Source organism: Haematobia irritans, chromosome 1 (genome assembly GCF_050003625.1).
Source record: "Haematobia irritans isolate KBUSLIRL chromosome 1, ASM5000362v1, whole genome shotgun sequence".
NCBI classification, from domain to species: domain Eukaryota; kingdom Metazoa; phylum Arthropoda; class Insecta; order Diptera; family Muscidae; genus Haematobia; species Haematobia irritans.
The window spans coordinates 133,343,501-133,631,858 of record NC_134397.1 but is presented as its reverse complement, the minus strand read 5'-3'; the positions used below and the strand labels follow the sequence as shown (position 1 = coordinate 133,631,858).

The window sequence follows — 288,358 nt, the reverse complement described above, 5'->3', positions numbered from 1 at the left end:
AAAATAAACCCATCATTGGTTAATGGAACGTTACTAATTATTTCCCTTGCCTCTCCAGAAGTTTTCTGTGTCAGATGGAATAGTTTTTCGACGTTACTAAGTCGAGAGTTGTTAATATAAATGGCAGAAAAAAGATCCCTAAAAGTAGGCCAAGCGCTGTATCCTCCCCTAAAAACGTCAGTATCACATGGAGGAAGTCTTAAAGCTGGCGAAAACTCAAGATTCCTATCATGGGTCTCTAAAGATTCTCTTTCTGTCTTTTCTTTGGCCGCGTGATCCTTTAATGCGATTATATCAGCATTGATAGAACTCAAAACTCTTTTGTATGACGACATCGCTTCGTGGTAGTGGGTCCGAAGTTTCGTTTTATCTATTGGTTGTTCCTCACCTTGTGGAACATGATTGCGACAATCGAAGTACGCTTTTTTAACATTTGACCATAGGGTCTCAACTTCTACCCTTAGGGACTCAAGTTGTCGAATATCTTCAGTGGTCTTCGCGACAGAATAAATGCTTTCAAAATCATTCAAATCATTGACACTGTTTACAAATTGCTCTTTAAAAATTTTCTCCATTTTGCCCAATTTATTTCTTATGTCAAAATTTTGATGCGACAAAACTTCGCAAAGATGAAGCAAAAACGAGGATTAAATAAAACCGAATCTTAACCTCTTGCAAAAGAAGTGTTTAATTTTGAAGTGTTACTTTCGGCTATAAAAGTTACAATAAGTTTGAAAACACGGAGATAATTGCGTCAAATGATTAATTATTTCCCCGGACCATCAGAAGAATTACCAAAAAACTCGCAAGACAAAACAATAAAGATAAGAAAAGCGGGTCATAGGTTTACAGGATTAAATAAAGCCCAAATAGTTTCACAAACTTGATAGTGGTATAAGATTTTGTTAAATTTATTATTGGACAGAGAAAATACAATTTTCTAGTCTTCAGGGCCGAAAATTTCGTATCCATCAACTGAGTTGAAACTAGTTGCCAAATAATAACTTACTTGAGTATTTAGCCTTTATTTATAAAAATTCACATCCAAACAAGCATAGAATAAGTCACCCATTAAAATATTTTTAACCAGCCCAGTCTTTGTTTAGGATTTCAAAACCCAAAAAAAAGTAAGTTTCCAAAACAAAGAAATAACTTTTCAAAACATATGAAAAGATCTTATCAGTATTATGAGCCGTTGAGAGGTGTAAATTTTGCTTTACAGTTGCAAACTTTTTATTTTCAAAGTTGATTTGGGTCACTTTGCAAAATGTCAGTTGAATTTCTTTTTAATTGACTTAAGTCAGTTTGCAAATCACCAAATGGAATATGTACGAGGGGTATTGTAAGAGTAAGTATGCGTGGGTCGGTACGAAAGTTTTAAAATTCACCATCCTCCAAATTTCTTACAAAGACAACTTTTCATCATCATTTTTTAATTGATTTTACGATACGAATAGAGGGTTAACAAAACATAAAATAAAAAATTTTCGTACTTTGTAAAAATTTGGCCAAACGTTTGAATTTTCCGTGTCTCAAATTAAAATTTTCAATTTATCACCAAAAAACGTATGGGAACAACCACTTCGAGTCTCGTAAGTTAGTAAAATTTTTGATACAGATCCCCTGTTATGCCCAACAATAATTAAATTTAGTTTCGAGTTTTTTTTTTCCAAGAAAAAGATTTTCCAAAAGTTCACAATATATCGGAAATAAATACGAAATCAACAAGTTCAACACAAATTTCGAATTATCCCCAAAATATTTCGTGTTTCATTAAATTTCTTCCATACATTTGTTGACTTAGCTTAACTTGCAAAAAATCGATTTGGGTCATCACTCATACACAGACAAAATGGATACCAGCAGGATGATAATACACTGATAATGCTAGTGAGATTTATTGTGTCAAATTTATCCAACAAACATGCAAATCAATAAACCAAACCATTTTCCGCAAAAATAGCTTATGTAAGGGTCAAACATACAAAATATATAGGGTCAAGCATGTAAAAAACAACAACTCCTTGGATCAAAGTACGGGAGAGTGTCTTGTTAGCAGCGCCCAATATATTCCGTTGGCTTGTCGCGCCAAAAACGAAAAAAAATCAAAGCTTGTACTCACTTTGGATGTTGTACTTTGTGTTTTTGTTGTTGTTTTGTGGTTGGCTTCCAAATAAACCGCTTCAACGGGATCTGCCTTCCAAAATTCGAGAAGGTTCGATGTTCTGCTTTTTGTTTTTGTTGTTGTGATATTGTGTATTTTGTGTATTTTAATTTCTCACCGAACCGGCGCGAAAAATTTATTTTTGTTAAAGATTTGTTTTTGTAGCACTGTTCAAAATTCACTTTCACAATTTAGCACTTGGTAATATTATGATTTTTTGTTTTTGAACCACACTGTCCAAAATATTTTAAGTTTTTGGAATGTCCCAACAATAATTTAGGGAAAGCAAAAATTATTTTGATGCAAATTTTCACATCCGGTTCGAAGGACCAAATAATGATTGTACACTGGCCTTTTTTATTGAAAACACAAAGATTGTTTCAATTTAATATTTCACAGTTTTGAGTTTTATTTCAGTGGTAAGTATAATGGTGTTCATACAAAGGGTTTCACAAAAGGTAAGTAATGTTAATTCAACGAACTGTTGTTAGGTAAATATGTGCAATGTAAATAGGTAAGTATTTTAGGTTTAAAATTTGATTTTAGGTAAGTATAGGCAATGTAACAAGGTAAGTATTTTAACTAGGGTTTATGTATAATTCACAATTTTGTATGTAAATAGTTTAATTTTTTTTTTTATAATTCAATTTAGGGTAGTTAGGTTCTTTTGCAATTTTACCAATAACAAAAATGTAGTATAAGTAGCCAAAATTTTATTAATTATATGATTAACAAATGCTCACTGTATTATTAAAGTTTGTATCAACGTAGGTTTTAAGTAGCAAATTTAGTATTAGTTAACAAATTTATTTATTTATTTAATTCTCAATTGTGCAATAGTTTTTAGTTCTTATTTAACTGTATGTGTACACTGTTGGTTTTGTTTCTTTATGTTTATTTGATAATAGTTTACAAACACTTTTGATTTTGTTTTTTATATTCACAATAGTTTGTTTAATAAATTTGTTACTCTTGTTATTTTAACTTTTACTTTGGCTTGTATTTGTTCTCTTTTGGTTTTTTTATTTCACTTGTCACGACGTTGTGGCGGTTGCAAAGGGCGCAAAACAATTAACTTTACTTTTACATTTTCCAATGTGATGGAAGTTATTTGACAGCTTTGTTATTATTATTCAGCTACTGGTGGCAACAACACTGTGGAGAGAGAGCACTGTGACTAGTGACGTATGTATGTGTCAATGCACCGCTAGTTGCAGTGCTGCTCAAAAGTATAACTCCACAGTGCTGAGCAAAAGTTTAGCGCAATGCTAAACACCGACCACAGCGATAGCTCGCGCAACCGCACAGCCGTTGTTTCAGCTGACTGTTTGGCCAAAATGTCTAAAGGCAATAGATGCAGTATGACATTAAGGGAGTTTGTTCCTGTCTTGCTGAATGCACCTGAGATACACAAGCACGCCATACGCTGAACTTTGTCTAAACTTGTCGGCTGGTGAAGTGCCGGCCACCAGACTACAACACCATATAGCATTATAGGTCTAACCACTGCCGTGTATAGCCAATGTACAATTTTTGATTTTAGTCCCCACTTTTTCCCTATTGCCTTTTTGCACGAGTATAAAGCTACCGTTGCCTTTTCTTCAATATTAAGCTTAAAATTCAGCTTCCTGTCCAAAATAACGCCAAGGTATTTTGCATACTCCCTAAAGGGAATTTCAATACCCCCTGAGGAAATGGGTCTAACCGTGGGAGTTTTGCGATCTTTGCAGTACATGACTAGTTCTGTCTTTGCAGGATTTACCCCAAGACCATTATCTTTCGCCCATTTCTCAGTCATCCGGAGGGCTCTCTGAATAATATCTCTAACTGTTGATGGGAATTTTCCCCTGACTGCTAGCGCCACATCATCTTGTATCCTTTCTTTTTCTAGGGAAACCAGAAGGTCGTTTATAGCAACATTCCAAAGAAGAGGTGATAGAACTCCCCCTTGAGGAGTGCCTCTGTTCACATACCTTTGTATGTTTGCTTGTCCTAGTGTGGCTGAAATGCGTCTCTTCCTTAGAAGTTCGTCTAACAGCCTAAGTATACCTGGTTCAACATTCAGAGTTGTCAGTCCATTTAATATCGAGCTCGGATGGACGTTATTGAACGCCCCTTCGATGTTTAGAAACGCCACGATTGTGTATTCTTTGACAGATAGTGAGCTTTCAATAAAGCGGTCTCAGTAGACCTGCCCTTCGAGTATGCATGTTGTCGTTTCGAGAGCAAACTTGAATCGACGCTAGTTCTAAGATAAATATCTATCATCCTCTCCAGAGTCTTAAGTAGGAATGATGATAAGCTGATTGGTCGGAAATCCTTCGCATTTGAGTGAGAGGCTTTTCCCGCTTTAGGTATGAAAACGACTTTTGATTCCCTCCACTTTCGTGGAATATATGCTAAGTTGCTACATCCTATATATATCGCCGACAACCAGGGGATAATTCTGTCAGCCACCGCTTGTAACTCCGCCGGAGTAATTCCATCAGGTCCGGGGGATTTGAATGATCCAAAGCTATTTAACGCCCATTTTATTCTACATTCTGATACAATTTCCTCGATAGGAAACGACCGCTGAGCCACTGTGGCACCGCCAGTGCATGGTTCAACCGTCTGATTTCCGGGAAAATGTGTGTCCAATAGTACCTCCAGCGTCTCCTCACTGGACGTTGTCCAACTGCCCTCCGATGTTTTAATGAAACCTGAAGGGGAGTTCGTGGATGCTAGCGCCTTCCGTAGTCTGGAAGCCTCGGACGTATTCTCAATGCTGCTGCAGTAATCATTCCAAGAGTTATGCTGAGCCTTTCTCAGTTCTCGCTTGTATCCTCTCAGATTCTTCTTGTAAGCGTCCCAATCCACAGGAGCTCTTGTGGACTTTGCTTTGTTAAAGAGCTTCCTGCACGATTTCCTCATATTACCTAACTCCGTAGACCACCATGGTGGTCCATTTTCTCCCCTTGGCTTCCCTTTAGGGCATGCAGCTTTCAGTGAAATGTTGAAGGCCTTAGTAATCCTCTGCACTGCGTGTTCGATAACTTGCACAGTGCTCATATTTGTCTCTGGTATTTCCGGTATCATCATATTGAACGATTCCCTATACCTATTCCAGCCAGCTTTCCTAACATTTGGCGGAAATATGGTCTTGGTGGTATGAACATCAAATTTGAAACTGATGTAGCGATGATCTGAGAAGCTGTGTTCACTTAAAACCTGCCACTCAGATATCATTTCATTCAGTTCTTGCGAGGCCAAGGTGATGTCCAAAACCTCTTGCCTGTTTTTAGTGACAAAGGTTGGGGCATCTCCCTTGTTGCAAACTACCAGATTAGTACGCAAAATAAACTCTATTAGCGACTCTCCCCTTGCATTAGTATCACTACTTCCCCATATAATATGATGCGCATTCGCATCGCATCCCATAATGAGTTTCGTCTTTGTTTTCAGTGACTCCTCAACTAAGGTCTTAACGGCATATGGAGGCATCTGCCTGTCATGTCCCATATAGACCGAAGATACCCAATATTTGCATTTGGCTATTTCTAAATTGGCAACGACAGTGTCTGCATTGCACATTGAAGGAAGCAGAAACAAGTTAAGCTCGTTTTTAGCAATTATACAGGCTCGAATTACATCATTGCCAGTATACTGCAATAGTTTGAACCCCGGAGTACTTAATTCACATATTTTGTTTCTATAAACATATGGTTCTTGAATAAGAACTATGTCTATGTCCTCTTTCATCAGGAGAACTTTTAAGGCAGCACATGCAGCCTTACAATGATGAAGATTTATCTGGAGGATCCGTAGGACCATCGAGATTTTCAACAACCGTCACATCAGCCGCTTCAATCGAGTCATCAAGAATGTGCTCTTCAGAGATCTCGGTGACTCTCGCAGTAACCATAGGTTCAACTTTGGTGAGTTCTGAGGCAGTAGAAGCCTCCTCACGCATATGGTATCTATCCATGTCTTCAACTTTGGTATCTCCCTCGACTTCGCAAGAGGATCCGCTTACTTCTGATTCAGACAGAGGCTTGTCCATTTCTGAATCCTTTAGCTGATCGTTTTTATACACCTTCATTTGGATATAATGAAAGCCATAACATACACGGCCCTGAGACTTTGCTAGATGTGGCAAAGACTGAGTGTTCAATATAAACTCTGCATGACGTCTTGGTCCATCCACATCATCCAAACGGCCAACCTTCCAATCAGCTGTTGGAAGATCTGGAATGTATTGTTTCAGTCTGTTTAAAATAGATTCAGGGTCAGGAGGGTTTGCAGGTATCCACGCATGTGCTCTAGGTCTAGCCGGTAGTTCTCTCTTCTCGACTAACTCTAGAGCAGCTCCTTCCCAAACTTCACCAATTAGTATCAGAGCAGCTTTAAAACATTCTATAGACCTCTGGTCCTCAAATGCGACTAGCTTAAATCGTCCTTGATACCAACCAGCCTCTTGGTGTCGAGGATCTGGGCCGGGAAACTTTTCCAGCACCTGTGAGTAGACGCCAGACAAAGCATTCTCAATTTCCCCCATCCGACGTACAGCGCCGTTCATATGACTTGAAATCGTCGTTCTGTAGACTTTTGACTCGAATGCGAACGATATGTTAAATCGGTAATTTTTAGTTCTAGTTTCATTCTATTAACCCTCGGACAGACACATGAGTCTGGCCAGATCTTTTTCGATTCTAATTGTAATTAAAATACATTTATAATATAGCTAGAGACTTGAAACTTCTGGTACCCTCCTACAATTTTATTACCTATCGATGTGTGAAAAAATCAGGACGGAAAATACGACAGTAATAATGTAATAATATCAACAAAATAGCATATTTTCCATACAAATACATTAAAATACATAGTGGGTCTGGCCAGGCCTCATGTGTTACGAATGTGACTATCGAAGCATGTGTATGACGGGAGATTTCTACAAAAAGTTGAAAAACCCCGGAAAATTTAATACCCTCTCATAAAAACAAAAATGAACTAAAAGTAAAAGAGAAAATTATTGGCGCCAAGTCATGACCATTTTAACCATACAGTTCACTCTTACTATTTTTGGGAATTGTACGAACATTTCCTTTTGCTTTAGTCCATATTGAACTTATGTATACGGCCATTATATGCTTATATCTAAAACATTAGATTGAGATGTGATCAGATCCGTAGTAATTGGATATGATTCTATCGTACCATTGGTTCGGATCTGAAATCACGCTAACTTCCGACTTGAAACTTGGCACGAGTAGCTGTAGGGTGGTATTGCAAATGGACCATATCGATCCACTTTTACGTATAGTCTCCATATAAACGGACCCCCAAATTTGGCTTGCGGGGACTCTAAGAGAAGCAAATTTCATCCGATCCAGCTGAAATTTGGTATATGGCGGCAGCATATGATCTCTAACAACCATGCAAAAATTGGTCCACATTGGTCCATAATTATATATAGCCCCCATATAAACCGATCCCCAGATTTGGCTTGCGGAGCCTCAAAGAGAAGCAAATTTCATCCGATCCGGCTGAAATTCGGTACATGATGGTGGTATATGGTCTCTAACATCCATGCAAAAATTGGTCCACATCGGTCCATAATTATATAAACCGTTCTCCAGATTTGAATCCGGAGCCTCTTGGAGGAGCATTATGGCCTTAACGGTTCATAATCATGGTTGCCACTCGAGCCAAAAATAATCTACCAAAATTTTATTTCTATAGAAAATTTTGTCACAATTTTATTTCTACAGAAAATATTGTTAAAATTTTATTTCTATAGAAAATTTTGTTAAAATTTCATTTCTATACAAAATTTTGTCAAAACTTTATTTCTATAGAAAAGTTTGTCAAACTGAATTATATACGTATTTAATCGGTCTTTAATATATATCACGTATGGACTTAAATACAATTTAGAAGACGGTGTTAGGAGGTTTTAAGATAACTTGCCATCGGCAAGCGTTACCGCAACTTAAGTAATTCGATTGTGGATGGCAGTGTTGAGAAGAAGTTTCTACGCAATCCATGGTGGAGGGAACATAAGCTATGGCCGTATATACTTGTTATTATACACAATCTCAATATTATCAAGCACGTTTGACATGTAAGTGGACGAAAAATTTACCAAAAGAGGCATGCCAATGTCCAGGAGCTCAAGTCATCTATTTTGGAAGCATGGATCAATATGGATCCTCAAATTTGCAAAAATCGTGTGTTTTCAATACCAAAGAGATTAGAAGTTCTAATATCTGCTAAAGTATATGCGAAATATTAATAATCCGGTTAGATGAGTGGAATGAATTTCATATGTTTTATAACATTTTTTAAATATGTAACAAAACATATTAAGAGTGGCCGTTTTGTGCCTTTATAGAATAATAATTTTTAGAATTATAAACAAAATTTCCTTTATTTTGGTATCTTTTTACCTATAAATCTATATTTTTCACAGAGATTTGATAAAATTAAACTTAGCGTCCGTCTAGACGTGACTCACTGTATCTTTTATACCGAAACATATGGAAAACATTTTTTTGTCCGTGAAGTATTTCCGTTATTTAATATAGAGTTCCTCGAAATAAAATTCCACCAGCTTTTTCTTTGAGTGAACTAAACGGTTTTAATTGTATTTCAACTTTGCTGTTGGTCAGCTAACACACCCTTTCTGTTTGCAATGGAACGTTTACAGTTGGAACTTTGTTGCAATTGTTTTCGTTTAAAAAAAAGACTATCCTTTCCATAGAGCGTAGAGGAGGTGACTCTGACACCACTCACACCAGTCAGACCAGGTAGCTGCACTGCACCAAGAACATTCGATTCAATTTGAAAGCTCATTACGACATGATGCAGCCGCCTCTTGTAAAAGCCTGCAGGGCAGTTGTTTTGAGATCGAGAACAAACTCAAATCACGACGATGTGACGCCAAATACATTTTTATGGCCTTAAGCAAGGCCGTACAGCGACCTTCAGGTTTAAGAATATGAGCACAATCGTAGCCATTGAATAGCGGAGAATTCCATGAAGATACGGGATCATGCACATGATCATGATGCAGCTGAAGATGGTGAATGAAAGATTTTTCCTTGTGGCGTTTGAGAATTTATTTCATTAAGTTTTATATAATGGCTCTAAGGTGCCTCTAGTGAGGAGACATTGGACGTAATGTTATGTGTCAACTTTGGCCCAGATAAGCGCAACAGAATTCAAGAGAGCCTTTTGAAATAAATCCTTCCCGAAGAAAAAATCTAAAGATTCCACCTATGAAGACCAGATCAGATTCTGGATTTATGAGAACCAATTTTGTTTGAGTTTTAGAGAAATCATAAACATATCGTGTATATGATGAAATAACGCCTTGATTTGAAATCTTAAATCTGTAGATTTTTTCCGCAATTATTTAAATGAATACGATGAGTAAAATCTGGAAATTTTACCTTCAGTTTCAAGCAATTTTCATGATCAGTGCGCCTGTTATACCCTGAAAGAAGTGTTTTTTTTTCTGAGGAACGAAATTTTAGACAGGCAAAGTTTTCTTTTAACACAAATTTTAGAGACAATTGTTGAATCGTTTATCAAAAATTCGGATTAGTTTGCTCTAAACGAAAATACTTTATACGAAAGGGGAATTTCGTTTGTATAAAATTTCATCCCGGAGGAAAATATTTTTTCTTTGGGTGTACCCTCAAGAAGTTAAATCGGTCTATATCGATGCCTTACCAAGTGGACCGGTAAAAAAAATGCGATACAGATTTTTGAGGGTCTAAAATTCCAGTGTATTTACATTTTTATGCAAATCGGATAAAAACTACGGTTTCTAGGAGCCCAAGGAGTTAAATCTGGAGATCGCTCCATGTGGAGGCTATACTAAAACATGGGTCGACACACCATATTCGGCTGACCTATTTGTGGTCAGCCGGATCCCAAAAGTCCTAGAAATAAATTCGGGAGATAGGTCTATATGGGGGCTATACCAAAACATAGACCAATACTCACTACCTCTTAATGTTCCTCAAATACATCTAGAATTCCACTTTCAGACGAATTGGGTGAAAACTACGAATTCCAGAAGTCCGAGAAATAAAATCGGAAGATCAGTCTATATAGGGGGTACACTAAAACATGGACTGATACGGACCATTTTCGACACACCTCTTTATGGTCCTAAGATACGTCTATATTTCTAATTTCCGATTCTAGCAGCCCACGAAATAAAGTCGGGAGATCGGTCTATATGGGGGCCACACCAAAATATGGACCAATAGGCACCGTTTGCGACACACCTATTTGTGATCTTAAAATACCTCTAGATTTTCAATTTCAAGCAAATCAGCTAGAAAATATAGTCTCTCGACGCCCCAGAAATAAAATCGAGAGATCGGTCTATATGGAGGTTATACCAAAAAAATGGACCGATATAACTCAATTTCGGCACACATATTTGGGGTTCTAAAATATCTCCACATTTCCAATTTCAGACAAATCGGATAGTAAATACAGTTTCTAGAAGCCCAAGAAGCAAAATCGGGAGATCCGTCTATATATGGGCTATTCCAAAACATGGACCGATACTCACCATTTTCGACACACCTCTTTATGGTCCTAAAATACCTCTAGATCTTCAATTTCAGGCAAATCGGATAGAAAATACAGTTTCTAGACACCCAAGAAGCAAATTCGGGACATCGGTCTATATGGGGGCTACACCAAAACATGGACCGATGGGCACCATTTTCGGCACACTTTTTTATGGTCGTCAAGTACCTCTAAATTTTCAATTTCAGGCAAATTGGATAAAAGCTACGGTTCCCAAATCGGGAAATCGGTTTATATGGGGACTACATCAAAACTTGGACCGATATAGCCCATCTTCGAACTTGACCTGCATGCAAAACAAAAAACGAATCTGTGCCAAATTTTAGGACGATAGTGCCATTATTGAAGGCTGTGGCGTGATTACAACAGACAGACATACGGGCAGACGGACATGCTTATATCTTCTTAGAATTTCTCCCTGATCAAGAATATACGAGTATATACTCTATATAGTCGGAAATCGATATTTCGATGTGTTACACACGAAATGACAAACTTATTATACCCCCATCCCCATTCCATGGTGATGGGGTATAATAAGAAATAAAATTTTGACAAATTTTCGATAAACGAAAATCCGAATGAAATATTTATTAATTTTCCTGCGATGAACTTTTCAACTATTCAGAAAAAAAATATCGTAGATTTTTAAGTTTTATATAATAATAAATACACAAAAAGAAAGAAATTCACCACTGTGGTATCACAATGGACTAAATAGTCTAAGTGAGCCTGAAACAAGATTTTATTTCTATAGAACTTTTTGCAAAATGTTATTCTATAAAAATCTTGTCAAAATTTTATTTCTACAGAAAATTTTGTCAAAATTTTATTTCTATAGAACAGCGCTTCCCAAATGTGGGGGGGCGCCCCCTAGGGCCACATCACGAGGTTCCAGGGAGGCGCAGCGTCATTTTTTGTTGAGCAGGTTTTGTATCATTAAATTTGTTAAAACAACACAAATCGTTAAGTTCAACAAAACGTCAATAATATACTACAAAGAGCATACCATTCGTACTTTTCGAAATGTCAATTTACAACCACAGTGAGAAAAGAATAGAAGTTACATGCAATTCTGTAATTTGTTCTAGGTTTTGCATTATTTGTCGTTCACTTTATTGGCAACGGCCAAATTTCTTGCTAAAATATCAGAACCAGTACCCACTTTTGCATTCACACATTTTAAAAATTTTGAAACCATTTTCGTCACTTTTAGGCATAAAGACAAAATATCTGTCTTGCCTTCATGTTGAAAATGATTTGAAGCGTACTTTATCAGTAATAGTACCAAATATTAAAAATATAGTTAATGAAAATTAATATTCATTAACATTGTTATTATACCCTGCGCCACACTGTGGAACAGGGTATTACAACCCAGCAAAAAATCTTGAAGTTCTTCTCAAGGCACAACTTTAAAAGAACTTCCAAAAATGTTCTCCCAAAGATGTTCTTTATTTTAACTGCACAGGAAGCTGATTTGAGTCAATTTTTTATAACTCGCTTTTTTCAGATTTTTAATGGGAAATTGAATTTTTTTTTTTGCTTCAAATGGTTAAAAACAGATTAACCCCCATTTTCATGAAGCTCCGTTAGTGCTCCGTTAGCTAACGAACTTTTAATCCGTATTATGGACATAGCTGTCGTCTTGCCTATATATTCCATATCCCAGTTAGGAACTTAACTGCCGAAAATTTTTCAGTTAAAACTAACCGGAGAGAAGATATTTGCAATTTACTTTCTGTTAACAGCGAGTTAAAGCTTAACGGAGCTACATGAAATTGGCCGTAGGAATTAATAATACAAATTATTTAAATTTTGACGAAAAAAATCTAAATCCATTCTAGAAAATATTCGAGTTTTTGAAAATATTTGATGTCAAACGTTCCAAATAAGCGTTAGAATTCATCATGAAAAATTTTAAAATTTATTTATTTGTCAAAATTGCACATAATTTCTTAATTCACATCCAAAACACTGAATTCGCATAACTCCTTAAGAAGTGATGCAAATTCAGTGCAACGGCTTTTGAAATGGTGGACATCCGTCCTATGACAAGCCCATGTTAAATTCATTGCTTCTGCGCCAATTTTGCATCACTTCCGGATCCATAAAGAACATTTTCACTACTTTTTTTGGCGACGCTTTTTTTGCTGGGAAGCTACTGCACAACATATGTTTGAAACACCCAGAAGGTGACGAGATAGACACATGGTGTCTTTGGCAAAAATGCTCAGGGTGGGCTCCTGAGTCGATATAGCCATGTCCGTCTGTCCGTGAACACATTTTTGTAATCAAAGTCTAGGTCGAAGTTTTAGTCCAATCGACTTCAAATTTGGCACAAGTATGTGTTTTGGCTCAGAATAGAAGAAATCGGTTCAGATTTAGATATAGCTCCCATATATATATTTCGACCGATATAAACTTATATGGCCCCAGAAGCCAGAGTTTTACCCTAATTTGCTTAAAATTTGGCACAAGAAGAACAATTAGTACTATAGTCCAGTGTGCCAAATTTTATTGAAATCAGTTCAGATTTAGATATAGCTCCCATATATATCGTTCGCCCGAATTACACTCATATGACCACAGTGGCCAATCTTTTACTCCGTTTGAATTGAAATTTTGCACAGGGAGTAGAATTAGAATTGTAGCTATGCGTGCCAAATTTGGTTGAAATCGGTTCAAATTTAGATATAGCTCCCATATATAGCTTTCGCCCGATTTACACTCATATGACCACAGTGGCCAATCTTTTACTCTGTTTGAATTGAAATTTTGCACAGGGAGTAGAATTAGAATTGTAGCTATGCGTGCCAAATTTGGTTGAAATCGGTTCAAATTTAGATATAGCTCCCATATATATGTGTTTTGAAATTGCGAAATTGATACTTTTTTGGGGGCGCGCAGCAAATTGGGTTGGGAAGCTCTACTATAGAAAACGTCAAAATTTTATTTCTATAGAAAATTTTGTAAAAATTTTATTTCTATAGAAAATTTTGTCAAAATTTTATTTCTATAGAAAATTTTGTCAAAATTTTATTTCTATAGAAAATTTTGTCAAAATTTTATTTTTATAGAAAATTTTGTCAAAATTTTATTTCTATAGAAAATTGTGTCAAAATTTTATTTTTATAAAAAACTTTGTCAAAATTTTATTTCTATAGAAAATTTTGTCAAAATTTTATTTCTATAGAAATTTTTGTCAAAATTTTATTTCTATAGAAAATTTTGTCAAAATTTTATTTCTATAGAAAATTTTGTCAAAATTTTATTTTTATAGAAAATTTTGTCAAAATTTTATTTTTATAAAAAACTTTGTCAAAATTTTATTTCTATAGAAAATATTGTCAAAATTTTATTTCTATAGAAAATTTTGTCAAAATTTTATTTCTATAGAAAATTTTGTCAAAATTTTATTTCTATAGAAAATTTTGTCAAAATTTTATTTCTATAGAAAATTTTGTCAAAATTTGATTTCTATAGAAAATTTTGTCAAAATTTTATTTTTATAGAAAATTTTGTCAAAATTTTATTTTTATAAAAAACTTTGTCAAAATGTTATTTCTATAGAAAATATTGTCAAAATTTTATTTCTATAGAAAATTTTGTCAAAATTTTATTTCTATAGAAAATTTTGTCAAAATTTTATTTCTATAGAAAATTTTGTCAAAATTTTATTTCTATAGAAAATTTTGTCAAAATTTTATTTTTATAGAAAATTTTGTCAAAATTTTATTTTTATAAAAAACTTTGTCAAAATTTTATTTCTATAGAAAATATTGTCAAAATTTTATATCTATAGAAAATTTTGTCAAAATTTTATTTCTATAGAATATTTGTCAAAATTTTATTTCTATAGAAAATTTTGTCAAAATTTTATTTCTATAGAAAATTTTGTCAAAATTTTATTTCCATAGAAAAATTATGTACTAACTCTTAGTTGGAGAGGACTATTTTGCAAAACATCAATAATGCTACCACTTTATCAAAAAGAAAATATTAAAATTTTTGATAGAGTTCTACCAACTGTGGCAACCGTGATTGGAAGACAACATTGAAACATTTGTCCATGAGATACCGGCCGAAATGTCACAAAGAGTATGCCACAATTGGACTAAGGGGACCGACTATTTGAGGCGCAGTCGCTGTCAAAATTGGCGTGAAATAGTCTGGAAACATTAAATTACACGGACCTTACTATCAATTCAAATAAAGGTTTCATGTGTTTTTCTGAATTTTATATTTTCTTTGTTGTCTTTTTTGAAAAAATTTCCTATATCTCCAAAAAATCACCCTTTATATCCTTATTGTTATTCTTCACGTCTTTGGCTCGGAATCAATACTAAAATAATCACAGTAAAGACCAAATCTTGGGACCTCGTTAAACTATGATTTCAAAGTATAACAGAGCGCTTTATTCCTCTACATCTCTCTATAATAAACAGATCAAAATCTCTGCCTGGCCATATATACCTTCGTTCCCTAAAACAAAAACATTTATCATTTTCATAATTATCGAAAGCCATATTTCTTGACCAAATTCGTTGACATGTTATAATCAAATAAATCACTATTGGACTAGGCAACCACCAACTAAGTAGACGGCCACCCTTTTGTGGAATATCCCAAGATTTCGAAGGCGGTAAACGGTGTGTTTGATGTCGGCTAATATAAAAATGTTAAAACATTTTAATCCACCAAATAAAATAAAACATTATGAATAAAACCAACAACAAAACAAAGATTTACATATTTAAAATTTGTGTTATGGACATAAAAAAAGATGCAAACCGCACAGATTTGTAGCCATAAAACACGGCTATTTATAGTTATTCAGTAGTTAAAATCATAATGTCACCAACAAATCTTTCAGCGGAATGCCCTGCACAAATAGCCATGTGATAGTTATGCAAATGTAAACCGTGATGTTGGTGATAAAACAGAAGGCAGTCCCCCCATCAGCCGCCGTAACATCTTCGATCATTCATTTGGTGATTTTTTTTTTTGCGAATGCCCACCCGCTGATTTGTCAAAATAAGATGATTAGACAAATGAGATGAATTAGCAATTTGATGCATTTTTTACGTCTTTGTAGTTTATTTGAAAAAAAGCGAAAAATTATCTCTTGGTGTATGGTTTATATGGTGTTGTCCAATTTACATGTATCTGAATAGTAAGTTTTATTGAAAAGCACAAAATATATGCCCCCCTATAGGGTTGTCCCAATCTGATTGAAATATATATGTGCGTGGCGTTATCTCAAGCTAAAATTATGACAATATCATTCGACTTGATGGGCATGCTAATGTCCTATGTCCAATTGAATCACGAACTGCCAGGAACTACGCAACTACCAGCTGCTGAAAATCTTATTTTCTCGGTCAAATTATGAAAATAATGACCGAGTATATAGTCTGTTCTTCCAATTCAATAAGTACTTCTTGTTAATTAGCCTATCTGAAAATCATACTACACTTAGGCGTAAAATAATTCTATTTTTAAATGCATAATGTTATTTGTAAATATGTATTTATATAATTAGTCTGTAAGGGTTATTTAATCTATATAGACTTTTTTAGAAATTAATTGATTTCATTAGCAAATTTCAATTAAAAATTTTCAAATATAATTCTCTTTATTATAATCGATAATTTAATTGATGTTGTCAGCAAAACTCAATTATTTTTTTCATTAAAAAAGTAATTATTTTCAATTAATTTCTTCAATGATTTAGTGTTTTTAGTTTGATTAAAATTGATTGTTTGAAATACATTTTTAGTTAAAAATTAACAAGTATATACGGCCGTAAGTTTGGTCAGGCCGAATCTTATGTACCCTCCACCATGGATTGCGTAGAAACTTCTTTTCGCATTTTCAGCTTTTTTTCATATGCTATAAAATGCCCGTTAAAAACAAGACTTCCAGTAGAAATTATGCTATGTTTCAAGTAAAAAATGTCTTTAAAATAAAGTATTGAAAAACATATCCTATTTTTGAATGATTTTTGCCTTGTAGTCAAAATGGAAAAATTTAAAGACAGTTTCATTCATTTTAAAGAATTTTTCTGAATTATTAAAGTCAAGTTGACCTTAGTCCAAAATTTGTTCTTTCATATTATGATACCCATTTTTAAGTCAAATCACTTAATTATAACGACAACACGACTTCATTGAAAGTATCGACCTTTGAAGATCTATAAAAACAAAGATTAGTTCCTCTTTATTAATGAGTAGTCCAAGAGGAGTTGACGGATTTTTTCGAAAATAAAAGTGGGCATTGAGTTCGAGTTTTGCCGCTAAAATTATTTCTCATTTTAGCGGCAAAACCAGAATAACATTACAACTTTTTCCGGTAAATTGTATTATAACATGGTGGGGAAAGATCCAAAGCAACAATTGAATAAGTTTATTTTCTTTAAAAGAAATTATTAAAGAAAAGTAAAAGGGTAAAAATGGCCATTTTAACGTGATAATGCCAATTTATACCGGCCTTAAGAATTAAATTATGTACAAAATTATTCGTTAATAAAAATTCATATTTATTTGTATTTCTAAATTAATGGTGTTACATGCTAGCAAACAATTGTTCACACCAAAATAAATTTATGTGCTGTTTTAAAATTACTGTTTAGAATTTAAATATAATGTGCTTTTGAATGGTTATCGTTAACCTTAGGATTCGATGGAAAAATATTTATATATACTCGACTTCACGTTCTTCTTTTGTAAGAGGTTTTGAATTTCTTCGAAAATATTAAACTTGTATACAAAAACCTTTATTTGTTACACAATTTTCATTGTTGCAATAAAAAAATAATATTTGATTTGAACTCAGTCCATTTCGTTTATATCAAGCACTTTTCTTTTCTGACTTTAAGTCTTTTATAAAACACACTTTACAATTTCGTAGTAAAAATTTAATATAATAGTATGTAATGCTGATCACCTTTTCGGGAACTTCCGAACGTATCTGGAATATATCCCAGCAAAAAAAGCGTCGCCAAAAAAGTGATGAAAATGTTCTTTATGGATCCCGAAGTGGTGCAAATTTGACGCAGAAGCGATGAATTTAACATGGGCTTGTCATAGGACGGAAGTCCTCCATTTCAATAGCCGTTGCACTGAATTTGCATCACTTCTTTAGGTGTGATCCGAATTCAATGTTTTGAATGTAAATTAAAAAATTCTGTGATATTTTGTCAAATAAATAGTTTTTTAACCTTTTTTATAATTTTTAATGGATTCTAACGCTTGTCGGAAACGTTTGACCTCAAATATCTTCAAAAATTCACAATTTTTTCAGATTGGATTTTGCATTTTTTCGACAAAATTTAAACGATTTGTACCATTCTTACTCCGTTTTTAACGTATTTTGAACAAAAAAAGGTAAAATTACCCATTAAAAGTATGAAAAAACCAAGTTATAAAAAAGTGAATTAAAAGAACTTCCTGGGTAGTTAAAATAAAGAACATCATTGGGTGTGCATCTTCTGGAAGTGCTTTTAAAGCTGTGCGTTTGGAAGAACTTCCAAATTTTTTTGCTGGGATGTTAAAAAATATATTAAAAAACAGAAAAATGGTGTTGGTCGAAGCAGGGATCGAACCCAGGACCCCTGTCACGCAAGGCGACCAACCACTGCTCCACGCTGCCAACAAATGTATGTTTAACAATGTTATGTTGTTAAACAATGTTATGTTTGCATCGGCTCGTGGGCGCCGCAAGCTATGCTATATAAATATAACTTATACCGATAATTATCTCTTGATGACCATAACAGCTACGTAGGCCAGTGGTTAGTGTGCTGGCTTACAAACTGTGTGGTCCGCTGTTCGAATCCCCGTCCGGCAAAAGGTAAAATTAAAAAAAATATAAAATATAATAATTTCTTCTAAAAGTTTGTATTACAGAAAAAGTGAGAAAAATGAGAGGGAATATACAATTAGGCAGAAAAAAAATTGAGCATAATCTTCTTTGGGAGAAAATTCTTCTAAGCATATAATATTTTTGGGTTCAAAATGTTTCCAAACATATTATATGTTCACATAAGAACATATAGTTTTTTGGAAGACAACATTATTGAATTTGGATGGAAAAATACAAAATGTTGGAACTTAGACTACCCAAACATATTATATTGTTTAGACCAATATGCTTTCAAACATATTATATATTGGAAGAAATCAAACATATAAATGTTTGGGCAATACCCAAAAATGTATATGCTTGAAGCAAAATATGTTTGGGAGTATATGTTACAGAAGAGATTTTTTTTTGAGGGTGTACATGAAGTACTCTGTTAATATATCACAAAAAGAGAATGAAAACTCGATAAATGAGATCTGCATCCTAATTGTACTTTTATTGATCCTAAATTTAAAGCCAGACGGGTTCGGGATCAAAACCCTTAACGAAAGGTCGAAATTTTTGGATTCAAGTAAACTTTTTTTAAGTGTAGATTTAAAACATCATAGGTCGCTAGGTTAAAGTGGCAGCCCGATTAAGTTTCAGGCTCAGTTCGACTATCCAGTCTATTGTGATCATAGGTCGCTAAAACATATGTTTTATTTTTAACGGAATCAATACCAAAATCCTTAAGGGAAGGTCAAAATCTTTGGATCCAAGTAAACTTTTTTTTGAGTGTAGGTTCTCCGATTTGCGTAAAAATTGCAGTGAAGGTTGGAGGTGGCGTTTGAACAAAGATTCGCTTTTAGTTTTCATAATTTAAATTACAGTAGAAAACATAACATTTCCGATTTACTTGAATTTTACATAGGACGTGCACTGAAAAAAATATTGTCGTGAGGTCAAAGATTTCATGTCTTTAAAATACGAATGCAAATTTTGCTTAGCATAGAAGATGCATTTCTCTAGTATAAAGTTTTTTTTTCCTTGACCAAAGGTCGATAAACTTTTCAATGAAGTCGTATTGTCCTTATAATTAAGTGATTTGATTTAAAAATGGATATCATAACATAAAAGAAAAAAATGTTTGGGCTAAGGTCAACTTGACTTTAATAATTTAGAAAAAATCTTTAAATTTGTTGTCTTTTTGCATCTTGACTACAAAGCAAAAAATCGTTCAAATATAGGACATGTTTTTCAACACTTTATTTTAAAGACGTTTTTTACTTGAAACACAGCATAATTTCTACTAGAAGTCGAGTCTTAATTTGGAAAATAAAGTCGCCGTTAACTTGTTTTTAAAGGACTTTGATAGCATATGAAGAAAAAAAGCTGAAATAGCGAAAAATTAAAATTTGCTTCCTAGAAGCAAGTACACAAAACCCGATTTTAAAAGAGAATTGTGTCTTAAAAGTATCCTTACTTGTATTCTCCGCTTCTTTGGCTCGGAATCAATACCAAATTTTTTAAAGTAAAGACAAAATCTTTGGAACCGGGTATGCTTTTTTTCAGTGTGGGAGGTTGTTATGACATTATGTTCTCCGATAAGCTTGAAATTTTTCGCGAAGTCTGTGGATGAAAAATAAGGTAGCGGATCTTTATCTTAAGATCTCTTGACATTCGACTTTTTTGACGTCCCATTTTTTGAAAAAAAAATAAAGCAAATTTTAATCTTCCCCGGTTTACTTGGAGTTTATAGGAAACATGGGAGAAGGTGATTAAGTGAATTCAGGGTATGGAACGCGGGAGAGTTTACGAAATTTACACTTAAAAAAAGTAGGTGTTTTCCCGATTTTCTTGAAATTTGCCGAGTGTTCCATACACAGAAAAAATGTCCGTAGTTAAATTTTATTATTTTTTTCGAAATTTTCTACAGCTTAATGATATCTTACTTTTTTTAAGTATGTCTCAAAAATTGTATGAACTAAACGTGGGTATAAAGCTCAATGACCGTACACATAAGTTCAATATGACCTAAAGCAAACGAAGATTTTCGTACGATTCCCAAGAATAGTAACAATGAACCACTGTATGGTTAAAATGGCGATGATTTGGTGCCAATGATTTTCTTCTTTACTTTTAGTTAATTTTTTCTTCTATGAGAAGATGTAATTTCGTGAACTGCAGTTAAAAAGTACAACAGGGCATTACATTTTCCTAGTTTTAACAACGTTTTGTGGAAATCTCAAAATGTGGAGTAAAATTTAGTTCAATTTTCGTGCGAGGTAGTTCATTCTTCCTATAAAACAATTCACTTTTTTCGGTGTACATGGGAACTAGGTACGGAATATTTTAATATTTGCACAAGAAATGATTTTTTTTGCCAGACTTTTTTAGGCGAAAAACCTAAATGTATACAAAAAGTAAACTGTTTTATAACAATAACGAACTACCTCGTGCAAGTAAAATTGAACTAAATTATACTCCCCATTTTGAGATTTCCTCAAAGCATTGTTAAAACGAGAAATTTAACGCCCTGTTGTACTTTTTACCTACACAGATGAAAAAGGCTGTTTTTCATATGTTTGGCTATAAACATTATATGTTTGGAACACAAATTTTTAAACACAATATTTTTGAGTGCAAGCATATAATGTTCATAAACTAGCATAACATGTTTGGGGCATATATGTTAATATGTTAGAACATATTATGTTTGGGACATAAAATGTTTGTAAATATAATATGCTTGGATGTAAACATATATTAATTTAGAAATAGCATATAAACATATATGTGTTTAGTAGCTTGGAGCGCTATTTAACAGGGAGCGATATTGAATTAAGTTGGTGGTTGTTACTTGTTATTACAAAATTAACATTTTATTTTTCCTTGGGCAATTGATCAGCTACTTCTTTGATCCTTACAAACTGTGTGGTCCGCTGTTCGAATCCCCGTCCGGCAAAAGGTAAAATTAAAATAATAAAAAAAAAATCATACAATTGAATAATTTCTTCTACAATGTTTGTATTACAGAAAAAGGTGCTAAGAACTAAAAAATCTCGTGGACGTGAGAAAGATGTGGGGGAATATACAATTGGGCAGAAACAAAATTTTGAGCATTCAGGTCGAAAACCTATGTTGTTAGCACCTATATTACCTGTTTATTTTAATAATTCATTATGATTGTAAATATATAAATAAATAAATAAAATTTTGAGCACAATATTGTTTGGGAGAATTTTTTTAAGCATATAATATTTTTGGGTGCAAAATGATTCCAAACATATTATATGTTCACATAATAACATATTGTTTTTTGGAAGACAACGTTATTGAATTTGGATGCAAAAATACAAAATGTTTGGAACTTAGAGTACCCAAACATATATTGTTTAGACTAATATGCTTTCAAACATATTATATATTGGAAGAGATCAAACATATAAATGTTTGGGCAATACCCAAAAATGTATATGCTTGAAGCAAAATATGTTTGGGAGTATATGTTACAGAAGCGATTTTTTGTGAGCGTGTACAACACACGAAATTACTTCCTATCACAGAAGAAAAAAATAACTTAAAGTAAAGAACAAAATCGTTGGCGCCAAATCATGATCATGTTAATCATACAGTAGTTCATTTTTACTACTTTTTGGGAATCGTACGGAAATTTTCTTCTGCTTTAGTTCATATTGAACTCATTTGTACGGTCATTATATTTTGTACCCACGTATAGTTAAATTTAGCGTTAGTTTAACTACGGATTTTTTCAGTGTACCAGATTTCAACTGGATTGGATGAAATTTGTTGCTCCAAGAGGCTCCAGAAGCCAAATCATCGATTTATGCACCCTCAAAAAAAATCGCTTCTTTAACATATGTTCCAAACATATTTTGCAGGAAGCACATATATTATTGCATACTGCCGAAACATTAATATGTTTGTTTTATGTGAACATATTATATGTTTGGAAGCATTTTGAGCCAAAAATATTATATGCTTGGAAGAATTTTTCCCAAACACGATTGTGCTCATTCCCTAACATACTCGTAATTTTCACTTCCACGAAATTTTTTAGTTATTGGCACCTTTTTCTGTAATACAAATAATGTTGAAGAAATTATTCACTTTTATAAATTTTTTAAATTTTACCTGCACGGAGAATCGAACCGAGGACCATACAGTTTGTAAGCCAACACACTATCCACTGGGCTACGTAGCTGTTATAGTCACCAGTAGATAATTATCGTTTTAAGTTACATTTATATAGCATAGTTTGCAGCGCCCACGAGCCCATGCAAACATAACATTACTTAACAGAAACATACATTTGTTTGCCACGTGGAGCAGTGGTTAGCATGTCTGCCTTGCATGCAAAGGGTCGTGGGTTCAATCCCTGCTCCGACCGAACATTTTTTTTTTTTTTTTTTTTTAATTTACACATTTATATTTATACTATATTAAATTTTTAAATGAAACTACGAAATGTGCGTTATTAAAGATTTATAGTCAGTAACAGTGCTTGATATAAACGAAATTGACTGATTTTTGGATAAAATATTATTTTTTATTGCAAAAATAACAATTTTGTAATAAAAAACTGTTTTTGGACAAAACTTTAAAATTTGGAAGGAATTCAAAAACTAACAAAAGAAGAACGTGGAGTCGAGTATAAACATACATACATAATTTTATAATATAAACATAAATTTATTTAAGAGTGAAAAGTTTTTTACTAGCATTTAACACCATCGCTCTAAAATTCCTTTTATTTTTCTTAATAATTCATTTTAAATAAAATAAAATTTTTAAATTGTTTTAGCTGTAAAACTCGAACTTAATGCCCGCTTTTATATTTGATGGTGTCCGTCAACTCCTCGTGGACTACTAAAGAGGAACTAAAGTTTGTTTTTTTATTTCATTTTACTGTCCCAACTCTAAAAAGTGTATAGTGCCCTTTCGCTATTTTTATGAAGACCCCTGATTTCTTTTAAGGAACCAAGAAAAAAATTGTGCCCATAATGCCAAAATGATAAACAAAACACATGTCCACACATACATAAAATGCTGCTCTCAAGGCGAAAACATATGCTGTTTGTTTTTCAAATGTCTATTCTCTTGGTTCCGAATGTCTATTCTCTTAATTCAAATTAAATAATATTTAGACTTAAGCATATCAAATTTTTGGCCTTATCATAAAACAGTTTTCCGAAACAACATACAAGCGGTTTCACAGAAATTGTTCTCTTTTGACTCTTTTGCTGTGTTATATTGATATCTTTCGTCAACTCTCCCGTTTTCCATCTCTATTTCTCTCTATACTCTCTCTGTCGCTTTGAATAAAGTATCACAACATATGTATGTTTAGTCGAAATTTGTAAATTTATATATGTTTGTATTCACACATATGATTTTTATGAAACATTCATGCCCCAAACATAATATATTCTAACATATTAACATAGATGTCCCAAACATTTAGTGTTAGTTTACGAACATTACATGTTCGCACTTAAATATATTGTGGTTTAAAATCGTGCCCGAAATACATTTTGTTTATATCGGAACATATGAAAAACATATTTTTCTAACAGTGTGTGGTGGCTATACCTAAAAGTGGTCCAATTTGGCGAATTTGTAATATCATCCGACCTACATCAATAACAACAACTTTTGCGGAGTTTCAAGTTGATAGCTTGATTCGTTGGGAAGTTAACGTGATTTCAACAGACAGACAGACATGGCTAGATCGACACAAAATTCCACCACGACCCAGAATATATATAATTTTAGGGGCACAGTCATACCGTTCATTGATCGATTGAAGAAAATGGAATCTAAGTTGCGTAAACATTTGTTTACCCAGCAAAAACAGCGTCGAATATGCATCTCGTTTTAAGGTATTATCCGAATTCAGTGTTTTGAATGTGAATTAAAAAATTCTGTAATATTTTGATAAATAAATAATTTTTAAAAATTTTTATGATTTTTAATGCATTCTAACGTTTGTCTGAAACGTTTGACCTCAAATATTTTCAAAAATTCGAAATTTTTCAAGAAGAGATTTAGCATTTTTTTACACAAAATTTAAATAATTTGTACCATTTTATTAATTCTTACTCTGTTTTTAACCTATTTGAAACGAAAACAATTATCCATTAAAAATACAAAAAAAAGCGAGTTATAAAAAATTGAATTAAGAGAACTTCCTGAGTAGTTAAAATAAAGAACATCTTTGGGAGAATATTTGTAGGAAGTGCTTTTAAACTTGTGCCCTTAGAAGTATTTCCAAATTTTTTTGCTTTGTTTAGACGGAGTCCATAAATAATTATAAATCGATATGAACCAATTTTCGTTGCATAGAGGGCCAAATTTCAACCGGATCTGATGAAATTTCTTCCTTTATGAGGATTCCGAACTTAAATCTTGGGGTTAATTTTATATGGGAACTATATATAATTATGGACCGATATGGACAAATTTTTGCACGTTTTATAGAGGGCATATACACGGACGAAAAAGACTGTTTTTCATATGTCTGGGTGTAAAAATTATATGTTTGGAACTCAAATTTTTTAACACAATATTTTTAAGTGCAATCATATAATGTTCATAAACTAACAGGTTGGCTGGTAAGTCCCCGGTCTGACACATAGATGGCGTCGCTAGTATTAAATGCATATTATATAGTACCAACCTTCCAATGATTCGTGTCAAAATTTGACGTCTGTAAGTCAATTAGTTTGTGAGATAGAGCGTCTTTTGTGAAGCAACTTTTGCTATTGTGAAAAAAATGGAAAAAAGGAATTTCTTGTTTTGATAAAATACTGTTTTCTGAAGGGAAAAAATACGGTGGAAGCAAAAACTTGGCTTGATAATGAGTTTCAGGATTCTGTCCCAGGGAAATCAACAATAATTGATTGGTATGCTAAATTCAAGCGTGGTGAAATGAGCACGGAGGACGGTGAACGCAGTGGACGCCCGAAAGAGGTGGTTAAAATGAACCACCGTAAAATGAAGTTGATCGAGATAGCAGAGGCCTTAAATATATCAAAGGAACGTGTTGGTTATATCATTTATCAATATTTGGATATGCGGAAGCTCTGTGCAAAATGGGTGCCGCGCAAGCTCACATTTGACCAAAAACAACAACGTGTTGATGATTCTGAGCGGTGTTTGCAGCTGTTAACTCGTAATACACCCGAGTTTTTCCGTCGATGTGTGACAATGGATGAAACATGGCCATCACTACACTCCTGAGTCCAATCGATAGTCGGCTGAGTGGACAGCGACCGGTGAACCGTCTCTGAAGCGTGGAAAGACTCAAAAGTCCCCTAGCAAAGTAATGGCCTCTGTTTTTTGGGATGCGCATGGAATAATTTTTATCGATTATTTTGAGAAGGGAAAAACCATCAACAGTGACTATTATATGGCGTTATTGGAGCGTTTGAAGGTCGAAATCGTGGCAAAACGGCCCCATATGAAGAAGAAAAAAGTTTTGTTCCACCAAGACAACGCACCGTGCCACAAGTCATTGAGAAGGATGGCAAAAATTCATGAATTGAGCTTCGAAATGCTTCCCCACCGTATTCTCCAGATCTGGCCCTCATCGACTTTTTCTTGTTCTCAGACCTCAAAAGGATGCTCCGGAGTTCAAATCTGAAGATTGATTTGATATAATTGATTGATATTGATATTTATAACTATGGACCGATATGGACCAATTTGTGCATTGTTGTTAGAGGGCATATATTAACATCACACTGAAAAAAAGAATGCCCGGTTCCAAAGATTTTGTCTTTACATTCGTTTTGTTTTGTTATTGTTGGTTTTTTTCTTTAATCATTGTTGTTGTTTTTTTGACATCAACTAAAAACCATGCATTGACTAAACTACAAGTGTAGCTTAGCCAACAGAGGAGAAGAATGTTTGTCAAATTTATTTGGGCAAAGCCCTATAGACTGCAAGATGGTTGGATGGACGCACGTTTCGGAATTACCACATTGCTCATCAGCATCCTCTACTTGCAGCAAAACTATCAACCAATTATCAGAATAAATTCAGACATTTCACTAAACCCAAAAGTAAACCACACTTGAACCTTCCGAAAAATGGTTTTACATGATAGCCGGCTTATGCCAAAATAAATTCGTACAAACATATCTCTTTTCCTTTACCACCGTCAAATCATCGATCATCAAACAAATTTAAAAAGAATTTTTCTGAATTATTAAAGTCAAATTAACCCAATCATTTTTCCTTTTATGTTATGATACCCATTTTTAAGTGAAATCGCTTAATTATAAGGACAATACGACTTCATTGAAAAGTTTATCGACTTTTGGGCAAGGAAAAAAACTTTATAAAGGGTGATTCTTTTGAGGTTAGGATTTTCATGCATTAGTATTTGACAGATCACGTGGGATTTCAGACATGGTGTCAAAGAGAAAGATGCTCAGTATGCTTTGACATTTCATCATGAATAGACTTACTAACGAGCCACAACGTCGAATTTTCAGTGAATGGGCCCTAGAAAAGTTGGCAGAAAATCCGCTTTTTTATCGACAAATTTTGTTCAGCGATGAGGCTCATTTCTGGTTGAATGGCTACGTAAATAAGCAAAATTGCCGCATTTGGAGTGAAGAGCAACCAGAAGCCGTTCAAGAACTGCCCATGCATCCCGAAAAATGCACTGTTTGGTGTGGTTTGTACGCTGGTGGAATCATTGGACCGTATTTTTTCAAAGATGCTGTTGGACGCAACGTTACGGTGAATGGCGATCGCTATCGTTCGATGCTAACAAACTTTTTGTTGCCAAAAATGGAAGAACTGAACTTGGTTGACATGTGGTTTCAACAAGATGGCGCTACATGCCACACAGCTCGCGATTCTATGGCCATTTTGAGGGAAAACTTCGGAGAACAATTCATCTCAAGAAATGGACCGGTAAGTTGGCCACCAAGATCATGCGATTTGACGCCTTTAGACTATTTTTTATGGGGCTACGTCAAGTCTAAAGTCTACGGAAATAAGCCAGCAACTATTCCAGCTTTGGAAGACAACATTTCCGAAGAAATTCGGGCTATTCCGGCCGAAATGCTCGAAAAAGTTGCCCAAAATTGGACTTTCCGAATGGACAACCTAAGACGCAGCCGCGGTCAACATTTAAATGAAATTATCTTCAAAAAGTAAATGTCATGGACCAATCTAACGTTTCAAATAAAGAACCGATGAGATTTTGCAAATTTTATGCGTTTTTTTAAAAAAAAAAGTTATCAAGCTCTTAACAAATCACCCTTTATTTGGATGTAAAAATTATTGCCTATATTCATAATAATTTACTGAAGGTTTATCGAAGGAATTTGTATGGTAATAGTAGGTTTAAAGTTTATGTTAACTTTTATGAATATGGGGGTATATGTTTGGAAAATAATATTGTCGTGAGGTCAAAGATTTCATGTCTTTAAAATATGAATGCAAATTTTGCTTAGCATAGAAGACGCATTTATCTAATATAAAGTTTTTGTCCTTGTCCAAAAGCCGATAAACTTTTCAATGAAGTCGTATTGTCCTTATAATTAATTTATTTCACTTAAAAATGGGTATCATAACATGAAAGAAAAAAATTTTGGGCTAAGGTCAACTTGACTTTAATAATTCAGAAAAATTCTTTAAATTTAATGAAATTGTCTTTAAATTTGTTGTCTTTTTGCATCTTGACTACAAAGCAAAAAATCGTTCAAATATAGGACATGTTTTTCAACACTTCATTTTAAAGACGTTATTTATTTAAAACATAGCATAATTTCTCCTGGAAATCAAGTTTGAATTTGGAAAATAAAGTTGTAGTTAACTCGTTTTTAAATAACTTTGATGACATATGAAGAAAAAAGCTGAAAAAGGGAAAAATTAAAATTTGCTTCCTAGAAACGAGTACACAAAACCCAAATTTAAAAGAGAATTGTGTCTTAAAAGTATCCTTACTTGTATTCTCCGCTTCTTTGGCTCGGAATCAATACCAACATTTTTAAAGTAAAGACAAAATCGTTGGAACCGGGCATACTTTTTTTTCAGTGTAGTTTCATTTGACTTCAACAGACGGACGGACGGACGGAGATCGCTAGATTGATTCAGAATTACATGACGACCTTGAATATATATACTTTGTTGGGCCTGAGACCAATATTTCGATGTGTGCCAAATTTCGTATATCTACCATCCTATAGTGAAAGGTATAAAAATTAAATTAATTTATGCTAAAATACATTCGAATAAATTCAGTTCCTCAAAATAACCCGATTTAATGAAAAATAGGTTAAAAGTAAATAATGTAAATTAAACTATATTTAAACTAATATTACACTGTTAGAAAAATATGTTTTTCATATGTTCCGATATAAACAAAATGTGTTTCGGGCACGATTTTAAACCACAATATATTTAAGTGCGAACATGTAATTTTCCTAAACTAACACAAAAATGTTTGGGACATCTATGTTAATATGTTAGAATATATTATGTTTGGGGCATGAATGTTTCATAAAAATCATATGTGTGAATACAAACATATATAAATTTACAAATTTCAACTAAACATACATATGTTGTGATATTTTATTCAAAGCGACAGAGAGAGTATAGAGAGAAATAGAGATGGAAACCGGGAGAGTTGACGAAAGATATCAATATAACACAGCAAAAGAGTCAAAAGAGAACAATTTCTGTGAAACCGCTTGTATGTTGTTTCGGAAAACTGTTTTATGATAAGGCCAAAAATTTGATATGTTTAAGTCTAAATATTATTTAATTTGAAAAAAGAGAATATACATTCTGAACCAAGAGAATAGACATTTGAAAAACAAACAGCTTATGTTTTCGCCTTGAGAGCAGCATTTTATGTATGTGTGGACATGTGTTTTGTTTATCATTTTGGCATTATTATACCCTCCATCATAGGATGGGGGTATATTAACTTTGTCATTCCGTTTGTAACACATCGAAATATTGCTCTAAGACCCCATAAAGTATATATATTCTGGGTCGTGGTGAAATTCTGAGTCGATCTAAGCATGTCCGTCCGTCCGTCCGTCCGTCCGTCCGTCCGTCCGTCCGTCCGTCCGTCCGTCCGTCCGTCCGTCCGTCCGTCTGTTGAAATCACGCTAACTTCAGAACGAAACAAGCTATCGACTTGAAACTTGGCACAAGTAGTTGTTATCGATGTAGGTCGGATGGTATTGAAAATGGGCCATATAGGTCCACTTTTACGTATAGCCCCCATATAAAGGGACCCTCAGATTTGGCTTGTGGAGCCTCTAACAGAAGCATATTTCATCCGATCCGGCTGAAATTTGGTATATGGCGTTGGTATATGGTCTTTAACAACCATGCAAAAATTGGTTCACATCCGTCCATAATTATATATAGCCCCCATATAAACCGATCCCCAGATTTGGCTTGCGAAGCCTCAAAGAGAAGCAAATGTCATCCGATCCGGCTGAAATTTGGTACATGATGTTGGTATATGGTCTCTAACAACCATGCAAAAATTGGTCCATATCGGTCCTTAATTATATATAGCCCCCATATAAACCGATCCCCAGATTTGGCTTGTGGAGCCTCTAAGAGAAGCAAATTTCATCCGATCCGGCTGAAATTTGGTACATGGTGTTGGTATATGGTCTCTAACAATCATGCAAAAATTGGTCCACATCGGTCCATAATTATATATAGCCCCCATATAAACCGATCCCCAGATTTGGCTTGCGGAGCCTCAAAGAGAAGCAAATTTCATCCGATCGGGCTGAAATTTGGTACATGATGTTGGTATATGGTCTCTAACAACCATGCCAAAATTGGTCCACATCGGTCCATAATTATATATAGACCCCATATAAACCGATCTCCAGATTTGGCTTGCGAAGCCTCAAAGAGAAGCAAATTGCATCCGATCCGGCTGAAATTTGCTACATGGTATTGGTATATGGTCTCTAACAACCGTGCAAAAACTGGTCCACATCGGTCCATAATTATATATAGCGCCCATATAAACCGATCCCCAGATTTTGGTTGCGGAACCTCAAAGAGAAGCAAATTTCATCCAATGCGGTTGTAACTTTGAACATGGTGTTAGTATATGATCTTTAACAACCGTGCCAGAATTGGTCCATATCGGTCCATAATTATATATAGCCCCCATATAAAACGTTCTCCAGATTTGACCTCCGGAGCCTCTTGGAGGAGCAAAATTCATCCGATCCGGTTCAAATTAGGAACGTGGTGTTAGTATATGGTCGCTAACAACCATACCAAAATTGGTCCAATCACACAAAAATTGGTCCATATCGGTTCATAATCATGGTTGCCACTAGAGCCAAAAATAATCTACCAAAATTTTATTTATATAGAAAATTTTGTCAAAATTTTATTTCTATAGAAAATTGTGTCAAAATGTTATTTCTAGAGAAAATTTTGTTAAAATTTTATTCGGTTCATAATAAAATTTTCATCATTGTCAAAATTTTGTTTCTATAGAAAATTTTGTCAAAATTTTATTTCTATAGAAAATTTTGTTCAAATTTTATTCGGTTCATAATCATGGTTGCCACTCGAGCCAAAAATAATCTACCAAGACTTTATTTCTATAGAATATTTTGTCAAAAGTTTATTTCTATAGAAAATTTTGTTAAAATTTTATTTCTGTAGAAATTTTTGTCAAAATTTTCTTCTATAGAAAATTTTGTCAAAATTTTTATTTCTATAGAAAATTTTGTGAAAATTTTATTTCTATAGAAAATTTTGTCAAAATTTTATGTCTACTTTGTCAAACTGAATTATATACGTATTGGATCGATCTTTTTATACCCTCCATCATAGGATGGGGGTATATTAACTTTGTCATTCCGTTTGTAACACATCGAAATATTGCTCTAAGACCCCATAAAGTATATATATTCTGGGTCGTGGTGAAATTCTGAGTCGATCTAAGCATGTCCGTCCGTCCGTCCGTCCGTCCGTCCGTCCGTCCGTCCGTCCGTCCGTCCGTCCGTCCGTCCGTCCGTCCGTCCGTCCGTCTGTTGAAATCACGCTAACTTCAGAACGAAACAAGCTATCGACTTGAAACTTGGCACAAGTAGTTGTTATCGATGTAGGTCGGATGGTATTGAAAATGGGCCATATAGGTCCACTTTTACGTATAGCCCCCATATAAAGGGACCCTCAGATTTGGCTTGTGGAGCCTCTAACAGAAGCATATTTCATCCGATCCGGCTGAAATTTGGTATATGGCGTTGGTATATGGTCTTTAACAACCATGCAAAAATTGGTTCACATCCGTCCATAATTATATATAGCCCCCATATAAACCGATCCCCAGATTTGGCTTGCGAAGCCTCAAAGAGAAGCAAATGTCATCCGATCCGGCTGAAATTTGGTACATGATGTTGGTATATGGTCTCTAACAACCATGCAAAAATTGGTCCATATCGGTCCTTAATTATATGTAGCCCCCATATAAACCGATCCCCAGATTTGGCTTGTGGAGCCTCTAAGAGAAGCAAATTTCATCCGATCCGGCTGAAATTTGGTACATGGTGTTGGTATATGGTCTCTAACAATCATGCAAAAATTGGTCCACATTGGTCCATAATTATATATAGCCCCCATATAAACCGATCCCCAGATTTGGCTTGCGGAGCCTCAAAGAGAAGCAAATTTCATCCGATCGGGCTGAAATTTGGTACATGATGTTGGTATATGGTCTCTAACAACCATGCCAAAATTGGTCCACATCGGTCCATAATTATATATAGACCCCATATAAACCGATCTCCAGATTTGGCTTGCGAAGCCTCAAAGAGAAGCAAATTGCATCCGATCCGGCTGAAATTTGCTACATGGTATTGGTATATGGTCTCTAACAACCGTGCAAAAACTGGTCCACATCGGTCCATAATTATATATAGCGCCCATATAAACCGATCCCCAGATTTTGGTTGCGGAACCTCAAAGAGAAGCAAATTTCATCCAATGCGGTTGTAACTTTGAACATGGTGTTAGTATATGATCTTTAACAACCGTGCCAGAATTGGTCCATATCGGTCCATAATTATATATAGCCCCCATATAAAACGTTCTCCAGATTTGACCTCCGGAGCCTCTTGGAGGAGCAAACTTCATCCGATCCGGTTCAAATTAGGAACGTGGTGTTAGTATATGGTCGCTAACAACCATACCAAAATTGGTCCAATCACACAAAAATTGGTCCATATCGGTTCATAATCATGGTTGCCACTAGAGCCAAAAATAATCTACCAAAATTTTATTTATATAGAAAATTTTGTCAAAATTTTATTTCTATAGAAAATTGTGTCAAAATGTTATTTCTAGAGAAAATTTTGTTAAAATTTTATTCGGTTCATAATAAAATTTTCATCATTGTCAAAATTTTGTTTCTATAGAAAATTTTGTCAAAATTTTATTTCTATAGAAAATTTTGTTCAAATTTTATTCGGTTCATAATCATGGTTGCCACTCGAGCCAAAAATAATCTACCAAGACTTTATTTCTATAGAATATTTTGTCAAAAGTTTATTTCTATAGAAAATTTTGTTAAAATTTTATTTCTGTAGAAATTTTTGTCAAAATTTTCTTCTATAGAAAATTTTGTCAAAATTTTTATTTCTATAGAAAATTTTGTGAAAATTTTATTTCTATAGAAAATTTTGTCAAAATTTTATGTCTACTTTGTCAAACTGAATTATATACGTATTGGATCGATCTTTTTATACCCTCCATCATAGGATGGGGGTATATTAACTTTGTCATTCTCCGTTTGTAACACATCGAAATATTGCTCTAAGACCCCATAAAGTATATATATTCTGGGTCGTGGTGAAATTCTGAGTCGATCTAAGCATGTCCGTCCGTCCGTCCGTCCGTCCGTCCGTCCGTCCGTCCGTCCGTCTGTTGAAATCACGCTAACTTCAGAACGAAACAAGCTATCGACTTGAAACTTGGCACAAGTAGTTGTTATCGATGTAGGTCGGATGGTATTGAAAATGGGCCATATAGGTCCACTTTTACGTATAGCCCCCATATAAAGGGACCCTCAGATTTGGCTTGTGGAGCCTCTAACAGAAGCATATTTCATCCGATCCGGCTGAAATTTGGTATATGGCGTTGGTATATGGTCTTTAACAACCATGCAAAAATTGGTTCACATCCGTCCATAATTATATATAGCCCCCATATAAACCGATCCCCAGATTTGGCTTGCGAAGCCTCAAAGAGAAGCAAATGTCATCCGATCCGGCTGAAATTTGGTACATGATGTTGGTATATGGTCTCTAACAACCATGCAAAAATTGGTCCATATCGGTCCTTAATTATATATAGCCCCCATATAAACCGATCCCCAGATTTGGCTTGTGGAGCCTCTAAGAGAAGCAAATTTCATCCGATCCGGCTGAAATTTGGTACATGGTGTTGGTATATGGTCTCTAACAATCATGCAAAAATTGGTCCACATCGGTCCATAATTATATATAGCCCCCATATAAACCGATCCCCAGATTTGGCTTGCGGAGCCTCAAAGAGAAGCAAATTTCATCCGATCGGGCTGAAATTTGGTACATGATGTTGGTATATGGTCTCTAACAACCATGCCAAAATTGGTCCACATCGGTCCATAATTATATATAGACCCCATATAAACCGATCTCCAGATTTGGCTTGCGAAGCCTCAAAGAGAAGCAAATTGCATCCGATCCGGCTGAAATTTGCTACATGGTATTGGTATATGGTCTCTAACAACCGTGCAAAAACTGGTCCACATCGGTCCATAATTATATATAGCGCCCATATAAACCGATCCCCAGATTTTGGTTGCGGAACCTCAAAGAGAAGCAAATTTCATCCAATGCGGTTGTAACTTTGAACATGGTGTTAGTATATGATCTTTAACAACCGTGCCAGAATTGGTCCATATCGGTCCATAATTATATATAGCCCCCATATAAAACGTTCTCCAGATTTGACCTCCGGAGCCTCTTGGAGGAGCAAAATTCATCCGATCCGGTTCAAATTAGGAACGTGGTGTTAGTATATGGTCGCTAACAACCATACCAAAATTGGTCCAATCACACAAAAATTGGTCCATATCGGTTCATAATCATGGTTGCCACTAGAGCCAAAAATAATCTACCAAAATTTTATTTATATAGAAAATTTTGTCAAAATTTTATTTCTATAGAAAATTGTGTCAAAATGTTATTTCTAGAGAAAATTTTGTTAAAATTTTATTCGGTTCATAATAAAATTTTCATCATTGTCAAAATTTTGTTTCTATAGAAAATTTTGTCAAAATTTTATTTCTATAGAAAATTTTGTTCAAATTTTATTCGGTTCATAATCATGGTTGCCACTCGAGCCAAAAATAATCTACCAAGACTTTATTTCTATAGAATATTTTGTCAAAAGTTTATTTCTATAGAAAATTTTGTTAAAATTTTATTTCTGTAGAAATTTTTGTCAAAATTTTCTTCTATAGAAAATTTTGTCAAAATTTTTATTTCTATAGAAAATTTTGTGAAAATTTTATTTCTATAGAAAATTTTGTCAAAATTTTATGTCTACTTTGTCAAACTGAATTATATACGTATTGGATCGATCTTTTTATACCCTCCATCATAGGATGGGGGTATATTAACTTTGTCATTCCGTTTGTAACACATCGAAATATTGCTCTAAGACCCCATAAAGTATATATATTCTGGGTCGTGGTGAAATTCTGAGTCGATCTAAGCATGTCCGTCCGTCCGTCCGTCCGTCCGTCCGTCCGTCCGTCCGTCCGTCCGTCCGTCCGTCCGTCCGTCTGTTGAAATCACGCTAACTTCAGAACGAAACAAGCTATCGACTTGAAACTTGGCACAAGTAGTTGTTATCGATGTAGGTCGGATGGTATTGAAAATGGGCCATATAGGTCCACTTTTACGTATAGCCCCCATATAAAGGGACCCTCAGATTTGGCTTGTGGAGCCTCTAACAGAAGCATATTTCATCCGATCCGGCTGAAATTTGGTATATGGCGTTGGTATATGGTCTTTAACAACCATGCAAAAATTGGTTCACATCCGTCCATAATTATATATAGCCCCCATATAAACCGATCCCCAGATTTGGCTTGCGAAGCCTCAAAGAGAAGCAAATGTCATCCGATCCGGCTGAAATTTGGTACATGATGTTGGTATATGGTCTCTAACAACCATGCAAAAATTGGTCCATATCGGTCCTTAATTATATGTAGCCCCCATATAAACCGATCCCCAGATTTGGCTTGTGGAGCCTCTAAGAGAAGCAAATTTCATCCGATCCGGCTGAAATTTGGTACATGGTGTTGGTATATGGTCTCTAACAATCATGCAAAAATTGGTCCACATCGGTCCATAATTATATATAGCCCCCATATAAACCGATCCCCAGATTTGGCTTGCGGAGCCTCAAAGAGAAGCAAATTTCATCCGATCGGGCTGAAATTTGGTACATGATGTTGGTATATGGTCTCTAACAACCATGCCAAAATTGGTCCACATCGGTCCATAATTATATATAGACCCCATATAAACCGATCTCCAGATTTGGCTTGCGAAGCCTCAAAGAGAAGCAAATTGCATCCGATCCGGCTGAAATTTGCTACATGGTATTGGTATATGGTCTCTAACAACCGTGCAAAAACTGGTCCACATCGGTCCATAATTATATATAGCGCCCATATAAACCGATCCCCAGATTTTGGTTGCGGAACCTCAAAGAGAAGCAAATTTCATCCAATGCGGTTGTAACTTTGAACATGGTGTTAGTATATGATCTTTAACAACCGTGCCAGAATTGGTCCATATCGGTCCATAATTATATATAGCCCCCATATAAAACGTTCTCCAGATTTGACCTCCGGAGCCTCTTGGAGGAGCAAAATTCATCCGATCCGGTTCAAATTAGGAACGTGGTGTTAGTATATGGTCGCTAACAACCATACCAAAATTGGTCCAATCACACAAAAATTGGTCCATATCGGTTCATAATCATGGTTGCCACTAGAGCCAAAAATAATCTACCAAAATTTTATTTATATAGAAAATTTTGTCAAAATTTTATTTCTATAGAAAATTGTGTCAAAATGTTATTTCTAGAGAAAATTTTGTTAAAATTTTATTCGGTTCATAATAAAATTTTCATCATTGTCAAAATTTTGTTTCTATAGAAAATTTTGTCAAAATTTTATTTCTATAGAAAATTTTGTTCAAATTTTATTCGGTTCATAATCATGGTTGCCACTCGAGCCAAAAATAATCTACCAAGACTTTATTTCTATAGAATATTTTGTCAAAAGTTTATTTCTATAGAAAATTTTGTTAAAATTTTATTTCTGTAGAAATTTTTGTCAAAATTTTCTTCTATAGAAAATTTTGTCAAAATTTTTATTTCTATAGAAAATTTTGTGAAAATTTTATTTCTATAGAAAATTTTGTCAAAATTTTATGTCTACTTTTTCAAACTGAATTATATACGTATTGGATCGATCTTTTTTGATTTAATATATACCACGTATGGACTTACATACAATTTAGAAGATGGTGTTAGGAGGTTTTAAGATACCTTGCCATCGGCAAGCGTTACCGCAACTTAAGTAATTCGATTGTGGATGGCAGTGTTTAGAAGAAGTTTCTACGCAATCCATGATGGAGGGTACATAAGCTTCGGCCTGGCCGAACTTACGGCCGTATATACTTGTTTTTTTCTTGGTTCGTTAAAAGAAATCAGGGGTCTTCATAAAAATAACGAAAGGGCACTATACTCTTTTTAGAGTTGGGACGGTAAAATGAAATAAGGAGGAAATAGTGAAAAATTACACAGTAAAATGTAAAAAAACAAAGTTTAGTTTCTCTTTATTAAAAAGTAGTCCACGAGGAGTTGACGGACACCATCAAATATAAAAGCGGGCATTAAGTTCGACTTTTACAGCTAAAACAATTTAAAAAGTTTATTTTCTTTAAAATGAATTATTAAAGAAAAATAAAAGGAATTTTAGAGCAATGGTGTTAAATGCTAGTAAAAAACTGTTCACTCCTAAATAAATTTATGTTTATATTATAAAATTATGTATGTATGTTTATACTCGACTCCACGTTCTTCTTTTGTTAGTTTTTGAATTCCTTCCAAATTTTAAAGTTTTGTACAAAAACAGTTTTTTGTTACAAAATTGTTATTTTTGCAATAAAAAAATAATATTTTATCCAAAAATCAGTCAATTTCGTTTATATCAAGCACTGTTACTGACTATAAATCTTTAATAACGCACATTTCGATGTTTCATTTAAAAAATTAATATAGTATAAATATAAATGTGTAAATTAAAAAAAAAAAAAAAAAAAAAAAATGTTCGGTCGGAGCAGGGATTGAACCCACGACCCTTTGCATGCAAGGCAGACATGCTAACCACTGCTCCACGTGGCAAACAAATGTATGTTTCTGTTAAATAATGTTATGTTTGCATGGGCTCGTGGGCGCTGCAAACTATGCTATATAAATGTAACTTAAAACGATAATTATCTACTGGTGACTATAACAGCTACGTAACCCAGTGGATAGTGTGTTGGCTTACAAACTGTATGGTCCTCGGTTCGATTCTCCGTGCAGGCGAAAGGTAAAATTTAAAAAATTTATAAAAGTGAATAATTTCTTCAACATTATTTGTATTACAGAGAAAGGTGCCAATAACTAAAAAATTTCGTGGAAGTGAAAATTACGAGTATGTTAGGGAATGAGCACAATCGTGTTTGGGAAAAATTCTTCCAAGCATATAATATTTTTGGCTCAAAATGCTTCCAAACATATAACATGTTCACATAAAACAAACATATTAATGTTTCGGCAGCATGCAATAATATATGTGCTTCCTGCAAAATATGTTTGGAACATATGTTAAAGAAGCGATTTTTTTTTGAGGGTGTATAAATAATTACGAATAACAACATTTTATTTTTGAATAGTTAAATTATATTAAGTTAAATTGAACACAACAAAACAAAATCAGTGTTATGATTAAGACAATAAACTCGACTGAGTTAAAAAAGGATATATAAGGAAATTACAAAATTTACAAAGTTAGTTTCTCTGTGGCAAGTAATTTGTTAAAAATAATGTTAAATAAAATTGTTATATTATCCATTAATTAGAAATATTGAATGAATTTAATAATTCAAAAATATTACACCTATACCAAATTAAAAAGACTAAACGTCATAGTTGACCCCAAAGTGTCAGGAAATTTCTTTTGGGCTTAAAAGTTCAGGAAATTGATAAATTCCAAAATATTAACAATAATATTTTGATATATTAAAAAATATGCAAAAATGTTTTGGTACGATTTGTAGGAGAAACCGAAAATGAAACATCAAAATCAAGCAACCACAACGAAACAATACAGCAATACTGTAGAGGCTATAGCGACTATGAATAATGAATATTTCATAAGTTTTATGATCAATATTTCCGAAAACTGATATTCGGCCACTGTGGGTTGATTAGTATAAAAGACAAAGCTAGATTGGATTAGAATCATTCTAGTCTCGAACTTCATTAAACAATAACATCTCAAATCTACAAATTTATTTATTAAACCAACAAAAATGCGTGCCTTCATTGTATTGTGTTTAGTGGCTGCTGCCTGTGCTCAATATAACTATCAACCTGGAAGCAGTGGTGGTTTCGGATCCGGTGGTAACGGTGGTTTTGGTTCCTCCTCGAACTCTGCTCCCTCTTACGATAGCTCTTTCGGTGGTGGCAGCTCTGGTCCCAGCTCATTCGGTGGAAGCAGCTCTGGCCCCTCTTTCGGTGGTAGCAGTGCCGCTCCCGCTTTCAGTGGTAGCAGCTCTGGCCCTAGTTCATTCGGTGGCAGCAGCTCTGCTCCTTCATTCGGTGGTTCCCAAGGTAGCTTTGGCTCATCCTCCCATGAAGCCCCTGTTCAAGCCGCTCCCGAAAAGGAATTCATCACCTACACTGCCAACGATGAAGATTTCCATGATCCCGCTGCCACTCAACAATTCGCCAACTCCGTCAAGCAAGGTCTCCGTGTTGTCTTCATCAAGGGCCCCGAAAGCAGCGGTTTGGAAGATGCCGCCCTTGCTTTGGCCAAGAATGCCGCCAGCCAACAGACTGCCATCTATGTCCTCAACAAGCAAACCGATCTCGCTGAATTGGCCAACAAATTGAACGCTGAGAACAGCAATGCCAACAACAAACCCGAAGTCCACTTTGTCAAATACCGCACTCCTGAAGATGCTGCCAATGCCCAAAAGGCTATCCAAGGTCAATATGATGCTTTGGGCGGTGCTTCCCAACACATCGATGGTGGTGTTGCCTCCTCCTTGAACTTTGCCTCTCAAGCTCCATTCGCCCCTGCTGCTGCTCCTTCCGGTGCTGCCACCAGCAACACTTATCTTCCCGCTTCCGTCCACCGTCGCCGTTTGCGCTTGAAGTAAATTGATGTGGAGACGTCAGTGAAGAAGTCATAGACTGTCAATGATTGTTGTTATTGTTTTTTGTTATTAATTTGTTAAGAAAAATTATCTATTTCGATAAACGAAAAATATAAAATTTATTAAAAAAACTTTAATGTGTTCCAAATGGGTGTTCAAAATAATGGGTTTGGTACGACAAACGTTTAAACACATGTAAGAGCTATCCTTACAAAGCACATCTCACAAGCACAAAAAAAAAATATGTTATAAATATTTTATCAATCAAAATTTTAATTGAACTCTAAAAACTTTCAATTAAAAATGTAATTGACTTAACAATTTGTTTCATCAAAACAACAGTCAAAAATATAATTGCATCAATTAATTATTTAATTGACGTTGGTGATTGATGCCATCATTTGTGATTGAAGAAATTTTGATTAAAACTTAATCAATTAATTTCGTGATCGAAGACATTTTTTTGTTGTTTTCTGTGAGGTTGAATTTTGGGAACGTTGTATTTGATTCTTCGCTAGCGGGAAAGTGGCAAATTACAAAATTTGGTCGGGTTTATTTGCGACAGAGGTTAACTGAAAATGTAGACCTTCCAAAGGCCACCAGAACTCAAGCGCCGATAATAATAATGTTGTGAGTCGTCGAAGCGGCCGATGATCACTCCCCGCATTCATCGACGTTAGGGTCAAAATAAATAACGAATTTTATCGAGAAAATGTATTAAAGACACGGGCGACAACCATTTCGGCTCAGGCTATAGTCATTTCAAAAGGACTCAACACCATACCATAGTGCGGATCATCTTAAAACGGAGCTTCGCCAGGAATGGCCCAAAATACCGCAGAGCCACTTTTGTGCAGCGTGTGATGGCTTTGTCGACCGTTTAAAGGACATAATTGGTGCCAAAGGAGCCAATTCGAACAACTCTAAACTGATTCTAAAATTTGATGTTATTTCCGACATTTTTTGTATTTGAACAAGGAAATAAAAAAACAAGTAAGTAAAGTCTAAAGTCGGGCGGGGCCGACTATATTATACCCTTCACCCCAATGTAGGCCAAAATTTGTGCTTCCATCTCAACTACTTCACATTTGCTGGAAGCTATATAAAGGAGACTTCTACAAAATTTCTAGAATTAAAATTTAAATCGGCTAACGCTATCCAGTTAATTGGAGGAAACTTCCATTGAAAATGGGTCTAAAATGTGTAACAGTCTACCATATTTCCCCAACTCTGGTGTACGTATATATGGGAGCTATATATAATCTGAACCGATTTTGACTAAATTTGACATGTATAGTTAGAATAATAATTCTGCTATCTATGCGAAATTTCACGTAAATGGGAGTATAACTTTGGCCCCCCTGGTCATATGAGTGCAAATCGAACGGAAGATAATATGGGACCCATATCTAAATTTGAACCGATTTCAACCAAATTTGGCATAATTATCGATACTACTAAACGTACTCCTTGTGCGAAATTTGAAGCAAATCAGGGCAAAACCCTGGATTTTGAGGCCATATAAGTCCAAATCGGGCGAAAGATATATATGTGAGCTATATCTAAATCTGAACCGATTTTAACAAAATTTGACACACTTAACCATACTATTAAACGTACCCCTTGTGCAAAATTTTAAGCAAATCACGGCATAACTCTGGCTTTTGTGGCCATATAAGTTCAAATCGGAAAAAAGATATATATGGGAGCTATATCTAAATTTGAACCGATTTCAATCAAATTTACCAAGCATTGGTAGAATGTCAATTCTATCCTCTGTGCAAAATTTCACGAAGATCGTTGGTAAACTTTGGCCTCTGTGGTCATATGAGTCTAAATCGGACGAAAGATATATATGCGAGCTATATCTAAATCTGAACCGATTTGGCTGATATTTTGAAAGATTTTCGAGATTCATAAAATATTTGGATGTACGGTATTTCAAGAAAATCGGTTGATAAACACGCTAACTATGACCAAATCGGGGATAAATATATATGGCAGCTATATCTAAATCTGAACCGATTTTTTCCAAAACCAATAGCGATTGTCTCTGTCCCAAGAAACGGCCCTATAACAAATTTGAGGACGATCGGACTTAAATTGCGAGCTGCACTTTGTGCACAAAATTACATATACAGACAGACGTACGGACAGACAGACGGACATAGCTAAATCGACTCAGAATTTAATTCTAAGCCGATCGGTATACTAAAAGATGGGTCTATGACCACTATTTTTTGGCGTTACATACAAATGCACAAACTTATTATACCCTGTACCATAGTAGTGGTGAAGGGTATAATTAAAGAATATATTCATCTAATCCCAGCAAAAACAGCGTCGCCAAAAAAGTAATGAAAATGTTATTTTTGGATCTGGAAGTGGTGCAAAATTGACGCACAAGCGATGAATTTAACATGGGCTTGTTCTCCATTTCAACAGTCGTTGCACTGAATTTGCATCACTTTTTTAGGTGTGATCCGAATTTAAAGGTTTGGATGTAAATTAAAAAAAAAAATATGTGATATTTTGTCAAATAAATAATTTTTATAATTTTTAATGGATTCTAACGCTTGTCGGAAACTTCTGACCTCAAATATTTTCAAAAATTCACAATTTTTTCAGATTGGATTTAGCATTTTTTTCGACAATATTTACTCTGTTTTTAACCTATTTAAAACAAAAAAAAAGTTAAAATTACCCATTAAAAGTATGAAAAAACCAAGTTATAAAAAATTTAATTAAAAGAACTTCCTGGGTAGTTAAAATAAAGGACATCATTTGGAGTACATCTTCTGGAAGTGCTTTTAAAGTTGTGCCTTCGGAAGAACTTCCAATTTTTTTTTGCTGGGATATTAAAGATTACGCAATAATAAAGTTTTTGTTTTATATGGACTTATCTAGCATTAAATCTAGGATCAATAAAATGAGGATACAGATCCCATTTATCGAATTTTCATTCTCTTTTTGCGATAAATTAATAGAGCTTGTCACGTACTCGTACGTTTTAACATATTCGTTCTGCCATAAAATAAAAAAATAAATAAATATAAAAATTAAGTTGTACTTTTCAAAAAGAACTTAGTTTCGTTTGCTATCATTTGGTTCGCAAATTGATTAGCCGGATTTAAAATATTTAAAGTTGCAGATTTTATCATGATTAAACCATAAATTGTTTTAGGCCGATAGCCTCTAGTTGCTAGTGCCCGTATAAATAAGTTTATTATAACTTGTAATTATAATAAATTAAGTAATAAATAAATAAATAATAATTACAGCTACTTCTTCTTCTTCCGATTCCTGTTCTTGTATTTTACTTATTGCCAAAAATCAATAGATATGCATTCTAGTGTAATCGTAAAAAAAGACCAATCGATAGTTGCCGTTTCATAAACAAAATTTCTTATAGGAGTTAAATTTTTAATATGATTGCGGGTTTGTAAAGGATATTTTTTAATAATATATCGTTTTTCAACACGAAACAATTTTCATACAAAAAACACAAAAAAACATATGTGTTGTTATACCCTCCACCATACACTGAAAAAAGCATGCCCGGTTCAAAAAATTTCGTCTTTACATTAACAATGTTGGTATTGATTCCGAGCCACAGAAGCGGAGAATACAAGTAAGGATACTTTTAAGACACAATTATCTCTTAAATTTGGGTTTTGTGTACTTGACTCAAGGAAGAAATTTTTAATTTTTCGTTTTTTTCAACTTTTTTTCTTTATATGCTATCAAAGTCCTTTAAAAACAAATTATCGACAACAAATTTACAGACAATTTCATTAATTTTAAAGAATTTATCTGAATTATTAAAGTTAAGTTTACCTTAGCCCAAAAATATTATCTTTCATGTTATGATACCCATTTTTAAGTTAAATCACTTAATTATAAGGACAACACGACTTCATTGAAAAGTTTATTGACTTTTGGACAAGGAAAAAAAATATATTAGAGAAATGCGTCTTCTACGCTAAGCAAAATTTGCATTCGTATTTCAAGGACATGAAATCTTTGGCCTCACGACAATATTTTTTTCATCCAAATATTGGTCTAAGAACCCATAGAGTATATATATTCTGGGTCGTGGTGAAATTCTGAGTCGATCTTGCAAATGGGCCATATCGGAGCACTTTTACGTATATCCCCCATATAAACGGACCCCCAGATTTTGCTTGCAGATCCTCTTGGAGGAGCAAATTTCATCCGATCCGGTTAAAATTCGGTACGTGGAGTTAGTATATGGTATCTAATATTCACGCTAAAATTAGTCCATATGGGTCCATAATTATGTATAGCCCTCATATAAACCGATCCCCAGATTTTGCTTGCGGATCCTCTTGGAGGAGCAAATTTCATCCGATCCGGTTAAAATTCGGTACGTGGTGTTTATATATGGCCTTTAACATCCATGCAAAAAGTGGTCCAAATCGGTCCATAATTATATATAGCCCCCATATACACCTATCCCCAGATTTAAAATTTGGTACGTGGGGTAAGCATAGGGTCTCTAACAACCGTGCACAAATTACTTCATATCAGTCCATAATTATATATAGCCCCCATATAAACGGAAAATTTAGTATCTTAGTTAAATTAACGGCGATTCCTTTAAATCAAAATTTGTTTTGCTTGCTTTAAGGAACTTTTTCCTTAATTCAAAGACATACTACTTTAACGAGTCGTATGTTTCCATTGAATTCCGTACTAAGTTCTACACCCTGAGAAGGAAGATGACCACCATATTATGGTCTCGAATATTATGTATCAGATTTCGGCAACTATGTCTATGATTGCCGAGAAAACAATATTTTTGGGGCAAAAATGTCCATGTTCACCGTCCAAAAATAACATCTTGCTCTTCAAGCAAGTTTCGGTGATCATATTCCTTCTCTGCACAGAAAAAAAATCCGTAGTAAAATTAACGTTAAATTTAACTTATTTTTATTGCAACTAAAAATATTTGTTTTAGTAAAATTTTATTCTGTTTTACGAAATTTTCCATACCCCAATGAAATGTTCGTTTTTTTATGTATGTCTCAAAAATTTTATGAACTAAACGTGGGTATAAAGTTCAATTACTATACACATAAGTTCAGTATGAACTAAATAAAGCAAAAAAAGATGTTCGTACGATTCCCAAAAATAGTAAGACTGAACTACTGTATGTTTAAAATGGTCATTATTTGGCGCCAAGGATTTTCTTCTTTGCTCTTAGTTAATTTTTTCTTCTATGAGAGGATGTAATATCGTGAACTACGGTTAAAAGGTACAACAGGACATTAAATTTTTCTGGTTTTAACAACGCTTTGTGGAAATTTCAAAATGTGGAGTAAAATTTAGTTCAATTTTCGTGCGAGGTAATTCATTCTTCCTATAAACCGATATGACCCAATTTTCGCATGCACGCAAAGAAAAAAAAACGTTTGGGAAACGTGTACCGAAAACGTTTTTCTTTTGTTAGAGTTTTTTGAATTGCTTCGAAAAGTATACACTTTTTATCACCAAAAAAATTCGTTTGTTACAACATTTTTAGTTTTTCAATAAACAAAGTAATTTTTGAACCAACAACATAGTTCATTTCGTTTATATCAAAAACTGTTCTTTTCTTACTTTTGTTCTTTAATAAGACACATTTTACAGTTCATAGTAAAAATTTAATATAGTAGAATGTAATGTTGATAATTTTTTCGGAATCTTTCGACCATATCTGGAATATATGTAAAAAAAACAAAAAAAAACTTTGGTCGAAGCAGAGATCGAACCCACGACCCTTGACATGCAAGTCGGACGTAACAACCACTGCTCCACGGTGCCCAACTAAATGTATTTTTCTGTTAAATAAACTTTGTTTAATCGGCTCGTGGGCGCCGCAAGCTATGCTATATAAATATAACTTATATGGGTAATTGTCTATTGATGACAATAACGGCTACATAGCTCAGTGGATAGTGTGTTGGCTTACAAATTGCATGGTCCGCGGTTCGATTCTCCGTCCAGGCGAAAGGTAAAAAAAAATGTAAAATGTATAAAATCGTATAATTTCTTCTACATTGTTTGTATTACAGAAAAAGGTGCTAAGAACTAAAAAGTTTCGTGGAAGTGAGACAAATGTGAGGGAAAATGCAATTAGCCAGTATTTTTTTTAGTTAGTCTTTATGAAATTGTTTTTACATCCTGGAAAAGAATAAACGTTTATCACAAAAAGTATATACTTTTCTTCCAAATACACTTCCTTCCAACGAAAAGCAAATGAGAAACGAACTTTGTTTGTCTAAAATTTCGTTTGGGAGAAAAGAATTATTTTTTTGCGTGTGGTATATAGAGAGGGTCAAATTTAACTGGATCGGATGAAATTTGTTCCTCCTTTTAAGTTAAATCTTGGGGGGATAAATTTATTGGTGAGCAATATATAAGTATATTTATTATGTGAAAATCGGTTTATACACTAAAAAAATATTGTCGTGAGGCCAAAGATTTCATGTCCTTAAAATACGAATGCAAATCTTGCTTAGCATAGAAGACGCATTTCTCTAATATAAAGTTTTTTCCTTGTCCAAAAGTCGATAAACTTTTCAATGAAGCCGTATTGTCCTTATAATTAAGTGATTTGACTTAAAAATGGGTGTCATAACATGAGAGATAAAATTCTTTACTTTAATAATTCATAAAAATTCTTTAAAATCAATGAAATTGTCTTTAAATTTGTTGTCTTTTTGCATTTTGACTAGAAAGCAAAAAATTGTTCAAATATAGGACATGTTTTTCAACAATTTGTTTTAAAGTAATTTTTTACATGAACATAGAACAATTTCTACTGGAAGTCGAGTCTGAATTTGGAAAATAAAGTTGTCGTTAACTCGTTTTTAGAGGACTTTGATAGCATATGAAGAAAAAAAGATGAAAAGCGAAAATATAAAATTTGCTTCCTAGAAGCAATTACACAAAACCCAAATTTGAAAGAGAATTGTATCTTAAATGCTAGTAAAAAACTGTTCACGCCTAAATAAATTTATTTATGTATGTTTTTACTCGACTCCACGTTCTTCTTGTGTTAGAGTTTTTGAATTCCTTCCAAAATTTCAAACTTTTATACCAAAACAAGTAAGGAAAGTCTAAAGTCGGGCGGGGCCGACTATATTATACCCTGCACCACTTTGTAGATCTAAATTTTCGATACCATATCACATCCGTCAAATATGTTGGGGGCTATATATAAAGGTTTGTCCCAAATACACACATTTAAATATCCCTCGATCTGGACAGAATTTGATAGACTTCTACAAAATCTATAGACTCAAAATTTAAGTCGGCTAATTCACTAGGGTGGAACACAATGTTAGTAAAAAGTCTAAAGTCGGGCGGGGCCGACTGTATTATACCCTGCACCACTTTGTAGATCTAAATTTTCGATACCATATCACATCTGTCAAATGTATTGGGGGCTATATATAAAGGTTTGTCCCAAATACATACATTTAAATATCACTCGATCTGGACAGAATTTGATAGACTTCTACAAAATCTATAGACTCCAAATTTAAGTTGGCTAATGCACTAGTGTGTAACACAATGTTAGTAAAAAACAAGTAAGGAAAGTCTAAAGTTGGGCGGGGCCGACTATATTATACCCTGCACCACTTTGTAGATCTAAATTTTCGATACCATATCCGTCAAATGTGTTGGGGGCTATATATAAAGGTTTGTCCCAAATACATACATTTAAATATCACTCGATCTGGACCGAATTAGATAGACTTCTACAAAATCTATAGACTCAAAATTTAAGTCGGCTAATGCACTTGGGTGGAACACAATGTTAGTAAAAAAATATGGGAAACATTTAAATCTGAAGCAATTTTAAGGAAACTTTGCAAAAGTTTATTTATGATTTATCGCTCGATATATATGTATTAGAAGTTTAGGAAAATTAGAGTCATTTTTACAACTTTTCGACTAAGCAGTGGCGATTTTACAAGGAAAATGTTGGTATTTTGACCATTTTTGTCGAAATCAGAAAAACATATATATGGGAGCTATATCTAAATCTGAACCGATTTCAACCAAATTTGGCACGCATAGTTACAATGCTAATTCTACTCTCTGTGCAAAATTTCAACTAAATCGGAGTTAAAAATTGGCCTCTGTGGTCATATGAGTGTAAATCGGGCGAAAGCTATATATGGGAGATATATCTAAATCTGAACCGATTTCAACCAAATTTGGCACGCATAGATACAATGCTAATTCTACTCCCTGTGCTAAATTTCAACTAAATCGGAGCAAAAAATTGGCCTCTGTGGTCATATGAGTGTAAATCGGGCGAAAGCTATATATGGGAGATATATCCAAATCTGAACCGATTTCACCCAAATTTGGCAAACATAGTTACAATGCTAATTCTACTCCCTGTGCAAAATTTCAACTAAATCGGAGTTAAAAATTGGCCTCTGTGGGCAAATGAGTGTAAATCGGGCGAAAGCTATATATGGGAGCTATATCTAAATCTGAACCGATTTGGCTGATATTTTGCAAATTTTTCGAGACCCATAAAATATTCGGATGTACGGAGTTTGAGGAAGATCGGTTGATATACACGCCAATTATGACCAGATCGGTGAAAAATATATGGCAGCTATATCTAAATCTGAACCGATTTTTTCCAAAATCAATAGGGATCGTCTTTGAGCCGAAACAGGACCCTATAACTGCGAGCTGTACTTTGCACACAAAAATACATCAACAGACAGACAGACGGACAGACAGACAGACAGACAGACAGACAGACGGACATCGCTAAATCGACTCAGAATTTAATTCTAAGCCGAGCCGTATACTAAAAGGTTGGTCTATGATTACTCCTTCTTGGCGTTACATACAAATGCACAAACTTATTATACCCTGTACCACAGTAGTGGTGAAGGGTATAAATATGGGAAACATTTAAATCTGAAGCAATTTTAAGGAAACATCACAAAAGTTTATTTATGATTTATCGCTCGATATATATGTATTAGAAGTTTAGGGAAATTAGAGTCATTTTTACAACTTTTCGACTAAGCAGTGGCGATTTTACAAGGAAAATGTTGGTATTCTGACAATTTTTATCGAAATCAGATAAACATATATATGGGAGCTATATCTAAATCTGAACCGATTTCAACCAAATTTGGCACGCATAGTTACAATGCTAATTCTACTTCCTGTGCAAAATTTCAACTAAATCGGAGCAAAAAATTGGCCTCTGTGGTCATATGAATGTAAATCGGCCGAAAGCTATATTATGGAGCTATATCTAAATCTGAACCGATTTCAATAAAATTTGGAACACTTGACTATAGTACTAATTGTTCTTCTTGTGCAAATTTTTAAGCAAATTAGGGTAAAACTCTGGCTTCTGGGGCCATATAAGTCCATATCGGGCGAAATATATATGGGAGCTATATCTAAATCTAAACAGATTTCTTCCAAAATCAATAGGGGTCTATTCTGAGCCAAAACACATACTTGTGGCAAATTCGAAGTCGATTGGACTAAAACTGCGACCTAGACTTTGATTACAAAAATGTGTTCACGGACAGACGGACATCGCTATATCGACTCAAGAGCCCACGCTGAACATTTTTGCCAAAGACACCATGTGTCTATCTCGTCTCCTTCTGGGTGTTGCAAACATATGTACTAACTTATAATACCCTGTTCCACAGTGTGGAGCAGGGTATAAACAGTTTTTATACCCTTCACCACTACTGTGGTACAGGGTATAATAAGTTTGTGCATTTGTATGTAACGCCAAGAAGGAGTAATCATAGACCAACCTTTTAGTATACGGCTCGGCTTAGAATTAAATTCTGAGTCGATTTAGCGATGTCCGTCTGTCTGTCTGTCTGTCTGTCTGTCTGTCTGTCTGTCTGTCTGTCTGTCCGTCTGTCTGTCTGTTGATGTATTTTTGTGTGCAAAGTACAGCTCGCAGTTTTAGTCCGATTGTCCTAAAATTTGGTATAGGGTCCTGTTTCGGCTCAAAGACGATCCCTATTGATTTTGGAAAAAATCGGTTCAGATTTAGATATAGCTGCCATATATATTTTTCACCGATCTGGTCATAATTGGCGTGTATATCAACCGATCTTCCTCAAACTCCGTACATCCGAATATTTTATGGGTCTCGAAAAATTTGCAAAATATCAGCCAAATCGGTTCAGATTTAGATATAGCTCCCATATATAGCTTTCGCCCGATTTACACTCATTTGCCCACAGAGGCCAATTTTTAACTCCGATTTAGTTGAAATTTTGCACAGGGAGTAGAATTAGCATTGTAACTATGTTTGCCAAATTTGGGTGAAATCGGTTCAGATTTGGATATATCTCCCATATATAGCTTTCGCCCGATTTACACTCATATGACCACAGAGGCCAATTTTTTGCTCCGATTTAGTTGAAATTTAGCACAGGGAGTAGAATTAGCATTGTATCTATGCGTGCCAAATTTGGTTGAAATCGGTTCAGATTTACATATATCTCCCATATATAGCTTTCGCCCGATTTACACTCATATGACCACAGAGGCCAATTTTTAACTCCGATTTAGTTGAAATTTTGCACAGAGAGTAGTATTAGCATTGTAACTATGCGTGCCAAATTTGGTTGAAATCGGTTCAGATTTAGATATAGCTCCCATATATATGTTTTTCTGATTTCGACAAAAATGGTCAAAATACCAACATTTTCCTTGTAAAATCGCCACTGCTTAGTCGAAAAGTTGTAAAAATGACTCTAATTTTCCTAAACTTCTAATACATATATATCGAGCGATAAATCATAAATAAACTTTTGCAAAGTTTCCTTAAAATTGCTTCAGATTTAAATGTTTCCCATATTTTTTTACTAACATTGTGTTCCACCCAAGTGCATTAGCCGACTTAAATTTTGAGTCTATAGATTTTGTAGAAGTCTATCTAATTCGGTCCAGATCGAGTGATATTTAAATGTATGTATTTGGGACAAACCTTTATATATAGCCCCCAACACATTTGACGGATATGGTATCGAAAATTTAGATCTACAAAGTGGTGCAGGGTATAATATAGTCGGCCCCGCCCAACTTTAGACTTTCCTTACTTGTTTTGTTACAAAATTGTTATTTTTGCAATAAAAAAATAATATTTTATCCAAAAGCTTAGTCCATTTCAGCACTGTTTCTGACTGTAAATCTTTAATAACCCACATTTCGAAGTTTCATTATAAAAATTTAATATAGTTTAAATATACATGTGTAAATTAATAAAAAACGGTCGGAGCAGGGATTGTACCCAGGACCCTTTGCATGCAAGGCAGACATGCTAACCACCGCTCCACGTGGCCAACAAATGTGTGTTTCTGGTAAATAATGTTATGTTTGCATGGGCTCGTGGGCGCCGCAAGCTATGCTATATAAATGTAACTTATAACGATAATTGTCTACTGGTGACTATAACAGCTACGTAGCCTAGTGGATAGTGTGTTGGCTTACAAACTGTATGGTCCTCGGTTCGATTCTCCGTTCAGGCGAAAGGTAAAATTAAAAAAAATATAAAATTGAATAATTTCTTCAACATTATTTGTATTACAGAAAAGGTGCCAAGAACTAAAAAAAAGTCGTGGAAGTGAAAAATTATGTTTGGGGAAAATTCTTCCAAATATATAATATTTTTGGGCTCAAAATGCTTCCAAACATAAAATAAGTTCACATAAAACAAACATATTAACGTTTCGGCAGTATCCAATAATGCAAAATATGTTTGGAACATATGTTAGAGAAGCGATTTTTTTTTTGAGGGTGTATGTTTGTTTCAAAAATTATACTCGGTGAGCACAAGTATGGGTAGGATAAAGAGTTCATCGTAGCATATTTTACAAGCCTCAAGAAAATGTAATATTACATCACCATAAAAGCAGCATCGAGTTAAACTAAGATTATATTTAATAATAAATAAACCATTTTTCCTTTTTTACAGGATAAGTACTTTTCGCACAACCTTCATATCAATTAATTTTCCTCTCTCATACTACTGCCGAAAAAATTTAATTAAATAAAAAAAATATTTTTTTAATAAACGTCCGACTATTCCAATTTCCTGGTACAATAGTTAAAACGAACTAAACCGAGTACAATGTTTAAAACACTAATATATACTCGTACGTGTTTAGATAAACGAAAGTTATGGTCACAATATGGTTCAATGTCAATGAACCGGAAAGATTAAAGATTTAAAGTAGAATATAAACACATCACTAAAATTAATAATTTTGTTTCTAAACTCATTATCTCGTGCAATATCAGCGATATCATCGGTGCAAATATTAAAAAAAAACACACACAAACACACAAAGATTTCGCCAAACATTTGCAGAAATTCAAAAATTTTGCCCATGTTATTTGGCCAACAAAGAATTCAGATTTCATTGTGGGTTTTTTATATTTTTTCAAATTTAAATATATTAAAATATAATCAAAAAATTTAGTAAAAATATTTGTATTTAATTAAGTAGCCTACTAAACGGCAAGACATGTCTAGAGACTTGACGACGACATAGACAACAATGAAAATAGGCTAGAGATTTGATAATACCCAAATATGACTGGATGACCGGTATTTGGTTTGGTTGTTTCGAATTGAGTGCTTGAACACTTAGTGCACTCATTGGTTGGTGTATATGGACCACTGTTGAGAGCATAGTAGAGACTATGGCGTATGGAGATGACCCTAAATATCAGGAAACTTCTCATTGATTTAAATGTACAGGAAATCAACAATTCACGCTTATGCGAATCAAAAAATTATGCAAAAATTAGCTGAAGAGATATGAATTAAAGAAATATATCGGCAAATATTATGCTGATATGATGGTGATACTTTGACGCCGCCGACGCCACCGACGCGAGTTAATGAATATTTCATGGCTTTTATGATCGATATTTTTGCGAGCATATTTCTAAACATATCTCCGATTATGAGTCACACTGGTGAGGCTTTAGTGGTGCGACAAAGTACCAATGAATTTGTATAAAAGTGAATTCCATTGGACTTTCAAATCATTCTAGTCTCGAACTTCATCAAACAATAACATCTCAATTCAATTCTCAAAAGAAAATCAGCAAAATGCGTGCCTTTATCGTATTGTGTTTGGTAGCAGCCGCTTGTGCTCAATATAACTATCAACCTGGAAGCAGCGGTGGTTTTGGATCCGGTGGTAATGGTGGTTTTGGTTCCTCCTCGAACTCTGCTCCCTCTTACGATAGCTCATTCGGTGGTGGCAGCTCTGGTCCCAGCTCATTCGGTGGTAGCAGCTCTGGTCCCTCTTTCGGTGGTAGCAATGCCGCTCCCGCTTTCAGTGGTAGCAGTTCTGGCCCTAGTTCATTCGGTGGCAGCAGCTCTGCTCCTTCATTCGGTGGTTCCCAAGGTAGCTTTGGCTCATCCTCCCATGAAGCCCCTGTTCAAGCCGCTCCCGAAAAGGAATTCATCACCTACACTGCCAACGATGAAGATTTCCATGATCCCGCTGCCACTCAACAATTCGCCAACTCCGTCAAGCAAGGTCTCCGTGTAGTCTTCATCAAGGGCCCCGAAAGCAGCGGTTTGGAAGATGCCGCCCTTGCTTTGGCCAAGAATGCCGCCAGCCAACAGACTGCCATCTATGTCCTCAACAAGCAAACCGATCTCGCTGAATTGGCCAACAAATTGAACGCTGAGAACAGCAATGCCAACAACAAACCCGAAGTCCACTTTGTCAAATACCGCACTCCTGAAGATGCTGCCAATGCCCAAAAGGCTATCCAAGGTCAATATGATGCTTTGGGCGGTGCTTCCCAACACATCGATGGTGGTGTTGCCTCCTCCTTGAACTTTGCCTCTCAAGCTCCATTCGCCCCTGCTGCTGCTCCTTCCGGTGCTGCCACCAGCAACACTTATCTTCCCGCTTCCGTCCACCGTCGCCGCTTGCGTTTGAAGTAAGGTAATTTAGGTGTGTTTGATAACTCCATTGAGTGCCATCAAATGTTGTTATTGTTTGTTACTATTTTGTTAAGAATTAAAACGATAAAATATTAAAAAATTAAAAAAAAATCTGAATATCTTTCAATACTGGGAATATTTTGAAAAAAAAAAAAAACACCATAAAAACATACATATCGGCTTTTACAAAATTTACCAAATTTTCGCATTTTTATTGAAATTGTGAAAATTTTAATTTTCCACAATGAATGATTTTTTCAAAATTTGGTAAAATCAATTTATTCAAATTGTGCATATTATCACAAGTTAAAAAATCGATTTCAGATTTTGGTAGATTTTTTTATTTCCACTCCAATTGGAAAACATCTTCGTCAATTGAAGATTATAGATTGCAAAAAAAGAATACAGGATCAAATCCGTCTTTTGGAAAGCTAACATGGTGGTCAGGGTAAAATAATTTTGATCTGCAAAACAATGCCTATCGGAATTATTGATTTTAGAAACCGTACTCCGATCGACGCAGAATCACCTCCTGAGTCGAGGTTAGGTTAGCTTAGGTGGCTACCTGCTGTATCAGGCTCACTTAGACTATTCAGTCCATTGTGATACCATAGTGGTGAACTCTTATCACTGAGGTACAAGTACGAACGCTTTTGAATTTGGAAAAAAACGAATCAAATTTAGATATAACCACCATGTATGTATATGTATCGCACGATTTCGATAAATGAGGTCAGATCGCGCTACTTTACTAACCGATCGGCGTCAAATTTGACCGACTTTCCAAAATTTGACCATAAAAGCCTTATTTGTTAACCAATCTTATTCAAATTTGGCAAAATGTAAGCATCTATGGTATCAGCTAAATCTGCCAAATATCATCCAAATTGGTTCAGATTTTTATATAACTCTCATATATACGTACACAAAGAGAAGCAATTTGATCACCTCAAACATGTTTCTAGAACAAAATGTTATTTTTGGACGGTGAACATGCAACCTGTTTGTCGCAACCATGTTATTTTCTCGAAAATTATGTATCCGATTTCGGCAACCATTTATTTTTTTTTTGTTCACCGTCCAAAAATAACATATTGCTCTTAACACATATTTGGGGTGATTATATTCTTCTATGCGTGTACCATCCGATTTACCTAAATTTGGCCATAATATCCTAACCGATCTTACCCAAAGTTGGTACAATGTTATCTTCTATAGTATAAATTAAGCCTGCAAAAAAACAAAGAAATCGGTTCAGATTATGGTTCCCATATATATGTATCGCCCGATTTGGCCATAATACTGTTATATATTAACCAATGTTACTCAAATCTCAAATTCTTATGTATTACACTGAAAAAAAGAATGCCCGGTTCCAAAGATTTTGTATTTACACTAAAGATTTTGGTTTGATTCCGAGCCAAAGAAGCGGAAACATCTTACATTTCCCAATTCGGACTCGACTACTAAAATTATGCTATGTTTCAAGTAAAAAATTCTTTAAAATAAATTGTTGTAAAATATCTCCTATTATCAAACTTTTTTTTTTTTTTTGCTTTGTACAGTAATCCCTCGATTTACGTCGTCTCGGTTTCGATTCACGTCGTAAAATTTTTTGTTCCATCAAACTTCGATTTACGTCCTCAATTTTTTTGCCCACTTCATCAGAAACGCCTTCCATAAGTATAATAAGTATCAACGATGATGACCTCGAAACATTTTTTTCTGAAATTCTTACCGGAATTACTGAATTACCTTTATTTTTGAAGTTTTTTTTTATTATGTACATGTACATACAACATAAATGGACTTTGGAGTAAGTATGAGCAATTTTTAATTCGGTTTACGTCGTTTCGACTAATGTCGTCAAATTCCGGAACCAATCACGACGTAAATCGAGGGATTACTGTATTCAATATACAAAAAGTCAACAAATTTAAAAACGATTTCATTAATTTTGAAGATATTTTCATTATTATTAAAGCCAAGTTCATCTCAGTGAAATAAGGCCAAGGTATCTTTCATTTTAGGATACGCAATTTTAAGTCGAATCACTTAATTATAAAGACAAAACGACTTAGTGAAAAGTTTCTGGACCTCTGGACAAAGAAAAAAAAAACTTTATATCAGTCTGTCCGTGAACATATTTTTGTAATCCAAGTCTAGGTCGCAGTTTTTTCAAATTTGGCACAAGTAAAGGGTGATTTGTTAAGAGCTTGATAACTTTTTTTAAAAAAAAAACGCATAAAATTTGCAAAATCTCATCGGTTCTTTATTTGAAACGTTAGATTGGTCCATGACATTTACTTTTTGAAGATAATTTCATTTAAATGTTGGCCGCGGCTGCGTCTTAGGTGGTCCATTCGGAAAGTCCAATTTTGGGCAACTTTTTCGAGCATTTCGGCCGGAATAGCCCGAATTTCTTCGGAAATGTTGTCTTCCAAAGCTGGAATAGTTGCTGGCTTATTTCTGTAGACTTTAGACTTGACGTAGCCCCACAAAAAATAGTCTAAAGGCGTCAAATCGCATGATCTTGGTGGCCAACTTACCGGTCCATTTCTTGAGATGAATTGTTCTCCGAAGTTTTCCCTCAAAATGGCCATAGAATCGCGAGCTGTGTGGCATGTAGCGCCATCTTGTTGAAACCACATGTCAACCAAGTTCAGTTCTTCCATTTTTGGCAACAAAAAGTTTGTTAGCATCGAACGATAGCGATCGCCATTCACCGTAACGTTGCGTCCAACAGCATCTTTGAAAAAATACGGTCCAATGATTCCACCAGCGTACAAACCACACCAAACAGTGCATTTTTCGGGATGCATGGGCAGTTCTTGAACGGCTTCTGGTTGCTCTTCACTCCAAATGCGGCAATTTTGCTTATTTACGTAGCCATTCAACCAGAAATGAGCCTCATCGCTGAACAAAATTTGTCGATAAACACATTTCGAACCGAACACTGATTTTGGTAATAAAATTCAATGATTTGCAAGCGTTGCTCGTTAGTAAGTCTATTCATGATGAAATGTCAAAGCATACTGAGCATCTTTCTCTTTGACACCATGTCTAAAATCCCACGTGATCTGTCAAATACTAATGCATGAAAATCCTAACCTCAAAAGAATCACCCTTTATGTGTTTTGGTTCAGAATAGAACCCTATTGATTTTGGAAGAAATCGGTTCAGATTTAGATATAGCTCCCATATATATATTTCGCCGGTATGGACTTATATGGCCTCTGGGGCCAATTTTTAACTCGGATTTAGTTGAAATTTTGCACAGGGAGTAGAATTAGCATTGTAGCAATGCGTGTCAAATTTGGTTGAAATCGGTTCAGATTTAGATATAGCTCCCATATATAGCTTTCGCCCGATTTACACTCATATGACCACAGAGGCCAATTTTGTGTTCCAATGTAGTTGACATTTTGCACAGGCAGTAGAATTAGCATTGTAGCTATGCGTGCCAAATTTGGTTGAAATCGGTTCAGATTTAGATATATCTCCCATACATAGCTTTCGCCCGATTTACACTCATATGACTACAGAGGCCAATTTTTAACTCCGATTTAGTTGAAATTTTTGCACAGGGAGTAGAATTAGCATTGTTCCGATTTAGTTGAAATGTTGCATAGGGAGTAGAATTAGCATTGTAGATATGCGTGCCAAATTTGGTTGAAATCGGTTCAGATTTATATATAGCTCCCATATATATGTTTTTCTGATTTCGACAAAAATGGTCAAAATACCAACATTTTCCTTGTAAAATCGCCACTGCTTAGTCGAAAATTTGTAAAAATGACTCTAATTTTCCTAAACTTCTAATACATATATATCGAGCGATAAATCATAAATAAACTTTTGCGAAGTTTCCTTAAAAATGCTTCATATTTAAATCTTTCCCATATTTATACCCTTCACCACTACTGTGGTACAGGGTATAATAAGTTTTTGCATTTGTATGTAACGCCAAGAAGGAAAAGTCTGAGGCCCATCGTTTAGTATACCGATCATCTTAGAATTAAATTCAGAGTCGATTTAGCGATGTCCGTCTGTCTGTCTGTCTGTCTGTCCGTCTGTCTGTTGATGTATTTTTGTGTGCAAAGTACAGCTCGCAGTTTTAGTCCGTTTGTCCTAAAATTTGCTATAGGGTCCTGTTTCGGCTCACAGACGATCCCTATTGATTTTGGAAAAAATCGGTTCAGATTTAGATATAGCTGTCATATATATTTTTCACCGATCTGGTCATAATTGGCGTGCATACCAACCGATCTTCCTAAAGTTCCGTACATCCGAATATTTTATGAGTCTCAAAAAACTTGCAAAATATCAGCCAAATCGGTTCAGATTTTGATATAGCTCCCATATATAGCTTTCGCCCGATTTACACTCTTTTGCCCACTGAGGCCAATTGTTTGCTCCGATTTAGTTGAAATTTTGCACAGGGAGTAAAATTAGCATTGTAGCTATGCGTGTCAAATTTGGTTGAAATCGGTTCAGATTTAGATATAGCTCCCATATATAGCTTTCGCCCGATTTACACTCAAATGACCACAGAGGCCAATTTTTTGCCCCGATTTAGTTGAAATTTTGCACAGGGAGTCTAATTAGCATTGTAGCTATGCGTGCCAAATTTGGTTGAAATCGGTTCAGATTTAGATATAGCTCCCATATATAGCTTTCGCCCGATTTACACTCAAATGATCACAGAGGGCAATTTGTTGCTCCGATTTAGTTGAAATTTTGCACAGAGAGTATAATTATTTAGCGTTGTAGCTATGTGTGCCAAATTTGGTTGAAATCGGTACAGATTTAGATTTAGCTCCCATATATAGCTTTCGCCCGATTTACACTCATATGACCACAGAGGCCAATTTTTAACTCCGATTTAGTTGAAATTTTGCACAGGGAGTAGAATTAGCATTTTAGCTATGCATGCCAAATTTGGTTGACATCGGTTCTGATTTAGATTTAGCTCCCATATATATGTTTTTCTGATTTCGACCAACATTTTCCTTGTAAAATCGCCACTGCTTAGTCGAAAAGTTGTAAAAATGACTCTAATTTTCTTAAACTTCTAATACATATATGTCGAGCGATAAATCATAAATAAGCTTTTGCGAAGTTTCCTTATAATTGCTTCAGATTTAAATGTTTCCCATAATTTTTTACTAAAATTGTGTTCCACCTTAATGCATTAGCCAACTTAAATTTTGAGTCTATAGATTTTGTAGAAGTCTATCAAATTCTGTCCAAATCGAGTGATATTTAAATGTATGTATTTGGGACAAACCTTTATATATAGCCCCCAACACATTTCACGGATATGATATGGTATCGAAAATTTAGATCTACAAAGTGGTGCAGGGTATAATATAGTCGGCCCCGCCCGACTTTAGACTTTCCTTACTTGTTTTTTACTAACATTGTGTTCCACCCTAGTGCATTAGCCGACTTAAATTTTAAGTCTATAGATTTTGTAGAAGTCTATCAAATTCTGTCCAGATCGAGTGATATTTAAATGTATGTAATTGGGGCAAACCTTTATATATAGCACCCAACACATTTGACGAATGTGATATGGTATCGAAAGTTTAGATCTACAAAGTGGTGCATGGTATAATATAGTCGGCCCCGCCCGACTTTAGACTTCCCTTACTTGTTTTCTGAAAGTTCGAACATTTTTCACAAAAAGTATGAAAGTTTTTCGTAAAAAGTACGAAATTGTTTCAGTGAAAGTACGTAACAATTCCACAAAGAGCATGGAGCATTTTCGTAGAAAGTACGAAACAATTTCATAAAAAGAACGAAATTGTTTCATAAAAAGTATGAAACTTTTTCACAGAAAGTACGAAGTTGTTTCTTACAAACTACGAAAATTTTGTAAGAACTTTTCTTCGTTAAGGAACGAAATATTTTATAATTTTAATGAAAAGTTTCTTTGGTTGTAAAACTATGATAAATTTCGTACTTTTTACGAAGAAAATTCTTTCGGTGTGGTGAAAAAAATTCTTTCGGTGTGGCTATAATCAGGCAGCATTCCGTGATAAGAGAGAAGTTCACCACTGTGGTATCATAATGGACTGAATAGTCTTCCACCCAACCTAACCATGGCATTAAATGTTCCTAGCTTTAACAAAGCTTTGTTGAAATCTCAAAATGTAAAGTACAAATTCAATTTTCGCACGAGGTAGTTCATTCTTCCTATAGAACAGTATACTTTTTTCTCTTTATACTGACTCTCTAGGAGTACAATCAAGTATAGTGCTCCTAATATCAGGTGTTTCTATTCAGATTGAAATAAAGCTTCCATAAACAATAAATAACGAAAAAGGTTTATCTCCCAAACATATTCCAATGATACCCAACAAATTCCTATATTTGCTAATTTAGTAGGGGTGGGTTAGTGTATGATATGGTCGGCCCCGTCCGACTTTCACTTGTTTAAATAAACATATGTATGTTGTTGGTACTTAAAGATTCTACTCGCAAAACACCGTACCAAAACAGCGTTTGTTACACCCGTTTTCCAAACGTGTATTTTTTTTTTGCGTGTATATTATTAATACCATATATAACACATGGCGAATGGTTTTTACTATTCCAACTATTTGTTATATTCCTCGTCATACGATGTTATCCCAATCCAGCCTCCTTAAAAATTGCCTTACTAGCCTATGTATTTTACTCTGTGCACATTAAATATCAGATTTAATTGGGTTTCCAGCAAGACAGTTGCTGTCAAACATATTCAATATAATGACAATGGCATGCATACCCTAAAGTAAAATGTTAAATGGAATAGTTGCCAACTTCTGGACCCTTACAGCTATGATTTAAAATTGAGATCCTTAATCACTACAATATTCTGATAGTGTCAAACTTCAACAAACATGTTGGCCTATCTAAATTGAACTCTGTCCAAGATTATATTCGAATAAAACAAAGCGTCAATAACAGGCAAGAATTTAATCGACGACATGGTGCATAGTCATGGTATTTATATCAGAGAACAGAATCAGGCACAAATAGAACAAACACATCTTTGCTGACAATCTCATGAAATTTATATAAGCGTTTTCTCTATGACAATTTTGAAATATCAATTTCTACATATATACATACCATGTGCGTCAATAACTTCCATACATAATATGTCCCTTATAATTGTTATAAGGTGAGCTAAAATAAACAAGTAAGTACGGCCGTACGTTCGGTCAGGCCGACTATTATGTACTCACCACTGTAGATTGCGTAGAAAACTCTACTACTGACTGTCATCTACATTCGAATTACTTGGGTTATCTTAACCCATACGCAATCAAAATAAAGTTTACTTGAATCGAAAGATTTTGACCTTCCCTTAAGAATTAGGAAAGGAAAATTAAGATACAGATCTCATGCATGAGAATTTTCATTCTTTTTTTGTGATATATTAACAAAGAGCTATTCACGTACACTGAAAAATATATTAACGTGATATTATAGATTACCCAACCGCGCAATTTACAAAATATTAAAAGCTAATTTCTTTAAAATAATGAAATTTTAATTAAAATAAAGTTTATAATTTTTGGGTAAATTAATTGAAATATTTAATATTTAGGTTTAAGATAAAAACGCTTCAAAACGCTTCACCATAGAATGGTGACGGGGGTATAATAAGTTTGTCATTCCGTTTGTACCATATCGAAATATCGATTTCCGATTATAAAAAGTATATATATATTATTGATCAGGGAGAAATTCCAAGACGATATAAGCATGTCCGTCTGTCTGTCTGTCCGTCTGTCTGCCTCTCTGTCTGTCTGTTGTAATCACCCTATATAAGCCGACCTCCGGATTTGGGGTCTTGAGCTTATAAAACCCATAGTTTGCATCCAATTTGTCTGAAATTGGAAATCTAGAGGTATTTTACGACCATAAAAAAGTGTGCCGAAAATGGTGCCTATCGGTCCAAGTTTTGATATAGTACCCATATAAACCGAGCCACCGTGGTGCAATGGTTAGCATGCCCGCCTTGCACAAGGTTGTGGGTTCGATTCCTGCTTCGACCGAACACCAACAAGTTTTTCAGCGGCGGATTATCCCACCACAGTAATGCTGGTGACATTTCTGAGGATTTCAAAGCTTCTCTAAGTGGTTTGACTGCAATGTGGAACGCCGTTCGGACTCGGCTATAAAAAGGAGGTCCCTTGTCATTGAGCTTAACATGGAATCGGGCAGTACTCAGTGATAAGAGAGAAGTTCACCAATGTGGTACCACAATGGACTGAATAGTCTAAGTGAGCCTGATGTATCGGGCTGCCACTATACCTAACCTAACCTAACCATATAAACCGATCCCCCGATTTTGCTTTCGGAGCCTCTAAGAGAAGCAAATTTCATCCGATCCGGCTGGAATTTGGTACATGGTGTTAGTATATGCTCTCTCATTACCATGCAAAAAATGGTCAATATCGGTTCATAATTATATATAGCGCCCATATAAACCGATCACCAGATTTGACCTCCGGAGCCTCTTGGAAGACCAAAATTCATCTGATTCAGTTGAAATTTGGTACGTGATGTTAATATATGGCCTCAAACACCCATGCAAAAATTGGTCGAAATCAGTCTATAATTATATATAGCCCCCATATAAACCGATCCCCAGATTTGACCTCCGGAGCTCCTTGGAAGAGCAAAATTCATCCGATTCGGTTGAAATTTGGTACGTAATGTTAGTATATGTTATCCAGCAACCATGCAGGAATTGGTCCATATCACTCCATAATTATATATATCCCCATATAAACCGATCCCCAGATTTGACCTCCGGTACCTTTTGGAGAAGCAAAATTCATCCGATCTGGTTGAAATTTGGTACGTGGTGGTAGTATATGATATGTAATAGCCATGCCAAAAGTGGTCCATATCAGTCCATAATCATATATAGCCCCCATATAAACCGATCCCGAGATTTGGTTTTGGAGCCTCTTGGAGAAGCAAATTTCGTCCGAGTCAATTGAAATTTGTTACATTTTGCTAGTATCGGTCTATAGTTATATATAGCCCTCAGATAAATCGATCCCCAATCACAAAAAATTGGTCCATATCAAGTTCATAATTGTATATAGCCCCCATATAAGCGACCCCTATAAAGGGTGATACGGTCAAAATTTGGTCAATATAAACATGACGTATTTCTTTCAATTTTGCATTTAAAAAACCTGAACACCCCTCATTTTGAAGGTGTGTGTCTAGAATGTTGCTCCTATTTTGGTTTGGAATTCACTCTTCAGTTGTCAAAATGCCGTCCAAGCAAGAAGAGCAGCGTATCAAAATTTTGCTCGCGCATCGCGAAAATCCGAGCTACTCGCACGCAAAGCTGGCAAAATCGCTAAAAGTTGCCAAATCAACCGTTACAAATGTAATTAAAGTGTTTGGGGAACGTTTGTCGACAGCCAGAAAGTCTGGAACGGGGGAAATCGAAAACCGGAAGCCGCTGAGACGACAAAGAGAGTTGCCGGTAGTTTCAAGCGAAACCCTAACCTCTCTCTCCGATATGCCGCAAATAAGCTGGGTGTATCGTCTACAACCGTGCATCGAGCCAAAAAACGAGCCGGACTATCGACTTACAAGAAAGTAGTGACTCCAAATCGCGATGATAAACAAAATACGACGGCCAAAGCGCGATCCCGGAGACTGTACACGACGATGCTGACGAAGTTTGACTGCGTGGTAATGGACGACGAAACCTACGTCAAAGCCGACTACAAGCAGCTTCCGGGACAGGAGTTTTATACGGCAAAAGGAAGGGGAAAGGTAGCAGATATTTTCAAGCACATAAAACTGTCAAAGTTCGCAAAGAAATATCTGGTTTGGCAAGCCATCTGTACCTGTGGCTTGAAAAGCAGCATTTTCATAGCTTCCGGGACTGTCAACCAAGAAATTTACGTGAAAGAGTGTTTGAATAAACTTCTGCTGCCTTTCCTGAAGAAACACGGTTGTTCCGTACTGTTTTGACCGGATTTGGCATCTTGCCATTACGGTAAAAAGCAATGGAGTGGTACGCCGCCAACAACGTGCAGGTGGTTCCCAAGGACAAGAACCCTCCCAACACGCCAGAGCTCCGCCCAATTGAGAAATACTGGGCTATTGTCAAGCGGAACCTAAAGAAGACCAAAAAAACTGCTAAGGACGAGCAAACTGGCTTTCTGCGGCGAAGAAGGTGGCTGTACAAAATCTGATGGCAGGTGTCAAGCGTGAGGCCCGGCAATTCGGATTTGGAAAAGCGAAAGCCTAACTGAATATTTTTCCTGAATTTTATACTAGTTGAACTTGAAAAAGAAATTTAATTTGATTTTTTAAATAAACGATTTCACCGATTTACACGCGTTTTCCCTTGACCAAATTTTGACGTATCACCCTTTATTTCAATTCTGGCTCTCTACCACGTATGGACTAAGTCACAATTTAGAAAACGATGTTAAGAAGTTTTAAGATACCACAACCCAAGTAATTTAAGTAAGTATAAGTCCTCAATTTTGGGAATTTATTCCGTTTTTCATTTTGGGGAGCTATTTCATGGAGACTTATTTCATGGAGCCATTAAAGTCAAGGAAACTTTCTCACAATATAATAAATCCATGAACTAAAATATAATTAAATTGGCACATAGGGTTCACTTCTTTTTTTGTGTAGAGAGAAGCTCTCCTGTATCCTACTTTGGAATGTGCACACGTTTCATAATCCGAAAAAACTTGAAATTCCTTTAAAAGGCTTAATCCATATGATATGTTCTTTATCTGTTTGTCTGTCGTTGTTGACGATATTAATTACACTCTTTATCACTGTAATAATACCCAACCTCATAAGTTGACGAGCGAGGCAAGATGATTTTTTTTCTTTAATATTTTTTATGGTATTAACTGTTAATAAAAAAATTGCCCTGGGGAGATGATGAGTTCTGACTACTAAGTAACAGTTAAGTGTACTTTGCCTTAAAAAAACGCGAGTGTTATTTATAGAAGTAAATCAATTTATTAAAGTTTAAAATGATGTTGATGATGATGTGAACGTTGAAACTAAATTTATAGCACTATCTGTAGTGGCAACGAATGTTTATGGAGGAAGAGGTATCCTCTGTCCAAAACGATGTATGTATGGAGGATATTTTTATTCCTCCGTTCTTAGCGATATTTCATAGCAATAACAATGTCGTTATTAATTTTATGAATTGTTGCAAACAAGTTTTCATGTTCAGAAGGATGTTATGGTCTTATAATTGTAGCAACATTTGTGCTCTGGGGCATAAAGATTATTCGAAACTAAAAGCAGTGTTTTTCCGTGAATTTGCCTTTTTTTTGAAATTAAGAAAATGCTGATGGGACCAGTTTTACAGTTAACGCTTATCAGCCATCGGTGTTTTGCCACTTAAGGTAAATGGAATTTGTTTTAATTATTTTAATCTGATAAAATAGTGTAGGTTAGGTTAGGTTAGGTTAAAGTGGCAGCCCGATTAAGATTCAGGCTCACTTAGACTATTCAGTCCATTGTGATACCACATTAACTAAAAGTACCTATTACATATGGGCACTTCTAGTTTTAACCGCTGAACCTTCTTGATTATTTTTCTTTGTTGAACCAACCAGATTGTTCCAAAAATATTAGCAGACTGCTTAAGTTAACGTTTTCCAGATCCGCCAGTAATCTGAAGCTATATGCTCCTAAAAGTTGCTTGCGCATCATGACAGCTCATACAATAGTCATTATACTTCGCGCCAATAGTTTTTGCAAAATCTCCTATCAGGCAGCGACCCGTTATAGCAGATATCAGGAGTGATACCTGACGTCTCGAGAACATTAGCATATCTAGTGTGCGGTTTAAGTTGAAATGGGGCCATATTTGCTTGGTGTCGTTACAACCCTTGCAATTCTCCCATCGAACATTTGCCATCATAACAGCCTTCTCACGCAGCATGAGCTTGCAGGTAGCTAGGGGCATACCAACAAATTCTAGTTCCCCTGGAATATGTAAGGTAGTCCCTAGCCTTGCCAACTCATCCGCTTCGCAGTTCCCCGGAATGTTCCTATGGCCAGGCACCCATATTAGGTGAATATTGTACTGCTCAGCCATCTCATTGAGAGATTTGCGGCAATCAATGGCCGTTTTCGAGTTGAGGAACACAGAGTCCAAGGATTTTATTGCAGGTTGACTGTCTGAGTATATATTAATGCCCACATTTTTTGGAACATTACTTCTCAGCCAATTCGCCACCTCTCTTATTGCTAATATTTCAGCCTGAAAAACACTACAGTGATTAGGTAATCTTTTCGATATTTGAAGTTCCAGATCATTAGAATATACTCCGAAACCCACTTGTCCATCCAATTTGGAGCCATCAGTGTAGAAATCTATATATTCTTTATTCCCCGGGGTATGTGTGCACCACGCCTCACTGTTGGGGATTAGAGTCTCAAACTTTTTGTCGAAAAGTGGACTCGCCAAAGTGTAATCCACTACGTTAGGCACATCTGACATTATTTTGAGGACAGAACTGTGACCGTAACCATTTTCCGACCACAGCGATAGTTCGCGCAACCGCACAGCCGTTGTTGCAGCTGACTGTTTGGCCAAAATGTCTAAAGGCAATAGATGCATCATGACATTAAGGGAATTTGTTCCTGTCTTGCTGAATGCGCCTGAAATACACAAACACGCCATACGCTGAACTTTATCTAAACCAGTCGGTTTCTGAAGTGCCGGCCACCAGACTACAACACCATATAGCATTATAGGTCTAACCACTGCCGTGTATAGCCAATGCACAATTTTTGGTTTTAGTCCCCACTTTTTTCCTATTGCCTTTTTGCACGAGTACAAAGCTACAGTTGCCTTCCTCGCCCTTTCTTCAATATTAAGCTTAAAGTTCAGCTTCCTGTCCAAAATAACGCCAAGGTATTTTGCACAATCACCAAAGGGAATTTCAATACCCCCTAAGGAAATAGGCCTAACCGTGGGAGTTTTGCGATCTTTGCAGTACATGACTAATTCTGTCTTTGCAGGATTTACCCCAAGACCATTGTCTTTCGCCCATTGTTCAGTCATCCGGAGGGCCCTCTGAATAATATCTCTGATTGTGGATGGGAATTTTCCCCTTACTGCCAGAGCTACATCATCTGCGTATGCCACCACTTTTATCCTTTCTTTTTCTAGAGTAACCAGAAGGCTATTTATAGCAACATTCCAAAGAAAATAGTGTAGGGGACTTAAATGCAAATTAAATCCACAAAGTGTTAACCACAAAATGGACCGATTCACCTCAATTTCGGCACTCCTATTTGTGGTCCCAAAATACCTCAAGATTTCCAATTTCTGGCAAATCTGGTAATAAATACAGTTTATAGAAGCCCAAGAATAAAAATCGGGCGATCGGTCTATATGGCGGCTATACCAAAACATGGACCAATACAAACCATTTTCGACACACCTCTTTATGGTCCTACAATATCTCTAGATTTTCAATTTCAGGCATATCGGGTAAGAAATACAGTTTATAGAAGCCCAAGAATATAAATCGGGTGATCGGTCTATATGACGGCTATACCAAAACATGGACCGATACAGACCATTTTCGACACACCTCTTTATGGTCCTAAAATATCTCTAGATTTTCAATTTCAGGCAAGTCGGATAGAAAATACAGTTTCTAGACGACCAAGAAGCAAAATCGGGAGATCGGTCTATATGGGGGCTATACCAAAACATGGACCGATGGGCACCATTTTTGCCACACCTTTTTATGGTCCTCAAGTACCTCTAGATTTTCACTTTCTGGCCAGTTGTATAAAAACTACGGTTTTTATAAGCCCAAGACCCCAAATCGGGAAGTCGGTTTATATGGGGACTATATGAAAACTTGGACCGATATAGCTCAACTTGGACCGATATAGCCCAACTTCGAACTTGTCCTGCCTGCAAACAAAAAACGAATCTGTGTCAAATTTCAGGACCATAGCGCCATTATTGAAGGCTGTAGCGTGATTACAATAGACAGACAGACGGACATGCTTATATCGTCTTAGAATTTCTCCCTGATCAAGAATATATATACTTTATATAGTCGGAAATCGATATTTCTATGTGTTACACACGGAATGACAAACTTATATACCCACCACCATTCTATGGTGGTAGGTATAAAAAATGTACACAAGCCAGGCCAGTCAACTTATATAGCTCCTATCTAAATCGAACTACCGAATTGACACATTGATGCATTATAAAGGCAAAATTTGGTACCATTGGATCAAAAGTCGGTATCTGACTTTCTAAAGCCTCTTTTTTTGCCTTTCGCCCTAATGATGACGCTATTCTGGTGGAATTATTAAACTGATGCTAAATCTAACGGTTTTTATACCCTCCACCATAGGATGGAAGTATATTAACTTTGTCATTCCGTTTGTAACACATCGAAATATTGCTCTAAGACCCCATAAAGTATATATATTCTGGGTCGTGGTGAAATTCGGATCGATCGGTCGATCTGAGCATGTCCGTCCGTCCATCCGATTGCTCTAACAGAAGCAAAATTCATCCGATCCGGCTGAAATTTTGTACATGGTGTAAGTATATGGTCTCTAACAACCATGCAAAAATTGGTCCACATTTTGGTCTATAATTACATATAGCCCCCATATAAACCGATCCCCCGATTTGGCTTTCGGAGCCTCTAAGAGAAGCAACTTTCATCCGATCCGGCTGAAATTTGGTACGTGGTGTTAGTATATGGTCGCTAATGACCATGCCAAAATTGGTCCACATCGGTCCATAATTATATATGGCCCCCATATAAACCGATCACCAGATGTGACCTCCGGAGCCCCTTGGACGACCAAAATTCATCTGATTCAGTTGAATTTTGGTACGTGGTGTTAATATATGGCCCCTTGGAAGAGCAAAATTCATCCGATTCGATTGAAATTTGGTACGTGATGTTAGCATATGGTATCCAACAACCATGCAGGAATTGGTTCATATCAGCCCATAATTATATATAGCCCCTATATAAACCGATCCCCAGATTTGACCTCGGGTGCCTTTTGGAGCAGCAAAATTCATCCGATCTGGTTGAAATTTGGTACGTCGTAGTAGTATATGATATTTAACAACCATACCAAAAGTGGTCCATATCAGTCCATAATCACATATAGCCCCCATATAAACCGATTCCGAGATTTGGTTTTGGAGCCTCTCGGAGGAGCAAATTTCATCCGAGTCAGTTGAAATTTGGTACATTGTGCTAGTATATGGCCGTTAACAACCATGCCTAACTAGGTTCATATCGGTCTATAGTTATATATAGCCCTCAGATAAATCGATACCAAATCACACAAAAATTGGTCCATATCAAGTTCATAATTCTATATAGCCCCGATATAAGCGACCCCCATATTTCAATTCTGGCTCTCTACGTACCGTGCAAAAGTCCATGTCGATTCGTAATTATTTGTAGACTTACCTATACATAACTTTTTTGTCTAATATATACCACGTATGGAATAACTCACAATTTAGAAAACGAAGTTAAGAAGTTTTAAGATACCACAACCCAAGTAATTCGATTGTGGATGACAGTCTTTCGTAGAAGTTTCTACGCAATCCATGGTGGAGGGTACATTAGATTCGGCCTGGCCGAACTTACGGCCGTATATACTTGTTTATTTTCAAATTTTAAAGAAATTTTCCTCAGCCCAATGAATTTTTATACCCACCACCAAGGAATGATGACGGGGGTATAATAAGTTTGTCATTCCGTTTGTAACACATCGAAATATCGATTTCCGGCTATATAAAGTATATTTATTCTTGATCAGGGAGAAATTCTAAGACGATATAAGCATGTCCGCCTGTCTATCGATCTGTCTGTTGTAATCATAATGGGGCTATGGTCCTGAAATTTGGCACAGATTCGTTTTTTTGTTTGCAGGCAGGTCAAGTTCGAAGATGGGCTATATCGGTCCAAGTTTTCATATAGTCCCCATATAAACCGACCTCTCTATTTGGGGCCTTGGGCTTATAAAAACCGTAGTTTTTATCCAATTTGCCTGAAATTGGAAATCTATACTATTTTAGGACCATAAAAAGGTGTGGCAAAAATGGGGCGTATCGGCCCATCTTTTGGTATAGCCTCCACCTAGACCGATCTCCCGATTTTATCTCTTGGGCTTCTAGAAACTGTATTTGCTTTCCGAGTTGCTTGAAATTTGAAATTTAGAGGTATTCTAGAACCATAAAAAGGTGTGCTATAAATCGTGCCTTTCGGTCCATGTTTCGATATAGACCCATATAGACCAATCTCCAGATTATTCTTCTTGGGCTTCTAGAAACTGTATGTACTATCCGATTTACCTGAAATTTGAAATCTAGAGATATTTTAGTACCAAAAGTTGATGTAGCGTAAATGGCTCATATTGGTCTATTTTTTGGTATAGTCCCCATATAGACCGATCTCCCGATTTTATTTCTTGTGCGTCCAGAAACTGTATATACTGTCCCATTTGCCTGAAATTTAAAATCTAGAGGTATTATGGGACCACAAATAGGTGTGTCGCAAATGGGGTGTATGGGTCGATGTTTTGGTGTAGCCATCATATAGACCGATCTCCCGACCTTACGTCTTAGGCTTCTAAAATCCGTAATTTTTATCCAATTTGCCTGAAATTGGAACTCTAGAGGTATTTTAGGACCATCAAAAGGTGTGCCGAAAATGGTCCGTATCTGTCCATGTTTGGGTATAGCCCCCATATAGACTTATCTCTCGACTATATTCTTGGGCTTCTAGAATTCGAAGTTTTTACCCAATTTGTCTGAAATTGGAATTCTAGAGGTATTTGAGGATCATTAAGAGATGTGTCGAAAATGGTAAGTATTGGTCCATGTTTTGGTATAGCCCCTATAAGACCTACCTCCCGAATTTATTTCTAGGACTTCTAGAATCCGGCTGACCACAAATAGGCCAGCCGAATATGGTGTGTGTCGAACCATGTTTTGGCTCGACACACGCCATATAACGATCTCCCGATTTAACTCCTTGGGCTTATAGAAACTAGAGGTTTGCACGTGAGTAATATTGTGCTCACGACGGAGAAATCATATTCACACACACTCACGCACGATATTTTTTGGTAGGTCTCACGGTCACGCACGCTCACGAAAAGAAAATTTATACTCACGCACACTCACGCACGAAAATCTTTTAAATATCATGACTCACGAAAAATATCGTTACTCACGAAAAATGTCGTGACTCACGAATAATTTTATGAGTGATTTACCTTTAGAAACTGACTGAAAACATGAGTATGGTTAAAGTTGAGTGTGTTATAAAACTCTTACCACCTAGGATTTCACTAAAATTATAAACGAATTCAAATCGTAAGCAATTTAGGTTCGTAAGCGGGATTATTTTCGTGAGCGTGTTTTTCCGAAATTCGTTACTCACGAAGATATTATTTTCGTGACTCACGATTATGCACGACATTTGGTTGGTTAATCACGCTCACGCTCACGCACACTCACGCCGTTGCCATCAGCGTGACTCCCGACTCACGCGTGAGTCACGAAAATGTTCGTGAGTCACGATAATTTCGTGTCACGTGCACACCTCTAATATAAACCGTAGTTTTTATCCGATTTGCTCGAAAATGTAAATATACTGGTATTGTAGACCCTCAAAAATTTGTATCGTATTTATTTTTACCTGTCCATGTGGCAAGGCATCGATATAGACCGATTTCTCTTCTTGACGGTACACTCAAAGAAAAAATATTTTCCTCCGGAATGAAATTTTAGACAAACGAAATTCCCCTTTCGTATAAAGTATTTTCGTTTCGATTAGATTAGAGCAAATAATTCGAATTTTTGATAAGCGATTCAACGATTGTCTCTAAAATTTGTGTCAAAAGGACATTACTACTCGGATTTTACTACTCGCAATCATTTAAATAATGGCGGTAAAAATCTACAGATTTAAGGTTTCAAATCAAGACGTTATTTCATCATTTGCACGATATGCACGATTTCTCTAAAACTCAAACAGAAAGGGTTCTTCTAAATCCAAAATCTGATCTAGTCTTCATAGGTAGAATCTTTAAATTTATCTTCGGGAAGCGTACTGGATCAATTGATTAGCTGGGGAGAATATTTGTCATCAAACCCCCTGAAATTCTATATATTATCAACTAACGCGCTACGACGAAGAGTTTTCAAACTAAACTATTATATTTGATTCATGGTGGTGGATATTTAAGATTCGGCCCGGCCGAACTTACTGCTGTATATGCTTGTTTTATTTTAAGTATGTATCAAAAATTTTATTTTAAGTATGCCTTAAAAATAATCTCAATGCTAACAAAAGATTTAAGAGAAGGATCTATAATTCGAAAATTGTTTATTCGAATTTTGGCATGAAAATCTAAAAAAGTCGAAATCGACTTTTTCATGATGGATGCACTTTTTTTAGGGTGAAGGTTGGGTATACAGGGTGATGCGGTCAAAATTTGGTCAAGGGAAAACGCGTGTAAATCGGTGAAATCGTTTATTTAAAAAATCAATTTAAATTTCTTTTTCGAGTTCAATTAGTATAAAATTCAGGGAAAATATTCAGTTAGGCTTTCGCTTTTCCAAATCCGAATTGCCGGGCCTCACGCTTGACACCTGCCATCAGATTTTGTACAGCCACCTTGTCCACCTTCTTCGCCGCAGAAAGCCAGTTTGACTTGAACTGCTGCTCGTCCTTAGCAGTTTTTTGGCCTTCTTTAGGTTCCGCTTGACAATAGCCCAGTATTTCTCAATTGGGCGGAGCTCTGGCGTGTTGGGAGGGTTCTTGTCCTTGGGAACCACCTGCACGTTGTTGGCGGCGTACCACTCCATGGCCTTTTTACCGTAATGGCAAGATGCCAAATCCGGCCAAAACAGTACGGAACAACCGTGTTTCTTCAGGAAAGGCAGCAGACGTTTATTCAAACACTCTTTCACGTAAATTTCTTGGTTGGCAGTCCCGGAAGCTATGAAAATGCTGATTTTCAAGCCACAGGTACAGATGGCTCGCCAAACCAGATATTTCTTTGCGAACTTTGACAGTTTTATGTGCTTGAAAATATCTGCTACCTTTCCCCTTCCTTTTGCCGTATAAAACTCCTGTCCCGGAAGCTGCTTGTAGTCGGCTTTGACGTAGGTTTCGTCGTCCATTACCACGCAGTCAAACTTCGTCAGCATCGTCGTGTACAGCCTCCGGGATCGCGCTTTGGCCGTCGTAGTTTGTTTATCATCGCGATTTGGAGTCACTACCTTCTTGTAAGTCGATAGTCCAGCTCGTTTTTTGGATCGATGCACGGTTGTAGACGATACACCCAGCTTATTTGCGGCATCTCGGAGAGAGAGGTTAGGGTTTCGCTTGAAACTACCGGCAACTCTCTTTGTCGTCTCAGTGGCTTCCGGTTTTCGATTTCCCCCCGATCCAGACTTCCTGGCTGTCGACAAACGTTCCCCAAACACTTTAATTATTTAATTAAAGGGTGATTCTTTTGAGGTTAGGATTTTCATGCATTAGTATTTGACAGATCACGTGGGATTTCAGACATGGTGTCAAAGAGAAAGATGCTCAGTATGCTTTGACATTTCATCATGAATAGACTTACTAACGAGCAACGCTTGCAAATCATTGAATTTTATTACCAAAATCAGTGTTCGGTTCGAAATGTGTTTATCGACAAATTTTGTTCAGCGATGAGGCTCATTTCTGGTTGAATGGCTACGTAAATAAGCAAAATTGCCGCATTTGGTGTGAAGAGCAACCAGAAGCCGTTCAAGAACTGCCCATGCATCCCGAAAAATGCACTGTTTGGTGTGGTTTGTACGCTGGTGGAATCATTGGACCGTATTTTTTCAAAGATGCTGTTGGACGCAACGTTACGGTGAATGGCGATCGCTATCGTTCGATGCTAACAAACTTTTTGTTGCCAAAAATGGAAGAACTGAACTTGGTTGACATGTGGTTTCAACAAGATGGCGCTACATGCCACACAGCTCGCGATTCTATGGCCATTTTGAGGGAAAACTTCGGAGAACAATTCATCTCAAGAAATGGACCGGTAAGTTGGCCACCAAGATCATGCGATTTGACGCCTTTAGACTATTTTTTGTGGGGCTACGTCAAGTCTAAAGTCTACAGAAATAAGCCAGCAACTATTCCAGCTTTGGAAGACAACATTTCCGAAGAAATTCGGGCTATTCCGGCCGAAATGCTCGAAAAAGTTGCCCAAAATTGGACTTTCCGAATGGACCACCTAAGACGCAGCCGCGGTCAACATTTAAATGAAATTATCTTCAAAAAGTAAATGTCATGGACCAATCTAACGTTTCAAATAAAGAACCGATGAGATTTTGCAAATTTTATGCGTTTTTTTTTTAAAAAAAAGTTATCAAGCTCTTAACAAATCACCCTTTATTAAATTTTGATACGCTGCTCTTCTTGCTTGGACGGCATTTTGACAACTGAAGAGTGAATTCCAAAATCAAAATAGTGTAGAATACACACCTTCAAAATGAGGGGTGTTCAGGTTTTTTAAATGCAAAATTGAAAGAAATACGTCAAGTTTATATTGACCAAATTTTGACCGTATCACCCTTTAGTCATTACACAAAGATCCCCTACTTTGGTTTTCGATATTTTGCCGGAGAGGGCGACCTCCCTGTTGCCCGACTTGTTTTTTAAATACAACAAAAAAATTAAATTTTCTAATTTACAAATTTAGGTAATTACGACTTTTTTGTTATTTGGACAAAATTTGAGAACAGTTCCCCGATTTTCTTGAAAATTTCAACACCCAGAAAAAAGGGCCTTCGAAACTAAAGGAAAAGATGTTCACTTAGTTTAGCCATTTTATTTCAATTAGATTATACTAAAAAAGCATGCCCTGCTCCAAAGATTTTGTCTTTATGTTACTTTAAAAATTTTGGTATTGATTCCGAGCCAAAGAAGCGGAGAATACAAGTAAGGACACTTTTAAGACACAATTCTCTTTTAAATTTGGGTTTTGTGTACTTACTTCTAGGAAGCAAATTTTAATTTTTCACTTTTTCACCTTTTTTTCTTCATATGCTATCAAAGTCCTTTAAAAACGAGTTAACGGCAACTTTATTTTCCAAATTAAGACTCGACTTCCAGTAGAAATTATGCTACGTTTCAAGTAAAAAAGTCTTTAGAATAAAGTGTCCTATATTTGAAGGATTTTTTGCTTTGTAGTCAAGATGCAAAAAGACAACAAATTTAAAGATAATTTCATTAAATTTAAAGAATTTTTATGAATTTTAAAGTCATGTTGACCTTAGTCCAAAAATTTTTTCTTTCATGTTATGATACCCATTTTTAAGTGAAATCACTTAATTATAAGGACAATACGACTTCATTGAAAAGTTTATAGACAATATTTTTTTTCAGTGTATATATCTATGTAAAGAATGTTCCTAGTGACGCATATGGCCTTATCATTAAGGTGCAAAAACAATTCCCATGTGAAATCGATTTTGAATATTGAAAAATACACGCACACAATTTTCAAAATTCAAATGTTCACAAAATTTAAATCTTATAACACCTTCGTGCTGAGTTTGCCCCAAAGGAGTTCGTTTTTAATAACACCAGACATCAGTACACCAAGGTAAACAAAATATTGCCAAATAAGGTTCAAAGTTGAGAAGGAGGGGGAGGAGAAACTGTAAAGCCATTGATTTATTGGCCATAACTGTAGACTATTGTCGATATTTGCTGGACCAATGTAAATAGCTGAGTAAACAAATTAAAGTTATACCATCCGCCGCCGCCAAAAAAAATACACAATAAACTAAAACAAGAAAAATTATTGTTGAAAGGAACCAATTTATTAGGTTCACTTTTTCGGTTTGTTTTGCTGGCGTTTTTTTTTTTACTAGGAAAAAATCTGACCATTTTCCTTTTATTGCATTACAGACACTGGTGATTTATTTTTTCATTGTTACAAACACTCAACACAACAACCGATATAGATTAAACTAAACAAAAAATTTACATAATTGAATCAACTTAATTAATGTCCATAATAATGATAGATATCATGGGGAAAGAAGCGAGATACACTGAAAAAGGAATCCGTTTTCGAAATTTCTTGTCAAAACTGCACAGACAAAATATCACCAAAATATTTCTAATATTAAAGTTGAAAACGTAATCAATTAAAATCCCAGCAAAAAAATTGGAAGTTCTTCCAAAGGCACAACTTTAAAAGCACTTCCAGAGGATGCACTCCCAATCATGTTCTTTATTTTAACTACCCAGGAAGTTCTTTTAATTCAGATTTTATAACTTGGTTTTTTTCATACTTTTAATGGATAATTTTAATTTTTTTGTTACAAATAGGTTAAAACAGAGTAAGAATTCATAAAATGGTACAAATAATTTAAATTTTGTGGAAAAAAATGCTAAATCCAATCTGAAAAAATTATGAATTTTTGAAAATATTTCAGGTCAAAAGTTTCCGACGAGCGTTAGAATCCATTAAAATTATAAAAAAATATAAAAATTATTTATTTGACAAAATATCACAGAATTTTTTAAGTTACATCCAAAACATTGAATTCGGATCACACCTAAAGAAGTGATGCAAATTCAGTGCAACGGCTGATGAAATGGAGAACTTCCGTCCTATGACAAGCCCATGTTAAATTCATCGCTTCTGCGTCAATTTTGCACCAATTCCGGATCCAAAAAGAACATTTTTATTACTTTTTTGGCGACGCTTTTTTTGCTGGGATGTTAACTGAAAAATCCAACTTCTTTTATGATCGAAAAATACATAAGAAAGTGCATTGAACTCTTAGAAAATTATACGTAAATAAAATCCATTTTATTCTAAAGCCACAGTCGATTTAATTGTAAACATGTTGTATTCTTTTGTGAGAAGCGAATTGTTTTATGCAGCAAATAATACAAATTTTGATGTTTCGGTGCCGTGGCCAGCGTGTCCATATTGGATACAAAGGGTCATAGGCAGGGCTGCCCAAAAAAAATCTTCATAATCGGCACTTGCTTTTTGCAAATCGTCAAAAAATCGTCGATGTAAATAAAATTAAAATAACCTATTTTTTGGTTAAAAACTAAACAAAAAATATTTATTCATATAAAAAAACCGAAAATTAACATACACAACATAACGAAACAATGAAACTTTAAAAATTATAAACGCATCAAGTTTTTATATCCTAAACCACATAGTCCTTAGGGTACAATATTTTTTGCCCAAAAAATATTATACCCAAAAAAATTTGCCTACCAGAAATATTAATTTTATTAAAATATATACTGATCGAACGCAACATCACCTTCTGAGTCGATCTAGCCCTTGGTGTCCATCCGTCTATCTCTCTGAATTTTTTGTTCGTAGGATTCCCTTCGCAATTATTAACAGATTTGAATGAAATTTGGTCTAGGACGTCTTTTGATTCGATTGCTATTCGGATTCGGATTTAGGTATAGCCCCCATATATATGAATCAACAAATGGGGTTGTTCACAGTTGCCACTCGTGGCAAAAATAATCTACCGAAATTTGGAGAAGATTTTACCAAAAAACTACCAAACATAAAAACTTTATTTTGCAACTTTTTTCTATAGAAAATCTTTTTTTTGTATAGAAAATATAGAAATAGAAAATTTTATCAATATTTTATTTCTACAAAAAATGTTGTCAAAATTTTATTTCTGTAGAAAATTTTGTTCAAATTTTATTTCTATAGAAAATTTAGTCAAAATTTAATTACTATAGAAAGTTTTGTCAAAAATTTATATCTACAGAAAATTAAGTCATAATTTTATTTCTATAGAAAATTTTGTCAAAATTTTATTTCTATAGAAAATTTTGTTAAAATTTTATTTCTATAGAAAATTTTGTCAAAATTTTATTTTTATAGAAAATTTGGTTAAAATTTTATTTCAATAGAAAATTTAGTCATAATTTTATTTCAATAGAAAATTTAGTCATAATTTTATTTCTATAGAAAATTTTGTCAACATTTTATTTCTAAAGAAAATTCTGTTACATTTTTTTTCTCTTTTGTATAGAAAATATTTTCAAAATTTTATTTCTATAGAAAATTTTGTCAAAATTTTATTTCTAAAGAAAATTCTATAAAAATTTTATTTATATAGAAAATTTTGTCAAAATTTTATTTCTATAGAAAATTTTGCCAAACTTTTATTTCTGTAGAAAATTTTGTCAAAATTTTATTTCAATAGAAAATTTAGTCATAATTTTATTTCTACAGAAAATTTTGTCAATATTTTGTTTCAATAGAAAATTTTGTCATAATTTTAGTTCTATAGAAAATTTTGTCAAAATTTTATTTCTAAAGAAAATTCTTTCAAAATTTTATTTCTATAAAAATTTTGTCAAAATTTTATTTGCATAGAAAATTCTGTCAACATTTTATTTCTATGGAAAATTTTGTCAAAATTTTATTTCTATGGAAAATTTTGTCAAGATTTTATTTCTACAGAAAATTTTGTCAAAATTTTATTTTTAGAGAAAATTGTACCATAAATTTATTTCTATAGAAAATTTTGTCAAAATTTTATTTCTATAGAAAATCATGTCAAAATTTTATTTCTATAGAAAATTCTGTCAAAATTTTATTTCTATGGAAAATTTTGTTAAAATTTCATTTCAATATAAATTTCTGTCATAATTTTATTTCTATAGAAAATTTTGTCAAAATGTTATTTCTATAGAAAATTTTGTCAAAATTTTATTTCTATAGAAAATTTTTTCAAAATTGTATTTCTATAGAAAATTTTGTCAAAATTTTATTTCTATAGAAAATTTTGTCAAAATTTTATTTCAATAGAAAAGTTTATTTCTATTAATAAATTACCCCTTGGTTGAAGAGGAAACATTACAAACATTTCAAATTCTACCAATATACCAAACAATTTTTTTCAGATTGGTTCAGATTTAGAAATTTGCACAGGGTAATACTTGGCACATCCCTTGGATTTGAAAAATGTCAGGCATATCAATTTAGATAAAGCTCTCATATCCGCTGAATTTTCTTTAATACGGACATAGAATTTAATACGGACATAGGCGAAGCATCAACTTCATCGTATAAAATTTAGATTTAACTTCCAAACTCGTTTTAGTAATACCCCTCAAATGCTGAGAGTTACTAATTTAGTCGTGTGGGTTTAGAATATGATATTGTCGTCCCCTCCCAACTTTTAGTTTTTACGGAGCATGTTTATTGTACTAGAATCTTTTTTGAGATTTTACTTGGTAGAAATCAATAAACGTGGAATTTCTCTATCTGACTACTGCTATATACACTGAAAAAATATTGAGGTCAAAGATTTCATGTCTTCAAGATACGAATGCAAATTTTGGTTAGCATAGAAGATGCATTTCTTTATACAACGTTTTTTTCCTTGTCCAAAAGTCGATAAACTTTTCAATGAAGTCGGATTATCCTTATAGTTAAGTGATTTCACTTAAAAATGGGTATCATAACATGAAAGAAAAAATGTTTGACTTTAATAATTCCGAAAAATTTTTTTAAATTTAATCAGATTGTCTTTAAATGTTTTGTCTTTTTGCATCTTGACTACAAAGCAAAAAATCGCCCAAATGTAGGACATGTTTTTCAACACTTTATTTTAAAGACGTTTTTTAATTGAAACATAGCATAATTTCTCCTGGCAGTCGAGTCTTAGTTTTGAAAGTTTTCGTTAACTCGTTTTTAAAGGACTTTGATACCATATGAAGAAAAAAAGCTGAAAAAGCGAAACATTAAAATTTTCTTCCTAGAAGCAAGTACACAAAACCCAAATTTAAAAGAGAATTGTGTCTTAAAAGTGTCGTTACTTGTATTCTCCCCTTCTCTGGCTCGGAATCAACACCAAAATTTTTAAAGTAAAGACAAAATCTTTAGAACCGGGCATTCTTTTTTTCAGTGTATACACAGATAAAAATAAGTTTGAGAACCAATAACTTTTGTTGAAAAACCAATAACAAAATTTGTTAATTTTCCTGCAACAAACTAATTTGTACTTTTAATAAAGTTGTTAGCAATCGTTACCATCAGAAGGCAACAAATAATTTGTGTTCTCAATAACATAATTTGTAAGTAATTTGTTGAATACAAAATATTTGTTGCTGAACGTTACGTTTAATCCTCAACAAATATTTTTGAATTTGAACGAACAAATTTGTATGTGGTTTGTTGGAGGCTATCAATGACCTGTAACAAATTTATTTGTGTATTGACAAAAAATTAAATTGAAATTAAAATTGACGGAATTATGCTATGAATTGTACCAAAATTGCAAAATTGCCGGAACAATTTTGGATATATTTTGTTAAGTACACACAGAGAAGAAAATGTTATTTTTGGACGGGGAAAATGTAAATGTATGACGATTTTAATTTGAGTAGTCCAGGGTCTAGCAAGCATTTTGACAACTTCTTGCCCAGTGCTAAATATTCTAGTTAATTAGAATTGTAATAACTCTAATCCCGATATTAATATGGGTTTATCAATTATCTCATACAACAAACACATTTAAGAAACTATCAAACTGAAACAAATAAATTTTTCACAGACATTTATAAATGCTTTTCTGTATTCTCTGATGAGTGATCTTTTTGCTTGCTATCATACACGTGCATGTGCTCATACTCATTTTGTTCTAACGGTATTCTTCGCATACTTCTTTCAGCTTTCGTACATATTCTCAGCGTTGTGCACGTAACCCGTCTTGTATTTTTATACCCTCCATCATAGGATGGGGGTATATTAACTTTGTCATTCCGTTTGTAACACATCGAAATATTGCTCTAAGACCCCATAAAGTATATAAAGGGTGATTCTTTTGAGGTTAGGATTTTCATGCATTAGTATTTGACAGATCACGTGGGATTTCAGACATGGTGTCAAAGAGAAAGATGCTCAGTATGCTTTGACATTTCATCATGAATAGACTTACTAACGAGCAACGTTTGCAAATCATTGAATTTTATTACCAAAATCAGTGGCAGAAAATCCGCTTTTTTATCGACAAATTTTGTTCAGCGATGAGGCTCATTTCTGGTTGAATGGCTACGTAAATAAGCAAAATTGCCGCATTTGGAGTGAAGAGCAACCAGAAGCCGTTCAAGAACTGCCCATGCATCCCGAAAAATGCACTGTTTGGTGTGGTTTGTACGCTGGTGGAATCATTGGACCGTATTTATTCAAAGATGCTGTTGGACGCAACGTTACGGTGAATGGCGATCGCTATCGTTCGATGCTAACAAACTTTTTGTTGCCAAAAATGGAAGAACTGAACTTGGTTGACATGTGGTTTCAACAAGATGGCGCTACATGCCACACAGCTCGCGATTCTATGGCCATTTTGAGGGAAAACTTCGGAGAACAATTCATCTCAAGAAATGGACCGGTAAGTTGGCCACCAAGATCATGCGATTTGACGCCTTTAGACTATTTTTTGTGGGGCTACGTCAAGTCTAAAGTCTACAGAAATAAGCCAGCAACTATTCCAGCTTTGGAAGACAACATTTCCGAAGAAATTCGGGCTATTCCGGCCGAAATGCTCGAAAAAGTTGCCCAAAATTGGACTTTCCGAATGGACCACCTAAGACGCAGCCGCGGTCAACATTTAAATGAAATTATCTTCAAAAAGTAAATGTCATGGACCAATCTAACGTTTCAAATAAAAAACCGATGAGATTTTGCAAATTTTATGCGTTTTTTTTTAAAAAAAAGTTATCAAGCTCTTAACAAATCACCCTTTATATTCTGGGTCGTGGTGAAATTCTGAGTCGATCTAAGCATGTCCGTCCGTCCGTCCGTCCGTCTGTTGAAATCACGCTAACTTCCGAACGAAAGAAGCTCTCGACTTGAAACTTGGCACAAGTAGTTGTTATCGATGTAGGTCGGATGGTATTGAAAATGGGCCATATCGGTCCACTTTTACGTATAGCCCCCATATAAAGGGACCCTCAGATTTGGCTTGTGGAGCCTCTAACAGAAGCATATTTCATCCGATCCGGCTGAAATTTGGTACATGGTGTTGGTATATGATCTCTAACAACCATGCAAAAATTGGTCCATATCGGTCCATAATTATATATAGCCCCCATATAAACCGATCCCCAGATTTGGCTTGTGGAGCCTCTAAGAGAAGCATATTTAATCCGATCCGGCTGAAATTTGGTACATGGTGTTAGTATATGGTCTCTAACAATCATGCAAAAATTGGTCGACATCGGTCCATAATTATATATAGCCCCCATATAAACCGATCCCCAGATTTGGCTTGCGGAGCCTCAAAGAGAAGCAAATTTCATCCGATCCGGCTGAAATTTGGTACATGATGTTGGTATATGGTCTCTAACAACCATGCAAAAATTGGTCCACATCGGTCCATAATTATATATAGCCCCCATATAAAGCGATCCCCAGATTTGGTTTGTGGAGCCTCTAAGAGAAGCATATTTCATCCGATCTGGCTGAAATTTGGTACATGGTGTTGGTATAGGGTCTCTAACAACCATGCAAAAATTGGTCCATATCGGTCCATAATTATATATAGCCCCCATATAAACCGATCCCCAGATTTGGCTTGTGGAGCCTCTAAGAGAAGCATATTTCATCCGAATCGGCTGAAATTTGGTACATTGTGTTGGTATATGGTCTCTAGCAACCGTGCAAAAATTGGTCCACATAGGTCCATAATTATATATAGCGCACATATAAACCGATCCCCAGATTTGGGTTGCGGAGCCTCTAAGAGAAGCAACTTTCATCCGATCCGGCTGGAATTTGGTACATGGTATTGGTATATGGTTTCTAGCAACCGTGCAAAAATTGGTCCATATCGGTCCATAATTATATATAGCCCCCATATAAAACGTTCTCCAGATTTGACCTCCGGAGCCTCTTGGAGGAGCAAAATTCATCCGATCCGGTTCAAATTAGGAACGTTGTGTTAGTATATGGTCGCTAACAACCATACCAAAATTGGTCCAATCACACCAAAATTGGTCCATATCGGTTCATAATCAGCCAAAAATAATCTACCAAAATTTTATTTCTATAGAAAATTTAGTCAAAATTTTATTCGGTTCATAATAAAATTTTCATCATTGTCAAAATTTTATTTCTATAGAAAATTTTGTTCAAATTTTATTCGGTTCATAATCATGGTTGCCACTCGAGCCAAAAATAATCTACCAAGATTTTATTTCTATAGAAAATTTTGTCAAAAGTTTATTTCTATAGAAAATTTTGTTAAAATTTTATTTCTGCAGACATTTTTGTCAAAATTTTCTTTCTATAGAAAATTTTGTGAAAATGTTTATTTCTATAAAAAATTTTGTAAATATTTTATTTCTATAGAAAATTTTATTTCTGTAGAAAATTTTGTCAAAATTTTATGTCTACTTTGTCAAACTGAATTATATACGTATTGGATCGATCTTTTTTGATTTAATATATACCACGTATGTACTTACATACAATTTAGAAGATGGTGTTTGGAGGTTTTAAGATACCTTGCCATCGGCAAGTGTTACCGCAACTTAAGTAATTCGATTGTGGGTGGCAGTGTTTAGAAGAAGTTTCTACGCAATCCATGATGGAGGGTACATAAGCTTCGGCCTGGCCGAACTTACGGCCGTATATACTTGTTGTTTTTGTTTTCATATCGAAAGCAGTCAACTATTTTCGCAACAAAACAATTTGTTGAAAATTCAGAATATTTCTATTATTTCCTCTGTCAAGCATCTACAAATACATTTCAACAACAAATGCCTCATATTCAATAGACAAATTTGTTTAGCATCAGCAGATTTTACATAAAAATAAAATTGTTAATGTTTATTTTCAGTTATTTTTGTGTGTGTAGTCTTCTCTCTTTTTCTGGCTTTTCGGTGTAAGTGAACAACTTCCAGTAAAAACTTTTGAACGGAGCCAGCTAATATCGTCATTTTCGAGGCAAAAATTTGCATTATCTATTTTTTGAGTAAAAAATCGTCAAAATGCCAATAAATCGGCAATATTGGCAGCCCTGGTTCTCAGCATAGATTTTTCAGCAGTGTGTTAGCGGGCTGCCACTGTCGGATAAAAATTTTAACGATTATTGAGGTTATATCAAAGTATAAACCGATTTATACCAAATTTGCTTTTTTGGTTCAGAGCTTTTTTGGTTCCTTAAATACAGCTGGATTTAAAATTTCGAATGGGATAAATCGGTCTATATGGGGGTTAATTTCGAAGTTATAGGTACTCAGACCGTTTTGACATACGAGTGCTATTTATGTTGTCTATAATAACTTAAAAGATTCATCTCGACCAGTGAAATATTTAGTTTGCGTGTATTTGTTCGGCAGTGAAATATTTATTTTTGGTGTATGTGTTCCTAGTTATTCACTTCCATTAAAATCCTTCCAATTGAAACTATGGATGTAATTAGAATTTTTGTTTTTTTTATATATAATTTATTATCATTTTATTTTGCTTATATATTTCTTTTGTGCATTTCAATTAAGTTAATAAATCTAACTATGCAAGGAATTCTTCATAGGTACAAAAATCATTACATACATATTGATTTAATATTATAACTATATATATACAAAAAAATTAATTAAATCAATTGAATTGAATAATAAAAACATTAACTAAATTGCTTAAATAAAACTTATGGATAAACAAAACGAACTATAACAGAAAAAAATGTTCACTATAGACTATAATATATGATTAGAATAAATTATTATTTGTTTTTGTTTTTCCTCTACTCTCAATGCAGGGAGGTTCTTACTTACACTCTATCATTTTAAAATTCGTCTTTGAGTGATTGCGGATTTGTTGAAATGGAATGGTCTGATTTTTCTACTTGACTTCAAGTAAAACTTAAAGTGTTAATTTGAAATATTGCTTGTCGATATGACAGTACTGGCAGTATTGTTGGTAAATGATAGGGCAAGATTTGTATTTAATCTAAACTTAGTTTTCTTAATTGTATTGATAAAATGATTTATATTCTTACAATTGTGAATGTATTTATTATCAATTGTTAACATATTTCAAATTAAGAAAATATATATGAAAATCATACAACAACGCCAATTACAAAAATATTAAGTCAATTGCATAATTTATTTAAATTGTTTAACGTCCATTCCATTTTTATTTGTCTGATCAGAAATGCAACACTACTATTTCTAGTTTTACAATTTATTTTATAACATTGCATAAAAGAGAGTCTCCTTGGTGTTTTTATGACCGACATAAGATACTAAATCATTTGAAAGTTCAATTGCTTATTGACCAAAAGGTCAACAGGTTGTCTCTTCAATAATGATATTTAAAGTTTTATTACGAAAACATACGAATGGTTAAATTTACTTTTTTTCTTTTTTTGTTAAACAAATATGAAAATAGAAGCAAACATTTTATAGAATTTAAGAAAAATGATGGAAAATTTTGTTTCAGGGATTGAACAAATTTCAAATCTCTTATGCTCCCTAGTAGAAATTAACACATCTAATTTTATATGATTATTCCATTGGTGCGAACAAGATTTCAGGGGTTCTCAATTGCGGTTGCCGTTCGAGCCATAAACAATTTACCATAAATTAAGAGAAAATTTTACCAAAAAACTTATTTCGCAAAATTTTATTTCTATTGAAAATGTATTACTATAGGAAAGTTTCTGTTTAAAACCATGCGTTAACTAAACTACAAGAGTAGCTTAAAAACAGAGGAAAAGAAAATTTTATTATTTTTTTTTCTAAAAAAAATTGTCAAAATTTTAATTCTAATATAGAAAATTTTTTCAAAATTTTATTTCTATAGAAAATTTTGTCAAAATTTTATTTCTATAGAAAATTTTGTCAAATTTTTATTTCCATAAAAAATTTGAGAAATAAAATTTTCTAAGAATTTCTATAATGAAATTTTGACAAAATTTTCTACAGCAGCGCTTCCCTAATGAGGGGGGGTGGGGGGGTAGGTCGCGACCCCCTAGAGGGCAACACGAGGTTCCAGGGGTGGTTGAGCAGGTTTCGTATCATTACATTTGTAAAAAACATAAATTTGAAATTCAACGCAACATCGATAATATACTACAAAAGAACGTGTTTGGGTCAACAAAATTTGTTTTAAGCTAGAGAGCCGCAAAGAAATCGATACCGTTTGGGGGGCGCAAAGAAAATTTCTATAGAAATAAAATTTTGACAATATTTTCTTTAGAAATAAAATTGTGACAAAATTTTTCTATAGATATGAAATTTTCACACAATTTCCTGAAGAAAGAAATTTTGATAAAATTTTCTGTAGTTGAAACAAAATGTTAGCAAATTTCACTATAAAATTTTCTATAGAAATAAATAAATCTTTTTCATAATCTTCTATAAAAATAAAATTATGACAAAATGTTCTATAGAAATAAAATTTTGACAAAATTTTCTATAGAAAAAAAAACTTTGACGAATTTTTCCGTAAAAATCAAATTTTGACCAAATGCTCCGTAAAAATTAGCATTTCTATAAAAATAAAATTTTGACAAAATTTTCTATTGATATGAAATTTTGACAAAATGTTCTATAGAAAAAAACTTTTGACAAAATTTTCTATAGAAATAAAATTTTAACAGAAATAAAATTTTGACAGAATTATCTATAGATTTCATATCTATAATAATTTTGACAAAATTTTCTATAGAAATAAATTTTTGACAGAATTTTCTATAGAAATAAAATTTTGACAAAATTTTCTATAGAAATAAATTTTTGACAGAATTTTCTATAGAAATAAAATTTTGACAAAATTTCTATAGATACGAAATTTTGATAAAATTTTCTATAAAAAAAAATTTGACAAAATTTTCTATAGGAATAAAATTTTGACAGAATTTTCTATAGAAATAAAATTTTGACAGAATTATCTATAGATATGAAATTTTGACAAAAAATTCTACTGATAAGAAATTTCGAACTTTTAAAATTTTTAAAAAATTTGCTATTGAAATAAAATTTTGATACAATTTTCTCTAGAAATAAACTTTTGACAACATTTTCTATAGAAATAAAATGTTGACAACATTTTCTATAGAAATAAAATTTTGACAAAATTTTCTATAAATATAAAAATTTGACAAAATTTTCTTTTGATATGAAATTTTAACAAAATTTTCTATAGAAATAAAATTTTGACAAAATTTTCTATAGAAATCAAATTTTGATAAAATTTTCTATAAAAATACAATTTTGACAAAATTTTCCACAGAAAAAAAATTTTGACAAAATTTTCCATAGAAATAAAATTTTGGCAGAATTTTCTATGGAAATAAAATTTTGACAAAATTTTCTATGGAAATAAAATTTTGACAAAATTTTCTATAGAAATAAAATTTTGACAGAACTTTCTTTAGAAATAAAATTTTGACAAAATTTTCTATAGAAATAAAATCATGACAAAATTTTCTATAGAAATAAAATTTTGACAGAATTTTCTATAGAAATAAAATTTTGATAAAATTTTCTATAAAAATAAAATTTTGACAAAATTTTCTATAGAAATAAAATTTTGACAAAATTTTCCACAGAAATAAAATTTTGACAAAATTTCCAATAGAAATAAAATTTTGCAGAATTTTCTATGGAAATAAAATTTTGACAAAATTTTCTATAGAAATAAAATTTTGACAGAACTTTCTTTAGAAATAAAATTTTGACAGAATTATCTATAGATATGACATTTTGACAAAATTTTCTATAGAAATAAAATTTTGACAGAATTTTCTATAGAAATAAAATTTTGACAGAATTATCTATAGAAATAATATTTTGGCAAATTTTTCTTTAAAAATGAAATTTTGACAAAAGTTTTTATAGAGATAAAATTTTAACAGAATTTTCTATAGAAATAAATTTTTGACAGAATTTTCTATAGAAATAACATTTTGACGGAATTATCTATAGATATGAAATTTTGACAACATTTTCTATAGAAATAAAATTTTGACAGAATTTTCTATAGAAATTAAATTCTGTCAGAATTATCTATAGATATGAAATTTTGACAAAAAATTCTACTGATAAGAAATTTCGACAAAATTTCCTATAGAAATACAATTTTTAAAAAATTTTCTATAGAAATAAAATTTTGATAAAATTTTCTCTAGAAATAAACTTTTGACAACATTTGCTCTAAAAATAAAATTTTGACAGAATTTTCTATAGAAATAATATTTTGGCAAATTTTTCTTTAAAAATTAAATTTTGACAAAAATTTCTATAGAAATAAAATTAAAAAAAAAAAAACATCTATAGAAATAAAATTTTTGGCAAAATTTCTTCTAGAAATGAAATTTTGAAAAAATTTCCTCTAGAAATAAAATTTTGACAAAATTTCCTATAGAAATAAAATTTTGATAAAATTTTTTATAAAAATAAATGTTGATAAAACTTCCTGTAGAAAAGAAAATTTATATTCAAAAAAAATCCTACACCCTCAAAAAACTCGCTTCTGTAACATATGCCCCAAACACATTTTGCTGCACGCATATATATTTTCAATATTTCCAAACAAAATATTGTTTCTATTGTTCAAACATATAATGTTTCACCTTAGGGCATACACTGGTAGAAAAAAAAAATTAATGAAATTTTCTTTGTGTGGATATATTTTTAAGGCGCCAATTGGTTACTTCCATTGTTTTACTTGCAGCATACTCTCTAGGTCTCTCCTTCTAAACACATATATGTTTATAGGCTATTTTTAAATTAATATATGTTTGCATCTAAGTATATTATATTTACAAACATTTTATGTCCCAAACATGTTATTCTAGTTTATGAACATTATATGCTTGCACTTTAAAATATTGTGTTAAAAATTTGAGTTCCAAACATATAATTTTTACACTCAAACATATGAAAAACAGTCTTTTTCCTCCGTGTATAAACCTAAAATTTTGTGTAAATTTTCAATAAAGTAAATATGTTTAAAAATTTTATTTTTTGTGTCAAACACGGCAACATAAGTTTTTTTTGTTTTTGGTAAAATTTTCCTCAAATTTTGGTATACTACCTTTGCCACTGCCCCGTCTATACTAGGCAAAGAATTGATCATATTGGTGAAGAGGTGATTCGGGACCTCTGGGTAACAGGTACAGAAAACGAATTAAGAAATTCGTCAGAGACACAGAGTTTCTGGAATAAACGAAGAGTACAACGGAAAGAAGAATTTAGAATGTACAACAGGCCTAATACTGGCTGAGGTGTATGTTGGCCGACATAGGTACCGAGATAGGACAACCTATATCCCCTTTCTAACCTAACCTAGAAAATCACTTTTTCGAGGATAACTTAGTACAGTTAGTACAACTATGCTATTTATCAACCCTGGTTCAGTTAGGTTCGCCAAGAATTTCCAATTATTTTATAAACCTAAACACTGTGCAATGGAAATTCAATATTTTTTTAATGGCAAACCTTTTACTGTGTCTTTATATGTCAAAATAAACAAAAGCCAAAAAACATTCAATATATTTGAAAATTATTGCATTAACTTTCAATTAAGCCCCTAAGTAACTCAAAGTAAAGTCACTCAGTTAATGCAACCATTAAGCAGTAAAGCGACGACATCATTATTGCCTCGATTCCAATTGTAATTGATTAATTGCATGAATTAAGCTTTAGTGTTGTTGTACTGGCTGCAGTGACTTGAGGTTTTCTTTCCACACGCCATATCTCAGACAACTGAAGTTTTTAGGTCCTATGTCGGTAAGTCAATAAAACTAAGGCAAGTAATTTAAGTGAAGTGACTCTTAAATATGGGGCCTGATGTTTTAGTTCGAAGTTAAAGTTTAAATCGTTGTTGATATTTCTACGTTGCATGGACCCTCTCTCTCTCTCTCTGGGTAAAGTGAACGATTCAGCAGGGACAATCACTACTAATGCAGATGGCGATGGAGATTTAGATGCCAAAGATTAAATAATTAAAAAACAATGTTTGTTGACCATTTCGTAATTGATGTTGTTGTCGTTTAGAGTTTTACCTAATATTTATGGTTTAGACTTTTGTTTGTCATAGGGGTACTCGCCATTGTAGTAAAGTTTCATGTATCTCAAGTGGAAACCACAATTGAAAGTGCAAAATAAACATCAAGATACTGATTTTCTTTAAAAAAACCTGACAAAACTTCGAGCGAATAGCCCAGATAATTAAATCAATAAAATTTCTTTCTTAAAACAAAAAAAATATGTAAAGAAATTTAATTATTAAACATTTTTGATTTTCACCTGGGAATAATGAACTTAGAATCGTTCTTAACCCTTAAATGGGCACTGTATCTTTTAATATACAAACACACACAATTATTACGTTTTAAAATGTTGACCGAATTCTATGAAATCAACTTTGTTTCATTTAAAATATCATAACGCAGTTTTAAAAAATATGTTGGAAAATCTGTAGAACTTCTGTGTAAACTGAAACCAAATTTGAAAGAAATTTGAAATGAAGTTTTGCCCGAAAATTCAAAAACTTACAAACTGGAGAATAATTAATTTTTACCAGAAATAAAAGGAATGTTGTTAAAAAAAATGGTGTAGCGTAAAAATATCTCTATTATCTACACTCTACAACAATGAAATTGTTTACTTGTAAACAAAAATATAGTTTAATGCGCACTGCATCATTTAAGACAATACCTAAATTTTTGCAAAAAAAAAATAAAATTTATTATAAAATGCATATTATACACTGTTTTTGGAGGAATCCGTGTTCTTCTGCATTTAAGGGTTAAGTTTGGAAATAATGGGTATTTACAATTAAAATTGATACTCCACTTTTTTGTAGTTTTGCAGTGTAATCCACAATTAATACCCCTAATATTTTCGGCAATATATTTATTTTTTACAATTTTTCATTTACCTTAGCATTCTTTCTAAATTGCATACCTTATATTTGATTGCATTAGGAAGGAGTTTTTGTTTTTTTTTAATGAATTGTTTGCTACAATACTTAATTATGTATGGCAAGTTTTATTATTACTGCTTATTTTTAAAAAAAATATAGGAAAATTTTCCCATAAAATTTTTTTAAATTGATTTCAGTTACATGTTTTCGTGGCAGTTTAATATGTCTCACATTATAGCCTTTCATTACACTCAACAAAATGTAAAGGCTCTACAAAATTATATTATATATAATATACATGCTTACAAATAATAAAATAAATATTTTTTGTTTAACGAAAAAATAAAATATTCATACTCGTATAAATTAGAATTTCATTTGAAACTAATAAAATAAATTATGATATGATATGAGAACTGAAAAACTCGAATAAGGGAAATTGTTTTACTACTTAAAACTAAACATTGATACTTTAAGATCATAATATGCAAAGTTAAGCAAAATATTTAATTATTTTGTGAATTATTATTTATTATTTTTTTTTTAATATTTGATTTAACTATAATTTAAAGTCTATAATTTTATTCAATTTAATTTACATTTTACTGCACTCCAAAAAAAAACTTTTATTCATAGATATTGATCTTAACTTACAGATTTTTCTATTGATTCCGAGCTTTCTTCTTTAAAATAAATATATGTTTCAAAAATAAATTCAGATTATAATCTATGTTCCATAATATCAAAATTGGGATACAGATCTCATTTACTTGCTTTTAGCCATTTATTAACAAATCTATTAATATTAAATATTAAAAATCCACATTAGAAACGAACAAAATATTTTTAATTAACAAAAGGAATAGGTTGAGATGCAGGTTTCTCAAAATAAGTTCCCAACATAAAAAATTGGAAGTTCTTCCAAAGGCACAACTTTAAAAGCATTTCCAGAAGATACACTCCCAATGATGTTCTTTATTTTAACTACCCAGGAAGTTCTTTTAATTCAATTTTTATAACTTGGTTTATTCATACTTTTAATGGGTAATTTTAATTTTTTTTGTTTCATATAGGTTAAAAACAGAGTAAGAATTCATAAAATGGTACAAATCATTTAAATTTTATCGAAAAAAATGCTAAATCCAATCTAAAACAAAATTGAATTTTTGAAAATATTTGAGGTCAAACGTTTCAGACAAGCGTTAGAATCCATTAAAAATTATAAAAATTATTTATTTGACAAAATATAGAGAGTTTTTTAATGTACATCCAAAACATTGAATTCGGATCACACCTAAAGAAGTGATGCAAATTCAGTGCAACGGTTGTTGAAATGGAGGACTTCCGTCCTATGAAAAGCCCATGTTAAATTTATCGCTTCTGCGTCAATTTTGCTGCCCAGCAAAAAAGCGTCGCCAAAAAAGTAATGAAAATGTTCTGGTTGGATCCGGAAGTGGTGCAAAATTGGCGGAGAAGCGATGAATTTAACATGGGCTTGTCATAGGACGGATGCCCACCATTTCAACATCCGTTGCACTGAATATGCATCACTTTTTTAGATGTGATTCGAATTCAGTGTTTTGGATGTGAATTAAAAATTTTTTTGGTATTTTGACAAATAATTAATTATTAAAAATTTTTGTGATTTTTAATGCAACACTGAAAAAAAACAAGCCCGGTTCCAAAGATTTTGTCTTTACTTTAAAAAATTTGGTATTGATTCCGAGCCAAAGAAGCGGAGAATACAAGTAAGGACACTTTTAAGACACAATTTTCTTTTAAATATGGGTTTTGTGTACTTGCTTCTAGGAAGCAAATTTTAATTTTGCGCTTTTTCAGCTTTTTTTCTTCATATGCTATCAAAGTCCTTTAAAAACGAGTTAACGACAACTTTATTTTCCAAATTAAGACTCGACTTCCAATAGAAATTATTCTATGTTTCAAGTAAAAAACATCTTTAAAATAAAGTGTTGAAAAACATGTTCTATATTTGAACGATTTTGTGCTTTATAGTCAAGATGCAAAAAGACAACAAATTTAAAGACAATTTCATTAAATTTAAAGAATTTTTCTGAATTATCGAAGTCAAGTTGACTTTAGCCCAAACATTTTTTCTTTCATGTTATGATACCCATTTTTAAATACAATCACTTAATTATAAGGACAATACGACTTCATTGAAAAGTTTATCGACTTTTGGACAAGGAAAAAACTTTATATTAGAGAAATTCGTCTTCTATGCTAAGCAAAATTTGCATTCGTATTTTAAAGACATGAAATCTTTGACCTCACGACAATATTTTTTTCAGTGAATCTAACGTTTGTCTGAAACCCTTGACATCAAATATTTTCAAAATTTCGCAATTTTTCTAGAATGAATTTAAAATTTTTTTTCGATAAAATTTAAAAAATTTCTACCATTTTATTAATCCCTAACCTGTTTTTAACATATTTGAAACAAAAAATGTTAAAATTGCCCTTTAAAATTATGAAAAACAAACGAGTTATAAAAATTGAATTAAAAGAATTTCCTGAGTAGTTAAAATAAAGAACATCCCTGGAAGGACATTTTTAGAAGTGCTTTTAATGTTGTGCTTTTAGAAGTATTTCCGAATTTTTTTGCTTGGTGCATAAAAAAATAGAATAAAGGAATACACTCAAGCACATTATCAGAGGCAATTTTATGTCGCGAACGGAATTTTCACAACTTCAATGAAACTTCTTTGTTATTTTAAAGAAAATGTCTCGTACTTTTTATGAAGAAATTTTAACGTGGAACACAGAACAAAAGTCTGTTGTAAAACTGATGCTAAAATTAACTAATATTTATATTAATTATTAATTTATTTTAAATTTTGTAAGAAATTTTTCCCAGCTCAACGAGTTTGTCTTTATTTCATACTTGCAAAAAATTTTATGAACTAAATGGCAGTAAAATTTCAATGACATACAAATTAGTTCAATTCTAACTAAAACAGAAAAAGGTTTTCCTACAATTCTCAAAAATAGTAAGAATGAACTACAGCGTGGTTAAAATGGGAATGATCTGGAGCCTAAGATTATTTCTTTACTTTTAGTTCATTTTGGCTTTTCGAGAAATATGTATTTCATAAATAGTAGTCGGAAAGTAGTATGTCGGAAAAGTTTCGTTAATTTAATGAATCTCAAAATTTGGAATACAATTTACTTCAATTTTCGCACGAGCTAGTTCATTTTTCCCACAATGTAGTTTACTTTTGTTTCTGTGAATGTTTCGTAATATATTAATAAATTCGTAAAAACTTCTTCACAAAAATAATGAAATATGAAGAAAGTTTCGTTAAAAGTACGAGAAAAATTAATGTAGAATATTTCGTAGACGTTTTGTATATTCGTAAAATGTTCTTCGTAAAATTTACGAAATTGAATGAAAATTCCTTTGTTTTAATGAAGAATTCACGAAGAATAATTAATAAAGAATTCTTCGTAAAATTAACGAAGAGAATTCTTTCGGTGTAGCTATTCTAGTTTGTTAGCCTGTAATTAAAAAAAGGTATTGTGATGTTTTAATATTTATATTAAATTCAGTTTTTTAATTTAAATGTATGGTAATTTTAATTTAAATATAATTTAATGTAATATAAAGTGGTTTATTGTAATTGAACTTAATTGTAAAAGTGAAGTTTTAATTTTAAAAAAATTTATTAATTAAAAATAATATTTACAAATTAAATTTGTGTATTACTTTATATTTTATATTAATTCTAATTTGACTTTTAATTTAGATACAATTTAGTTTAATATAATAGAACAAAATGTCACATATTTAAATGATCACATATGAATCGACAGATACCTAACTCTTATTTCTAATCATACTATGAAATTAAAGTATCAACAATTTATCATATTATTTATGATTCAATACAGTACATATTGTATGTTTTTATGAGAATGCTTTGAAACTAAAAAGAATTAGACTAACTTGGAGAGTTTCTATTAGATGGTTGGGTATTATATTTGTGACGCACACAATCAGATATCCATCGAAAATAATTCAAAAGATGTCCATATATTTTCATCGATGAATGCATAACAATGCACATTTTTGGGGGTGAATATCTATCAATTAAAAAAAAAAAAAACACTTATTGATGCAAATATTGATCATTTTCAATATATTTTATATGGGCGTGTCGTTATCGCACACTCTACATCGCTTTAGAAATTATCTCTGCGAAGTTTTGTTTTTTTAAAGAAAAATTTAAATAGTGAAAAACTAATGTTTTTCCAATTTTACTTTTAATTTTCATATCAAGCGAACTAATAGATATTCACGCAAACCAACAAGTTCAATTCAGCAAATACAAGATAGTGCAAAATGGTTCATAATTATTTGGTTTTAGATTAATTTTATTACAGTTTTCGAAATAAATCCACAACCCAATGCAATTTTCCTTATCCCACGTATTCTCAAAAATTGGATCTTTTTTACTGAAAATATTTTATAACATATGGCAATTTGATTTGTCTTAAGTTTCTTTCCAGAGGAAAATATTTTTTTCTCTGTGTGTGCACTGAAAGAAGAGTTTTCTTTTCTGAGGAACAACATTTTAGACAAACAAAGTTTTGTTGTGATCCTAAAGGACTTTCTTTTAAGGCAATAAAAAAAAGCTTAGAGACAATCATTGTCTCGCTGTCTATCATAAATTGGGGTTTATTTGATATAAAAGAAAATAATTTATAAGAAAGGGGAATTTCGTTTGTCTAAAATTTCGTTCCGGAGGAAAGTATTTTTTTTGGGGGTGTGCGAACATAGCTTCTTTAATCTTTTATTACAGAGCAACTAAATTACTTTAACAGGTTGGCTGATAAGTCCCCGGTGTGACACATAGATGGCGTCGATAGTACTAAATGCATATTATTTTTATATAGTACCAACCTTCAAATGATTCGTGTCAAAATTTGACGTCTGTAAGTCAATTAGTTTATGAGATAGAGCGTCTTTTGTGAAGCAACTTTTGTTATTGTGAAAAAAATGGGAAAAAAGGAATTTCGTGTTTTGATAAAATACTGTTTTCTGAAGGGAAAAAAAGACGGTGGAAACAAAAACTTGGCTTGATAATGAGTTTCCGGACTCTGCCCCAGGGAAATCAACAATAATTGATTGGTATGCAAAATTCAAGCGTGGTGAAATGAGCACGGAGGACGGTGAACGCAGTGGACGCCCGAAAGAGGTGGTTACCGACGAAAACATAAAAAAATCCACAAAATGATTTTGAATGACCGTAAAATGAAGTTGATCGAGATAGCAGAGGCCTTAAAGATATCAAAGGAACGTGTTGGTCATATCATTCATCAATATTTGGATATGCGGAAGCTCTGTGCAAAATGGGTGCCCCGCGAGCTCACATTTGACCAAAAACAACAACGTGTTGATGATTTGCAGCTGTTAACTCGTAATACACCCGAGTTTTTCCATCGATATGTGACAATGGATGAAACATGGCTCCATCACTACACTCCTGAGTCCAATCGATAGTCGGCTGAGTGGACAGCGACCGGTGAACCGTCTCCGAAGCGTGGAAAGACTCAAAAGTCCGCTGGCAAAGTAATGGCCTCTTTTTTTGGGATGCGCATGGAACAATTTTTATCGATTATCTTGTGACTATTATATGGCGTTATTGGGGCGTTTGAAGGTCGAAATCGCGGCAAAACGGCCCCATATGAAGAAGAAAAAAGTGTTGTTCCATCAAGACAACGCACCGTGCCACAAGTCATTGAGAACGATGGCAAAAATTCATGAATTGGGCTTCGAATTGCTTCCCCGCCCACCGTATTCTCCGGATCTGGCCCCAAGCGACTTTTTCTTGTTCTCAGACCTCAAAAGGATGCTCGCAGGGAAGAAATTTGGCTGCAATGAAGAGGTGATCGCTGAAACTGAGGCCTATTTTGAGGCAAAACCGAAGGAGTACTACCAAAATCGTATCAAAAATTTGGAAGGTCGTTATAATCGTTGTATCGCTCTTGAAGGGAACTATGTTGAATAATAAAAACGAATTTTGACAAAAAAAATGTGTTTTTCTTTGTTAGACCGGGGACTTATCAGCCAACGTAACCAGCAAAAAAATTTTAAATTGATTCATAAACATTTATTTTTAAGACCATCCAAGGATCTACCAACAATTTTTTTCCACTGATGAGGTTTTGTGGTACCAGTTTTAGAAATACTCTCTTTGGCCGTTTAAAAGTTTATTTAAGAACTTAAAAAAAAAACTTAAAAAAAAATTAAATAAATAAAAAAATACAAATCTGAAAAGAATGTTTTGTAGATTTTTTTTAATCTCTTGATTTAAATGAACTTCCAAGTCATAAATTCCAATGCAGTGTAAATGATCCGAAAATGGAGTACTTCTGTCATATAACAAGTCCAAACCCAAAGAAGGAATATGATAATCTCAAACATATTTTAAGAGCACCATCATTACTTTTTCACGGCGACCAGTTTTTGACGCAAAAATATACTTTTTTCGTCATAACATGCTCAGATATATAATTTCCGAGAAAAAAAAATTCATTGGATATAATCCAAATTTGCACTTCGGTTCACAAGTTGCGGATCCAAACTACTATTGCGGAATTTCTGTTTATTGTTTGCTGGCTTGAAAGCAGTGGTGCTATCGCCAAATTGGGGATATTTTTTGTTGAACGTAATTTCTGAAATTTGGGGTTTAGTGGAGAAATTCCATAAATTTGGGGAGTTTTGTGGTGATTTTTTTTCGAAATCGAAAAAATTAACATGAAATTTCTACATTATTCAAAAAGAATCACAGCGAATCGTCATCATTTCAAAAGATAACTACACTCAAAAAAAGTGAACTCTCTATTTCACTAAAGCCAATTTAACTTTATTTTAGTTCTTGGACTTATTATGTTTGGAGAAAGTTTCCTTTACTCTAATAATGTTTTGTGTACGCTACTTAAATTAACTAAAACCGAGGAAAGAAATATACTCAAATGAAGCATAAAGGTTAACTAAATTCGTGTCTTCCACAAAATAGTTCAGAATTTCTTTAAATTGGTAAATTTTACTAAAAGTGCGTCCATCTATGTCACTAAAGACATTCTTGCAATTTTGAACTCCAAGTTTTTCCTTCAAACTACAAAATTTTCTTTAACAAGTGAAAAAACTTAATTATGTCTAATAAATTTTCTTGAATTTGTCGAAAAATATTTACATCGGCGTGATGCCAACGTTTGTAATACTGTTTAGTTAAAATTTTCTACAAATATTAAAAATTTTCTAAAATTAACCGAAAGTTTTCTCCCTGGTGGGTTCACTGTTTTTTCAGTGTATGCTACTGGATTTTTTTCCTTGGGGCCGAAGCTCTTATCTATAATTTTACTTAGCTTGGCTAATACAAAAATACAGAAATGACTCACCGCCATATTAATGTATCCCCAATTTTACTACTTCACGGTTTAGAAGCAAATTTTCGTCCATAAAGACATGGTGACCAAACTTTTTTCGTATATCGAGCATTTGTAAGGCAATCACCGATCTTCTGGTACTGTATTTTGAAATCTCGAGCCACAATAAGCTCGCAAGCTTGTTTGACAAAAATTTATATATATTTTTAAATTTTTTAATTATAACTGGTTTTGTGTAGCAGAGCATAATTCTTGATTTTTTTCATAAAAAAAAAAATTTCAAAAATGTATTGGAAAATTTTGTGAGTAATTTAACTTTAAATTGGGGATTTCTGGGGATAAAAGCATCATAATATGAAAAAAAAAAACACTGGTTTAAAGAAATACGGGTTTAGTGGAAAATAATTGAAAGCAAATTAAACTTCATTTATCTAAAATGTCTTTCCGGAATAAATTATTTTTGCTTTATATATATATATATATATATATATATATATATATATATATATATATATATATATATATATATATATATATATATATATATATATATATATATATATATATATATATATATATATATATATATATATATATATATATATATATATATATATATATATATATATATATATATATATATATATATATATATATATATATATATATATATATATATATAAATATATATATATATATATATATATATATATATATATATATATATATATATATATATATATATATATATATATATATATATATATATATATATATATATATATTCCGGGCAAAAAAGCGTCGCCAAAAAAGGTGTGAAAATGTTCTTTTTGGATCCGGAAGTGGTGTAAAATTGCCGCAGAAGTGATAAATTTAACATGGATTTGTCATAGGATGGATGTCCACCATTTCAATAGCCCTTGAACATAATTTGCATCATATCTTAAAGTGTGATCAAAATTCATTGTTTTGGATGTGAATTAAAAAAATATTGTTATATTTTGCCTAATAAATATTTTTTTTTTATAATTTATGATGACTTAAAAAAAATTTTCAAAAATTCGCAATTTTTCTAGAATGGATTTAGCATTTTGTTCAAAAAAAATTTAAATAATTTGTATCATTTTATTAATTACTCTGTTACCCTCTTTTTATAGTATATTAAAGAAAAAAGTTAAAATTATATATATTATATATTACAAATATGAAAAAATCGAGTCATCAAAAATTAAATTAGAAGAACTTCCTGTGTAGTTAAAATAAATAACATCTTCGGAGGACATTTTTGAAAGTGCTTTTAAATTTGTGCCTTTAGAACAATTTTAATTTTTTTTTTGCTGGGATTATTTCTATTGCTATTCCGTTGTGCAATCGATGGCCTTGTATCTTAAATTATTTTCGATTCAATAAATGATTTGGCGTCACCAATAGATTTTTACATAAAAAAGAGGGCGATGATGGTTTAAAAAAAAATAATAATACTATATACATACATCAAACTAAATGATTATTATTTTTTTTTGTGATTATTGTTTTTGCTATAAAATAATAAAAATTGAATCACATAGGTTCATATAATTTGTATGTTGATTTGTTGAGAATATGGTTTTGTGATATTGATTGGTTGATTGGTTCCATTGGGTATTTGTTGCGAAGCTGTTGGCGAATCTTCACCAAAAGGCGAAGAGTTACAACTTTACAATTACTTTTTTGTTTTATTATTATTACCTACAAAATATATATTTCTTTGAAACTCTACTAAGGCAATGTAAGGAATGATCTTTGAACCAGCCATTCAGTCAGCCAGCCAGCCAGTCAGTTCAGTAACCAACCAACCAAAAATCACATCGTCATTACCTTACAATTCGTTGTGTTTTTTAGTTTAGTTTTTGTTTTTTTTTTTATATTTAACTTTGTATATAGGAATCATCACAATAGTTTAATACCTTCAACTTCTGCTTGCCAACACCGACTTCATCAGCATATTTGGCTTCCATTACATTCTACATTAACTACTCTATTGACCATGTTTAGATTTTGTTTTCGTTTTTTTTTTTCCTGGCTAAAGTTGTTGACCTATTTTACCAAAGACTCAAAACGCCTTCTTTGATCTTTTGCAAAAAACCAAAACCCAGAAAACAAAAACAATTCGAAAAATTGTCAGTGAAACTGAAAATTGGAAAATCTATTTCAATTTTAAAAATGTCAACAGGGCCTTTTGTATGAGACTTCGATTTATGGTGGAGTCTGCGGTATAACGCACTCCACGTAGATTGCCATCATTGTGATCGACCACACCATATTCACCCACAATGAAACCATCGTCTGTTTTTTCCTCTACACGATATTTGCGATAGTTACGACCCTCTACAACATAGGCAACTTTGGAGTCATCATCACCATTCGAGTGACCAGAACCTCTGGGATGGCCAGTATCATCGACCGTATAATCATCATTGGCATGATCATCACTGCCATCATCATAGGAATTATAATCGGGATTGGAGTTAGTCTCAGTGTGATGATGCCGGTGTTGATGCTGTTGACTAAATGCCTCTGCTCCATTGGCATTTGCGTCGGTGTTAAAATGTCCCACTAGGCCTCCACCACCAGCACCTCCGACATCTCCTCCACTATAGTCTGTACTAAAATGTACACGCTGTCTATTTGTTTGGAATTGATGACCTGATGCTGATGGTGGTGGCGGCGGTGTTGGTACTGTTAAACTATTTCGATTTGAGCCTCCCTGTATACCATGGGCTCGCCCATTTGTCATTACACTCGCAGACTCTTCAATTTCGTAATTTTGCTCTGGTGTTGGTGTGAAAAGCTCTTCAATGTTGTTGCGTTCGGTGGTGAAGAGTAGACCGCCACCGGTATCATCAGCTCCACTGCCGGAGTTTGCAGGTGCTGTATTGGATATTTCAGCAACACATCTGACTAGATCTGTAAATGAAAACAAACAAAACAAAGAAAAGATAAGAATACAGGAAGATAAAAATGTTGACAATTAAATCAAATTGACACACAACAACAATGTGTAATCACAATGGACTGAATAGTCTAAGAGAGCCTGAATCAAATCGGGCTGCCAATTTAATATAACCTAAATAGGCTAATTTGACACAAAGGTGACTTAGTATGCTCCAAGTATTGGTTTCACGATTTGGAAGTCGCTTGAAGTAGCAAAAATTGTAACGATCTTTAATACGACAGCAATGAATTTAAGGATGCAAGAAATCCTATCAATTGGTAGGATCGATTTGTTTTACTGTTGGACACATTAACCAAACAGTCAGCTGCAACAACGGCCGCACCGTTTCGTGAGCTATGGCTGTGGTTGGAACAGAAGCACGGTCATAGTTCGATTCTCAAAAACAATGCCAGATTTGTCAAACGCAGTGGATTACAGTCTAGTGAAACACATTTTCGACAAGAAAATTGAAACTTCATATTCAGAAGCAATATCAGTTAAGCAGCTATAAAGGCCTTGGGCAATGCCGATGTCGTAGAGGACTTAATACACTTGGGAAACATGTGGTAAGAATTTTCCTCAAATATGATTACATTTGCAAATGCTGTCTGAACCCGGAAGTTACGGAAGACTCATACAACTTCCTGTGACTGTGTCAAGCATTATCCTTTAGAGGAAACATATAGGGATCGTTTTTATTTCAGACGCTCCACGATCAGCGGGAGCATAACTTAAGGAACATATTCGCCGTCATAACATAAGGACTTCTGATTGGATATTTGAAACGATTATAATAAAAACGGATAAATGGATTTATTGAGCGACATTAAGGGAAACCACTTCAGAAAGAAAAATTTGAGAAAATTACCCTGAGGAATCATAATGGACCTTCATAATCACGAGAATTTGAGCCACAGAACAGATATCTCGCATACGCGGAGAACCCCAACAACGTGATTCAGTTTTCATTGCCGGATAATGCAGAATTCTGCAGGAATAACGCAAAGGTGCTGCGGGCTTAGATGGGCACTGCAAACACATAGAGCGATATAGAATTGTGGACGGACGAACTATTGGAGGTCAGTAGAACGGCAGTCAGGAGCGTCATAGAAAACACGACCAGGCACCTAGAGTTGAGGGCATATTCGTGTCGCTCGCCCCGATAAAAATGCGGTCACAAGCGTTGACATGGAATCCGAATCCCAGTTTAAAAACTGGAATTTTATACAAAAATTGGAAATCAACAGAGATAGAAAGTTTCTAGAATTACGAAAGCAAAGGTCTTATAGCAGGTGACATGAGACAGATAAGCCTGGATCCTCTTCTCAACCTAACCCAACCCAACATATATGTATTAGGTAGCGGATGGAATGAGCTACTTTTCCAAGTAAAACGCTAATATTCTAATCTCATGTATGTGGATATTGAAATGGTCCTCCATCCCAACGAGATAGATATGTGACATCCGATCTCGTGGAAAGATCTAGCATGCCCGCCTTGCATACCTTCGACCGAACACCAAAAAGTTTTTCAGCAGTTGATTATCCCACCTCAGTAATGCTGGTGACATTTCTGAGTGGTTTCACTGCAATGTGGAACGCCGTTCGGCCTCGGCTATATAAAGGGGGTCCCTTGTCATTGAGCATGGAATCGGGCAGCACTCAGTGATAAGAGAGAAGTTCACCAATGTGGTATCACAATGGACTGAATAGTCTAAGTGAGCCTGATACATCGGGCTGCCACCTAACCTTAGGTACCTCATACTTTCAAGCATCTGCGTTCTCTACGCTTCAGTACTGAGTATCAATCTTTCTTTCTTTGTATCAAAAAGAAGTTTCACTACAGTATGACTCAAGGTTGTTGCCCTTTTGATGGCATTAAGCGCCATTTGTGTGTTTGTATGGGAAAACTGAAAGGATTGCAGGTACAAGTGTCACTAAATTCACCTGTAGCTGTAACTTTATTACGTATGAGAAGAAAATTTGCATTACAATCCAGCTGGATTGAGTCGCAGTCAGAATTTCGGAATATGTGTCTTGATATTGACACTTAGGTTGCTGGTGGTGGTCTTCCTCATAGGTAAGGCATAGTGGCAGTCTTTTTCGAGGTTTGCCTTTTATATGTCTGCATTGGGCAAACCTAGTGTTGCAATCTGCCAACTGATAGCTTATCGTAAAGCTTGACATTTTTGAGGTTATACGCTCTTTGAAGGTTTTGACACACGAGCGCTATTTGTGTTGTTTATTGCTACTTAAAATATTCACCTCTTTCAAAAAATGGAATTAAATCGTGAACATTGTCGTGCGATTATTTTTACAATGATGTGGATTAACTCAACAACATAATTCAATTTTTGACCATGAAGCTCCGTCAAGGAATTCAACCGAGGTCTTAGTTCAATCCAAGATGAATTTCGTGCAGGCCGTGCAAAACCAGAAACAACAACTGATTCAAGATCATCATGTGTTTAAGAAATTACTATCGTGAGTTTAAGAAATTACTTCCAAGCTAATTGTCGCCCGATTTTTCGGAAAAACGTTGAAATGTCACAATGGTGCCACTAGAACAACGCAGAACAGTCAATGTTGAGAGCTACACAAACATTTGTTTGTCAGTTATCTCCCAAGAAAGCAAACCGCCGGTGACAGATCACTCTTCATTACAACAGTGCGAGCTCCAAAATATCGTCTCAAACAACTGCATTTTTGAGCACTGAAAACATCGATCTACTGGGTCATCCGCCTTATAGTCCTGACTTGACACCGAATGACTTCTTTTTTATCCCGCACGTAAAAAATAAAATGAGAGATCAACGGTTTTCGACACCTGAAGAAGCGCTCAGAATGCATTTTTGTACTATTCTATTCTCTATTCTCATATGATACCTCGACATTTCAGGCTTACCACAAGTGGTAAACTTCTCTCTTATGAATGGCTGCTGTCTGATTCTATGTATAGTTCAATGATAAGGCACCTCGTTTTGTAGCCGAGTCAAAACGGCGATTCACATTGCGATGAAACCAATTCGAAATGTCGTCACCTTCTTCCTCCTAGTCCATTTGAAATTACCTTTGAACCTTGTCTATCTCCTTCTGCCTCAAACCCGCAGATTGAACGCTTTTTCGTATCGTTTTGGTGGAAAGTGGCTCACACTCACATCAATAACAATTTTGTGGAGAGGGCTCTTCGGTAGGTGCTCTCACCAAAGGGGGCTCGTATTCACGAACTAAAGTTCATACTGAAAGTGTCACCAAAAAGGACTCATACTCACGAACAAAAAGTCATACTGAAGGCAATAATCATAGGCGGGAGAAAATTCATCCCTGATCGTGGGTGAGTTACTGCAGACTTGTCGTTCGTGATTTTACATGCGACTTTCACTTCGAAATTATGCATAAGTCATACATGCGTGAGTTCATGACTTACTCACATGCTGAACTTCTGAAATGCAAAGATGCCACTGATATCTCTCTTAAAGATTCTCTTAATTCCCATAGGTAAAGAAAAAATTTGAGAGTCAAACATAAACTTTTCCAAATCCACTGACAGAGCTAATGAATAAACCAACATCAAAGAGTCTTCACTAGCCATGCTTAGTGACTTTTGGTGTTTTTCTTATGCACTTACCTCCATTTGGCAATCCTTTGGCATTTTGATTAGAATGTTGTTGATCTGACAATGATGAATGTTGTTGGCGTTGTTTTATTAATGCTGGATGAGCAGATAACGTGGATGATGAAAACAGTGAAGAAACTGCCGACTCCAAGCATGGATTAATGTTATGATGACGTTGTTGTTGTTGCTGCTGCAAAGGCGGTAAAGTTGGAGGGAGACCATGTTGTTGTTGTGTATGATGATTCTGTTGCTGTTGGTTGTAGGTTGATATCGCTAGTTGTGATGGTGCTGCTTCTGGTGGTTGTTGTGTGGCAGGTTGAGGTGCATTCAGCAAATCGTATGGCAAACGATCCAGGTTAAAGAGTATGCGTCGTGGCGGTGATGTTCCTCTTCCCCCCTCCCCTGATGTAGAGTCAGCAGCAGCCACTGAGAACGATGGCTGACGATGACCAAAGGTGCGTTGATGATTATGCTGTTGATGCTGATGCTGGTAGTTGCCAAACACTGATGGTTTCGCAGTGGTGGTGGTGGTGGTGGTGCTGCTGATCCCAAAGATGTTGAAAGATGATGTTGTGGTCGAAGCGGGGGTGCTCGAAGTGGAGCTTGTACTTTGAGCTTCACCAAATGCTATACGTGAAACTATGGCTGGTTTACGAGGCGCTCCAAAATTATTAGCCTTAGGAGTTGTGGTAGTAATTTGTGGCGAACTTGTTGTACTGGTAATTGGCCTACTGGTGGTCGTTGGAATACTAGTGGTGGTGATGAGTATGGGACTTGGCGTTGTTGTCGTTATGGGCCAATAGGTTTTTGCTGGCTCTCCATACATTTTCGAGGGCTCTGAATAGACTTTCGATGGTTCGCCATAAAATTTTGATGGTTGACCATAGACTTTGGACGGCTCGGAATAAAATTTTTCAGGTTCGCCATAGACCTTGGCAGGTTCTGAATACACCTTGGCTGGTTCCGAATAGAATTTCGAAGGTTCACTGTACATCTTAGAGGGTTGCGAATAGAATTTTGCTGGTTCTGACTGATGGACAGGTTGTAGAGCTTTAAGGCTTTCGCTTACATTGCGGCGGGCCTCTGCCAAGATACCGGATTGGTGCCATTTCTTGAGATCTTCGACATTTTGAGATATGGACGAATAAGAAATGGAACGTGACTGCGGTCCACGACCACCGCTTTTGGTGTCATGATAGATGACCGTTTGAAATGGCAATAATTGATCGTCAACACCGGTAGCTGATTGCTGTTGATCAATATCTTTGGTAATGTCGCTCTCACCCTCAACGGCATGAATGTGTGACGGAGACATATCATGATTAATGGACACGTTACGTTGGCCATTGCGATACGTTACGGCAGCAACGGCAGAAGACGCATCATGCACGACATTTTGCGCCACGTGACTTGAAGCACTATTCTCAGAGTCCTCCAGAGTGTCTGCCACATTGGTTATGGAGGTATACGATGCGGGCGAACGATGACGGGTGAATGTCTTGCGTATGATTTTTTGTGTTTTACGTTGGGGTTGCAGTAATTGTTGATGTTGGTTGTTGGCTGTTGAAGGTTTTACCTCCTCCACCGAGAACTCACTCTTATGTGAACGATTGATGAAGCTGTCACCACCAGATATATGGGATTTAGTTGTTGGTGTGCTGGCCACTGACTTGGAAGTAGTTGTGGTGGTTGTGGAAAATGGTGATCTGGTAGTTATCACTGTTGGTGGTGGTCGTGTTGTCATTGTCACGACTGACTTGGTTGATGTGTACATTGATTTGTTATCATATTTGGATGTGGTTGTCTGGACTGGTGCTACAGAGTTCTTTGCCATCGCTGATCCTCGTTGACTAGATGAGGAAGACGAGGATGATGATGACGACGAGGAAACACTCACCGATAGGATTTTGTAATCTTCCTTACCCTTGAATTTCTCTCTTTTCAAATCTATGTCTCTTGCCTCGGCATCGAGTATGGCATCATTTTCCTCATAGTCATCCAGAAATGAGGGTTTACTGCTCTTCCCCACCTTCTTACTATCCTCATCTGCAGATCCTGCTTGATTTCCTCTCGGACCTTGGATCTTTAGACTACGACTGGCCGTTTCACGGCCTCTCCCCGTTTCCGCGGATTTTTTATCAAACTCCACACTTTCTTTGAAGTCTTCTAAAAAATCTCCCTCCGCTATCCTCCTCTGTCCACTGTCTGTTCGACTTCTGCCATAGAACTCTTGTTCGAGCTCATCATGACCCATGAACAATTTCAAGAACTCATTGCCAGCAATGAGATCACTTGCTGCTGAGACAATACCGTCCTTCAAAGGTCTCGCTGTACCCGTTGCCAGCATTCGTTCCAACATCTGTAATGGAATATGTAATGGTAAAAGATGAAAAATCAAACGGAAACAATAAACGAGCGATTAGTAAGTAAAGTACGTGCCTCGCCATGGTAGTGACTCCGCACTCCAGCTTAAAGGTTAAAATGTCTCAATTAATTTCCTCAACCACTGCCAACATTTCCAGTAGAGCACAACCATTCGATGGTGGTTATTGAAAGATAGCTGCCTAGCATGTAAGCTCTAAGGTTGGAGTAGGGGAGGAGTGTTTCCAATTTTGACATTGATTTATTGGTAATTCATGATCATTTATAGCGATCACTTGCCATGAGAAATGTACTGATTTCACCATTGACTAGAGTTGAAGAATTAGGCATGATGTTGAGAAGGGAGAAGAAATTGAAAATGCCAAACCATGAGTAACCGACATAAGTCAGTGCTAAACAATTCGGAATCGGAAATGCTTTGTTAGTAATATGGCTGGCAGAGTTTTCTTTTAACACTAAAAATGTTTCTTTAAAAGCAAATAAAAAAACTTAGAGGCAACCATAGAATCGCTCGTCATAAATTCGGGTCTATTTGGTATTAAAGAAAATTCTTTTTTTCTTTGGGTGTAGGAACTAACTTTGTCCGTAGGACAAAAATTGATTCTATGGGTTTTTTTAGTCGTTACTCTGACTAAATAAAAAGATTTAAACAAAAACAAGTATATACGGCCGTAAGTTCAGCCAGGCCGAATCTTATGTACCCTTCACCATGGATTGCGTAGAAACTTCTACGAAAGACTGTCATCCACAATCGAATTACTTGGGTTGTGGTATCTTAAAACTTCTTAACATCGTTTTCTAAATTGTGTAATGTGTAATTGTGAAATGTATATATTAGACAAAAAAGTTATGTATAGGTAAGTCTACAAATAATTACGAATCGACATGGACTTTTGCACGGTACGTAGAGAGCCAGAATTGAAATATGGGGGTCGCTTATATGGGGGCCATATAGAATTATGAACTTAATATGGACCAATTTTTGTGTGATTGGGGATCGATATGGACCTAGTAAGGCATGGTTGTTAACGGCCATATACTAGCTCAATGTACCAAATTTCAACTGACTCGGATGAAATTTGCTTCTCCAAGAGGATCCAAAACCAAATCTCGGGATCGGTTTATATGGGGGCTATATATGATTATGGACTGATATGTACCAATTCCTGCATGGTTGGTGGATACCATATACTAACATCACGTACCAAATTTCAACCGAATCGGATTAATTTTGCTCTTCCAAGGGGCTCCGGAGGTCAAATCTGGGAATCGGTTTCTATGGGGCCTATATATAATTATGGACCGATTTCGACCAATTGTTGCATAGGTGCTTGAGGCCATATATTAACACCTCGTACCAAATTTCAACTGAATCAGACGAATTTTGGTCTTCCAAGAGGCTCCGGAGGTCAAATCTGGTGATCGGTTTATATGGGGGCTATATATAATAATGGACCGATGTGGACCAATTTTTGCATGGTCATTAGAGACCATATACTTACACCATATACCAAATTTCAGCCGAATCGGATGAAATTTGCTTCTCTTAGAGGCTCCGCAAGCCAAATCGGAGGATTGGTTTATATGGGGCTATATATAATTATGAACGGATGTGGACCAATTTTTGCATGCTTGTTAGAGACCATATACTAACACCATGTACCAAATTTCATCCGGATCGGATGAAATTTACTTCTTTTAGAGTCTCCGCAAGCCAAATCGGGGGATCGGTTTATATGGGGGCTATATGTAATTATGGACCGATGTAGACCAATTTTTGCAAGGTTGTTAGAGACCATATACTAACACGATGTACCAAATTTCAGCCAGATCGGATGAAATATTCTTCTCATAGAGGCTCCGCAAGCCAAATCTGAGGGTCCGTTTAAATGGGGGCTATACGTAAAAGTGGACCGATATGGCCCATTTGCAATACCTTCTGACCTACATCAATAACAACTACTTGTGCCAAGTTTCAAGTCGATAGCTTATTTCGTTCGGAAGTTAGCGTGATTTCAACAGACGGACGGACGGACATGCTCACATCGACTCAGAATTTCACCACGACCCAGAATATATATACTTTATGGGATCTTAGAGCAATATGTGTTACAAACGGAATAACAAAATTAATATACCCCCATCCTATGGTGGAGGGTATAAAAACGGACACTTGTTTAGAAAAAAGGGTGTCCCCAAATGGGGACATTGGGCAGATTAAGTATGAAATTCGCCAAAAATCTCCATTACCTGGTAGTACAATTTTAAACTTTTTATTACAATAAACATTCAATATATGCGAAGAATTATAGATTTTAGATCAATTGGTACACATAAAAATATTGAAAGTATTTTACAAAAGTTATCCGAATAATAAAAATATAACGCACTGAATATGACACTTTGTCTTAATCAATTACGACCAAGTGTCTTTGTTTATAGACCAGATGCAGTATAAAGCTGGCATACGTCTATTTAAAATTACAAAAAAACGGGTAGCTCAGAGTTGTTTGACTTTAAACAGGTGTCCTCATATGTGGACAGAGGGCAATGTTAGAGAATCAGACTAGTGTAGGTTTGTTCCTTTGTTATAGTTTTTGAATTTCTTCGAAAAGTTCAAACCCTCATTACCAAAAAAAAATTGTTTGTGACAAAGTTCTTATTTTTGCAATAAAAAAAATATTTTTATTAAAACATTACAGTTCATTTCAAGCACGGATCTTTTCAGGATTTATAAAGAAGGCACATTTTGAGGTTTATTAGCACTTTCCTCCATACGAAGGGATGAATTAAAAACAAGTATATAAAGCAGTAAGTTCGGCCGGTCCGAATCTTAAATACCCACCACCATGAATTAAATATTATATGTTGCTTTCCTCTGAAATTTCAGGGGGGTTTGATGACAGATATTCTCCCAAGCAGAGCAGTTCAACCAGTACACTTCTCGAAGATAAATTTAAAGATTTTACCTATAAATACTATATCATTTATAACGACCTATTTTGCTTTTAGTTTTAGAGGAATCATAAACATCTCTTGTAAGTGTGCAAGAAAATTGTGAAATAACGCCTTGATTTGAAATCTAAAATCTGTAGATTTTCACCCCCACCCCGAGAAGTAAAATCAGGACATTTTACAATTACATTTTCATGATCAGTGCGCCTGCTATACCCTCAATAAGAGAAATCGGTCTATATGGAGGCCTTACCAAATGGAAATATCCGAAACACGTTTTTGTGAGTCTAAAATATCAGCATATTTACAATTTCAGGCAAATCGGATAACATCTAGGGTTTCTAGAAACTCAAGGAGTTAAATCGGGAGATCGGTCTTATGGGGGCTATACCAAAACATGGACCGATACTTACCGTTTTCGGCACACCTCTTTATGGTACTAAAATAATTCTAGATTTCAAATTTCAGGCAAATTGGATAAAAACTACGGTTTCTAGAATCTCAAACAAAAAAAAATGATTTCGGTCTATATGCAATAATAGTGTCGTGAGGTCTAAGATTTCATGTCTTTCAAAGACGAAAGCAACTTTTACTTAGCATAGAAGACGCATTTTTCTAATATAAAGTTTTTTCCTTGTCCGAAAGCCGATAAACTTTTCAATGAAGTCGTATTGTCCTTATAATTAAGTAATTTGACTTAAAAATGGGTATCATAACATGAAAGAAACAGTTTTTGGGCTAAGATCAACTTGACTTCCATAATTCAGAAAAATTTTTTAAATTTAATAAAATTGTCCTTAAATTGGTTGTCTTTTTGCATCTTAACTTCAAAGCAACAAATCGTTCAAATATAGGACATGTTTTTCACAACTTTATTTTAAAGAAATTTTTTACGAAAAATTAAAATTTGCTTCCTAGAAGCAAGTACATAAAACCCAAATTTAAAAGAGAATTATATCTTAAAAGTATCCTTACTTGTATTCTCCTCTTCTTTGGCTCGGAATCAATACCAATTTTTTAAAGTAAAGACAAAATCTTTGGAACCGGGCATCTTTTTTTTAAGTGTGGGGGCTATACCAAAACATTAATATTCACCGTCTTTGGAACCGGGCATCTTTTTTTTCAGTGTGGGGCTATACCAAAACATTGATACTCACCGTTTTTGACACACTTCTTTATGGTTCTAAAATATCTCTAGATTTCCAATTCCAAGCAAATTGAATAAAAACTACGGATTCTAGAAGCCCAAAACGTAAAATCTGGTGATCGGTCTATATGGGGGCTATACCAAAATTAGATTCCCAATTTCAGGCAAATTGGATAAAAACTACGGTTTCTATAAAACCAAGACCACAAATCGGAAGTTCGGTTTATATGGAGACTATATCAAAACCTGAACCATCTTCGAACTTGACCTGCCTGCAGACAAACAACGTGTTTGGGCAAAATATACGCACGATTGCTTTATTATTGAAGACTGTAGCGGGATTACAACAGACAGACAGCCAAACTCGTCTTTTGTCTGCACGCAGGCCAAGTTCAAATATGGGCTATATCGGTCCAGATTTTGATATAGTCCCCCTATAAACCGACCTCCCGATTTGGGGTCTTGAGAAGTATTCTAGAACCATAAAGTGGTGTGACGAAAATCGTGTGTATCGGTCCATGTTTTGGTATAGCCCCCATTTAGACCGATCTCCCGATTTTACTTCTTGGGCTTCTAGAATCCGTAGTTTTTATTCAATTTGCCTGAAATTGGAAATCTAGAGTTATTCTAGGACCATAAAGAGGTGTGCCGAAAATGGTGAGTACCGGTCCATGTTTTAGTATAGCCCCCATAAAGTCCTATCTCCCGATTTTACTGCTTGGGCTTCTAGAAATCGTAGTTTTTATTTGCCTTAAATTCGATATCTAGAGGTATTCTAGGAGCATAAAGAGTTGTGCCAAATATATTGTGTATCGGTACATTTTTATATATTCCCCTTACAAACCGGCCCTCCGATTTGGGGTCTAGTTTGTAGAACTACAATTATATGTTATGAATATTGTGTGTATCCCTGCATGTTATTGGCATAGCCCCCATTAGACCGATCTCCCGATTTAACTCCTAGGGTTTCTAGAAATTGTAGTTTTTATCCGATTTGCCACAAATTTAAAATATACTGGCATTTTAGACCCACAAAAAAGTGTATATGATTTAGTTTTAATCGGTCCACTTGGTAAGGCCTCCATGTAGACCGATTTCACATGAAAATTGCTTAAAACTGAAAGCAAAATTTCCAGATTTTACCTCTCGTAATCATTTAAGTAATTGGGTTAAAAATCTACACGTTTTACATTTAAAATCAAGGCCTTATTTTATCATTTTCATGCACACTTACAAGAGATGTTTATGATTCCTCTAAAACTTAAAAAAATGGTTCTTATAAATCCAGAATCTTCTCTAGTCTTCATAGTAAACTCTTCAAATTTATCTTCGGGAAGCGTACTGGAAAATATCTGTCATCAACCCCCCCAGAAATTTTCAAAGGAAACGGCCGAACTTACTGCTGTATATACTTGTTTATAATAAGATGGTCATACCCATAATATATCCCAGCAAAATAAAGGATCGCCAAAAAAGCAATGAAAAGCAATTTAAAAAATAACGTTTTCTTTTTCTTTTTAATTTTATATGTAAGTAATGACGTTTTTAAAAATACCGACAGAGAAATAAATCTTTAAATAAGTTTTTGGAATTTTAACCCAGTAAAATAAGTTTTACTGTATAAGGGCTACAATTTGAACTTTTATCAAAAACTTTTATGTACATTAACGCAATGTCCCATTACAATTGTGTGCAGAATAACAAAATAAAAAATCATTAGGCTAAACAAAATCTGTGGGTTCTATTTGACAATTAGATATTTTGTAGCGACATCCCTTCTAAGAGCATAAACAATTTCAAGATCATTGCAGTCACATGTTGTCATTATCTTTGTTGCTCAATCATTGTAATAGGGTGTGGCGCCATTGAAACTTTTTGCTGTCATTCATTCATATTTTTCCATTTTGGTGTTTTTTCTACGTTCTATTCTACCGGATGTGGTTACCATTCCCTGCTCTCTTTTATCTCGATTTATATATAGTATGGCTATGAAAACAATATCTATATTGCTAATAAATACATAGAAAATATTAACAATATAAATGGTACAATTAATGTGTTTTTCAATTGCGAAAATGTTTTTATCTTCATTATGGAGCCACAAATAAGTGATTTTTTCTGTCTGTGACTATGAATATGTCTTTCTAATACAAATTACATTGAACTTATAATTAAGAGTAAAAAGTAAAAAAAAAGTGATGCATGCACTCAAAAATGTGCTTCCATTCAAAGATTTGGCCTTCCCTTAAGAATTTTGGTATTGGTATTCCATGCCAAAAAAAACTGCTTCTTTAAAATAAAAAATTTTTTCAGAGAGCTACCTAGCTTTAAATCTAGGTTCTATAAATTTAAAAACTGGATGTAGATCTCATTTGCCGAATTTTCGTTCTCTCTTTACGATATATCAATAAAGGTATTCATGTAAAAATAAATATCAGTGTAAAAAATACAAATTAAAACATATACTTCACAACATATTTCTTAATTTCAAAAAAAAAAAACTTTAACCCCTCGATGCAAAATCTTCAAAATAAATATTTGCCCATTTTTGAAGTTTTTATCCTTAATCCAAAGATTCAATGGCTTAGATTATTTCTTTTAATCAAAAATTTTCTTTAAGAAAAATTCGCTTTACATACGTCTTTAACGGAAGGAAACAAAATTAAAAGATTAGCTTAATTGTTTTTCAGCGTACAGAGGGTAACAATGACAATAATTCACCAAATCAAAAATTACACTGAAAAAACAGTGAACCCACCAGGAAAGAAAATTTTAGTTAGTTTTAGAAAAAATATATTAATTTAAGAAAATTTTAACTAAACTGTAATAGAAACGCGGATGTCAGGCCGATTTCACAAAACTAAGTAAATAATTTTCGATAAATTCAAGAAAATTTATTAGACATAATTCATTTTTTTCACTTGTTAAAGAAAATTTCGAAGTTTGAAGGAAAAAAATGGAGTTTAAAATTGCAAAAATGTCTTTAGTACCATACAAAGTTCGTGATGGGTTAATCACTGGTAAATTTTACAAATTTTAAGAAATTCTGAACTATTTTGTGGGAGACCCGAATTAAGTTAATATTTATACTTCATTTGTGTATACTTTTTTCCTCTATTTTATTAACTAACGTACGCAAAAATTATTAACGTCGTGGAAACTTTATTAAAACGTAATAATTCCATGAACTAAAATAGAATTAAATCAGCTTTAGTGAAATATAGGGTTCACTTTTTTTTGAGTGTAAGAAACTCCTCTGTACTAAAACTTATGAAGATTGGATATTAAATTTTAAGTTGGAAAGCAACGTTATGGCTAACAAAATTGTCATCCATGTCAATTTTTTGGTATTGCCAAATAATTGCCAAATTTATTTTTTTTTCGTTTTTGCTAATTTGATTCTAAATGCATTTATTATTTGCCGTCACTTCATAATAAAAACAATTCGTATTTCCTCTTTGAATATATTTGCAAATGTCCAATATCTTATCTCTTAATAGGATTCCCTTAATCTGGATAATAATTGATATTTCTGAATTGCAATTTTGTTGACATTTCTGTGCTATTGTATTAAATATCTATGCCAACATAATTAAAATAGAACAATTTTCATGTTTTATGGGAGATATAATTGAGATTGGCTTGATAGATTTTTTCGTTCAATTCAATTTGGTATAAAATATTTTGTGTTCGTGTCTTAAGTCTTTTGTTTTGGTTTCGTTTTGTTTTTTTTTTTTTTGTTTTTTTGTACCATATAAAATGTTTGATTAGCGAGGGTAATGAAAATAAAATCTCTACACAACTAAAACAGCTCCACCTACATTGACATGGCACAGCTTTAATAATATTAGTTGAATATCTCATACATGTTTAGTTTTTGTCAATAATTTAACATTCCAAACGCTGAAGTCTATTTATTTTGTTTACATTTTATATTTATACTATGTTGAATCAATTATATTTTTACATATCCTTATTTGTGGGCTTCACAAAAAATGTAATTCGCAATAATAAGCCACATACTTGTTTGTAAAAAAAAACCCAAATTAAATCCGTTGAAATTGTCGGATCAGCTTAGTAATGCCATGTATTTTCTATAGAAAAAATTCTTTGCATACTTTTAGGGGGTACATATGTCTAATTAAAATCCGCAAATGTGCCCACAAATATACCATTCCAAACATCAAAGTAACAGGATTTGCGATGAAACAAGTAAGGAAAGTCTTAACTCGGACGAGGCCGACTATATTATATCCTTCACTACTTTCTTGACTAACATATTTTATAACATCTGAAATCTTTCCAATTTTTTGGGAACTATATAAAGGTTTGTATTCCCATATATATTCAAATCTACACGGATTTGGACTTTTTACAATATCGATAAAAAATCAATTCGATCAATTAATTTCGTGATTGAATCGGAACAACAAATCTTTTGTACCTAAACTTCAATTAGTTAATTAATAATTTTAACGCAAAAGTTTCCTCAATATAGTTTGTGTACGTTTTATCGCATACACAGAAAAAAATTTCACTAATATTTTTCCATTTAAAGTTTTCAAAAATATTCAATAAAAAATGTAATTGATTCAACAAATTTTTTAATTGAAACAAAAATTAATAGTATCAATTAATTTTTTAATTGGATCAATTGACCTTCAATTAATTTTTTAATTGATACTATCACTTCTGTCATTGAAGACACTTCAATTAAAAAATTAATTGGCTCAATTAATTTCGTGATTGAATCAGAAAAACTAATTTTGTGTGTAGGAGGCACCAATGGACATAAAAATTTTTCCATTAACCAACTTAATACGTCATATGCTCTGTTACCAAATTGTAACAAATTTGTGACAATTACATACATTCGGTTGTTTTTCTTAAGAAGTGGTTTTTATTTTTATTTTATTTGAATTTACCGACACCTTGAAATTATGAAACCATTTGGGTTAGATTGGAAAAAGAGCAAGATGCAAAAACTTCATTGTGCATTGAAGGCCCTGCTGAAGAATTATCTGCACATTTGTGAAGGTTTTTGCATTGCAAAGATAAAACAAAACTCCTCTTCTCTTCAAAAAAAAATTAAAGAAGACCAAAGCAGCCAAAGCAGCCAAAGCAAGTGTACTTCATGTAAGGGAGCAACATGTTTCTACCTCAGTTCATATTTTATGGAAATATTTCTTTTATGCTTCGCCATGCAAGCGAGTGATTTTGTGTCAATGTTAATTTGTCAAATGGATATGTTGACATAATTGTCACAATCAAAATGCATCATGGAGTAGTTCATTGTAGCACTGCAGACTCCATTTATCGTGCTGCTGCCACTTTGCAATGTCATTTGAAAGATTTTTGCAAAACGACTTCCTTCCCCCTTGATGTATTGGATTTCCAAAATAAGACAAAGCTACCATTTATGTTTGCTTTGGTGTAGGAGCTTATGGATGCTTGGTTGTGCATTTGCTTGGATGGATTCTGGTAACTACAGCTCTATATGGCAAAATTCAATAGCCCTTTAGTAATTTAAGATATGTTGTGAAGGTGGTTGCCTGAAATTAGATTGGACCCGAGCAGAACAACATACTTATGTCTATATGCGTATAAACTATTTGTAAACGTTCAACTTTAACTTGGCTAGGACTGAATATAGCATAAAGAAGTAGATAGAAACTAAAGTAAGTTAGACCACCACTAAAATCCAAAGCATACGTAAAATAAACAATATAATAAACTAACATGTAAATAAAATTGAAATATTATTTACAATTTTGACAAAATTTTCTATAGTAATAAAATCATGAAAAATTTTCTATAGAAACAAAATTTCCTATAGAAATACCATTTAGCAAAATTTTCTATAAAAATCAAATTTTCTATAGAAATACCATTTGGAAACATTTTCTATTAAAATAGAATTGTGAAAAATTTTCATACAAATAAAATTTTGACACAATTTTCTATAAAATTTAGATTTCTATAGAAATTAAATTTTGACAAAATTTTCTATAGAAATTAAATTTTGACAAATCTTTCTAAAGAAATAAAGTATTGACAAAATTTTCTATGGAAATAAAATTTTGACAAAATTTTTCTATAAAAATAAAATTGCGACAAAATGTTCATACAAATAAAATGTTGATTTTCTATAAAATTTAGACAAAATTTTCTGTGGATATAAAATTTTGCAATATCTTCTATAGAAATAAAATTTTGACAAAATTATCTATACAAATAAAATTTTGACAAAATTTTCTATAGAAATAAAATTTTGACAAAACTTTCTATAGAAATTAAATTTTGACAAAATTTTCTATAAAAATAAAATTTTGACAAAATTTTCTATAGAAATAAAATTTTGATAAAATTTTCTATAGAAATACAATTTTGACAAAACTTTCTAAAGAAATAAAGTATTGACAAAAATTTCTATAGAAATAAAATTTTGACAAAACTCTATAAAATAAAGTTTTGGCAACATTTTCTATAGAAATAAAATGTTGACCAAATTTTCTAAAAAAAATTGACAAATTTACAATTTTTAGAGAAATAAAATATTGACAAAATTTCCTATAGAAATAAAATATTGGAAAAATTTTCTATAGAAATAAAATTTTGACAAAATTTTCTATAGAAATAAAATTTTGACAAAATTTTCTATAGAAATAAAATTTTGACAAAATTTTTCTATAGAAATAAAATTGTGACAAAATATTCATACAAATAAAATGTTGATTTTCTACAAAATTTGGGCAAAATTTTCTGTGGATATAAAATTTTGCAATATCTTCTATAGAAATAAAATTTTGACAAAACTATCTATACAAATAAAATAACAACATTTTCTATAGCAATTAAATTTTGACAAAATTTTCTATAGAAATTAAATTTTGGCAAATTTTCTATAGAAATAAAATTTTGATAAAATTTTCTATAGAAATACAATTTTGACAAAACTTTCTAAAAAAATAAAGTATTGACAAAATTTTCTATAGAAATAAAATTTTGACAAAACTCTATAAAAATAAAGTTTGGCAACATTTTCTATAGAAATAAAATTTTGACAAAATTTTCTAAAAAAAAATTGACAAATTTAAAATTTTTTAGAGAAATAAAATATGACAAAATTTCCTATTGAAATAAAATATTGAAAAAATTTTCTATAGAAATTAAATTTTGACAAAATTTTCCATAGAAATTAAATGTTGACAAAATTTTCTACAGAAATACAATTTTGACAAAATTGTCTATAGAAATTAAATTTTGACAAAATTGTCTATAGAAATAAAATTTTGACAAAATTTTCTATAGAAATAACATTTTGACAAAATTTTCTATAGAAATACAATTATGGAAAATTTTTCTATGAAAATAAAATTGTGAAAAAATTTTACAAATAAAATTTTGACACAATTTTCTATAAAATGTAGATTTTCACAAAATTTTCTATGGAAGAAAAATTTTGACAACATTTTCTATAGAAATAAAATTTTGTCAGAGTTATCTATAGAAATAAAATTTTGACAAAATTTTCTATAGAAATTAAATTTTGACAAAATTTTCTATAGAAATTAAATTTTGACAAAACTTTCTAAAGAAATTTTGACAAAATTTTCCATAGAAATTAAATTTTGACAAAATTTTCTATAGAAGTACAATTTTGACAAAATTGTCTATAGAAATAAAATTTTGACAAAATTTTCTATAGAAATAAAATTTTGACAAAATGTTCTATAGAAATATAATTTTTACAAAACTTTCTAAAGAAATAAAGTATTGACAAAATTGTCTATAGAAATAAAATTTTGACAAAATTTTCTATAGAAATAACATTTTGACAAAATTTTCTATAGAAATACAATTTTGGAAAATTTTTCTATGAAAATAAAATTGTGAAAAACTTTCATACAAATAAAATTTTGACACAATTTTCTATAAAATGTAGATTTTCACAAAATTTTCTAAGGAAGAAAAATTTTGACAACATTTTCTATAGAAATAAAATTTTGTCAGAGTTATCTATAGAAATAAAATTTTGACAAAATTTTCTATAGAAATTAAATTTTGACAAAATTTTCTATAGAAATTAAATTTTGACAAAATTTTCTAAAGAAATTTTGACAAAATTTTCCATAGAAATTAAATTTTGACAAAATTTTCTATAGAAATAAAATTTTGACAAAATTTTCTATAGAAATATAATTTTTACAAAACTTTCTAAAGAAATAAAGTATTGACAAAATTTTCTATAGAAATAAAATTTCGACAAAACTCTATAAAAATAAAGTTTTGACAAAATTTTCTATAGAAACAAAATTTAATTATACAATTATACAATTATTTTTCGAGCTTTATGGACAGATATAGATTAAGGAACATGGTTAACAGAGCCATTGAAAAGAAAACGCCAGATACAAACCTAAGATACAAACTTTCTATAGAAATTAAATTTTGACAAAATTTTCTATAGAAATAAAATTTTGACAAAATTTTCTATAGAAATAAAATTTTGACAAAAGCTTCTATAGAAATAAGATTTTGACAAAATAAAAATAAAAACAAGTGTATACGGCCGTAAGTTCGGCCAGGCCGAGTCTTATGTACCCTCCACCATGGATTGCGTAGAAACTTCTACGAAAGACTGTCATCCACAATCGAATTACTTGGGTTGTGGTATCTTAAAACGTCTTAATATCGTTTTCTAAATTGTGAGTTAGTCCATACGTGGTATATATTAGACAAAAAAACTTATATATAGGTAAGTCTACAAATAATTACGAATCGACATGGACTTTTGCACCGTACGTAGAGAGCCAGAATATAAATATGGGGGCCGCTTATATGGGGGCTATATAGAATGATGAACTTGATATGGACCACTTTTTGTGTGATTGGAAATCGATTTATCTGAGGGATATATATAACTATAGACCGATATGGACCTAGTTACGCATGGTTTTTAACGACCATATACTAGCACAATGTACCAAATTTCAACTCACTCGGATGAAATTTGCTCCCCCAAGTGGCTCCAAAACCAAATCTCGGGATCGGTTTATATGGGGGCTATATATGATTATGGACTGATATGGACCACTTTTGGCATGGTTGTTAAATATCATATACGATCACCACGTACCAAAATTTCAAGCAGATCGGATGAATTTTGCTTCTCCAAAAGGCACCGGAGGTCAAATCTGGGGATCGGTTTATATGGGAGCTATATATAATTATGGGCTGATAGGAACCAATTCTTGCATGGTTATTGGATACCATATACTAACATCACGTACCAAATTTCAACCGAATGGGAAGAATTTTGCTCTTCCAAGGGGTTCTGGAGGTCAAATCTGGGAATCGGTTTATATGGGGCCTATATATAATTATGGACCGATACCGACCAATTTTTACATGGGAGTTTGAGGCTATATTTTAACACCACGTACCAAATTTCAACTGAATCAGATGAATTTTGGTCTTCCAAGAGGCTCCGGAGGTCAAATCTGGTGATCGGTTTATATGGGGGCTATATATAATTATGGACCGATGTGGACCAATTTTTGCATGATTGTTAGAGACTATATACTAACACCATGTACCAAATTTCAGCCGGATCGGATGAAATTTGCTTCTCTTAAAGGCCTCTCAAGCCAAATCGGGGGATCGGTTTATATGGGGGCTATATATAATTATGGACCGATGGGGACCAATTTTTGCATGGTTGTTAGAGACCATATACTAACACCATGTACCAAATTTCAGCCGGATCGGATGAAATTTGCTTCTCTTAAAGGCCTCGCAAGCCAAATCGGGGGATCGGTTTATATGGGGGCTATATATAATTATGGACCGATGGGGACTTATTTTAGCATGGTTGTTAGAGACCATATACTAACACCATGTACCAAATTTCAGCCTGATCGGATGAAATTTGCTTCTCTTAGAGGCCTCGCAAGCCAAATCGGGGAATCGGTTTATATGGGGGCTATATATAATTATGGACCGATGTGGACCAATTTTTGCATGGTTGTTAGAGACCATATACTAACACCATGTACTAAATTTCAGCCGGATCGGATGAAATTTGCTTCTCTTAGAGACCTCGCAAGCCAAATCGGGGGATCGGTGTATATGGGGGCTATATATAATTATGGACCGATGTGGACCAATTTTTGCATGGTTGTTAGAGACCATATACTAACACCATGTACCAAATTTCAGCCGGATCGGATGAAATTTGCTTCTCTTAGAGGCCTCGCAAGCTAAATTTGGGGGTCCGTTTATATGGGGGCTATACGTAAAAGTAGACCGATATGGCCCCATTTCAATACCATCAAACCTACATCAATAACAACTACTTGTGCCAAGTTTCAAGTCGATAGCTTGTTTCGTTCGGAAGTTAGCGTGATTTCAACAGACGGACGGACATGCTCAGATCGACTCAGAATTTCACCACGACCCAGAATATATATACTTTATAGGGTCTTAGAGCAATATTTCGATGTATTACAAACGGAATGACAAAGTTAATATACCCCCCATCCTATGGTGGAGGGTATAAAAATCAAGTCACACAATCATACAATTGGTAGTTCCGTTAGCACTGGACGTATGATAGATATATTATGTTAAAATAAAAGCTCAATGGACATACAACAATGCACTTGTTTCCATTAAACTATTACTTAATCCAAAGGTATTTTAAAGCGAAATTCACATCTATCAATCACTGTTAAATTCGTGCTCCATCAGAGCATATGACGTCACAAGAATTATGACAAATTTGTCGTTCAACAGCCTTTGGCCACTTACATTCCACCGCAACAATTTTCAAAAATAAAAGCCAAAAAATCATTAATCATTTATACGGCCACTTTGAAAAATAATAAATAAAAATGCCTAAAGCCAGTGTAAAACAAAAGAAATGGAGTTTAATATTTAATAATAGTCGACCTTAAACAAAATCATATCATAATGGTACATTTGACAGCTAAAAATAAGGGAAAATATGTAAATGAATTCAGTATTCCAATAGGAGGGTCCATTCCAAATATTTTCTTCACACCTGACTACTATTAACGGAAGTGGTAATCATGCGCTGATAAACAAAATTTATTTGGATCTGAAGAAAGTGGAACGTCGAGGCGGCCAACAAAAGACACTAATACTTTGAAGGATACCTACACAGAAAAAAATTCGTTGTTAAACCAATGCTAAATTTATTTTTATTGCAAAAAAATTGTTTGTTTGTAGTTAAATTTTGCACAGCCCAATCAAAATGTTCGTTTTTCAAGTATGTCTCAAACCGTGGGTATAAAGTTCAAAGACCGCACCTATAAGTTCAATATGAACTAAAGCAAATGGAAATTTTCGTACGATTCCCAAAAATAGTAAGAATGAACTATTGTATGGTTAAAATAGTCATGATTTTGCGCCAATGATTTTCTTCTTTAATTTTTGTTAATTTTTTCTTCTATAAAAGGGTGTAATTTCGTGTACTGCAGTTAAAAAGTACAATGGTTTTAATAAAGCTTTGTAGAAATTTCAAAATGTGGAGTACAATTTAGTTCAATTTTCGTACGAGTTATTTTATTCTTCCTACACGGACGAAAAAGACTGCTTTTCATATGTTTGGGTGTAAAAATTATATGTTTGAAACTCAAAATTTTAAACACAATATTTTTAAGTGCAAGCATATAATGTTCATAAACTAGCATAACATGTTTGGGACATATATGTTAATATGTTAGAACATATTATGTTTGGGACATAAAATGTTTGTAAATATAATATGCTTAGATGCAATCATATATTAATTTTGAAATAGCCTATAAACATATATGTGTTTAGAAAGAGAGACCTAGAGAGTATGCTGCAACTAAAATAATGGAAGTAACGAATTGGAGCCTTAAAAATATATCCACACAAAGAAAATTTCATTAAACTTGTTTACTACCAGTGTATGCCCTAAGGTGAAACATAATATGTTTGAACAATACAAACAATATTATGTTTGGACCAATCCTGAAAATATATATGCTTGAAGCAAAATGTGTTTGGGGCATATGTTACAGAAGCGATTTTTTTTGAGGGTGTATAAATAATTTTCTTTTTTTTCGGTGTAGTGATTTCTTTACAAGTGAACTATTACGTTTCTTACTTGAATCTTAGCATAATTTCTACTTAAAGTGGAGTATGAATATGGAAATCCAAGTTGTGGTTAACACATTTTTTGATTGCAAAGAAAAGAATGCATTAAAATTTGTTTCCTAGAATCAAGTACGCAAAACTCAAGTTTAGAAAAGAATTGTATCTTAAATGTATGCCTACTTAAAGTCCATGTCTTTGCCTAGGAATCAATACCAAGACATATTCTTTGGAACCACGCATGCTTTTTTTTCAGTGCACATTCTCATACATGTCGAAGTTCTCAGTTATTTAAGGAAATGTGATTTGATTATCAGAGGTACCATATCAAGTTCTTCCATCCACCAAAATCATTGTTTGACTAAATGATCGTGTTAAAAATAAACTAAAAGCGGACACGTTTAAATTAAAGTTGAATGGCCAAAAAACAACGAAAGCACTTGATTTCATAAATTTCTTACTTAATTCCAAAATATTTATACGGTTCACATTTGAAAATTGAACATGACAATTTAGAACCACTTCTATCAATCACTTTTATATACGGATTGGCAATATGACGTCACAAGAATTATGACAAATTATCAATCAATAAATTTGTCATCCTTCAACACAAAGATCTGTGGCCACTTACATTCCGTCGAGACAATTAAGTAAAAATTTTTAAAAATAACAACCAACGAAAAATCATTAATCATTTAATTGGCCAATTTATGAGAATGCCTAGAGCAAGGGCTAAACAAATAAAATGGATTTTAATATTTAACAATAGTCGACCTTTTACAAAATCCTATAATAATGGTTTATTTTGGTAGCAAAGAACAAAGGCGAATATTGAAATAAATAGATTAGGAATTCCGAAGGGGGCATTCCATATTTTATTATTGTAAATAACTACATTGAAAAAAGGTGTTATAAGTTTGTGAAAATGTTTGTACTGTTCCCCAATTGTCCGAAAATAAACCAGCTACATAACATATTTTTCGTTGTAATTATTGTTGACCATCCCGAAAATAGAAGAAGAATACAATAGCCTTTAAGCAATATTTCGCATTTTTTTTGGCTTGCACTGAAAAAGGTTTTGTCGCGAGGCCAAAAATTCCATGTCCTTAAAATATGAATGCGAATTTTACTTAACATAGCAGACTTATTTGTCTGATATAAAGTTTTTTCCTTGTGCAAAAGTCGATAAACTTCCCAGCAAAAAATTTTGGAAATTCTTCTCAAGGCACAACTTTCAAAGAACTTCCAAAAATGCCCTCCTAAAGATGTTCTTTATTTTAACTTCATAGGAAGTTGATTTTAGTAAATTTTTTATAACTCGTTTTTTCATATTTTTAATGGGAAATTATTTTTTGGTGTGGTTTTCTGTAAAAATAATATTTTGACAAAATTTTCTATAGAAATACAATTTTGACAAAATTTTTCTATAGAAATAAAATTTTGACAAAATTTTCTATAGTAAAAAATAAATTTTGAAAAAATGTTCTATGAAATACAATTTTGGTAGATTATTTTTGCCTCGAGTAGCAACCATGATTATGAACCGATATGGAAAAATTTTTGTGTGATTGGGTATCGGCTATATATAACTATAGACCGATATGGACCAATTTTGGCATGTATATTAGCGGCCTTATACTAACACCACGTTGCAAATTTCAACCGGATCGGATGAATTTTGCTCCTCCAAGAGGTTCCGGAGTGCAAATCTGGGGATCGGTTTATATGGGAGCAATATTAAGAAACAAAACTATACCTTGCCATCGGCAACTGTAACCAAAACCGAAATAATTCGATTGAGGATGACAAGCTTCAGAAGAACTATTGTACGCAATAAAGGGTGATACTGTCAAAATTTGGTCAATATAAACTTGACGTATTTCTTTCAATTTTGCATTTAAAAAACCTGAACACCCCTTATTTTGAAGGTGTGTGTGTGTAGAATGTTGCTCCTATTTTGATTTTGGAATTCACTCTTCAGTTGTCAAAATGCCGTCCAAGCAAGAAGAGCAGCGTATCAAAATTTTGCTCGCGCATCGCGAAAATCCGAGCTACTCGCACGCAAAGCTGGCAAAATCGCTAAAAGTTGCCAAATCAACCGTTACAAATGTAATTAAAGTGTTTGGGGAACGTTTGTCGACAGCCAGGAAGTCTGGATCGGGGGGAAATCGAAAACCGGAAGCCGCTGAGACGACAAAGAGAGTTGCCGGTAGTTTCAAGCGAAACCGTAACCTCTCTCTCCGAGATGCCGCAAATAAGCTGGGTGTATCGTCTACAACCGTGCATCGTGCACCAAAAAAGAAGCCGGATTATCGACTTACAAGAAGGTAGTGACTCCAAATCGCGATGATAAACAAAATACGACGGCCAAAGCGCGATCCCGGAGGCTGTACACGACGATGCTGACGAAGTTTGACTGCGTGGTAATGGACGACGAAACCTACGTCAAAGTCGACTACAAGCAGCTTCCGGGACAGGAGTTTTATACGGCAAAAGGAAGGGGAAAGGTAGCAGATATTTTCAAGCACATAAAACTGTCAAAGTTCGCAAAGAAATATCTGGTTTGGCAAGCCATCTGTACATGTGGCTTGAAAAGCAGCATTTTCATAGCTTCCGGGACTGTCAACCAAGAAATTTACGTGAAAGAGTGTTTGAATAAACGTCTGCTGCCTTTCCTGAAGAAACACGGTTGTTCCGTACTGTTTTGGCCGGATTTGGCATCTTGCCATTACGGTAAAAAGGCCATGGAGTGGTACGCCGTCAACAACGTGCAGGTGGTTCCCAAGGACAAGAACCCTCCCAACACGCCAGAGCTCCGCCAGAGAGAGAAATACTGGGCTATTGTCAAGCGGAACCTAAATAAGACCAAAAAAACTGCTAAGGACGAGCAGGAGTTCAAGGCAAACTGGCTTTCTGCGGCGAAGAAGGTGGACAAGGTGGACAAGGTGGCTGTACAAAATCTGATAGCAGGTGTCAAGCGTGATGCCCGGCAATTCGGATTTGGAAAAGAAATTTAATTTGATTTTTAAAATAAACGATTTCACCGATTTACACGCGTTTTCCCTTGGCCAAATTTTGACCGTATCACCTTTTATTTCCTTTATGAATATACTTGTTTCAATTAAAATTTTAATTCAATTGAAAAAAATGAATTGATCAACTATGTTTTAATAAAAAAACTGTGATTGATTTTATTAGCTGGGTCCAATTGTATCAATTACTTTTGACATTAGTGAATTGACATTAGTAAATTGAGATTAGTGAATGATATTACAATTTACCTAAATGAAACAATACTTTCGCGATTAAATCGAAAAAATACTTTTCCTGTATATGAAATGATATACCCCCATACACAAAAAAAGTTAAAGAAAACTTTAAGCCTACTTTTATCATGTAACTTCTTTCGATAAACTTTCAATAAAAAGTTTTGAATAATGTTTACGGTTCTTATCCGGAGTGAGCAGAAGTTGTACTAGTCGCTCCGACAGCTTTTTCATTCCCAAAATTTCATCCATCTTGGCGGTATCCGAGGTGTAACCATGATGAAACGATTCAGCAATCCATTTTCCAGACACTCCCCAGGGATATATGGATGATGACCTAAAGTATTGTGTAGGGAACAATAGGGTCGATGCCACTTCGCCTTTAAACTTTCCATTCTTCTATACCTAACGGAAGTGGTGATTAAACAATGTCCATTCAGAGGTTTATTAAATGTCCAGTAAAATACAATTCAAAGTATTGAAATACTTTTATTTATATATCACCGATTCAAATCGCACTATTATGTACCTACCACCCTCTTCTGTTGGTATTTTGTGAAAACAAGTCAAGAAAATGATTAAGTGTTTTCATCAATGTTAAACGGTGACAAAATCTGGTTGCCAATTGCCATAAAAAATTCAATCATCATAGATAGATAAAAAGTAGCCAAACCAACTTGCCAACCACATAGCCACCCAACCCGGTGAATTTGGCCAAAATTAATTGTTTGACCAAACTATTCAAATTAAACACGGGACAGGTTTCTTGGCCCCTTGTATTGTGTATATGATTGAATGAGAGTATGATAACAGCCTGTTAATCTATTGTTAACTGGGTTTTGTTGTACTATCGTACAATACAATATAAGCTATTTTATGTATTTTAATAACTATCGACATAAGTAAATATCCGTTTTGCATGAAACAAGTGCTATGTGGTAGATTGCATTGAATAATTACATAGTAGACAATTGGTAATGTCATTAAATAATTATGGTCTGATTTAGAGTAGAGTACACTATATGACACCGTTCGTTATTTTGAAAATTTCCGATTTGATAAATAGACAGTGGCACTTTTGAAAGGCATGGCAACAAAACGAAATATATTGCAAATTAGTTTTAAAGAAAAAAAGTAAACGGCAATATATTGCACGAATAGCAGAAAGAGATCTATAATCATTATATTCAAAGTTATGGACCTCAATATAATCGGTCCAAGAGGGACCGATTATATTTAATTCCATGGAACTCTCGGATGCAATATAATTTCAGTTTACGAGTAATTTCTTTGTCATTACTGATAATGTTGAAAAATGCTCTTCTAGCGATGATATCCATTTTCACTTTACAAGAAGTTCTTTCGAGGTGTGTGAGACTTGTAAAAATCGTTTGTATTAGGTAATTTTTGCAATAATTTCAAATTTTCCTAATTTTACACAGTAAGGTACCGATTAATTTCCCGGCAGACGTGGAATTTGCGATAAAATATTATCTAGTCCACTCTCAAAAAAATCGCCTGTGTAACATATACTCCCAAACATATTCTGCTTCAATCATATATATTTTCAGAATTGTTTCAAATAAAAAATAGTTTGTGCTGTGCAAACATGTCATGTTTCATTCTAAGCATATAATTTTTGAAGGTCTCAAATAGTTAATTCCACTTTCTAAATATTTCATCAACCAACACTTTTATTGTTTATGCATCCAGAGATATTATATTGGGGAAAATGTAATGTCCCAAACCATACTAACATATGAGTTTCAAACGTGAACATTATACACTCAAAAAAAAGTTTATTTGGATCCAAAGATTTTGACCTTCCCTTAAGGATTTTGGTATTGATTCCGAGCCAACGATGCGGCTTCTTTAAAATAATGAAATTTTTTAGCGACCTATCTGGCTTTAAATATAGGACTAATAAAATTAAAATTAGGATACAGATCTCATTTATCAGATTTTCAATCTCTTTTCGCGGTTTATTAATAAAGGTACTCACGTACAAACAAATGCCAGTTTAAAAATCCAAATTATAACGGATACTTCAAAGTAAAAAATGTTTTCTTAATTCCAAAAAAAAACTTTAAACCAAAGACGCTAAATCCCTAAAATAAGTCTTAGCCTATATTTGAAGCGTTTTTATCTTAAATCTAAAGTTTCAATATTTCAGTTAATTTAAGGACAATTTCTTTAAATCAAAATGTGTTTCTTTACTTTAAGGAAAATTAGCCTTTGTTCAAAGACATGTGACTTTAATGGAGTGACGAAATTTGTGTCCTAAATTTAAAGAAAAACAATTTTAAAGCAAAGATTATAAACTTTAATTTAATTAAATTGTCATTATTTTAAAGAAATGTTGTTCGAACTCGGACTATCCTTAATTTGAAGTATCGTACCAAATTTCAACTGAATCAGATGAATTTTGGTCTTCCAAGAGGCTCTGGAGGTCAAATCTGGTGATCGGTTTATATGGGGGCTATATATAATTATGGACCGATGTGGACCAATTTTTGCGTGATCATTAGAGACCATATACTAACACCATGTACCAAATTTCAGCCGGATCGGATGAAATTTGCTTCTCTTAGAGGCTCCGCAAGCCAAATCGGGGGATCGGTTTATAGGTGAGCTATATATTATTATCGACCGATGTGGACCAATTTTTGCATGGTTGTTAGAGACCATATACTACCACCATGTAAAAATTTCAACCGGATCGGATGAAATTTGCTTCGCTTAGAGGCTCCGCAAGCCAAATGGGGGGATCGGTTTATATGGGGGCTATATGTAATTATGGACCGATGTGGACCAATTTTTGCATGGTTGTTAGAGACCATATACTAACACCTTGTACCAAATTTCAGCCGGATCGGATTAAATTTGCAAGCCAAATTTGGGGGTCCGTTTATATGGGGGCTATACGTAAAAGTGGACCGATATAGCCCATTTGCAATACTATCCGACCTACATCAATAACATATACTTGTGCCAGTTTCAAGTCGATAGCTTGTTGCGTTCGGAAGTTAGTTAGGACGGACTGACGGACATGATCAGATCGACTCAGAATTTCACCACGACCCAGAATATATATACTTTATGGGCTCTTAGAGCAATATTTCGATGTGTTACACAAGGAATGACAAAGTTAATATACCCCCATCCTGTGGTGGAGGGTATAAAAAGGTGTGGCGAAAATGGGGCCTATAGGTCCATGTTTTGATATATCCCCCATATAGACCGATCTCCCGATTTTACTTCTTGGGCTTCTATAAACTGTATTTACTATCCGATTTGCCTGAAATTTTAAATCTAGAGATATTCTAAGACCACGAAGAGGTGTGGCGAAAATGGGGCGTATTGGTCTATCTTTTAGTATGGCCCCCATATAGACCGATCTCCCGCTTTTACTTCTTGGGCTTCTAGAATCCATAGTTTTTGTCCAATTTGCCTGAAATTGAAAATCCAGAGGTATATGGGACCATAAATTGGTGTGTCGCAAATGGGGTGTATCGGTCCATGTTTTGGTATATCCTCTATATAGACCAACCTCCCGAATTTATTTCGTGGGCTTCTAGAATCCATAGTTTTTATCCAATTTGCCTGAAATGGGAAATCTAGAGGTATTTTGGACCATAAATTGGTGTGTCGGTCCATGTTTTGGTATAGCCTCTATATAGACCTACCTCCCGAATTTATTTCTAGGACTTCTAGAATACGGCTGACCACAAAAAGGTCAGCTGAATATAGTGCGTGTCGACCCATGTTTTGGTTTAGCCCCCACATAGACCGATCTCCCGATTTAACTCCTTGGGCTTCTAGAAACCGTAGTTTTTATCCGATTTGCTGGAAATTGTAAATATACTGGTATAGTAGACCCTCAAAAATCTGCATCGCATTTATTTTTACCGGTCCATTTGGTAAGGCATCGATATAGACCGATTTAACTTCTTGAGGATACACCCGAAGAAAAAATATTTTCCTCCGGAATGAAATTTTAGACAAAAAATTCCCCTTTTTCTTTTAGAGCAAATTAACCCGAATGTTTGATAAGCGATTCTCTAAAAGCGAGACTCTAAAATTTGTGTCAAAAGGAATCTTTGCTTGTCTAGAATTTCGTTCTTTCAGTGTATAGCAGGCGCACTGCTCATGAAAATTGCTTGAAAGTGAAAGTAAAATTTCCAGAGTTTACTTCTCGTAATCATTTAAATAATGGCGATAAAATTATACAGATTTAAGATTTCAAATCAAGGCGTTATTTCATCATTTGCACGATATGTTTATATTATCTCTATAACTCAAACAAAATTGGTTCTTATAAATCCAGAATCTGATTTGGTCTTCATAGGTAGAATCTTTAAATTTATCTTCGGGAAGCGTACTAGATGAACTGATTTACTTGGGAGAATATTTGCCATCAAACCCCCAAAAATTCTATACATTATCAAGTAACCCGCTACGACGAAGAGTTTTTAAAGTAAACTATTATATTTGATTCATGGTGGTGGGTATATAAGATTCGGCCCGGCCGAACTTACTGCTGTATATACTTGTTGTTAAATAAAATATTTTAATCGGCTCGTGGGCGCCGCAAACTATGCTATAAAGGGTGATTTGTTAAGAGCTTGATAACTTTTTTTAAAAAAAAAACGCATAAAATTTGCAAAATCTCATCGGTTCTTTATTTGAAACGTTAGATTGGTCCATGACATTTACTTTTTGAAGATAATTTCATTTAAATGTTGACCGCGGCTGCGTCTTAGGTGGTCCATTCGGAAAGTCCAATTTTGGGCAACTTTTTCGAGCATTTCGGCCGGAATAGCCCGAATTTCTTCGGAAATGTTGTCTTCCAAAGCTGGAATAGTTGCTGGCTTATTTCTGTAGACTTTAGACTTGACGTAGCCCCACAAAAAATAGTCTAAAGGCGTCAAATCGCATGATCTTGGTGGCCAACTTACCGGTCCATTTCTTGAGATGAATTGTTCTCCGAAGTTTTCCCTCAAAATGGCCATAGAATCGCGAGCTGTGTGGCATGTAGCGCCATCTTGTTGAAACCACATGTCAACCAAGTTCAGTTCTTCCATTTTTGGCAACAAAAAGTTTGTTAGCATCGAACGATAGCGATCGCCATTCACCGTAACGTTGCGTCCAACAGCATCTTTGAAAAAATACGGTCCAATGATTCCACCAGCGTACAAACCACACCAAACAGTGCATTTTTCGGGATGCATGGGCAGTTCTTGAACGGCTTCTGGTTGCTCTTCACTCCAAATGCGGCAATTTTGCTTATTTACGTAGCCATTCAACCAGAAATGAGCCTCATCGCTGAACAAAATTTGTCGATAAAAAAGCGGATTTTCTGCCAACTTTTCTAGGGCCCATTCACTGAAAATTCGACGTTGTGGCAGATCGTAAGTCTATTCATGATGAAATGTCAAAGCATACTGAGCATCTTCCTCTTTGACACCATGTCTGAAATCCCACGTGATCTGTCAAATACTAATGCATGAAAATCCTAACCTCAAAAGAATCACCCTTTATAAATATAACTTATAACGATAATTGTCTATTGATGACAATAGCTACGTAGCCAAATGGATTGTGTGTTGGCTTACAAATTGCATGGTTCGCGGTTTGATTCTCCGTCCAGACGAAAGGTAAAATTAAAAAAAAAAAAAATATATATATATATATATATATATATATATATATATATATATATATATATATATATATATATATATATATATATATATATATATATATATATATATATATATATATATATATATATATATATATATATATATATATATATATATATATATATATATATATATATATATATATATATATAATCGAATAATTTCTTCTACATTGTTTATTACAGGTGCTAATAACTAAAAAACCTCGTGGAAGTGAGAAAGATGTGAGGGAAAATGCAATTAGCCAGAAAATATTGTTTTTATACCCTCCACCATAGGATGGGGGTATATTAACTTTGTCATTCCGTTTGTAACACATCGAAATATTGCTCTAAGACCCCATAAAGTATATATATTCCGGGTCGTGGTGAAATTCTGAGTCGATCTGAGCATGTCCGTCCGTTCGTCCGTCTGTTGAAATCACGCTAACTTCCGAACGAAACAAGCTATCGACTTGAAACTTGGCACAAGTAGTTGTTATTGATGTAGGTCGGATGGTATTGCAAATGGGCCATATCGGTCCACTTTTACGTATAGCCCCCATATAAACGGACCCCCAAATTTGGTTTGCGATTGCTCTAAGAGAAGCAAATTTCATCCGATCCGGCTGAAATTTGGTACATGGTGTTAGTATATGGTCTCTAACAACCATGCAGAAATTGGTCCATATCGGTCCATAATTTCATATAGCCCCCATATAAACCGATCCCCCGATTTGGCTTGCGGAGCCTCTAAGGGAACCAAATTTCATCCGATCCGGCTGAAATTCGGTACATGGTGTTAGTATATGGTCTCTAATAACCATGCAAAAATTGGTCCATATCGGTCCATAATTACATATAGCCCCCATATAAACCGATCCCCCGATTTGGCTTGAGGAGCCTCTAAGTAAACCAAATTTCATCCGATCCGGCTGAAATTTTGAACATGGTGTTAGAATGTGGTCTCTAACAAACACGCAAGAATTGGTTCATATCGGTCCATAATTATATATAGCCCCCATATAAACCGTTCCCCAGATTTGATCTCCGGAGCCTCTTGGAGGAGCAAAATTCATCCGATCCGGTTGAAATTTGCAACGTGGTGTTAGTAGAAGGCCGCTAAAATCCATGCCAAAATTGGTCCATATCGGTCTATAGTTATATATAGCCGATCCCCAATCACACCAAAAAAAAATTGGTCCATATCGGTTCATATTGATGGTTGCCACTCGAGCCAAAAATAATCTACCAACATTTTATTTTTATGGAAAACATTGTCAAGATGTTATTTCTATAGAACATTTTGTCAAAATTTTATTTCTATAGAAAATTTTGTCAAAATTTTATTTCTATCGAAAATTTTGTAAAAATTTTATTTCTATAGAAAATTTTGTCAAAATTTTATTTCTATAGAAAATTTTGTCAAAATTTTATTTCTATAGAAAATTTTTTCCAAATTTTATTTCTATAGAAATTTTTTTCCAAATTTTACTTCTATAGAAAATGTTGTCAAAATTTTATTTTGTCTAAATTTTATTTCTATAGAAACTTTAAACTTAATTATATACGTATTTAATCGGCCTTTTTTAGTTTAATATATACTACGTATGGACTACCTTGTAATTTAGAAGACGGTGTTAGGAAGTTTTAAGATACCTTGCCATCGGCAAGTGTTACCGCAACCCAAGTAATTCGATTGTGGATGACAGTCTTTAGTAGAAGTTTCCATGGTGGAGGGTACATAAGCTTCGACCTGGCCGAACTTACGGCCGTATATACTTGTTTGAGTTAGTCTTTATGATATTGTTTTTATATCCTGGAAAACAATAAACGTTCATCACAAAAAGTATATACTTTTCTTCCAAATAAACTTCCTTACAGCAAAAAGCAAATGAGGAACGTTCTTAGTTTGTCTACAATTTCGTTTGGAAGGAAAGAATTATTTTTTTGTGTGTACATAAAATGTTCATTCAATTCAAGTGCTACATCTACATTTTTTCATTAAAAGTCAGTCAATTTTGGTAACTATCAAAAGTTTTTTTGCCATTATCAAAGTTCTATTAATCGGTTTTACTCGATTTTCAAAAAAATCAAAAATTGTTTAGTCGAATACGAAGATTGCAAAACATCGACTGCGATTTTTCGAATTTTTTGATTATTCAATTTTTTATATGTTCCATATGTGCACAAATTGCAGACTTTTTATCAAATATCTAACTTTTCGCGTAAATCAGATTTTTCATACTGTTGTGAAATATTACTACAATATCCCTTGTGTTTTTATTATTATTAAGCGAAGTGTGGCATTTCATCCCAAAAAGCCAATACATATACTCTCCTTTTTATTACATTATTAACACCTTTGTATAATAAAAATAATGTATACCCTATATAAATTTAATTGTAATGATTATGGATATCCCATATATGGTTTGCAAAAATTGTGTCAAGCTCTTTTGAATTAGAAATAGTCAAAATAAAAATACTTTTGGCAAGGCCTAAGCCAAATTTAATTAAATACCAAAATAAAATCAGAAATTTTATTGCATATCACACCTTAGCATGACACCCTTCGTAGCTTTTTTACAATGTGCTATAAACTTAAATAAGTTACTCTGAAATAAATAAGGCATGGTGGTCTTCCATAGTCATATGCGAAGACGAATTCTCAAAGAATATTCAGATTTGTGTTTTATATCTATTATAAACTAACACTTAATTATATTAAAAGTCTGCTGGTTAAATAGCCTCATTAAAAATTTAAATTTACTTAGTTGTTGATGGTGTTGTTGTTGGTAAAGAAAGATTTGAAATTGAAATGAACATCCAAAATATTTCAAACAATTAAACAAACACAATTAAATTTTGTATACTTAGACTTGATTCTAAGAACGTGATTGCATCTAATTGACAACAAACAAATTATGATAGGAGTAATCTAGAGATTTCAATATAAAAATATATGCATTATATTCAAACCCTCCCTGCACCATCCTCTAAGTTTCCTTTATAAGCGTTTTCAAAAAAAAAAGTATGTCATAATACTCGTAGACACTTCCTATAATAAATGCAAATCTTGCCACCAAATTAACAATCATCGGGGCAAAAGCAAACGTGTTAATTTTATACACCTTTGTTTGCTAAATATTTGACTTTTGGGACGTAGACAATGTGTTTAGCACCATTTATAATTGTTAAATTGGCATAATTTGTCATGTTTAGTTTAAAGTGTGAAACTTGGAAGAGTTGGCGATGATGGTGCTGAGATCAAAACTGCAGACCACTCAAACAAACGACTCAAGACACAAACTTCATAAACATCAAATGTTAGCCTCTTTGTTGGATTATTGAATAAAAAATGTCAATTTGAAAATTCTTAAAATGAAGTGAAAAATGTCAAAATTATAAATGTTGCACAATTAAAACAAAAGACTTAAGACACAAACTTTATTCATTGATCTATGACAGCAAAGAATTCATTGAGTGGGATTAATTGACGAAATCAATTGTTTGTTAAAACTTAAATATCAAACTAATGGAATTGCATTAAATTTGTTTTTTTTTTTATGACAAATTAACGACAGATTAGTGTTATAGTAGCGACGAAAGAAATAAAAATATCATGATAATATTGAAAATATTTAAATAGAAACAATTTTTATGTGGAAACAATGAGGGGGTATTTGAGTTGATACAGTTACCACAAATTCAATTTTATGTACTAGAATTAATGTAGTATTTTGTCACAATTTTGTTGCGGAACAAAGCATTTTCTTTGGCACTATTGCAACATTTGATTTATCAACAAATTCGTTAGCCCAATGGCTAACTAAGTGAAAGATATAACAGATTGGCTGATAAGTCCCCGGTCTGACACATAGATGACATCGCTAGTATTAAATGCATATTATTTTTATATAGTACCCGCCTTCAAATGATTCGTGTCAAAATTTGACGTCTGTAAGTCAATTAGTTTGTGAGATAGAGCATCCTTTGTGAAGAACCTTTTGTTATAGTGAAAAAAATGGAAAAAAGGAATTTCGTGTTTTGATAAAATACTGTTTTCTGAAGGGAAAAAATACGGTGGAAGCAAAAACTTGGCTTGATAATGAGTTTCCGGACTCTGCCCCAGGGAAATCAACAATAATTGATAGGTATGCAAAATTCAAGGATGGTGAAATGAGCACGGAGGACGGTGAACGCAGTGGACGCCCGAAAGAGGTGGTTACCGACGAAAACATCAAAAAAATCCACAAAATTTGAATGATTGTAAAATGAAGTTGATCGAGATAGCAGAGGCCTTAAAGATATCAAAGGAACGTGTTGGTCATATCATTCATCAATATTTGGATATGCGGAAGCTCTGTGCAAAATGGGTGCCGCGCGAGCTCACATTTGACCAAAAACAACAACGTGTTGATGATTCTGAGCGGTGTTTGCAGTAATACACCCGAGTTTTTCCGTCGATATGTGACAATGGATGAAACATGGCTCCATCACTACACTCCTGAGTCCAATGGACAGTCGGTTGAGTGGACAGCGACCGGTGAACCGTCTCCGAAGCGTGGAAAGACTCAAAAGTCCGCTGGCAAAGTAATGGCCTCTGTTTTTTTGGGATGCACATGGAATAATTTTTATCGATTATATTGAGAAGGGAAAAACCATCAACCGTGGCGTTATTGGAGCGTTTGAAGGGTGAAATCGCGGCAAAAAGGCCCCATATGAAGAAGAAACAAGTATATACGGCTGTAAATTCGGCCAGGCCGAATCTTATGTACCCTCCACCATGGATGGCGTAGAAACTTCTACGAAAGACTGTCATCCACAAATTTCAACTCACTCGGATGAAATTTGCTCCTTCAAGAGGCTCCAAAACCAAATCTCGGGATCGGTTTATATGGGGGCTATAAATGATTATGGACTGATATGGACCACTTTTGGCATGGTTGTTAAATATCATATACTACCACCACGTACAAAATTTCAACCAGATCGGATGAATTTTGCTTCTCCAAAAGGCACCGGAGGTCAAATCTGGCGATCGGTTTATATGGGGGCTATATATAATTATGGACTGATAGGAACCAATTCCTGCATGGTTGTTGGATACCATATACTAACATCACGTACCAAATTTCAACCGAATCGGAATAATTTTGCTCTTCCAAGAAGCTCCGGAGGTCAAATCTGGGGATCGGTTTATATGGGGCCTACATATAATTATGGACCGATTTCGACCAATTTTTGCATGGGTTTTTGAGGACATATATTAACATCACGTACCAAATTTCAACTGAATCAGATGAATTTTGGTCTTCCAAGTGGCTCCGGAGGTCAAATCTGGTGAACGGTTTATATGGGGGCTATATATAATTATGGACCGATATGGACCAATTTTTGCATGGTCATTAGAGAGCATATACTAACATCATGTACCAAATTTCAGCCGGATCGGATGAAATTTGTTTCTCTTAGGGGCTCTGCAAGCTAAATCTGGTGATCGGTTTATATGGGGTTTATATATAATTATGGACCGATGTGGACCAATTTTTGCATGGTTGTTAGAGACTATATACTAACACCATGTACCAAATTTCAGCCGGATCGGATAAAATTAGCTTCTCTTAGAGGCTCTGCAAGCCAAATCGGGGGATCGGTTTATATGGGGGCTATATATAATTATGGACCGATGTGAACCAATTTTTGCATGGTCATTAGAGAGCATATACTAAGATTATGTACCAAATTTCAGCCGGATCGGATAAAATTTGCTTCTCGTAGAGGCTCTGCAAGCCAAATCTGGTGATCGGTTTATATGGGGGCTATATATAATTATGAACCGATGTGGACCAATTTTTTCATGGTCATTAGAGAGCATATACTAACACCATGTACCAAATTTCAGCCGGATCGGATGAAATTTGCTTCTCTTAGAGGCCTCGCAAGCCAAATTTGGGGGTCCGTTTATATGGGGGCTATACGTAAAAGTGGACCGATATGGCCCATGTGCAATACCGTCCGACCTACATCAATAACAACTACTTGTGCCAAGTGTCAAGTCGATAGCTTGTTTCGTTCGGAAGTTAGCGTGATTTCAACAGACGGACGGACGGACATGCTCAGATCGACTCAGAATTTCACCACGACCCAGAATATATATACTTTATGGGGTCTTAGATCAATATTTCGATGTCTTACAAACGGAATGACAAAGTTAATATACCCCCCATCCTATGGTGGAGGGTACAAAAAGTGTGGTTCCACCAAGACAACGCACCGTGCCACACCGTGTCATTGAGAACGATGGCAAAAATTCATGAATTGGGCTTCGAATTGCTTCCCTACCCACCGTATTCTCCAGATCTGGCCCCAGCGACTTTTTCTTGTTCTCAGACCTCAAAAGGATGCTCGCAGGGAAAAAATTTGGCTGCAATGAAGAGGTGATCGCCGAAACTGAGGCCTATTTTGAGGCAAAACCGAAGGAGTACTACCAAAATGGTATCAGTATCAAAAAATTGGAAGGTCGGTATAATCGTTGTATCGCTCTTGAAGGGAATTATGTTGAATATAAACGAATTTTGACAAAAAAAAAATGTGTTTTTCGTTGTTAGGCCGGGGACTTATCAGCCATTTATTTGTAATTAACTCATTTCTAAAAATAATGCGTTTTTTTATTACGACACAACATGATCCTAACTTCTTAGCTAGGGAGCCACTGTTGTGCAATGGTTAGCATGCCCCCCTTACATACACATGGTCGTGGGTTCGATTCCTGCTTCGATCTAAAACCAAAAAATTGTTCAGCGGTGGATTTTCGCTTTTTCAGCTTTTTTTCTTCATATGCTATTAAAGTCCTTTAAAAACGAGTTAACAACAACTTTATTTTCCAAATTAAGACTTGACTTCCAGTAAAAATTATGCTACGTTTCAAGTAAAAAAACGTCTTTAAAATAAAGTGTTGAAAAACATGTCCATGTTGGACGATTTTTTGCTTTGTAGTCAAGATGCAAAAATACAACAAATTTAAAGACAATTTCATTAAATTTAAAGAATTTTTCTGAATTATTAAAGTCAAGTTGTCCTTAGCCCACACATTTTTCTTTCATGTTACACTCAAAAAAAAGTGAACTCTCTATTTCACTAAAGCCAATTTAACTTTATATTAGTTCATAGAATCATTATGTTTGGAAAAAGTTTACTTTACTCAAATAATTTTTTGCGTATGATAGTTAAATTAACTAAAAAACAGGAAAAAATTGTACAAAAATAAAGCATAAAGGTTTCCTAATTTCGTATTTCTCACAAAATAGTTCATTATTTCTTTAAATTTGTAAATTTTACCAAAAATGTGTCCATCATGAACTTCGTATGGCACTAAAGACATTCTTGCAATTTTGAACTCCAAGATTTCTCTTAAAACTACAAAATTTTCTTTAACAAGTGCAAAAACTTAGTTATGTCTAATAAATTTTCTTGAATTTGTCGAAAAATATTTACTTATTTTTACCATATCGGAGTGATGCCAGCGCTTGTAATACTGTTTAGTTAAAATTTTCTAAAAAAATTCAAAATTTTCTAAAATTAATCGAAAGTTATCTTTCCTGGTGGGTTCACTGTTTTTTCAGTGTATGATACCCATTTGTGACCCATAAGTGAAATCGCTTAATTATAAGGACAATACGACTTCTATAAAAAGTTTATCGACTTTTGGACAAGGAAAAAAACTTTATTTTAGAGAAAAGCGTCTTCTATGCTAAGCAAAATTTGCACTAGTATTTTAAAGACATGAAATCTTTGATCTCACCACAATATTTTGTTCAGTGTACGGACTGGAATATTAGCACAAGTAGTTGTTATTGATGTAGGTCCGATAGTATTGCAAGTGGTCCCTATCGGACATAACATTTTGTTTGGATGGGGGGTCTATCTTGCCATTGGTAACTGTTACCGCAACCCAAGTAATTCGATTGTGGATGACAGTTTTTGTAAAATATTGTATGCAATCCATGGTGGGGGGTACATAAGATTCGCCCCGGGCCGAACTTTCGACCTTATTCACTTATTTTGTCTAATGTTGTCTTCGTTTGTCTAACGTTGTTTTCTCTTGGGTGTGAAGCTGCTGCAACGGAGTGAATCGATCACAGGAGCTTTGCAACAGGATGAAAAAATCACAGACGCTTTGTAACAAACTCAATTTAAGTAAAATTTTATTTCGAAACTCCGAAATGGAAACTTCTACTCCACCCGCCATATAGTCCATATATATCGCCTCCTGATTAACACTATTTCCGAATGATGACACATGATCTAGCTGATCACCATTTTCCTTCAGAATAAAATCTCAAACATTTGAAAAAATCCCACACAGAAAAAAAATTCCCCTAGTTAAACTAACGCTAAATTTAACTTGTTTTTATTGGAAAAAAATTATTTGCTTGTAGTTAAATTTTATTATTTTTATTGAAATTTTACACAGCTTAATGAAATCTTAAATTTTTTTAAGTATGTCTCAAAAATTTTATGAACTAAACGTGTGTATAAAGTTCAATGACCGTACACATAAGTTCAATATGAACTAAAACAAATGAAAATTTTCGTACGATTCCCAAAAATAGTAAGAATGAACTACTGTATTGTTGTTGTTTTTTTATTTCAGCTTATGTATAGTTAAAATGGTCATGATTTAGCGCCAATGATTATCTTCTTTACTTTTAGTTAATTTTTTTTTCTATGAGATGATGTAATTTCGTGAACTGCAGTTAACGCTTTGTGGAAATCTCAAAATGTGGAGTAAAATTTACTTCAATTTTCGTGCGTGGTAGTTCATTTTTCCTATAACACAGTCCACTTTTTTTCGGTGCCCATTTTTAATTTGCGCTCCCAAAAAAAAAATACTTTAAATTGTTTTTTATTTGACCCTTTTATTTAAATGTATATTATTGCACAAAAAAATTTCCTTAAAACAAAAAGTGAACGGCAATCGATTATTGTTTTTCTAAAGTTTCTTTTGGGAATAAAGAATATTTTTTTGTGTGTTACGTACACCACTTATATCCTATTTCAGCTTTCTTCAAGAATTTCAATACCCGGTTTTTCGAAAAAAAAATAAGCCAATTCAAAGTAGATGATATCGCCAAAATGATCAGTAGCTTAATTATTACGCCATTTGTTAATATATTAATGGAATATACTGATAATTTACAACGATTTTATATTAAAATAAGAACGTCGATAAATTAGGCAGAATGGACTTGAATCTTTAATAATTTGAAGATCTAACATAAAGAATTTAAAATTTAAACAGACAAGTATTTGGTTGTAATTAATTAGAAGACACAACCATTGAAAAAAATATTAACATACGAATTGCATTTTAGCATAGACACTGCATTTCTCGGATAAGGTGGGTATTAAGTTCGAGTTTAGCCGCTAAAATCGTCATTTTTTCACTAAAGTGAAAACTGAATCAGTAAAAAAGGCATACAATTGTAAATATTTGTTGCATATTTCATTAAATCTTGATGGGGAATAGCCCAAAGCAAATTTTAGCAAAGTTTTAAAATGGATTATTAAAGAAAAGTAATCGTGAAAAAATGACGATTTTAGCGGCTAAACTCGAACTTAATACCCACCTATAGAAAGATTTTTTGTTTTGACAAAAAGTTGATAAACTTATTATTGGAGACATCTTGTCGTTATAGTTACGTGATTCAACTTTAAAATTGAAAAATCCATTGAGCTACTTATAATTTGGTTTTAAGACGCTTGGGAGCCACCGTGGTGCAATAGTTAGCATACACAAGGTCGTGGGTTCGATTCCTGCTTCGACCGAACACCAAAAAGTTTTTCAGCGGTGGATTATCCCACCTCAGTAATGCTGGTGACATTTCTGAGGGTTTCAAAACTTCTCTAAGTGGTTTCACTGCAATGTGGAACGCCGTTCGGACTCGGCTATAAAAAAGGAGGTCCCTTGTCATTGAGCTTAACATGGAATCGGGAAGCACTCAGTGATAAGAGTAGTTCACCAATGTGGTATCACAATGGACTGAATAGTCTAAGTGAGCCTGATACATCGGGCTGCCACCTAACCTAACCTAACCTAAAGCACTCAAAAATTTTTGAATAATAATAAAATCATATTTAAATGCAATCCTTTTTTATATCTTGGCTATAAAGCGTTGAAATATATACCATTTTTAAAGACCATTTTTAGTTGAAAAATTGAATAATTTGTACTTGAAGTGCACAGTCCAACACAGTTCGGTCCTCAAAATAATGCCAGATGTGCCAAACGTGGTGGATTTCACTCTGGCGAGGCCGCTTTTCGACAAAAAGTTTGAAAATCTAATTCCCAACAGTGAGGCGTGGTGCACACAGACCCCAGAGAATAAACGTCATATAGATTTCTACACTGATGGCTTCAAATTAGATGGCAAGTGGGTTTCAGAGTATATTCTAAAGATCTGGAACTTCGAATAGCGAAAAAATTACCTAAACACTGTATTGTTTATCCAGCTGAAATATTAGCAATAAGAGAGGTGGTGAATTGGCTGAGAAGTAATGTTCCAACAAATGTTGGCATTAACATAATATATATTCAGACAGTCAACCTGCAATAAAATGCTTGAATTCTGTGTTCCTTAACTCGAAAACGGCCATCGACTGCCGTAAATCTCTCAACGAGATGGCTGAGCAGTACAATATTCACCTAATATGGGTGCCTGGCCATAGGAACATACCGGGAAACTGCGAAGCGGATGAGTTAGCTAGGCTAGGAACTACCTTACATATTCCAGGGGAACAGAATCTCCACCTCTTGTCTGAGTATCCTGCATTTTGTGTAAGGCCTAAGCGAATTTTAGGAGCATATACCTTTAGATTACTGGCGTTATCTTAAGCAGTCTGCTAATGTTTTTGGAATAATCTGGTTGGTTCAACAGAAGAAAATAATCGATAAGGTTCAGCAGTTAAAACTACACTGCAAAAAAATATTTGCGTGATATTAAAGATTACGCAACCTCAATTTTAGGATGCGCAATTTACACACTATTAAGGACAAATTTCTTTAAAATAATGAAATTTTAATAAAAAGAAAGTTTATAATCTTTGCTTCAAAAATTTTTTTCATTAAGTTTAGGACACACATTTTGAAAATTTGCGTCCCTTCGTTAAAGTTAAATGTCTTTCAAATAATGTCTTTTCCTTAAAGTAAAGAAACACATTTTTGATTTAAAGAAATTGTCCTTAAATTAACTGAATATTGAATCTTTAGATTTAAGATAAAAACGCTTCAAATATAGGTTAAGACTTATTTTGAGGATTTAGCATTTTTGGTTTAAAGTTTTTTTTTTTTTGAATTAGGAAAACATTTTTTACTTCGAAGTATCCGTCATAAATTGGATTTTTAAACTGGCATTTGTTTGTAACATACGTGAATAGCTTTATTAATATACAGGAAAAATAGAATGAAAATTCAATAAATGAGATTTGTATCCTAATTTTAATTTTATAGATCCTAGATTTAAAGCCAGATATGTCGCAAAAAAAGTTCCTTATTTTAAAGAAACCGCATCTTTGGCTTGGAATCAATACCATAATCCTTAAAGGAAGGTCAAAATCTTTGGATCCAAGTAAACTTTTTTTTTTTTTTGAGTGTAGAAGTGCCCATACGCAATAGGTACTTTTAGTTAATGTGGTATCATAATGGACCTAAGAGAGAAGTTCATCAATGTGGTATCACAATGGACTGAATAGTCTAAGTGGGCTTGATAACCTACCCTAACACAAGTATAGGGTACATAAGGGTATGAAGCATAACAATATAATTTAATGGGTCTAAGTTAGAATTTCAGGAAAATTGGAAAAAAATGCAGCTCCTAGAAGTTAAATAACAAATTTTTGTAAATCCGTTTATTTGGAATATATATCAACAAAGAAGCTATATAATTGCACTATTTTATCAATCTATTCATAGCATAAAAAATAAAATAATGATGTTCTAAAGTCTCATGAAAACCACCACCAAGGTATAAAAAGAAGTCCAGTACTTCTTTCGTATATGAATAATATAAATTGAAAAATTTGAAAAATAATATTGATGCATGTGTTAAGTCATTCCATTAATAATCTAATTCAATTATGATACCATTGTCCATCTAATGATTTCATTCAATTACTTTATAGAAAAATAATATGAAATTGATTCAATTCACATGACTGTCAAAAATGCCACTGTCCATAATAGTTTATTCATAAACGATTAGGTTCATTGTTTTTAGACAGGTAATTCTTTAATTCGTTTTTATTCTGATATATCATGGAGGTGGAGAAACTGCTAAGTAATGGTTAATGAATTTTATATTAATCATAGTATGATCGATGGTTGTTTGTGATTTTCCAACGAAAGCATATTTGTTGAAAATAGATATGAATAGGGAGATGAAGGAATATAAACTTAAATTGACGTCAAATTTGCATGACAAACCGATCATATGGGTAGGTGCATTCAAAACGAAGTTTAGTTGATTTCAAAGATTTTGAATTGGATTTTGGTATCGATTCTAAGCCAAAGATTCTCCTCATCACCAAAAGTATTCACGTACAAATAAATGTCAGTTTAAAAATCCAAATTATAACAAATACTTCAAAGTAAACAATGTATTATTACTAAAAAAAACATAGAAAAAACATTAAACCAAAGATTCAAAATAAGCATTATCCTATTTTCATCTTTGATCGATATATTCAACATATCTGTTAATTTAAAGATTACATTTTCAAAGCAAAAATGTTTTTCTTCACCATAAGGGAAATTGGCTTTACTTGAAGGACGTACGACTTTAACGGAGGGACAACAATTTCAAAGATTCGTTTCCTAAATTTAAAGAAAACAATTCTTAAAGCAAACATTATGAATTTTCTTTTATATAAAATTTCTTTTCCTCTATTTTAAAGAAATTTCAGTGTGAGGAGTGTACAGTTGGTTGCATCTCAACTGTACACTCCTAGCGCTGTTCCCCATTAGGTAGCGTAGCGTTGTTCTCCATTAGGTCTCTAATACTAATGGTCCAAACGTTACTCCTTGTACTGTCAGCCAATGTATTCAGGATCTTATTTCTGCACTCAAAAACAAATTTTCTTACATCTAAAGATTTTAATCTTCTCTTAACCCACCAATGCCCAATCCCGCCTTTAGGCGGGATTCATTAAATAAGGAAGCTTTTAGTAAAACATACCTTAAGACAACTAAAATGGGTAAAATAAAAAGAAAACTTAAAACTGTTCATGAGGCTTTGGAGAATATACTGAATTTTACCATATACATTTTTCTTGTTTAGTTTTCTTGCTTTTATATCGTTAACATTGAATATTTAATCAGTTGGCAAAAAATGGGGTAGTTAGAGGGTTAAAGATTTTGGTATTGATTCCGAACCAAAGACGAATATTGTAAGTTAGTGCATATATTTACAACAGCCAGAAACAGACGTGATAGACACATAACATAGAGTCCTTGGCAATATTGCTCAAGGTGGGCCTCTGAGTCGATGTATCCATGTCTGAATCAAAAATATCTTTCTTTACATTAAGGAAATCTCGTCTTACCGCATTAACGTGGGGACATGTGTACATTTTACGCATTTGTGTCCTTAGTTTAACGAAAAAATATAAAGCAGAGTTTATGAACTGTCTTTTAATTGAAATTTCTTTATTGTAAAGAATTTGGCCTTAACATTGTGAAAATGTTATGTCCTTAAATTAAGGTTGCACAATGCCTCATATTAGGTTAATATTTTTGTGTCAGCACACGGACACGTTTACTCCAAAAATGGAAAACACCATGTTCCACACTTCATCTTGTCTTTACAGTGGATATTCAAACCGTTCGATATTAATCCGATACTTTTCTATTTGGCCCTGAAAAATAGGAGAACAATAACATGGGATTGGACCTAACTATCGGCAGATTATACCGCTCGCTAGCTAGACGGACTCATGATATGAGTCAAGTTGTTCATATTGAGTAAAAGTAAATGGATTCGACTTAATTTTGTAAATTAAATTAATAAAAAAAAACAAGTATATACGGCCGTAAGTTCGGCCAGGCCGATGCTTATGTACTCTCCACCATGGATTGCGTAGAAACTTCTTCTAAACACTGCCATCCACAATCGAATTACTTGGGTTGCGGTAACGCTTGCCGATGGCAAGGTATCTTAAAACTTCCTAACTCCGTCTTCTAAATTGTAAGTAAGTCCATACGTGGTATATATTAAATTAACAAAATTTTCCATAGAAATCAAATTTTGACAAAATTTTCTATAGAAATAAAATTTTGACAAAATTTTCTATAAAAATAAAATTTTGACAAAATTTTCTATAGAAATGAAATTTTAACAAAATTTACTATAGAAATAAAATTTTAACAAAATTTTCTATAGAAATAAAATTTTGACTAGGTTAGGTTAGGTTAGGTGGCAGCCCGATGTATCAGGCTCATTTAGACTATTCAGTCCATTGTGATACCACATTGGTGAACTTCTCTCTTATCACTGAGTGCTGCTGAGTGAAATCCTCAGAAATGTCAACAGCATTACTGAGGTGGGATAATCCACCACTGAAAAACTTTTTGGTGTTTGGTCAAAGCAGGAATCGAAACGACGACCTTGTGTATTCAAGGCGGGCATGCTAACCATTGCAACACGGTGGCTCCCTAATTTTGACTAAATTTTCTATAGAAATACAATTTTGGTAGATTATTTTTGGCCCGGGTGGCAACCATGATTATGAACCGATATGGACCAATTTTTGTGTGATTGGGGATTGGCTATATATAACTATAGACCGATATGGACCAATTTTGGTATGGTTGTTAGCGGCCATATACTAACACCATGTTTCAAATTTGAACCGGATAGGATGAATTTTGCTTTTCTAAGAGGCTCCGGAGGTCAAATCTGGAGAACGGTTTATATGGGGGCTATATATAATTATGGACCGATATGGACCAATTCTGGCACGGTTGTTAGAGACTAACACCATGTTCCAAATTTCAACCGGATCGGATGAAATTTGCTTTTCTTAGTGGCTCCGCAAGCCCAATTTTGGGATCGGTTTATATGGGGGCTATATATAATTATGAACCGATGTGGACCAATTTTTGCATGGATGTTAGAGACCATATACTAACACCACGTTCCACATTTGAACCGGATTGGATGAATTTTGCTCCTCCAAGAGGCTCCGGAGGTCAAATCTGGAGAACGCTTTATAGGGCTATATATAATTATGGACCGATATGGACCAATTCTGACACGGTTGTTAGAGATCATATACTTACACCATGTTCCAAATTTCAACCGAATCGGATGAAATTTGCTTCTCTTAGTGGCTCCGCAAGCCAAATTTTGGGATCGGTTTATATGGGGGCTATATATAATTATGAACCGATGTGGACCAATTTTTGCATGGATGTTAGAGACCATATACTAACACCACGTTCCACATTTGAACCGGATTGGATGAATTTTGCTCCTCCAAGAGGCTCCGGAGGTCAAATCTGGAGAACGCTTTATAGGGCTATATATAATTATGGACCGATATGGACCAATTCTGGCACGGTTGTTAGAGATCATATACTTACACCATGTTCCAAATTTCAACCGAATCGGATGAAATTTGCTTCTCTTTGAGGCTCCGCAAGCCAAATCTGATGATCGGTTTATATGGGGGCTATATATAATTATCGACCGATGTGGACCGATTTTTGCATGGTTGTTAGATACTATATACCAACACCATGTACCAAATTTCAGCCGGATCGGATGAAATATGCTTCTCTTAGAGGCTCCGCAAGCCAAATCTGAGGGTCCGTTTATATGGGGGCTATACGTAAAAGTGGACCGATATGGCCCATTTGCAATACCATCCGACCTACATCAATAGCAACTACTTGTGGCAAGTTTCAAGTCGATAGCTTGTTTCGTTCGGAAGTTAACGTGATTTCAACAGACAGGCGGACGGACGGACATGCTTAGATCGACTCAGAATTTCACCACTACCTAGAATATATATACTTTATGGGATCTTAGAGCAATATTTCTATAGAAATAAAATTTTGACTAGGTTAGGTTAGGTTAGGTGGCAGCCCGATGTATCAGGCTCATTTAGACTATTCAGTCCATTGTGATACCACATTGGTGAACTTCTCTCTTATCACTGAGTGCTGCTGAGTGAAATCCTCAGAAATGTCAACAGCATTACTGAGGTGGGATAATCCACCACTGAAAAACTTTTTGGTGTTTGGTCAAAGCAGGAATCGAAACGACGACCTTGTGTATTCAAGGCGGGCATGCTAACCATTGCAACACGGTGGCTCCCTAATTTTGACTAAATTTTCTATAGAAATACAATTTTGGTAGATTATTTTTGGCCCGGGTGGCAACCATGATTATGAACCGATATGGACCAATTTTTGTGTGATTGGGGATTGGCTATATATAACTATAGACCGATATGGACCAATTTTGGTATGGTTGTTAGCGGCCATATACTAACACCATGTTTCAAATTTGAACCGGATAGGATGAATTTTGCTTTTCTAAGAGGCTCCGGAGGTCAAATCTGGAGAACGGTTTATATGGGGGCTATATATAATTATGGACCGATATGGACCAATTCTGGCACGGTTGTTAGAGACTAACACCATGTTCCAAATTTCAACCGGATCGGATGAAATTTGCTTTTCTTAGTGGCTCCGCAAGCCCAATTTTGGGATCGGTTTATATGGGGGCTATATATAATTATGAACCGATGTGGACCAATTTTTGCATGGATGTTAGAGACCATATACTAACACCACGTTCCACATTTGAACCGGATTGGATGAATTTTGCTCCTCCAAGAGGCTCCGGAGGTCAAATCTGGAGAACGCTTTATAGGGCTATATATAATTATGGACCGATATGGACCAATTCTGGCACGGTTGTTAGAGATCATATACTTACACCATGTTCCAAATTTCAACCGAATCGGATGAAATTTGCTTCTCTTAGTGGCTCCGCAAGCCAAATTTTGGGATCGGTTTATATGGGGGCTATATATAATTATGAACCGATGTGGACCAATTTTTGCATGGATGTTAGAGACCATATACTAACACCACGTTCCACATTTGAACCGGATTGGATGAATTTTGCTCCTCCAAGAGGCTCCGGAGGTCAAATCTGGAGAACGCTTTATAGGGCTATATATAATTATGGACCGATATGGACCAATTCTGGCACGGTTGTTAGAGATCATATACTTACACCATGTTCCAAATTTCAACCGAATCGGATGAAATTTGCTTCTCTTTGAGGCTCCGCAAGCCAAATCTGATGATCGGTTTATATGGGGGCTATATATAATTATCGACCGATGTGGACCGATTTTTGCATGGTTGTTAGATACTATATACCAACACCATGTACCAAATTTCAGCCGGATCGGATGAAATATGCTTCTCTTAGAGGCTCCGCAAGCCAAATCTGAGGGTCCGTTTATATGGGGGCTATACGTAAAAGTGGACCGATATGGCCCATTTGCAATACCATCCGACCTACATCAATAGCAACTACTTGTGGCAAGTTTCAAGTCGATAGCTTGTTTCGTTCGGAAGTTAACGTGATTTCAACAGACAGGCGGACGGACGGACATGCTTAGATCGACTCAGAATTTCACCACTACCTAGAATATATATACTTTATGGGATCTTAGAGCAATATTTCGATGTGTTACAGACGGAATGACAAAGTTAATATACCCCCCATCCTATGGTGGAGGATATAAAAATATTTGCACCCAAAAATATTTGTATCAGCTACCCTAAAGTAGCAATCTTTTTTTGTGTAATTCCTTGTAATGCTTATTTTACAAACATTAATTTATTATGGTCAAAGACTGTATATGACATTCCAAAAGTTAATCAAATACTTAGCTACACCTGGCCACGGCGATTTTCCCTGCAAATGTGTAAGTAGATTACAGAGGCCAAAGTAAATATTATTAATAGGCTTTCATATACAACAACAAAAAATTCTGCAACAGAACAGAAAACAAAAATAACGAAAGAAATTTATTATCGCCAAACCATATGAGTTCACCTTAAGTTTTATATGTTACATTGCAAACCATGACACATGACAACACATGTGGCAATAGTCAACTTGCAGCTCTAACTAAAACTGCTCCCACTTTTAACAAAGACAATAACAAAAAGGAATTTAAGAAAAAAATATTTATATATTATTTATTATTAGCTATTGATAAATGTATTTAAGCCATACCAAGAAATAATACAAATTTTTCCACTCCAATATATAACCCCATAACTACTGCACTCCAGTCATTATAACACAAAAAGAAACTAAGACAAATAGACCATTGCATCTACCTTAAAATGCGGCCATTTCCTAAGGGATCATTTAAGCAATGCACCATAACTAACTGATAATAACGTAAGCTTTCAACAAGGTGGCTATGACCAGAGGTTATTTTACAGTACAGTGTTCAGTGAATCAAAGCGAAATGAAGAAATCCAAAAGAAAATCGTGTGGGTGTAAAAAGCCCTAAGAGCTAGTGATACATCACTGCCATCATACAATGCCATAGGAGCAGGAACAACAGCAACAAATCGACAAACATTTTTAGCGCACGTTTAATTGCAAAATTTATAGGATAAACATGTTTTTGTTTTTCTGAGTACATTTGGTTGTGCGGAACATATCAACATTGCCACTAGGGGGTCTTTCAAAAGGGAAACAAAAGACTTAAGACACAAACATCGATAAGAGTTATACATTCCATTCAATAACCGCAGAAGAAGAAATTGACTATTCCGTTGCCATGGTGGTTGTTTATTTAGCTTTCAATTGTTACTGTTGTTGTTTTCATTTTTTTTTTCAAAATTACCAATTAAATTTTTTGATATTTAATCTATCCAACACAAACTCGATTCTTTTCGATTTTTTCAGCGTTTGATGATTTGACATCAAAACAAGCTCAGTTAATTAATCTTCATTGAAATAAACATCATAAATTGTTTCAAGTCTTTGTTGATCTGGTATATTTATCTCAATGAAATACACGCATCACAGTTTATTACTAGTTTTTATGGAATATTTAATTGAAAAGACAATGCCGATTGTTTGCATAAATGTAGAATGATATTTTGCGGATGGATTTGTCTGCATTTCATGATTGAATGGAGAAGATTTCAGGTTTACAATTTAAATTCGTATAGTTTAATATCAATATTAATCTGGAAACTTTTCGAAATATTGGTTATGTTTATTTGGCTGAAAATAAGAGTATAGAAAATTTAATACCACAATGACATTATTGACAACCCAGCAAAAAAAGCGTCGCCAAAAAAGTAATGAAAATGTTTTTTTTGGATCCGGAAGTGGTGCAAAATTGACGCAGACGCGATGAATTTAACATGGACTTGTCATAGGACGGAAGTCCTCCATTTCAACAGCCGTTGCACTGAATTTGATTCACTTCTTTAGATGTGATCCGAATTCAATGTTTTGGATGTAAATTAAAAAATTCTGTGATATTTTGTCAAATAAATAATTTTTATAATTTTTTATAATTTTTAATAGATTTTCACGCTTGTCGGAAACGTTTGACCTCAAATATTTTCAAAAATGCACAATTTTTTCAGATTGGATTTTTTTTCGACAAAATTTAAATGATTTGTATCATGTTATGAATTCTTACTCCGTTTTTAAAGTATTTGAAAAAAAAAGTTACAATTACCCATTAAAAGTATGAAAAACCAAGTTATAAAAATTTAATTAAAAGAACTTCCTGGGTAGTTAAAAAAGAAAACACCATTGGCCGTGCAACTTCTGGAAGTGTTTTTAAAGTTGTGCCTTTGGAAGAACTTCCAAATTTTTTTTTATGCTAACCATTGCCACCGTGACATTTCTAAGGGTTTCAAAGCTTCTCTAAGTGGTTTCAGTGCGATTTGGAACGCCGTTCGGATTCGGCTATAAAAAGGAGGTCCCTTGTCAATGATCTAAACATGGAATCGGGCAGCACTCAGTGATAAGAGAGAAGTTCACAAATGTGGTATCACAATGAACTGAATAGTCTAAGTGAGCCTGATACATCGGGCTGCCTGCCACCTAACCTAACCTCCTTTTAATTAAAATTTCATTACCTTAATATTGTATAAATTGAGCTTCCTAAAATTTAGTTTGCGTAATCTTGAATACCATGTAAATAGTTTTTTTCAGTGTATGTAGTTAAAACAAAGAACATTGTTGGGAGAACAGTTTTGGAAGTGCTTTTAAATTTGGGCCTTTAGAACAACTTCCAAATATTTTTGCTGCGTTTATTTTAAGTAAAATTTCATTATTAAAAAAAAAAAAATTAATATTTTGTAATTTTCGCATCGTAAAATTTAGGTTGCATAATCTTTAATATCACGTAAATATATTCTTTAGTGTAGTTTTTTATTTTTTTTTTACAGTCGACTTTGAAGGAACATATTCAAAATATTAACAATAAATCCATAGAAAATTTGATATTCGAACGAAGCTCTTCCTAATGAAACATATTTTTTAGCATTTTTATTAGTGGCATTTAATTAAATAGAAACAAAATGCTTGACACTTCCTGAAAATGAAAACCGCAATCGCCCCTATCAAATGTCCTGCTTTGAGCTTCCACAAAAATAAAATTATTTCCTTTAATTTTCTTTATAAAATCGTAATGTTGGACCAATGCGACTTCTGTACCAGTTGCCTCAAAAATATCACCCACTGTGTATAATTAATTGTGTGAATTGTATCCCATTGTTATAGTTTATACTCTGGCCCAGCATGATTCCCGCGAATTTGTGCTTCTTTTATTTCCTACCATTTCAATTGTTTAACAAGTGATTACAGATAATAAATCTTCAATTGGAAATGGTTAAAATTGAAATCAAGAATATAGGTTAATACAACAACTACCTCCTCCATCCAGCTCCATGGCAAAGAAAAATTTACATCACAAATATGGACAGCTTGAAGCTATCTTGCATTCGTAATCTATTATTAAACGATTAGTCATTAACATTTATAAACCTCAATTCATTGAATCCAATTGAATGCGAGAGCCATGTACAATGCAATGCACTGCAATTGAATTGCTAAGCAATCGTTCACATTGTAAATTGGATTATGCGATTTAAGTGGAATTTCATTCGATGCAGCCAGGCTAATGAAATCGTCATTTAGTTCATAACAAACCCCTTACCACGATATGGTGCGCTGTTAGTCAAACTAATAATCGTATTACAAATGAATTCAATGCGGAGGTATGAAAATAACGTTGAATAATTGCACGCAATGATTTCATTGTGGAACTTTGTGGCGAAGTAGTTCTTTTGTAGACTGACAGGCTAACAAAACTAAGTCAAGAAACGTTTAGAAGAAAAGCGATATTCTTTTAATAGAAACGAGAATGTGGCTAGACATTTACATATGTTGCATGCCAGCCTTATATTTTGGGCTAATTGAAAGACAGGACCCCATTTTAATATTAACTAAATTATTTAAAACAAGTATAAATGGATTTAAGTTCGGCTTGGACCGAATCTAAAATACCCACCACCATGAATCAGAGATAATAGTTGCCTTTCAGAAATTTTCGTAATGGGTTACTTGCAAATATATACACTGAAAGGAAACTTGCCCGGTTCCAAAGATTTTGTCTATACACTAATGATTTTGGTATTGAATCCGAGACAAAGAAGCGAAGAATTGGAGTTAGGAAAAACTTAAGGCACAATTCTCCTTAGATTGCATACTTGATTCTAGGAAACAATGTTCAATTTATTCGTTTTTTCAGCTTTTTATACCCACCACCATGGTGACGGGGTATAATAAGTTTGTCATTCCGTTTGTAACACATCGAAATATCGATTTCCGACTATATAAAGTATATATATTCTTGATCAGGGAGAAATTCTAAGACGATATAACCATGTCCGTCTGTCCGCCTGTCTGTTGCAATCACGCTACATTATTCAATAATGAAGCAATCGTGCTGAAATTGTGCACAAACTCGTCTTTTGTCTGCAGGCAGGTCAAGTTCAAAGATGGGCTATATTGGTTCTGGTTTTTATATAGTCCCCATATAAACCGACCTCCCGATTTTGGGTCTTGGTCAGTAGTTTTTACCCAATTTGCCTGAAATTTGAAATCTAGAGTTATTTTAGTATCACACTGAAAAAACAGTGAACCCACCAGGAAAGAAAATTTTAGTTAGTTTTAGAAAAAATATTTTAATTTTAGAAAAATTTAACTAAACTGTATTAGAAACGCAGATGTCACACCGATTTCACAAAACTAAGTAAATAATTTTCGATAAATTCAAGAAAATTTATTAGAGATAATTCATTTTTTTTCAAATGTTAAAGAAAATTTCGAAGTTTGAAGGAAAAAATTGGAGTTAAAAATTGCAAAAATGTCTTTAGTACCATACGAAGTTCATGATGGGCTCAGTACTGGTAAAATTTACAAATTCTAAGAAATTCTGAACTATTTTGTGGGAGACCCGAATTTAGTTCATCTTTATGCTTCATTTGTGTATAATTTTTTCCTCTATTTTAGTTATTTTAACTAACGTACGCAAAAAATTATTAACGTCATGGAAACTTTCTTAAAACGTAAAAATTCCATGAACTTAAATTAAATTAAATCAGCTTTAGTGAAATATAGGGTTCACTTTTTTTTGAGTGCATAACTCTTAACGAAAATGATGAGTATCGGTCCATGTTTTTATATAGCCCCCATATAGACCGATCTCCAGAGTTTACTTTTTGGGCTTATAGAAACCGTAGTTCTTATTCAATTTGTCTGAAATTGAAAATCTAGAGATATTTTAGTACCACAAATACCTGCGCCGGCGTGTATTGGTCCATGTTTTGGTATATCCCCTATATAGACCGATCTCCAAATTTTATTTCTTGGGCTTTTGGAGCCGTAGTTTTTATCCAATTTGCACGAAATTTGAAATCTACAATTATTTTACGACCACAAAAAGGTGCACCGTCACAGTCCTTTCAAAACGTGTTAACGATAACTTAAGTTTCCGAATCCAGACTCGAGTACAAGTAGAAATTATGCTTTGTTTCAAGTAAACAAGTCTTTAAAATAAAGTGCTGAAAACATCTTCTATTTTTAAATGTTTTTTTTTTTTTTTCTTTGAAGTCACGGTATAAGAAGTCAAGCAATTTAAAGGCAATTTCATTAATTTTGAAGACTTTTTCAGAATTATAAAAACCATTTTGACCTTAGTCAAACACATTTTTCTTTCATGTTAAGATATCCATTTTGAAGTCATATCACTTAGTTATAAGGACAAATCGATTTCATTGAATAGTTTATCGACTTTTGGACAAAGAAAAATCTTTAAATCAGGGAAATGTATCTTCTATACTAACACAAAATTCTCATTCTTATTTGATGGACGTGAAATCTTTGGTTTCACGACAATATTTTTATACCCTCCACCATAGGATGGGGGGTATATTAACTTTGTCATTCCGTTTGTAACACATCGAAATATTGCTCTAAGACCCCATAAAGTATATATATTCTGGGTCGTGGTGAAATTCTGAGTCGATCTAAGCATGTCCGTCCGTCCGTCCTTCCGTCCATCTGTTGAAATCACGCTAACTTCCGAACGAAACAAGCTACCGACTTGAAACTTGGCACAAGTAGTTGTTATTGATGTAGGTCGGATGGTATTGAAAATAGGCCATAACGATCCACTTTTACGTATAGCTCCCATATAAACGGACCCTCAGATTTGGCTTGCGGAACCTCATGGAGGAGAAAATTTCATCCGATCCGGCTGAAATTTGGTACATGGTGTTGGTGTATGGTCTCTAATAACCATGAAAAAATTGGTCCACAACGGTCCATAATTATATATAGCCCCCATATAAACCGATCCCCAGATTTGGCATCGGGAGCCTCTAGGAGGAGCAAAATTCATCTGATCCGGATCAAATTTGATACATTTCGCTAGTTTATGGCCAATAACAACTATGCCAAAATTGGTCCGTATCGATCTTTATTATATATAGCCCCCAAAAATTTTATATTTCTATAGAAAATTTTGTCAAAAATTTATTTCTATAGAAAATTTTGTCAGAATTGTATTTCTATAAAAAATTTTGTCAGAATTTTATTTCTGCAGAAATTTTTGTCAAAATGTTATTTCTGTAGAATATTTATGAAGCATTTCACAGTTGGAGAGGAATATTTTGCAAAATCTTCCAAAACATCAAGGATTCTACCAATCTACCAAACAGTAAAAAATCTGCCATATTTGGTAGACTCGTGGTCATAATTGTATATAGCCCCCATATAAAGCGACCCCTACATTTCAATTCTGGCTCTCTAATTACGGCACAAAAGTTCATATCGGTTCGTAATTATTTCTTCAATATACATACCGGTCAAGAACTGAATATTATTATTTATTATAATTACAAATTACAATAAACTTATTTATACGGGCATTAGCAACTAGAGGCTATCGGCCTAAAGAAAATATATACGTATTTAATCGACCTTTCTTTTGTCCCGCATGGACTAACTTACAATCTAGAAGATGATGTTAAGACGTTTTAAGATGCCTTGCCATCGGTCGCAACCAGGGCTGCCAATTTTGCCCATTTATCGGAATTTTGACCATTTTTTACTCAAAAAATAGCAAATGCCGATTTTCCGATTTTTGCCCCATAAAAAACGATATTAGTTCGGTTAAAAAATTTGGACTAGAAGCGGATCGTTTACACAATTAGAGCCAGCAAAAGAGAGAATTCATTTGACAATAGTCAGATAGAGAAATTGCAAGTTTTTGCTAGAGATTTCATACATGTAGGAGCTATATCTCATTTAACATCTACAGTGTTAGTATCACGGTTGCCACTCGTGCCAGAAATAATCGAACAAAATTTAAAGAAAATTTTATCAAAAATCTACCAAATTACAAAAATATCTTGAAGTTGTTGATCAAATGGTTAGTATATGCCAAAATTTTGCTTTACTCGAAAGAAATGTTTTATATGGAATTTATAGAAAATTTTGTAAACATTTTATTTCTACAGAAAAAGTTGTCAAAAGTTTATTTCTATAGAAAATTTTGCCAAAATTTTATTTCTATAGAAAATTTTGTAAAAATTTTATTTCTATAGAAAAAGTTGTTCAAATTTTATTTCAATAGAAAATTTCGGTAAAATTTTATTTGTATAGAAAATTTTGTCAAAATTTTATTTGTATAGAAAATTTTGTCAAAATTTTATTTCTATAGAAAATTTTGTCAAAATTTTATTTCTATAGAAAATTTTGTCAAAATTTTATTTCTACAGAAAATTTTGTTAAAATTTTATTTCTATAGAAAATTTTGTCAAAATTTTATTTCTATAGAAAATTTTGTCAAAATTTTATTTCTATAGAAAATTTTGTCAAAATTTTATTTCTACAGAAAATTTTGTTAAAATTTTATTTCTATAGAAAATTTTGTCAAAATTTTATTTCTATAGAAAATTTTGTCAAAATTTTATTTCTATAGAAAATTTTGTCAAAATTTTATTTCTATAGAAAATTTTGCCAACATTTTGTTTGTAAGAGAATTTTGTCAAAATTTTATTTCTATAGAAAACTTTCTCAAGCCTTTATATCTATAGAAAATTTTTGCACATTTTTATTTCTATAGAATATTCTTGCAAAAATGTATTTCTATAGAACATTTTTGGCAATTATTTTCTATAGTAAATTTTTGCAAAAATGTATTTCTATGAACATTTTTGCAAAATTGTATTTCTAAGAAAATTTTGCAAATTTTTATTTTTAATAAAATTTTTGCAAATTGTCAAATTGTGGAAAATCGGGCAACACATATGTAAATATTAAAGATCTTTATTTTTATTTTTAAATAAAAAACTTACTGAAGTAAAACTATATATTAAAAAAAAAATATTTTTTATATTATTTTTGGGATTGCATAGCATTGCATAAAAATGTTTTTTTTTATTTTATTTTTATACAAGACTGAATTCATTATGATTTAGTTGTTGAAATGCATAGTTGTGGTAATTTTCAGTTCTTTATATGAAATAAATATTTTTGGTTTTAACCAAAAATTTAGTTTGGTTTTAATATTATTAACATTGCAGATTTTTTGACGATTTTTAAAATGGAAGTGACGATTATGACGATTTTTTCGGAAAAAAGTGAAGATTATTCTTGAAATTTTATTGGCAGCCCTGGTCGCAACCCAAGTAATTTAATTGTGGATGACCGTCTTTAGTAGAAGTTTTTACGCACCGCATGCTGGAAGATACATAAGATTCTGCCTGACCAAACTTTCAGACGTATATACTTGTTTTTGTCTCAATTTATTCCATAACATACGATGGAATTGAGATCGATCGATTAATATTTTGCTTCGGGCTTCAATAGATCCGGATGCTACCTGGCATCTATGGTAAAACAATCAAAAGAATATTATAAATTCAATCATAACACCTCAATGATTAATCATAACCAACGACAAACTCTTTTTTCGAACATTTACGACATGTGGGAGCGATAATTACCCTAAGCCAGCTCAATCTGGGTGACAGGTTTATTTAAATATGCATTGCCATTTCATCAATTACTCGGCAAGCACCTTTTACTTTGTGTATGCTCCATATTTACTACGTACAAATTTATCGCTTATTGGGGGTTGGTCTTAACGGCAAGCAATAACAACAACAACAAACGAAACGAAAAAAAACGCCACCTTCGCTTTACTTTTGTTTTATGCCGCAATTTGACACTCGATCAGATTACAATGGTAACCCTTACACGCTCTATGTCGCTGACATAATACACAAGTCAACGTAGCTAGTAAATGGACCACCTCCACATAACCTACCTACCTAGCGGCTGAGTGAATGACTGGTTACATGTGGTTGGTCATCCAAAATGAAAGCAAATGCGAGCAAAGTAAACATTATCTATTCACAATTGTTATAAATTTCAATTTGTTACAATTACAAGCTGAAGCCAAAATAAATCTACAATGGTTGGCTAGCTAAAACACTAACAACAAAAAAAACTTGCTTAGAATGTTGTTTAGTTTGTATAGTCACATTTGGGGAGGTGGGACCATAGCGGGACGCATTCGGGTGGGGAACAACAAATCCACAACGAAAATATTAACCATGTGCTGTACTCTTAGGTTATGCATGAGAGATACCACTACCACCCCTTACACTTGAAGTGGAGTTAACGTCGCCAAGGGATAAAGACAGAATAGTGAAATCAGACAAGAAAAAATTATCAATATTTGAGATGTGGTGAGAACAATATCGATATATTCTGGATTCTTGGAAAGTTTTAGAATTCTTCCTCAAACAAATGTAAGTTCTCAGATTTAATCTTCAAGTTTAATTCCCCTCAAAAATGAGGAAAAGAGTCTATAAAAATCAAGCGAAACTGATTAAGTAGTTAAGCTTAAAAACTAGTTACTAAAAGAGCATATATCATTACTCGCAGCATAAGGGTAAAAAGTTCCCATCACCAATATTTAAAAGTACGCATTTGTTGTTTGAGTTCTATATCCGAAAAAATGTTTACGTGATATTGAAGATTAATTTTGGGATGCGCAATTTACAAAATATTAAGGACAATTTTTTTGAAATAATGAAATTTTAATTAAAATAAAGTTTATAATCTTTGCTTCAAAAAAATTTGTTTGATTAAATTTAGGAAACAAATTTTTAGTCCCTCCGTTAAAGTCGCATGTCTTTGAACTAAGGCAAATTTCCAGTCTATTGTGATACCTCAGAGAGAAGTTCACCACTGTGATATCACAATGGACTGAATAGTCTAAGTGAGCCTGAAATATCGAGCTGCCAATATACCAAACCAACATAAATAACTTTGTTAATAAATCGCTAAAATAAATGATATATGTATCGTAATTTTAATTTTTGGAGCCTGGATTTAAACCTTAAGAGAAGGTCAAAATCTTTGGATCCAAGTAAACTTTTTTGGAGGGTAGAAAACTTTTAGTTGTATACCCTCCATCATAATAGTGTCATTCCGTTCGTACCACATAAAAAATATTATTCTAAGACCACGCAAAGTATATATTGTCGTGGTGAAATTTTGATCCGATCTAGCGATGCCCGTCCGCCTATTGAAATCACGCTAAACAATATATCCGCTTAAAATCCGTTTATTGATGTAGGTCGGATAGTAATGTGTATGGGCCATGTCGGACCAAATTTCGATTCCCGTATTTAATTTCCAGAGCTTCCAGTAGGTGCACATTTCATCCGATCCGGTTGAAACTTGGTTTGTTGGAAAGTTGATCACATCGGGGGGTATGAAATTTTGTTTTTAGCTGTCAACTCCACAATTTTGTGTATAGATTGATGGATAGAACTTAGCTCTACAAAAAATGCAATTTCTTCTTAACTGCATTCCCTAGAAAATTATATGAATTTTAGAAGAAAAAATTGTGCCTATGCGCTTTAGATTAAAAGTTATAAAGTCCACAAATTAGAATTTCAAAACAAACCCAATTTTGACCATTTTTATACCCTCCACCATAGGATGGGGGGTATATTAGGTTAGGTTAGTTAGGTTAGGTTAGGTGGAAGCCCGATGTATCAGGCTTACTTAGACTATTCAGTCCATTGTGATACCACATTGGAGAACTTCTCTCTTATCACTGAGTGCTGCCCGATTCCATGTTAAGCTCAATGACAAGGGACCTCCTTTTTATAGCCGAGTCCGAACGGCGTTCCACATTGCAGTGAAACCCCTTAGAGAAGCTTTGAAACCCTAAGAAATGTCTCCAGCATTACTGAGGTGGGATAATCCACCGCTGAAAAACTTTTTGGTGTTCGGTCGAAGCAGGAATCGAACCCACGGCCTTGTGTATGCAAGGCGGGCATGCTAACCATTGCACCACGGTGGCTCCCATGGGGGATATATTAAATTTGTCATTCTGTTTGTAGCACATCGAAATATTACTCTAACACCCCATAAAGTATACATATTCTGGGTCGTGGGGAAATTCTGAGTCGATCTACACCGAAAGAAACAGCGTTCGTCACCTTGACGATTGAGTTTCATCAATGCGTTTTCGTCTATGCGATGAAAAGTTTCGTCCATGGGAGTATTTCGGTAGTCCACGTGACGAAATCAATCATCAGAGTCAATGTTTGTTCTTTTCATAGTTCTTTACATTGATGATCTAGTTTCGTCTATGAGACGATATTATTTTCTTTCCGATTCAGCGAAAGTTAACCAAAATTAACATTTGATTTAAATTAATTTCGTTTATATGAAGTCCCAATATATGAATTACACATATTAATAGAAGTTGGACAAAAGTTTTAAGTGTTTTATTTTCATGATGTATCAAGGATGCTGGTTTTCGTCAATGCGATGAAAGAATCTTCAAATTGATGAAACATACTTTTCTCTGAAATGTGTATCAAAAAATCTCAATGCTAACTAAAACATAAAACGTTATACGGTGTATATAGTATATAGATGTTTGTACTTTACATTTTTCCATTAGTACTAATCTGAACACCTAAAAGTCGAATCAATAGTCAATGTGACAAAACAGTGTTCAATGTGATGATAAAATTCATACGTTCTGTAGATGTGTGTTTATTTCTCTACCTAAAAAAACACACACACACACAACCAAATGCGCTTGCTACGTTTTGTTTTTAAAATAACTGTACACAGCTTTTATTAATGAGAGCTAAGTTATTTTTGTTGGGTATTTCATGCTCTCTCCATATTTAACTTAACTTAAACGAGTATTTGAGCAAACATTTGTTCACATGATTGTTTTCAAATTGGCTTACAAGACATATGAGAACAATAAAAGTCGTCAAATTGAAGAAAATAGTAATCAAATAGACGAAAAGTTTCATCTACTCCGTTGACATGTATTCAAATACTAATGCAATAACACATCCATACGTAGTTGTGTGGTAGAAATATTGTTTTTTTTTCTGTTCGGTAAGAACATTTCAAATGGTTCCTCTCAGTTGTTGAGTTTGCGCGTGCCGAAAATAAAGAGCTAATGCTTAAAGATGTGAAAGTGAAAATAAAAACAAAAATGTGAGTAAAATAAAAAAAAACATGAAGTGTTATATATGGAAAAAAAATTTAACCAAAATGACGATTTTTTTTTTTATTTTTTGGTCAATATATTTTTTATTTTTTAACATTTATATGTTTATGGAAGTATTTCTAAATTTACAGATAAATGCCGCAACATTTTTCGTTCTGTGAAAACTGAATACGGATAAAGAAATTAAAGAATAAAGATGAATTGGATGAGCAAACAATTCAAAACGAAAAGGAACAGTTGGGCACAAAAAGGGTGAGTTAAATTTTGTTCTAAAAAGATCGAATATATTTTACAATAATTTAAAATTTCAATTTTTAAATCTTCTTTATAATTTTTTTACTCCACAGGATGAACCCATAAAACTTTTCATCCTTGGTGATCTAAACACTAATTAAGGTAACAGAATGTTTGTGTGTCTAGATGGTCAATTTATCAAAATCAACAGCTTTGGTAGATGTGTATGAAAAATTTTGTATACGTTTTTACTTCGTTAGTTGTACATATTTCAAATAAATAAAATTTAAATTTAATTAAAATAAAAAACAATATGGTTCTTTATTAAAAGTGTCGTAGAAAATATTTCTAATAATCAATTTATCAATTTGATGTTTACAGCGTATTGATGAATCGATTACATCAAATTGATGAATCTATTACATCATATTGATGAATGGAGTACGTCAAATTTAGAGAAAGAGTTCATCGCTATGACGAAGGCGTTTGTAGCGATGACGAACGAGAATCGTACTTTTGAAGAATTGCATCATCGCATGGATGAAAGAGAATAATCGCAGATACGAAAAATATCATCACATAGATGAAATACATTCATCATCTGGACGTAACATAGTCGTATGTAGGATGTAAATAAGTTCATCACAGGGATGAATTCACATCATCGCTATGACGAAAAAATCGTCAATGGGATGAAATGTTACGTTAGCTCATTTTTGACGAAAAATTCGTCACCGTGATGTAAAGATTCATCCTCATGACGTACTTTTTCCTTTCAGTGTAAGCATGTCCGTCTTTTGAAATCACGCTAACTTCCGAACGAAACAAGCTATCGACTTCAAACTTGGCACAAGTAGTTGCTATTGATGTAGGTCGGATGGTATTGCAAATGGGCCATATCGGTCCACTTTTACGTGTAGCCCCCATATAAACGAACCCCCAGATTTGGCTTGCGAGCCTATAAGAGTAGCATATTTCATCCGATCTAGCTGAAATTTGGTACATGGTGTTAGTATGTGGTCTCTAACAACCATGCAAAAATTGGTCCATATCGGAGCATAATTATATATAGACCGATCCCCAGATTTGACCTCCGGAGCCTCTTAGAGGAGCAAAATTCATCCGATCCGGTTGAAATTTGGTACGTGGTGTTAGAATATGGTCTTTAATAACCATGCCAAAATTGGTCCATATCGGTCCATAATTATATATAGCCACCATATAAACCGATCCCCAGATTTGGTTTGCGGATCCTCTACGAGAAGCAAATTTCATCCGATCTGGCTGAAATCTGATACATGGTATTAGTATATGATCTCTAACAACCATACTAAAATTGGTCCATATCGGTCCATAATTACATATAGCTCCCATATAAACCGATGCCCAGATTTGACCTCCGGAGCCTCTTAGAGGAGCAAAATTCATCCGATCCGGCTGAAATTTGGTACGTGGTGTTAGTATATGTTCTCTAACAACCATGCAAGAATTGGTCCATATCGGTCCATAATTATATATAGCCCCCATATAAACCGATCCCCAGATTTGTCCTCCGGAGCCTCTTGGAGGAGCAAAATTCATCCGATCTGGTTGAAATTTGGTACGTGGTGTTAGTATATGGTCTCTAACAACCATGCAAGAATTGGTCCATATCGGCCCATAATTATATATATCCCCCCCATACAAGCCGATCACCAGATTTGTCTCCGGATCCTCTTGGAGGAGCAAAATTCATCCGATCCGGTTGAAATTTGGAACGTGGTGTAAGTATGTTGACTCTAACAAGCACGCAAGAATTGGTCCATATCGGTCCATAATTATATATAGCCCCCATATAAACCGTTCCCCAGATTTGATCTCCGGAGCCTCTTGGAGGAGCAAAATTCATCCGATCCGGTTGAAATTTGCAACGTGGTGTTAGTATGTTCTCTCTAACAAACACGCAAGAATTGGTCCATATCGGTTCATAATCATGGTTGCCACTCGAGCCAAAAATAATCTACCAAAGTTTTATTTCTATAGAAAATGTTGTCAAAATTATAATTCTATAGAGCATGTTGTCAAAATTTAATTCTATTGAAAATTTTATCAAAATTTTATTTCTATAGAAAATCTTGTCAAAATGTTATTTCTATAGAAAATTTTGTCAAAATTTTATTTCTACAGAAAATTTTGTTAAAATCTTATTTCTATAAAAAATTTTGTTAAAATTTTATTTCTATAGAAAATTTTGTTAAAATCTTATTTCTATAGAAAATTTTAATTCGATTGTGGATGACAGTCTTCAGTAGAAGTTTCTACGCAATCCATGGTGGAGGGTACATAAGCTTCGGCCTGCCCGAACTTACTGCCGTATATACTTGTTTGTATGTTTTTTTTTTTTTTTTTTGGAAAAGGCACATACATTCTTTCAGTCGTAACATTTTTTTTATAGATTTCTCCCTATCTTTGTTTTCCTGTTTCTTATAGAACACCAAAAACAGATGCGTTTTAAGCTTTGATCGGCCATTTTGGTCCAGTTTTCAAAAAATTCTCATTTGGCAATGCACCGACTGCTAAGCCGATCTCTTTTCCATAAAGCCCCACGTGTCCACTAACTAACAGTAAAAGGTTTTAACATCCTAACAGTAAATAACAGGATGGCTGATAAGTCCCCGGTCTGGCGTCGCTAGTATTAAATGTATATTATTTTTATATAGTACCAACCTTCAAAGGATTCGTGTCAAAATTTGACGTCTGTACGTCAATTAGTTTGTGAGATAGAGCGTCGTTTGTGAAGCAACTTTTGTTATTGTGAAAAAATGGAAAAAAGGAATTTCGTGTTTTGATAAAATACTGTTTTCTGAAGGGAAAATTACGGTGGAAGCAAAAACTTGGCTTGATAATGAGTTTCTGGACTCTGCCCCAGGGAAATCAACAATAATTGATTGGTATGCAAAATTCAAGCGTGGTGAAATGAGCACGGAGAACGGTGAACGCAGTGGACGCCCGAAAGAGGTGGTTACCGACGAAAACATCAAAAAATCCCCAAAACGATTTTGAATGAAGCTCTGTGCAAAATGGGTGCCGCACGAGCTCACATTTGACCAAAAACAACAACGTGTTGATGATTCTGTGCGGTGTTTGCAGCTGTTAACTCGTAATACACCCGAGTTTTTCCGTCGATATGTGACAATGGATGAAACATGGCTCCATCACTACACTCCTGAGTCCAATCGACAGTCGGCTGAGTGGACAGTGACCGGTGAACCGTCTCCGAAGCGTGGAAAGACTCAAAAGTCCGCTGACAAAGTTATGGCCTCTGTTATTTGGGATGCGCATGGAATAATTTTTATCGATTATCTTGAGAAGAGAAAAACCATCAACAGTGACTATTATATGGCGTTACTGGAGCGTTTGAAGGTCGAAATCGCGGCAAAACGGCCCCATATGTAGAAGAAAAAATTGTAGTTCCACCAAGACAACGCACCGTGCCACAAGTCATTGAGAACGATGGCAAAAATTCATGAATTGGGCTTCGAATTGCTTCCCCACCCACCGTATTCTCCAGATCTGGCCCCAGCGACTTTTTCTTGTTCTCAGACCTCAATAGGATGCTCGCAGGGAAAAAATTTGGCTACAATGAATGCAATGATCGCCGAAACGGAGGCCTATTTTGAGGCAAAACCGAAGGAGTACTACCAAAATGGTATCAAAAAATTTGAAGGTCGTTATAATCGTTGTATCGCTCTTGAAGGGAACTATGTTGAATAATAAAAACGAATTTTGACAAAAAAAAAATGTGTTTTTCTTTGTTAGACCGGGGACTTATCAGCCAACCTGTTATGCAAAAATATAAATATGAAATATGCAAATTACAAAAAAATAACGTTTTTTGTGTCCCCACTTTGGGGATTTTGGGAATGGTATATCCAACAATATTTATTAAAACAATTTTCCCTGGAAAATCGATAAAAATCATAATCATATCACAATTAGTTCAAAAGTTATTCCTTAGTAACTTCAATTCATATTCTTAATTCACAAATAAACCGGAAATTTTGAAAAAAATTGTTCCTTGCCCCAAAAATTAAAAATTTTTATATAACATAATATAACATAAGTATAAAGTTCTCTCAAATACCTTTCCAACGATATATTATATTTAGACCGATGCTTAGCAAAATGCGCCTAAAATGTCCACTAAACATCACTAACTCGGGTAAAATAATGCATTTCTGAAAATGTATGTTTTATATGGGGGCTATACCGAAATCGGAACCGATTCGAATCAAACTTGGCACACCTGACGATACTATCAAATATACTCCTTGTGCAAAATTTGAAGCAAATTAGAGAAAAAATCTGGCTACTGGAGCCATATACGTGCATATTGGGCGTAAGATATATGGGGACTATATCTAAATCTGAACCGATTTCAACCAAACTCGGCAGCTAGAATATTAATTCTATTACCTGTGCAAAATTTTAAGTTATTCCTAATGAAATCGTGGTCTCGGAGTGAAAATTTAGTTCCCCGTGGTTATGTGAGTATGAATCGGACAATAGACATAAAGGGTGATTTGTTAAGAGCTTGATAACTTTTTTTTTTTTAAAAACGCATAAAATTTACATTTACTGTTTGAAGATAATCTCATTTAAATGTTGACCGCGGCTGCGTCTTAGGTGGTCCATTCGGAAAGTCCAATTTTGGGCAACTTTTTCGAGCATTTCGGCCGGAATAGCCCGAAGTTCTTCGGAAATGTTGTCTTCCAAAGCTGGAATAGTTGCTGGCTTATTTCTGTAGACTTTAGACTTGACGTAGCCCCACAAAAAATAGTCTAAAGGCGTCAAATCGCATGATCTTGGTGGCCAACTTACCGGTCCATTTCTTGAGATGAATTGTTCTCCGAAGTTTTCCCTCAAAATGGCCATAGAATCGCGAGCTGTGTGGCATGTAGCGCCATCTTGTTGAAACCACATGTCAACCAAGTTCAGTTCTTCCATTTTTGGCAACAAAAAGTTTGTTAGCATCGAACGATAGCGATCGCCATTCACCGTAACGTTGCGTCCAACAGCATCTTTGAAAAAATACGGTCCAATGATTCCACCAGCGTACAAACCACACCAAACAGTGCATTTTTCGGGATGCATGGGCAGTTCTTGAACGGCTTCTGGTTGCTCTTCACTCCAAATGCGGCAATTTTGCTTATTTACGTAGCCATTCAACCAGAAATGAGCCTCATCGCTGAACAAAATTTGTCGATAAAAAAGCGGATTTTCTGCCAACTTTTCTAGGGCCCATTCACTGAAAATTCGACGTTGTGGCAGATCGTTCGGCTTCAGTTCTTGCACGAGCTGTATTTTATACGGTTTTACACCAAGATCTTTGCGTAAAATCTTCCATGTGGTCGAATAACACAAACCCAATTGCTGCGACATTTCATTCATCGACATTTCACGGTCTTCAGCAACACTCTCAGAAACAGACGCAATATTCTCTTCTGTACGCACTGTACGCATTCGTGTGGTTGGATGAATGTCCAATAAAGTAAACTGAGTGCGAAACTTGGTCACAATCGCATTAATTGTTTGCTCACTTGGTCGATTATGTAGACCATAAATCGGACGTAAAGCGCGAAACACATTTCGAACCGAACACTGATTTTGGTAATAAAATTCAATGATTTGCAAGCGTTGCGTTAGTAAGTCTATTCATGATGAAATGTCAAAGCATACTGAGCATCTTTCTCTTTGACACCATGTCTGAAATCCTACGTGATCTGTCAAATACTAATGCATGAAAATCCTAACCTCAAAAGAATCACCCTTTATAAGAGCTATCTAAATCTGAATCGATTTCCATAAAAATTTTAGTTTCCAAATCAAAGCAAAACTGTGGCTTCTGGGTCCATATAAAATACTACAAAAAAAAAATTCGATGTTACTACATTATGGCCCCAGAAGCCAAATTTGCAAAATTAGAGGAAAACAACTTCGCTTTCACACAAAGAAATTATTATGTCGATATCTTTATCCGTTCAAATGTTGTAGAATTATTTCCAAAAAAAATGTGATTTGGAATCTCTGTAAAGCGTTAGAAAGCAATAAAAATTATAAAAAATTATAAAAATTATACATTAAAAAAAAAACACTGAATACTCAGACCATCTCTGATGGTGGAGGATACATAAGATTCTGCCTGGCCGAACTTACGGCAACAGTTTCTTGTTTTTCTTTTTCGTAATGTATACACAAAAAATTAATTCTTCCTCCGAAACGAAATTTTAGACTAACGACGTGAACACTGAACACGGTACAAAAAATAAACATTTGCTTCACTTACTCAACTTACCATGTAATAAATCGAAATACATTTTACAAATTATAGATTACTTGCAACAACAATAATAGACTCTCTGTGTAAACTAACCAACAATAATAAAAAATCAAAATAGTAAACAAAAACAAATAAAACTTCAATAAAACAAACAACAACTTTAATTGATTTGTACCCATTATTAGGACTTATGCCTATTGCCCACCACAACCTACTGTTGCCTCTATGTCTATCTTTGACTACTCCAATTCAAATGACTTCATTATACCATGGATGATTGTTCAGCTAGCCCACAGCTCGAGGCTATTATTGTTGTTCCGCTTGTAATCATTTCGTAAATATTCGTGGAATCTTTCTTAAAAACAATTACTGCTCTTTAAGCACCACTTTGATGGCAAACAGATGGAGAGGAGCTATCACAACTAGGCAATTAGCAATTATGAATTTGATTGACTCATTGAACCATTTTTATATAATTAATATCAGTTTTATTTAAAAGCAATTGATTTAGTTGATTTTTAATATCGTCGATGTGATCACCGAAAAACCAAAATGTAAAATCCGAAATGTCATAAACATTGTTTTTTTTTTTTTGAGCACTATGGATTTTCCAATGGTTGCCAAAAAACATACTGGAACCAAGACAAAAACATTATTAGTCGATATATAGGTCAGAATTAGGTATGAATCAACACAACCCCTCGACTGGTATATTAAAACATCGAGGCCATTGAACAATGTCCTGAAAATGATAGTATCGATCACAGTTTTAATTGAGAATCAAAAATATACTTGATTAACAAATTAATTGTTTTCATTAGCAAATTTCAATTAATTTTTTAATTGATTCAATTAAATTGTTAATTGATGTCGATTGCAAAATTCAATTATTTTTTTAATTAAAAACGAAACCATTTTTAATCGCTATACTATATTTCAATCTATTTCTATAACTATTTTTAATACTTTTTAGTTTGAATCAAAAAATTATAATTTAAAAAAAATTAACTAAGAATTTTGAAAAAAAAAATCCATAATTTTTAACTGTCTTACTCTTCCGAGTATGATTAAAAAGTTAATTGTATCAATTAATTTTTTAATTTAAAATTTTAAAAATTTCAATCATTGACTTAATTGACATTCTGGTTTTATCAAAAAATTAATAGCATCAATTAATTTTTTAATTGAAAAAGTTTTCAACTTCAATCAACGTTTTAATTGGGAATATTTTGGTGATATTTTTTTGAGTATGCTCAAGAATCAAATCGGTATATCGGGTTATGTTAAGTATATGTTAGATATAGTGGCAACCCGCTATTTCATGCTCACTTAGACTATTGTGATAACGCAGTGGCGAACCTCTCTCTTATCACTGAGTGCTGCCCGATTCCATGTTTAGCACAATGACCTGCTTTTTATAGCCGAGTCCGAACGGCATCCCACATTGCAGTGAAACCACTTAGAGAAGCATCACTGAAAAACTTTTTGGTTTTCGGTCGAAACTGGGGTTGAATCTAGGAACCTATGTATACAAGGCTGGCATTGTAACCATTGCACCATGGTCCTATATGGGGTCTATACCAAAATATGCACAGATTTACACCAGCTTTGGCACACTTGTTTATGGACCTAAAATATCTCTAGATTTCCAATTTCACGAAAATCAGGAGATCTGGCTTTATCTTACCAAATTCGGTATACTTATTTATAGTCTTAGCTACCTCTACATTTACAATTCGGATAACAATTGTGGTGTCCAGAAGCACCATTTTCGGCACACTTATTTATGGACCTACAATACCTCTACATTTCAGGCAAATTGGATAAAAATGTTGGTGTCTAAAGGGTCAAGATCGTTCATGAAAGTGAATCAACACACATCTCTCAAACGGTGGTAATTTGACAACGATAAAATGACACCGTGCGTTGTCAAAACAACCAGTGTTCGAATTTATAAAGAAAAAAATCCGATGCAGTCGTGAACGCCCGTGGACAAAACCATGAATATTCCATTTTGATTTTTCGTGAACGTTTCCGTTTCAGTTTGTTACCCTCCGTTCACGATTTTGGAACGTAATTTGTTCCATTACTAAAGTAAAAAACGACTTCATTGAAAGTTTATTGACTTTTAGACTAGGAAAAAAAAGTTATATCAGAGAAATGCGCCTTCTATGCTAAGCAAAGTTTGGATTCGTATTTTAAAGACATGAAATCAGACCAGATTGTTCCAAAAACATTAGCAGACTGCTTAAGTTAACGTTTTCCAGATCCGCCAATAATCTGAAGCTATATGCTCCTAAAAGTTGCAGGACACTCACACAAGAGGTGTTTAATTGATTCCTTTTCCTCCGCATCATGACAGCTCATACAATAGTCATTATACTTCTCGCCAATAGTTTTTACAAAATCGCATATCAGGCAGCGACCCATTATAGCAGATATCAGGAGTGATCTGACGTCTCGAGAACACTAGCATATCTAGTGTGCGGTTTAAGTTTAAATGGGGCCATATTTGCTTGGTGTCGTTACAGCCCTTGCAATTCTCCCATCGAACATTTGTCATCATAACAGCCTTCTCACGCAGCATGAGCTTGCAGGTAGCCAGGGGCATAACAACAGATTCTAGTTCCCCTGGAATATGTAAGGTAGTCCCTAGCCTTGCCAACTTATCCGCTTCGCAGTTCCCCGGTATGTTCCTATGGCCAGGCACCCATATTTGGTGAATATTGTACTGCTCAACCATCTCATTGAGAGATTTGCGGCAGTCGATGGCCGTTTTCGAGTTGAGGAACACAGAGTCCACGGATTTTATTGCAGCTTGACTGTCTGAGTATATATTAATGCCCACATTTTTTGGAACATTACTTCTCAGCCAATTCGCCACCTCTCTTATTGCTAATATTTCAGCCTGAAAAACACTACAGTGATCAGGTAATCTTTTCGCTATTCGAAGTTCCAGATTATTAGAATATACTCCGAAACCCATTTGTCCATCCAATTTGGAGCCATCAGTGTAGAAATTTATATATTATTTATTCCCCGGGGTCTGTGTGCACCACGCCTCACTGTTGGGAATTAGAGTCTCAAACTTTTTGTCGAAAAGTGGACTCGCCAAAGTGTACTCCACTACGTTAGGCACATCTGGCATTATTTTGAGGACCGAACTGTGACCGTAACATTTTTTCGACCAGAGCGATAGCTCGCGCAACCGCACAGCCGTTGTTGCAGCTGACTGTTTGGCCAAAATGTCTAAAGGCAATAGATGCAGCATGACATTAAGGGAATTTGTTCCTGTCTTGCTGAATGCGCCTGAGATACACAAACACGACATACGCTGAACTTTGTCCAAACTTGTTGGCTGGTGAAGTGCCGACCACCAGACTACAACACCATATAGCATTATAGGTCTAACCACTGCCGTGTATAGCCAATGCACAATTTTTGGTTTTAGTCTCCACTTTTTTCCTATTGCCTTTTTGCACGAGTACAAAGCTACCGTTGCTTTTCTCGCCCTTTCTTCAATATTAAGCTTAAAGGTCAGCTTCCTGTCCAAAATAACGCCAAGGTATTTTGCACACTCACCAAAGGGAATTTCAATACCCCCTAAGGAAATGGGCCTAACCGTGGGAGTTTTGCGACCACTTAGAGAAGCTTTGAAACCCTCAGAAAAGTCACCAGCATTACTGAGGTGGAAAACTTTTTGGTATTCGGTCGAATACCAAAAAGTATTCGCTAAAAAAACTTTTTGGTATTCGGTCGAAAAACTTTTTGGTATTCGGTCGAAGCAGGAATCGAACCCACGACCTTGTGTATGCAAGGCGGGCATGCCAACTACTGCACCACTACTCCATATAAAACGATCAAGAATTAAAGAGGCTTATATTCTTATTCTGCTTTTGTATCTAATCTAGACTCCATATAGACTAACATATAATTTAGAAGACAGTGTTAAGAAGGTTTAAAATACCTTGCCATCGATAACTATTACCACAACCCACGTAATTCGAATGTGGATAACAGTCTTTAGTAGAACCTTGTATGCAATCCATGGTGGAGAATACGTAAGATTCGACCTGGCCGAGCTTTCGGCTGCATTTTCTTATTTTTTCTTATGTGCCCCAGGGGCTTCAATAATTCAACAAATCTCAGATAAAACGGGCTTTACGTAGCTTTTTCCGACAAATCCCTTTAACTTTATTTTCGGGGTTTTAAATCCTAAATATAATATTTTCCATATTCTATCGTATTAATTTATTTAACTTTGATTTTCCGGAAATATACTAAATTAAATTCCACATGATTACGGAACTTAGTTTCACATAGAAATTGCGTAACTAAATATAATTAGTTAATAATTATTTAATAATATCCATTTATCCATTTATTTAATAATATCCATTTACTGACAGAGCCATCATTTCAAATCGAAAAATTATAGTAAAAGGAAATTTCGAAAATTTTAATTATAGACTTTCAACTGATAGGCCTGTTAAAGAAAACAAAAATAACAAAATACAAGACTAGAATAACCACTTTTTTCGCAATCGTCATGATAACAAAATTAAAATGTTTTAATTAAATCAATCGTAAATCTTAACAACTTCTATAATTCATCATTAGCCAAATACTCGTGCATGTGTTCTTGGTTAATCCCTTCACCTCAGCGAATTTAATTTGAAATTTTGGGTTTGTTGTTTTTTTTCTCCAAAATTCTTTTCAAGTGGATTTAAATCTTAACATTCACTTACCAAAAGCAGAAATATCAATTTGATGAACCCGCAAAAGTGTGCCATGCCTGCTGATGTTTGTCTATGCTGCCGATGTCTATGCTAAGGAAGATGCTGGTGATGATGATGCTGATGCTGATGAAGTTAGGTCTTCTTAGTTGCTACTGAATGTTGTTGATGTGCTTCTTTGTTCTCCCAAATGGTTGATGAAGATTTCGTTTTTCCTCAACGAAATATTTGGAACTAAGTTCTTTACTCCAAACTTCTTTACTACTGTTGAGATTTTCAGTCTAAGGTTTCGTCGATTGGTAAATAATGTCTTTAGTATATGAGAGATATCTTTAATGTTTTGACTCTGGCTACTGTAGTTCAATTTCAGGTTTTGGGCTTTGTATTTGTTTTTTAGTTAAAAGAATTACAGATTTATTTTTTTAATTTATTTAGAAAAACGTATTTAGTTGTAAATCAAGTGTTTTGTGATTCATTGACTTTTTTGCAGCCTCGATGAATCATAATTGCCTTATTGTTGCCGCTGATACTGATAATGAGGACATAGATGTTGCAGAGTGTTTTGAAGGCATTGATGTTTTCATTGCAATGTTCCTATTGATTGTGGCAAGGCTTTTGTATATTTTTGTGGTCTTGATGAGTTTTGGAGGTAATACCACCAAAATTCCTAAATCATTGGATCTATATGTAAACCTCATTATAGGGCTATTTTAAAAACCGATTTAGAGATATTTGTATCACATAGAACAACATGAAATGTTACTCGCACTTTTGTAACTTCATATAAATTCACCATAAATTCCACACTTTGATATTTTTGCCCAGGGTATTACAGCATTACTTTAAATTTTCTATAATATTTTTAATTTATTTTATTTTAATTTTTTATTGCTTGTACACTTCCCACCTTTTTTCGACACACTATTAGTATTGCTAACCGAATAAATTTGTTGCTGCGGATTTGGTTGTTAACTCTTGGTCAACTACTGGCTAGTTTCCGTTGGCAATATCACAATGCTGCTTCTGTTGTTGGAGATGTTGTATAATAAGACAAAATGACATGAAAAGAGAAAAAATAAGAAAAAAGATCTATTTTAAATTTTTGACATTTTCACAAACCAAAAAATAGAAAGACAATAACTATAATAATAACAATAAAAATAATAATAATAAAAATTAATACACTAACAAATATGGTTATATTATTACAGTTTTGTTATTGTATTGTAATTGTATAACTTGCTATAGCTTGCAATTCATAATCAGTAAACCAAAAAGTCGCCTACATAATATCTGAGATGGGGTATTGTAAGACAATTTGAAAAATATTATTGTTCGTAACCTAAGAAATATTCCGTTTTTCAAATTTTGGTTGTGGGGGCTATATCGAAAAGTGGACAATCCATATGCAATATCATCCGACCTACATCAGTAACTACTACTCGAATCGGCCATAAATAAATTACGAAAATTTGGAGAAATTTTTATCAAAAACGACAAACCATAAAAATTTTATCAAACTTTTATTTCTATAGAAAATTTTGTCAAAATTTTATTTCTATAAAAATTTTTGCCAAAATTTTATTTCTATAAAAATTTTGCCAAAATTTTATATCTATAAAAAATTTTGACAACATTTTATTTCTATAGAAAATTTTGTCAAAATTTCATTACTATAGAAAATTTTGTTAACATTTTATTTCCATAGAAAATTTGGTTAAAATTTTATTTCTATAGAAAATTTGGTCAAAATTTTATTTCTTTAGAAAATTTTGTCAACATTTTATTTCTATAGAAAATTTTGTCAACATTTTATTTCCAATTAAAATATTTCCAATTAAAAAGTTAATTGAAGTTGAAAATTTTTTCAATTAATAAATTAATTGATACAATTAACTTTTTAATCATGATAGAAACATTAAGTTAATTAAGTCAATGATTGAAATTTTTTAAATTTTTAATTAAAAAATTAATTGATACAATTAACTTTTTAATCAAATTCGGAAGACTAATTCCCTTTCACTACACACAAAAAAAAATTTCTGATTCAATCACGAAATTAATTGATCCAATTAATTTTTTAATTGAAATGTCTTCAATCATGAAAATGATAGTATCAATCACAGTTTTAATTGGGCATAGAAAAATTCTTGATTAAAATATTAATTGATGTCATTAGCAATTTTCAATTAATTTTTTAATTGATTCAATTAAAAATTTAATTGATTTTGAATGCAAACCCCAATTAATTTTTTATTTAAAAAGGTAACTATTTTCAATTACTTTCTGAATTGGCTTAGAGTTTTTATTTGGATTAAGAAATGTTCATCACTTTTTTTAACTGACTTAGTCTTCCGAATTTGATTAAAAAGTTAATTGTATCAATTAATTTTTTAATTAAAAATTTTAAAATTTTCAATCATTGACTTAATTAACTTTATGTTGTATCTTGATTAAAAAGTTAATTAAAAGTTAAAATATCACCAAAATATTTCCAATTAAAAAGTTAATTGAAGTTGAACATTTTTTCAATTAATAAATTAATTGATACAATTAACTTTTTAATCATGATAGAAAATTAAGTTAATTAAGTCAATGATTGAACATTTTAAAATTTTTAATTAAAAAATTAATTGATACAATTAACTTTTTAATCAAATTCGGAAGACTAATTCAGTTAAAAAAAGTGCTGATTTTTTTTTAATTTTTAATGAAAAATGTATTTCAACCAATCATTTGTTAATCCAAATAAAAACTTTAAGCCAATTCAGAAAGTAATTAAAAATAGTTACCTTTTTTAATTAATAAATTATTTGAGTTTTGCAATCAACATCAATTAAATTATTAATTGAATCAATTAAAAAATTAATTGAAATTTGCTGAAAAAAATCAATTAATTTTTTAATCAAGAATTTTTTCTATTCCCAATTAAAACTGTGATTGATACTATCATTTTCGTGATTGAAGACATTTCAATTAAAAAATTAATTGGATCAATTAATTTGGTGATTGAATCAGAAATTTTTTTTTTGTGTGTATGGAAAATTTTGGTAAACATTTTATTTGTATAGAAAATTTGTGAAGTACCTTGTAGTTGGAGAAAAATATTCTGCGAAATCTACCAAAACATCAAGAATTCTACCAGTATACCAAACAGTAAAAAATCTACCATTTTTGGTAGAATTCTATCAAATGTGGCATCAGTGTGCAATACCATCCGGCCTACACCGTCATCATATGGTGGAGGGTATAAAAAAGCGAGAAGGTAAATAAATTTTTGAAAAAATTGGTCATGTGCGTTGGTTTGAGATTTACACAGTAAACTGCTATTGTTTTTCACTTTTTTTATACCCACCACCATAGAATGGTGATGGAGGTATAATAAGTTTGTCCTTCCGTTTGTAACACATCGTAATATCGTTTTCCGACTATATAAAGTATATATATTCTTGATCAAGGAGAAATTCCAAGACGATATAAGCATGGCCGTCTGTCAGCCTGTCTGTCTGTAATCACGCTACAGGCTTCAATAATTGAGCTATCGTCCTGAAATTTGGCACAGATTCGTTTTTTGTTTGCAGGCAGGTCAAGTTCGAAGATGGGCTATATCGGTCCAAGTTTTGATGTAGTCCCCATATAAACCGACCTCCCGATTTGGGGTCTTGGGCTTTTAAAACCCGTAGTTGTTTTCCAACTTGCCTGCAATTGGAAATCTAGAGGTGTTTTAGGACCATCAAAGAGTGTGCCGAAAATTGTGCCTATCGGTCCATGTTTTGGTATAGCCCTCATATAGACCGATTTCCGGATTTTGCTTCTCGGGCGTCCAGAAACTGTATTTTTTATACAATTTGCCTGAAATTGAAAATCTGGAGGTATTTTAGGACCAAAGATTGGTGTGTCGAAAATGGGGTGTATCGGTCCATGTTTTGGTATAGACCCCATATAGACCGATCTCCCGATTTCACTTCTAGGGCGTTTATAAACTGTATTCACAACCCGATTTGCCTGAAATTGGAAATCTAGAGGTGTTTTGGGACCATAAAGAGGTGTGTTGAAAATGGTTCGTATCGGTCCATGTTTTCGTACAGCCCTCATATAGACTGATCGCCAGATTTTATTTATTGGCCTTCTAGAAACTGTATTTACTATCCGATTTGCCTGAAATTTGAATTATAGAGTTATTTTATGACCAGAAATAGATGTGCCGAAAATGGGATGAATCGGTCCATGTTTTGGTATAGCCCCCATATAGACCGATCTCCCGATATTACTTCTTGGGCGCCTAGAAACTGCATTCTCTATCCGATTAGCTTGAAATTGAAAATCTAGAGGTATTTTGAAACCACAAATAGGTGTGTCGAAAATGGGGAGTAGCGGTCCAAGTTTTGATATATCTCCCATATAAACCGATCCCCCGATTTGGGGTCTTGAGCTTCTAGAAACCGTAGTTTTTATTCGATTTGCCTAAAATTGGAAATCGAGATGTATTTTAGGACCACAAATAGGTGTGCAGAAAATGGGGTGTATCGGTCCATGTTTCGTTGTAGCCCCCATATAGACCGATCTCCCAAATTTACTTCTTGGACTAGTGGAATCCGTAGTTTTTATCCAAATTGCCAGAAATTAGAAATCTAGAGTTATTTTAGGACCATAAAGAAGTGTGTCGAAAATGGTCCGTATCGGTTCAAGTTGTGGTATAGCCCCTTATAGACTGATCACCCGATTTTAGATTTCGTAGTTTCTACCCAATTTGTCTGAAATTGGAGTTCTAGAGGTATTTTAGGAACATTAAGAAAATTTTGAGCATTAGTCCATGTAGCCCCCATATAGACCTACTTCCCGGATTTATTTCTTAGGCTGCCAGAATCTGTAGTTTTTATCCACTTTGCCTGACAATTTAAATATACTGGTATTTTAGACCCTCAAAAATTTGTATCGTATTTATTTCCACCATTATGTAAGACATTGATCGATCGACCGATTTCAGGATAGCAGGAGCACTGATCCTAAAAATTGCTTGAAACTAAAAGTAAAATTTCCAGATTTTACTCCTCGTTACCATTTAAATAATACATTTGAGCTAATTAATATTTTGACAATTTTTTAACGTTGATTATACGCTAAAAAAAATTAAACCCTCTATTTTACTAAGGCCAATTTAACTTTATTTTAGTTCATGGAATTATTATGTTTGGCAAAAGTTTCCTTTGCTCTAATAATTTTTTTGCGTTTGTGAAATGAACTAAAATGGAGAAAAAAATTATACACAAATAAAGCAAAAAGATTTACTAAATTCGTACTTCTCACAAAATAGTTTACTATTTTTTTAAATTTTAAATTTTAATACAAATTCGCCCAAATTGAATTTCGTATGGCACATTCTTGCAATTTTTAACTACAAAATTTTCTTTAACAAGTATAAAAAAATAATTACTCGTATGTCTATTAAATTTTCTTGAATTTGCTGTAAAACATTTACTTATTTGTAATACTGTTTAGTTAAAATTTTCTAAAAATAATCTAAATTTTCCAAAATTAACCAAAACAGGATGACATCCTTTTGGGTTCACTGTTTTTGTCAGTGTAGAGTATATTATTGAATAGGAAAATTAAATTCTGATATTTCTGTATAGAACAGTGAATGGACAAAAAGCAAAAAAAAAATATTTTCACATGTTTTAAAAACTTTTGCAAAACTAACTTTACTTTTCAAATTTTGCAAAATTTTATTTTCTTACCCACCCAGCAAAAAAATTGGAAGTTCTTCTTAAGGCACAACATTAAAAGTACTTCCAAAAATGTCCTCCCAAAGATGTTTTTTATTTTAACTGCACAGGACGTTCATTTGAGTCAATTTTTATAACTCGCTTTTTTCATATTTTTAATGGGAAATTTAAAATTTTATTGTTTCAAATGGGTTAAAAACAGATTAAAAATTAATAAAATAGTGCAAATTATTTAAATTTTGCCGAAAAAATGCTATATCCTTTCTAGAAAAAATGCGAATTTTTGAAAATATTTGATGTCAAACGTATCGGACAAGCGTTATAATGCATTAAAAATCATAATAAATTTTAAAAATTATTTATTCGTCAAAACATGACAAAATTTATTTATTCTCATCCAAATCACTGGATTGGCATCACACTTTAAAAAGTGATGCAAATTCTGTGCAACGTCTGTTGAAAGGGTGGACATCCGTCCCTTGACAAGCCTATGTTAAAATCATCGCTTCTGCGCCAATTTTGCACCACTTCCGTATCCAAAAAGAAAATTTTCACCACTTTTTTGGCGACGCTTTTTTTTTGCTGGGCAGCAAAAATAAATAATTTTTATAATTTTTAATGGATTCTAACGCTTGTCGGAACCGTTTGACCTCAAATATTTTCAAAAATTCACAATATTTTCAGATTGGATTTAGCATTTTTTTTTGCAAAATTTAAATGATTTGTACCCTTTTATTAATTCTTACTCTGTTTTTAACCTATTAGAAAAAAAAGTTAAAATTACCCATTAAAAGTATGAAGTTAAAAAAAATTTAATTAAAAGAACTTCCTGGGTAGTTAAAATAAAGAACATCATTGGGAGTGCATCTTCTGGAAGTGCTTTTAAAGTTGTGCCTCTGGAAGAACTTCCAATTTTTTTTGCTGGGCAGTTTTGATCATCGAGAAGGGCCTTTAAAGATTCGCTTTCCTACAATGCCTCCTTCTATTTTTGTCCATTCGTTGAATAACATCGAATCATTGTGTGTTCTGGTAGCCAATCAAAGTTGTAAATTTTCATCTGTTCTCTTGGCAAGCAAACCCGCACTGTTAGAAAAATATGTTTTTCATATGTTCCGATATAAACAAAATGTGTTTCGGGCACGATTTTAAACCACAATATACTTAAGTGCGAACATGTAATGTTCCTAAACTAACACTAAATGTTTGGGACATCTATGTTTATATGTTAGAATATATTATGTTTGGGGCATGAATGTTTCATAAAAATCATATGTGTGAATCAGAGAATGAAGCCGCCGAGTCGCGCCGCCGATTTCAGTCGCCGCCGACGATTTTTGACCAGTCGACGCCGCCGCCGAATATATCGACTCATCTTGACTCAAATTTAGCCGCCAATTAATCAAAAATATCGATTTAAATCAGAAAAATGTATTACTAATTGTCGTATTTTATTCCAAAATTTTGAACCTTCCCCCACAATCAATCAATTTCACGCTGCTATAATAACTTTGCAAAAAAATTTGCTCAGAAAATTTGTATTCAATGTAAATTTGATTGTAAGATTGGTTGTACAACTAGTCTCATTACCATTCGAATAACTTCAAATTGATTTTATAATGGATAATTGTCCACCGCCGAATGGACAAATTTATATCGACTTAGCCGTCAAGCCGCCGCCGCCGGAGGCAAAAATTTATTGTCAGCCGCCGCCGACAAAAATGGGTCGGCTTCATTCTCTGGTGTGAATACAAACATATATAAATTTACAAATTTCGACTAAACATACATATGTTGTGATATTTTATTCAAAGCGACAGAGAGAGTATAGAGAGAAATAGAGATGGAAACCGGGAGAGTTGACGAAAGATATCAATATAACACAGCAAAAGAGTCAAAAACAATTTCTGTGAAACCGCTTGTATGTTGTTTCGGAAAACTGTTTTATGATAAGGCCAAAAATTTGATATGCTTAAGTCTAAATATTATTTAATTTGAATAAAGAGAATAGACATTCGGAACCAAGAGAATAGACATTTGAAAAACAAACAGCATATGTTTTCGCCTTGAGAGCAGCATTTTATGTATGTGTGGACATGTGTTTTGTTTATCATTTTGGCATTATGGGCACAATTTTTTTCTTGGTTCGTTAAAAGAAATCAGGGGTCTTCATAAAAATAGCGAAAGGGCATTATACACTTTTTAGAGTTGGGACAGTAAAATGAAATAAGGAGGAAATAGTGAAAAATTACACAGTAAAATGTAAAAAAACAAACTTTAGTTCCTCTTTATTAAAAAGTAGTCCACGAGGAGTTGACGGACACCATCAAATATAAAAGCGGGCATTAAGTTCGAGTTTTACAGCTAAAACAATTTAAAAAGTTTATTTTCTTTAAAATGAATTATTAAAGAAAAATAAAAGGAATTTTAGAGCGATGGTGTTAAATGCTAGTAAAAAACTGTTCACTCCTAAATAAATGTATGTTTATATTATAAAATTATGTATGTATGTTTATACTCGACTCCACGTTCTTCTTTTGTTAGTTTTTGAATTCCTTCCAAATTTTAAAGTTTTGTCCAAAAACAGTTTTTTATTACAATATTGTTATTTTTGCAATAAAAAATAATATTTTATCCAAAAATCAGTCAATTTCGTTTATATCAAGCACTGTTACTGACTATAAATCTTTAATAACGCACATTTCGAAGTTTCATTTAAAAAAATTTAATATAGTATAAATATAAATGTGTAAATTAAAAAAAAAAAAAAATGTTCAGTCGGAGCAGGGATTGAACCCACGACCCTTTGCATGCAAGGCAGACATGCTAACCACTGCTCCACGTGGCAAACAAATGTATGTTTCTGTTAAATAATGTAATGTTTGCATGGGCTCGTGGGCGCTGCAAACTATGCTATATATAAATGTAACTTAAAACGATAATTATCTACTGGTGACTATAACAGCTACGTAGCCCAGTGGATAGTGTGTTGGCTTACAAACTGTATGGTCCTCGGTTCGATTCTCCGTGCAGGCGAAAGGTAAAATTTAAAAAATGTATAAAAGTGAATAATTTCTTCAACATTATTTGTATTACAGAAAAAGGTGCCAATAACTAAAAAATTTGAAAATTACGAGTATGTTAGGGAATGAGCACAATCGTGTTTGGGAAAAATTCTTCCAAGCATATAATATTTTTGGCTCAAAATGCTTCCAAACATATAATATGTTCACATAAAACAAACATATTAATGTTTCGGCAGTATGCAATAATATATGTGCTTCCTGCAAAATATGTTTGGAACATATGTTAAAGAAGCGATTTTTTTTAAGGGTGCGATCATTTTGTTTAGTCACAAACTGCTTGAATGACTTCTCATCGGCGAAAACCAAATTCAATAACTGATAAAGTCAAAGCTCATTTTTCAATATACGTTCCATCCGTGCTAGCTATATGTCCAGCTCACGAGTAATTCGAGTAATTTTTTTGCCACTACGGAGTGATTTTTCATCCAAATATATAAGACAATCACACTATCATGCTTAAATTCCATCACTAATAACATTATTTCGGTATGGAATAGATCAAAATAATTGTGTATGCTTGTAAACAATCAAATGAACTGTCACTAAAATAAATCTGTCAGCTGTCAAACGAGCGGATTAAAAATTGTAGCAACCAACAAGTTGGTTGCAACTTAAGCTTGCTTACTTGTTTCAGTCTCTACGTAAGATGTTAATATTCTAACAGAAACATAAATGTTTTGACTGAACCTATCAATTCACCAAAATTATATTCGCATACTTCTTTCATTTCCATTATTATGTTAAATGCATAAATTTTTGAAAATCATTATTATCATTGTTAGACTCACAATTTAAAATGTGGCCATAAAAACTAACATTTATTGATCACTTTTTGTTGAAATTAAGTATTACCGGTTTAAAAATATCACTTAGCAGTGCTCTAAAACAGTTTTATTAACAAAATTGTACAAAACTCTGGAAATTCCCGAAATTGAAATACATCTACAAGTTTTTTTGCATTGTGTTTGTTTATTAATATCTTATCAATATTGCAATCATATTTATCAAACTTAATTGAAATAACGGTTCAAAGATAACACAAAACATTAATAAATAATGGAATTTAAATTGCTTGAGAAACTAAATTAATTATTACAATAATAAAATTTAAATTTTTAATAAAAATTTACATTTAAATTACAATTAAACCTAAAGTTAAACTTAAAAATTAAAATAAAACCTATAGGCTAAATGGTCGTCACAGTGTCCATTAACATCAATCCAAGCATTGATAAATTAAATGTCATCGTTAAACGCAAAATCATTGTTTCATTAACATATTTAAGTTGCGCATGCGCCGGCGCTGTAGATTTTGCACGCTATTGCTCATAAATCAATGTAGACAAAAATTAGAAAATCAATAGTAACCGTAAAAATAAAAGTCAACCCAAAAAAGGCGTTGATATTAACAAAAATAAAAAATTAAAAAAAAAAATTGCAATCAAGAAGTGAAAAAATCAGACATAATCCCAAAATTAATACACAAAACTTGATTGGAGAGGCATAATATTTGGTCATCATTCATTTGGCTTTCACTAGTGTTTAGTTTGATTAAAGGTAAAATTGGTGTTTCGGAACATTTTGTGGTTATACGAAATTGATAGAAAAACTGCTGTGCTACACACGCAAAAAATAAAACGTTTGGATAATGAGTGCCTTTACTTTTCTGCGAAAAGTTCAGATTTTTTACACCAAAAAATATGATGTTATCCGATCCGTTTTTAGTCAAGTTAAATAAAAATAAAAACTTTTTAAATATAAAACCTCAGTTATAATAACAAATTTATTTGCTTTTAAAGAAACTATTTTAGCGTTAAAAGACAACTTCGTTTGCCTAATATTTTGTTCACACTGGCCCATAAATGAACATGCCAGAGCCCAGTGGGTAGTACTTTGGCGTTGCCAGTATTTTTCTGGACTTATCCCCAATTAGGGACGCTTTCGTACCAAAAAATCCCCAAATTAAATTAAAATTCCCCACAAAAATCCCCAATAAATGTTTGACAAGTTTTTTTTTAAAGAAAACTAAAAAATAAGCTCTGCTGTAGAAAATCAGTAATAATTTAATTATCAGCTGTAATAAGATCAAGATTTCGAAACACAAAACCAGAAGAGCGGTGATCGTCTTTCAAATGAAATTTTACTCCTCAGATCAATATGAAGGTGAACCACCTTCATCGTTACTATATTTATGTGGCCCGAATCCTAACGAACTGATTTCACAATTCCAGCAAAATGTCCCACGCCGAGTACAATTTGTATACCCTGCGCCACCCTGTGGAACAGGGTATTATACGAGTAAGTTAGTGCATATGTTTGCAACACCCAGAAGGAGACAAGATAGACATATGGTGTCTTTGGCAAAAATGCTCAGGGTGGGCTCCGAAGTTTCCTTAAAATTGCTTCAGATTTAAATGTTTCCCACATTTATACCCTGCGCCACACTGTGGAACAGGGTATTATAACCCAGCAAAAAAGCGTCGCCAAAAATGTAATGAAAATGTTCTTTTTGGATCCGGAAGTGGTGCAAAATTGACGCAGAAGCGATGAATTTAACACGGGCTTGTCATAGGACGGAAGTCCTCCATTTCAACAGCCGTTGCACTGAATTTGCATCACTTCTTTAGGTGTGATCTGACTTCAATGTTTTGGATGTAAATTAAAAAATTCTGTGATAATTTGTCAAATAAATAATTTTTATATTTTTTTATAATTTTTAATGGATTCTAACGCTTGTCTGAAACGTTTGACTTCAAATATTTTAAAAAATGCACAATTTTTACAGATTGGATTTAGATTTTTTTTGAACAAAATTTAAATAATTTGTACCATTTTATGAATTTTTACTCTGTTTTTTACCTATTTGAAACAAAAAAAGTTAAAATTACACATTAAAAGTATGAAAAAAGCATGTTATAAAAAATCGAATGAAAAGAACTTCCTGGGTAGTTAAAATAAAGAACATCATTGGGAGTGCATCATCTGGATGTGCTTTTCAAGTTGTGCCTTTGGAAGAACTTCCAAATTTTTTTGCTGGGAAGTTAGTGCATATGTTTGTAACACCCAGAAGGAGACGAGATAGACACATGGTGTCTTTGGCAATAATGCTCAGGGTGGGTCCCTGAGTCGAAATAACCATGTCCGTCCGTCCGTCCGTCTGTCTGTCTGTGAACACATTTTTGTGATCAAAGTCTAGGTCGCAATTTAAGTCCAATCGCCTTCAAATTTGGCACATGTTCCTAATTTGGGTCAGAATAGAACCCTATTGATTTTGGAAGAAATCGGTTCAGATTTAGATATAGCTCCCATATATATCTTTCGCCCGATATTCACTACTATGGACCCAGCAGCCAGAGTTTTATACCGATTTGCTTGAAATTTTGTACAAACATAACACTTAGTCGTATAGTCAAGTGTGCAAAATTTGATTGAAATCGGTTCAGATTTAGGTATAGCTCCCATATATATCTTTCGCCCGATATGGACTAATATGGTCCTAAATGCCTGAGTTTTGGCCCAATTTGGTTGAAATTTTGCACAGGGAGTAGATTTAGCATTGTTGCTATGCGTGCCAAATTTGGTTGAAATCGATTCAGATTTAGATATAGCTCCCATATATATCTTTCGCCCGATATGGACTAACATGGTCCTAGAAGCCAGAGTTTTGGCCCAATTTATTTGAAATTTTGCACTATGAGTACAATTAGTAGTGCAGTTAAGTTTGCAAAATTTGATTGAAATCGATTCAAATTTAGATATAGCTCCCATATATATCTTTCGCCCGATATGGACTAATATGGTTCTAATAGCCAGAGTTTTGGCCCAATTTGGTTGAAATTTTGCACAGGGAGTAGATTTAGCATTGTAGCTATGCGTGCCAAATTTGATTGAAATCGGTTCAGATTTATATATAGCTCCCATATATAGCTTTCGCCCGATTTACACTCATATGACCACAGAGGCCAATTTTTACTCCGATTTAGTTGAAATTTTGCACAGGGAGTAGAATTAGCATTGCAGCTATGCGTGCTAAATTCGGTAGAAATCGGGTTAGATTTAGATATAGCTCCCACATATATGTTTTTCTGATTTTGACAAAAATGGTCAAAATACCAACATTTTCCTTGTAAAATCGCTAACTAACATTGTGTTCCACCCTAGTGCATTAGCCGCCTTAAATTTTTAGTCTATAGATTTTGTGGAAGTCTATCAAATTCTGTCCAGACCGAGTCATATTTAAATGTATGTATTTGGGGCAAACCTTTATATATAGCACCCAACACATTTGACGGATGTGATATGGTATCGAAAATTTAGATCTACAAGGTGGTGCAGGGTATAATATAGTCGGCCCTGCCCGACTTTAGACTTTCCTTACTTGTTAAATTAGCACTTATGCTAATCCCTGTGTCCGTTTCTTGTACAAATGAAGAAAGTTTCAAACGGTATTCATTGATCTAAAATTTCAAATTGATGCATAATTTTTTTTTTGCGTGTAGCAGCCCGTTTCTATTCGGTGATATCGTTAATTATTTAATTTGTTCAATCTAGCATATGAATTAATTATATTTCGCAAATTAGCATGTATGATACGGTGAAATTATAGCCCCCCGAATACAATTAGGGAAATAAAATGTGGAATAAATACAAGTTTTGATAATATGATTTTGCATTATTTCAATAAATGCCATAAATTGGAAAGATTTTAGGAGATAAGATTTTGTTGAGTGGAGAAAATATATCCCAAATAAAATTTATAGAATTTCTAGGAACACAAAAAAAAAATTACTTCGATCCACAGATTCTAACCTTTTCTTATGTATTTTGGTATTGATTTCAGACCAAAACTTTGGCTTCTTTAATATCAAAGAAAGTTATCAGGGAGCTATCTAGCTTTAAATTTAGGGTTCATAAAATTTAAATTGGGATATAAAAAACTCCTTTTCCAAAGTTTTATTCTCTTTTTGTGGTTTGGCACTGTGAACTATACTCCAAAAAAAAACTTTGTCCTCATCAATTCATACAAAAGTACTCTTCTTCATTTTTAATAAACCTTAAGTAAATACCGATTCCTCATTTTATTTCTTAAGTATCTGGACAGAAAAAATACAATTAATTAAAACATTAAGTATTTTTTAAGTCTTTCAACTACTCAATTGTGTCGCATCTAATTTTAATAAAGGAAGAAAAACTAAATTGTGTGTTGTCAATAAAAAACAAGTAAGTTCGGCGGGGCCGAATCTTAAATACCCACCACCATGAATCAAATATTATAGTTTCCTTTGAAATTTCAGGGGGTTTGATGAGAGATATTCTCCCAAACAGAGCAGTTCAACCAGTACACTTCCCGAAAATAAATTTAAAGATTTTACCTACGAAGACCGTAGATTTTCATCCCCATTATTTAAATGATTACGAGAAGTAAAATCTGGAAATTTTACATTCAGTTTCAAGCAATTTTTATGATCAATGCGCCTTCTATACCCTCAAGAAGTTGAATCGGCTTATATGGAGGCATTACCAAATGGACCGATAAAAACTAAATCCGATCCACGTTTTTTATACCCTCCACCATAGGATGGGGGGTATATTAACTTTGTCATTCCGTTTGTAACACATCGAAATATTGCTCTAAGACCCCATAAAGTATATATATTCTGGGTCGCGGTGAAACTCTGAGTCGATCTGAACATGTCCGTCCGTCCGTCTGTTGAAATCACGCTAACTTCCGAACGAAACAAGCTATCGACTTGAAACTTGGCACAAATAGTTGCTATTGATGTAGGTCGGATGGTGTTGAAAATGGGCCATATCGGTCCACTTTTACGCATAGCCCCCATATAAACGGACCCCCAAATTTGGCTTGCAGGCCCTCTAAGAGGAGCAAATTTCATTCGATCCGGCTGAAATTTGGTACAAGGTGTTAGTATATGATCTCTAACAACCATGCAAAAATTGGTCCACATCGGTCCATAATCATATATAGCCCCCATATAAACCGATGCCGTGCAAAAGTCCATATTGATTCGTAATTATTTGTAGACTTACCTATACATACCTTTTTTGTCTAATATATAACATGTATGGACTAACTCACAATTTAGAAAACGATGTTAAGAAGTTTTAAGATACCACAACCCAATTAATTCGATTGTTGATGACAGTCTTTCGTAGAAGTTTCTACGCAATCCATGGTGGAGGGTACATAAGATTCGGCCTGGCCGAACTTACGGCCGTATATACTTGTTTTTAATCCTAAAATACCTCTAGATTTCCAATTTCAGGCAAATTGGATAAAAAACTATGATTTTTATAAGCCCAATAAGTAAAATCGGGAGATCGGTTTTCTCTAGATTTCAAATTTTACGCAAATTGGATAAATACTACGATTTTTATAAGCCCAAGAAGTAAAATCGGGAGATCGGTCTATATGGGGGCTATACCAAAACATGGACCGATACTCACCATTTTTTGGCACGCCTCTTTTTGGGGGCTATATTAAAACATGGACCTATATTCACCATTTTCGGCACACCTTTTTATGGTCTTAAAATACCTCTAGATTTCCAATTTTAGGCAAATTGGATAAAAACTACGATTTTTATAAGCCCAAGAAATAAAATCGGGAGATCGGTTTCCTCTAGATTTCAAATTTCACGCACATTGGATAAAAACTACGATTTTTATAAGCCCAAGAAGTAAACTCGGGAGATCGGTCTATATGGGGGCTATACCAAAACAAGGTCCGATACTCACCATTTTTGGCACACTTCTTTATGGTCCTAAAATACCACTAGATTTCCAAAATTAGCCAAATCGGATAGTAAATACAGTTTCTAGAAGCTCAAGAAGTAAAATCGCGAGATCGGTATATATGGGTGCTATACCAAAACATGGACCGATACTCACCATTTTTTTGGCACGCATCTTTATGGTCTTAAAATTCCTCTAGATTCCCAATTTCAGCCAAATCGGATAGTAAATACAAGAAGTAAAATCGGGAGATCGGTCTATATGGGTGCTATACCAAAACATGGACCGATACTCACAATTTTTAGCACACCTCTTTACGGTTCTAAAGTACCTCTAGATTTTCAATTTCAGGCAAATTGAATAAAAACTACGATTTTTATAAGCCTAAGAAGTAAAATTGGGAGATCGGTCTATATAGGGGCTATACCAAAACATGGACCGATACTCACTAATTTTGGCACACCTCTTTATGGTCCTAAATACCTCAAGATTTCCAATTTCAGGCGAATTGGATAAAAACTACCGTTTCTATAAGCCCAAGACCCCAAATCGGGAGGTCTGTTTATATGGGGACTATATCAAATCCTGGACCGCTATATCCCATCTTCGAACTTGACCTGCCTGCAGTCAAAAGACGAGTTTGTGCAAAATTTCAGCACGTTTGCTTCATTATTGAAGACTTAGCGTTATTACAACAGACAGGCGGACATGGTTAAATTGTCTTAGAATTTCTCCCTGATCAAGAAACTTTATATAGTCTTAAATTTAGTCGACATTTCGATGTGTTTGCGGAATGACAAACTTATTATACCCCCCGTCACCATTCTATGGAAAGTAAATTCAATCAATAATTTTAATTATTTATGTTTTCAAATTCAATTAAGACTTAAATTGTAGAAATATTAGTGATATTTTTTTCTGTGTAGATATCGAATTTTTAATCTCATTTTTCGCAAATTTAAAATCTTGATATATTTTCGATCAATCAATAGATGTGTTTAATGCGAATTTTAGAGACATTTTTTGGCATTGCGATCTTAGTGCATGAATAATGAAGCTAACGTCCTGAAATATGGGCCCAGGTGTTAATATAGGTCCCATAATTCGATCCTTCAATTTGACTCCTTGAGCATCTAGACACCTCGTTTTTTAACCGATTTGGTTGAAATTGTAAACCGAAAGATATATAAGTAGAAGTATTAAATTTGGTTGATCTTTTGGCATAGCCCCCATATAGACCGATAACCCAATGTAAGGGCATACCCCGAAAAATATGTTTGAGTCATACTTAACAAATGGAACATTTCATTGGGCTGTCGAAAATTTCGAAAAAATTAATAAAATTTATGTACAAACAATTTTTTTTTTTTTGCAATAAAAATAAGTTAAATTTAGCGTTAGTTTGACTACGACTACTCATCATATCATCTTAAAGGAGTCTTTTCACCCAATTATCTTGTACACTTTCAAATTTCTCGAGAACGCAAAAAAACGGTTCTTATGCCTCCAAATATGCATAGTTTATATGAAGCGTCGTTAACCTCACCATTTGAAGCAATCTTCTTGGGGAGTACAATCCCTACAACCCGGTCGAACTAGGCGCCGTTTTCACTTGTTTTCGTTCTTGGGTTTTTAATACAATCAGCTTAGACTTAAAACCACAAACCCATTGAATTATATGATTTTTAATCCAATGACAGATTTTCGATAGGCTTCAAATTTAAATATTAATTAAAAATTTATTAATTTGCATCACCTTTCATATTAAGAAGATATCACTAATAAATCTAAGCAACATAGACAACGACTGATGGTCAACACGAACTCAATTCATCATTGCATGATAGGTTCCCATCAATTGACCATTATATACAACTCAGCCAAGTAATTTTGTATATTATTTAAATGCCTCTCAAAACATATGTTGAATGTTAAGGCAAAACACAAATCGTCTAAAACAAACTCTTTAGCTTTCGAAATGCCCGCGTTACCAACGGAATATATTGTGGGGAGAATACATGTGGTGCCGTTTTGACATTTAACACTTTAATACCCTGAACGAACATATGTTGAATAATTTAATGAAGATCATTGTGATTGTTCATGCGATCAACGTCTTTGCGACTATGAAACTCAGACTAAGAAATAGCACAAAAACTGGTCGGAGTAAATGTACGTACAAAAAAACATATTATACTGGCCCCAAAACTATTGACTAATAAATCATAATTTAAAAAAATATATATTAAGGATTACTCATATGGCTTAAATACTTAATAGCTTCATTTGATTTGTTAAGGATTTTATTATATTAAATATTTTGAAAAATTACCGATAATTCATTATAAATAAATTAATCTTCATTTTAGAATTTAGCTTGGAAAATTTATTGTATTTGTGGTATTTAATATTGCTCAAAACAATTAACGCAGCCACAACCCCTTGCGATAATTATACAATACAGGCCCACCACAACTTAAAAAAACGGTATAGTAATGTGTAATGGGGCGGTGAAAAACAAAAGACTTAAGACACAAACTTTTTCATGATAAACCATTTGAAGATTAAAATACCAACGTTTAATGATGATGTAATAATAAAGGCTTAAAGCAAAATCCCACCATAGAGCCGGCTGTTTGGACATTTGGAATGGGTTACATTAGGGAGTAGATACAAAATGCCCATAGCAAAGCAATATGAGCAGATTGCACTGACATTACCTTGCCAACAATATGATACCCTTCACTAACCCCCGCTAAATAAGTGGGAAATGTTATATTCTACTATATGCTAAATATAAACATTTTTTGAGAGTATTGCTGAACTTTCAACAAGATTGAAGTCTTATTTTTGTACATTTCAGGATAGGGGTTTTCTGCGTGATTTCCTAATAATCGACGAAAAATCTATACTCTGGTACATATCACAGCCCAAGGAACTGTCGGCATTTGTATTCCGAGAAAGACGAAGACTGTCCCATCGGCTGGAAAGGTGAAAGCCACAGTTTCCTACACGGATGAAAAAGACTGTTTTTCATATGGTTGGCTATAAACATTATATGTTTGGAACACAAATTTTTAAACACAATATTTTTGAGTGCAAGCATATAATGTTCTAAAGTAGCATAACATGTTTGGGACATATATGTTAATATGTTAGAACATATTATGTTTGGGACATAAAATGTTTGTAAATATAATATGCTTGGATGCAAACATATATTAATTTAGAAATAGCCTATGAACATATATGTGTTTAGTAGCTTGGAGCGCTATTTAACAGGGAGCGATATTGAATTAAGTTGGTGGTTGTTGCTTGTTATTACAAAATTAACATTTTATTTTTCCTTGGGCAATTGATCAGCTACTTCTTTGATCCTTACAAACTGTGTGGTCCGCTGTTCGAATCCCCGTCCGGCAAAAGGTAAAATTAAAATAAAAAATATCATACAATTGAATAATTTCTTCTACAATGTTTGTATTACAGAAAAAGGTGCTAAGAACTAAAAAATCTCGTGGAAGTGAGAAAGATGTGGGGGAATATACAATTGGGCAGAAACAAAATTTTGAGCATTCAGGTCGAAAACCTATGTTGTTAGCACCTATATTACCTGTTTATTTTCATAATTCATTATGATTGTAAATATATAAATAAATAAATAAAATTTTGAGCACAATATTGTTTGGGAGATTTTTTTTTAAGCATATAATATTTTTGGGTGCAAAATGCTTCCAAACATATTATATGTTCACATGATAACATATTGTTTTTTGGAAGACAACATTATTGAATTTGGATGCAAAAATACAAAATGTTTGGAACTTAGACTACCCAAATATATATTGTTTAGACCAATATGCTTTCAAACATATTATATATTGGAAGAGATCAAACATATAAATGTTTGGGCAATACCCAAAAATGTATATGCTTGAAGCAAACTATGTTTGGGAGTATATGTTACAGAAGCGATTTTTCGTGAGCGTGTAGGGTTCGCGAAACGTCAAACGATCACAGGACTGTAATATGTTTAATAATTGAGTTGATTCTGTGCTAGAACAAAATTGATCGTTGACCATCATAATACAACGGCTCGCGTCCTCCGCACAATAATCGAATTGGTATACGAACTAATGACCCATCCTCCGTATTCTATGTTTCCGAAAGATTTATATTTGTTTCCAAGTGACTTACTGATCAATCAAAGTCTAGGCCGCAATTTTAGTCCAATCGACTTCAAATTTGGCACAAGTATGTATTTTGTCAAGTCAGAATAGAACCCCATTGATTTTAGAAATCGGTTCAGTTTTAGATGTAGCTCCCATACATATCTTTCGCCCGATATCTACTAATATGGCCCCAGAAGCCAGAATTTAATCCCAATTTAGTTTAAATTTTGCACAAGAAGTGCAATTGATAGTGTCATAAAGTGGGCCGAATTTGGTTGAAATCAGTTCATATACATCTTTCGCCCGATATGAACTCCTATGGCCCCAGAAGCCAGAATTTTGCCCTAATTTGCTTTAAATTTTACACAGGGAGTAGGATTTATATTGTAGCTATGCATGCCAAATTTGGTTGAAATCGGGTCAGATTTATATATAGCTCTCATATATATTTTTCGTCCGATTTGCACTTATATGGCTTCAAAAGCCAGAGTTTTGCCCTGAGTTGCTTCAAATTTTGCATATGGAGTACGTTTAATAGTATCGTTAAGTGTGTCAAATTTGAAATCGGTTCAGATTTATATATAGGTCCCATATATCTTTCGCCCGATTTACACCCATATGACCACGGAGGCCAAAATTATTCTCCCATTTACGTTTTTTGCTGAGATAGCAGGATTATTATTCTAACTATGCATGTCAAATTTGGTCAAAATCGGTTCATATTTGCATATAGCTCCCATATATATGTACGCCAGAGTAGGGGAAATGTGGTAGAATGTTTCATATTTTAGACCCATTTTCAATGGGAGTTTCCTCCAATTGACTCGATAGTTTCCACAGAGAATACATTTAATATGCTACTTAAGTGTATCATCTTCATCTAATATGGCCAAAATACCCACATTTTACACAAAATTCTGTGATAATTTCCCCATATCGTAGTCATATCCTACACAATGTAATGCCAAACTTTCCAAAGAATGGTAGAATTTTAAATAAAGCTTCGACTTGTGGAAATGTCGCCCGAATTGGCCAAATAATATAACACAACCCACAATTGACCACATATCTTGGCGAGATTTAACCAATATCCTTGTCAAATCGCCACTGCTGACTAGCAAAAATTGTGAATATTACTCAAATTGTTCTATATCTCGAATACATATGTATCGCCCTATAAATCATAAATGATCTTTTGCATCAAAATTGCCCTAGCTTTATATTTCCCATATTTTTTACTAACATTGTGTTTCATCCCAGGGTGTTAGCCGATTTAATTTTTAATGCTAGCAATTTTGTAGAAGTACAAAAAATTTTGTCCAAATCGGTTAGGATATAAATATATGTATATGGGAATATAAACCTTGATAATAACTCCCAACAAATTTGAAGGAGTTGAGATGGTAACACAAATATTGGTCTACATAATGGTGAAGGGTATAATATAGTCAGTTCCGCCCAACTTTGGACTTTACTTGTTTTTACTAACATTTTATTCCACCCCGGGGCATTAGCCGACTTAAATTTTAAGTATACATCAGTCTAACAAATTTTGTCCAGATCGAGTCAGATTTAAATATATGTATATGGGAACATAAAGTTTATATATAGCACCCAACACATTTGACGGATTTGATGCTATGCTATGTTTCAAGTAAAAAAGTCTTTAAAATAAAGTATTGAAACCAATCTCCTATTTTTGAATGCTTTATAGCTTTAAGCAGCAAAATTTTCTTTCATGTTAACATACCCGAATCACTTAACTCGTATATGGACAAAACGACTTCATTGAAAAGCTTATGGACTTTTGGGCAAAGAAAAAACCTTGTATCCGAAAAAATGCCTCTTCTGTGATAAACAAAACTCGCATTTGTATTTTAAGGATAAGAAATCTTTGGCCTCACGGCAATTTTCTTATCAGGCTATCGGAACATTCTGAGTTCGGTAAGAGATAAAAACTGCACCGAAAAAACTTCAATTCACTTTTAAATTCAAATTTGGCGGAAATTATACTAGCTCACAAATTGTAATTAATTCGTTTTCCGTCGTTTTTCTTCACGTAATATCAAAGTTCTTCATGAACAAATTAAAATAATTCTTTACATTACATTTTTAAATACAGTGTTATTACATACCCCATCTTATGGTAGAAAGTATGAAAATCTCCGAAGGAAATCTCAACTTGAAAACGAAAGACTTAACAAACAAACGTTTATTTTCGAAAACTGCTTTTCTCAACCTATCCGTAGCTAAAATCCAACGAAACAAACATCTACATCACAAACTATTTCCGTTTTAGCCCTGACTACCTTTGAAGACCTTAGGAATGATCCATTTTTTCCGCACTAAAAATTAGTGCCAACAAAATCTATTATTATTTTATTATAATAAATTGCTATAACAAAATTCCTAAATATAGATAATATAAAGCAAATAGAGGCCAATGTTTAATTTGCGAAAATATTTCTTTGTTATTGTTAATATATAAGAAATAACAACAACACAAAGAACTTTGTGGTAGCTCAGACAAAAGCTTAACTTACAAAAGACTTCTATTTCGTGGTTGTTATTGTTGTTGTCTAGCAAAGGAATTTCTTACAATGTTAACCACAGTCAATTAAACAAAACAAAAAACAAAAACATTTCTATTGACAGCGTTGCTTGAAGCGGCCAGCATCATGCTCCACTTATAAAAATGAATTAAAATTTAGACTCATTAAGAATTGTGATGGTGTTTTGCGATTTTGTAAACCTCACCTTAGAATTAAATTAGTGTTATGGCTTTTTTTGCCAAATAACTTATATTTATGGCAATAATTGATGATGACAATTATGATGGGAGGAAAACTACCCATTCATAAATGATTCATATTCACGGGATTGTTTGAGTTTACAAAATTTCCATGAATTGTAAATTATTTGGACTTTTATTCGTGGCGCTTTTATTGCGAATTGCAAAAATAAAAAGAACACAGCAACCGAGTTTTGTTTTTCCTTATCTTTTGTTATGTCTGAATATTTTATTTTATTCTCTGGGGTATGAGGAAATATATTTTATTTCTTTTTAACTATTAATTATATTTTACCACGCTCAGCTACTTCACGTGAGCATAATAGAATGCCTTATAAACTTGGTATTCCATTGGAATCTAAATTAGTTTTTTTTTATTTCTTTGCGAATTCACTTGTTTAGTCTTGTGATTTCTTTTTGTCTGTTACTGTTGTCGTTAGAAAAGAATATATTCGAAGTTAATTACAAGTAATTAATTATACTCAAGTTTCTAAAATGAAGACAATGAACTCTAACAGTTGTGGTGATGAACTATAAGCGGATACTAAATAATTCGTGGGCTTAATATATCTCTTGATGTGATTTGTTGACAAAATTAGATAACATGATTAGCGACTATTCTAAATCAAAAAAATCTCGGAAAATTTTAATTTAATTAAAGGGAACCATAGTAAATCTATTTGTGTGTTTTAAAGGAGATGATCAACTATTAAGAAATTTTTCTAACAATAAAATGTGAATTTTCACTCAACCGTAGCTTTCGTTTCCTATGAACATTTTTTTAGAAGATAGAAAATTTAAATAATTGACAGTATGATAACTATAAAACGCTCCAGTTGTTTTATACAAAGCACAATGGGCTATTTTAGAACTATAAATTCCTTATATGAAGAAGGTACACTCAAAAAAAAAGTGAACTCTCTATTTCACTAAAGCCAATTTAACTTTATTTTAGTTCATGGAATTATTATGTTTGGAGAAAGTTTCCTTTACTCTAATAATTTTTTGTGTACGTTAGTTAAATTAACTAAAACTGAGGAAAAAATATACTCAAATAAAAATAAAGATTAACTAAATTCGTGTCTTCCACAAAATAGTTCAGAATTTCTTTAAATTTGTAAATTTTACCAAAAATGCGTCCATCATGAACTTCGTATGTCACTAAAGACATTCTTGCAATTTTGAACTCCAAGTTTTCCTTCCAACTACAAAATTTTCTTTAACAAGTGAAAAAACTTAGTTATGTCTAATAAATTTTCTTGAATTTGTCGGAAAATATTTACTTATTTTTATGACATCGGCGTGATGCTAACGTTTGTAATACTGTTTAGTTAAAATTTTCTACAAATATTCAAAATTTTCTAAAATTAACCGATTAACCTGTTGGGTTCACTGTTTTTTCAGTGTAACCTTTCCAACCCCATTCAAATTATAAAACGCTTCAGTTGTTTTATACAATGCACAATGGGCTATTTTAGCACTATAAATTCCTTATATGCAGAAGGTACCCTTTCCAACCCCATTCAAATATCCAAAAAAGTACCGAGAGTCAAAAACGTTCACGAAGATTTAAAATGGAATGTTCACGTTGTCATACACGGGCGTTCTTATAGCAACACCGTCGGTGGTACAATGTAAGAAGCAGCTTTGTGGAGTCGCAGTCTTGGAGTGGGAGCAGGAATCTAAGAAATTTTGCTCAACTCCGGCCATACCAAAATTTGAAAAAATACCTCATATTTCTCTATCTAAACAAATATTTGCACAAATTAGGTTCCATGTAAGTCTTCAATTGAACAACGAGAACGAAGTAGTCAAATAAAGCATTTGCTGCTCCCCACATCGAAAATAGGTGTTATAAAAATGTTGGGTTGACTATATTCGCGCTTCCAAGGATGGAGATTTCTTTTACGTCTACTCGTAAATTAGACTAGAATATGGGCTGAATTTATCCATTTTATTACACACCATCATAACTTTGACATTTTATTTGTAACAAATTTGTGTTGCGGAGTCTAAGAGAAGCAAATTTCATCCGATCCGGCTGAAATTCGGTATATGGTGTTAGTATATGGTCTCTAATAACCATGCAAACTTTGGTTCATATCGGTCCATAATTATATAGAGCGCTCATATAAACCGATCCCCAGATTTGACCTCCGGAGCCTCATGGATGAGCAAAACTCATCCAATTCGGTTGAAATTTGGTACGTGGTGTTAGTATATGGTCTCTGACAACCATGCAGGAATTGGTCCATATCGGTCCATAATTATATGTAGCCCCCATATAAACCGATCCCCAGATTTGACCTCCGGAGCCCCTTGGAAAAGCAAAATTCACCCGATCCGGTTGAAATTTGGTACGTGGTGTTAGTATATGGTCTCTAACAACCATGCACAAATTGGTCCATACCGGTCTTAATTATATATAACCCCCATTTAAACCGAATCCCAGATTTGACCTCCGGAGCTATTGGAGGAGCCAAATTCATCCGATCCGGTTGAAATTTAGTACGTGGTGAAATTTGGTACATTGCGCCAGTATATAGCCGCTAACAACCATGCCAAAATTGGTCCATATCGGTCTAGGTTAGGTTAGGTTAGGTTATGTGGCAGCCCGATGTATCAGGCTCACTTAGACTATTCAGTCCATTGCGATACCACAGTGGTGAACTTCTCTCTTATCACTGAGTGCTGCCCGATTCCATGTTAAGCTCAATGACAAGGGGCCTCCTTTTTATAGCCGAGTCCAGTGAAACCACTTAGAGAAGCTTTGAAACCCTCAGAAATGTCACCAGCATTACTGAGGTGGGATAATCCACCGCTGAAAAACTTTTTGGTGTTCGGTCGTAGCAGGAATCGAACCCACGACCTTGTGTATGCAAGGCGGGCATGCTAACCATTGCACCACGGTGGCTCCCATGCGCATCCTAAAAAACAGAGGCCATTACTTTGCCAGCGGACTTTTGAGTCTTTCCACGCTTCGGAGACAGTTCACCGGTCGCTGTCCACTCAACCGACTGTCGATTGGACTCAGGAGTGTAGTGATGGAGCCATGTTTCATCCATTGTCACATATCGACGGAAAAACTCGGGTGTATTACGAGTTAAAAGCTGCAAATACCGCTCAGAATCATCAACACGTTGTTGTTTTTGGTCAAATGTGAGCTCGCGCGGCACCCATTTTGCACAGAGCTTCCGCATATCCAAATATTGATGAATGATATGACCAACACGTTCCTTTGATATCTTTAAGGCCTCTGCTATCTCGATCAACTTCATTTTACGGTCATTCAAAATCATTTTGTGGATTTTTTTGATGTTTTCGTCGGTAACCACCTCTTTCGGGCGTCCACTGCGTTCACCGTCCTCCGTGCTCATTTCACCACGCTTGAATTTTGCATACCAATCAATTATTGTTGATTTCCCTGGGCCAGAGTCCGGAAACTCATTATCAAGCCAAGTTTTTGCTTCCACCGTATTTTTCCCCTTCAGAAAACAGTATCTTTTCAAAACACGAAATTCCTTTTTTCCCATTTTTTTGTCACAATAACAAAAGACGCTCTATCTCACAAACTAATTGACTTACAGACGTCAAATTTTGACACGAATCAGTTAAAGGTTGGTACTATATAAAAATAATATGCATTTAATACTAGCGACGCCATCGATGTGTCAGACCGGGGACTTATCAGCCAACCTGTTATAAGCCTCTATAATTCTTGATCGTTTTATATGGAGTAGTGGTGCAGTTGTTGGCATGCCCGCCTTGCATACACAAGGTCGTGGTTTGGATTCCTGCTTCGATCGAACACCAAAAAGTTTTTCAGCTGTGGATTATCCCAGTAATGCTGGTGACACTTCTGACGGTTTCAAGGCTTCTCTAAGTGGTTTCGCTGCAATGTGGAACACCGTTCGGACTCGGCTATAAAAAGGAGGTCCCTTGTCATTGACCTTAACATGGAATCGGGCAGCACTCAGTGATAAGAGAGAAGTTCACCACTGTGGTATCACAATGGACTGAATAGTCTAAGTGAGCCTGATACATCGGGCTGCCACATAACCTAACCTAACCTTCTATAGAAAATTTTGTCAAAATTATATTTCTATAAAAAATGTTGTCAAAATTTTATTTCTATAGAAAATTTTGTCAAATTTTATTGCTATAGAAAGTTTTGTAAAAATTTTATTGCTATAGAAAATTTTGTCAAAATTTTATTTCTATAGAAAATTTTGTCAAAATTTTATTTCTATAGAAAGCTTTGTCAAACTGAATTATTTACGTATTTAATCGGCATTTTTTTGTTTAATATATACCACGTATGGACTAACTTACAATTCAGAGAACACGGTGTTAAGAAGTTTTAAGAAACCTTGCCATCGGCAAGTGTTACCGCAACCCTAGTAATTCGATTGTGGATGACAGTCTTTAGTACAAGTTTCTATGCAATCCATGGTGGAGGGTACATAAGATTCGGCCTGACCGAACTTACGGCCATATATACTTGTTTTTTTTTTCAATTTTTAAATTATTACTGATTTCCTACATTGGAGCCCTTTCCATTATTTTTTATTTGTGATAAAAGCTTGTCAAAAAATTGAGATTTTTATGTGGAACTTTAATTTAAATTGGGTAGTTTTGGGTACAAAAGCGTACCAATTTTGGGGACAAAATCCACAAAAAATACTGACAACACTGCTTCCGGTGGTGGAGGGTACATAAGATACTTGTTTTTTTTTAAATGTTTAAATTATTACTGATTTCCTACATTAGAGCCCTTTCCATTATTTTTTATTTGTGATAAGAGCTTGTCAAAAAATTGAGGTTTTTATGTGGAACTTTAATTTAAATTGGGGAGTTTTGGGTACAAAAGCGTACCAATTTTGGCGACAAAATCCACAAAAAATACTGACAACACTGCTTCCGACATTTTTATTTTTTTAACAATAAAATTTAAAAATGTAGCACTTTACTTTTTTGTATTACATATCAGCCACCCTGTATATAGTGATATTTTTTCGAAATTGCAATAGCGAAATTGTATTACCAATTGATCCATCCAGATGATTAATGATGGTTAAATCGAAACATTAAGCAGAATTCATCTCGTCACAAAATCAAAAAAAAAGTCATTCGACAATAAAATCTATTTCGCATTAAATAAAACCATCGATAATGAGAATGATTACGATTTTTCGATTCATTCATTCAAGCATATATGGGTCTGCAAAAACACTAGCGAAAACTTACAAAAGAGAAAACCTCTAGCTGATAAAGGAAATTGTAGGGAATACAAAACAAAAGAGGCCTTTACCAGACAATGGGGCAACAAATATAGCCAGCAACATTATTTAGCACTTTTGTATCTGAACTTTTCAATAAATCCAATAAGAGAATTAAATAATGGACAAATGAAATGTCTTAGCCAGTTACTTTGTCCACCAATCAATACATCTCCATCTTTGTCTATTTCTCAATCTATCAGTCAGAGAGACAGACAGACAGTGAGCTAAGCACCCAACCAGTTAGTTAGTGGTAGCTGCAAATATGTTGATGGTTGGTAGTACAACTCCATGTTTTTTTTTTTTTTTGTTTTTGATGTTTGTTCTTCGTCTATGCCGGTGTGAAATGCACCTTGACATTTTCGGGGATTCATTTCGATTTGTTTCCATTTCAAATGAAAAGATCCCCAGTCACAATGGAGCTCTACAAGCGATCTCTTCTGCACATCGATGATTTGCTTTGAATTTCTGTAGATTTTTGTGATGTTGTTTTAAACGTGACTAATAATAAATTTTTGTCTTATTGAAACAAATTAACTTCAATGATATTGCAAAGTAATCTGAGCGCTTAGCGAGATGTTGATTTGGTATGTTTGTCGGTCCAGACTTGCCAATTGTGTTTTTGGCTTCTTCTCATATATATTTTGCCGGTAATGAACAGTGGTTCGAGGGAATAGAGAATAAATGAGAAATAAACTCCTCTTAACAGAAAATGTTAACTAAAAGTAACCGAAACTATATGATGCCAACTGTTTAGAGCTGAAAATCGCCATTTTTATACCCTCCACCATAGGATGGGGGTATATTAACTTTGTCATTCCGTTTGTAACACATCGAAATATTGCTCTAAGACCCCATAAAGTATATATTTTCTGGGTCGTGGTGAAATTCTGAGTCGATCTAAGCATGTCCGTCCGTCCGTCCGTTCGTTGTCCGTCAGTTGAAATCACGCTAACTTCCGAACGAAACATGCTATCGACTTGAAACTTGGCACAAGTAGTTGTTATTGATGTAGGTCAGATGGTATTGTAAATGGGCCATATCGGTCCACTTTTACGTATAGCCTCCATATAAACGGACCCTCAGATTTGGCTTGCAGAGCCTCTAACAGAAGCATATTTCATCCAATCCGGTACATCGTGTTGGTATATGGTCTCTAACAACCATGCAAAAATTGCTCCACATCGGTCCATAATTATATATAGCCCCCATATAAACCGATACCCAGATTTGGCTTGCGGAGCCTCAAAGAGAAGCAAATTTCATCCGATCTTGCTGAAATTTGGTACATGGTGTTGGTATATGGTCTCTAAAAACCATTCACAAATTGGTCCACATCGGTCCATAATTATATTTAGCCCCCATATAAACCGATCCTCTGATTTGGCTTGCGGAGCCTCAAAGAGAAGAAAATTTCATCCGATCCGGCTGAAATTTGGTACATGGTATTGGTATATGGTCTCTAAAAACCATGCTAAAATTGGTCTATATCGGTCCATAATTATTTATAGCCCCCATATAAACCGTTCTCCAAATTTGAACTCCGGAGCCTCTTGGAGGAGCAAAATTCATCCGATCCGGTTCAAATGTGGAACGTGGTGTTAGTATATGGTTTCTTATATACACGCAAAAATTGGTTCACATCGGTTCACAATTATATATAGCCCCCATATAAACCGATTCCCAGATTTGGCTTGCGGAGCCTCTAAGAGAAGCAAATTTCATCCGATCCGGTTGAAATTTGGAACATGGTGTTAGTATATGGTCCATATAAACCGTTCTCCAGATTTAACCTCCGTAGCCTCTTGGAGGAACAAAATTCATCCGATCCGTTTCAAATGTGGAACTTGGTGTTAGTATATGGCCGTTAACAACCATACCAAAATTGGTCCATAGCAGTCTATAGTTATATATAACCGATCCCCAATCACACAAAAATTGGTCCATATCGGTTCATAATCATGGTTGCCACTGGAGCCAAAAATAATCTAGCAAAATTTTATTTCTATACAAAATTTTGTTAAAATTAAATTTCTATAAAAAATTTTGTCAAAACTTTATTTCTGTAGAAAATTTTGTCAAAATTTTATTCTATAGAAAATTTTGTGAAAATTTTATTTCTATAGAATTTTTTTTTTTTTAATTTTATTTCTATAGAAAATTTTGTTAAACTGAATTATAAACGTATTTAATCGGTCTTTATACCCTGCTCCACACTGTGGAATAGGGTATTATAAGTTAGTGCATATGTTTGCAACACCCAGAAGGAGACGAGATAGACACATGGCTCTTGAGTCGATATAGCGATGTCCGTCTGTCCGTCTGTCCGTGAACACATTTTTGTAATCAAAGTCTAGGTCGCAGTTTTAGTCCAATCGACTTCAAATTTGGTACAAGTATGTGTTTTGGCTCAGAATAGATCCCTATTGATTTTGGAAGAAATCGGTTCAGATTTAGATATAGCTCCCATATATATATTTCGCCCGATATGGACTTATATGGCCCCAGAAGCCAGAGTTTTACCCCAATTTGCTTAAAATTTTGCACAAGAAGAACAATTAGTACTATAGTCAAGTGTGCCAAATTTTATTGAAATCGGTTCAGATTTAGATATAGCTCCTATATATATCTTTCCCCCGATATGGACTAATACGGTCCCAGAAGGCAGAGTTTTATCCCAATTTGGTTGAAATTTTGCACAGGGAGTGGAATTAGCATTGTTGCTATGGGTGCCAAGTTTGGTTGAAATCGGTTCATATTTAGATATAGCTCCCATATATGTGTTTTTCTGATTTCGACAAAAATGGTCAAAATACCAACATTTTTCTTGTAAAATCGCCACTGCGTAGTCGAAAAGTTGTAAAAATGACTCTAATTTTCCTAAACTTATAATACATATATATCGATAAATCATAAATAAACTTTTGAGAAGTTTCCTTAAAATTGCTTCAGATTTAAATGTTTCCCATATTTTTTTACTAACATTGTGTTCCACCCTAGTGTATTAGCCGACTTAAATTTTGAGTCTATCGATTTTTTTAGAAGTCTATTAAATTCTGTCCAGATCGAGTGATATTTAAATGTATGTTATGTATTTGGGACAAACCTTTATATATAGCCCCGAACACATTTAACGGATGTGATATGGGATCGAAAATTTAGATCTACAAAGTGGTGCAGGGTATAATATAGTCGGCCCCGCCCGACTTTAGACTTTCCTTACTTGTTTTGATTTGATATATACCACGTATGGACTTACTTATAATTTAGAAGACGGTGTTAGGAGGTTTTAAGATACCTTGCCATCGGCAAGCGTTACCGCAACTCAAGTAATTCGATTGTGGATGGCAGTGTTTAGAAGAAGTTTCTACGCAATCCATGGTAGAGGGTACATAAGCTTCGTCCTGGCCGAACTTACGGCCGTATGTACTTGTTTATAATAGTTTTCGTTACTTGCTAGTGCCATGATGTAATTTCTGTCCCTACAAATCTCCAGGACTGGATCGAATCTACCCTTGTATGCTGAAGGAGTCTTTCCACCTCCTGGGGGAAACTTATGTGGAGCTATTCAGGGCTTCACTGGTTAAAGTGATTTTTATCCCTAAAGCAGGCACGACCAAGAACTTCAGACATATCAGCCTTCTTGTTAAAAACTCTAGAGAGAGTCTTGGACGGAATAAACTGAATACGAAGCTATCAGTATTGAATAACCATTTAAGGAATAAACTTGATACGAAGCTATCAAACTGACCAAAATGCCTGTGGCTAATATCACCTGTGCTCTGGCTACTGATAGTAGATGGGATTCTTAGCGTTCTGAGTAATAGATGGTGGACGTATGCAGACGACATTATCATAATGGTGTCAAGCAAATTCTTGGACACAATCTCGGACGTGATGAGTGAATCACTACAACCTCTATCGGAATGGGTCAAAAGTGGTGGTTTTGAGGTAAATCCTGGGAAAACGGATTTAGTGCTTTTTACCAGGAAGGGAAGACATGGCAGATACAAAGACCCCGAATTTCAAGGGACAAAATTGAATCTCTCGAAATCGGAACCTTACTTGGGGGTTGTCCTATACTCTAGATTAAATTGGCTCGAGAATATACCGGATCGTATGAAGACAACCTATGCGGCATTATACGCAAGTCTGGAGTTGGTTGGAGAGCGTTGGGGAATGAAACCGTCCCTTTATAACTGGCTAATGAGGCCAGTAGCTGTATACGGATGTCATGTCTGGTGGCTCATCACGAACTACCACAATCATATACTGAGATTGAACAGAATAAATTGAACGGCTCTTATTTATTTGACCGGGGCAATGAGGACAACGACTATCGCCGCCCTGGAGATATTAATGGGGATATGTCCCTGGACCTACATATTGCGAAAACACCGGAGGTCATACTAATCAGACTGAAGGGCCTGAACTTAGTAGAGAACATGGGCTGCAGACACCTGAACTGATAGCCTACGCCGGTTGGCATATGCGAACTGGCTATATGGCGACACGGCATTTTTATGAGGGTAATCCAAACTCAGGTCCAAACTCCCGGACCTAGAGGACTGGGAAGAAAACAGGATATATTTCGGCAATCTTAACATTTATATGCACACAAAAAAATTTTTCTGATTCAATTACGAAATTAATTAATTCAATTAATTTTTATACCCACCACCAAAGAATGGTGATGGGGGTATAATAAGTTTGTCATTCCGTGTGTAACACATCGAAATATCGATTTCCGACTATATAAAGTATATATATTCTTGATCAGGGAGAAATTCTAAGACGATATAAGCATGTCCGTCTGTCTGTCTGTTGTAATCACGCTACAGCCTTCAATAATGGCGCTATCGTCCTGAAATTTGGCACAGATTCGTTTTTTGTTTGCAGGCAGGTCAAGTTCGAAGATGGGCTATATCGGTCCAAGTTTTGATATAGTCCCCATATAAACCGATTTCTCGATTTGGGGTCTTGGGCTTATAAAACCCCTAGTTTTTATACCAATTTGCCTGAAATTAAAAATCTAAAGGTACTTGAGGACCATAAAAAGGTGTGCCGAAAATGGTGCCCATCGGTCCATGTTTTGGTATAGCCCCAATATAGATCGTTCTCCCGATTTTGCTTCTTGTGCGTCTAGAAACTGTATTTTCTATCCGATTTGCCTGAAATATAAAATCCAGAGGTATTTTAGGACCATAAAGAGGTGTGTCGAAAATGGTTCGTATCGGTCCATGTTTTTGTATAGCCCCCATATATATCGATCTCCCGATTTTGCTTCTTGGGCTTCTAGAAACTGTATTTACTATCCGATTTGCCTGAAATTGGAAATCTAGAGGTATTTTGCTTGTCTAAAATTTCGTTCCTCAGAAAAGAAAATACTTCTTTCAGGGTATAGCAGGCGCACTGATTATGAAAATTGTTTGAAACTGAAAGTAAAATTTTATCGTATTCATTTAAATAATGGCGAAAAAAATCTACAGATTTAAGATTTCAAATCAAGGCGTTATTTCATCACATACAGGATATGTTTATAATTTCTCTAAAACTCAAACAAAATTGGTTCTCATAAATCCAGAATTTGATCTGGTCTTCATAGGTTGAACTGATTTGCTTGGGAGAAGATTTGTCATCAAACCCCCAAAATGCTATAACCCGCTACGACGAAGAGTTTTCAAAGTAAACTTTTATATTTGATTCATGATGATGGGTATTTAAGATTCGGCCCGGCCGAACTTCTGTATATACTTGTTTAATTGAAAAGTCTTCAATCACAGAAATGATAGTATCAGTTAAAAATTAATTGAAAGTCAATTAAAAATTAATATATCCAATTAAAAAATTAATTGATACTATTAATTTTTGTGATTGATTTTTGTTTCAAGTAAAAAATTTGTTGAATCAATTAAATTTTTAATTGAATATTTTTTAAACTCAATTAAGAATTTAATTGGAAAAATTTTCGTGATTTTTTTTTTTTGGATGGCTCTTTAATGGGTACAGACAGTGGAATCAAGAGCTACAACTTTGCCGAATACCTCAAATATGAATTCACAGCATTTTTCGAGCTATGGTCATACGAAAATTGCAAACAATGTTCAAAATAGAATTTGGCGACAAAATTTAGAGGCTCATAAAAAACGAACGCAACCAATCTAGCAAAATCCAGGCATTACTTTTCTTCTCTCATCGAGTACCTTCGGCTGGGATATTTTTTTTTTCTTTTTTGATTTTTTTGGGTTGCACTGTATTATCGGACACTGGAATCATATTGCTCAAAAAACTTCGATTCGATATAATGGACAATTTTAGTCGTTCTCTATTCTGTGCTGAGATTTGGTTCTTTAAAGTTCATTATAAATTTAAAAAGAATATGTTGAAGTTTGATTAGAAATACGAAACCCAATGATTTGCCGATAATCAGCTGGCAAAAATATTCTATCTTTTTGGTGAATAATAGACAAAATCGAAAAACCACTGTGCATTGGACATTCATTTAATTGTTTAGGAATTTTAATACAAAAATACTAACGAAACCATCCAACACTCGACATTACAACTTGCATGGTTTCATTGCCTAGCCGTATGTGTTGAAGATGTGTTTTTTTTCTGAATTATTTTCTAATAAAAATATTCAGTTTTGGTGGGAATTGAACGAAGCTGCTTCAGTATTAATTCGCCTTGTCTTGATTCTTCTTTAATGGACGCCTATGGTATTGTGAGGAGTTATTGTTGCTATTTGTTTGTTTGTTTTTTTTTTGCCAACATATTTTAATTAATGCTAAACTTTGTCAGATAAAGTGGTGTTTGTTTTGTCTATGATGTTTTTTTGCTAGAGTTTCCATTTTATTTGCAACAATTCATTATCAATCAAAACGATTTGTGAATGTCTATCTATCGATATTTTTATGCTCGTGGCGCATGCGCATTAAACAAAAAATAATCCCTCCCTTCTCATAGAAAAGAAAACAAATTGGCAAAATATGTAGTAAAACACACTTGACAAGATTCATTTAATTGTTACTATCAAAATAAAAATAATATTCTCTTAATTATTGATAATTATATGGAAGTGATCTTGAAATGATTTGTTTGGCTGGCTGTCATCTTGTCAAACCACTCAATTTTGATGAGTAGTTTTTTTCTCATTATTGATTTTTATTTGGCCTATTCTGGGTGTAGTTTGATGTGTTAATTACAACCAGCATTTATGTTTTTGCAAGATCCAGTAATTTCTTATTGAAGTTCAAGATTATCTAGCAGCAGAAAAATATGCAGATATGTTTAAAAGATGCGAATAATTGGTTTCTTATTGGTACTAATAGGTTAGGTTAGGTTATGTGGCAGCCCGATGTATCATGCTCACTTAGACTATCCATTATGAAAGATTTCGAAAAATACATATAACGTAAAAATTTTGAATAGCTAAATCAATACTTTCTTTTGTTCTGTCTCTTTTGAGAACATCCATCTAAAAAAATGTCAATAAAACAAAACAACTGGAAACGATTTGACCTATAAAATGTTTGTATCATCTATTAAATCTTCAAGTTTTCAGAGTAGAAATTGCATAATATTGAGATAATGGATCTTAATTGAATTAAATGCAAAACAAAACTGGATTATTATCCAAGATGCTTGTTGCAATGTACAATAAAGTACTTGATTTATTCATCACAATATGGAGCGGAATGTGCCATCTATTTAATTAGAATGAATTAAGTGCAAATCTTGATAATAACAATAAGAAATCTACAGAGATAGAATCTCTTGAGAATTTTCATCAAAGTCTTTGAGTTGTTAATATTATGAGAAGAATTCAATAAAACCAGCAAAAACAAGTAAATACGTCCATGGAATGCATACAAAGACTACTACTCTACTGAAGACTGTTATCCACAATCGAATTACTGGGATTGTGGTAACAGTTACCGATTGCAAGCTATATTAAACCTTCCTAAGTTTGTCTTCCAAATTGTATGTTAATCCATACTAAGTATATGTTAGATAAAACATCCTCTTTAGTTCTTTATCATTTTTTATATAGAGGAGTATATAAGTTATTATGACCCAATATGAACCAATTTTCTCATGATACAAATTTCAACCACATCAAATGAAATTCACTCCTACAAGAGGCCCCGGAAGACAAATCTTGGCATCGGTTTATATGGCAGCTATATATAATTATGGACCGATATGAACCAATTTTTATATGATTGTTGGAGGCCATATGCTCACTTAGACTATTCAGTCCATTGTAATACCACATTGGTGAACTTCTCCCTTATCATTGAGTGCTGCCCGATTCCACACTGAAAAAAATATTACCGTGAGGTCAAAGATTTCATGTCTTTCAAATACGAATGCAAACTTTGCTTAGCATAGAAGACACATTTCTCTATTATAAAGTGTTTTTTCCCTTGTCCAAAAGCCGATAAACTTTTCAATGAAGTCGTGTTGTCCTTATAATTAAGTGATTTGACTTAAAAATGGTTATCATAACATGAAAGAATTTTTTTTTGGGCTAAGGTCAACTTGACTTTAATAATTCAGAAAAATTCTTTAAAATTAATGAAATATTCTTTAAATTTGTTGTTTTTTGCATATTGACTAAAAAGCAAAAAATCTTTCAAAAATAGGACACGTTTTAAAAGACGTTTTTACTTGAACAATAGTATAATTTCTAGTCGAGTGTGAATTTGTAAAATAAAGTTGTCGTTAACTCGTTTTTAAAGGACTTTGATAACATATGAAAAACAAGCTGAAACAAGTATATATGGCCGTAAGTTCGGCCAGGCCGAATCTTATGTACCCTCCACCATGGATTGCGTAGAAACTTCTACGAAAGACTGTCATCCACAATCGAATTACTTGGGTTGTGGTATCTTAAATCGTTTTCTAAATTGTGATTTAGTCCATACGTGGTATATATTAGACAAAAAAGTTATGTGTAGGTAAGTCTACAAATAATTACGAATCGACATGGACTTTTGCACGGTATGTAGAGAGCCAGAATTGAAATATGGTGGTCGCTTATATGGGGGCTATATAGAATTATGAACTTGATATGGACCAATTTTTGTGTGATTGGGGATCGATTTATCTGAGGGCTATATATAACTATAGACCGATATGGACTTAGTTAGGCATGGTTGTTAACGGCCATATACTAGCACAATGTACCGAATTTCAACTGACTCGGATGAAATTTGCTCCTCCAAGAAGCTCCAAAACCAAATCTAGGGATCGGTTTATATGGGGGGTTTATATGGTCCACTTTTGGTATGGTTGTCAAATATCATATACTACCACCACGTACCAAATTTCAACCAGATCGGATGAATTTTGCTTCTCCGAAAGTCAAATCTGGGGATCGGTTTATATGGGGGCTATATAATTATGGACTGATATGAACCAATTCCTGCATAGTTGTTGGATACCATATACTAACATCACGTACCAAATTTCAACCGAATCGGAGGAATTTTGCTCTTCCAAGGGGCTCCGGAGGTCAAACCTGGGGATCGGTTTGTATGGGGGCTATATAATTATGCAGCGATGTGGTCCAATTTTTGCATAGTTGTTAGAGACCATATACTAACACCATGTACCAAATTTCAGCCGGATCGGATGAAATTTGCTTCTCTTAGAGGCTCCGCAAGCCAAATCGGGGGATCGGTTTATATGGGGGCTATATATAATTATTGACCGAAATGTGCTTCTCTTAGAGGGTCTGCAAGCTAAATTTGGGGGTCCGTTTATATGGGGGCTATACGTAAAAGTGGACCGATATGGCCCATTTGCAATACCATGCGACCTACATCAATAACAACTACTTGTGCCAAGTTTCAAGTCGATAGCTTGTTTCGTTCGGAAGTTAGCGTGATTTCAACAGACGGACGGACGGACGGATCGACTCAGAATTTCACCACGACCCAGAATATATATATACTTTATGGGGTCTTAGAGCAATATTTCGATGTGTTACAAACGGATTGACAAAGTTAATATACCCCCATCCTGTGGTGGAGGGTATAAAAACGAAAAAATTAAATTTGCTTCCTACACGCTAGTACACAAAACCCAAATTTAAAAGAGAATTGTGTCTTAAAAGTATCCTTACTTGTATTCTCCGCTTCTTTGGCTCGGAATCAATAACAAAATTTTTATAGTAAAGACAAAATCTTTGGAACCGAGCATGCTTTTTTTCAGTGCATTTTAAGCTCAATGACAAGGGACCTCCTTTTTATAGCCGAGTCCGCACTGCGGAAACCACTTAGAGAAGCTTTGAAACACTCAGAAATGTGTCCAGCATTACTGAGGTGGGATAATCCACCGCTGAAAAATTTTTGGTGTTCGGTCGAAGCAGGAATCGAACCCACGACCTTGTGTATGCAAGGCGTACATGCTAACCATTGCGCCACGGTGGCTATATGCTAACATCACGTACCAACTTTCAACCAAATAGGATGCAAATTACTCTTCCAAGTCCACGCTGCCGAAATCAAATCTGGATATCGGTTTATATAGTTTTATAGAAAAAACTGGTCCAATATGGCCAATTTGCTATACCATCCGACCTCCATCACTAATAACTACTCGTACAAAGTTTCAAGTCGTTCGTGTTTCGTTCGGAAGTTAGGGTGATTTCAACAGATGGACGGACGGACATCGTTAGATCTAGAGGTGAGGGCGTGAGTGAAATTTCACTCACGAATAAATATCTTAACTCTTTGGAATATTTTTACTCTTTATTATACCCTCCACCATAGGATGGGGGTATATAAACTTTGTCATTCCGTTTGTAACACATCGAAATATTGCTCTCAGACCCCATAAAGTATATATTCTGGGTGGTGGTGAAATTCTGAGTCGATCTAAGCATGCCCGTCCGTCTATTGAAATCACGCAAACTTCCGAACGAAACAAGTTATCAACTTAAAACTTGGCACAAGTAGTTGTTATTGATGTAGGTCGGATTATATTGCAAATGGACCATATCGATCCACTTTTACGTATAGCCCCCATATAAACGGACCCCCAGATTTGGCTTGACGAGCCTCTAAGAGAAGCATATTTCATCCGATCTGGCTGAAATTTGATACATGGTGTTAGTATGTGGTCTCTAACAACTATGCAAAAATTGGTCCACATCGGTTCATAATTATATAGCCCCCATATAAACCGATCCCCAGATTTGGCTTGCGGAGCCTCTAACAGAAGTAAATTTGATCCGGTCCGGCTGAAATTTGGTACATAGTGTTAGTATATAGTTTTTAACAACCAAGCAAAAATTGATCCACACCGGTCGATAATTACATATAGCCTCCTATAGCCGATCCCCAGATTTGGCCTCCGTAGCCTCTTGGAGGAGCAAATTTCATTCGATCCGGTTGAAAGTTGGTACGTGGTGTAATTATATATTCTCTAATAACCATGCAAAAATTAGTCCCTATCGGTCCATAATTACATATAGTCCTCATATAAAATGGGCCCCAAATTTGACCTTCGGAGAAGCAAATTCATCTGATGCGGTTGAGATTTTGTACGTGGTGTTAGTATGTATATACAGTTAAACCTCTCAAACTTGGACACTCTGAAAACCGGACACCTCCCAAACGTGGACAGTTGTTTGGGGACGTTTGCTATATTAACACATTAAAATTAACCTCTCATACCTGGACACAAAACAAAAACATTTTTCTGATTCAATCACGAAATTAAATGATCAAACTAATTTTTTAATTGAAATGACTTTATCACAAAAATTAATAGTTTTAATTGGATATTAAAAAAATATTTATTTATTACAAGATTTACAATCGTAATAAATTATGAAAATAAATATAAAAAAGCAATGGGTGCTAACAACAAAGGTTTTTGACCATTAAAAAATACTTGATTAACAAATTAATGACAAAAATTAATGCAAATTTCAATTTTTTTTTTTATTGATTCATTAAAAATTTAATTGATGTTGATTGTAAAACTCAATTGATTTTTCATTAACAACGTAACTATTTTCAATTACTTTCTGACTGACTTAGTGTTTTTAGTTCGATAAAAAGATTTATTGATTGTAATAAATTTTTAGTTAAAAATTAAAACAAAATTCCATCACTTTTTTAATTGACTTAGTCTTCCGAGTTTGATTAAAAATTTAACTATATCAACTAATTATTTAATTAAAAATTTTCAAATTTTCAATCATTGACTTAATTAACTTAATGTTTCCATCTTGATTAAAATGCTATTTACATCAATTAATTTATTAATTGAAAATTTTTCAACTTCAATCAACTTCTTAATTGGAAATATTTTGGTGATATTTTATTCAGTGATAGAATGTATAAAAAATCATAAAAAAATGTTAAAAATTATTTGGTAAATTATCACAGAATTTTATAATTCACATACAAAACACTGCATTCCGATCACACCTTAAGAAGTGACGCAAATTCAGCGCAGCAGCTGTTCATTCGTCTTATGAAAAGCCCATGATCATCGCTTCTGACATTTTAATAATATTTTTTAAATATTTTATTGTAATTGATGGATCGACAGACTTTTCACAGAGAAATTTAAATATATTTCGAAAACAGAGTAAAAGAAAGGGCTTCTTTTGAAGTGAAGGTTCATCTCTAGAAGAGCATTTTTGATGTACATTAAAAGTAATGTCTTAGGAAGAACTTCCAATTTTTTGTCGTTGAAAAATTCTTCTCACTCAAATTTATAAAAAAAAAATGATTTAAAGAAAGTCATCAATCATAGACAATTAGAATTAAAGTTGTTGAGTAATTAGGTATGACTTCTAACGCCACACTAAAATCCAACAAATGTGATCACTAACTTAAATTAAAAAGTTAAAGTTGCATGCCAACATTTCTGACTTGTCATGTTGTTTGGTGGATAGCGAAATAAAACAAATATTCTGTTTTAATGGATGTATTAAAATAAATTAATTTCTAATCTGTGAGAAAATATAGTGAAAAATGCAATAATTAAAGTTAACTCGTTTCTTTCTCTTCTCGAAACAAAAAAAAAATCAACTGAATACGTTAATAATATTTAGTTCGAATAAAATAACAAAATACATGGTACATTTGAAACAAAAAAACCGTGGAGTATTTGCATAATTATTAAATGTTTCCGTTGTCATTGTTGTTAATCGCGAGGAGGAAAAAAATATTGTTTCAATTTGCCCATTGCAGTTAGTTAAATTAACTATTTAAGGTATGATTTACAACCAGGAAAGATAAAAATCGATCACACGCTATAGCAACACTCTCTGGCATGTAACACCTTCGTTACAGTTCAAACTGCAATCACCAGCGGTCATAATCATTATGGGAACACCCAGAAATGCAATGAACATTTACTAAGACCAGTTGATCAGCAATAATTTTATTACAAACTTAACACGACCCACGAACAAATGTTAACTACTTTTGAACTTGAAAATAACAAATTAGAAAAAAGGGCAAGAATTTTTAGAACCGGATAGAAAATAAAATAATGTATCCCAAAAAAAGTGGAAAAAACAGTCTGCACCATAGATATGAATCTTACGACTCTACTGCAAAATTATCCTTTGTAATCTAATGATAGGATTATAAAATAAAAACCAAAATTTTCAATTTTCCCCCTTTTTGGGTCAGAATGAAGACAGAGTTGACAACATCGAAAGGCTGCGATGAAACCAGGATCGATCATCACTGCAGTTGGTCCCACATACTTCATGACAGTGGCTTTCAGGGCTGGAAATTAATAATATCTGAGCCCCAAAAAGACCTCCAACTGATGTCACGACAATTTAAATTTCCAAATTCAGACTCAACTTCAAGTAGAAACTAAGCCATGTTTCAAGTAAAAATGTCTTTTAAATAAAAGTGTTGGAAGACATCTACTTTTGGGAACGCTTTTTAGACACAAAGACCAATAAATTGTAAGACAATTTCATTAATTTTGAAGAAATAAGTCAACGAATTTTTTTGTTTCGTGTAAAGACACCCATTTTTAAGTCGAGTCACCTAAATATAAGGAAAAAACGACTTTATTGAAAAGTTGATCGACTTTTGGAATTCGGAAACTTCATTTGTGGTTAGTATGTTTTTTAAGGACTCAGATATCACATAAAGAAAAAGACAGAAAAAACCGAACAACAAGTATATACGGCCGTAAGTTCAGCCAGGCCGAATCTTATGTACCCTCCACCATGGATTGCATAGAAACTTGTACTAAAGACTGTCATCTACAATCCAATTACTTGGGTTGCGGTAGGTTAGGTTAGGCTAGGTTAGGTTAGGTGGCAGCCCGATGTATCAGGCTCACTTAGACTATTCAGTCCATTGTGATACCACATTGGTGAACTTCTCTCTTATCGCTGAGTGCTGTCCGATTCCATGTCAGGGACCTCCTTTTTATAGCCGAGTACGAACGGCGTTCCACATTGCAGTGAAACCACTTAGAGAAGCTTTGAAACCCTCAGAAATGTCACCAGCATTACTGAGGTGGGATAATCCACCGCTGAAAAACTTTTTGGTGTTCGGTCGACACAGGAATCGAACCCACGACCTTGTGTATGCAAGGCGGGCATGCTAACCATTGCACCACGGTGGCTCTGGTGGGTTGTGGTAACACTTGCCGATGGCAAGGTACTTTAAAACTTCTTAACAACGCCTTCTCATTTTTAAGTTAGTCTATACGGGGTATATATTAAACAAGTAAGTAAAGTAGAAAGTCGGGCGGGGCCGACTATATCATACCCTAAACCACCATTACAGAATTAGTAATCACAAGCATTTGTGGGGTAACATATAGGTCTGGGAGATAAACCGCAGTTACATATTTAAGAAAATTAAGGGGTACATGTCTATGGGTGATTTATGTCAATCTGACTATAGCTCATAGTCAATGTTGCCAGGGAAAATGTTCGGTTTACCCTACAAGGACAAAAAAAGTTACCTACTTTCCCATACATTCCCAAACAATTTTCCCTACTATATTTTTCGTTAAATTTAAAAAATTTTACAAAACAAAAATGGTTCTAAGTACATTATTATCTTAAAACATGAATATGCAACGTATATAACTTAGAATATAAATTTGTATTACCACCACGGTTGCCACAGTTGGTAGAATTCTACCCAAATTAGTAACCTTTTTTGTAAAATCTCTATAAAAATAAAATTTTGGAAAAAGTTTCTATAAACAAATTTTTGTGAGAAATTTTTCTATAGAAATAAAATTTTGACAATAAATTCTATAGAAATAAAAATTTGAGAAAAAATTCCACAGAAATAAAATTTTGAGAAAATTTTTTATAGAAATAATATTTTGAAAAAAATTTCTATAGAAATACAATTTTGACAAAATGTTCTATAGAAATAAAATGTTGACAAAATTTTCTACAGGAATAAAGTTTACCACACATCATTAAAGATCAAGCCTTGCCGGCTTCTAATTTCCTCCTCTAGAGCCACCAAAATGTAAAAATTATTACAAATTATGTTGAGTGAAAATGTCCTACATTGTGGCCCTACGTCCCTACAAGACGCTAAATATTAGAAAAACCCTACATATAGGGAATTTCCCCTACTTCTAGCAACACTGGCTGTGTTGATATTGCACCTACGGAGTTAGCATGCCACTAATATTGAGCCCATTATTAAAAAAGAAAAAATCGTTAAATTAGTGTGGGTAATAAATCAAAATTTGTAAAAATCGAGCAATATTCTTATGTAATAGCTACAAGTATGTATAAATACGATCGGCTAGTACATCAACATTTGAAATTTGAGTAACATTGGTTAATAAATAAGAGTATTATGGCCAAATTTGGGAAAATCGAGCGAGGCATATATATGGAAGCTATATCTAAATCTGAACCAAATTGCATAATATTTTGCGGGTTTGATTAATACCACAAAAGGTTACCTTGTGCAAGATTTGACTAAGATCAGTTATGAAATGAGGCCTGTATGGTCAAACATATGGTTATTAGGGGCGAATTTTTCAAAATCGGGTGATACATATATGGGAGCTATATCTACATCTGAACCGATTTCGATGAAATTTTGCACATATAGTTAGTACTATAGAGGACTGAATCTAGCAAACTTTTAGTAAGATCGGTTAATAAATAAGGGTTCCATGGCCAAATTTGGGAAAATCGGGCTATACATATATATGGGAGCTATATCTAAATCTGAACCGATGTCGATGATTTTTTGCACATATAGTAAGTGCTATAGAAGACTACATTTAGCCAAATTTGGGTCAGATCGGTTGATAAATAAGGGTTTTATGGCCAAATTTAGAAAAATCGGGCGGTACATATATATGGGAGCTATATCTAAATCTGAACCGATTTCGATGATTTTTTGCACATATAGTAAGTGCTATAGAAGACTACATTTAGCCAAATTTGGGTCAGATCGGTTGATAAATAAGGGTTTTGTGGCCAAATTTGGGAAAATCGGGCGATACATATATATGGGAGCTATATCTAAATCTGAACCGATTTGGATGAAATTTTGCAGACTTGAAGGGCGATGGAAAAGATTACCTTTCGCCAAATTTGGTGACGATGCGTTTGCAAAAACGCGCAACGTGACCCCATTTGTCGAAATCGGGCGATACATATATATGGGAGCTATATCTAAATTTGATCCGATTTCTTCCAAAGAAATAAAATCTTGACAAAATTTTGTATAGCAATACAATTTTGACAAAATTTTCTATAGAAATAAAATTTTGACAACATTTTCTACAGAAATAAAATTTTGACAAAATTTTCTATAGAAATAACATTTTGATAAGATTGCAAAAATCCATATCGGTCCATAATTATATATAGCTTCCATATAAACCGATCCCCAGATTTGGTTTGCGGATCCTCTAAGAGAAGCAAATTTCATCCGATCCGACTGAAATTTGGTACATCGTGTTGGTATATGGTCTCTAATAACCATGCAAAAATTGCTCCACATCGGTCCATAATTATATATAGCCCCCATATAAACCGTTCCCCAGATTTGACCTCCGGAGCCTTTTAAAGGAGCAAAATTCATCCGATCCAGTTGAAATTTGGTACGTAATGTTACTATATGGCCTTTAACAACCACGCCAAAATTGGTCCATATCGGTCCATAATTATATATAGCCCCCATATAAACCGATCCCCAGATTTGGTTTGCGGACCCTCTAAGAGAAGCAAATTTCATCCGATCCGGCTGAAATTTGGTACATGGTATTAGTATATGGTCTCTAACAATCATGCAAAAATTGGTCCATATCGGTCCATAATTTTATATAGCCCCCATATAAACCGATCCCCAGATTTGATCTCCGGATCCTCTTAGAGGAGCAAAATTCATCCGATCCGGTTGAAATTTGGTACATGGTATTAGTATATGGTCTCTAACAAACACGATATGGACACGAATTGGTCCATATCGGCCCATAATTATATATATAAACCGTTATCCAGATTTGATCTCCAAAGTCTCTTGGAGAAGCAAAATTCATCCGATCCGCTTGAAATTTGCAACGTGGCGTTAGTATGTGGCCGCTAACAACCACGCCAAATTTGGTCCATATCGGTCTATAGTTATATATAGCCGATCCCCAATCACACAAAAATTGGTCCATATCGGTTCATAATCATGATTGCCACTCGAGCCAAAAAAAATCTACCAAAATTTTATTTCTATAGAAAATTTTGTCAAAATTTTATTTCTATAGGATATTTTTTCAAAATGTTATTCCTATAGAAAATTTTGTCAAACTTTATTTCTATATAAAATTTTGGCAAAATTTTATTTCTATAAAAAATATTGTCAAAATTTTAATTCTATAGAGAATGTTGTCAAAATTTTAATTCTACTGAAAATTTTTTCTAAAGTTTATTTCTATGTTTAAGTTTTATTTCTATAGAAATTTTTGTCAAAATTTTATTTCTATAGAAAATTCTAACAAAATTTTATTTCTATAGAAAATTTTGTTAAAATGTTATTTCTATAGAAAATTTTGTCCAAATTTTACTTCTATAGAAAATGTTGTCAAAATTTTATTTTGTCAAAATTTTATTTCTATAGAAACTTTTATCAAAATTTTATTTCTATACAAAATTTTGTCAAACTTAATTATATACGTATTTAATCGGCCTTTTTATACCCTTCACCACTACTGTGGTACAGGGTATAATAAGTTTGTGCATTTGTATGTAACGCCAAGAAGGAAAATTCTGAGACCCATCGTTTACTATACCGATCGTCTTAGAATTAAATTCTGAGTCGATTTAGCGATGTCCGTCTGTCTGTCTGTTGGTGTATTTTTGTGTGCAAAGTACAGCTCGCAGTTTTAGTCCGATTGTCCTAAAATTTGGTATAGGGTCCTGTTTCGGCTCCCTATTGATTTTGGAAAAAATCGGTTCAGATTTAGATATAGCTGCCATATATATTTTTCACCGATCTGGTCATAATTGGCGTGTATATCAACCGATCTTCCTCAAATTCCGTACATCCGAATATTTTATGAGTCTCTAAAAACTTGCAAAATATCAGCCAAATTGGTTCAGATTTAGATATAGCTCCCATATATAGCTTTCGCCCGATTTACACTCATTTGCCCACAGAGGCCAATTTTTTGCTCCGATTTAATTGAAATTTTGCATAGGGAGTAGAATTAGCATTGTAACTATGCGTGCCAAATTTGGTTGAAATCGGTTCAGATTTGGATATATCTCCCATATATAGCTTTCGCCCGATTTACACTCATATGACCACAGAGGTCAATTTTTATCTCCGATTTAGTTGAAATTTTGCACAGGGAGTAGAATTAGCATTGTAGCTATGCGTGCCAAATTTGGTTGACATCGGTTCAGATTTAGATATAGCTCCCATATATAGCTTTCGCCCGATTTACACTCATATGACCACAGAGGCCAATTTTTATCTCCGATTTAGTTGAAATTTTAGCCAACTTAAATTTTGGGTCTATAGATTTTGTAAAAGTCTATCAAATTCTGTCCAAATCGAGTGATATTTAAATGTATGTATTTGGGACAAACCTTTATATATAGCACCCAACACATTTGACGGATGTGATATGGTATCGAAAATTTAGATCTACAAAGTGGTGCAGGGTATAATATAGTCGGCCCCGCCCGACTTTAGACTTTCCTTACTTGTTTAGTTTAATATATACTACGTATGGACTACCTTGCAATTTAGAAGACGGTGTTTGGAAGTTTTAAGATACCTTGCCATCGCCAAGTGTTACCGCAACCCAAGTAATTCGATTGTGGATGACAGTCTTCAGTAGAAGTTTCTACGCAATCCATGGTGGAGGGTACATAAGCTTCGGTCTGGCCGAACTTATGGCCGTATATACTTGTTATATGTAGTTTATTATTATTGTTTGTATGGAGCCAAACGCATAAACGACATGCAGAGACATAGCGCCGCCAATGGTTTGATGTTCTCAGCAGCCAATTTCCCATCTTCTAGTCTCCTATTGTCTATGGCTCCAACGATTTCTACTGGGGGTATGTTAGCCAAATATAAAGCAATCAGACAATCACACTTGAATTCCATCACGGAATGGATGCAATACATCAAAATAGTTAAATAGCTTGTAATTATAAAATGAAATACATCTGTCATTTATCAGACAAATGGTGTAGAAGTAGGTTGCAATACATATCATCTACCCTGTATATTTATACAGTATAGTCTTATTGTACTAAAAATACTATTGAATTAATAAGTGCTCCATTTAAATTTATATTTTTCATTCAACAAGATATCCATTAAATATTGATGTTTGCTTCTGATTTCACTACCGTACTTCAGTACGGATGATGTACCTGTTCATAGAAATGGGTCATAAAATCTAAAACATCGACCTAGCCCCCAAGTAAAGTTCAATGTCATATAGTAATATATAGTATCATAAAAATTGACATTGATATGAATTCTATGCCGGTATTTGAATTTAAACAAAATTGGCTAAATTAGCATAAAATTCTATATAACTTTTAAAAGCATAAGCCATAATATCTTAGAGTTTCTCAAAATTTTTAATTATTAATGTACTGTTGATAGAGATTCTAATATTTGTGATACATTTTCTTCGAGTTTACATATAAAAATAAATTAAATTAAATTAACTAATTTACAGTAAGTGTTGATAAACAACTTTAGTTGAAATTAGTCTTCTCGTCATCTTTAACTTTTGAGATGTTATGGAATTAATGACAGAGTTGAGTGGGCTATTAAATAACAACAGAAGACTCGTTCCCACTATAAAATAAGAGCAAATGACTGAAATTAAAATCAAAATATTACGAAATATCGTAAAATTCCGAAACATCGTATCCATAAAAAATCAGAGCATATTAAAATCAACAAAATTACAAAGTTCATAATAAAATTGAAATGTTACCAAGCTTAAGATATACACGAAATAGAAAAAAACAAAAACAAATTTGTGACCAAAAAAAAAAAGAAAACCTAGCAACAATGTTACATTGACATACCAGAGCAGTAATAATGGTACGATAGTTTCTATTATTCACCTTTGATCAAATTAAGCTTCGATGTGATTTTTTTCCAACGATAAATCTGATTTAACATGACAAGACAACGAGACACAACTTGCTCGATTTGTTGTCCGTCCATCCGACTATTTGTCTACTGTCTGCCACAATTCATACACCGCCAATAGTTACTTGAGTCATATACCATATAAATGACGTTGGATGATAGATCTTCAAATACACATTTGCACATACCAAACCTCTTACATATGTTCCTCTGTCCGTCCGACCATTCGCATATAGTAAGGCTGACAATAAAAGGTGTAAACTTGAGATATGAAAACCACAGAGCTATCATCACTATGACTATAGACTGAAAATTACTAAGCAACCAACCCACAACCATCAACTCTGAAGAGGCCTATGAATCAAATGCCTATCTGGGGGGCGTACGAAACAAGTGTTACCAAAAAAAAGTCAACTAATTAAGAGTCACCCGTTATGTGATCTATTGATCATGATAGCTGAAAGGAGTTTCAGTTTAAGTTGTATATGGCACGCACTTGACTCTATGCTTTTGAAGGAAGCATTTGAACTCTAGAGGCCTATCAAAGATCTTGAATTGATACCAGGTAGGGCAAACATTATGGGCCACATAGTAATGGATATATTAGGACCGATGTTAAATTTTTGCAAATGAGCGTTCTTGATTTCATAATGGAGGGAGGAATGGTTACAAGGCATGATGAGATTCAATCCTAGACTTCGAAAATCAGCAAAACTCTTTTGCAGCACTGAATAAATCACTCATGTAGCCCTATAATGGTCAGTCACTCGTCCACCGATGGGTACTTAACTCGAGAATAAATCACTCGGTTACCACACTGTTAGAAAAATATGTCCCAGCAAAAACTAGGTATCCACATCTCATTACAATTGACATTACCAGGAGTAAAGCTGTCATTACACGTTGCATTACATTGCGGCGAGTTATAATGACTAACTTGTAATGACAAAAATAAATACTTCTCGGTAATTTTCGAATTGTTATTCTCAAATTTTTAGGCAGTTGTAGTTAATATAAGTATTCACATAATCGAGCACAAAAGAATATGTAATGTAACGGTAATTCTGAAAATATTTCCGTTAAGATTTTTTATCACAAATATTTCATAATACTTGTGTTTAATGACATTGTCATATTATATTTTAAATAAATGCTTTCTTATACCTCATTGACATTACACTTCCAAAATGCGCTTAAACTAAATTTCAAATGCCATTTGCCTTATAAAAAGAGACTTAAAATACACTTTTAGTAGATTTCGAACCTTATGTGAATTGGCTATTGGATATATTATAACGTAATTCACGAATCCAACCAACAACCTACATTTATTTCTATTTTAAGTGTGACATTAATTTGATCGGCGATAGAAACCAATATTTTCGAGATTTGATTGCCTGAGACAATAAGTGGCTATTTTGCAAGCTTTGGTGTATCTACGAATAAGTCATTACATATTAGGTGATTATATGCTTTAAATGCACTACTTATTTTGTGGCCGAAAGTATGCCTGGGGAGAAGTACTTTCCTCCTAGGACATGCTTATGTAAATGTAATCCGAAGCGATGCTAATTAATAAGTGGTTATTAATTTTTAAATAGGCTTATCTACAAGATTACCGGGTAATGAGAGTTTTTGCTGGGTGTTTTACATATGTTCCGATATAAACAAAATGTGTTTCGGGCACAATTTTTAAACACAATATATTTAAGTGCAAACATGTAATGTTCCTAAACTAACACAAAATGTTTGGGACACATATGTTAATATGTTAGAATATATTATGTTTGGGGCATGAATGTTTCATAAAAATAATATGTGTGAATGTAAACATATATAAATTTACAAATTTCGAGTAAACATATATATGTTGTGATACTTTATTCATAGAGTGACAGAGAGAGTTAGTATAGAGAAAGAAATAGAGATGGAAAACGGGAGGGTTGTTATGTTGAAAGATATCAACATAACGCAGCGAGAGAATGAAATGAGAGCAATTTCTGTGAAACCGCTTGTATGTTGTTTCGGAAAACTGTTTCATGATAAGGCCAAAAATTTAATATGCTTAAGTCTAAATATTATTTAATTTGAATATAAGAATGAGTATTCGGAATAAAGAGTATAGACATTCGGAACCAAGAAAATAGACATTTGAAAAAAAACAGCATATTTGTATTACAGAAAAAGATGCGAAGAACTCAAAAATTTCGTGGAAGTGAAAATTATGTGAGGGAATGAGCACAATCTTTTTTGAGGAATTCTTCCAAGCATATACTATTTTTGGACTCAAAATGCTTCCAAACATATAATATGCTCACATAAAACAAACATATTAATGTTTCGGCAGTATCCAATAATATATGTGCTTCCTGCAAAATATGTTTGGAATATATGTTAGAGAAGCGATTTTTTTTGAGGGTGCATTTATGCCTGGTAGTTAGAGAACAAATGTCAACCAGAACGAGTGAATTTTATTCCTCTATGAGCATCCACAAGTCAAATTTGGGAATCGCTTTATATGGGGGCGATATAAAGTTATGGATCGATATGAACCAATGTTTTGTTATTGTTATTAGACCGGATCGAATGAAATTAGCTTCTCCTAGGGGCTCCGGAAATCAAATCTGTAGGTGAGTTTATATGGGAGCTATATATAAAAATGGACCGATATGGGCCAATTTCTATATCACGAACCAAATTTCAACTAGATCTAACTAAAAAACGATCTCTTCTCCAATCGCTTTAATCGCACCTGACGCGTCGGAAAACTATTTTGAAAGTTTACATATTATTCCATTTTTAATACGTGCTTATTGGACATGAAGATTAAGGAATTGGTATTATTATGTTAGTGAATAGAAATTTCCAGATACCAGTCTTCACAAGCCTGACTATACACATGTATCATCGCTGGCTAAGGCGAATTTCCATAGAAATCGCTTTTGTAACATATACACCAAACACATTTTGCTTGAAGCATATATATTTTCAGGATTGGTCCAAACAAAATATTGTTTGTATTGTTCAAACATATTACGTTTCACCTTAGGGCATACACTGGTAGTAAAAAATTTTAATAAAATTTTCTTTGTGCGGATATATTTTTAAGGCGCCAATTGGTTACTTACATTATTTTACTTGCAGCATACTCTCTAGGACTCTCTTTCTAAACACATATAAATTAATATATGTTTGCATCTAAACATATTATATTTACAAACATTTTATGTCCCAAACATAATATGTTCTAACATATTAACATATATGTCCCAAACATGTTATGCTAGTTTATGAACATTATATGCTAATACTTAAAAATATTGTGTTAATAAATTTGAGTTCCAAGCATATAATTTTTACACCAAAACATACGAAAAAGTTGTTTGGGGCCCTTCGGCACTCAAACATTTTGGTTGTAGACCACGCAATAGAGAATGGATACCTTTAGTAACACATCGAAATATTGCTCTCAGATCACCACGAGAATATATGTTCTGGGCTGTGGTTAACTTCTGAGTCGAGCTAGCGATGTCCGTCGGTCTTTCGAAATCACGCTAACTTCCCAACAAAATAAGCTATCGGTTTGAAACTTGGTCCAAGTAGTTGCTATTGATGTAGGTCTGATGGTGGGAGCCATAGTGGTGCAATGGTTAGCATGCCTGGGTTCGATTTCTGCTTCGACCGAACTCCTAAAAAGTTTTTCAGCGGTGGATTATCCCACTTCAGTAATGCTGGTGACATTGCTGAGTGTTTCAAAACTTCTCTAAGTGGTTTCACTGCAATGTGGAACGCCGTTCGGACTCGGCTATAAAAAGGAGATCCTTGTCATTGAGCTTAACATGAAATCGGGCAGCACTCAGTGATAAGAGAGAAGTTCACCACTGTGGTATCACAATGGACTGAATAGTCTAAGTGAGCCTGATAAATCGGGCTGCCACCTAACCTAACTTTGTCATTCCTTTTGTAACAAAGCGAAATATTGATCTCAGATCACCAAGAGAATATACGTTCTGGGCTGTGGTTAAATTCTGCGTCGAGCTAGCGATGTCCGTCCGTCCATCTTTCGAAATCAAGGTAACTTCCCAACGAAACAAGCTATCGGTTTGAAACTTGGTACAAGTAACATAGTTATTATTGATGTGGGTCTGATGGTATTGTAAATGGATTATATCGGATCATTTTTAGGTATAGCCCCCATAAACCAAGTTCCAAAAGTGTTAGAGCTCACCGATGACCACAACAACGTTAGACCGGAAAGAACCAAGGAGTTGCTTCGCTTGCAAGAAAGTGGTCAGTTACTGAATTTAGTTTTCTCCGATGAGAAGCAATTCCAAATTGAACAGTTTATGTATAAACAAACTGATCGGGTTTACTTGCCAATGAGGTCAAGTAATTGGCCACTGGAACTCAAGTGCGCTCGATTTAATGGTATAGCCCCCATAAACCAAGTTCCAAAAGTGTTAGAGCTCACCGATGACCACAACAACGGTAGACCGAAAAGAACCAAGGAGTTGCTTCGCTTGCTAGAAAGTGGTCAGTTACTGAATTTAGTTTTCTCCGATGAGAAGCAATTCCAAATTGAAAAGTTTGTGTATAAACAAAATGATCGGGTTTACTTGCCAATGAGGTCAAGTAATTGGCCACTGGACCTCAAGTGCGCTCGATTTAATGGTGTGGCCGCCGTAACGTCCGATGATCGCTCCCCACTCGTATTCGTCGACCGTGGGCTCAAAATTAATGTCGCATATTATCGGGAAAATGTCCTAAAGACGGTATTGCAGCCCTGGGCAGACAAACATTTCAGTCGCAGACCATGGATATTCCAACAGGACCCGGCACCATCAGCACATGTCAACCAAGAATGGCTTTAACAAGAAGGTTCTCGCTTCATTTCTACCACACAATGGCCACCAACATATTCGAATCTCAATCCGTTGGACTTCTGCGCCTGAGGCATTTTGGAGAATAGGTTTGGCACTAAAAAATACCAAAGTGTCGATCAGCTCAGGATGGCACTTCGCCGGGAATGGACCAAAAAAGAGCAACGCCACTCTCGTGCAGCGTACAATGGCTTTGTCGGCTATTTGAAGGCCATAATCTGTGCCAAAGATAGCCAATGTCAACTTAATACCGGTCTGTAGAAAAACAAGTATAGTTGTTTTTCTAAAGTTGAAAACCGCTATATAGAATTTCAGGTACATTTGAAATTCCGAAGTTAAATTTAAGGTTTCTGCATGGATTCTGGATTTGTTAGAACCATTTTAGTCTGAGCTTTAGAGGAATCTTAAACTTCTCGTCTCCGTGTGCAAGGAATTCCGATGAAGTAATGTCTTTCCTACACTCAAAAAAAGTGAACTCTCTATTTCACTAAAGCCAATTTAACTTTATTTTAGTTCATGGAATTATTATGTTTGGAGAAAGTTTCCTTTACTCTAATAATTTTTTGTTTACGTTAGTTAAATTAACTAAAACCGAGGAAAAAAATAAACTCAAATGAAGCATAATGATTAACTAAATTCGTACCTTCCACAAAATAGTTCAGAATTTCTTTAAATTTGTAAATTTTACCAAAAATGCGTCCATCATGAACTTCGTATGTCAGTAAAGACATTCTTGCAGTTTTTAACTTCAAGTTTTTCCTTCAAACTACAAAATTTTCTTTAACAAGTGAAAAAATTTAGTTATGTCTAATAAATTTTCTTGAATTTGTCGAAAAATATTTACTTAGTTTTATGACATCGGCGTGATGCCAACGTGTGTAATACTGTTTAGTTAAAATTTTCTACAAATATTCAAAATTTTCTAAAATTAACCGAAACTTTTCTTCGTGATGGGTTCACTGTTTTTTCAGTGTATGATTTTAAATCAAATATGACATATTGAAGGCATTTTCAGTAATGCCGGCACGCGAGATTGCTGCGCATAAAAGCAGAGTTGGATATGCTATTACTAGCGACTTGAATAAATTAACTTGGATTACCGAAAATTTAATAATTTCATTATTGTTGTCCCTATTGTATACCAAAGTAATATATTACACAGAAATAAGGAACACACGAGAATATTTTTATATCAAGGCAGATTTAGGAAGGCAGTTTCTTCCTTTCAGGGGATTACAATTTTTTCATTTGAGCAGAACTTTGATTGTCGGTATTTGCTTAATGGCATAGGCGTAGCTAAAGGGGGTTTTATGGGTTTGTCATCTTCTAAAATACCAAATACCATGCAGTATTTCTTAAAACTATGATTATATACCATTGAATTAAATATTCTGTAGTGGGATTCTATATTTCTTCACGATAATCGCATTGTTAATTTTGTCTACCAAAAGAGTTGTTTGCACTAACGATCGTGTCATTCTGTAACTAAGCTGCGTTGGGCATAGCAACCCTGCTACTAAAAACTGCAGTTTTTAGTAGCATTACACACATGTGTAATGGAAGAATAGCACAAAAACAGTTTGCAAATTGTTTGCCAATTTAATAGATATACACAGAGTCGGAAGAGAAAAAATTGTGATATTCTCAATCTATGTGATGTAATTTAAGATCATTTAAAGCAGTTCCGCCCGTCTAAATTCTTAGAACGGCTTTTCACTTTCGGGTTTTAAAATGTTGCAGAGAACTCTTTTGTAATAAAAAGGAGTCCATTAGTTTCCTATTAAAAGTAACCTACATCGTTATATACACTATTAAAAATTATTTTATACCAAAATTTTTTTAATATTTAATTTGCTTTCAATTTATGACAGAAAAGTATCGAAATAAATGGTCCTCATAATTGATGGTAAGAATTACTTCCATTATTCTCTATTTTAAATTTCCTACTTGTTGAACATATTGTTCAACAATTGGGAAATTTAAATCAATTTAACTGACAATCAAAGTTTGCTCCTTTCAAATCGTTTCTGCCCGTGAAAATTTAGATTTTTTAGTTTGCTGGCAGCATTTGTACGCTCCGTAAAGACAAAATTAAAGTATATACTTTTTCTGAAAAGAAAATACCATACATTCTGCAGATTTTTACCCATTGCCACTACTGGCAACACTTACTTGAGGATTTGATGGGGAATTTCCATAAATTTGGATATTTTTAGAATTTTATTTCTATAGAAAATTTTGTCAAAATTTTATTTCCATAGAAAATTTTGTTAAAATTTTATTTCTATAGAAAATTTTGTCAAAATTTTATTTCTATAGAAATTTTTGTCAAAATTTTATTGCTATAGAAAATTTTATCAAAATGTTATTTCTGTATAGAGAATTATCTCAAGATTTTATTTCTATAGAATTTTGTCAAAATTTTATTTCTATAGAAAATTTTGTCTATAGAAAATTTGGTTAAAATTTTATTTCTATAGAAAATTTTATCAAAATTTTATTTATATAGAAAATTTTGTTAAAATTTTATTTCAATAGAAAATTTTGTCAAAAATTTATTTCTATAGAAATTTTTGTTAAAATTTTATTTCTATAGAAAACTTTATCAAAATGTTATTTCTGTATAGAGAATTATCTCAAAATTTTATTTCTATAGAAAATTTTGTCAACATTTTATATCTATAGAAAATTTTGACAAAAGTTTATTTCTATAGAAAATTTTATCAAAATTTTATTTCTATAGAAAATTTGTTAAAATTTTATTTCTATATAGATAATTTTGTCAAAATGTTATTTCCGTAGAAAATTTTGTTATTTTTTTATTTATATAGAAAATTTTATCAAAATTTTATTTCTGTATAGAAAATTAACTCATAATTTTATTTCTATACAACATTTTATTTCTATAGAAAATTTTGTTAAAATTTTATTTCAATATAGAAAACTCTGTCAAAAGTTTATTTTTATAAAAAATGTTGTTAAAATTTTATTTCTATAGAAAATTTTGTCAAAATTTTATTTTTTATTATATGGAAATTTTTTTTTCTATACGGAAAATTTTCTCCAAATTTTTTTCCTGGTAAAATTCTATCAACTTTGGCAACTTGCCTACCATTTTACTACTTGAAAATTTGGAAGTAAATTTTCGTTCATAAATACAAGGTGGCCATTTTCATACCTCCAGCATTTGGAAGACGATCACCAATTTCTTGGTATTGTGGTTCGAAATCTTGATCTTATTGCAGCTTGCTGGATTTGACAAAATTTTAATTTTGAAATTATTACTGATTTTCTACAGCAGAGCCTTTTGCTTTATTTTTGTCAAAAAAAAATGGTCAAAATGTATTGGGGAGCTTTGTGAGAATTTTAAATTTAAACTGGTGATTTTTGGGGACGAAAACATCATAATTTGGGGACAAGAGCCAGAAAAATACGGGCATCACTGCCTATTATACTTAAATAAGAACGAAGGCATAAGAGCAGCCTCTTGGACAAAATGTTATTTTTGGATGGTGAACCTATAACATGTTCGACGCAACCATGATGTTTTCTCGAACATTATGTATCTGATATCAATCATAATTTCATGTTCCCCATCCAAAAATAACATTTTACTCGAGGAGGTGGTGATATTCTTCTCTACATATAAAATCAGAAAATTTTACCTTCAGTTTCGGGCACTTTATGTCTTCCATCCCACCAAGAAGTTAAATCGAATGATCTTATATGAAAGTCATATCAAACACTTATTGATATGAACCAAATATCTCCTATAAAAACCTAATCTCTTTATAAATCTTTATAATCTCTTTATAAACCTATCCCTGATCAAGAATATATACACTTTTTATAGTCGAAAATTGATATTTCAATGTGTTACAAACCTATGGTGGTGAAGAGTATAAAAAGATCATTACATTTTCACAATTGCCCACCACGTTCCACCATTCAAATGTCGTCATCTAAATGGAAAAACTCCATATCCGATACACAATCATATGCGATCGACAAAGCGAAAAAAGCGGAAAAGTGTTAAACAAACAAGTTAAATTGCTTAGATCCAAAACAAACTTGGCATACAGTCACAAATGTTTTCTGCTTAAGCCAAACCCCAATAAAGTCATTAGAAGGGGAGCAGACCAGATAGACTCTGACGAATGCGATTTATGCGATTGTTGCTCGTTTATATTTCATGTGCACACTTAAATTGTCACAAACTCCGCTGGCGATCGTTTGCTCGACTACATCAAGGAACTCAAGATCAGCAATCGCTATATACACAAACAACAAAAAGAGAACTACTGAAAGCACCACAGTAAATTCAAAAACACGCTCGCACGCATGCGCAGTGGCCATAAATGGAATGGCTAAAAAAATACCCATAGGCCAAGAGACTAGGCCATAAATTCGGCTACTTAAAAACGTATAAAATGCATAAACACTACCACCAAACAAAAGCACAACACCGATTTGTCTCGCAACAATTTGACTACTCGAGTTCCCTCAACAGAAAATCTGTCTGTCCGGGCACTGAGCTTCCAAGCGCAATGGTTAGTTAATCGGTCATTCGCGCGGTCATACAAACATGACACTGAATTTGAAAGCCACCACCAGGTCGATAGACGCATTTTCATTTAGTCACACATTGTTGTTGTTTATGGCAAAAAAAAAACACATCGTGGATGGAAAAATGAATGGCTTCGATTGAACCTCACTGTTGGCGGGCCAACCGGATCGACGAGCCTACACCAGAAGCGTTAAACGAATAGTCACTTTTGTAAATAGTTCAGATTTGTCTGACTGTATTGTGTTTACCTTCACGTCTGTATTTTATTTTAATTTACTTTATGTTTTACGATTTTATGCAGTTTTGACATTTTTTTCTTAGGAATATTAATTTAGTTAATATCTATTTCGGTATTTGATATTCGGAAATTAGAATGTACACTTTTTTGGATTATTTGTTTGTTAAATTGTCTAATTAGATTACTTTGTTGTTATTATGACCCAAGCTAATCTAGACTTTATTAGACATGCATTTCACGTAAGGTACTTGAGTTCTTAGCTAATACCTTGAAACCCATTCCTATGACATTAGAAGGTTAGAATTTGTGGAAAATCGTTTAAGCCAGAAACAAAATGAATTTAGATTTTTTGGGGTAACCCCATTATTAAGATCTGCGCAACCAATATAAAGGGTGATTCTTTTGAGGTTAGGATTTTCATGCATTAGTATTTGACAGATCACGTGGGATTTCAGACATGGTGTCAAAGAGAAAGATGCTCAGTATGCTTTGACATTTCATCATGAATAGACTTACTAACGAGCAACGCTTGCAAATCATTGAATTTTATTACCAAAATCAGTGGCAGAAAATACGCTTTTTTATCGACAAATTTTGTTCAGCGATGAGGCTCATTTCTGGTTGAATGGCTACGTAAATAAGCAAAATTGCCGCATTTGGAGTGAAGAGCAACCAGAAGCCGTTCAAGAACTGCCCATGCATCCCGAAAAATGCACTGTTTGGTGTGGTTTGTACGCTGGTGGAATCATTGGACCGTATTTTTTCAAAGATGCTGTTGGACGCAACGTTACGGTGAATGGCGATCGCTATCGTTCGATGCTAACAAACTTTTTGTTGCCAAAAATGGAAGAACTGAACTTGGTTGACATGTGGTTTCAACAAGATGGCGCTACATGCCACACAGCTCGCGATTCTATGGCCATTTTGAGGGAAAACTTCGGAGAACAATTCATCTCAAGAAATGGACCGGTAAGTTGGCCACCAAGATCATGCGATTTGACGCCTTTAGACTATTTTTTGTGGGGCTACGTCAAGTCTAAAGTCTACAGAAATAAGCCAGCAACTATTCCAGCTTTGGAAGACAACATTTCCGAAGAAATTCGGGCTATTCCGGCCGAAATGCTCGAAAAAGTTGCCCAAAATTGGACTTTCCGAATGGACCACCTAAGACGCAGCCGCGGTCAACATTTAAATGAAATTATCTTCAAAAAGTAAATGTCATGGACCAATCTAACGTTTCAAATAAAGAACCGGTGAGATTTTGCAAATTTTATGCGTTTTTTTAAAAAAAAAAGTTATCAAGCTCTTAACAAATCACCCTTTATTGTACAAAATAAATTTTACTGAATTAAAAGCAAAATCCTACGGAACTACATCAGTTTCTTAAGGCTTTTGGGATAGTACATTAGCTGGATATTGTGTCAATATTGTTTTTTTTTCTGTGTAAACTGGTCCACATCGGTCCATAATTTATATAGCCCCCATATAAACCGATCCCCAGATTTGGCTTGCGGAGCCTCAAAGAGAAGCAAATTTCATCCGATCCGGCTGAAATTCGGTAAATGATGTTAGTATATGGTATCTAACAACCATGCAAAAATTGGTCCACATCGGTCCATAAATATATGTATATAGACACCATATAAACCGATCTCCAGATTTGGTTGCGAAGCCTCAAAGACAAACAAATTGCATCCGATCCGGCTGAAATTTGGTACATGGTGTTGGTATATGGTTTCAAACAACCATATACCAAGTTTATTTCTATAGAAAATTTTGTTAAAATTTTATTTCTGTAGAAATTTTTGTCAAAATTTTCTTTCTATAGAAAATTTTGTCAAAATTTTATGTCTACTTTGTCAAACTGAATTATATACGTATTGGATCGATCTTTTTTGATTTAATATATACCACGTATGGACTTACATACAATTTAGAAGATGGTGTTAGGAGGTTTTAAGATACCTTGCCATCGGCAAGCGTTACCGCAACTTAAGTAATTCGATTGTGGATGGCAGTGTTTAGAAGAAGTTTCTACGCAATCCATGATGGAGGGTACATAAGCTTCGGCCTGGCCGAACTTACGGCCGTATATACTTGTTTTTTTTTTTTTGTTTAACCCCATTATTTAGATCCGCGAAACCAATATATTCTCCAAAATAAATTTTACTGAATTAAAAGCAACATCCTACGGAACTACATCATTTTTTAAGGTTTTTGGGATAGTACATTACACCCAGAGAAGGAATATGATAACCTCAAACATGTTTCAAGAGCAAAATGTTATTTTTGGATTGTGATCATGTAACATGTTCGCTGCAACCATGTTATTTTCTCGGAAATTATGGATCTGTTTTCGGATAGCATATTATGTTTGCCGAGAAAATTACCTTTTTGTGACAAACATGTTACATGATCTCCATCCAAAAATAACATTTTGCTCTTGAAACATGTTTGAGGTGATCATATTCCTACTCTGGGCGTAGGTGGATACTGTGTCAATATTTTTCTAAAATTTTTGATCTGCGAAAAAATGTGCCTACCAGAAATATTTGAGACCCCATAAAGTATATATAGGAACCGATTGACTCAGAATCACCTGCTGAGTTGATCTAGCCCTTGGTGTCCGTTGGTCTGTCCATTTGTTGTTCGCAGGATTCCGGTCGCAATTATAAAACAAATTTGATGAAATATGGTACATGGCTTTTTATGTCACAAGGACACCGTTATTTAATTTGAAAAAAAAAATCGGATCAAATTTAGATATCGGCCCTATATATAAGTATCGCCCTATTTCGACAAATGAGATCAGAATGCGCTTCTTTACTAACCAAGTGTCGCCAAATTTAGCACTGTTCAATTGTGCAACATTTCATCGAAATCGGTAAGGATATAGGTATAGTTCTCGGGAGCCACCGTGGTGCAAGGGTTAGCATGCCCGCTTTGCATACACAAGGTTCGATTCCTGCTTCGACCGAACACCAAAAAGTTTTTCAGCGGTAGATTATCCTACCTCAGTAATGCTGGTGACATTTCTGAGTATTTCAAAGCTTCTCTAAGTGGTTTCAATGCAAAGCGTCCCACCTGAATGGAATAAGTGAGCCTGATACATAGGGCTGGCACCTAACCTAACCTAGATATAGCTCCTATATATGTGTATCGAACGATTTTTCCAAATTCGGGCATAAAACCCTTATTTATTTATCTTACTCAAAGTTGGCAAAATCTGCTAAGAATCATTTAAATTGGTTCAGATATAGATATAGTTCCCATATATATTTATCGCCCGATTTTCAAAAATTTGTCCCAATAACCTTATCCTTTACCATAATGCCGTAATTTATTAGCCGATCTTATTCAAATTTAGCACAAGAAAATCATCTGTATTATCAACTAAACCTGCAAAATATCATCGAAATCGCTTCAGATTTAGAAATAGCTCCCATATACATATAAGTATTGCCCGATTTGCCCACATTTGGCCCTAATACTCTTTTGTTTTTATTCTCTAATCCTGAAATATAATTGAGCTTTTTTACTAACAGATTGCCTTCAAATTTTTATAGTACCCTTCAAGTGCACTATCGTAATTCGTTGAAGTTTTTCACCTAAGCCATTTTGGATAGTATGATTGGTTCTAAAAAATAACTAAGCCTAGATCATCTCAAGACGTCGCTTCGCCGGAATTGGGTCACACGCAGAACCACACAGTGAATCCACTAGGAAAGAAAATGTAGGTTAATTTTAAAAAAATTTAACTAAACTACATTAGAAACGGCGATATCACAAAAATAAATAAATATTTTTCAACAAATTCAAGAAAATTTATTTTACATACATAACTTTGTTTTTTCACTTGCTAAAGAAAATTTCGTAGTTTGAAGGAAAAAAAGTGGGGTACAAAAATTGCAAAAATTTCTTTAGCATCCTAGGAATTTCATGATAGATTTAGATGGGCCATTTTTGTTACAGTTTTAGAGGAATCTTAAACATCTCGTGTAAGCGTACAATAAAACTATGATCTGATCTGAAATCAAAATTCTGCAGATTTTTATCCCCATTATTTGAATGAGTATGAAAAGTAAAATGTGGGAATTTTACACTTACTTTCGAGCATTTTGGATGACCAGAGCGACTTATATTCCCTCATAAAGTGAAATCGTGAGATCGGTCTATATGCACTCAAAAAAAGTTTACTTGGATCCAAAGATTTTGACCTTCCCTTAAGGATTTTGGTTTTGATTGATTCCGAGCCAAAGATGCGGCTTCTTTAAAATAAAGAATTTTTTAGCGACTTATCTGGCTTTAAATCTAGGACCAATAAAATTAAAACTAGGATACAGATTTCATTTATCAAATTTTCGCTCTCTTCACGGTTTATTAATAAAGGTACTCACGTACAAACAATTACCAGTTTAAAATCCAAATTATAACAGATACTACAGAGTAAACAGATACTTCTGAGTGGTTTCACTGCAATGTGGAACGCCGTTCGGACTCTGGTATAAAAGGAGGTCCCTGGTCATTGAGCTTAACATAGAATCGGGCAGCACTCAGTGATAAGAGAGAAGTTCACCACTGTCGTACCAAAATGGACTGAATAGTCTAAGTGAGCCTGAACTATCGGGCTGCCACCATACCTAACCTACGTGGTATTAAAGGTTAGGCAACCGACATTCTAGGTTCCGGAATTTACACAACATTAAGGAAAATTTGTATTATAATAATGAAATTTTAATTAAAAGAAAGTTTATTATCCTTATTTAAAAAAATTGTTTAAAGACGTATGTCTTTGAACTAGGACAAATTTTCCTTAAAGTAAAGAAAAATATTTTTGATTTAAAAAATCGCCCTTAAATCAACCGAAGTATCGAATCTTTAGATTTAAGACAAAAACGCTTCAAGTGTTATAGACTAAGAGTTATTTTGAGGGATTTTGTGTTTTTCGGAATTAAGAAAACATTTTTTTTATTATGAAGTATCTATTATAATTTAGATTTTAAACTGGTATTTGTTTGTACGTGAATAGTTTTATTAATATATCAGAAATGAGATCTGTATTCAAATTATAATTTATTGATCCTAAAGTTGAAACTACATAGGCCCCTAAAAAATGTTTCTATTTTAAAGAAACCACATTTTTGGCTCAGAATCAATACCAAAATCCTTAACCCTAGCTTTGGCACTACAGACAAATGTAAATATTTCATTTTTGACACTCTTGCCATTTCATCAATATTAATCCGATTTTTATGAAATTTGGACTCAGTGGCTAATTTATCGTGCTCTTTCATAATATGTACATTAGACCTGTCCAGATTTCCATAGTTCACATTTTTTAATGAACACTTACAGTTTTAGAATCTCTCAATGATTGTAATAAGAACTGTGAAAAGATAATAAAAAATTCAAAAAGTGAAATTTATTGAGCTGTTTGCTTGCTGTAGCCTCTAGAAATCAAAAAATGCAGAAAATTTCCGCAATTTTTTTTTTCAATGCATTATATTTTTTTGAAAAAAAATTATATACGTTTCCATATTTTTTATATATTCTTGAATTATTTAATATGAAAATATTACAAATAAAAGAAGAGGAAATAAAAACTTAAAATATATATATTTTGGGCAATTGTAGCATTTGGTTTGCACCCAGCTGTGCTCCACACAGGCTGATTTTTTTTCATTGCTCATATATTTGCCTTGTAGGACGTTTCCTTTTTTCTCACCATGGTAGCACATATAGCAAGCGGTTTTTACTTTTGAATATCCACAGTCACCTTCATCAGACATAAAAGAAATAGCCAACGATTGTATAGGTCCACCGATAATTTGTCTACAATGCTCAATTTGTTTCTTGTAATTGGTTTAGAGCCGTTAAAACAAGATTCACGAAAAATTGCATTTTTTTGCTCCAATGAGGATTTTTATCCAATTCAAATACATTTTTACTAACCAAAAATTGCTACCTGTTTAATTCAGATAGTTCACCGTCGTTTTCCATATGATTTTCCACCACTTCATTCTCATGTAAATCGGAGTAAAATTTGGCCTCTGTGGTCATATGTGTATACATTGGACTAAAAATATACATGGGAGATATATCTAAATCTGAAGCGATTTAAACCAAATTTGCATTATATGCATACATTATAAGAATGTTAAGTCTACACCCTGTGCAAAATTTCACGTAAATCAGAGTAAAATTTAAGCTTCTGTGGTCATATCTGTATAATATATATATATATATATATATATATATATATATATATATATATATATATATATATATATATATATATATATATATATATATATATATATATATATATATATAATCGATGTATATATATATATATATATATATATATATATATATATATATATATATATATATATATATATATATATATATATATATATATATATATATATATATATATATATATATATATATATATATATATATATATATATATATATATATATATATATATAATCGATACAGATATGGCCATATATATGGGAGCGATATCTAAATCTGAACCGATTTCAACCAAATTTGGCATGCATACACTGAAAAAAAGCATACCCGGTTCCAAAGATTTTGTCTTTACTTTAACAATGTTGGTATTGATTCCGAGCCAAAGAAGCGGAGAATACAAGTAAGGATACTTTTAAGACACAATTCTCTTTTAAATTTAGGTTTTGTGTACTTGCTTCTAGGAAGCAAATTTTAATTTTTCGCTTTCTCAGCTTTTTTTCTTCATATGCTATCAAAGTCCTTTAAAAATGAGTTAACGGCAACTTTATTTTCCAAATTAGGACTCGACTTCCAGTAGAAATTATGCTATGTTTGAAGTAAAAAACTTCTTTAAAATAAAGTTTTGAAAAACATGTCCTATATTTGAACGATTTTTTGCTTTGTAGTCAAAATGCAAAAAGACAACAAATTTAAAGACAATTTCATTAAGTTTAAAGAATTTTTCTGAATTATTAAAGTCAAGTTGACCTTATCCTATAAATTTTTTCTTTCATGTTAAGATACCCATTTTTAAGTCAAATCACTTAATTATAAGGACAATACGACTTCATTGAAAAGTTTATCGACTTTTGGACAAGGAAAATAACTTTATTTTAGAGAAATGCGTTTTCTATGCTAAGCAAAATTTGTATTCGTATTTTAAAGACATGAAATCTTTGACCTCACGACAATATTTTTTTCAGTGTAGTAAGAATATTAATTCTACTCCCTGTGCAAAATTTCACGTAAATCGAAGCAAAATTTTAGCGTCTGTGGTAATATGGGTGTATATCGCGCGAAAGATATATATGGGAGCTATATCTAACTCTGAACCGATTTCAATAATGTCGAACAGATAATGTTCAAAAAACAACAATATTTTTTCTGTAGCAAACATCAGAATGCAAAACAAACATGAAAAAGCCGTTACGAATTAAAATAACAAAGGAAACAAAATATTTACATATGTAAATAGTGGCAGATAATGTAGAAAAACATTGGTACCTAAGCTAGGGTTAAGGGAAGACCAAGTAATTTTTTTAAGTGTATATGGTCCATTCAAAGTGCCTTGGCGCCTAAGCTAGGGTTAAGGGAAGACCAAGTAATTTTTATACCCTAAACCACATAGTGGTCAAGGTATAATAAGTTTGATCGGCCAAAAAATGTGCCTACCAGAAATATTGATTTTAGAACCCATAAAATATATACCGATCGACTCAGAATCACCTCCTGAGTCGATCTAGCGCTTGGTGTCCGTCCGTCTGTCCATGTATTTGTTGTTCACAGGATTCCGGTCGCAATTATTAACCGATTTTGATGAAATTTGGTACAGGGAGTTTTTTTGGGCACAAGGACGAACGCTATTGAATTTGGAAGAAATCGGATCAAATTTAGATATAGCTCCCATATATATGTATCGCCCGATTTCGACAAATGGGGTCACGTTGCGCTTTTTTCAAACGGATCGTCACCAAATTTGGCAAATGCTAAGATTAGCATTTGCCAAATTTCCATCGCCCTTCAAGTTTGCAAAATTTCATCCAAATCGATTTCGATTTAGATATAGCTCTCATATATATGTATCGCCCGATTTTTTAAATTTGGCCATAAAACCCTTAATTATCAACTATAGCACTAACTATATGTGCTAAAAATCATCGAAATCGGTTCAGATTTAGCTATAGCTCCCATATATATGTATAGCCCGATTTTCCCAAATTTGGCCATAGAACCCTTATTTATTAACCGATCTTACGAAAAGTTGGCTAGATCCAGTCATCTATAGTACTAACTATATGTACAAAATTTCATCGAAATCGGTTCAGATGTAGATATAGCTCCCATATATGTATCACCCGATTTTGAAAAATTCGCCCCTAATAACCTTATGTTTGACCATACAGGCCTCATTTCTTAACTGATCTTAGTCAAATCTTGCACAAGGTAACCTTTTGTGGTATTAATCAAACCAGCAAAATATTATGCAAAATTGGTTCAGATTTAGATATAGCTTCCATATATATGCATCGCTCGATTTCCCAAATTTGGCCATAGTACTCTTATTTATTAACCAATGTTACTCAAATTTCAAATTTTGATGTACTAGCCGATCGTACTAATACGTACTTGTAGCTCTTACATAAGAATATTGCTCGATTTTTACAAATTTGTATTTATTACCCACACTAATTTAACGATTTTCTCTTTTTTAATAATGGGCTCAATATTAGTGGCATACTAACTCCGTAGGTGCAATATCAACACAGCCAGTGTTGCTAGAAGTAGAGGAAATTCCCTATATGTAGGGTTTTTCTAATATTTAGCGTCTTGTAGGGACGTAGGGCCACAATGTAGGGACATTTTCACTCAACACAATTTGTAATAATTTTTACATTTTGGTGGCTCTAGAGGAGGAAATTAGAAGCCGGCAAGGCTTGATCTTTAACAATGTGTGGAAAACTTTCTTCCTGTAGAAAATTTTGTCAACATTTTATTTCTATACACCCAGAAAAAAGTGCCTTCGAAACTAAAGGAAAAAAATTTCATCAATATAGTTTATCCATTTTATTTCCATCAAGGTAAATTTTTGTGAAAAATAATAAAATTTACTCGTTTCAGTAAAAAAATCCTAAACTGTAAGCAGTTAGGAATAGTTCATTAACTAGAATAAGGCATGGAATTTTACTCATACTATTTTCTTCGCTGGGTATAAGAATTTACTACTGAAAAAGAAAATTTTATTCACCGATAACAAAGCATTCGTAAAAATAAACAAAAACCGAACTAAAACCAAGTTTCCTCAAAATTAGTAAAATTTCTTATAAAATGATAATTGCGACTTCCTTTATAATAGAAAGTTTTTCATACATACGAACAACACTTGGCAACACTTTCAAAACTTAAGGAAACACACTTGTTAGAATATAGGAAATTTTCCTAAATTTCTATTGTCTACCTGTAATCGATACCTGTCATCGTAATCGATGTGTTTGCGCGTGGGTGTAATCGATATATTTGCGCGTCGGTTGTTTTTTAGTTGGAATCGCGTTGTTTTGGTATACGGAGAGATTGTTAAAAAATAATATGGTAAAATAATATAATAAATAACAAATAAAATATATAAAATATTTGTTATTTTAAATTAGTGAGAAAAATTCTCGTTTTTTTTTAAATAAATCTATCAATGTTCGTGATAGTGTATAATGAAAGAAAACACCAGCAGAATAACAACCCTTTCATTTGTCTTCATTTTAGAATCTTCAATTCAAAATATTAATTAATACAACATGTCTTTTATTGAAGATAAAATTGCTTATAGAAATAAATAAAATTGTATTTAAAAACGAAGGTAAGCAGTTCTAATTATGAAGTAAAAGTTTCTCCACAAATGTGTAAGATTTGTCCAAATGAATGAAAAAATTTCAATAAAATCATTCCATATATGAATTCAAATTAGTTAAATTTTTTCATTCTGTAGTATAGTGGTACATAAATATAGGAAAATGTTAACTAATATATGGAATACATTATTCCTAATTTCTACGAAAATCACATCGTTCAAACAAATAAAAATGGCTTTGGCGCTATACGAAGTTCAACTTTCTTCACAATGAGTTCATTTTAACTTAAAGAAGGGGTCACTTTTTTCTGGGTGTAGAACATTTTGTCAAAGTTGTATTTCTATAGAATTTTTTTTCAAAATATTATTTCTATAAAAAATTTTCTCAAAATTTTATTTCTGTGGAATTTTTTCTCAAAATTTTATTTCTATATAATTTATTGTCAAAATTTTATTTCTATAGAAAAATTTCTCACAAAAATTTGTTTATAGAAACTTTTTCCAAAATATTATTTTTATAGAGATTTAACAAAAAAATACTAATTTGGGTAGAATTCTACTAACTGTGGCAACCGTGGTGGTAATACAAATTTATATTCTAAGTTATATACGTTGCATATTCATGTTTAAGATAATAAGGTACTTAGATTCATTTTTGTTTTGTAAAATTTTTTAAATTTAACGAAAAATATAGTAGGGAAAATTGTTTGGGAATGTATGGGAAAGTAGGGAACTTTTTTTGTCCTTGTAGGGTAAACAGAACATTTTCACCGGCAACATTGACTATGAGCTATAGTCAGATTGACACAAAGCACCCATAGACATGTACCCCTTAATTTTCTTAAATATGCAACTGCGGTTTATCTCCCAGACTTATATGTTACCCCACAAATGCTTATGATTACTAATTCTGTAATGGTTTAGGGTATGATATAGTCGGCCCCGCCCGACTTTCTACTTTACTTACTTGTTTTTAAGTGTATAGGGTCCATTCAAAGTGCACCATAGAGTCTTGCGGCATATTAGGCAATATCTACCTCCATTTTCCAACGAATTTATGAACCATAATATTCTCAAGTATGGCTTCATATTTGATATTTTGCGTTAATTTGTTAACAAGGCTTTGAAATAAATGTATAATTTTTTTTTCTTATATTAACAACAAAAAACACACAAATGAAGTGTGGTTAAACTTGTTTGAGTATTTTCCAAAGAAACAATCACTTTGCCATGTGTTTTTTTTTCATACAATATTAAATGTTTGTTTGAGTGTATCAACCATAGCATAGATATAAACTTTTGTTTATTGATATTTCTGTTTTGCACACATTTAACCGTCAGTCCATGCTTCGTTTATATCGTTTTTTTTTTAGTATTTCCAGTATGTTTTTCTCAACCAACTTGGCATTTTCGTAAATTTCAATTGAGAGACAATGCTTAAATGATTTTGCGGAAATGATGTCCGCGAGTAGATATAATTTTCCGCCAATGCTTTTGATGTTGACTGCATGTCAGATAAGATGAATATCTCCATCAAATATTTTAAGCCAAAGCATCATAAACTAATTGCAATGATTTGGAATGTTTGTTTAGTCGTACATCTTGGAAATTGATATGGTGATTGTGGAATTGGTGATGATAGAGTTAGTATGCATTAAGTTAGCGATTTTTTTTTATCGGAAACAAACGTCCACAGTCTTCCAACTTTGGGACAGTTGTATTTGTAATATTTAGATAAAGTCGAATCTTTTACTTTTTTGCGAAAAATTCTACATTCCAATAGTCGATATGTTTGAGATTTTTAAGAGTGGTCAAAATCGCATTCAGGAAATCGATTACTCCCAACTGAAATCTCACCTACCAGCTTTGGTGGTCTTCCACGTTCTTTATTTCTCACAACAAAATCATTATTTCTGAACCGATGAAAACATCTTTTTCACGTTTCTTCAGATAGAGCATGACTACCCTATGACTCGACAAGCAATCGATGCGACTCTGCAGCACTTTTCTCCAAAGGAAAACAAAAAATAATGCTTTTCGCAAATCATAATTTTCTGGTATAAAATTCGACATTTTTAACACGCTGAAAAAATAACTATGATGTTGTTTGTTCAATGACTTGATGTATACTAAATATTTTTCACAGATGTCATAGCAAACAAACAAAAAAATAAGGGCTCGTTCGCTCACTTCATACCGGTATACCTGGTAGTATTCTTAGAAATAATGTTTGTATAATGTTTTAAAATTTCCCTTATTCCAATAAATAAATTATTATTTGTATTTATTTATGTCTTTGTTTAACCAACACAATAAGATTAGATATTATAGGCGAAGGTCCTGGCAACCAGCCTTAATGTTATTTTTTTTACCTTTTTATACCCTCCACCATAGGATGGGGGTATATTAACTTTGTCATTCCGTTCGTAACACATCGAAATATTGTTCTAAGACCCCATAAAGTCGATCTACACGCAAAAAAATAATTCTTTCCTCCCAAACGAAATTTTAGACAAACAAAGTTCTTTTCTCATTTGCTTTTCGCTGTAAGGAAGTGTATTTGGAAGAAAAGTATGTACTTTTTGTGATAAACATTTATTCTTTTCCAGGATGTAAAAACAATTTCATAAAGACTAACTCAAAAAAAACATTGTTTTCTTGCTAATTGCATTTTCCCTCACATCTTTCTCACATCCACGTGGTTTTTTAGTTCTTAACACCTTTTCCTGTAATACCAACAATGTAGAAGAAATTATACGATTTTATAAATTTTTAAATTTTTTTTACCTTTCGCCTGGACGGAGAATCGAACCGCGGACCATGCACCTTGTAAGCCAACACACTAACCACTGAGCTATGTACCTGTTATGGTCATCATATATTTATATAGTTTATTTAACAGAAAGTTTATTTAACAGAAACAAACAGTTAGTTTGGCACCGTGGAGAAGTGGTTGCTACGTCTGACTTGCATGCCAAGGGTCGTGGGTTCGATCCCTGCTTCGACCAAAATTTTTTTTTTGTTTTTTTACATATATTCCAGATATGTTCGGAAGATTCCGAAAAAATGTTGAACATTACATTGTACTATATTAAATTTTGAACTGTAAAATGTGTCTTATTAAAGACCTACAGTCACAAAAGAACAGTGTTTGATATAAACGAAATGGACTGTGTTGTTGTTTCAAAAATATTTTTTTTATTGAAAAAATAAAAATTTTGTAACAAACGAATTTGTTTGGTGATAAAAGTTTAAAATTTTCGAAACAATTCAAAAAACTCTAACAAAAGAAAAACGTTTTCGGTACACGTTTTCCAAACGTTTTTTTCTTTGCGTGTAAGCATGTCCGTCCGTCCGTCTGTTGAAATCACGCTAACTTCCGAACGAAACAAGCTATCGACTTGAAACTTGGCACAAGTAGTTGTTATTGATGTAGGTCGGATGGTATTGCAATTGGGCCATATCGGTCCACTTTTACGCATAGCCCCCATATAAAGGGACCCTCAGATTTGGCTTGTGGAGCCTCTAACAGAAGCATATTTTATCCGATCCGGCTGAAATTTGGTACATGGTGTTTTTATATATGGTATCTAACAACCACGCTAAAATTGGTCCACATCGGTCCATAATTATATATAGCCCCCATATAAACCGATCCCAAGATTTGGCTTGCGAAGTCTCCAAGAGAAGAAATTCATCCGATCCGGTTTTAATTTGGAACATGGTGTTAGTATATGGCCGCTAACAACCATACCGAAATTGGTCCATATCGGTCTATAGTTATATATAGCCGATCTCCAATCACACAAAAATTGGTCCATATTGGTTCATAATCATGGTTGCCACTCGAGCCAAAAATAATCTACCAAAATTTTATTTCTATAGAAAATTTTGTCAAAATTGTATTTCTATAGAAAATTTTGTTAATATTTTATTCGGTTCATAATCAAATTTTCATCATTGTCAAAATTTTATTTCTATAGAAAATTTTGTCAAAATTTTATTTCTATAGAAAATTTTGTCAAAACTTTATTTCTATAGAAAATTTTATTAAAATTTTATTCGGTTCATAATCATGGTTGCCACTCGAGCCAAAAATAATCAACCAAAATGTTATTTCTATAAAAAATTTTGTCAAAATTGTATTTCTATAGAAAATTTTGTCAAAATTTTATTTCTATAGAAAATTTTGTTAAAATTTTATTTCTACAGAAATTTTTGTTAAAATTGTATTTCTATAGAAAATTTTTGTTAAAATTTTATTTCTATAGAAAATTTTGTCAAAATTTTATTTCTGTAGAAAATTTTGTCAAAATTTTGTTTCTATAGAAAATTTTGTGAAAATTTTGTTTCTATAGAAAATGTTGTCCAAATTTTATTTCTATAGAAAATTTTGTTAAAATTTTATTTCTATAGAAAATTTTGTTAAAATTTTATTTCTGTAGAAAATTTTGTCAAAATTTTATTTCTTTAGAAAATTTTGTCAAAATTTTATTTCTATAGAAAATTTTGTCAAAATTTTATTTCTATAGAAAATTTTGTGAAAATTGTATTTCTATAGAAAATTTTGTTAAAATTTTATTTCTATAGAAAATTTTGTCAACATTTTATGTCTATAGAAAATTTTGTCAAACTGTATTATATGCGTATTTGATCGATCTTTTTTGATTTAATATAACCACGTATGGACTTACAGACAATTTAGACAGACTTACAGACATCGGCAAGCGTCACCTCAACTTAAGTAATTCGATTGTGGATGGCAGTGTTAAGAAGAATCTTCTACGCAATCCATGGTGGAGGGTACATAAGCTTCGGCCTCGCCGAACTTACGGCCATATATACTTGTTTGTAAATTAATTTACACTAAACAAATAATAAAACTAGAATACCAACAAATTACAAAGAGGCTTAGCATGACTAAATCTTTTGTTTGTCATACCATTGCTCGTTACCGTGATACTGGCAAAATTTGATCGCGTCCAAACAGTGAACGAAAAATCACGGTAACCACACCAGGAATGATCCGAAAAGTGAAGTCCAGATGTGATCGAAATTCACGCCCCAGTGGTACAAAACTTGCTCGTGACCTTAACATGGGGTCCAAATAATTCCAACAGGAGATTCATTCTACCGTACATTGACTACCAAAATCTCAGGGTCTCATTACGCTGGACTTTTGTTCCTGGGCATTTTGAAGAATAAAGTTGGCACTAAAAAATACCAAGTATCGATCAAAATAGCGCCATGGTATTGTTTCCTATTTTTATCCAGCAGAAATATTTTACCTATAATAAAATCTCCAACATTCTTTAGATTAAATGCCATAACTTTATACATAAATACCCCCATTTTCATGAAGTTCCGTTAGTGCTAACGTACTATGGACTTCTCTGTCATCTTGGCTATATATTCCATATGTTAGTTGGGATTTGAACTGCTGAATTTTTTTCAGTTACATTTATTTGGAGAGAAGATATTTGCAATTTACTTTCTGTCAACTGGAAATTAAAGCTTAACGGAGCTACATGAAAATGGCAGATAATCGCAGATCTTTTAATCTATATAACTCAATTTTCTTTTAGCTAAAGTTAAAACATATTTTTTTAAATTTATGCAAGTAACGTTAACATTAATGAAATTTATTCTATCCCCCAGAGGATGGGGGATCACTAACCTTGTTATTATATTGATATTCAAAATATCCTCCAGTCCCACCATCGGTCCGTCCACCCATAGCCAACTGATTAGTTATTGTATGCTTTACACCAATACCTTTTATTCTGCCAGAAAGCAGCAGAAAACAATCGGACGGAGGGACACAATTAATTTTTTGAAATAAGCAATTCATTAAAACAAATATTATCCTAACAAACTTGAGGCCTCCCGTCGTTTCCCATAGGTGTTACACATTTTTCTCTTATTTACTGATATATTACCATCGAGAGAGTATAACAAATACTTTCTGTCAACCTAACCACTAGAAAGACTTCTTAATATTTACATATGATACATAGAAGTGTATGTATCACCAGATTTATATTTGCATGAAGGCATTAATTTTCCATGAACCCAGGAACTTTACCAGCTTGACGAGTAATCCATATTTTGTTTTTATGTTCGATTGGTATTATTAACCATTACCGGTCTATCAACAGTTTGACGTTTTAATTGTTTCTCGATTGGTGAGACAAATGCATAACATTGTTATTATGTCAATTGCGTTATGCAGAAAATGTGAACATTAGAGCAAAGTCACCACAATTTACATTTCAACGAATTCTTGAGAAATGTTTTTTTTTCGGTATGTATGTTGAATGTAGTCTATGGCGACTTATAAACTCAATGTGATTACTTGCTTTATAGACCCCGACATTCTTGGGGTCAGTTTTGTAGTATATTTCGAAAATTTAAATTTAAACAGTTATAGTCCTAAAGAAGACAAAGAATATACTTTTTTATACATCAAATCCATGTATATTGGGAAAGGTAAATGCCTCTCCATCTGCTTGCCCAAATTAATGGCTTACACGATCGACATTATGCTTAAAATATGGCACACGATAATATTTCAACCCAATTTGAATCACACCAATGATGATGCACATTAGCCCTCTCAAAAAAAAAACTTTTTTGATCTGCATTAAAATGTGCGTACTATAAACAACGCCGATTGGCTTGATATTTTACATGAAACTCTTTTTTTTTTTTTATTCAAATATTTTTATTTTTTATTTTATTTTTTATTGCTTTCATCGCGAAATTTATAGCAACAATAACGGAATAAATTAGGAATAAAAAAATATAATTTTTAATCAAATAATTAATTGATCACTTCGGCACTTTCAATTAACTTTCTAATTGATTCACTTAAAGAAATATTTTAATGAAAAACGTGAAAACTTTCTATCTTGTTCTTAACTGAATTAAATTTTTAATTTGGGTTAAAAGGTTATTGTATCAAAAAAATTTTTAATGACTTTTCAACTTCTACTTTTATTGAAATAATTTGTTAATATTTTTTCTGTGTCGTCTTTCTCTCTTTATAAACTCAAGTTATTTATTTAGATTTAGTGCATACGGTGCAACATCTATTGGTTAAAAATTTTCTTCACTTAAATTAAAAACTCATAAAAAAATTAATTAAAGTCATTTTTAATTAAAAACAAGTATATACGGCCGTAAGTTCGGCCAGGCTGAATCTTATGTACCCTCCACCATGGATTGCGTAGAAACTTCTACGAAAGAATGTCATCCACAATCGAATTACTTGGGTTGTGGTATCTTAAAACTTCTTAACATCGTTTTTTAAATTGTGTGTTAGTCCATACGTGGTATATATTAGACAAAAAAGTTATGTATAGGTAAGTCTACTAATAATTACGAATCGATATGGACTTTTTGCACGATACGTAGAGAGCCAGAATTGAAATATGGGGGTCGCTTACATGGGGGCTATATAGAATTATGAACTTGATATGGACCAATTTTTGTGTGATTGGGGATCGATTTAACTGAGGGCTATGTATAACTATAGACCGATATGGACCTAGTTAGGCATGATTGCTAACGGCCATATACTAGCACAATGTACCAAATTTCAACTGACTCGGATGAGATTTGCTCCTCCAAGTGGCTTCTCCGAAAGGCACCCGGGGTCAAATCTGGGGATCGGTTTATATGGGGGCTATATATAATTATGGACTGATATGAACCAATTCCTGCATGGTTGTTGGATACAATATACTAACATCACGTACCACATTTCAACCGTATCGGATTAATTTTGTTCTTCTAAGGGGTCCGGCGGTCAAATCTAGGAATCGGTTTATATGGGGCCTATATATAATTATGGACCGATTTCGACCTAATTCTGCATGGGTGTTTGAGGCCATATATTAACACCACGTACCAAATTTGAAACTGAAACAGATGAATTTTGGTCTTCCAAGAGGCTCCGGAGGTCAAACCTATGGTGATAGGTTTATATGGCGGCTCCGCAAGCCAAATCTGGGTATCGGTTTATATGGGGGCTATATATAATTATGGACCGATGTGGACCAATTTTTGCATGGTTGTTAGGGACCATATACTAACACCATGTACCAAATTTCAGGCGGATCGGATGAAATTTGCTTCTCTTAGAGTACCCGCAAGCCAAATTTGGGGGTCCGTTTATATGGGGGCTATACGTAAAAGTGGACCGATATGGCCCATTTGCAATACCATCTGACCTACATCAATAACAACTACTTGTGGCAAGTTTCAAGTCGATAGCTTGTTCCGTTCGGAAGTTAGCGTGATTTCAACAGACGGACGGACATGATCAGATCGACTCATAATTGCTCCACGACCCAGAATATATATATATATATATATATATATATATATATATATATATATATATATATATATATATATATATATATATATATATATATATATATATATATATATATATATATATATATATATATATATATATATATATATACTTTATGGGGTCTTAGAGCAACATTTCGATGTGTTACAAACGGAATGACAAAGTTAAGTCCTATGGTGGAGGGTATAAAAAAATTAACAAATATAATATTTTAAGTTAAGTAAAACTAACTTAAATTTAAATTAAATCAACATAAAAAGTTACGCTTGTGGTACCATTAGAAGAATATAATAATCTTTTGGAAAGTTTTAAGTCATTCGATGTACTAAATATTAAGAAACAAATTTGGAAAATAAAACACCAGTTATTGACAAAATGACAACTTTTCGTCATTGGCTCCATTTCATCCATTGCATAAACATTTTCTTAACTTATTATTATTAAAAACGTATAAATAAAACTTAAATTATTTTATTAATTTAAATCAAATAAAATCAAATCAAAAATACGAGTATTAAATTAAATTAAGTATATTTAAACTAAATTGAAATTAAAAACAAAGCTGTTAAAAAAAACTACACTTTCATTATTTTATTGTGTCTTTATTCACAATTTTTTTTACATATATTTTGTTTGTAACTTAAGAAACAAACTGGACAAAATGTCAAATTTCCGTCATTTGCACCGTGTCATCTACCATATTGCCTCTATTGGATAAAAATTACCTTAAATTAAATTAAGTAAAACAACTAAATTTAAAATCCGTACTAAACAAATTAAAACCTACGCTTACTTAATTATTACTAGAAAATACCTTTTGGGAACTTTAAAACTATTCGATGTATTACAAATCAAAAGACTTAAGAAGCAATCTTGAAAGCTAAACATTCCAGCTATTAACTAATATTAAATTGAATCAAAGCTTAATAAATAAAAATCTACACTTTCGTTATTATTAATCGAAGAATATAATAACCTTTTGGGAACTTTCAAACTATTGGATGTAATAACAAATCAAAAGACTTAAGAAGCAAACTTAAAAGGTAAAAAGCCAACCATTGACAAAATGCCAAATTTTCGTCATGGGCTCCATGTCTTGCTATAAACTTTATAGAATACAATGTACTTATGGCGGAAATACTTTCACTAATGTCTAGATAAAATCAAAATAAAAAAAATTGTTAAGCCATTCCAATAACATTCCTAGAATTAAAGTGCATACAGTCCAACGACATAGCTTTACTTATGAACATTAGCACACAAACACTGAGCTGAACCAAAACACATGATAATGACAACAACTATGGTTATATTTGAATTTAATTTTTTAACATTTTCAAACAAGTTTTAAACTTTAGCTATGGAATATAAACAAAACTTAGGAGATAAATAATCACAACAACAATAACAAGAAACAAAAAAACTAAAAGAATTCAACAGTATATAAACAATGCAAATCATGCCAAACCACAAATAGCAAACAACAACATGTTGCAACATTTATTACAACGTGTTTGTCAAGCATGCAAAATGACAACAAAACATTGTTTGAGAGAGTAAGTTTTGTTGAACTCAAAAGTAGTGATGCCGCTTTATGAGAAATTTTTAAAAATATATAAAAATATAGAATATAAACAACCACATGAGACAACATTGAGAGACCCATCCACCATATTTTTAAGATTTAATGCCATACGCCTTCTTTTTGTTTTCAGTCTTTAAAAATGTCACTCGCTGGTAACAGGATTCAGTCGGATGAGCAGTTAATTTGAATAAATATTAATTAAATTGTGGTGGCTGTAAAAAATTCTAGTTTGGCATCACTATTTGATTAGTTTTGCAGGGAGAGGTTTTTACACAATTTCATTCACTAAACTCGGATATTTCTCCTCCGCTCTTAGACTTTGCATATACAAAGTAAAAGCTAATGCCGAAACATTTGCAGTTCCAACAACAACGATGGCTATCAGTTATTTTGTTTTAGTTCTTGCAAACAGTGAAACCAATCGATTGAAGTCTATCACAGAGAGAGAGAGAGAGACCCGATATGATTCCAATGGTAGATATACGGAGAGAAGTTTACAAAGAAAGAGGAATACATTTTTGCATATGCTCTTATCATTCTCTCTTGAAAGAGTTGCCTATGTAATTAATTGAAAAAGAATTAAAAGGAACTCCCAAAAGCAATATCTAATAATTGTTTATCTGTTACCAACTTAACTAAAACGCCAATAACAAAGGCGCTAAGTGATTGGCTGTACAGCATTGTATCAAGGGTTCGACAAAATAATAAAAACGTAAGTTAACGCAAAATATGAAGTTTTTATTTGGCACTTAATATATTTAAAATGGTGTTGCAAAATTTAAATATTCCTAAATTGTAAATCAGCTATAGACTTGGTTTATCCAACTAACGTTCTACTGAGAATAGGCAAACGAATACCAAACAATTGATGATAAATACGAGGTCTGATAAAAAATAACCGTTATTTTCAAAGTTCGTGAGTTGCGTATGTTCTCCCATTGTTTTTATACCCTGCGCCACACTGTGGAACAGGGTATTATAAGTTAGTGCATATGTTTGCAACACCCAGAAGGAGACGAGATAGACACATGCTGTCTTTGGCAAAAATGCTCAAGGTGGGCTCCTGAGTCGATATAGCCATGTCCGTCTGTCCATGAACACATTTTTGTAATCAAAATCTAGGTCGCAGTTTTAGTCCAATCGACTTCAAATTTGGCACAAGTATGTGTTTTGACTCAGAATAGAACCTTATTGATTTTGGAGAAATCGGTTCAGATTTAGATATAGCTCCCATATATATATTTCGCCCGATATGGACTTATATGGTCCCAGAAGCCAGAGTTTTACCCTAATTTGCTTAAAATTTTGCACAAGAAGTACAATTAGTACTATAGTAAAGTGTTCCAAATTTTATAAAAATCGGTTCAGATTTAGATATAGCTCCCATATATATCGTTCGCCCGATTTACACTCATATTACCACAGTGACCAATCTTTTACTCCGATTTTTTCAGCCTGAAATATTGGCAATAAGAGAGGTGGCGAATTGGCTGAGAAGTAATGTTCCAACAAATATTGGCATTAATATATACTCAGACAGTCAACCTGCATTAAATTCTTGGACTCTGTGTCCTTAACTCGAAAACGGCCATAGACTGCCGCAAATCTCTCAACGAGATGGTTGAGCAGTACAATATTCACCTAATATGGGTGCCTGGGCATAGGAACATACCGGGGAACTGCGAAGCAAATGAGTTAGCAAGACTAGGAACTACCTTACATATTCCAGGTGAACTAGAATCTGTTGGTATGCCTCTGGCCACATGCAAGCTCTTACTGCGTGACAAGGCTGTTATGATTTAAACTTAAACCGGACACTAGATATGCTAGTGTTCTCAAGGCGTCAGATATCACTCCTGATATCTGCTATAACGGGTCGATGCCTAATAGGCGAGTTTGCAAAAACTATAGATGCGAAGTATAATGACTAGAAGTGCCCATATGTAATAGGTACTTTTAGTTAAATGTGGTATCACAATGGACTAAATAGTCTAAGTGAGCCTGAAATTTAATCGGGCTGCCACTTTACCCTAACCTAACCTAACCTACTCCGATTTTATTGAAATTTTGCACAGGGTGTAGAATTAGCATTGTAGCTATGCGTGCCAAATTTGGTTGAAATCGGTACAGATTTAGATATAGCTCCCATGTATGGCTTTCGCCCGATTTACACTCATATGACCACAGAGGCCAATTTTTAACTCCGATTTAGTTGAAATTTTGCACAGGGAGTAGAATTAGCATTGTAGCTATGCGTGCCAAATTTGGTTGAAATCGGTTCAGATTTAGATATAGCTCCCATATATATGTTTTTCTGATTTCGACAAAATTGGTCAAAATACCAACATTTTCCTTGTACACACAAAAAATTTTTTTTCTGATTCAATCACGAAATTAATTGATCCAATTAATTTTTTAATTGAAATGTCTTCAATCACGAAAATGATAGTATCAATCACAGTTTTAATTGGGCATAGAAAAAATTCTTGATTAAAAAATTAATTGATTTCATTGCCAAATTTCAATTAATTTTTTAATTGATTCAATTAAAAAATTAATTGATGTTGATTGCAAAACTCAATTAATTTATTAATTAAAAAAAGGTAACTATTTTCAATTACATTCTGAATTGGCTTAGAATTTTTATTTGGATTAACAATTGATTGTTTGAAAAAAATTTTAATTAAAAATTTAAAAAAAGTGTTCATCATCATCATAAACTGACTTAGTCTTCCGAATTTGATTAAAAGTTAATTGTATCAATTAACTTTTTAATTAAAAATTTTAAAATGTTCAATCATTGACTTAATTAATTTAATGTTTCTATCTTGATTAAAAAGTTAATTGTACCAATTAATTTATTAATTGAAAAAAATTTCAACTTCAATTAACTTTTTAATTGGAAATATTTTGGTGATATTTTTTTTCTGTGTAAAATCGCCACTGCTTAGTCGACAAGTTGTAAAAATGACTCTAATTTTCCTCAACTTCTAATACATATATATCGAGCGATAATTTGTAAATAAACTTTTGCGAAGTTTCCTTAAAATTGCTTAAAATTTAAATGTTTCCCATATTTTTATACCCACCACCATAGAATGGTGACGGTGGTATAATGAGTTTGTCATTCCGTTTGTAACACATCGAAATATCGATTTCCGACTATATAAAGTATATATATTCTTGATCAGGGAGAAATTCTAAGACGATATAACGATGTCCGTCTGTATGTCTGTCTGTTGTAATCACGCTACAGTCTTCAATAATGAAGCAATCGTGCTGAAATTTTGCACAAACTCGTCTTTTGTCTGCAGGCAGGTCAAGTTCGAAGATGGGCTATATCGGTCCAGGTTTTGATATAGTTTTATCCAATTTGCCTGAAATTTGAAATCTAGAGGTATTTTATGACCATAAAGAGGTGTGCCAAAAATTGTGAGTATCGTTCCATGTTTTGGTATAGCCCCTATATAGGCCGATCTCCCGATTTTACTTCTTGGGCTTATAGAAACCGCAGTTTTTATTCAATTTACCTGAAATAGGAAATCTAGAAGTATTGTAGGACCACAAATACGTGTGCCAAAAATTGTGTGTATCGCTCCATGTTTTGGTATGGTCCCCATATAAAACGACCTCCCGATTTGGGGTCATGGGCTTATAGAAACCGTAGTTTTTATCCAATTTGTCTGAAATTGGAAATCTAGAAGTATTTTAGGACCATAAAGAGGTGTGAAGAAAATGGTGAGTATCGGTCCATATTTTGGTATAGCCCCCATATAGACCGATTTCCCGATTTTACTTCTTGAGCTTCTAGAATCCGAATTTTTTATCCTATTTGCCTGAAATTGGAAATCTAGAGATACTTTCGGGTCATAAAGAGGTGTGCCGAAAACGGTGAGTATCGGTCCATATATTAGTATAGCCCCTATAAGAACGATCTCCCGATTTAACTCCTTGGGTTTCTAGAAACCGTAGTTTTTATTTGATTTGCCCGAAATTGTAAATATTCTGGTATTTTAGGCTCACAAAAACGTGTATCGGATTAAGTTTTTATCGGTCCATTTGGTAATGCCTCCATATAGACCGACTTCACTTCTTGAGGGTGTAGAAGGCGCACTGATCATGAAAATTACTTGAAACTCAATGTAAAATTTCCAGATTTTACTTCTACAGATTTAAGATTTCAAATCAAGAAGTTATTTTATAATTTTCTTGCACACTTACAAGAGATATTAATGATTCCTCTAAAACTCAAACAAAAATGGTTCTTATAAATACCGAATCTGACATAGTCTTCATAGGTAAAATCTTTATCTTCGTGAAGTGTTCTGGTTGAACTGCTCTGCTTGGGAGAATATCTGTCATTAAATCCCCCTGAAATTTCAAAGGAAACTATAATATTTGATTCATGGTGGTAGGTATTTAAGATTCGGCCGAACTTACTGCTGTATACATTTGTTTAATTCCAATTTCGTTTTTCAGCATATGAAATTTTCTTAAACAACACAAAAAATTATTTTTAATAAATTTCACAAAAGGTATTAACTTATTTGCAACATGCTGCAATTAGAAAACTATTTTAGCTAAAGTTTGCGGGTTCACTTTTTTAGGGTTTCACAACGTATGCATTATTCAATGGAGAATGATTATTATATAACGAGGTATTGGGACCACAGATGGTAGAATTCTACCAAAAATGGTAGATTTTTTATGGAAATAAAAATTTGACAAATTTTCTACGGAAATAAAATTTTGACAAAATTTTCTATAGAAATAAAATTTTGAAAAAATTTTCTATAGAAATAAAATGTTGACAAAATTTTCTAAGTAAATAAAATTTAGACAAAGTTTTCTATGGAAATAAAATTCTGACAAAGTTTTCTATAGAAATAAAATTATGAAAAAATTTCCTCTAGAAATAAAATGTTGACAAAATTTTCTATAGAAATAAAATTTTGACAAAAGTTTCTATCAAAATAAAATTTTTACAAAATTATCTATCAAGATAAAATTTTGACAAAATTTCCTCTAGAAATAAAACTTTGAGAAAATTTCCTCTAGAAACAAAATTTTCACAAAATTTCCTCTAGAAACAAAATTTTCACAAAATTTTCTATAGAATTAAAATTTTGACAAAATTTTCTATCAAAATAAAATTTTTACGAAATTATCTATCAAGATAAACTTAATATTGAGACCACAGTTGGTAAAATTCTACCAAAAATGGTAGATTTTTTATGGAAATAAAATTTTGACAAAATTTTCTATAGAAATAAAATTTTGAAAAAATTTTCTATAGAAATAAAATTTTGAAAAAATTTTCTATAGAAATAAAATTTAGACAAAGTTTTCTATGGAAATAAAATTTAGACAAAGTTCTCTATAGAAATAAAATTTTGAAAAAATTTCCTCTAGAAATAAAATTTTGACAAAATTTTCTATAGAAATAAAACGTTGACAAAATTTTCTATAGAAATAAAATTTTGAATAAAATCTAGAAATAAAATTTTAAAAGAATTTTCTCTGCGAATAAAATTTTGACAAAATTTTCTATACCAAAGACCATTCTGGGTAAATTCTCCCTCTTTGTAGAAGTATGAATTTTCCCTTGATGCTGCAATATAAAAATATTTAAAATTTCGACACATTTATAAATCAAAGCATATTCTATAACGAAGTATTGTGACCACAGTTGGTAGAATTCTACCAAAAATGGTAGATTTTTTATGGAAATGAAATTTTGACAAATTTTCTACGGAAATAAAATTTTGACAAAATTTTCTATAGAAATAAAATTTTGAAAAAATTTTCTAAGTAAATAAAATTTAGACAAAGTTTTCTATGGAAATAAAATTCTGACAAAGTTTTCTATAGAAATAAAATTATGAAAAATTTCCTCTAGAAATAAAATGTTGACAAAATTTTCTATAGAAATAAAATTTTGACAAAAGTTTCTATCAAAATAAAATTTTTACAAAATTATCTATCAAGATAAAATTTTGACAAAATTTCCTCTAGAAATAAAACTTTGAGAAAATTTCCTCTAGAAACAAAATTATCACAAAATTTTCTATAGAAATAAAATTTTGAAAAAATTTTCTATCAAAATAAAATGTTTACAAAATTTCCTCTAGAAATAAAATTTTGAGAAAATTTCCTCTAGAAACAAAATTTTGACAAAATTTTCTCTAGAAATAAAATTAAAAAAAAAACCTTCTCTGGGAATAAAATTTTGACAAAATTTTCTATACCAAAGACCATTCTGGGTAAATTCTCCCTCTTTGTAGAAGCATGAATTTTCCCTTGATGGTGCAAGCTAAAAATATTTAAAATTTCGACACATTTATAAATCAAGGCATACACCCAAATTGTCGCTATTAGCAGTGATCACAAAATAATACAAAACTTCTAAAATAATATAATAAATAATTTTTAAGTAGTTTTTTAAGTAGTTTTTTTTAGTAAAATTTTCTTACAATTTTGGTGTATTCATTTTTAATCGAGTGGCGACCGTGTACTCTTTCCCCAGTGGCTACGAACTACACAGTATTCTACTGGTTTGGGCTCGTTCAACTTTATAACGTTCAAAAAGAAACAAACTTATCAATCTATAATCAATATAAATGGTTGGAAACCCATTTATAAATTAACAAGCTAAACATTTAGCCTATGGGAGCCACCGTGAGCCACCCACCCAGTTTCGACCAAACACCAAAATTTTTTTCAGCGGTGGATTATCCTCAGTAATGCTGGTGACATTTCTGGATGTTTCAAAGTTGCTCTAAATGGTTTCACTGCAATGTGGAACGCCGTTCGGACTCGGCTATAAAAAGGAGGTCCCTTGTCATTGAGCTTAACATGGAATCGGGCAGCACTCAGTGATGAGAGAGATGTTCACCACTGTGGTATCACAATGGACTGAGTCTAAGTTTAAGTGAGCCTGAAATACCGGGCTGCCACTATACCTAACATAAACACTAAAAGTTACTATTCGCTTAACAAACAATGATGAATTTGTACAACTCTTTGAAAATGTCAACTTCCAGATTTATTCAAACCAAACTAAAAAAAATGTTTAGTTTATTTAACAACAAGCCGGTAATTTTCACGCACTACTACTACAACGAAAAACTTGATTCAATTTAAAGGCATTTAAACTTTTAATGAATAACATTAACGGCAAAGCCGGTATGACTTTCCACAAATTCGAAACAAACCTCTTTTCCACACAAACACACTACAACTGCTATTACACAAATACGGGACGACGTATTTGACAAATCTACGAAAATAATAATTTATCATTGGCTTATTTGGACCAGATGGTTGAATGAGTGCATGAATGAATAAATCGATGGTGGGAATCCGAGGAGGCGAATGATGGCACAACCACATATCCATGAATGAACACAAAAATAAATAAAAGTCCGTCTGTCCATCCTGACAATTCATTCAGGCGTTCATAATTTGGGCGTTGATAATAACATTGCGGTATTTTTTGATGCATATATAGTCGCCGTCCACCTTCCATATTTGTATATGAATATGTATTAGTAGTCATGTGTGTGCGTTTTTTTTTTTTTTGGACGATGAGCCGTTTGTCTTCGGAGCGCAAATGTTTGTGTTTATGCGATTTTTTTTTGCCGCATTCACGGAGTGAGCAAGAGTACGCGAAACAAGGGGCACTTGCGTTTTACATCGATGACGTTAGTCTGCCCCATGGTCTTGGCATAACTCGCCATTTGGCATTTGTGTTGAGATAAGCAACGATTTATGGTTACTTTCATCCATGACCTTGACGTACTAAATACCATGTGGTAGTGATTTAGGTTTTCTGGCTTTGACTGAGTTTATTCTCCTGTGTATTGGTAATTGGGTGATTGTGCTATGTGACGTATAATTAATACGTGGGCAAGAGACAAGAGGTGTATATTCCACGAAATACACACAAATAATTTTTAATTATTGGATAACATGGGATATTGTTTAGTTGCTCTTTTATATTGAAAAGAATTTGATTTTTTCTGGGGCGTTCTTATGTCTGAAGGTCCTTTGTTTTTGCAAGTAATGCGGGTTTTTCGCAAAATAGGATTTCATCTTCCAAGGCTTTTGGCTTTAAAAATTTCCTTGAGTGATGACAAGGAATAGTTTTCAATAATAATTAGCAGATTCTTCAATTTATGTATAGCCTTCGTTCTTTTATAACAAAAAAGCCCATATTTTTGATCATATAATGTAATCAGCTACAGCCTTTACAATGGAGCTGTCCAGAAATTCATATATATATATATATATATATATATATATATATATATATATATATATATATATATATATATATATATATATATATATATATATATATATATATATATATATATATATATATATATATATATATATATATATATATATATATATATATATATATATATATATATATATATAAAGGGTGATTCTTTTGAGGTTAGGATTTTCATGCATTAGTATTTGACAGATCACGTGGGATTTCAGACATGGTGTCAAAGAGAAAGATGCTCAGTATGCTTTGACATTTCATCATGAATAGACTTACTAACGACCAACGCTTGCAAATCATTGAATTTTATTACCAAAATCAGTGTTCGGTTCGAAATGTGTTTCGCGCTTTACGTCCGATTTATGGTCTACATAATCGACCAAGTGAGCAAACAATTAATGCGATTGTGACCAAGTTTCGCACTCAGTTTACTTTATTGGACATTAAACCAACCACACGAATGCGTACAGTGCGTACAGAAGAGAATATTGCGTCTGTTTCTGAGAGTGTTGCTGAAGACCGTGAAATGTCGATTCGTCGCCGTTCGCAGCAATTGGGTTTGTGTTATTCGACCACATGGAAGATTTTACGCAAAGATCTTGGTGTAAAACCGTATAAAATACAGCTCGTGCAAGAACTGAAGCCGAACGATCTGCCACAACGTCGAATTTTCAGTGAATGGGCCCTAGAAAAGTTGGCAGAAAATCCGCTTTTTTATCGACAAATTTTGTTCAGCGATGAGGCTCATTTCTGGTTGAATGGCTACGTAAATAAGCAAAATTGCCGCATTTGGAGTGAAGAGCAACCAGAAGCCGTTCAAGAACTGCCCATGCATCCCGAAAAATGCACTGTTTGGTGTGGTTTGTACGCTGGTGGAATCATTGGACCGTATTTTTTCAAAGATGCTGTTGGACGCAACGTTACGGTGAATGGCGATCGCTATCGTTCGATGCTAACAAACTTTTTGTTGCCAAAAATGGAAGAACTGAACTTGGTTGACATGTGGTTTCAACAAGATGGCGCTACATGCCACACAGCTCGCGATTCTATGGCCATTTTGAGGGAAAACTTCGGAGAACAATTCATCTCAAGAAATGGACCGGTAAGTTGGCCACCAAGATCATGCGATTTGACGCCTTTAGACTATTTTTTGTGGGGCTACGTCAAGTCTAAAGTCTACAGAAATAAGCCAGCAACTATTCCAGCTTTGGAAGACAACATTTCCGAAGAAATTCGGGCTATTCCGGCCGAAATGCTCGAAAAAGTTGCCCAAAATTGGACTTTCCGAATGGACCACCTAAGACGCAGCCGCGGTCAACATTTAAATGAAATTATCTTCAAAAAGTAAATGTCATGGACCAATCTAACGTTTCAAATAAAGAACCGATGAGATTTTGCAAATTTTATGCGTTTTTTAAAAAAAAAAGTTATCAAGCTCTTAACAAATCACCCTTTATATATATATATATATATATATATATATATTTTTTTTTTTTTTCGTTTACACACAGGTCATATTTTGAGAAGAGCTATAATGGAAAAATTTTTTATCCCCTTTTAAAACATACATAGAAAAAAATGTCACCAAAATATTTCCAATTAAAAAGTTGGTTAAAGTTGATTTTTTACAATTAATAAATTCATTTATATAATTAACTTTTTAATCCAGATAGAAACATTAAGTTAATTAAGTCAATGATTGAAAAATTTTAAATTTTTAATTAAAAAATTAATTGGTGAAATTAGCAGTCGATCTAACGATGTCCGTCCGTCTGTTGAAATCACGAACGGACGAAACAAGCTATCGACATGAAACTTGGCACAAATAACTTTCATTGATGTCGGTCGGATGGTATTGCAATTTGACAAATTCCCCATATAAACTGAGCCCCAGAATTGATTTTCGAAGCTTCTAGGAAAGCTTAATTTTCGTAGCCTCTTGGAAAGAAAAATTCCATCCGATCCTGTTAAAATTTGGTTCGTATATAACCTATAATAACCATTTGTCCATGTCGGTCAATAATTATAAATATACCCCATATAAACCGATCCCCATATTTGACTTCCGGATCCGAAAAGATTTTTCCACCAAAACACTAAATTAGAAGTGCACAAATATATATGAAGGAGGTTAGATTTTTTTAAATCTTATCAAATCCGCAACATTTTGTCTTGTGAAAAAAAAAACAAGTATATACGGCCGTAAGTTCGGCCAGGCCGAATCTTATGTACCCTCCACCATGGATTACATAGAAACTTGTACTAAAGCCTGTCATCCACAATCGAATTACTTGGGTTGTGGTATCTTAAAACTTCTTAACATCGTTTTCTAAATTGTGAGTTATTCCATACATGGTAAAGAGCCAGAATTGAAATATGGGGGTCGCTTATATGTGGGGTTATATACAATTATGAACTTGATATGGACCAATTTTTGTGTGATTGGGGATCGATTTATCTGAGGGCTATATATAACTATAGACCTATATGGACCTAGTTAGGCATGGTTGTTAACGGCCACATACTAGCACAATGTACCAAATTTCAACTGACTCTAAATAGTTTTCCTTCAAACACATTATCTTAAAAAAAAAACAAAAATATTATGTATTATACCACTATTCTAATATTCTAGATATAAGGATAAGCCACTTCTGTGCAAAACCTTTAGAAAGATAACAAAGAAAATGGAAAAATCTTACTATTAAATAAAGAATAAAGAGTCTAAAGAATCAACTGACTCGGATGAAATTTGCTCCTTCAAGAGGCTCCAAAACCAAATCTCGGGATCGGTTTATATGGGGGCTATATACGATTATGGACTGATATGGACCACTTTTGGCATGGCTGTTAACTACCATGACGTACGAAATTTCAAGCAGATCGGATGAATTTTGCTTCTCCAAAAGGCACCGGAGGTCAAATCTGGGGATCGGTTTATATGGGGGCTATATATAATTATGGACCGATTTAGACCAATTTTTGCAAGGGTGTTTGAGGCCATATATTAACACCACGTACCAAATTTCAACTGAATCAGATGAATTTTGGTCTTCCAAGAGGCTCCGGAGGTCAAATCTGGTGATCGGTTTATATGGGGGCTATATAAAATTATGGTCCGATGTGGACCATGTTTTGCATGGTTTTTAGAGATCATATGCTGACTCCATGTACCAAATTTCAGCCGGATCGGATGAAATTTGATTCTCTTAGAGTGCCCGCAAGCCAAATTTGGGGGTCCGTTTATATGGGGGCTATACGTAAAAGAGGACCAATATGGCCCATTTGCAATACCATTCGACCTACATCAATAACAACTATTTGTGCCAAGTTTCAAGTCGATAGTTTGTTTCGTTCGGAAGTTAGCGTGATTTCAAAAGACGGACGGACGGACATGCTCAGATCGACTCAGAATTTCACCACGGCCCAGAATATATACACCCTCATAAAAAATCGCTTCTGTAACATATACTCCCAAACATATTTTGCTTCAAGCATATACACTTTTGGGTATTGCCCAAACATTTATATGTTTGATCTCTTCCAATATATAATATGTTTGAAAGCATATTGGTCTAAACAATATATGTTTGGGTAGTCTAAGTTGCAAACATTTTGTATTTTTGCATCCAAATTCAATAATGTTGTCTTCCAAAAAACAATATGTTATTTTGTGAACATATAATATGTTTGGAAGCATTTTGCACCCAAAAATATTATATGCTTAAAAAAATTCTCCCAAACAATATTGTGCTCAAAATTTTATTTATTTATTTGTATATTTACAATCATAATGAATTATGAAAATAAACAGGTAATATAGGTGCTAACAACATAGGTTTTCGACCTGAATGCTCAAAACTTTGTATCTGCCTAATTGTATATTCCCCCACATCTTTCTCACTTCCACGACATTTTTTAGTTCTTAGCACCTTTTTCTGTAACACAAACATTGTAGAAGAAATTATTCAATTTTTTTTATTTTATTTTACCTTTTGCCGGACGGGGATTCGAACAGCGGACCACACAGTTTGTAAGGATCAAAGAAGTAGCTGATCAATTGCCCAAGGAAAAATAAAATGTTAATTTTGTAATAACAAGCAACAACCACCAACTTAATTCAATATCGCTCCCTGTTAAATAGCGCTCCAAGCTACTAAACACATATATGTTTATAGGCTATTTCTAAATTAATATATGTTTGCATCCAAGCATATTATATTTACAAACATTTTATGTCCCAAACATAATATGTTCTAACATATTAACATATATGTCCCAAACATGTTATGCTAGTTTATGAACATTATATGCTTGCACTCAAAAATATTGTGTTTAAAAATTTGTGTTCCAAACATATAATGTTTATAGCCAAACATATGTAAAACAGTATTTTTCATCCGTGTACCTTATGGGGTCTTAGAGCAATATTTCGATGTGTTACAAACGGAATGACAAAGTTAATATACCCCCATCCTATGGTGGAGGGTATAAAAAAATTAAGGGAAATGTTCTTTTTGGATCCGGAAGTGGTGCAAAATTGACGCAGAAGCGATGAATTTAACATGGGCTTGTCATAGGACGGAAGTCCTCCATTTCAACAGCCGTTGCACTGAATTTACACCACTTCTTTAGGTGTGATCTGAATTCAATGTTTTGGATGTAAATGAAAAATTCTGAGTTATTTTGTTATTTGAAACAAAAAAAGTTAAAATTATCCCTTAAAGGTATGAAAAAAACAAGTTATAAAAAATTGAATTAAAGAATTTCCTGGGTAGTTAAAATAAAGAACATCATTGGCAGTGCATCTTCTGGAAGTGCTTTTAAAGTTGTGCCTTTGGAAGAACTTCCAAATTCTTTTGCTGGGATGGTAATGAAAACATTAATAACTGTGTTTGCGTCTTAAGTCTTTCATTTTGTTTATACACCATTGGAAGGCACATGGAAAAAATTTGACATACATTAATTTTTGTTAGAGTTTTCCTCAATTTGTTAATTTAAACCATGATTTTAGATATTTTCCTTATTCATTTTATATTATTAAAAAAAATAAATATTAGATTCAACCCTCAAATAAAACGATCTCAAGATTTATACTCTGTTTCTATACTCGTCACTCCTTTCGAACATTATTATTTATTTATTACAATTTTAAAGATAATACACTCAAAAAAAGTTTACTAGGATCCAAAGATTTTGACCTTCCCTTAAGGATTTTGGTATTGATTCCGAGCCAAAGATGCGGCTTCTTTAAAATAAAGAAAATTTTTAGCGACCTATCTGGCTTTAAATATCGGACCAATAAAATCAAAATTAGGATACAGATCTCATTTATCCAATTTTCATTCTCTTTTCGCGGTTTATTATTAATAAAGGTACTCACTTACAAGCAAATGCTAGTTTAAAAATCCAAATTATAACGAATACTTCAAAATAAAAATGTTTTCTTAATTCCAAAAAAAAAACTTTAAATCAAAGGCGCTAAATCCTTAAAATAAGTCTTAGCCTATATTTGAAGCGTTTTTATCTTAAATCTAAAGTTTCAAAATTTCAATTTCTTTAAATCAAAAATGTGTTTCTCTACTTTAAGAAAAATTAGCCCTAGTTCAAAGACATCGGACTTCAACGGAGGGACGCAAATTTACAAAATGTGTGTCCTAAATTTGATGAAAAACATTTTTGAAGCAAAGATTATAAACATTATTTTAATTAAAATTTCATTATTTTAAAGAAATTTGTCTTTAATATTTTGTAAATTTCGCATCCTAAAATTTAGGTTGCGAAATCTTTAATATCACGTAAATATTTTTTTAGTGTAATAAAGGAATAAAATCAGGAGATCATTATATATGAATCTGTATCAACATTGGACATTAAACCCCTGGTCATATTGAATATACAGCACGAACATATCTCATGATACAACTAAATGTATCAAATCAAAGTTCAGTTCACAATATAAAAAACAATAACAAATTGGATATGCATACTTAAATCAATTAACAAGACATTTGTATTTAAATGTAATTTCAAATGGAATACATACCACTTCACGTGGTTGGTTAACTAAAATAATTGTCCACACAAAAAAAAAATATCTTGCAACGTTAGGAAATAACTTGACGCATAAAAATGTACTTGCACTAGAGTTCGGACTGCAATAACCAAATAAAATTTCGACGTGATCACAATTCATAAAAAGGCAAATACTCTGAAAAGATTTGATAATGTTTAAGTGCAGTACAATCGCTTTACTCACATATATAAGTCACGATCAAATAATATACTAAAGTTAAGAGCGGGTTTTAATCCGGATTTTAATTAAAGGCGTTACTAGGTGTTTCTTTTAATTTTCAACAACAAAACTTCAATATTAATATCAATGCCTTAGTTATTACAGAAATATGAAATTAACACTGTTAAAGTTTAATAAAGAAATAAGAATAATATTTGTAGCATTGAAAATTGTATGTAATGGAAAATAGTGATCAATTCCGAATAAATAAGGGTGAAGGGATCTTAAATAATATCGAAACCCCCTTTTTCAATTGACAAATTGAGGAAAATATTGGAAACCCCTTTTTAAATTTAAATTGAAAGACTTCAGACATATAGGAAAAAAATATCACCAAAATATTTCCAAGTAAAAAGTTAATTGAAGCTGACAACTTCTTCAATTGATATAATTAACTTTTTAATCAAAGTTGAAACATTAAGTCTATTAGAACTATTTTCCAAATATCTGTATATATTTTTTGGAAAATAACCCTACCATCACAGAAAAAACTGAAGCAAAATAAAAATCAATTATTGGCATAATTGAATGAAAAAATTATATCAAATACGATTTTTATTAAGTCAAACATGAAAATAATTGGTTGAATGAAAAACTGGCAAAAATATCAAAATTCACTGGTAATTGAATTCACAACACATCAATTACTATGTTCAATTGGACCAAGTATAAAAGTTATTGATTTAAGTATAATGCGTAATTGCCTGATAAAACTGTTTATGACGTTGCTACGTAACGAAAAATAAATTAATACAAACAATAAAATGTCATTTATTGTTATTATTAAGAATCTTCTTAAGAAAATGGTCGAATTTACCCGCAAATAAACCGTGGTATCGGTACCGCGATTCGAAATGTTAACATTTACAACATTTTTGGCGCACCATATTGTATTTTTATCGCAGGTAAGTACCTTTATGTAAATACCAGTTTTTTTGGTCAAGCGCGTTTTTTTGGAAACTACACTGAAAGAATTCTCTTCGTAAAAATGAAAATTTTCATTGTGAGTCTAACCTGTGACGTGTTGGTAGAATTCTTTCTCTCTCTCAAGCACATTCAAGAAATACTCATGTACGTTCACGCAAACAGAACTTTTAAATACGATTAACGGTTCACAACAATTTTTAGACTCACGAAAGTATCACAGCACAAACTTTTACTTGCGAATAAGCTTTGGAATATATATACAATTACATTCTTTCTATTTTGTTTTTGCAATTAGTTCGTGTACACGTCAAATTGCCCTATTAATGGATATAAGCCGACTGTCAAAAATATGTGGCCTAGAGGAAAATGTGTTTACTTCGAAAACGGGGATTTCGAGGATTTCTTCCCAGCAACAGAAGGTAAAGTCATGTAAAACTTTGAAATATTTTCGAAACTTTGAAATAAATAGATGTTTGTATTACAGAAGAGCAGGATATAAATGAGGAAGATTTGGGAAATTCCAGCAGGTGGTACAGATAATTCAAAAACTTTGTGAGTTAGCCTGTTAAATACGTCGTTTATAATGAATATTCTATATTTTTATACCAAAAATGTACTTCGCTGTATTTTCAATTATACATATTTTCAGAATTAGTTTTTTATAATAAAATGCATAAAATTTTTTTCAGAGTGTATTTGTATAATTTTCTTAAATTAATATAGATTATATAGTACAAAGATTGTATTGATTAACATCGTAATAAACACAATTACGATAGTAATTGTATAGGTTACAAAATTCTATAAACATTGTACTCAGTTCAATTACGACTGTAATTGAAAACACTATATACTTCAAATACTAATGTATTTGGATTGAGTACTATGTCATTTGAATATTTTGACAAATTCCAATTACATTTATACTCAACGCAAATATTACTTCATTTGAAAATAGTTTTATGACAACCTTACAATTTGGGTAATTGGATTTACAATTTTCGTCATAAGCTGAAAATCAAATACAAAAATAATTGAATTAACAATTTTTGTATTTGATTCAATTATTCACTTTTTTCTGTGATGATATTACATATCCAATATGAATTCAAAATGTTTGTTGGTTTGGCTATGGCGATGGATTCTTTTCGATTTCTGTCAAATATTTGCCCAGTCTGACCATAGCATAAGTCGGTTATAAATAGGTTTGCATTTTTTAATGTTTAATAAAATGATTAATTGATACTATCAATTTTTTTTATCAAAATAAAAACACAAAGTCAATTAAGAAAATGATAGAAATTAGTTACGCCTTTAATTAAAAAAAAAAAATAATTGATACAATAATTTTTAATCAAAGTAAGAACACACAGTTAGTTAACGAAATGAGTGAAAATTTTCGCGGTTTTTATTAAAAAATTAATTGTTGCAATTAACAATTTATTCGATTTCGATAGCAAACCTCAATTAATTGTTTAATTGATCTAATTAAAAAGTTTAACTACATAATTAATTGTATCTATAAAAAATAACTGATTTACTTTTCCAATCGACATCAAATAATTTTTGACTAAATTAATTAAAAATTTAATTGATTTTTGCAATCAACATCAATTAAATTTTTAGTTGAATCAATTAAAAAATTAATTGAAATTTTAAAAATTATTTTAAATCAAATATTTTTATCTTATGCCAATTAAAACAATGATTGATACCATCATTTTCTTGATTGAAGACATTTCAATTAAGAAATCAATTAATTTCGTGATTTAATCAGAATTTGTTTTTTCTGTTTTTGTGCCTATAAACAGTTAGGGTTAGGTTAGGTTAGATGTGTCAGTCTCACTTAGACTATTCAGTCCATTGTGATACCACATTGGTGAACTTCTCTCATATCACTGAGTGCTGCCCGATTCCATGTTAAGCTCAATGACAAGGGACCTCCTTTTTATAGCCGAGTCCGAACGGCGTTCCACATTGCAGTGAAACCACTTAGAGAAGCTTTGAAACCCTCAGAAATGTCACCAGCATTACTGAGGTGGGATAATCCACCGCTGAAAAACTTTTTGGTGTTCGGTCGAAGCAGGAATCAAACCCACGACCCTGTGTATGCAAGGCGGGCATGCTAACCATTGCACCATGGTGGCTCCCTATAAACAGTTATTAATGTTCTCTTCACCACTTCGCTTCCGTAATTTAATGATAACCATATTTAATATCAATCTTTTGCAATTCTTATTTTGCAACTGCACTGAAAAAATATTGTCGTTAGGCCAATGATTTCATGTCCTTAAAATATATTAAAATGTTTAGCATAGAAGACGCAATTCTCTAATATAAAGTTTTTTTTCCCCTTTTCCAAAAGTCGATAAACTTTTCAATGAAGTCGTATTGTCCTTATAATTAAGTGATTTTTCTTAAAAATGGGTATCATAACATGAAAGAAAATTTTTTTTAAAGTAAGGTCAACCTGACTTTAACAATTCAGAAAAATTCTTTAAAATTAATGAAATTGTCTTTAAATTTGTTGTCTTTTTTTACTTTAAACATATCATAATTTCTACTGGAAGTCGAGCCTGAATTTGGAAAATAAAGTTGTCGGTGACTCGTTTTTAAAAGACTTTGATAGCATGTGAAGGAAAAAATCTGAAAAAAACGAAATATCAAAATTTGCTTCCTGGAAGTAAGTACACAAAACCCAAATTTAAAAGAGAATTGTGTCTTAAAAGTATCCTTACATGTATTCTCCGCTTCTTTGGCTCAGAATCAATACCAAAATTGTTAAAGTAAAGACAAAATCTTTTTTTCAGTGTGGTTTCCATGATAATTTTAAAGGTTTACCTATTGCAGATATCTAAAATGAATATTCTTACCACTTTATATATTACTAGCGTAACCCGGCCCGCTTCGCTGCGTCTTCCGAAGCGTATTTGGAGGAATATTTTGCGTTAACTTAGTCAACTATATCCTTCGTGCTGAAAACAAATTCGAAAAGATTTGAATTCTTTTAAACAAATCGGACTACTTGATTTTTCGTTTATAGGTACAAACACGGCGGGAAATGGTGTACCTTCTTCTATATTTCTTGTGAATTTTAAGTGTGGTTTGTCAAGGAAAGGTGTCCTTCTCCTCAACATATCTGAAAATTAAGCACTATATTATAATAACATACAAAGAATTACTGTTTCCCATCCAATAAATCGGAAAAAGCAAAAATAGTAAAAAATTTTACCACATTAACATTTGCTAAAATGTTGGAAAATGATGCACCCTCTACGTTGGCTGCCAATTTCATGTAAATTTAAGTTCTTTACTAAAAAGAAGACTTGCAGAAGCCTGTGCAAAAATCATAAAATTATGTACCGAGTTCCCATTTACGGACAACCCTCTACTTTCAATTTAAGAAAAAAAAACGGACAAAAGGGAACCCTCCCCCCACCTTCGCTCCACTCCGACCTGATATCGGACTATCACGTACCCTATATTAATTTCACAACTACTCAATGGTCCCTATGAATTCTATCGAAGTAAATCGACAAAGTTTATTTCAATTTTCCCCTTCCCCAACCAGATATCGAAAAATCATATACTAATTTAAAAATCATGTATAAATTTAATCACCTCCTCCCACATTCCCTGTAAATTTCAAGTAGATCGGCGATGTTTAAATTTTGCTCTATTGTTTTAAAGGGACGTCACTTTCCCCGATACAATATCGACAAACATCGTAGTGAATAGCACCCCTAACCTTCCCTGAAAATTCTTGAAACTTTCCTTCAAGTGTGGGGCAAGGAAGGTTGCCTCTGCGTTCATAACCTTCCCCCACTGCCTATGTAAATTTCAAGAAAACTTAAGAATTGTTGTTTTTTTTTGCAGTTTTAGAGGAGGACCTCCTCCCCGACTAAATATCGAAAAGTGATGTAGCGTATCTTTTGTAAACGTCCCAGAAAATGTCAAGCAAATTATAAGCCTAAAAGGGCGGTCTCTCTTCCGTCCAAATATCACAAAATCAGGTATCAACTATTAATATCGTAACCTCTCCCCAGTCCTCTGTAAATTTCAAGTAACTCGGTAAAAGTTTAATTGTTTCTCTGTATGTACTTAAGAGAAGCAGACGTCTCCCTATGCCTTTTTATTTTTATTAAAAAATTAAGAACCTGATATAAATTTTTCCGTAAAATTTCAGTCGGGGGAGTTTAGTTTTGTTTGTACTTAAAAAAAAAACAATTCGGGCAAAGGGGTGGTCCCCCTCCCCGACCAAATATCTAAAAATAATGTAGCGGATTTTTGTCTAGATGCCAACCCCAACATTCAATGAACATTTCAAGCAATTTTCAAAAAGTAGGGCAAGGGGGAGGTCCCCCTCCCCATCCATATATGAAATCATCGGGTACCCCATATTAATTTCATAACCTCACCACATGTTCTCTGTAAATCTCAGATAATTTAGAGAATTTTAGTTTTTTCACTGTACTTAAAAAAAAATCGAACAAAGGGGAGGCACCCCTCCGCCACCAAATATCGAAATAAAAAGTAGCGGATCTTTGTCTAGATGCCAACCCCAATCTTAAATGAAAATTTCAAGCAAATCGGTCAACTTTGGTCCAATTTTCCAAAAGTCCGACGGAGGGGAGGTCCCCCTCCGCGACCAGGTGTCAAAAAATGAGGTACCCTATTTTCACCACATGAACGCCCTCTACGATCTCTGATAGTTTCAAGTAAATCGGTTCAGTCGTTTCGGAGCCAACTCGGAACATACAAACAAACAAACAAACAAATAAACAAACATAGATTGAATTTTATATATATAGATTGAGTATATTAGTAATGTTGAAAATGGAATTTTTAATAAAGGCCTCTTAATAAATTGAAGAAAATTCGAAAAAAAAAAATAATTTATTAAATTTAATTTCATGTCTCTTCCAAATGTGTATGGAACAAAACGAAAGACTTAAGAGGCAAACACAGTTATTAAGGGTCAATTCAAATTACAATTGTAATGATAATTATTTCCACGCTAATGCAATCTGATGCTAAAATTATAGCTCTACTTAATATTGAGGGTTGTGGCACACCGAAAAAAAGTAAACTGTTTTATAGGAAGAATAAACTAACTCGTACGAAAATTGAACTAAATTTTGCTACACATTTTGAGATTTCCCCAAAGCGTTGTTAAAACCAGGAAAATTTAATAGTATGTTGTACTTTTTAACTACAGTTCACGAAATTACACCCTCTTATCGAAGAAAATATTAACTAAAGAAGAAAATCATTGGCGCCAAATCATGATCATTTTAACCATTCAGTAGTTCATTCTTACTATTTTTGCGAATTGTACGAAAATTTTCATTTGCTTTACTTCATATTGAACTTATATGTAGGGTCATCGAACTTTATACTCACGTTTAGTTCATAAAATATTTGAGACGTACTTAAAAAAAAAAAAAAACAAAAATTTCATTGGGCAAATTTGGGAAAAAGTAATAAAATTTAATTTTTTTACAATAAAAATAAGTTAAATTTAGCGTAAGTTTAACTACGGAAATTTTTTTCTGTGCAGTTATTACAGAAATATACTGAATTAAGTAATATACGGAATTAAATAATATGAGGAAATCTTGCAGGAAGCTCTTTAACATGGCAAAGTCCCCTGAGAATTGGAACGCTTATAAGAAGAATCTGAGAGGATACAAGCGAGAACTGAGAAATGCTCAGCATAACTCTTGGAATGATTACTGCAGCAGTATTGAGAATACGTCCGAGGCTTCCAGGCTACGGAAGGTTCTAGCATCCACCAACTCCGCTCCAGGTTTCATTAAAACATCGGAGGGCAATTGGACAACGTCCAGTGAGGAGACGCTGGAGGTACTATTGGACACACATTTTCCTGGAAATCAGACGGTTGAACCAGGTTCTGGCGGTGCCACAGTGGCTCAGCGGTCGTTTCCTATCGAGGAAATTGTATCGGAATCTAGAATAAGATGGGCGTTAAATTGCTTTGGACCATTCAAATCCCCCGGACCTGATGGAATTGCTCCGGCGGAGTTACAAGCAGTGACTGACTAAATTATCCCCTGGTTGTCGGTGATATATAAAGGATGTATCAACTTATCATATATCCCAGGAAAGTGGAGGGAAACAAAAGTCGTTTTCATACCTAAAGCGGGAAAAGCCTCTCACTCGAGGGCGAAGGATTTCCGACCAATCAGCTTATCTTCATTCCTACTTAAGACTCTGGAGAGGATGATAGATATTTATCTTAGAACTAGCATCGATTCAAGTTTGTTCTCGAAACGACAGCATGCATACTCGAAGGGCAGGTCTACTGAGACAGCATTACATGAACTAGTCAGCTTTATTGAAAGCTCACTATCTGTCAAAGAATACACAATCGTGGCGTTTCTAGACAACGAAGGGGCGTTCAATAATGTCCATCCGAGCTCGATATTAAATGGACTGACAACTCTGAATGTTGATCCATGTATACTTAGGCTATTAGACGAACTTCTAATGAAGAGACGTATTTCAGCGTCACTCCCCAAGGAGGAGTTCTATCACCTCTTCTTTGGAATGTTGCTATAAATAACCTTCTGGTTACCCTAGAAAAAGAAAGGATAAAAGTGGTGGCATATGCAAATGATGTGGCTCTAGCAGTCAGGGGAAAATTCCCATCCACAATCAGAGATACTATTCAGAGGCTCCTTCGGATGACTGAGAAATGGGCGAAAGATAATGGTCTTGGGGTAAATCCTGCAAAGACAGAACTAGTCATATACTGCAAGGATCGCAAAACTCCCACTGTTAGGCCCATTTCCTTAGAGGGCATTGAAATTCCCTTTGGTGAGTGTGCAAAATACCATTATTTTGGACAGGAAGCTGAACTTTAAGCTTAATATTGAAGAAAGGGCAAGAAAAGCAACGGTAGCTTTGTAGTCGTGCAAAAAGGCAATAGGAAAAAAGTGGGGACTAAAGGGTGATACGGTCAAAATTTGGTCAATATAAACTTGACGTATTTCTTTCAATTTTGCATTTAAAAAACCTGAACACCCCTCATTTTGAAGGTGTGTGTGTGTAGAATGTTGCTCTTATTTTGATTTTGGAATTCACTCTTCAGTTGTCAAAAAGCCGTCCAAGCAAGAAGAGCAGCATATCAAAATTTTGCTCGCGCATCGCGAAAATCCGAGCTACTCGCACGCAAAGCTGGCAAAATCGCTAAAAGTTGCCAAATCAACCATTACAAATGTAATTAAAGTGTTTGGGGAACGTTTGTCGACAGCCAGGAAGTCTGGATCGGGGGGAAATCGAAAACTGGAAGCCGCTGACCAAATTTTGACCGTATCACCCTTTAAAACCAAAAATTGTGCATTGGCTATACACGGCAGTGGTTAGATCTATAATGCTATATGGTGTTGTAGTCTTGTGGCCGGCACTTCACCACCCAACAAGTTCAGCGTATGGCGTGTTTGTGTGTCTCAGGCGCATTCAGCAAGACAGGAAAAAATTCCCTTAATCGTCAGATATTACTCCTGATATCTGCTATAACGGGTCGCTGCCTGATAGGCGATTTTGCAAAAACTATAGGCGCGAAGTATAATGACTATTGTATGAGCTGTCATGATGCGGAGGAAAAGGAATCAATTAAACACCTCTTGTGTGAGTGTCCTGCTTTTTGTGTAAAGCGCAAGCAACTTTTAGGAGCAAGCAACTTTTAGGAGCATATAGCTTCAGATTACTGGCGGATCTGGAAAACGTTAACTTAAGCAGTCTGCTAATGTTTTTGGAACAATCTGGTTGGTTCAACAAAGAAAAATAATCAAGAAGGTTCAGGGGTTAAAACTAGAAGTGCCCATATGTAATAGGTACTTTTAGTTAATGTGGTATCACAATGGACTGAATAGTCTAAGTGAAACTGAATCTTAATGGGACTACCACTTTAACCTAACCTAACCTATTAATACTCACTTCACCATAAGCCAATTTAATGGCTCTTCTACGCTCCCGCAATCTGATCCAAAAAATGATAGCTCTATTTAATAGCGACCTTTTGCAATTATGACTCTTAATTTGCAACTGATTAAAATTATAAATTATTATTAATATATTTTTTTTAACCACACACACACATAAACAATGCTGCATTAATTGGCATTGCCCTCTCTAATATTTTTTTTGCTCTTGTTTGTCAAGAATTGGATCAGGGACCCAGTGTCATAATTAATCGAAGGGTGGTAGTTATAATAGTAGTAATGATAGTACATGGATGCTTGTTTTTTCCATATCGATGGCAATCACTAACAACCACCAATTTGTGGTCACTTTCGATGTGATTGGATCCGATTGTTGTTGTTTGTGGTGGAAGAAAAAATCAAAGAAAAAAAATTGAATTGGTTCAATTTTAGACTTACCCAGAAACACTCTTCACCCACATTCGATTGATAGTGATTATATGGTGCAGTGCTTGATGGCGCTGGAACTGACTGGCTGGTGGGTCTTTTCTAGTGGTTAATTGAAGCTTTTGTCTTAATCCCAATTGTTATTGTCGTTGTTGTGGTGTGATATCTTTCCGATCGTGGCTATTTGGTTACAAGCGTGGTGTTTTGATTGTTTTGTTGTTGCGGCTTTATTATTTAAACAAACCGAGAGCCGTTACAATTATTTATTTATTTACTTTTTTGGAGGGGCTTTATAAGATACACACACACACACATTCACAAAACCAACAAAAAACGACATCGTTTTGAAAAGTCTACTTGCCTGGCTTTTTGAATGTCTACGGGCCGCCGAAATAGATTACGCCAATTGCGAACTCAATATTTCGCATAAATTTGTTTTTATTTTTCCTTTTGTTGATTTTTGACTAACAAGACGGCTCAATGAATTGTACTGAATGGTCAAAAAAATAAATGTGTTATTTTTATGTTTATGTATAAATATATTTGTGTATTTGCTATCGATCTCAATTGCATATATGCATTTTTTGTTAATGGTATACCCTCCACCTTAGAATAAAATATCTCCACATTAGAAAGTCTATTTGCGACACCTTAGGATAGGTTGGTTTAGCTTAAAGTGGCCAACTTAGCCAAAATCAAAACGAATAGATATAGAGGACTTCCAAAAGTCTCAGGACCATCTACGGCCTCTATCCATTCTAAAATAATAGAAATTTGCCATCATACTGTGCGCTTCCAAGCTTTTGAAATCACGAAAAATTTTCCAAATGAAGAAAGACTGGACACATAGAACCACAATGTAGTTCAGTAGATGTATGAATTGTGACTTCATAAGATTTTGGGTTGAATCCCAGTTTGGGACAGGCAGAAAAAAATATGGTTAAGGGTGTTGTATCTCAAAATATATATTTACTAATTACTTTTCATGTTAGCCTGATACCGAAATAGACGATCAACGTCCAAATACATGATTTTAATTTACTATTAATCATTATTCGAGCTTTATTGCATTACTGCTGTAACAAAAACGAAATAAATATAAGATTAAGAGATTTGGAGCCATGTGAAGGGATGATGCACCGTGGGAGTAAAGATGATTCAATTTGTAAGAGGACAATTCCTACATGTTTTCTCCATTAGAAATTAGCATGAAGGATCCAAAATTGAGTTATCTATCCCAGCCAGATTTATACTAAAGGCTGTGGAAAGGTTCATTCGCCCGTATTTGTGCGTTTTCTTTTCAATGACTCTGTTGATCAAGTTCCATTAATCTACTTTATCCAAAAAGCTAGAATAATGATTAATTGATTGATTGATTGTAAATTAAAATAATATTTACTAATTTAATAATGAATCGATATCATATAATATGGTCGTAATTTAGAAAATCAAGCGATGCACACTCAAAACAAAGTTTACTTGAATCTATAGATTTTGACATTCACTTAAGGATTTAGGTAATGATTCCGAGCCAAAGAATCAACTTCTTATATATATCTAACTTTAAATCCATGTTCTATAACATTGACATATATTGACAATTAATATAACTTTAAAATCCAAATCAAAATTACAACTTAAATATTTTCTTAATTTCAATAAAAAACAGGATGCAGAAGCCTCAAAATAAATTAAAGCATATATTTGAATCGTAGTTATATTTAAGCCAATTATTCAATAATTTAAAAACATGGGTTTCCTTAAATTAAAGAAAATTAGCCTTAGTTCAAAGGCAACCGACAGAGACACAACTTTCAAAGATGGTTGTCGTAAATTTAAATTAAACCAAAAATTATAAACTTTATTTCAATTAAAATTTCTTTATTTAAAACAAGTAAGGAAAGTCTTACGTCGGGCGGGGCTGACTATATTATACCCTGCACCAATTTGTAGATCCACATTTTCGAAACCACACTCAAAAAAAAGTTTAATTGGATGCAAAGATTTTGACCTTCCCTTAAGGATTTTGGTATTGATTCCGAGCCAAAGATGCGGCTTCTGTAAAATAAAGACATCTTTGACGGACCTCCCTGGCTTTAAATCTAGGATAAATAAAATTAAAATTAGATACAGATCTCATTCATTGAATTTTTATTCTCTTTTTGCGATATATTAATAAAGGTATTTATGTACAAACAAATTCCAATTTAAAATCCAAATTATGACAGGTACTTCAAAGTAAAAACAGTTTTCTTAATGTTCAAAAAACTGTAAACCAAAGATGCAAATCCTTATAATAAGTCTTAGCCTATATTTGAAGCGATTTTATCTTAAATTTAAAAATGCAATATGTCAGTTGAGTTAAAGACGATTTCTTTAAATTAAAAATGTTTTTTAGATTAAGGGGCTTGTAAGTTATATGAAAAGATGATGTACAGTGGGAGAAAAGATGATTCAATTTGTAAGAGGAAATTTCCCAAATGTTTTCTCCATAAGGAGTTAACATAAAGGGCCCAAAATTGAGTCATCTCTCCCAGGCAGATCTATACTAAAGGCTGTGGAAAGGTTCATTCGCCCGAACCGAAACATGTGCAGTCCAGGCGTGTATAGATTTGTATCTGACGTTTTCTTTTCAATGGCTCTATTGACCATGTTCCTTAATCAATATCTGTCCATAAAGCTCGAAAAATAATTGTATACTTAGAAAAAATGTTTTCTTTATTTTAAGGAAAATTTGCCTTACTTCAAAGATCTACAACTTCAGCAGAGAGACGGAAAATGTAAAGATTTGTGTCCTAAATTTAATGAAAAACGTTTTTGAAGCAAGGATTATAAACTTTCATTTAATTAAAATGTCATTATTTTAAAGAATTTTGTCCTTAACTTTGGGTAAATTTCGATTCCTAAAATTTAAGTTGCATAATCTTCCATATTAGGTCAATATTTTTTTCAGTGCATATCAAATCCATCAAATGTGCAATGTTTATGTTCCCATATACATATATTTAAATCTGACTCGATCCGGACAAAATTTGTTAGACTTCTGTAGACTTAAAATTTAAGTCGGCTACGTAATGTCCTGGGGTGGAACAAAATGTTAGTAAAAAAATATGAGAAACATTTAAATCTGAAGCAATTTTTAGGCAACTTTGCAAAAGTGTATTTATGATTTATCGGTCGATAGATATGTATTAGAAATAAAGGAAAATTGGAGTAATTTGTACAAGTTTTTGACTTATCAGTGACGTTTTTACAAGGAAAATGTGGGTATTTCGGACAATTTTAGCGAAATCAGAAAAAAAACATATATATAGGAGCTATATCTAAACCTGAACTGATTTCAACCAAATTTGGTATGCATAGTTACAATGGTATTTCTACTCCCTGTTCAAAATTTCTGTTATCATATGAGTGCATATGGGACAATAGATATATATGGGAGCTATATCTAAATCTGAACCGATTTCAACCAAATTTAGCATGCGTAGCTAGAATATTAATTCTACTCCCTGTGCAAAATTTAAAGCAAATTAGGTCAAAACACAAGCTTCTAGGACCATATAAGTGCATATCGGGCGAAAGACATATATGGGAGATATATGTAAATCTAAACCGATTTCAACCAAATTTCGCATGTAATTCTAATAATGTAATTCTGTAATTCTACTCTCTGCGCAAAATTTAAATTAAATCGTAAATCGGACGAAAGGTATATATGGGAACTATATTTAAATCTGAACCGATTTCAACCAAAATTGGCATGTATATCGAGGACATTAATTCTACTCCCTGTATAAAATTTAAAGCAAATCAGGGAAAACTTCTAGCTTCTGGGGCCATATAATTTCATATCTCGAGAAAGATATATATGGGAGCTATATCTAAAACTGAACCGATTTCAAACCAAAATCAATAGGGTTCTATTCTGAACCAAAATACATAGTTTTGCCAAATTTGAAGTCAATTGGACTTAAATTGCGACCTAGACTTTGATCACAAAAATGTGTTCACAGACAGACGGACGGACGGACGGACATGGCTAGATCGACTCAGCTGCCGACCCTGAGCAATATTGCCAAAGACACCATATGTCTATCTCGTCTCCTTCTGGGTGTTGCAAACATATATACTAACTTATATGTTAATACCCTGTTCCACAGTGTGGCGCAGGTTATAAAAATCCTTACTGTTGCGCAAATTTTGTGTCCTAAGGAAGACTAAACTTTCATATCTTTCTTCAAGTTTTTTTTTTTCAGTGTACCAATATGGACAAGCCAAAAATTGTATAAAAATTGCATTGCAACAAGGAAATGTGTTTTTAATTTAGTTTAAATGGTGTTTACTAAAATGTACACTGGTAGAAATATTTTCGTAATCCTAACGAAATTTATCATTAAAATTGTACCAACGAAATATTGAAATATCTCATACTATTAAACAATATATTAATTTTTGAATTAAACGCCATGCATTGTTTATATTTATTTACTTTCGGGAAACTTAACTCGTTCAATATTGAATTAAAATTTAAATTAAATTAAAATGTCAATTATTTGAAGTTTTCTTTTTTCTTTCCTCTAACAGCAAATACAAGTAATTGCCGTTTTGAGCATCTACCTCAATCAGCTAAAATGCTACATGAGGTCCATGAATTTTCAGGCGGAAATATTTGTAATAAAAGTGGTGGCAAATTGGTTGATATGTAATATTCCAATAAATGTTTTGGGCATTAATATATACTCAGACTGTCAGCCTACAATAAAATTTTTGGACTCTGTGTTTCTTAACACGAAAACGGTCATAGACTGCCGCAAATCTCTAAACAAAATGGCCGAACAGTACAAAATTCACCTAATATGGGTGCCTGGCCACTTGAACATACTAGGGAAATGCGAAACGGATGAGTTAGTAACGCTAGGAACTACCTTACATATTCTGTTGGTATGCCTCCCCTCATACAACGTGAGAAGACTGTCATGATGACGAATGTCCGATGCTAGTGTTCTCAAGACATCAGATACCACTCCTGGTACAGCTATTTATAACGGATCGATGCCTAATAGGCAAGTTTGCAAAAATTATTGGTGTGAAAAATAATGACTACTGCATAAAGGTGGGTATTAAATTCGAGTTTAGGCGCAAAAATCGCTAAAGTGAAGTGCAAATTTTATAATAACTTCATGAGGAATAGGCCAAAGCAAATTTTCACAAAGTTTATATTCTTTTTAATGGATTATTAGAGAAAAGTAATCGTGAAAAATGGTGATTTTAGCGGCTAAACTCGAACTAAATACCCACTTTAAGCTGTCATTATATGCAGGAAAATTAAACACCTCTTGTGTGAGTGTCCTGAATTTTGTGTAAGGCGTAAGGGAATTTTAATTAAATTTAGATCCTTTTGACATTACTACAATGGTGGATATCTTTTTCTGCATAGATAAATTTGTTTTCTGTTTCAATCACGAAATTAATTGATTGTTATAAACTCTCGTAAAATTACAAGAAAATTATTTAATCTAAAGGAAAAATAATTATAAATAAATAAACAATAACACAATAAATAATTGATTGCCTCAATTAAAAAATTAATTACGCTTTTCGATCAAAATCAATTCAATTTTTATTTGAACCAGTTAAACAATTATTTGAAAATCGCGAAAGAAATCAATTCATTTTTTAATCAAGTATATTTTTTTTTTTTATTTTCTTATTAATTCTGTAATTGATATTATTGATTGAAGATATTTCAATTACAAAAAAATAATTGGATTAATTAATTTCGTGATAGAATCCGATTTTTTTTCTGTGTGTGACTCTATTTTTTTAATTTGATTAAAAAGTTAATTGTGTCAGACAATTTTCGAATATACTAAGTTTTCAGGTTCAATCAATATTTTTCTTATTTTATATGAATAATATGTCCTAATATTTAAGTCATAGAATTTTTTTTATAAATTAATTGTTATGTCCTACACAGAAGAAGATATCACCAAAAAATTTTCTAATTAAAATTTTAATTGAATTTTAAAAAAATATTCAATTAAAAATTTAATTGGTTCAACAAATGTTTTAATTGAAACAAAAATCAATCGTAACATTTAATTATATCAAATACTTTTTTTAATTGGAACAATTAATTTTTTTTTTACTTTGTTGATTGATACTATTTCTGTAAAAATTTCAATAAAAAATTAATTGGATCAATTAAATTCGTGATTGAAGACAAAAAATATTTTTTCTGAGTAATATTTAAGTCCTGAAATCTTTATTATTAAGTAAATATGGTATTTATCCAACCTAATCTACTAAACCAATATTCGCTATTAACTTGTGTTTTTGGGAGAATTTCTTATAAGCTATCTATGGTAGAGGGTATTGAAAATTCGTTTTAACCGATCTTCCATCTATATATATATATATATATTAATGCATTGATTATTATTACTTTTTTGTGTTTCATAGAAATATGTTTTAGCCAAATATAGGCGATATATGTTTTTGCTGTTGTTGGTAAAGTTCGTTGTGGCCACTTTTTCTTTTGACTCACATACTGGCTCTCTGTGGCTTGGTCAGGCTAGGTGGCTCCGTCTGGCTGGGCTAACTGCCTTCTGTGTGTGTCTTTATTTTCTTAACTCAGATTTAGAAGGGGATCTAAGTAATTGTAAGCCAAGTTAATAACATTAAGCCAAGGTGATGAACGATTGGAATATTTTTTTCTGTTTGTTTGCACTGCTGTTGCTGTGGCTCGGTTCTTATTGCAGTATTTTTTCGGGTTGTTGTTGTTTTTATTATTTTTATAATAATAACTTGGTAAAATTTTATTGGAAAATGCCCATAGTTTTATATTTTCGTTTTTTTTTTTCTTCTTTAACTCTCGATTATTTAACGCTCAGGAAAAAAATCGGAGAATAAAACACTCTTGGGAAAACTCGATTTCAAACATATCTTAAGAATGTAAACGATCCAACAAACAAACGAGAAGGGAATGAACACTCACGGACTAACACACACTCTGAAAACTTTTATTTAACTGACTAAATTTCGAAACCGTAAAATTTTATAGTTTTTATTTTGTTTTTTTTTCTCGTCCTTTGCCTTACAACCGATTTGCAAGAAAGTTTATTTAAGTTTATCGTTGACTTGAGTTCATTTTTGTTTTTGTATCACATATTCATTTTTAACGAAAATTAAAAATTTCCACGGTCCTTAAATATGTTTTCAGCTGTGTTGTCGGTTCACAAAAAAAGTCTATTAGATGTTTTCGATTTTATTTTTTTTTTATAATTTATTCAATTAAATTGAAAAATTTTGAGGCGCGTCTTTGTGGAATTCCGCAAATAGTTTTCACATGTCGTTGATGCAGTCACTATTCTTCATTGTCTGTGATTCACTTGTTGCCCAAGAACAAGAATGGGCTGTTGTCTGTTGTGAAAATCACTTTTCCAGCAGCCTCCCAACGAGCGACCGAATAAGAGAGAAGCATCAGAAAAAGAAACAAAGAAGAATTGTGTGATCTGTTCGTTTGGCGTGCGAAGCGCTTCAGTGTTTCCACTTAACTGAATTACCAACTTAACACAAAACTGGTGGTAAGGCTTTGCCCATGCGCTCTGGTCTATGAAAGAGCGGAAGAAATCTCTGGTCTCTGCAGTCGTAGAATACAAAACAAGCCCACAAAAAGTCTTTTTGGCCAGAATCTAGAGAGACTCTCCTCCCCTTACTCTTTGGTCAAAAAAGAGTAATTACTCTAAGAAGTTGTCCCCTTGGGCTCCCTTCTTTTCATGCCTTCGATCAAAACAAAAACAAATGTAAGAAGAAAAAAATCCACTCACAACAAGTTCGGACGAAAGCGAAAACAAAACAAAAACCTGTAGAGAAGAAAAAAAAATATAGCAATAACAAAACAACAAAGCAAAGGTAACAGTATCAGCCGTACCAAACAATGTTGGCTTAGACTCTCGTAAAACACAACAACAAATAGCCTTAATACCACTCAACTAACTTAGCATGCCGCCCGGCTGGACTAAAAGACCCCCTCTGCAAAAGACCAAGCACCAAACAGCTCCATTAACATTAAAACAAAATCAGCTAAACATTCACATTTACGCTCATTTAGCTTTGTTGGTACCCCTCCGGGGCATACTTACTAGATCATATTGTTCAGAGAGGATTTGAGATCGATCAATCGATCGCTCTTACGTGCTCAATTTCAGTGTAAACACTTAAATCGATCACTTAAAACAATAATGGATCATAAAGCGCATGCGCCCCATTTGCCACCTTACTTGTGTACGCACATAGGGTAGCAATTTCTGTATGTGTGTGTGTGTATGTTCATTCATTTGATATAACACCCTAAAGAATTAGACTGAGAATCTTGCTCCAATTTGTTTATCTGTCCAGAAAATATGAAAAAAATAATATTATATGCTAATAGGGATACAAAAATCGAAAATCCAAAAAATTGATTTTGATCGGCGACCGGACATATCCCCCAACGGACATTTCGCCCAAAATGATTTTGGGCGTTATGACCTCCAATGGGGCGGTCACATCGCCCAATTTTAGTTTGGGCTTTATGTCCTCCCTCATCGCGGTATATGTCCCAAAAAATAGGCGGTCATAACGCCTAATATTTTATGGGGAAAATAATGTCGGAATACAAATCAAAAACTGTTCTAAATGAAGTAGTTTTGATCCCCAATTTTGGTTAACTAAATACGTACTGTATTTAATTCAAAATGCCTTAACTAGAAAGACAGTGCAGATCTCGTGGTCTATAAGAAAATTACGGAGAAAATGGTGCAAAACGCTCCACAAATCCCCCAAGAACTCATTGCACTATTTGCCAAATCAGAACATATGAGTGAATACTAAATGTGCGAAAGTATGCCGGAAAAGATGTTTTAGCAAACCACTATTATGGAAGCCGATTTGGCATACAGTCTCTTTGTGTTCCACCCCAATAACTGAAATAATGAATAATATGGATGATGGAGATGCTATTGTTTTATTGATGTCCCTTTTTCGGTCGTTCCATTTTATCTTATGGGTACAAGAAATTACTAATATTTACGAAGGTTACAAACGACATGTCAGTATAACTGTGTTCATTTTTTAAATCAGGTTAATAAAACGAAAGATGCAAGAACTTGAGGACAAACTGAATGTGATGAATTTAACAAAGGATTCGCGTGCGCGAATTCTCGTCGTCCTCAAATACTAGCAACTTTCAGTTTATTATCTTGTTCTAAACATTAAAATTGGAAAGAGATGAAATGATCGACGTGCTGCTGATGGGTACTTGAAAAAAATCGCGCGCGCAGCACGTCGATCATCTCATCTGCCTCCAAATCGCGCGCGCGAATCCTTTTTTAAATTCATCACATTTAGTTCATCCTCACATTCTTGCAACTTTCGTTTTATTATCTTGTTCTAAACATTAAAATTGGAAAGAGATGAGATGATCGATGTGCTGCTGATGGGTACTTGAAATAAATCACGTACCCATCAGCAGCACATCGATCATCTCATCTCTTTCCAATTTTAATGTTTAGATCGATCATCTCATCTTGTTCCAATTTTCAGTTTAAAATACATAATTTTCAATTCAGCATTTGTCTGGTTTGTTCAAAAGAAAAAAAAATATCAATTTCCGAATATTCATGTTTCAATATATAAATTCAAATGTCTTGGAGCTTTAACCGACCTATTTCACGATCGAAATAGGTCTTCGTAGTGCCACTTTAGCCGCTTTTCCATTTCAATCATACGCTGAGAAGAAAAATAGTCAAAAATTATGTTCCAGTCAAAAACAATTAAAACAAACGATGAAGCCAAGATATGCTAGTTTTACATCTTCTTCCAGCATACACAATAAAAGCAGGATTCGATATTTGTCAATAAGAGGCATATCTATCTATTAAATATTAAAAAAAAAAATTATGGATAGATGAAGTAATTATATATAGCATTTGAATGATTTAAAAAAAAAATGTTATTTTAAACTATTGTTTATATTCAATTATATTCAAACGGTCATAACACCCACATTTTTTATGGGGCTTATGACCGCGATGAGGGAGGACATAAAGCCCACACTAAAATTGGGCGATGTGACCGCCCCAGTGGAGGTCATAACGCCCAAAAATCATTTTGGGCGAAATGTCCGTTGGGGGATATGTCCGGTCGCCATTTTGATCATTATCAAAAGTCGATTGGTCGATTTTAAATATTACAAAAAATTGAATGCGACTTTTCTAAAAAAAAATATTTAGACCAATTTTGGTACACTCAGAACGTCAATTGTGATTTCTCACACTAAATAATAGCCTGAGAGCCTCTTTATTCTTTATCTGTCCAGAAGATATTAAAACATGTATATACCGCAGTAAGTTCGTCAGGGCCGAACCTTAAATACCCACCACCATGAATCAAATATTAGGGTTTCCTTTGAAATTTCAGGGGGGTTTGATGACAGATCAAGCATAGCAGTTCAACCAGTACACTTCCCGAAGATAAATTTAAAGACTATATCACATTCTGGATTTATAAGAACCATTTTACATTGAGTTTCAAGCAATTTTCATGATCAGTGCGTCTTCTATACCTCCAAGAAGTGAAATCGGTCTATATGGAGGCCTTACCAAATGGACCGAGCCTAAAATACCAGAATATTTACAATTTCAGGCAAATCGGATAAACACTACGATTTCTAAAAACCGAAGGATTTAAAGGATTTCTTATGGGGGCTATACTAAAACATGGACCGATACTCTCGGAATTCGGCACACCTCTTTATGGTCCGAAAATACCTCAATACCGAAATACTTCAGGCAAATTGGATGAAACCTACGGTTTGTATAAGCACAAGATGTAAAATCGGGAAATCGGTCTGTATGGGGGCTATACCAAAACATGGACCGATACTCACCATTTTTGGCACACTTCTATATGGTCCGAAAATACCTCTAGATTTACAATTTCAAGCAAATTGGATAAAAACTATGGTTTCTATAAGCCCAAGAAGTAAAATCGGGAGATCGGTCTATATAGGGGCTATACCAAAACATGGTCCGATAATCACCATTTTTAGCACACCTCTTTATGGTCCTAAAATACCTCTAGATTTCTAATTTCAGGCAAATTGGATAAAAACTACGATTTCTATAAGCCCAAGACACCAAATCGGGAGGTTGGTTTATATTGGTACTAATCAAAACCTGGACCGATATAGCCCATCTTCGAACCTGACCTGCCTGCAGACACAAGACGAGTTTGTTCAAAATTTAAGCACGATTGCTTCATTATTGAAGACTGTAGCGTGATTACAACAGAAAGACGGACAGACAGACGGACGTGGTTATAAAGGGTGGTACGGTCAAAATTTGGTCAATATAAACTTGACGTATTTCTTTCAATTTTGCATTTAAAAAACCTGAACACCCATCATTTTGAAGGTGTGTGTGTAGAATGTTGCTCCTATTTTGATTTTGGAATTCACTCTTCAGTTGTCAAAATGCCGTCCAAGCAAGAAGAGCAACGTATCAAAATTTTGATCGCGCTTCGCGAAAATCCGAGCTTTTCGACGCAAAGCTGGCAAAATCGCTAAAAGTTGCCAAATGCACCGTTACAAATGTAACGGGGGGAAATCGAAAACTGGAAGCCGCTGAGACGACAAAGAGAGTTGCCGGTAGTTTCAAGCGAAACCCTAACCTCTCTCTCTCTCCGAGATGCCGCAAATAAGCTGGGTGTATCATCTACAACCGTGCATCGAGCCAAAAAACGAGCCGGACTATCGACTTACAAGAAGGTAGTGACTCCAAATCGCGATGATAAACAAAATACGACGGCCAAAGCGCGATCCCGGAGGCTGTACACGACGATGCTGACGAATTTTGACTGCGTGGTAATGGACGACGAAACCTACGTCAAAGCCGACTACAAGCAGCTTCCGGGACAGGAGTTTTATACGGCAAAAGGAAGGGTAAAGGTAGCAGATATTTTCAAGCACATAAAACTGTCAAAGTTCGCAAAGAAATATCTGGTTTGGCAAGCCATCTGTACCTGTGGCTTGAAAAGCAGCATTTTCATAGCTTCCGGGACTGTCAACCAAGAAATTTACGTGAAAGAGTGTTTGAATAAACGTCTGCTGCCTTTCCTGAAGAAAGGCAGCAGACTGTTCAGGTTCCGTACTGTTTTGGCCGGATTTGGCATCTTGCCATTACGGTAAAAAGGCCATGGAGTGGTACGCCGCCAACAACGTGCAGGTGGTTCCCAAGGACAAGAACCCTCCCA

The 288,358-nt window shown here is 33.5% G+C and overlaps 4 protein-coding genes and 1 long non-coding RNA gene across 5 annotated transcripts in view; 3 read left to right on the top strand and 2 right to left on the bottom strand.

Moving 5' to 3' along the window:
- Positions 1-575, bottom strand: part of LOC142231802 (uncharacterized) — a 5,322-nt gene extending 4,747 nt beyond the window's left edge. The window contains exon 1 of the mRNA XM_075302451.1: positions 1-575. This exon is cut by the window's left edge and continues 1,371 nt beyond it. Coding sequence (XP_075158566.1) covers positions 1-575 — 575 coding nt within the window.
- A 38,686-nt stretch (positions 576-39,261) lies between these two features.
- Positions 39,262-40,143, top strand: LOC142242347 (uncharacterized). The gene has a single exon (XM_075313981.1). It carries the CDS (start codon positions 39,292-39,294, stop codon positions 40,141-40,143), a length of 852 nt encoding a protein of 283 aa, XP_075170096.1. The 5' UTR covers positions 39,262-39,291.
- Positions 40,144-53,290: 13,147 nt separating this feature from the next.
- Positions 53,291-54,143, top strand: LOC142242331 (uncharacterized). The gene has a single exon (XM_075313980.1). The coding sequence runs from the start codon at positions 53,291-53,293 to the stop codon at positions 54,140-54,142; it is 852 nt and encodes a 283-aa protein (XP_075170095.1). The 3' UTR covers position 54,143.
- A 46,568-nt stretch (positions 54,144-100,711) lies between these two features.
- Positions 100,712-283,600, bottom strand: LOC142221841 (uncharacterized). The gene is made up of 5 exons (XM_075291673.1): positions 282,510-283,600; positions 276,077-276,554; positions 174,235-175,245; positions 105,156-107,502; positions 100,712-101,500 (listed from the first exon to the last, which is right to left on the bottom strand). The coding sequence occupies exons 3-5, from the start codon at positions 174,277-174,279 to the stop codon at positions 100,740-100,742; spliced, it is 3,153 nt and encodes a 1,050-aa protein (XP_075147788.1). The 5' UTR covers positions 174,280-175,245; positions 276,077-276,554; positions 282,510-283,600; the 3' UTR covers positions 100,712-100,739.
- On the top strand, positions 162,859-163,479 carry LOC142242320 (uncharacterized). Its single transcript, XR_012724090.1, has 3 exons — positions 162,859-162,920; positions 163,065-163,185; positions 163,281-163,479. It is a non-coding gene; the product is annotated as an uncharacterized LOC142242320 (long non-coding RNA).
- Positions 283,601-288,358: the final 4,758 nt, after the last annotated feature.

Bases quoted from the DNA above. Each gene is read 5' to 3' on its own strand.
- LOC142242347 (XM_075313981.1), top strand. From the start codon at position 39,292: ATGCGTGCCTTCATTGTATTGTGTTTAGTGGCTGCTGCCTGTGCTCAA.
- LOC142221841 (XM_075291673.1), bottom strand. From the start codon at position 174,279: ATGGCACACTTTTGCGGGTTCATCAAATTGATATTTCTGCTTTTG. The intron at 107,503-174,234 runs GTAAGTGAATGT...ATTCCATTACAG, and splicing joins AATTGATATTTCTGCTTTTG to ATGTTGGAACGAATGCTGGC. The intron at 101,501-105,155 runs GTAAGTGCATAA...TTTCATTTACAG, and splicing joins CAAAGGATTGCCAAATGGAG to ATCTAGTCAGATGTGTTGCT.
- LOC142242331 (XM_075313980.1), top strand. From the start codon at position 53,291: ATGCGTGCCTTTATCGTATTGTGTTTGGTAGCAGCCGCTTGTGCTCAA.